Source organism: Antechinus flavipes, chromosome 6, assembly GCF_016432865.1.
Source record: "Antechinus flavipes isolate AdamAnt ecotype Samford, QLD, Australia chromosome 6, AdamAnt_v2, whole genome shotgun sequence".
NCBI classification, from domain to species: Eukaryota; Metazoa; Chordata; class Mammalia; order Dasyuromorphia; family Dasyuridae; genus Antechinus; species Antechinus flavipes.
Genome location: NC_067403.1, coordinates 80753779 through 81042136, shown reverse-complemented (window position 1 = coordinate 81042136; position 288358 = coordinate 80753779). Strand labels below are relative to the sequence as shown.

Genomic DNA, 288358 nt, shown 5'->3' with positions numbered 1-288358 from the left:
CCAGTTTAACACCCCTTGGAGCAGGTAATTCTGGAGATCTTCTCCAGTTGGCTTTCCTATTCCCTAACGCTGTTTTTAATGATCACCCACCACCAGAAGGTACTGTGGGTATCAGGAAAGCTACCTGTTCTTTTATGTCTGGTTGTCATTCACCCAGCATGAGGCTGACAAGTTTGTAATACCTGTATCTAGGGGAGGGTCCTTGACTGTCAATCTTAGTATTGGTCCTCAGTTTCTTAGCCACTGACCTTCCACCCCATCAAGCAGAATCTCATCAACTGATCCTATCCAGGGCATTACTTTATAGAGCCTTTAATCAAAGTGGCAAAGGAAACATAAGTCTAGTAATATTACACAGTCCAGACTATGACTCCTATTCAGAAATCCCAACACCACCTGAAATCTCCCTAAGCAGTAGGGAAGACCAAAACCCAGATTCTAAAGGCTTGGGATTTAATCAGAACAGGTTCAATCTTGGAAGGGTATACTCATGACTAGACCATAGGTACCATTTAATTTAGGACCATACATTTAACCCCCCCCCCCCCCGCCATTGTAAAGGATGTAACAAAACTACCTGGTGTCGTTTCTTGACATTATCGCTTTGAGCCAACTTCTGGCACCAATACAGGGCCTTAATTTGCTATGGAATTACAAGGCAAAGGGAGAGCCACGTGAGACATCATGTGATCCTGCTTTTTTCTATTTAGTGACCCATTCATCATCTAGTACCATTAGACAAATGAAAAGAGAGATTTAATATTCACTTTACTTCAAGGTCTTTTTAAATTCATGTACTACCTTTGGGCAGCAGCAGTTTGATTTGACAGGAAATTCTTATTGCTATGATGTGTGGATGAGGAAAATGTGGAGTAATATGAACCAGATGCTGGAGCTGCCATTCACCAGTAATGTTGATGTGTTTTTATACGTCCATGTCCAGATGGTGACCCCTCTTGCATTATTAATGGGTTCCAGGCACCAAGCTTTCTCCTTAGCATGTACAGAACCAGATTTCCCATATTTCATGTGCTTATTTATGAGGTTGAACATTCCTACGTTTCATATGTGGCAGTTACTATTAAAAATGAGAAGTTTTAACTGTTCTGGAAATTGATAAAGAATCTTTTTAATTGCTATGAAATGTGGACTCTCTTTCACAATGGTCTCTTCTGCTATAATTACAGAATCCATAATACAGATTTCTTCCCCTCTCAGGTTGGGAAAAAAAAAAAAAACAAGCTCTTTGGTATACATTTTAAAGATGGTTAAGAAATTAAGTCTTTGTACTCCTCATTAATGATCATGGTTTCTTATTTCCAGTTTTGTGATCTAGAAAACCTTCATTAAAAAAAAAAGCATGCCTATGAAGTGAGAATATTTCCTTTTAGTCTTTGTTTAGCCATCTACTAAGAAATTTAGGCTGTCAAAGAAATTGCTCCTATTTATATAATTCCATAGGGAGAGAGCTAGGATGTGTTGTATATTTAATTGCCAATCAATACTTACAGTCACTGTTTATTTCCATGAATTCAAGGATATTAAACAAGCTTGTAAATTTTGGCTCATGATATAAAATCTAAACTAAAAAAAACATAATATGGAAGTTGATGTATAGTTTCAAAATAAGAGTGTTCAAGATAAAGCCAATATAATCCAATAACCATTTATTAAACATCTATTGTGTACAAGGCACTATGTGAGCCATTACAAATACAAGGACAGAAAATTCCTGCCCTCAAGGAGCTTCCATTCCAAGAAGGTTCTTAACCTTCCCAGAGTTATGAAAGATGTCCCTTCCCTTCTCCAAACTTTTAAAAAGAAGGCTGGGACTAGATGCTTTATCTTGAAGAGTTCTTCTAGTTTAAAATCTATGAATCTCCAAATCAAATCTTAAAATAGAAAGAAGGAAATAAAACAAGAATGATAAAATAAATGGAAATAAATTGAGACATATTGACTGTTGCACTCTGTATCAACAGGCAATATGTCTCAATTTTCTCCTATAATACATATAATATTCCTATAAAACAAGTGTAGCATCTGTTCACTTCTTTCTTAATTCAGTCTTTTGAGGAACTGTAATTTCACCCTTGTGGGAACTCCCTCCATCAGCATAGATTGCAACTCCTCTATAATGAAAACTATAAAAAAAGGATATTGATTGTGTGAGGCTTTATGCTAGGAACATAGAGTCTTGTCGATAAACCTTTAATAAGGACTTACTATGTGCCAGGTACTGAGAATGCAAAGAAGTTCAAAAGACAGTCCCCAACTTCAAGGTACTCACAATGGGATAATTGTTTGAGGAACCACTTCTTCAATAAATAAAGAAACTCACACTTGCATAGTGTTTTGAGATTTATAAAGAATCTTACACATGTTGTCATGTAAGATAGATGTTAATATATCATATGGTATAATGTGCCATATTGTATAGTTAATATACTGTACATATATATATATACTATGGGACAAAAATAACAACATAATATTTAATATCAGAAATGCTCTTAGGATTTTTTAAAGGACTGGATAATATTGATGTCAATTAAGCAAGTGTAAAAGCCATTTCTCCCTCTAAAACGCCCTCTGCTTGAGAATTAATATAAGTGAAAAGCCCCTTCGGGAAATTTTCATGTTTCTACCTTTGATAGGAGGAAGCATCACCTTTCTCAAAAAGCAAATAGTAGACAGTTTTGTCCTCGGTTTAGAATTTTACAATTTATGTCCTCATTAACTCCTTACCTCTATTCACTGGAAAGAAGAATTAAGACAATTAAATCATCTAAGCAAAAGTAAACCAAATATCTTCATTTGAAATATTAAAAAATTAAATTAAATGGGTTTTTATTAGTTTATGGGATTGTTTATTGACTTGAATTAGCCCAATATTTGCCTTGTTTCTCCATTTTGTGTGTTTATATATGAAATGTGTTTGCTTCTATGCAAATGTATTTCTAAAGTCAGACTTAGAATAGTCCATTTAAAGCAAGTTTCTCAGTAAGGTTAGAATGCATAAACACTGTTTTGATTAACTAGGATTTTGGAACAGTTTAGATCCACGCCATTTAGGGATGGGCTGGGGTAGAAAAATATAAGGTGACAAAAGAGGGCGGGGACATGTTCTTGGTAGGGATGTCCTTTGTAAGTATGGGATGGCTAGGATGTTGACTTTTATTTAAATGCTAAAGTCTTTGCAATTTTTTTAGTGATTTACACCAGAAACATATAATCAGAAGTCTTCCAAATGAGAACCAGAAATGTCTCCACCACACACATTTTTTCCAAGTCAAACCTGATAATATCAGCACTCTCCTATTCATCCAGGGCAAATGGTTATTCCCAATCCTGATGTCACAAGGCTCCAAAAATCTTCTTGCTGCTATTATTTTGTTCTTCATATTCTGATTTTTTTTTGAAGTTGATCACAAATGGAACCACTTACATGGGGATCTGTCTCTGGATTCAAAGAGCATCTCTCTGACACAAAACTTATCCCAGGCACTTGGTCTATTTGAGATATGATCATGCTTGGGTCACCCTGACTTCAAACCCGATGCTCTATCTCCTGAGATACAAATAGAGATTTGAGGAAACTTTTTGGATAGTGTAATATTAAAGTTATTTTCATCTGAAATTTAAAAATGGTTCACACACTATGGTGCTTTACATACATTGTCTACTCAGTCCTCACAACAATCCCTTAAGGCAGCTACCATTCTATAGATAAAAACACTGAGACTCAGCAATGTTTGCCAAAAGCTTACATAGCTAGTAAATTTCTGAGATGAGATTCAGACCCAGATCTTCCTGATCTCAAATTCAATATGCTCCACCATATTATTTCTTTCAATAAAATATATAGCAAAAGAATATGACACTTAGGATTTTTCCCCTCCTGAATTATCTGAACTGTCACTTCAATTCTACCCAGGACTTTTTCTGGACCGAAAAACAGTCTTACACCTGATTATGAGTAGGTTACTTATTTACTCAAAAATTACTGAACTAAATTATTCTGAGGATGCTACTCTAGGTCCTTGAAGTTTAAAAAGATCCCCACTCTATTTCTCTGATGGCTGGTGACCCTGTTGCAGATGTAGCTCATACCGCCATTGTTCCTGGTAAAATATTACTAGCATAATTCTGACAATGTGGAAGATGTTCTCAATTACTACCAATATTGTCCTTTCCAGAGCAGTCTTCCTAGGGAGGACACCACTGGTATCCATTATTTATTAGCCCTTTTCTTCGTTTAAAAAATGAAATCTGAGTTTAGATTTCTTTTCTGTGGTAGATTCTACTCTGCTTATCTTTTCTTTCTTTAAGAAAAAGTTCTACTGATTTTTTTTAAAAAGTGATATCATCTTCTATTCAACAGAATTCCTCTTTTAGAAAAAATGTATATAATTAAGCAAAGCAAATTGATTAAATATGTCTCATCAACCATGTCTATCTTTTCTCTACCAAGAAGAAGTATTTTATTTTATTTTGTTACAAAGCTTAGGATAAATCCTATAACTAGTTGTTCACTCAACATAAATTTAATGTTAATAAAATTAAATAACGGTAATAAAATTAACAATAATGAAAATGGGCCCTTTCAAATAAATGTCTTTCATTGCAATCCACAAAAGTCAGAACCTCATATGTCCCCAGAGATTAAAGAAAAAGACCTATATGTACACAAGTATTATGGCAGCTCTTTTCATAGTAGCAAAAAACAAAAATAAAACAAAATGGTCAAAAAAATTATAAACTAAGAAATGGAATAAAATATTATTGCATCACAAGAAATGGTGAAATAGACAATTTCAGAGGAAACTGGGAAAATCTTTATGAACTGAAAGAGTGAAATGAGCAGAACCAGAACAAGCTATACAATATTAGAAGGAAAACATCTGTCAAAGATTATAGTAGTCTGATCAATGCAATGAGAAACCAAGATTCCAAGGGACCAAAAATGAGTTAACCCTGACACAAAGGTGATGGATTTAAAATGCACACTGGGACAAAAAATTTTGGACATGACTAATAAGGGAATTTGTTTGGTTTGATTATTGCATAGTCATTATGAGGGTTTGTACTTTCTTTTTTATTGTTGTTCAATTGAAAGGACAATTAGAGGGAAAGGAGATAAATGATTGTCAGTAGGAAGAAATAACAACAACAACAAAAAAAAAGACAGAGCCTACAGAAAACAGGAACCAAAACTGAAACAATTTTAAGAAATTCTAAAATGTTGTTTGCGTTTCTATTTTTAGCTGGGGGGGGGGGTTTCCTCCCAGGACAAAGTTAACAGGGTCATAAAAATTCTCAGATGGCATCAAACCAAGGGTGGGTACTCAGATTTCTTGCAGTTCTTGATGGGAGGGAGAAAAGGGTAAAAGAAGGAATTAAGACAGTGCAAGATAAATAAACTTTTTTTTTATTGAATGGTCAGGGCTTTTCTAGTTTTCTATATTCCAATCAAATTGAGCTTCCAGCTCTTCCCTTTCCACCATATTCTATTCCCATCTCTACTCTTTTTCTGGAATTTATTCCTTCCTCAACTCCAATACTTAAAAGCCCAGATAACAGATCAAGTACTACCTCCTCTGTGAATATGCCCTATCTCTCACACCCCCAATCTCTTTCCCTCCTTCTCCTCCTCCTCCTTTCTTCCTCTTCCTTCTCCTTTCTTCCTCTTCCTCCTCCTTCTCTTCTTCTTCTTCTTCTTCTTCTTCTTCTTCTTCTTCTTCTTCTTCTTCTTCTTCTTCTTCTTCTTCTTCTTCTTCTTCTTCTTCTTCTTCTTCTTCTTCTTCTTCTTCTCCTCTCTTTAATTCCTTCTCTCTTTACTTCTCTTTCTCTATCATTCTCTTCCTTCTCTCCCTCTTTCCCTGTCCTTCCCCCCTCCTCTCTGTCTCTCTCTGTGTCTCTCTCAATCGCTGTCTCTGTCTCTAGCTCTCTCTCTTCTTCCTTTGTACAGCCTTTGCATTTATGTCCATATGCATATATTATAGAACCACAAAAGAATGTAAACTTCTTAAAGTCAGGGACTACTTCATTTGTATATACACTTCATTGTATATATACACACACGTGTGTGTATATATACATATATGTGCACATATATACACATGTGTGTATACATGTGTGTGTGTGTGTATATATATACTAGGTACTTATATAAGTATACTAGGTACTTAAAAAAACTTTTGAACATTGAATGAAACCCACAGCCTCTCAAAAATGCTAAAATTCTTTCCATTGTTAACATGAAAATATTGCTTAAAATAATATTTCCTATGCCAAATTATTTAAAGTCTCATCTAGAAATGAGATTGGACAACTTGCAAAACTAAATGACTGTTTCTATTCCTTCTACTGAACCCTGCTATGCATGGAGTAGAATTGCTAGGACATAGAGATATTTGAGGAGCTGCTATGTTTGGAGAAGGTTTATTCTTGGTCTATTTAGTCCAGGAGGACAGCACTAGAAACAATGAGTAGAAACTGGAAGGAAGAGAATTTGTGTTTAATTTAAGATAGGAGGAATTTCCTTACAACTGGAGCTGTCCAACACTGCAGTGGGATTGCTTTGGATTGATACTCTCCTCACTCTGCACCCCCATGGGAGGTATTAGACTAGAAGCTAGATGGCTAATTATCAAGTATGTTGTAGAAGGGCTTTTTCTTTGATATTATTGTACTAGGTGGGCCTCTTCAGAAATTCCTCCTCCCTTTTAGATTCTATGATTCTACCTGGCATACAGCAGGCATATTGAACTTAATTAACTACATTGAATTCTGTGAAAAACCCAGACCACCACTCACTGCTTCCTTTTTTTAAGGAAAAAATTATTATATTTTAAATTTATGAAATAAAACAAGCATTTCTAAAATATAATATAGTAAAAAGATGATTGCACATGAAATTGCAAATTTATTATGCACAACTTGCCATTGCTTTTAAATATATAATAAATTATTATGTAAATTTCCTTATTTTCCTTTTTACTCCTATCTCACCTTATAGATGGCTACCATTACATACAAATAGATATGTTTAGATATAGATATGTGGAAAATTGTTCTATACATACTTCTATTTTTCAGTTCTTTTTCTGGTTGCAGATAACATCTTCCATCACTATTTCCTTATAATGTCTGGAGATGGTTAATTTTCTCTCGTCAGCTTTAAGGACTATATAGTAAAAATAGGATGATGCACAATAATGATTGTGCCTGTATATATGCACAATGCTAATTTATCAAGTAATAAGCTTTCTGTTTTGCCCAATTGACTATGGGTTGGTTAGAAGCAAAGTAGGCTAGGAAAAGGAATAAGGAATATGAGATGAGAAGTTCAAACATTAGAACTGGGGAAGTCATCTACTTCAACCTCACTTTATAAATTAGGAAATTGTGGACTAGAGAGTTTAGGGAGTGATTTTCAGGAAGTGGCAGAGCTAGTTTCAAACGCAGGTTTTCTAATCCTCTTACTAACAACTTCAATTGTTTTCTGAAAAGTAGCCAGAAGTAGAGCTAAAGAATAATTCCTTGATTCTTCTTAAGTTATAAGAGAAAAATTCGCTTTGGGGGAAAATACTTCAGCAAATGTGGTAATAAAGATTTGGATCATTTTTGTAATATGAATTTAATTTATCTTATGTTGAGAAAATTTGGGGGGATTTTTCCTGAGTTTTATTCTTAATTTACTAACTTTGTGACCTGGGCCCAGAGGGAGGGGGAATAAAGGGAGAATTAAGAGATAATTGTGGGGGTGGGGGGGGCTAATCTTTCTGTGTCTTTGTTTACCCAGTTACCAACCTCTATCTTCCTCTTTTAATCTTATAAGAATGTGTAAAATATTATTTTGAATGTATTTTAGAATGTCATTAGAGGAAGTTTGTTGCTGTTTGTGTTTTGTTGTCAAACAGGACCATGACATCAGGGATGTGATGCCATGAGATTCAACGAATTGGATTGAAGTGAGAGAAGGCTGGGCAAGGTCACCTGCCTCATTTTCCCCTCCAGAGCCATCTATCTAGGTGGAAGATGTTGATCTTTTAATAGAGGGTCTTTAGCAGTCTCAGTTTGACTGAGATGAATAAATGAATTTATGAATGAAAAGTACTAAATGCTTTTTATGTGCCAAGAACTGTGTTAAGCTCTGGGAATATAGGTACAAAAGCAATGCAATCCCTGATCTTAGGGAACTCAAGTTCTAATTTAGGAAACATTATATAGAACAGTCACAAAGAAGTTGTGGTCATAAAGGACACAAAGGTGGAGAGTGGGAAAACTTAGTAGCTGGTTGATGCCTTTCCAGAGACAATGATCATGACAATTGGTAATGACAATTCTAAGAGCCAGAGATGGAGTGGGAAACAGGGGTAAAAAACCAGCCAGTTGAAATGGAGATTTCTTGGTACCAGGAAGTGACAAATTGAGAAATTAGGTACTGTTATGATCCTCACCATCCAAAAGATGAACAGGGGAGGCAGGAAGACTTGTATTTGAACCCTGTGCTTGCTGGCTGTGTGCCTCTAAGTAAATTTCATGACTTCTCTGAACCCCAACTATAAAATGAGGGTAATAATGGCACCTGCTTCACAAAATTGTGTAGGGATTGAATGGGGCAATGCCAGTAAACTGCTCTGTAAATTTTATAAGCATGAGCTACTGTTATAATCACCATTATCCAAAGTATATTAGAGGTTTCATTCAGAATGACTCACCTTTCCAGCATACAACTTATCATTGAGTGTGTGTCAGGATAAGCATAGAGAATTCAGCGCTGGAAAGGCCAGTAACTGCACCTCGTGGCTCATGGCACCCACGAGACACCAGATCCCAGTATTTAGAGAACACATAGGTTCCTACCTTCTGGTTCTTTTTTCTCCAACAAAAAGAGAAGATGGGTGATTATGTGTGTGCAATACTCAAAATACCTTTCTAGATTATTGACAGAGGTCCATGACATAAAATTACAACAGAACTGACCAAGAAGCCAAATGTGATCAGTACTTCCAGAGGAAATTCCTTGTCTTTGCTCCCGTAATCTCTGCAGTCAGTACAGTAAGGCTTTTAAACCTGCTTCATCTGTGAATTCACTTCCTACATTTGACTTTTCAGAAAAGAGTAAATTGATAAAATGATGCTAATACTCCCTTTTGGTTCCTACATACCCCGAAACTGCCCCTCGATGCATCTCACATCACTCTAGTTTGCTTCTGGAAGTTGGGGTCAGATATCTGAGATATGAGATCATGAACTCCAACCACAAAGATGCAGCTTAGTTAAAAAATTAAAAAAAAAACACAAAGAAAACTATTTCCATGGATAAAGATTTCCAGTTCAGTAGCATCTATAGGTTTTATATACCATTTTAGCTACAGCTGGGAGGGAAAAAAAAACTAGAAGAAAGAAGATAATCTCAGGAAGAAGCAGAAAGAAAGGAAAGGGAGAAGGAAAAGAAATACCAGGTAACAGGAGTGAGGAAAAAAGGAGCATTCTGTTCTACTTGATCTTTCATATTGCAGTAATATGTGTAAGTTGAGTGTATATGTCAGTATCTAACTTTTTTTTGCTGAGGCAATTGGGGCTAAGTGACTTGCCCAGGGTCACACAGCTGGGAAGTATTAAGTATCCGAGACCAGTTTTGAACTCAGGTCCTCCTGATTTCAAGACTGGTGCTCTATCCACTATGTCATTTAGCTGCTCCTATCTACCTCTTTCCATTGTATCAAGCTACTTTTCAAGGCCTGTAAAGGCTTTGGGTATAAACCTGAAGAAGCAACCATACTGCCTAACTGAAAACAGAGAGATTAAGATTAACAGAGAGATTAACCAATAGGGGATGAATTTTCCTTTTCACAGTAATTTATGAAACCATCTACTAAAGCAGGGAGGAGCTGCAACATATGTTAGCTGAGAAAAACCTCATACTTGTAAGAGAAAAGAGTTTTCCAAAAATATTGAAGTAACCATTTATATTGTATTTTTCTATAGTTTCAGAAGAAATGTTTAACCTTTAAATTGATAAAGTTGTGAACATTAATGCAAAGGACAAAAGATTCCATCCTTTCCATTACCACAATTCTCAAATGTAATCAGACTAAACCTAAGATTTTCCCAGATATATTTTGATTTTACAGAATAATACAGTGGTGCCATGGAGGAGAGAAGGAGGAAAGGACCTCACATACTCACTTTAAGGATATAAAGAACTATTCTTTTTCCTTTTCTTATAAAGAACTGTCCTTTCCATTTCCTATAAAGTTGTTGGAGTAGGAGTTTAGGTCATGATTCATGACTCATACAATCAATGATATCAGTGAGAAGAGGAAAAAAGTACATTCTCTGTTCCTTCCAATTTTTTAAAGTCTCATGACCATTTCTAAGACATGGATATTACCCTGCTGAAATAGAAAACAAGTTTGAATAGCAATCCTACTGCATTATAAATAGACAGACTGTATATTTTTAAAGGTTTTTTTATATTCAGTTCCAAATTCTCTCCCTCCCCCCATTTCCTCTCCCACTCTTAGGAAGACAGTACATCTTTTTGAAAAACTTTAGTCCCTACCACAAAGGGACAATTCAAATATTCAAATGTATCTGTGATTCCATCTCCTTAGGAAAAGCAGATCCAGGCTTTCCTATCCTGTGCAACCCTCATCAATATTCTCCAAAGGGATAGACTTAACGTGCTTTGTTTTCTCCCAATATCAACAAGGGAATCAGGGAAGAATTCTAGCTATCTTTCTGTCACACTTCATTCTTTCCTTATGATCAGTCTTCCTTTTAGCCAATTCCTTAATGATATTCTACTATTGTTTTCAGTCCTTCACAGATTATAAAGGTAGCAACTTACTTAAGTGTCTCTCTATGATACTCATCTTTAGTTTGATGTTGTTGTTCCTTTACAGTTTATTTTGCAAATGAAAAAACTGAGGTAAAGAGGGTTAAGTGACTAATCCAGGGTCATATAGTGTCTGAGATTGGATTTGAACTCAGGTCTCCCAGATTTCAAAGCTGCTATTCTATCCACTGCCCCATTAATTATACAACTTACCAAAAGCAATCCAGTCTGTTTTTCTCCTGTTCAACTTTGGACTCAGGTTTTTGTCTATTTGTACTTTGTCCCAAACATATATATTTTTTGATACTCTCTACAGGGTTTCCATCCAAATTCATATTCCTGTCTAGACAATAAACATTCCTCATTTTCTTGCTCTTCCTATATGGATGGACAGGCCAAACTCCTTTAAATGATTACAAATGTGTTCCAGCAGGTTCTGCTCTGTTCTGGGGATTGATGCAATCAGCACAATGTTATGAATGAACAGGAGCACCTGGAAGCCCTCACCATCTGCAGAGAATTCTTCTTCAATCCAGACTGTGCTGAATGCCCTCTGTTTAAAACTCACCTAATAGGGATCAGGGATTAATTATTGTTATATTAAGAATTATTCATTAATAATCACTGCTTATTGGGTTGTTTCTATTATTTATATTATCTCAGGAATCTTGGATGACTTTGATTTTTGAATAGGAGATACCTTGTTATACAAGAGTCTGTAAGGTGACATTTTGTCCTAAAAATTAAATGCTTGATCATATTCAACAAACAATAAGCACAATGGGATCTTTTATTATCTACATCTTTCACTCCATTTTGAAATGATGAAGATAGAGTACATTGTTGAATATCATTTACAAAAAAAGAAAGTAGGTGTTGTTTCTACTTTATTCTTCCTCAAAAAATACCCTTGAAGACATGTATAGATAACTTTTATAAAGATACTGTATAAATGGAAATGAAATATATAGATTAATAATTGTTAAATTTTTTATTTTATTTCTTGATCAGATGCAAAAAAATTATATTCTTTTTTAAATTCTGATTTTCAAATTCTTTTTTCCCTTCTCCTTCCCCATCTTGAAAATGAAAGCAATTTGATATAGATTACATATGTGTAATTAAGCAAAAAAAAATTCCATATTAATCATATTGCGAAAGAAGTCATTAATGATCCCTACAGCAACTTTTTAATTAGCAAGATTTAGATTTTTCAATATCTCTCATACTTTTCCTTGAGTTATCTTGTATATCAGTCTCTCAAAGCCCTCATAATTCTATACAATTCAGTATTAGTTTCCTCTTGATATATTTGGTTCACTCCAACTGCCTTTCCCGTTTTTATTGGCCTTGAAATCACGTCTACCTTCTCAATAAGCTCATCTGGAGCTGTGAAGTTAGTGTCTAAATTTGGAGGCTTTAATATGGAAAAGTTTGTTTTCTATATGTTCACATACATACATATAAATATACACATAGATACACTTTTATATATGCACATTATATGCAATTCATTTCCATTTTTCTTCCCTTTCTAATCTTCCATCTATTGCCATCATTGAATGCCTCTGAGATCACTTTGCTTAGTTGGATATTTCATCAAGGTTTCCTTAAGCGGGTTTGACCCTCTCCTGTTCTTTCTGTTTTATGAGACAAACTGTTCATAATCATCCATCTTTCTTCATAGGTTTATGCTCTAAGTAAGTGTTGCCTTTTGCAGCCTCCTCCTTTGGCAAGTAAATCAGACATTTGCTGACTGAGCTTCCTTCTGGGTTCTCTAGTCTCCCTATTGTGGCAGTTAATTCATAGCCATTAAACTTACACAATCATAAGTGGAGATATAAGGGACCCTGGAGATCCTTGAATCTAACTCATTCATTTTACAGATGAGAAAGCTGAAACTAAGAGAGGTAAAGTGGCTTCCTCAGATCACACAATTAATTAATGTGATTGCCTAAACTAGTTCATCTAGCAGAATTAGAACCCTGGTCTTTCTTGTTTCATGAATTGCCATGTTTAAAACAGTTCATTACCACTTGGCCAACCTATTGATGATGTACCTTTGTGTAATTAGCTATGTTTGCCCCCCCACCCGAAAAGTCAATATGAGTTAGTATTGGAGTCACACTTGAAGTCTTTTCAAATGGTAGAACCTTCCAGAGTTTGAATTTATAGAGATTGGGTTCCAAAGCTATGGCTTCACAATATATTAAGTTGATAATAAGAAATTTGTGAGCATTATATTCCCCTGGAAGAGACTCTATCATCTCTATTACCACAGTTCTCAAATGCAGCTAGGCTAAGATAGAGCTTTTCCCAGGTATATTCTGATTTTATAGCACAAAACCATGGGGGAAAGGACTTCACATACACACTTTAAATATATAAAGAACTGTCCTTTTCACATTTCTTCTAAAGCTGCTGGAGTAGAAGTTTAGCTATATGATTCTGGGCAAATCACTTAACTCCATTTGCCTCAGTTTCCTCACCTGCCTAATGAGCTGGAGAAGGAAATAGAAAACAATTCTAGTATCTTTGCCAAGAAAATCCCAGATGAGACTCAGACTTGACTGAACAACAGAACAACATAGAATATATATATATGTGTGTGTGTGTGTGTGTGTGTACACTAGTCTGAGAAGCTGTTTCCAAGCCATTGTCTTCCAGACATTGGAGGAGGTTTTCATGAAGAAAGCAACAGAGAGTTTAAATGATTTGGTAAGAGGGTAAAAAAAATCCTCCTATGTCTGAAAGAGAAGCAAATTTAAGAGTGCTGCTAGTCAAGAGGGAAACAAAATCTCCACTATGAGGTCTAGTTCTTGGAATAGGAAATCTTGGCCCAAATCTGGTACAAGGGGCCCATAAGTACCTTCTCTCCCACCTGTTCCCCAGCTGTCATGGGAGCTGCTTAGAAAGGAAGGTCTTATAGGTCTACTTATGTGATTATCTGTTCCCCAATGGTAGTCTGCATTAGCCCAGGGACCCTTCAGGTAGCAATCAGCAATAGTTCTTGCGTCCTATACTAGAATTAGAGCCCAGAAGACACTAACCATTGACAAGTCCTGGACATTGATCTAATTACTATTCTACAGACTTGCCATTCCTTCTCCTCCCTCCCTATTTTGCTGAGACTGGCCCCCATCCTTGGAATTACCTCTTCACTTTTGCCTCTTAAAATCCCTAACATCCTCTGAATTTCAGCTCATGGGCCACTTCCTCCAGAAAGCTTTTTCTGATTCCCCAAACACTTGTTTTCTCCGTATATTATCATGTATATGCTTATCTGTAGAACGAAAGGTGCTTGGGTCAACAACATCTCCCTTTCATCTTTGAACCTCTTGCCCCTAGTACAGAGCCTTGCATGATGGGATGTGCTGAAAAAGAGTGCACTGAATGGGAATGCTGATAGACACAAAAACTCCCAACCAAATTAGAGGCCCTTAAAGAAAGTATCATTTACTAAATGAACTTGTAACCATGGATACTCATGTTTTGTTTGGATTTGTTGGCTCCCAATGATGTGATGGCACAGTTAATGTTTCCTAATGCAAGAATGATATTATGGATCTTTCCTTCCCAGGACGGTATCATTTTAAAATCTTAGTGGTGTCCCCTAGGTGATGTTTGTACCTGTGAGGTGACTGGAATTATATGTGCTTTTCTTCCGTCTCACACCTGATTTGGACAGTGATATCTTTACTGGACTTGGACAACTTTCCAGTTATGTTCTTCCTGGCAGTTTTCCATTTACTCAATCTACATAGTGGAAACTAAACTAAATACATCAAAAATGTAACCAGAGCTCTTGCTCTAAGATTTAAAGTGGGAAATACAATGATGTTGCATATGGAATTCCATGGCGTGTTTTCAGTCTGATAACTTTCCAAAAAGACTATCAGAGTTGGTTGAAATTTTCCATGTCTGGCCCCAGTCTAATTATGATTCATTTTTTAAGTATTGGAATAAAGGCCCTTCTGCCATTTGTGGGTAGAAAATTATATCTCTCCCCTTCAAAAGCCCTCTGGGACTTTATGTGCATGCACATGTGAAATGTTGAATATATACTAACTACTCCAGTGGATTTGTGATCTCATCTATGTGGGTAATGTCTCCTGCAGGACAGATTTCTGCCCATCCCTGCTTGTTCATTCTATGAAACTCTTATCCATGTTCTCCCACAACTTCTCCACTGGGAATTCACCCAATGTCCTGAAGGCCTTCCCCACTTAATGCCTTCCCCTTTCTTATTGCCTCCATTTATTCTGTTCACGTGTGTATAACACACACACACACACACACACACACACACACACACACACACACTGTAATATTCTACTCGATGTGTAACATATATTTTTTTTCTATGTACATCATTTTAGTCTGTCCAACTCTTCATGACCCCATTTGAAGTTTTCTTGTCAAAGATACTAGAATAGTTCATCATTTCCTTCTTCAGCTCATTTTACAGATGAGGAAACTGAAGTAAACAGTATTAAATAATTTGTCCAGAGTCACACTCTTAGTAAGTGTTCAAGGTCAGATTTGAACACAGAGTCTCTTTCTGACTCCAGGCCTAGTGCTCTCTCCACTGCCGTCTGGCTGACTATGTACCTCATTATTTACACATTGTCTTCCCGATTAAACTGTAAATTCCTTGAAAGTAGGGGCAGAGGGTGGGAGGGCTTTGCCTTTCTTTGTATCCCTGGGGTTTAACAAAGCATCTGGTATATAGTAAAGTCTTGATAAATGTTGATTGACTGAATGACTGACCAACAGTGCAAGGAGACCAGTCCATTGGTCTGACTAGCTCATCTTTTGGGGGAAAACATGGAAGAAAACAAGTATTTTTTAAGCACCTACTTTGTACCGGGCACTGTGCTAAGTGCTTTACAAATACTCTTTCTTTTGATTCACACAACAACTCTGAAAGATGCTATTAATAACCCCATTTTATAGTTGAGGAAACTGAGGCAGACAGAGGTTCAGTCACTCAGAATTACCTAATTGCTAGGTTTCTGAGGCCAGATTTCAATTTAGATCTTCCCAATCTATATCAATGCTTTATTCATTACACCATCTAGCTGCTTCTTTATATTAAAAATAAAAACAAAAATAAGAAAAAAATACTGAGCAGACAGAGATTAAGTGATTTGCCCTGGATCATACAGTTAGTAAATGCCAAAAGCCTGAGATCTGAACTCAGGTCTTCCTATGTGACTCTCGACAAGTTCTTTAAGCCTGTTTGCCTCAGTTTCTTCAACGGTCAAATGAGCTGGAGAAGGAAATGTCAAACTACTGCAGTATCTTTACCAAGAAAACCCAAACGGAATCACAAAGAGTCATACAGAACTGAACAATAACAACTTCCTGACGGGAGGTACAGAGCTTTATCCACTTTCCCACCCAGTGGCTTCTTTGTATGTATCTCTTAAGACTTCCTATATTCCATGTCTCCTTCATAATTCTATAATTATTTGTATGTTATCTCCCCCTTACAATGTCTCCTTGAGACCTGGTATCATAGTTCTTTGTTTTTCTATATTCTCAGCACTGAGCACAGTGTCCAGCAGAAAGCAAACACTCTTATAAATGGATGTTTATTTGACAACAATCCAAGGCATAGCCTATTTTTAATAAGTTATTTTTTAAATTTTATGGAATGAAACGCATTTCCACAATATAGTACAATAAAAAGATGATTGCATGTGAAACAGCAAACCTAATATGCCCAACTTGCTGTTGGAATTCCTGGAATTTTCTTTTTTTCCCTTTTTTTCCTTCCCCCTCACCCTTGGCCTAAAGGTGACTACCATTAGACACAAACATACATACACATGTGAGTATGTACATATTATATATAATATAGAGACATATATAGATACATATAGATATGTAAAATTGTTCTATATACTTCTATTTATCAATTCTTTCTCTGATGCAGATAGCATCTTTCATCATATGTCCTTAATTAATTTAGGTATTTATAATAGTCAAAATAATTTATTCACTCAAAGTTGTTCTTAAAATATATTGCTATTACAGTATTAATGTTCTCTTAGTTTTGTTGCTTTCACTCTTCATTATTTTCTGCAAGACTTTCCATGTTTTTTCTAAAATCATTGTTTATAATTTCTTATAGCACATTAGTATTCCACCACGATCATATATCACAACTTGTTCAACCATTCCCCAAATGCTGAGCATTCCTGAAATTTCCAGTTCTTTGCTACTATAAAGAGAGAAACTTTAACATTTTAGAACATAAAGGTTTTTTTTTCCTTTTTCTCTAATCATCTTTGCAAAAAGACCAAGTAGTTGTATTGCTAGGTCAAAGGTATAGATAATTTCATAATTCTTTAGGCATAATTCCCAAATTCCCATAATTTGGAGATTATTCTCCAACATGATTGGATCAATTCACATTTCCACTAACAATGAATAAATGTCCTAATTTTTCCACATACTCTTCAACATTTGTCACTCTCCCTTTCTATCATCATAGCCGGTCTATTGAATGATTGCTATTGCAAGGTTGTTTTAATTTACATTTCTCTAATATATGATGATTTAGAGCATTTTTTCTTTTGACTATAAATTATTTTTATTTCTTCACTGGAAAACTGACAGTTCATATGATTGAATCCTTTTATCATCAATACAGTGTCTGGTGCAAAGAAAACACTCTAACAAATAGATGTTCACTTGATCTCACAATCCAAAGCAGTCTATTTTAATAGTAGTCATAATAATGGGAAAAGAGTTTCTTTCATTAGACTCACCTAAATTGCTTAGCAAAATGAGGAAATCAACCACTTTAGTTATTATTTATAGATATCCCTCCTCAAAAATTGGTCACTATTATAGTACTTGAATAAGGAGTGCAATGTTCAAAATTATAAAACTTCATTTGCACTAATTATAAAAACCTTATAAAATAATTATATTTTCAAGAACATAAACAGCATTAATCATACTATCGGCTACTTTGCTATGTTTTTAGTTAAATGCAGTATTTATATATGGCATGCATGAAACTCAACTTTCTTGGTGTCTCCTTTGGGGTCTTCCCAGTCATTAGGGAGTTCCCAAATAATTCTGATATCTACCAGGCCACAAATCAGGAATAATATCAGATCAATGGAATCATGGAAGCCTCAAAAACTAAACATGAGAACTGACAGTAAAGATAATCTTCCTTATTCCAACCCCTGAAGAATAAATTTTATGGTACAATTAATTCCAAACTACTGGGGAGTCCAATATAATGGCCTTACATGTATTGGGGTCTTCTTAAGGAAGTAGAGGGTTTCCCCTCCCAAGAGTTCTTCAGGAAGGAGTTGACTACTTATCATATAGGATATGAAGAGGATTCTTGGTCAATTATAATTTTGGTGGTCACTAAGGTCCCTTTTATCTTTGAGATTTTTGAAACTACATTGATTCTTCTTTTTCTTTTTCCTCCTTCTCCTTTCCTATTTCAGGTTATATGATGAAGAATCCAAAGCAGTACTTGGGGGACATGAGTTAAGGAAAGGAAAAAACATAAGGACATCAATAAAGCCATATATGGACAGAATTTTTCATGTAATATAATTTTCTTTTTTTAGGAAAAAATGTGCTCCTAAATCAAGAATATTATTTCTACATACACATTTCTATCTACAATTATATCGATTTTTTTCTAGCCACATGATATCTTTAGTATGAGGAATTCTAGATAAGAAAATGCCTTCTATCTTGGACTAGAATACTAACTCTTCCACAATTTGTAGTCTGGGATAATTGTCTGGAGAACTGAGACAGTGGGGGACTTATCCAGGGTGCTTATTGTTGGTATGAATTGGAGATGAAAATTAAATTCAGGTTTTTCTAATTCCAAGGCCCACTACTTATTTGGTGTTCTAAATGTTATTTTAAGCTTCCTTTAAACTAAAAATTCTTTAAAATAAAACTTAAATGAGAAGACAGGGAAGGGACAATCTAACTGTTTGTTCTGGCCAGATCACATGTAGGTTACCTGGCCAGCACATTTTGAGAAGACCATTGATAAACTGTAATTATATGTGGGGAGGCAATTGGGATTAAGTGACTCACCCAGGATCACACAGCTAGTAAATGTTAAGTATCTGAGGTTCTCCTGACTCCAGCTCCAGTGGTTTATCCACTGCACCACCAGCTGCCCCAACACTAATAAACTTAAAAGCGTTCAGGTAAACAAGTCACTTAATCTTTCTAAGGTTTAGTTTTTCCATCCTCAAAAAAGAAGATCAAAATACTTGCACTAAGTGATCCAACTATTCTGGAAAACAATTTGGAACTATACCCGAAGAGTTATAAAATTGTGCATATCCTTTGATCCAGCAGTTTCCCTATTGGGTCTGTATCCCAATGAAATCATAAAAGAGGGGAAAGGAATGACCCATATATACAAAAATGTTTGTGGAAGCTCTTTTTGTAGCTGCAAGAAACTGGAAATTGAGTGTATATTAATCAACTGGGAAATGATTGAATAAGTTATGATGTATGAAAGTAATGGAATATTATTGTGCTATTAAAAAATGGTAAACAGGTTGATTTTAGAAAAGCCTGGAAAATTTGACATGAACTGATGCTGAGTGAAGCATCCAGAACCAAGAAAACATTGTAAACAACAGCAAAATTGTGTGATGAACAACTATAATAGATTTAAGCTCTTCTCAGCAATTCAGTGATCCAGGCAATTCCAATAAACTTTGAGTGGAAAATGCCATCCACATCCAGAGAGAGAACTATGGAGACTGAATGCAGATTGAAACATAGCATTTTCACTTTTTTCCTTCTGGTTTTCTTTTTTTTTTTTTGAGGTTTTCCCCTTTTGTTTAGATTTTTCTCTCCCAACATGACTCAAGTGGAAATATGTACAAAATGAATGTACAGGCATAACCTTGAATATATATATTATATATATATATATATATATATATATATATATATATATATAAAAGTGAGAACAAGAAAAAATCAAACAAGTACAAAATTTCATGAACTGTCATGATTTCTTGTTGGATTATGTCTGATAGTCCAAATACATCATTTGAAGAGCCAATTAATTAATTGATTGATTGATAGATCAATAAATAATAAATAGATACTAAAAAATTAAAAGATTAATGAAATAAAGACAAAATATTTTTACTACCTACTCTTACAGTATTATAAGTTTGAGAATCTGGGTGACAGGAAAGATAGTGAAACCTTCAACAAAAATATGAAATCCCAGAAAAGGAATAGTATCAGGGGAGACATAAAATGTGAGTTATGCTTTTAGTTAGATCATTGACATAACCTTGCCCACTCTCCATCATGATCATAGCTTTATACATACAGCACCAGATCTAGGATATCGAGTTGTTCAGCTGATCATTTGTTTCCTTGAAGCTGCTTTGAATTTGCTCATTCACTGCCAATTCAATAGCAAATTTAACCCTTTTATCCTACCTTGAACTTTCATATACATTTCTGAAGAAAAAAAAAGAGTTCTAAAACTGATGCCTACTATTTAGCTAGCTACTTAATCTGATAGACATCTTCCCGGAAAAGAGACTTTTCACTCCAATTCTATATTTTTTAAATACCTGCTATATACAGAAAGAGGTCATTGCATACTGGGGTAGAGGTCATCAAGGAAGGCTTTATAGGTAGGATCATATCTGACTTGGATTATAAAGGATGGGTAAGTTATGATTAATAATGGAGAGAAAGGATAAGAGAAGTGGTTTGAAGAACTAAGCAAGATAGTTTCCTGTTTGATTAGTGGATCTTCTCTTTGTATTGGGGGAGGGCAAAAAGATGAGTAGTGAGAAATGAAGGGGAAAGAGAAAAAGAAAAAAGAAAAGAAGGAATGGGGATTAAGAGAGAGGAATAGAGGGACCGAACTGAGTAAGAAAGGAGGGGGAAAGAAAAGAAGGAAGAGAGGTAGAGAAAGGGAGGAGAGAAAGAGCTTTACTAAAAGCTGGTGGTTAAGTGAAGGGTTATTGACCCCTATGTTCCTTTTAATTCTTCCCTATAATGTGGTCCAGATATACAGAATGTAAGAAGAATCAGGCTATCTTTACCTTTTTATACCCATTATAAAAGTACATATAGCAAATAAAGTTCAAAGAGAAGGGGCAACTCCCAAGAGTAAATTTATCAGAAAGTGATGAGACAGAGAAAAGAGTTTAATTTACCAAGTCCAAGTAGCAGCAATAGTTAGGAAAACCACAAAGTTCATCCAGGCCCAACATTCCTTAAATGGATCAGTGAGCTAGTGAAAGCTTCAAATGTTCGTGATTATTATATGATTTAGAATTACTTTCTTGCTAGTTCCTGATTCTGGCCAGTATCTGCACCTCCAGTCATGTCCTGTTCCTATGACTTCCACCTCCCATAATTCTTTAGTTCTTCCTTCCAACTGGGAAAAACTATGTTTTCCATGAGCCCCCTAACCAAGGATGGGCTACAGTGGCATTCTAAATGACTATAATAGAGGACTGTCAAATATTTGCTAACCCCAACTATGGGCAAAGATGAGCTATTTGATAGAAGAGGTATATTTAATTGAAAAGTTCTGTGCCAGAGGGGATTCAGAGCCAAGGATCGCTGGATTCAAGCTCTGTCTGTGAAACACATTGGCTGTGTGACCTTGGACAAGTTATTTAATCTCTCAGTATTTTAAACTACTCTCTAAGTCAGGAAATTGCAGAGAAGCTGTCCAACTGTAGCATTGTTCTCATGCTTGAATTCCCTATTCTAAATCTAGTAATTGTCTCTATCATATCAGATTATAAACCTGAAGAAAAAAGGAATTCTCTCTAAAGTGTTAGGTTTGGGAAAATCTAAAAAGGAAGAAATAAAGAGAGGGAAGGAGGAAGGAAGAAGGAGAGGGAGGAAAGGAAGGAAGAAAAAAGGAAGGAAGGAAGAAAAAAGGAAGGAAGGAAGGAAGGAAGAGAGGGAGGGAGGAGGAAGAATAATTGAAGGGCATCTTACATACAAATTCCTGTGGGATGGAAGTAGGAAAGTGGGAAAAATAAGCATTTATATAGTACCTACTATGTGTCAAGCAATAGGCCGAGCATTTTAAATAAGTTATCTCATAGTAACAACCCAAAGAAGAAGATATATATATACATATATAAACACATATATAACTGTTATTATAAACACTTCCATTTTAATGCTAAGGAAAATTGAATCTCAGAAAAGAGAGATGATTGCCCTAGCTAGCAGGTGTTAGAGGCAGGACTGTTTAAAAAGTTAGTTCTTCTTAAAATAGGGACATATGCTAAAGTTCAGGTAGCTGCTCTCAAGTGCATTCGGGAAGCACATTTGGCCATGTGGGCCAAAGAGGATAGAAGTTCCTGAGAGAAAGGGTTAAAGCATGTGAAAACAGGTCTTTCTGACCTCTAGTCTACTTCATCTCTAACAATTAGTTTTTATCCTAGAAAATAAAGAACACCAAGAATCACCATAAAAGATCTTTTTAAATGACTGGTGAATTTATTTGTGTTACAGTTAACTATTTAGAAGTTGGGGACTAGCTACCAACTCCAGTATTAATTTGGGGGCATCAGAAACATACCATTGCATTAAATATAGAAAGTGTTCCAGAAGTGAAAACCAAATGAGAAGCTCACGGTTTGTTGATTTTATGGCAAAAACATTAATCCTCTCACATCCAATTTCCCTTTGCTACTCTCGCTCTTTTTATTTCTTTTCCCCTTCATCCCTCAATCTCCCCTCTCCCCACAAAAAAAAAAAAAAGAAGAAAGATAAAGGACCTACATATGCAAAAATATTTATAACAGCCCTTGTCTTTGTGGCAAAATATTGGAAATTGAGGGGATGCCCATCAATTGGGAAATGACTGAATGAGTTGTATGGAATACTGTTGTGCAATAAGAAATGATGAACAAGCAGATTTCAGAAAAACATAGAAGGATTTGTATAAACTGATGAAAAGGGAAATGAGCAGAACCAGGAAAACATTGTATCCAACCTTAGCGACATTGTGTGATGATCAACTATGAATGACTCTGTTCTTTTCAGCAACACAATGATCCAAGACTCACAAAGGAAAATGCTGTCCACATCCAAACAAAGAATTGATGGATTCTGGATGCAGATTGAAGCATATTTTTTCATTTACTTTATTCTTACTCATTTTTTCCCTTTTGATCTATTTCTTCTTTCACTGTGACTAATATGAAAATGTTTTACATGATAATGCATATATAAACTATATCCATCAGAAGGGAAGAAGGAGGGAAATTTTAGAACTCAAAATTCTGTAAAAATGAATACTAAAATTTTTCTTGACATGTAACTGGGGCATGAGAAGGGAGATACTATTTTTTTAAAAGATGCAATAATTGCAGAAGAAAGAAGTTTCCTTTCTCATTCCCATCTAAGCCCATTGCTAAAATCCCATTGCTAGTAAATAATAAAATTGAATTCCAACCAAATTCTTCTGACTTTGAATCCAAGATTCTTCTCACTATAAAAATCTTTTTTAAAAGGCTAAAATCCTGTCTTCCACAGAAAGCCCTCCTCAAATTCTAGTGTCTTCCCTGAACTATAAACAAACGTGTAAGTCAACCACTTTGATCTTGTTTCTCAACCTCAGGACTTTAGAATTTACCACATGTGGTCAGTAGGGCTGTTTAAGACCTTATGAGCTTGCCCAACTAGAAAGTCCCAAAGAATTTCACTCATGAGAATAACACACAGAAATCTTTATTACTTTCTCTCAAAATAGTAAGTCATTATTATTATTATTATTATCCATTTTATACATATATTCTCTTATGTTTTTAACCATTTTCAAGCATTTTACCACATCCTTTCAATAGCTCAATTCACAATCTTACAGCAACCAAATTAAAAGAGAAATTAATCTTTTAATAGCATTTCTGACTCAGGGGTTTACAAAATTTCACAATACAAGGAAAAAAACAAAACTTATCACCATTTAGGTGACATCAATTCATCTGAAAGCATCTACAAATAATCTAGCATAGAAAAACATTTTTTTTCATTTTGGCATTTTATACTTATTACATTTAGGACCAATATAGAGTATTTCTATTTACTGACATTTCTATAGTACTTGTCATATGCCAGGCATATGTCATATGAGAATCATTTGATTCTCACAACTGTAGGAGGTGAATGCTATTATTTATCTGCAAATTTATTACTATAGTTTCTATGTTGTAAAGAATAATCACACAATATTTCTCATATGTTTCTTATCTCAAAACCTCCCTCAAACCTTTTCCCAAAATTTCAGAAGCCTTTACTGTCAAAGCTTCCATTCACATTGTATCTATGCAGACTTCAACTTTAAAAAGAAAGAAAGAAAGAAAGAAAGAAAGAAAGAAAGAAAGAAAGAAAGAAAGAAAGAAAGAAAGAAAGAAAGAAAGAAAGAAAGAAAGAAAGAAAGAAAGAAAGAAAGAAAGAAAGAAAGAAAAAAGCTTTTTGCCTGCTAAGTGGTACAGTGGATAGAGCACTAGCCCTGAAGTCAGGAGGACCTGAGTTCAAATCTGCCCTCAGATACTTACTGCTTCCTATCTGTGTGACCCTGCGGAAGTCACTTACCCCCAATTGCCTCAGCAAAAAAACAAAAAAAGTTTTGCCTATTCATCTCTCATCCCTTCTTCCTTAAATTTTTCCCTCTTCCATTTTTAAAATATCTCTCCAGTGGACTTTAATTAAAGTCCTTCAAATCTCCTTCTCTTTTCATATTTGGATCCAAAGTTCCCTTTACTTTCTTTTAGTTGCTTAATTCCTCTTATCTTCATTTCCCAACCATGTCCCAGAGATACTAATCTTCACTCCACTGAATTTTTCCTTTTAGCACAAGTTTTTATTATGCAATTGCTACTATTGACTTTGGGGCTCTTAAAAATTTTTAAATGCATGGCCTATTCTGATTCCTTTCCATGATTTTATTCTAGTTTACTTCAATGATTAAGTTCTGTTATATCATTCAAAAAAGAAAAAAATATACAGTGCTAACACAAAACATTCTACCAAATTAAAAATTGTCTTACTTTAAATTTCTTCCTGATTTAAACAAAAGAGAGTTAATAATCAGCAGTTTTAAGTACCAGATAAATTTAAACTGCAAACACCAAACCCATTTCCTCCCTTCACTTTGGAACCTCACTGATACTACTTCCAAACGAGTTTCACTTTTCTCTTACTAATCAATGAAATTACTTGTCTCCCTTATATTAAAACAATAAATCTGTCACTTTCCAGAGAAAGAGTGATAAAAGGTCTCGGTTCTGTTTCTATATAACGTTTGTGTAGTTTTAATCTTACTTTTCCTTAAAACCAATTCTATGTAGTGATACTCCCAAACTCACTAAGATATTTCAGCATTAATAAAAATATTTAAACCACAATTTGGAAATTTATATAAAAGAAATTATATTTCAGCCATAAATTTAATCTCTACTTAATTTACAATGCCATAAATTATAATGGGTGAGATACCATCCTCTGCTACTAAGGGACTGAAAGACACTTCCCTTTCTTGATGGTGATTTCCAAAGATGCACTTCTTAAGAGTCCTAGCTCAGAGGAAATCTTCCCAAGGGCTGAGGATCCCAGGAGAGAGTTTGGGGTGTGAACACTGAGTTTCCTGAGTCAGTTTTGAAGGGTGCCCCATGAGGTGTTGAAAAAGAGGCACAGAGTGGTTAGGGATTTTTAAAATAAGGATTCCATTTGAGAAGTACCTAATAGTAGCCCCATTGTGCATAGAAAAATCTCTGAAGGTTCACGGGAGAAGAAATGATAAGGAATAATTTGGGAATTTTTGAAGGTTTCCCATTTACCCTGAGTTTTAACATGCTTGTGTAGTAGATGGATCAGGACAGAGGTGGAAGTATTTGTAGCAATCAGGCAATCATATTCTTCTCCAAACCATGATGATGATGTGAGGTTTACATGTGTGGGGAATTGGGTTAGTGATACTGAATATCCAAGAAAAGAAGAATTAGAGCCAGTGGTGAGGCAAAAAGAACTTATCCCAATTGCTTCTTGTCCTTCTCTGCCCCACAGTTCCATATTGACTGCAACCTTGTGGCCTTCTGTTTCGAATATCACTTCTTTTTTCTGCAATTTCAGGGAAAAGCATTGCCCTGCCTCTGTTCTTGATTCCTAGATGGCACTGGGAATAAGAGGTACCATCACAGTGGATTTTGATTTGTTAGCTTTCACTCAATTCTTGTAAACATAAAAGGCACAAAACAATCTGATTCTTCAGGCAGTGCTCCCCATTCTCAAGGAGGCAGAGCCCAACTTTAATATGATATTCAAAGTCAAAAAATAGGCTGAAAAATTAGGGAAAAAAGAATTTAATCTATAGTGGCAGGAAAGACTAAAATGTAAACCTAGAAGATTGCAATAAATATTGAAGAAAATAATGCTTTAAAAAGCAAAATTGGAAAAGGGGATAAAAAATTCACTGAAGAAAAGAACTGCTTAAAAATTAGAATTGGGCAAGTGAAAGCTAATGACTTCATGAGATATTAAGAAACAATAAAACAAAGTCAAAAAGGGAGAAAAATAGAAAATATGAAATATCTCATTGGGAAAACAACTGACCTAGAAAATAGGTTAAAGAGAGAGAATTTAAGAATTGTTAGAACACCTGAAAGACAGGATCAAAGAAAGAATCTAGATAATGCATTTCAAGAAAATATCAAGGAAAACTGCCCCATTATTACAGATCCAGAGGGTAAAATTGAAAGTGAAAGAATCTACCAATCACCTCCTGAAAGATATCCCAAAATTAAAACTATCAGAAATATTATAGTAAAATTTAGGGCTTGGAGGTCAAAGAGAAAAACAATTAATAAAAAAAAAACAGTTCAAATATTGAGGAACCACAGTCAGGATAACAAAAGACTTAATGGCTTCCATGTTAAATAAATAAATAAAGGGTTTAGAAGATGATATTCCAGAAGATAAAAGAGCCATTACAATCAAAAGTAACTTATCTAGCAAAATCGAGCATAATCCTTCAAGAGAAAAAAAATGGATATTTAATGATGGAAAGATCAAACTTGACTTTCAAACACAAGACTCAAGAGAAGTATAAAAAGGCTAACATAAAAAAGTAATCATACCTGACTTTTCTTGTGCAGCACAATAATTGTATAAATATGTATACATATATTGGATTTAACATATTTTTAACATGTTTGACATATATTGGGTTACTTGCCAGCTAGGGGAAGGCGGAAAATTTTGAACACAAGGTTTCGCAAGGGTCAATGTTGAAAAATTATCCATGCATATGTTTTGAAAATAAAAAGCTTGAATAAAAAAGTGCTTTAAAAAGTAATCATAATGGTCTCAATAAAATTAAACTGTTTTCATTTCTTTTTTAAAGTCATATGAAAAAAATGCTCTAAATCACTAATAATTAGATATATACATTTTAAACAATTCGGAGGAACCATCTCACACCTATAAGATTAGCTAACATGACAGGAAAAAAAGACAAATGATAGAGGTGATAGAGAAAAATATGTTCACTGATACATTAGTGGAGGTATAAACTGGTCCAACAATTCTAGAGAACAATCTGGAACTATGCCTAAAGGTAATAAAACTGTAGATATCCTTCAACACAGCAATACCATTACTAGATTTGTATCCCAAAGAGACCAAAGGAAAAGAATCTATTTATTCAAAAATATTTGTAGCAGCTATTTTGCTGATGGCAAAGAATTGGAGAGGATGACTGTTAATTTGCAAATGGCTGAACAAGTTGTGATTTATGATTATGTTTAAGAAATAGTGAAGGGGGGAGGATTCTGAGAAGATGGCCTAGTAGGTTAGTACATTTCAAGCTCTCCAGATTTCCCCCACAAATTTGTACCTCAGTTTGTACCCCAGTTTGTACCTCAGTTTGAACATAGAGTGGTGAAAAATCAAGAAGACTTGGGGCAGAAAAGGGATCCTCCAGATACAGCCCAAGAAGACCTGCAAAAAGCCTCCAGGTCAAGGATTATCCCATGTGTACTTTCATTGGCTTATTAGAAGTTGTTCCCTATGGCACCCTCATCAAAAACTAATCACCTGGGTAAGGTTCAAAGTGAAGGATGGGTGAGAGAGTAGAGATTCAAGCATTCCTTCACTCAGAAAGTCCCTCACCAGAAAATCTTATTACAATGCTCTTTGGGGGCTCTCTGTAATGAAGGTTCAATCATCTCACAACTGTTCACATTGTCCCCTTGTGGCTGTTGCTCAATAATATCGTTACAATGAAATTCAGAAGAGGAAGAATTCTGGGGAAAATAGTGGAGTAAGTTAGTCAATTTCAACTCTCCAGATTTCCCCCACAAATACAATGAATTTGTGCCACGAATACTGGTGAAAAACTAAGAAGAATTGAGGCAGAACATGGGTCCTCAAGGTACAACCAAAGAAGACCTGCAGAAAGACTGGGATTAACTCATATGAAGTACAAACACCTCCAGGCCAGCTCTGTAGAAACACCAAGTGGGGAGCTCTGGAACTAGCTGAACTTGGCTGGATCCTCAGCAGGAACCACAGAACTTTCACTTCTCAGACAGCATGTGGAGTTGGGGTCTGAGATCAGGAAGTCTGAAAGAACCTCAACTCATTGGGAATACCAGACCCATGCATGCTGAAGAGAAAAGAAGGAACCAGCACCTGCTGAGTGAAAAGGCAGGGGTCAGCTGGTTGTGGGCACTTGCAGGAGCGGGGAGCTCTTGGTTTGGGTTCTCAGGTCAGAGGGGAGAGCTCAAGTGAAACTACAGACACCATCCCTTTACCCTAGGATTAGAGGTACTTACACAATATCTTTTATTTTTAAAAAATGAGCTGGCAAAGAAAGAAGAACCCCACCATGGAAACATACTATGGGAACAGGGAAGATGGGGGTTCATCTTCAGAGGAAGACGCTGAAGTAAAAAAAAAAAAACTTCTACCCCCAAAGAGTAATATGAAATGATTCCTTGCCCAGAGAGAATTTATAGAATTTAAAAACCAAATGAGAGACACTGAGGAAAAATGAAAAAATAAAAATGAAAACCATCCAAGAAAAATAAGATTAAGGAAAAAAAGTTAACCAACTAGAAAAGGAGATACAGAGTCTCAAAGATGAAAATAGTTTTTTGAAAATTAAAATTGGGCAAGGGCAAGTAAGTAAAGCTATGAAAGACCAAGAAATAATAAATAAGATTCTGAAGAATGAAAAAATAGAACCGAATGTGAAACATCTTATTTAAAAAAAAAAAAACAGACCAGGAGAACAGATCAAGAAGAGAAAATATAAAAATAACTGGCTACCCGAAAGGTGTGACAAAAAAAGAACCTTGACACGATAATGCAAGAAATAATTCAAGAACATTGTCCTGGAGTCATAGAACATGAGGAGAAAGTAGAAATAGAAAAAATCCACCAATCACCACCTCAATGACATCCTTTGTGGAAAACACATAGGAATATTATTGCCAAATTTTGAAACACTCAGATCAAAGAGAAAATTTTGCAAGAAACAAAAAAAAATTCAAATATGCTGGAGCTACAATTAGAATTGTACAGGATTTATCAGCAGCAACAATGAAAGACCACAGATCCTGGAATCATAGCTGCAGGCAATCAAAAGAAGTAGGTCTGTGGCCAAAAATATCATAACCAGCAAAATTATCTGTAATCATGAATGAGAAAAAATGGATATTCAACAAACTTAATAGATTTTCAGGACTTTCTATTAACCAAACCCAAACTTTATAGAAAATTTAACGCATTTGAGCTAATATCAAAGATCATTTTCAAGGAACTCATCATGGACAAATTGTTTGTTTGTTTTTAACATGGAAACAAATAACATATGTTTAATATTGATATAAACAATAGGATAGCTCAAAAGAAAGATTGGAGCAGAGCTTAGATAAAAATAGTATTTATGTTATACAAATGAGGTGCAGAGGAAAAACAGACACAAAGGCATTAGAGGGGCAGAAAGAGGGCTCCTAGTTCTGAAAACCTACTCACATCAGAAATAAATTCAACAGGTAACACTACATATATGCCATGAAGGGTACACCACCCTCCAACATCTTTAAAGAAATAAGGGGGAAGTGATGGACATCCCAGGAAGCGAAAAGTGGGGGAAGAAGACAAGGGAGGGATTCATGGAAAGGCAAATTAGGAGCAGAATTAAAGAAAAGAGTCAGCAGAGATAGGAAAGATATGTGGGGTGAAGGGCAGATGTGTATGTATATGCCTCCATACATGTATATATATAAATATATCCTTTCTTAACTACAGCCTTCTTGAGTGGGGGCAATGAAAAAAGGGAAAAATAATACAGTAAAAAAAAAGATGTATAGAAGAAAACAAAAGAACAATGCACAAGGAAGCAAAGAAAAATGGATACTTATAAATATAATTTCTTCTACTATTATATATCCTTTCTTGAATTTGTTACATATTTTGAATTCTCCCCCATGTTCTACTGGGCACATGACAATGTTCGCTTTTGTTTTCATTTATTTTGTTTTGTATTCCTTTTCAGTTTTTCTTTTTTCTTATTTTGTTTTTTAAAATAAAATAAATTTAAAAAACAAAAACATGAAAAAAAGAAATACAGAAACTGAGTATCAACTAGACAAATGATTTATTTAGAAAGACATATGGTTGCAGAAACAAATTGGATCCAGCTTCTCTGTAGCATAAGAAACAAGACCATTGGTTTCTACAAGTTAACATACATCTTGAAAGAAGTGAAAATCAAAATGTAGGGTTTAAGGGGCTTGGTTTCTTATTGCTGCATGAGATCAAGAAATTCTGAGGTAAGACGGAGAGAGGTAGTTTTGGTGACATTCCTTAAGTTGGATGACAGTTGGGAGAAGGAGTAATCTTTGTGACTTAAAATCAATTGAGTTTGAGATATAACTTTATAAAACCTTGGATAAAGCGCAAAATGGAGTGATTCACACTATTTTTTTTTTAATGTAACAACCCTGGATTCTTGGATTGGAATATTGGCAGTAGTGTCTAATCAACTTAGGCAAATGGTCCAGATTAAATAATAATAATAATATTGATCATGATTTATATCAGGAAATCAAGTGACCTAGGCAGCACTCTATCTGGATGTGTACAAGCAATCTTATAAGATCAACATAAAATCCCTTAGGCCTTCAAAGTCCCAAAGGTCTAATGTAGCTCCACAAGCTATAAAAACCCACTAGAGAGAGCCTTAGAGATTGGGGAGAATTTAGTCTTTGTTCAGAAAAATAGGAGGGGGGGGATATATACTATTTCCTTCAAGCTAAGGAATAATAGAGCTAAGTTTTGAGCCCTATTAAATGTGTCTATGACTTTATAGCAGCTCTCAAATTGAACCAAAATGCCTCTTGCTGAGCTTCATCCCTGGGCCACTCCAAGTAAGTCTTGGTGTTCATGATCTTGCGAAGCTTGCAGAACCTCTGGGGAATGGCCTTCTTTTCAATGGGCTCCAGGAGGATCAGAATAGCTGCGTCATTATTCTCATCAAAGAGGCGAAAGTGGGAGAAATCCAGCTCATATTTACACCACTCACTCTTGACAAAGCTTTCCGAAAGCACAAAAAGCGTTTTGTGACTCTTGTCAATGGAGTCGATGATGTTGTCAATGATCCACTTGCCAGGAACAAAGTCCCGTTTGTGGAGACACAATCGGAAAGGGGGGTCAAAATTCTCCAGTTCTTGGACCATGAAGTTCTCAACCCAGTAAGAGTCTCCTTCACTGTAGGAAACAAAAGCATCATAACAAATCTCCTGGTCTATAATTTTTTTGGGTTTTCTCTTGGCCTGGAGCCAGGCCCACATCATTTTTAGGTACCAGATGCCATGAAACCGGTAGCACAGAACCCCAGCCAGCAAGACAAACAGGAAGAGGGAAGAACAGATCGCAGACACCAGCTGCACTCGGTAGCATTCAGAGAAGGAGAGTTGAATGTCCTGAACTCGTTGGCCCCTTACCTGAAATGGAGAATCACAAAGGTAGCTCTCTGGCCAATCTGTCAGGATTTGAGCCAGCAGGACTCCTTCTTTGTGGACAAAAGACAGAAATTCACAAGAACAAATGAAGTTGTTGCCTCCAGCTGCCAAACTTTCCGTTGTCTGAAAGGATTCAAGTTGTGCCTTAGAGAAAGAATGCATTGTGTTCTGACTGATGTTCATTACCACCAAGTTGGGGAAATTAGCAGCATCTGGTAGAGTCTTTAGCTTATTTCCAGAAAGATAAAGCTCTTTAATATGGGGCAGATTTAAGTGAAAATCACTGAGCTGGTTATTACTGATGTCTAAGATTTCCAGGGTCTGGGGAATACAGGAAGTTACCATATAGGTTTTTGTTCTGGAGATGTTCAAATATTTCAACTTCCTTGGCCACTGACACCTGTCAGGCATAGAATCAAAGCTATTTTTGCTAATATCAAGGTCAGTTAGAGTTTCCACAGTCTGCAAGATTTCTCCCACTGTTTTCAGAGATGTGAATTTATTTTGACTTAAATTTAACGTGTGCAGAGTGGGCCAAGCTCCGTCACAAGCTGAATTTTCTAGAGCATTTTCACTCATCAAACTGTCACTGAGATCAAAATACTCGAGGGATTTCAGATTTCTTGAGAGGTCACAAGGGACAAGGAAAACTTTGCTACTTGTGAGGGTGATTCTCTTTATTCCTCCTAATAGTGGATACACAGGTCTCATGTCAGTAAATAAGAAAAAGTTTCTAATTCGTAGCCTCCGTATGATGATTGCTTCAAGTTTTCCCTGATCGTTAATTTCACTTAAAAACTCATCTTCCCAATCTCCAACTCCACTAAGTTCACAGTCCTCAAACACAATTTCTAACAATTCAGAAACAAAGGAATACATTTTAAGAATTTCAATAAAACTTCTATCTGAGAATTGTGCCTCTCTAAATGTAATCTTCTCAATCAGTGCATTGGAAACACTAGAAGGCAGTGAAAAATGGAAGTTTTCCAGATCAATATTTCTCAATTCCAAATGCTGCAAACAATCTGCAAGGTCAATCATGATATCAAGTAGTAAAATTGGCCTCTTGATGCTGAGAGTCAGATGACTTATATTGTGAATAAACTTCAAACTTCCTGGCTCATATTTTTTCAAGTAATCTGCTTCAATCTCAAGGTCCTCCACCATACTCATCCCTTCAAAGTCTTGTTTCTGAAGTTCAGAGAAGCTGATATTGTTCCCCACTTTGAGAATTCTCAAACTGGGAAGCTGAGAAAAAAGACCTTGCACAAGCCGTGGGTAAGGATTGTCCTGCAAGTGTAGAACACGCAAGGAAGAGAGAGAATTAAACCAGGAGGGTGACAAGTGGAGCAAACTATTGTTAGATAAGTCCAGATGTTTCAGATTTTCCAGGGATCGAAAGGCATTTGGATCTATTGCACGGATTTGGTTGGACTGTAACAGCAAAACTTCTAGGTTGACACAGATCTGAAGGTCTGTTTCTTTGATGTATGAGATCTGATTGAAGGACAGGTCTAACTGTTTCACAGTCTCTGTCAGACTTGAAGGAATGGTCCCCAAGGACCTGGAATGGCCATCACAGATACCAGCAGAATCACATGACATAGAAGTCTGCTTAGGAGCACCTCCTTCTGAGAGACCAATTATGGTCCACATGATCCACACTGTCCACCTGACATGTCTCATTGTCCAGGGGCTCAGCCTTAAAAAGAAAAGGAGATCAGGATGAGTAATTCCTTTGAATTTGCCTTAACGTAGCACTCACTAAGGCTAATCTGAAAACATCCCAACAACACTGTAATGGTCCTAAACTCGTTCTTCCCTCTCTGATACCTCCTTTTGGGATAACTGTAAAGTCAACACAATTTGTTTGTCAAGCTCTTCACCCACTTTAATGTGTCATATAAATGATAACATCTGTCTCTGTTGATTAACTTCCAAAGACTCATCGAAATTAAATCATAGTCTATTGATTTGTTAGGAGCTTCCCCATCATCTAGATGCTTCATGGATGTGTATGGCGCAGGTAGGAAGTATCTGAGGCTGTATGATATGATATGAAGGGAGTTTGATATGAAGGGAGAAATATCTAGGTTCAAAATCTCTCTCTGATACTTATGAGTTAAGTGACCATGGAGAAAATCACTTAACTTTTTGAGATCCAGTTTCTCCATTTGTAATAAGGAGGATAATAATAAATGAGCTGCCTACATAACAATATTTTTATGAGATTCCTTGTGACTGTTAGTTATCATGGAAGGAGTTATCTCCTTCCCTCAATATTAAATTGTATTTATCCATGAACTTGTTTCCCCACAAGGTTTGTGTTTATTTTTAACCACAGTGAGTCAATAAACATTTATTAAGCATCTCCTTGTGTTAAGCATTCAGGGGCTGCTCTCAAAAAACTTACCATCAAATGAAGAGAGAAACAAATAACTATTGTACAAACAAGCTATATACAGTGTAAATAAGAAGCAATTAAGAGAGGAAAGCATAATAATTAAGAGCAGTTGGGAAAGGTTTCCTGAAGAAAAGGGAATTTTAATTGGGATTCAAAGGAAGCTAGAGAAATCCAGAGAGAGAGATGAGGAGAGAGATGCTTCTGGGGATGGGGGACTAACAGAGAAGAAGTCTGGAGCAAAGAATTGGGGAGTCTTGTCTTCTCTCAACAGAAAAGAAACCAATGTTCCTATTTTGAATAGCAGCTCAAGGTAAAGAGTAAGGCATAAGAAGACTGCAAAAGAAGGGTCCTGGGTTATGAATGGCTTGGGATATCAAAAAGATTTTCTATCTGATCCTGAGGCAACAAATAAGCACTGAAGTTTATTGCCTAGAGGGATCACCAGATTAGATCTGTTTCAGAAAAATCCCTTTGGTTGGGGAATGTGCACCATTTTGGTTCTCCTGTCCTTAGTACCTGAAACATAGTTGATGCTTCAGAAATAATTGCTGAGACGTGATTCAGACCAGTTCTAATGGTCTTGTGATGGAGAGAGCCATTGGCTCTCACAGAGAGAGACTATAGGGACTGAGTATGGATCACAACAGAGTATTTCATCTTTTTTATTATTGTCTGCTTGCATTTTGTTTTCTTTTCTCATTTTTTTCCTTTTTTGATCTGATTTTTCTACTGCTGCATGATAATTGTGGAAGTATGGATAAAAGAATTGCACGTGTTTAACATATATTGGATTACTTGCCATCTAGGGGAGGGCATGGGAGGAAGAAAGATTTTGCAAGGGTGGATGTTGAAAATTACACATGTTTTGAAAATAAAAAGCTTTAAACAAAGAGCAAAGGAAGGAAAAAAAAGAAAGAATTACTGAATGAATAAATCAAGAGATGAACTTTTATCAATTCTAGGGGTCTTTGTAAATCATCTTTTTTTTTTACTGTAAACAACCACAACAAGGTTGTGAACATTTATTATAAGATTAGATAGGTGATTCAGTGGATAGTCAGGAGGACATATCTTCCTGAGTTCAGATACAGCCTCAGATACTTCCTAGCTGTGTGACTCTGGGCAAGTCACTTCACTCTGTTTGCCTCAGCTTCCCCATCTGTAAAATAGCTGGAGAAGGAAATGGCAAAGCATTCCAGAATCTTTGTCAAGAAAACCTCAAAATGGGCTCATGAAGAATAAGACATGACTAAAATCAATAAGCAATAACAACAATGAATGTTAATTATATTTGGTTTGTTTTTAAAGTTATTAATGTAAAGCTGTACCCCTTTCAGATTTTGGCAAGTTTTGAAGTAGATTATAAAGGGCACAGGAAGAGAATATGAGGCAGATAAATATTAAGCTATTCAGGGGCAACTAGGTGATGGGTACTGGGCCTGGAGTTAGGAAAAACTAAGTTCAAATTGTGGCTTTAGTTACTGAGGAGCTACATGATTCTAGGCAAGTCATTTAACTTCTGTCTGAGTTTTGTCAAACGTAAAGTGGGATGATAATAGCACTCCCTCCCTCCAGAGTTGGTGTAAGAATCAAGTAAGATAATAACTGTAAAATGCTTAGCATGGTATTGTAAATGCTTAATAAATGTTTGTTCTCCCTCCCCTTTCCTAATGAGACTTCTTTTAGAGACTTTGAGTTCAGGATAGAACTCAACAGAGAGAGACACAGACACAGAGAGAGACAGAGAGACTGAGATCCACCACTCTAATTCTCATTCTTATTTATAATTAACTCTAGTAGTTACACAAGAAACTACAGCCAGCTGCCTAAAAACATCCCCAAAGCAGCAAATGCTATGTTATTATTCACCCATCAAAAAGTACAGCTGAAATAATTGACGTTTATGTGGGTGTTTTACATACTTTATCCTTTTAGGGGAGGTAACAAACCATTTAGTGAGGCACATAATAGAACGATTATAATCCCCTTCTTATACAGCCAACCAACCCAAAGTCATTCAGCTTGTGAGTGGAAGAGGCAGGATTTGAACTCAGATCAGTCAATCAATAAAAGCATTTATTAAGTTTGCTCCAATTGACCAGGTGCTTATCATATGATAGGTACTGTGTTAAGTGCTGGATGCATAAAGACAAAAGGAATAAAAAAAAAAAACTAGTCCCTGCTCTCAAGTATCTCTACTGCTATTTCTACTACAAAACACACCAAAACCAAAATTCACTCCAATTTCTCCATATCCTCCTTAAAATGTCACCCCAGAAATCAACATGAGATTCCAAATGTATGTGGAACCTCTCTATCCTGTGTAGTGAAGGTAGAAAAATCAACATCAGTCTAAGAATGAATTCCAGTGAATGTATCCAGCAGCTGGAAGACTATCTGAAAATAGGGATGAACTATAGGCTTTTGCACAAGTTTGGATCATTTAGCTTGCTGCAGGCTCAAAATAGTCCTGATTATAGCCATCAAAGAAGTCTTCCTGAATTGTTTCAAAAATCATAATAAGCCAAAATTGTGACCATTGGGAAAAACTCTGCTTTGGTTTTGCCAACATGCCTCAGTGCAAAGATTAGTATTCAGTGAAGGTAATCGAGACTATCTATGTAACTCTAGAAAAGTCGTTTAATCTCAGTGATTTGAGAAGGTGGCAATCTGCATAAAGAATTCTCTATGCTCATAAGTGTGGTCCAAAAAATAACTAAAACTTTTCACTTCCTAATATTTTTGCTTTTCTTTCCCCTTTCCTTTAATTCCTTCAGTTTATTTATTTTCTACTTTATTAAATCTTGTGATACTTCTCAAATTGTTTCTAAGACTACTGCTACTAGAATTTTAACATTTTTGTCTTCTAGTATTATGCCTTTCTGTTCTTGTGAATCAATAACAGCTTTTTATGGTGCATAGTCCTTTGATTTATTCATTTCTTGAGAATATTTTACATTCTGAAGATTTCAAGTGGTTTTATTTCTTTAGGGCATTCCTCTTGATGTATTTTATGGAAATATTGAGTTGAAACTTCTTACTGATATCTTCCCATCACTCCCCACTTTTGAATGAATACAAAAGAATAAAATCTTGGGCAAGTCAAATAACCTCTCCACCATTGTAAATGGGTTGGATTGAGTATGGACAAAAACGAGGATTATGTTACCTTTACAATTCCTTCCAACACTAAATTCTATAGTGATATGAAATAGTAGTGGGTCATCGAAGAAAGAGCTCTGGACTAAGTCAAAAGACCCAAATTCTTGTCCCAATTCTTTCAGTTACTACCTTCATGGACTTGAATAAATCACAACACTTTTATGTGTCTCAATTTTCTTCAAGGTAAAATGAGAGAGGATGCTTTCTGAGCCCTGTTCCAACTCTAAAATGTCTACAACTGCAAGGAAACCACTCAAATACCTCAAAAACATCGTATTTGTTAAGGAAAAGCAGGTGAAAATGTCTCTCAAAGGACATCAATTAGAAGAAAAGTGCTTGTCACTAAAAACTTTGGGTAGTAGAATCTAAATGTAGATATAGCCTCAACTGGCTCCAACCTTTTCTGACCCTTATCTACTTTGCTTCCCTTTATATACTTCATGTTCTAGCTAAACCACCCTTCTTGTTGCTCCTCATACACAGTATTGATCTGTGGTCTCCATGCCTTTGAACAACATAAACATCATGCTTAGAATAAACCCCCTCTCTATCTCTACCTCTTAGAGACTCTTTCTTCAAAGCTCAGATCAAATATCACCTCCTACATCAAGCTTTATCTCATCTCTCCAATAGCCAGTGCCTTTTAAACACTGAAACTGACTTATTCATTATATGAATGTATGTGTGTGTGTATACATATATATATATATACATATATTTGTGTACATATGTGTACACTGTTGACAAGCTCTATAGGCCATGTCAAAATCCTTTGGTTTACTCATTTCACATTTTCAGGATATAGGGTAATTTCATTTCTTTGAAGTATTCCTGGGAATTATCTGGAAAATTCACATTTTCATCCACTTGGCTTTTCCTGTGTGGATATCTAGGTCAAATTCTTGCATGATTTCGAAGTACTTCCCAGAAGCTCTACAACATTTCAAGGTTGTACACAATACAATTTCACCCACAATCAGGGAATCTGGGGGACCTTAACACTCACCTTGGAGCCTGCTCTGTATCTTTTTTCTATTTCAGTAGAGATAACCTTTGTCGAGCATATGTTTTCCTTCCTGTTTTATATCTCACCTGGTATTTATGATCAAAGGACTGTAAAATATGGTTATCTCTGTTGTGATAGCTTTCAAAGAATCTTGCACAATTTAGACATACAGATGGGAGATATATTGTTGGAAAAGGGCCTTAAGGTGTCATTTTTTCTTACTACATTAAATAAGTTTTTTTTAATTAATAAACAAAACATGAGATTTTTCAGTTATATAATAGCAATAACATGTTTTTATTTCAATAAGGAAAAATCTATTTTCTCTCCTTCCTATTAAGAAAAAAAAGGAAAAAAAATCCTTGTAATAAATACACAAAGTCAAGAAAAACAAATACCCAAATTGATCATTAAAAAAAGTCTCAATCTGCTTGTGTCTTTGAGGAAGTAGGTAGCATATTTCATAACATGCCCTCTAGAATCATAGTTTACCATTACATTGGTTATAATTCTTAAGTGTTTCAAAGTTGTTTGTTTAGTAAAGATGGGCTCTACTGAGGAATCCCCCTTGCGAAAGCCTGCCTCTTCTTTATCCCTGCTAAGGATGGATGCCCTCAGTACATTTAAATATTATTCCCATAAAATTTTTATATAGATGGAAAAGCAGTCATACAGGTTGGTATTGTTGATGTTTTCCAAATTGACTTTAGTCTTAATAAGCTCTAAGATTTCTCCCCCTCTCCCCAGCCTGCCTTCCAGCAATGTTTTTGGTATCTTCCTCACTTTGGTTGGACACCTTGTGATCACTTGATGTCCACACAACTGTGTCGCATCCAAAGCACACTCTTATCTGTATATAATTAGTCTGGAGCAATTATTTTTCCCATGTGTGTTCTTTTCATCTCCATGTTGAGCCACAATAAATATAATCAGGACAACAATATTAAGAGTCCAAGTATTGTGGTTTACTATCTTGATGGAGAAAAAGCTATTTATTTAAAAAATTATCTGAGGATCTTTTTCATTTTTTTATTTGTTGCTTTCCTTCTAGCTTCATCACTATCTAGCTATATCTAACTATCCATCCCTAGCTTAGAGGACTAAAAGTCCTCTAGATGAATTTTTCATTTGGCCATTTTGCCAAACTTCCTTTAAATTGGTGTTACTCACTAGTACTTCTGTTTTAGGAGACAATACTGCTCAGTCTTCCATCATCCTTCGCCATAAGATTTTTTACAAATTAATTTATATTCTAAACCTGTTTTAGTCATGACTGCCAACAAGTGAGTTTTTTTTAAGCCTTACCAGTAAAAGTAAAAGCTTGGTTTTGATGGCATATCTCGAGAACTAAAGATCATCTCCTTAGATGACGATGTTCAGAGTAGGACTTTGTGGAAGATTTTGCATTTATCCAAATTATTTTGTATTTAACTTTCTGTATATATGACACTCTATCTCCCACTCTGCATTTTCAGTAGCTATTCCTAATGCCTGGGTTTCTTTCCAAGCTCATCCCTACTTTCTAACTTTCTTAAGATGACAGCAAAAACTTCTGCATGAATTCTTTCCCAATTCCCTTTCATGCTAGTGTAATGATTGCTAACTTATCCTATTTACAGATTGTTGATAAAGCAGTCTTTTTATTGGCTCCCTCATTAGCTGTGAGCTCCTAAAAAATAAGAACTGTTTGGGTTGTTTTTTGAGTGAAAGGCTTCTTTTTTTTTAATCTCCACAGCACTTAGCACTGAGCCCTACACACCATGAATACTCAATAAATGGCTGCTGACTTTATTTATACATGTCCCTACCCCAGTGGAATGTAAGTTACTTGAAAGCAGGGACTGATTGGTTTTTTTTTCCTGTCATTGTTATCTCCAGCATCAGCTTGATTCCTGGCACACAGTAGACGCTTAATAAATAATGAATTCCTGAATGAATGACCAGATGACCTACAAGATTTCTTTCAACTCTGGGACCTTCTGTTTCTATATAGGGCAAGACAAAGAAACTAATCTATTGATAAGCTGATAAGTAGAAAAAAAGAAGAAGAAAAATTATACTAGTCACATAAGTATAAAAAACCTGGAGACATACAAAGAAGTATAACACATGGTCTCTATATTCCAGGACTACCAAGGCCAATACTTCACATATAATTGGAATGTGTCAAATGATAAATTAATAAATTAATACAATCTAGATGGGGAGACATGAGATAGATATTTGAGACAAGTAAACTAAAAGATAATACCCAATGAGTGGAGTAGATAAAAAGAAATTCAAAGGAAGCACAGAGTACTAGTGAAGCTAAGCTTTATTTAGGTGCAAGGATCTGAGGAAATTTCAGATAGGGAGGCTTTGGATTGGTAAGGAGGAAGATGTTTTAGGCAGGGTGAGCCAAATAAAACTTTTGCTGAAGAGAAAACAAGGATATGAAATCAGAAATTACATGTTATTTCATCTTTGTATAGCTCTCAATATTGGGTACTCTAGTACAAATAAACATTTTTTAAAATTTTGTTGAATTGAATTGAAAGAGGAAAAGGTTGGAGGCTACTGGAGTAATGCAAGTAATAGATTCAGAAATAAGAATGCAAAGGCAGGAAAGGATGTCAGAGCTGTTAGCTTTCTTCCTACAGATAACTTTATCTATTAAATTGTAATTGGTAAATATTTAACAAAATAAAAATATAGTAAAACAAAAATAATGTTAATATGTGGCTATTTAAGTCAATAAGCTACCTCAGGGATCCTTATGTATCTTAGTGGTCTCCATTTCTGTTTGAGTGACACTACTGCTCCAGCTCATTCTATAGATGAGGAAAATGAAACTCAAACAGACAAAATCTTGTCACACTAGTAACAAGCAGCAAGTCAAGAATTAAACCAAAATTCTCTTCACTTTCAACCCCGGGTCCCTTTCCCACTGATAATACTTGCTACTGAAGTTTTTTAAAGAACTTCTTCATTATCACAAGATCACATATTTAAAGATGAAAAAGAATTCAAGGGTCATTTGCTTTAAAGTCTTCATTTTACCAAAGAGGAAACTGAGTCTCAATTGGGGAAGTCATTTTACCCAAATTTATACTAGTAATGGCTTTGAACAGAGATAGACATTCAAATCAGATCCTGGGACTCAAACCCAACATGCTTTTCACTGCACCATTATAACGGAAAAGGTATAAGTGTCATTTCCCAAGTTACTATAGTGTTTGCTCTTTTGCATTCATCTAGTCAAATTCTCATAAGAAATATGAGCGTGTCCTGATGAAACAAAGAACTCTAGAACACTTTCTTGTTCAAGGGAAGAGTTCAGGAGAGATGCTGAAATTATTGGGAAGTAGAACTGATGGTTAAAATTAGCAGTCCCAATAAAACTTTAAGACTTTGTAAATTGTGAATGACAGCAACAAGAAACATTCCATTTTAATTTAGAAAACCTAAATTCAGTTTCCAAATCCACTATCTATTACTAATAGCTATATGAATTGGGCAAATCACCCAACATCTCAGGGGACTTAATTCCCTCATCTGCTAAATGGATATGAATGGCTATCTCACAGAATTGCTGTAAGGATCAAATAAGATAATTTATATAGGTTGATGTGTCAAAAGTACTAAGCCCATACCAAGAGTCAGGGATACAAAGAAAGGCAAAAGACAAAAAGCTTACATTCTAATGGAGATATGCAAATAATTCTGCACTTAAACAAGATACACAGAGAGTAAAAGCAATATGTAAATCATCATCACTATCATTATTATTATTTTGTCTGTTTTATCAAATTTGGGTTGAACTTCATTAATGCCCATAGAAAAGGAACTCCCCAAGAGGCATATAAGTCAGGAAAATATCAGTGCCAGTCCAGTCTCTTATCTTGGCACTTTACTGAGTTTCTGGTTTCCTGCAAAGACATTTAACATCTAATTTTCATCTAATACACCAATATACAAGTTCTTCTTTTGAAAAGAGGAAGTCTTAAAGAAGAACTTCAGAAATGCATAATGCACTAAATTCTGCCAGTTTTAACATCTTGTCCTGACAACATTGGACAGATCCTTGCAATATGACAGCTAGCCCAGAACCACTTTCAATAGAGAGAAGTGAAAAAAGAAATGAGCATCTTTGGTTGAACACAAGGGTGAGGAAGGAAGGGAATATTAGCGGTAGACGAAAGGGGAGATGAAAAAAAACAGGAAGAAAACTTCCCTTATTTCATCATATGTATCTGGCTGCCCCAGAAAAGCAAATCAAGGTTGACTATGCTGCTTCTATCCACTAGTTGACTAGGAGCAGACCAGAGGCCATCTTTAGAATCAGAGTTATAGACTATTAGGACCCCAAACACTCCTCATTCAATCACCTCATTTTATAGAATTTTACAAAGAGAACTATGGTGCTGCAAGGACTCTTAGAGATTGTCTAATCTAACCCTGTCCTTTTACAGATGAGGAAACTGAGGCCGAGGACCAGAATCTATCTGGAATCTTGACTTCCTTTGAAGACTCAGATCATGTTACTTTCTATATGAAACATTTTTTAGTCACCTCCTTCCCTCACCATCCTCAGTTGCTATTATTAACCCTCCAAATTATAAAATATTCATTTTGTATAATTATATTTTTACTTATATACATGTATATGTATGTATGTTGTCTTCTCCTTTAGAATGTAGCTGCTTGAAGGACTGATTCATGTCTCTATTTGTACCCATATTACCACAGTATTTGACATATAATAAATATCTCCAAAAATGGTTGTTGATTGATTAATTGATTGACTTATCTAAGATCATCCAGAGCTGATTAGTCATTTAATCAACATTTATCAAATGCAATATTCCAGACACTGTGCTATTTGCTAGGTGCATAAAGAAAGGTCAAAGACAATCCTTGCCCTTAAAAAGTTCAGTTTTTTCATTTTAAATCCAATAGGCTTTCCCTTAAATGGATGAAGCTACTGAGGCATAATGATGCCTAATATTTTACACAAGTCACCATTTATATAGCACTTCAAAGTTTGCAGAGTATTTTATATTCTCTTATTGGAACTGCAGATACTATAATTTTATTATATATATTATATAAATTTTATTATTTATATTTTATTTATTTATTTTGTTTTTATTTAATTATATTAATATTATATAAATATATATAAATTATATAATTTAATTTATATTAATCCATTTATAGATATGGAAATTGAGACTGAGAAAAGAGAAGTGATTTGCCCTGCTCTTAAGTGTCAGAGGAAGGGATTTAGAGTTTGGCCTTCCTGGCAAAGCAGATCACAGCTAGTCAAGACTCAACTAGAGCTCAGGTCTTCTGAGCCCTCCATTTGGTGACTTTTCTTCCTTCCATTATGATCACATTTAAGATCATTTTTCTTTTCAAAAATTCCAAAATGTATACAGTTTTTCAGTCTTTTGTAACTGGGGCAAAATTTCACTCTATTACGTCAATACTTTATACTTGGTTGACCACATTTAATCTTTGCTGAGTCTGTAGTGTCTCTACCTGCAAAATGAGGTTGTTGGTCTGGATTTTTTTAAGATAATTTCTTTATGCCTCAAAACGTTTGATCCTATCATGAACAAAGCACTTGATTTAGAGTCAGAGAAGATAGGTTTGAATCCTGGCTCTGACATTCAGTTGCTAATTATTTGGCTTTGGACAAGTCATTTTAGCTCCCTCAACTAAACTAAGCTTTCAGGGGTCTATGATCCTGTTTCTGTCATTCATTTTCTTTTTACATTCTCTGACAGTGACATCAAACCAAGATTGGACTGGGTCCCAAGGGATCCAAGCGCCGGGTCTGGGTACCACTGAACCCAGCCAAAGATAACAGGTCTTTTTGTTTGTTTGTTTTCCCATTATCTGAGTAAGGCTCAGCTTTCCATGGCTGTGGAAATGAGCCCAAGATTGAGAGGCTGTTATTATTAATAATGTTTTTGTTTTGTTTTGTTTTGTTTTTCCTTTGGTAGGAAAGTGAACGGTCAGTAATTTGGCTGGCCCTGATCTGCCTTTAGAGAGGCGAGCTTTCACTTTCACCGGCCCCAGCCGCAGGCTACGAGACGCTAATGACCAACCTCTGGACCCCCCCCTCCCCCCGACCGCGTTTCCACGGCTGGGACCACCCGACCCCCACACTTCTCCACGGGCATCCCCATACAAGTCCCAGGAAAGGCAGTAGACGTACCCACGGCCCCAGGACGCTCCTTAGGTCTGGATTAGACAGACGCACTCAGTTCAGCTAGCTGGGCTGCCCAGGAGCGCTCGCCACGGCTACAGGTTGGCTGGATACGCGGTTCAGGAGGCGGCTGGGGGCTGCGCGCAGGGGAGCGGGATCCCCGGTCCGTGGTTCCTCCGCCCTTTCTGAATGGCTCCTACCGGTGTGGACCGTGGGAGAGCGTGGGCTGGAGAGGCAGCGCTGGGCAGGGGCAGGAAGGAAGGACGCGACGGCCCGGGTCTCCTCCCTCCTCACTCGCAGCCGGGCACCCGAAGTGCAGCCGGGAGAGGGGGGCGGTGGAAGGGGACAGACAGACAGAGACAGGGACAGAGAGAAAAAGTTAGAGAGAGACGGGGAGACAAAGAAAAGAGCGCCCCACTTTCTCCTCCTCCCCTTGGTCCGGGGTAACTGCTCATGCCCTCTCCGATGCTGAGTCCGAAGTTTGCGGAGAGTGGCAGGAGGGGCATTCCCCTACTTTCACACTTTCTTCTAGGCCAAAGGCCAAGGGGAAGTACTGACTGGAAATTTCAGAACAAGGAGTCCGGTGTTTCCTGCGCCATCCCCACTCCCCAGACGCCGTCCAAATCCAGCTGGAACCCGGAGAAAAGCAAGGCCGGGGAGGAGGCAGCGGGCCTTGGGTTCGGATCCCGATTCTGTTTCCTTCCAGCTGTTAAATTACTTCCCTCTCTGGGGCGCTCATCCGAGTCTGTAAAATAAGACTTCAGCTACATGGCTTTCTCCAAAGAGGCTTCCAACTTTAAATCTGGGATCTGAAGGGGATAGCTGCAGAAAATGGAAAAGACACAGTCCTAGCCAGAGCTAAGCCACATCTGACTCGCTCAGAGGCTTCCCCAAAGCAGGGACACAAGGATAGAACGTGGTTCCAGGCAAATGAGGAGGCCGTGATGAGGCCAAATGTCAAGTGGCGGACCTTCCCTTCTAGGGTCACCCGTGCAGAACCAAGCAGCTTCTCTCCCCTCCTCCAGGCTGAGACACTCCGCTTCTGCCATCTGACTGAATTCTCCTTTACCCCAGACCTCACTGCCGCCCTCTCATGCTGGTTCATCCATCTCTCTCTCTCTCTCTCTCTCTCTCTCTCTCTCTCTCTCTCTCTCTCTCTCTCTCTCTCTCTCTCTCTGTCTCTCTCTTCCTCTCCTCCTCTCCCTCTCTCCCTCTTTTCCTCTCCCCCTCTCCCTCTCTTCCTCTCTTCTCCTCCCCTCTCTTTTGCCCCTCTTCTCTTTCTCTCCCCTCTCTTCCTTTCTGTCTCTATCTTGCTCTCTTCTCTCTTGCTGTCTCTTCTTCCTCTTCTCAAAATCCTCTCTCTTCTCTCTCTCCTGTCTCTTGTTCTATCTCCCTCCCTCTGTCTCTATCTCTATGTCCCTTCTCTCCTCTCTTTTGCTCTCTCGTCTCTCATTTTCCTTTCTCCTCTCTTTTGCTGTCTCTTGCTCTCGCTCTCCTCTCTCTCCTTTCTTCTCTCCTGTCTCTGTCTCTCTCCTCTGTTTCTCTCTTGTCTCTCTTGCTCCCTCTTTTGTTCTCTTCTCTCTCTCCTCTCTTGCTCTCTCTTCTCAGAATCTCCTTTCTCCTCCCTCTTTCTTCTTTATTCTATCACTCACTCCTCTTTCTTCTAAGAACCTTTTCTATCTCATTCTCTTTCTCATTTTCTCTCTTCCCCCTCTGTCTCTCTCAGTCTCTCTCTCTCTCCTCTCTCTCTCTCTCTTCTCTCTCTCTCTCTCTCTCTCTCTCTCTCTCTCCTCTCTCTCTCTCTCTCTCTCTCTCTCTCTCTCTCTCTCTCCCCTCTCCCCTCTCTTTTACATTCTCTTCTCTTGCTTTTCTCTCTCTCCTCTCTCTTGCTCCCCTTCCTCTATCTCTCTCTCCTCGCTCTCAGTTCTTTTCTTGCTCTCTTCCCTTTCTGTCTTTGTCTCTGTTTCTTCTTTATGTCTCTTACTCTCTCCTGTCTCCTGTCCCTATCTGTCTGTCTTTCTCTATCTCTGTTTCTCTCTGTTTCTATCTCTATCTTGGTGTGTGTGTGTGTGGGTGTGGGTGTGGGTGTGTGTATGTGTGTGTTTCTCTCTCCATTTATTCCCCAGCTTTCTTAAAAGTCAAGAAAAAAATAATATGCAAACTTCAGTAGTATTTAACCTGAGAAAGCTAATAATGTCATGTGCAAAAATGTTTGTAGCAGCTTTTTTTGTGCTAGCAAAAAAAAAATTGAAAAATGAATAGATGCCTGACCATCAGTTGGGGAATAGCTGAATAAGTTGTGGTATATGAAGAAAATGGAATATTATTGTTTTATAAAAAATGATGAACAAGCTGATTTTAGAAAAACCTGGAAAAATCCAAAAACTGATGCTGAGCAAAACAAGCAGAACCAGGAATACATTGTACACAATAATAGCAAGAATGTGCAATTTTCAACTATGATAGACTGGTTTGTTTCAGTGCTTCAGAGATGCAAAGCAATTCCAATAGACTGGACAGAAAATGTCATCTGCATCCAGAAAAAGAACTATGGAGATTGAATGTAAATGAACACATGGTATGTTCACATCCTTTTTCTGGGACTTTAAAAAAAATCTCTTCCATGGTGTTTTCCTTTTGCTCTGATTTTTCTCTCCCAATATGATTCACAAAGCAATGTGCATTAAAAATAAAATTTTAAGAACACCAAAGATTTTGTTTTTCCTTCCTTTTTAAAAGGAGTGAGAAAAATTAAGGATTTCAACTGGAAAAAAATAAAATAAAAGTATTTTTTTAAAGCAAGATGACCTCCAATTTGAAGTTAAGGTTCATCTTGGTACACTTTAGTATTAAACCAAATTTTGTCCAAAAGAAACCTGATAAATTCCTTTTTTGATCTGAAAAAAAAATTGGCAATTGGGTTAAGAAAATTATTGGTATCAAAAAGTAGAGAATATTTTTCTTTTCTTCAGGGGGAAAAGTTTACAAGTTAAAAGAAAATAAAGGAAAAGCTATCAAGTAAAAAAAAAATAGCTCTTTATTAACTTCCTACTAATGTAATATTTTAATCTATTAGAATAGATTAAATAAATAAATAGGACTTTGTTTATTTGTTATCCTCCCTGAATAACCCTCTGGCTATCACACTAAAATGTAACAAATATATAGCCCAAACTATTTGCTTTCTGTTTCTTCATCAATGTTTATCTTTTTCACCAGTTTTGTTATGGTGTCCAAATTGGCTTTCATTAATTTATTAAAGACCCCCTGTCTTTATAGTATTTTATTATTTTATATTATAGTATTTTAACTATAGTAAGGCTTTCTGCCTTGGTTGTCATATTGGATGGATTCGTTTCTCTGTTTATTTGATTAAAATCCCTGATAATGCCATCAGGATGAGGCCCCATGTACTTCAGAGAAGTACCGAGTTCCAGGTTGTTCCCAGAAGTCCTGCTAGTCTATTTTCACCCTTTGTTTTGTCACAGGCACAGACTCTTGAGAATGTGAATAAGAATCTAGTCAAAATCAAATTTCTTCTCCTGGACTTTTCACAGATTGTAGCCTAAAGGAAGAGTAATGTCTATTAAGGAACTACAATTAGATTTGGGAGGAGAGTTAAGGAAATTTGCATTTGGGAAAAGAGATGAACTCAAAACTGTATGTGTGCATATATGAATGGATATAGAAGTCAATGTTTATATACACACACACACATATATACATTTATATATATAACATATATATTTCTGTTAAGATTGTTGTATGATTATTTCCACTTGTCATTTGTTTCTCTGTCTTTTTTTTTCATACGCCCAAGTTTTTCCATGTTTTTTCTAAATCAAGCAGCTCATCACATCCTATACCACGGCAATATTCCAGCCCAATCACATCCTATCTGAAAAATTATCTATGAAAATCCTCCCAATTTTTTGCATTTCTTTTATTCTTGGTCATAAAGATTTTATTTCTACAATAAAATTTTGATTCAAAATAATCAAAATTATCCTTTCTTGTACTTCAACAACACTCTGCTATGTAAGATCTGATACTGCTGAATCTGCTTCCTTTACATCTTTTTTCCTGCTTTCCTTGAAATTCCTGACCTTAATCCCTTCCAAATGTTATTTTAGCTAATTCAGTAAAATAATTTGTTAATATTTAATTGGGGTGATATTGATTAAACAGATTAATTAGGTAAGTTGTTATTTTAAAAAATTATATTGGCTTTATCCATGAATTAAAAAATATTACTTCAGTTATTTAGATCTCAGTTTATTTATATAAAAAGTTTTTTTTGAATATATGAATATAAAATTCATATAGTTCCTGTGTCTGTTTTGGCAGATGTATACTTAGTATTTGATACTCTAGTATTTTTAAATGGTCTAAAACACTATTCTATAATATTGCTGAAACACGGTGTAGTTTCTCTCTTTTTCATTTTTGATTAAATCTATTTTAACTTTAACTTTGAGATTATGATTACTATCTCTACTTTTTTAATATAAGTTCTACTCTCACCCTTTATTATATCTTGTGAATATGTCATTTTTATGTTAACTGAAAGCAACATGTTATGTTCAAATTTTTAATCTATCCCTTTCAATTTGCATTCTAAGCTACAATTTACTTATGTATTTTCCTCTTTTCTATTTTTCCTCACTATCTTTCTCACTCTATTTATTCTCCTCACTCTTCTACTTTACTTTCACTGCTATAATGGGCTGGGACCCATCAATTCACCTAAACTAAAATTTCTTTACTTTTTGAACATTTCAGAGCTTGTCTTCTCATTCTCAGTCCTATACTCCAAAGACTCCACAGGGACTGATTTCTGAATAAAGAAGCAGAAAAAGGGGAAACCCTTAGTTCTAATTCAATAATGAGTCATTAATATGAGAGAAATAATTGTTTCTCTCAATATGCCTTCAATCAAAAACCTTAACAAGCTTAATGAAAGTCTTGAGGTGGTTTCCAAAGCTACTTTTCCCACCTCTGGGTTATGGCTTAGGTGCTGGGGGAGCTCTCACTCAGATCAAGGGAAAAAGAGAATCTGTCACCTACATAGATATAAATCATAAAGCCAGCCGAAATCTTGTCTTTGCCCTTAGAAGGGAAATGTTGCCTCCTGAATATCTTTGAACTTCATTAGTCCTATGCTTCTAGCATAGCAATAGACATTGTGGTAATGTCTTTTTTTTAAAAGCATGATCCAGCCCAATTCTTTCCTCAACTTTGTTTTAGAAGTACTCTCCTCTGCATCACCCAAGATTTATATGCTCATTATTGTTGTTTAGACATTTCAGTCATGTATCTGACTCTTTATGACCTCATTTGGGGTTTTCTTAGTAAAGATACTGGAATAATTTGTCATTTCCTTCTCCAGTTCATTTTGCAAATGGGGAAACTGAGGCAAACAGGATTAAGTGACTAGCCCACAGTGCACATTTGAACTCAGGCCTTCCTAACTCTAGGTCTGGCACCCACTGCACAACCCAGTTGTCCTCATATATTCATCAAAACCAATTATATAAGCCCTTTTATACATACATTTTCTTGCTCATATAGCCACACCTGAATTCCAAACTAGTTTTGGAGATAAGATGAGGTTAATGGGCTGTCCTATCACCTTCTGCACTTTCCAACCCTTACAATCATTTTCTAGCAATGATTCTGGCTCTCCATTTATTATCTAGGTTACCATCTCTCTGGTTTCTTCAACTATATTTCACTACTGATAGCTATTCACCTGATCCTTCTGAGTCATCTGGGTCATGGGGAGTCTCATGCTTATCCTGGTGATTTGCACCCCATTCTCTGTTGGGAAGAATGCTGAGCTGAATTCAAGATCTTTTTTGTCCTCATTGTCAATGAGAACACCTCACTGTGTGGAGGAGCAACTTTGACTTCTGGCAATCAGAAATGATCAAAGATCTGATTTTTCTTGTGCAGCATGATAATTGTGGAGATATGTGTAGAAGAATTGCACGTTTAATCTATATTGAATTGCTTGCTACCTGGGGCAGGAGGGCGGTGGGAAGGAAGAAAGGGAGGAAAAAATTGGTATGCCAGATTTTGCAGGAGTGAATGTTGAAAACTATTTTTGCATGTATTTCAAAAATAAAAAACTATTATTTTTAAAAAGTCTGGTACACTGGATCAGTCATGCCATAGTGCTGCTACATTGGTAAAGATGATTGAGAGCTCCCTAGAATCTCAAAAGCTCAGCCAGTCCTGGGTCATACCATTATCAGATAATCATTATCCACTGAGCCACTTAGGTCAGAATGATAGGGTTTTCAATATTCTTGGGGAAACTACATAGAGCCATTTGAATAATATCTCTTTTATTACACTTTGATTCATCTTTTAACTCTAGGTAATTCCAAACAGTAGAAAACAAAGAATAGTACTATTTGAACATGACTGGTTTGGGACAATAAGGTTATTTTTCTTTCTAAAATTTCATATATACAGATTTTTCAGAAAGTTTTATGCATTTTTAAGAGAAATGTTAAAAAAACAACAACTATTTTCTTTTGAAAATTACTTAAAAATAAAACAAGGGACCTTTTGTTGTTATCTTTTAAAAAGTTATCCTTTAGTTAAGATAATGAATGGAAATCTTCATCCATAGATGGAGTTTTTGAGAAAGTTACACTTACATTATAACAAAGACTGGTTGCAGAACTTGTCTCTGTTGTTTGACCATAGGGATTATGGCAATAAGCATTCTTTTATCAGTTTTTTAATGCTATGATAAACTTCAGGATCCAATTAGGATGAATAGCATTAAACAACTGCAAAATCATTATCAGCCTTGCAGTGTGTTAGAGCAAATGGCTAATAGGTATTCTAGAGAAGCTAGGGAGAAGATTAGTCTAAGGAAGGCAATGATAGTGCAAATTAACTATATAATGACTGTGAAGCCATGACTCTTCCAAAGTTCCATCCTTGAATGGAAGTTCCATAAGTGAAAATAATTCCAAATTCTAAATTCCAAAAAAAAAGAAGAAGAAGAAGAAGAAAAGAAGAAAGAAAGAAAGGGGGAGGGAGAAGGAGAGAGAGAGAGAGAGAGAGAGAGAGAGAGAGAGAGAGAGGAAGAAGAAGGAAGGAAGGAAGGAAGGAGGAAGGAAGGAAGGAAGGAAGGAAGGAAGGAAGGAAGGAAGGAAGGAAGGAAGGAAGGAAGGAAGGAAGGAAGGAAGGAAGGAAGGAAAGAAAGGCAGGAGGGAAGGAAGGAAGGAGGGAAGCAGGATGGAAGGAAGAAAAGAAGGAAGGAAGGAAGAAGGAAGGAAGAAGAAGGAAGAAGGAAGGAAGGAAGGAAGGAAGGAAGGAAGGAAGGAAGGAAGGAAGGAAGGAAGGAAGGAAGGAAGGAAGGAAGGAAGGAAAGAAAGGCAGGAGGGAAACAGGATGGAAGGAAGAAAAGAAGGAAGAGAAGGAAGGAAGAAAGAAGGAAGGAAGGAAGGAAGAAGAAGGAAGGAAGGAAGGAAGGAAGAAGGAAGGAAGGAAGGAAGGAAAGAAGGAAGGAAGGAAGGAAAAGAAGGAAGAAAGAAGGAAGGAAGGAAGGAAGGAGGGAAGCAGGATGGAAGGAAGAAAAGAAGGAAGGAAGGAAGGAAGAAAAGAAGGAAGGAAGGAAGGAAGGAAAGAAGGAAGGAAGGAAGGAAGGAAGGAAAAAGGAAGGAAGGAAGGAAGGAAGGAAGGAGGAAGGAAGGAAGGAAGGAAGAAAAGAAGGAAGGAAGGAAGGAAGGAAAGAAGGAAGGAAGGAAGGAAGGAAGAAAGGAAGGAAGGAAGGAAGGAAGGAAGGAAGGAAGGAAGGAAGGAAGGAAGGAAGGAAGGAAGGAAGGAAGGAAGGAAGGAAGGAAGGAAGGAAGGAAGGAAGGAAGGAAGGGAAAAAAAGGAAAGAAAGAAGGAAGGAAGGAAGAAAGAAAAAGAAATTATCAAAGAAGCTCTATCTACTGGTCAAACTCTATCTCCTTCCTGACTTGCTCCTTCTCTTTTACTCTGTCAGACAGCTTTTCCAGATTCAAAGAAATAAAATCTAATACTTCAGAGCAGGAGCATGTGTACATGCTGAAATTTAAGAGAGTGAGCAAAGGCTCACTCATAGACTATCTGGCCAAGACCTTCTGGAGTGGCAGAGCCACACCCAGAAACTCAGGAAAACCCAGGAAGCCTCGACTTGAGCATAGGCAGAGATGACTAAATACAGTTATTTTTTGGGTACTGTATGCAGTAATTTTACTCTTGGAATAATTTCTATAAGGAAATAAGCAGTACAAAGTAATAAAAAAAAAAACTTTTAATCGCATTTAATGAATATCTGTAAATCTGCCCTTCTCCTAGGATCTGGAAGACCCATACATAAGACTTACCTCAAATTCAGGCATTCTAAGAAATTTCTAATGCAATCCTCCTTTGAATGGTCAAGGAATGGAAAACACAACATAGTTCAAAATTCAATGTTGTACCATGTATAATTTATGTCAAATTGCTTGCCTTCTCAATGGGTGAAAGAGAAGAGGGAGGAAGGAGAGGGAGAAAATATGGAACTCAAAATTTGAAAAAAAATGTTAAAAATTGTTTTGACATATAATTGGAGATAATATATTAATTTTTTTTAAATCCAATTTTGTACTCATATGCCAGCCAGCTTGGCCACAAGATGTCAGCTGTCAGCTCTGGAATTTATGGCAGAGTTTAGGGACTCCAAAATAAATAGAAGCTTTGCTTGATTTGGGCTTCCTTGTTCCTGGTAGTCACCTCTGGACTGCCTTGATTGCAGTTAGCTCATGGAGAATGGACCCACCCAAAGGTTATCTCTTGTAAAGAGAAGCTCACAGCCATGTATCCTGGCATCTAACATTAAGCATAAACACTTCTGCCCCCACAACTGTATCTTCTGTTACTTCCCGTTAATACAACCCAACCAAATCCCCACTAGTCCCCAAGGCCAGAAAAAGGAAGTTAGAGTAGATGGGGTACTATATGTAAAATGTGAGGGTTGGGCTTGGCCTGTCCCAGCTCTAAATCTGTAAGCCTAAGATCTGTGTATGATCCAGTAAGAAACATCATAAGCTAGCTTGGAGTCAGGGTGATTTGGGATGAAACCCTGCCTCTGACATAGGCGATCTATCTATGTGATCAATGACAAATCATTTAGTCTCTCGAAGGTTTAAGTAATTCTTTATTAAGTTGACAATTAGATGCCAATTTGCATGAACAGAAACAAGAAATTCCCTTCACTAGAAAGTCCTGATTTTAAAAACTGATCCATAAAGTTATAAATACCTCTTGGGGAGTCTCCTCTAACAAGTCAAGGAATCATAATCTCCATTATTTGGCCCATCCTCACAAAAGAAATGTTAGAGGTAAAATAATATCCCATCTTGTTTTGACTTTCCTTGCATTTTCCAAGCATCTGTCACTGTCTGAATCACAGCAGGGTCTGCTTCTGTCCATCTCTCACCCAGCTACTACTATCACTGCTCTTAGAAAATACAACTCCCAGGCAGAGAGATGGAGGAGACTCTGCTCTCTTTTACTCTGTCAGTCTGCTCTTCCAGTTTCAAAGAAATAAGAACAAACACTTAGGAGCAGGAACTGGAATTTAAGAGACTGATAGACTATCTAGCCACGTCCTTCTGAAGGGGTAGAGCCATACCCAGAAACTCAGGAAAATCCAGACTTGTATTTTTTAATAGATTTTTTTTTGAGAAATTCCATTAGTAACAGAGAAAAATCCTAGGATGACCATGGGACCAAGAAAAAAAAAAGGGATGTGGAGTCAGAGAATCTATGCTTGAATGCCAGTTTTGATGATTACTTGGTGTGTCATCCTTGAGTGAATTAATTTTTCTGAACCTCAGCTTTCCTCATCTCTAAAATGAAGGGTTAGATTCAATGACCTCTAAAGTGATTTTTGGCTCTAAGTCTATGAGTAGTTATTCCTGTCCTCAAAGTATGAGGAAAGACTAAAACTGGCTTTAGCAGAGAAAATAGACCACAAAGACTAGGTCTCAACTCACTGGCTTTTGCCTAAAGGAGACAACACAGAATAACAGAAGATTAAATCTGAATATCATTTCAGAAAGTTGTAGGTTTTGCCAGTGCCAGTTGGGAGAGAAACTTGCGCAGTGGGTATGTTTGTCTGGTCTCCACGTGACTTCCATGAAATCCCACTCTTGAGTAAGACTGAACAGACTTGCTGATGCAAAGTGATGAAAATGACTGGTAAAGACAATTTGAACTTTTCAGAGCTCAGGAAGTAGTAACCAGAAGTGATGAGGAAATCCACAGGCAGCAAGAGCAATCAGCAAAGAGCTGATTTTCATGTAAGGATTTCAGGAAAAGACCCCAATACATATAATCTCTCTTGACCCTTAACAACAAGCCTGTGAGGTAAGAAATCCACATATTAAAAAAATCATATAATATTACTATTCCTATTTTACAGATAAGATAACTGAAGCCCATAAGCATGGGTGCAGATTAATAGAAGCAAAAATAAATGAGCCTCTCGTTCCGCTATTCTATAATCTACCTGGACAGAAAGAGAATATAAGTGAAAATTGTATATATTCACAGATTGGGAACTGGAAAGAACTATCTAGAACAACTTTCTCATCTCTCAGATAACAAACTGAGAGAAATGACAAACTGAACCCTGGAAAGGGAAGTGACTTGTCCCAAATTACAAAGGAGTCAGAGACCAAACTAGCTCTTGATTCCAAATCCAGTACTACATCTCTTTCCCTAAATTGTGTCCAGGTCTCTGTTCCCTACAAGCCATGATTTTTCCTACCATACTGCAATCCCTCAGCAAACATTATTGAATCCAGCTATGTGCTAAGTGCCAAAGAAATGGGTCTTCAATCCCACCAGCTTCAACTCATCAATTCTCCAAAAGCTTCCATCCTAGCATCTCCATCACTGCTAATTCAGGAGGGCAGGGAAGAAGGGAGACCAGAGAAGGAGAAAGAAAAGGATTCAGCTTCCCTTCTCTCAACTAATTTCCATTTTCCTGAAAGAAATCATTTCACAAACTCATACTTGGCCTTCTGCCTTCATGGACAATATACATACTTTATAAAGCTAAACTACATGTATACATGTATCATATAATAGCTCCCCATTAGGCATTTTGTTCTGTCTTCAGTTTATAAATCATTCTTGGAAAAGAAAAAAAAAAAAAAAACAACTGTTGAGCAGCTCTGCCTTTTCTCTATCATCAGCCATCATTATCCAATCCATTGTCTTTGATCCTTTCACTGATTCTCCTTTTCCTCCAAACATCTAAAAAATAAACTCCTTTTGTGTTTACTGTACATTTCTTTGACAGCTCCTCCTGAACTTTAATATTCCTATTCCAACTTTCACTAGACTATGTCACTTTTGTACTTCCTAATAAGTCCCCTTTTCTTTCATCACCTCAATGTCTTTTGAAAATCTAAGTTGATCCCCTTTGAATTCACACTTATTTCTTTATACAACTCTATTTTTTTCTCATTAGGATTGTTCTCTTTGCCTCTTGGCAATTTCATCCTTAAGAGTTTCTCATCTCTTTTAATGCTTTAATTTCTTTAGTCCATACGATAATTTAGGTCTCTTTTCCCTGAATCCTTTGAAACTTGTTTTTACAAAATCTAGGATATATGCTGTATTTTATTAGCTTTCCTCTCCTTTGATATAACAAATGCTAAAATTGAGTGGACTCTTCTTGCCAAGGTTTCAATAATCTCTACCCAGGCAGCAAGTTCCTCCTTATAGTGAGTCAGCAGTTCTTTTTTATTAGTTCTTCAGCCTTCAAAAGGATGAAATTATCACTGTGGCAATTAAAAGAATCACTAGATGCTCTGCTTTGAAGGGAGAATTACAGCAAATGTCTGGATAATAGAAGTCCTCCAGCATTATCACATCTCACCTTTGTGTCAAGACTGTAATTTCCTAAAATCCTCTTATATTTTTCTTGGTTTTGGTCCATGCTTTCTTTTGCAACATGACTAATATTTTGCATAACTACATTGTAATCTCTATCCAATTGCTTGTTTTCTCAAGAAGGGAGAAGGGAAGGAGAGGAGAGAATTTGGAACTCAAAATTAAAAAAAAAAACCAATGTTAAAAATTGATTTTACATGCAGTTGAAAAGAAATATCAACAAATTTAAAATAAAAAACCTCATCATTTATATTTTATCTCTGTCTGGGTAAATTATAATATTGCTGGATGATAAGCTCGTTGCTTCTGCTTCTGTTGCTCTTCACCTATATTTACCTGCTTTATCCCTAGTGAACCTATTTTCTCAAATAAGAAGGAAAAGCAGCAAGGTACAGTAGAAAAGATTAGGAGAAGAGTTCTTCCTGAATACTGAAGTGAACACAAGCCAGGATCTTAACAGAGCCAATGAGACAGAAAAAGGGATTCTGGACGCTATACTCAAATTGATAAGAGTCTGCACCTGATGGGCTCCCTGACCTCTAACATGGTTCTGTCCTCTACAAATTTGTTTCCTTTATATATAGAAAAGGCAAATTGCTAGGGGCCAATTGCAAAAGAGGCTTTCATTCTAATCTATCTAGAAAAGGGGATGTAACCAATCACAGTTTACAGGAGAAATGTCTTACAGTATGCATGGCTAAGTATTAAATTAAGTTTCTTGTGCATCCATTTCTCCTCAATTCTATTGACATGGTTCTGTCCTCTGCAAATTTGGTTCTTTATATATAAAGAAGGCAAATTGGTAGGGGCCAACTGCAAAAGAGGCTTCCATTCTAAGTTGTCTAGAAAAGGGGATGTAACCAATCACAGTTTACAGGAGAAATGTCTTACAGGTATGCATGGCTAAGTATTAAATTCCCCAGCAATGCAAACTTCTTTTAAAAAAATAAAGAAGAAATAGTGATCGCTGCAGCTACATTTCATTTCCCTATGGCTTCGAGGCAGTACAAACAAGAAATCATACTGAAACCCAGACAAACATTCTTATTTCTCTAAAACCAAACTAAACCTTAGCAAAACAAATAACCTGCAAGTGGTAGAAGTTTATAGTTTCTTGTGCATCCATTTCTCCTCAATTCTATTGACAATGACTGAATTAGCAATTTAAAAAATCAAATCAATGAAATCATAACCAGAAAGATGAATAAAAAGATTGGTTAAGAGGTCACAAGCTCTCAGTGATCTCCATGAACTCTCTAATACTAAAACCCACAAAAAAGGCAATGGGAAAGAGAATCTTCTCACCTAGAGTTCTCTAGCCAATAGGATCCTGTGGGTACAGATAAAAAAAAAAGCAAACAAACAAAAAACCCTCAAACTTCTGCCTGTGTTGAAGCCGTCTACAGAGCCCAACTCTTTAGGAACTGGAGAGTATGTCATTCTGCCTGAATCTTTAATGTAGGTCTGAGAATTCAGTAGATGAAAAACAGAAAGTTGTCCTCCTCTCAGAAATGCCAGGGCTATGGCTGACATGATGTTTCCAGAGTAATGAGTGGTTTTTATATGGTTCTCAGCGTTGAAGTATATATTTTTATTAAAGCATTTTATTTACAAAGCATATGCATTTGTGATTTTTCAACACTGACCCTTGCAAAACTTTGTTTCAAATTTTTCCCTTCCTCTCCCTACCTCCTTCCCAGACAGCAAGTAGTCCAATACATGTTAAATGTTAAAATATATGTTAAATCCAGTATATGTATACATATTATACAGTTATCTTGCTGCACAAGAATAATCGGATCTAGAAAGGAGGAAAAAAACACGTGAGAAGGAAAACAAAATGCAAGCAAATATCAACAGAAAGCGTGAAAATGCTATGTTGTGGTCCACACTCAGTTACCACAGTCCTCTCTCTGGCTGTAGATGGCTCTCTTTGTCACTGAAAAAGTGGAACTGGTTTGAATCATCTCATTGTTGAAAGAGAGCCACGTCCATCAGAATTGATCTTCTTATAGACTTATTTTTGCCGTGTACAGTATTCTCTTCTCATTCACTTCACTTAGCATCAGTTCATGTAAGTCTCTTCAGGCTTCTCTGAAATCATCCTATGAACATTTCTTATAGAGCAATAATATTCCATAACATTCATATACCATAATTTATTCAGCCATTCTCCAATTGATGGGCATCCACTCAATTTCCAGTTTCTAGCCACTACAAACAGGGCTGCCACAAACATTTTTGCACATACAGGTCCCTTTCCCTCTAAGATCTCTCTGGGATATAAGCCCAGTAGCAACACTGCTGAATCAAAGGATATGCACAGTTTGATAACTTTCTGAGCATAGTTCCTCTCCAGAATGCTTGGATCCATTCACAGTTCCATGCTGGAATATATTTAAAGTGCATTCTGTAAATAACTCCCATACACATTGCATGCGATTTCTGTATTTAGTTTACCGCATGTAACTTTGTCACATACTATATATGGTAGCTATGATGAATCATGTTTTTTGTATATTGTTTGTAATATTATAATTTGTGCATTAAGTACTACACACTAACAGTTGCCTATATAACATATAATGTTCATTTTGTTAATATATGTAAAATAAAAGATACTTTTGATAATATGCATACAAATTTTTCCTAGACTCTGATGTCATTTTTCAGAGAATATAAATTTTTAAGTGAAGGGAATGGATAAGAAGTGATGTAAGTAGAAGCTGAGGCTACCATTAGTATTCTTAGTTTTCTGATGCTTTCTAAAGGCTTATCTGCAATGCCCTGGATGATTGGTGTCTTTGCTGTCTAATCACAGTCTAAGCATTCCACACCAGCTGCTCCAGCCGCCTTCCCAGTCCTTGGAACAAATCATTCTCATCACTCATGCTTCCAAAGAAAGTCTTTGCATGCTTGGGGTAGACATTCCCTAACTCACTGCTGAATATGAGCTCTCTTGGTCACTTTCCATCTGGGTTAGTCCATGATAGCTTTTACCTTGGAGCCACAAGTTGAAGATAGCAGTTGAACATCAAAGGTGGATGAGCAGCTCTGAAAAGGGCTCAGAAAGTCCCCATACCAGAGATGCTACTCTTCTTGAACATTCCATCCACTCCAAGACATTATATAAATGCAAATTATTATATGGCTGAGTTCTTATTATGCTCTTATTAATTGCAAACTTTGTGCTCTTAGAGGACAAAGATTGACAGGAACTAGAACTAGAAGGGCCTGTAAGGGATAATCTGGTCCAGCTTTCTAATTCTGAAGACAAGGAGTCAGAGAGGGATAAAATGATTTGCTCATAAAGCCGTAAAGTAGCAATCAGAATTTGAACCCGAGTCTTGAATCCAAATATAGTAGTTTTTAATAACATCCACTATGCTGTCTTCTTGATCATTTCAAAAGTTTCTCTGAAAGTGTTCAGTGGATACACAGTCAACATCTTTAGTACTGTTTGCTGAGAAAAATGATTATTAAATAATTGATTGGTAATACCAGAGACAAAGGATTTAATCCTCTCTGAAACCTCAAGCCAGAGTCTGAAGGACATTGTTGATAGTGAGATTGGTTTTCTCTACATGGAGAAGTCCATTGTGTTCTACTCAGGATGGGGTGAGGATAAATTATTTCAGCAAATTGTCCAAAGCTGGAGGATGATTTGGAAGTAAATGAGGTGATCAAAATTGTGTGTAGGTGTATATGTGTGAGTGAGAGAAACAGAGACAGACATAGAACCAGAGAGTGAGAAAGGCGGAGACAGACAGAAAGAGAGCATACTGGCTCTGCCCCTCATTAGAATAGGGCCATCTCTAATTATAATATTCATTCTCTGATTACTTATTAGCCAATCAGAATTGATTGCCAGTCTCAGAACACCCACTCTTCGAAGAGCCTATGTGTCCCAGTCGGTTCCATGACGGGCCTTTGACATTCAAGTATCACTGATCTCTTTTGTTAATTATTGCTATCACGATTAATAAAATGATTAATTATCCAGAAATTGTCTTCTAAACTTTTTAAACATCACTGTACTATGGCTTTTCTAACACATTTGCTTTATTCTTTATCCTAATTAAAAAGTCTTATTTATCCAGAGGGTTTTTTTTTTCATATTTTCTTGTTGGTTTTGAGCCTGACTTAAAAATACAGAATTTTACAAATTCTTCCTAGTCACTTTCAAGTAATAACAAGAAATTTTAAAACCCTTGACAAGCTAAATTATCACATTTCATGTCATTTTACAGTTATCTTTTCATTTTATGAAATGTTAAAAGTACTTAACATATTAGACAAAAGGGATAGACAGGTCTACAAACACAAAAGAGGGGAATTATCTGGAGATCAGTAACAGAGTCAAAAAAAGAGAATTAATTACAGAGCATCTTTTGTACTTTTTGGATACTAAACAGCACCTTTTTTCCCAGTGAATAACAAGAGACACAGTGGCCAAGGGAAATAGAGAGTTCATTTCTCTTGCCTGACCTCCTATATCCTATAATCTCTCTCCACCTTTTACTGGACCCTCTGGCACTCATGTTTATTCCTTCCTTCTTCCCAGACCCACTCCTGATTTTCTGGATTTCTCTTTCCAAGCCAACTTCTCAATGTAGATGATTGCTCTGCCCTTTTTGGCCCCTTCCTCTGCTGGTTCATTTCCTCTTGATAGTTCCATTTTTAGGGATTACCTTCCTAGGACATTCATATTCACCCCTTCATTTTTCTCTATGCTCTGGCTAAGTAAGGCAGCTCTTATAAATTGCTTGGGGGAGGAGGTGAGGCAAAAAGTAGGTTCCTGGTTTCTATTTGTATACCCAACACTTAAAACTGTTTCTATAATAAAGTACATAATAAATCCTTCCACTCCACTAATTAGCAAATAGCTCTTCATTAGGCCATGTCTTAGAGGAACTAAGGTTTCTGCCTGAAACCATGAAGGCTCAACCTTACTCAGTTACTTCCTGAGACAGCTTTCCCCACTTCTCACCACCTACCTTTCATCTCTTGCTTTGGGAACCGTCATCAAAAAAACAAACAAACAACAACAACAACAACAAAAAAAAAAACACTACCATCTTTGAGAAGGGAATTTTTTTTGATACTTCAGAACAAAACTCCCTTCCCTGGCTTCTGTGTTGTCTCCACTATTTTAATGTGACTTCCTTGAGAGAATGGACCATCTTGGTTTTCTATTCATATCTCTATGGTACTTAACACAGTACTTATCACACAGTGGGTGCTTGACGTTTCCACCCATCAATTTACCTTCTGCCTCCAAATGACACTTGGCTCCCTGCAGATGGCAGATCCCTCTCATTAGAATGGATTGCATTGTTTCTGCCATTTCCTGATTCATTGGTCCTCAACAGGGATTCAAAATTTTCTTTTAATTGTCATATCCCTCTACTAAATTTCCCGACATCTTACAACTTGTTGTCCAAATGAATTTTGTGTTTTTTTATCAAGTTCTACAAAGTATCACTTAGAAATATCATCCACTGAAATACATTTTATCCAAGCTTATTATACAAACCAGATCCACCCTCCCACCTCAGAATATTTTCCTCCTTTTTCAATGAGTTCACTACTTGGCTCATATTTTCTCTCCACTCAAACTTCTTTTCTTCTTAATGGAGCACTTCAACAGATATTCAAATACTCTTAAGGTCCCTGTTCCTCAATTTCCTCAAGCCACCCTACCTCAGCTATATACAGGGATCAGTCATGTTTCCATGATCAAGGACTCCAAAATGTCTTTATTCAAAAATCCAACATCCAATCTCTCCCTAGGCATTATTGTTTCTAAACTTAACCTGTTTTCCTCACTATAATTTGCACCTGCTTCGCCCCTTAGAATTTTCCTAAAATTTTGATACTAATGACCAAAACACAAACAAAACCCCACACAAGAAGCAATAACAAAAAAAGGAAAGGCCATTCAAAATAAATGTAAAATGTATACAAATATCTGGCTACTAGTCTTCCCAAGCACACAAGCTACTTTTACAGAATCAGTTACAAAGTGCTCTTAAAAAAATAAAGAATAACAAAATATCTCGAAAAATATTCAATGTTTATAGCAAAGTTGTGCCAATGTAATAAAAATCACAATAGTATGAAAATTAATTTACATTTTACTATCATACCAAATTACTGAGGAGATAAACTTGATAAAAAAATAACAATTCATATGGAAAACAAAAATCTAAAATATGAAGGGGAAATAGTGGGGAAAAAATTAGGGATGAGTGAGGAAAAGCACTTCTAGACCTCAAACTACATTATAAAGCAGCAGTCATCAAAGTTATATAACAATGGTTAAAGAATAGATAGATTAATAGGACAGATTAAACAAGAGAGAATCAGAAACAAGAGAAATCAATAATAAAGTTGAAGAAGTAAGTTACATAAGAAAAGCTGCAGGAAAACTAGAAAGCAAACTGGTAGAAATAAGGCTTAGACAAATTATCTTATTTCATATACAACATTTTAAATGGCTATGAGATCTTAATATTAAATATTATACTATTTAAAAATCCAGAGAAACAAATCATATACTTTTCACAGTTATGAATGTTAATATTCTTATCCAAACAAGAGACAGAGGCTAGTACAGAAGATAAAATAGGTAACTTTGAATGTCTGAAATTAAAAAAAAAAAAAAAACTTCTACATAGGCACAATTAACACATCCAGGATAAGAAGGAAAATGGGAAAGCAGGGGAAAAAATAAACATTTGTACCAAATTTCTGATAAGGATTGTTATCTAAGATCGATAAACAATAGACAGAAATAGATGATAGATAGATGTGTGTATATGTAACATATATATATTTATAATTAATAGCCATTCACCAATAGATAAATGGCCAAAGGATATAAACAGTTCTCCACAAAAGAATTTCAAGTAATCACAACCATGTTTCAAATCATTAATAAGAGAAATGCAAACCCTAAGGTTTTACCTTATATCCTGCAAATTAGCAAAAATGACAAAAAAGGAAATTGTTAGTGTTGGAGGATTTATGGAATAGTTAGGTACACTAATACATTGTTGGTGGAACTATGAAATGGTATATTTATTTGGGCAAGCAATTTCAAACTATATGAATAAAATGTTTATATCTTTTGGTTTTGTTTATACTATACTCCACTACTGTTCATACCCCAAAGAAGTCATGTATAGAAAATCTCCATATGCTCCAAAATATTGCAGCACTTTTTGTGATAGTTAAGAATGAAAATAAAATAGCTGTTCATCAATCAAATGGTCAAATAGGTTATGGTCCATGAACATAAGGGAATACTGTTATAATATAAGAAATGATATGTATAATCAATACAGAGAGCCATGAAAAGATCCAGGTGAAAGCAGCAAAGCCAAGAAAACAATACATCTAGTAACTACAACAGGATAAATGGCAAGAACTATACATCAAAAATCAAAAGTAAATTTAACAAAATTACAAACATCAGGAAGTATTTGAATAAAGAGATATAAGAAGACACCCCCCCCCAAACTATTCCTTTGTGGAGGTAGGAGGCCCAGAGGTATCACACATTGCACCTGTTTTTGGACTTTTTCAGGTATTGATTAAATTGTGATTTTTTTTCTTTCTAAAAAAATACTATTTGTTGTATGGACTAACTTTCTGGGAGGAGGAGATGGAAGAGATATTTGGGATAAGTATGATTAAAGAAGCCAAAGGCATTAATAATTTTTAAAAATAAATAAAAATAAAAGTAATTTTTAAAATGACTTTAAGTGAATGAATCCCTAAACTTTTTAACAATAGGATTGCTGTCAGAACACAAGTCTTGTGAAAAAACAACTAATTCTCCACAAAAACAGTTAAGGAAAAGACTCATTAGCATTGCCATCATTAGACAACAAGGATTGTGGCAAATCCACCCCAACTAGTCTCCACATCTATGGATGTGATGGAATAGATAAAAAGAAAGATCAAGAAATTTGAGAAAGAGGCTTCTAAAATAGTCTGAAGGACAAACATGAATCATTATATATTATGTATTATATATATGTAGAAAAATATAATAAATACTATAGTGATAATAAAATAAAATATATAAAAATAAAATAAAAATTATACATCTCTTCCTATGGAAATTGGAAATCAGCAAATCCTATGTAATCATTATTGATGCTCCAGAACAGAGATGTTATCAAAGCAATGGTTACAGAGAGATCTCAGACTGACAGTGCTGTCCTGATTGTTGGTTTTGGTAAATTTGAAGCTGCTATCTCAAAGAATGGGCAGAGCTATGAGCGTGTCTACTAGGTGTGAAACAACTGATTCTCAAAAAAATTGGATTCCATCAACTCCCTACTTACAACATGAAGAGATATGAGAAGTTGTCAAAATCAGAACCTATGATTAAGAAAACCAGCACAGTGGCTCTTGTGCCAATTTCAGGTTGGAATTAATCTAATTAATAGAATTAAGCTGTAACATGCCTTGATTTGAAAAATGGGACACCAACGTTAATGGAACTACAATGCTTGAAGCTTTTAATTGCATCCTGCAAATAAACCATCCTGTCTCTCTCTCTGCCAAGATACCTCCAAGATTCATGGCAGAGGAACTGCTGGCCAAGTGAAGATTAGTGTTTTAAAACTAGGTATGACGGTAACTTTGCCCTAGTGTTACAAATGAAGTCTGTTGAAGTGCCTTGTGAAGATTTCAATAAGGATCTATCTACCTGTAGATAATAACGTCGGCTACAATGTCAAGAGCATGGATTGTTGAGAACTACCTTAATTATTCTCCTGAGGGTGCTAATATGAAGCAGACCTTTGTGGTAGGTAGCTGAAGCAGATGATAAGAATGCTTGTGGGAGAGGAAAAGTCAACAGTTCTGTCCAGACGGCTAGATGAATATTCTGTACAAAATCTGTCACCCCAGTCTTAATCAGAAGAAAGGTCTTAGAGCTATTTGTCTCAATTGGCCATTTAAGTTTAACAGTAAAAGACTGGTTAATTATCACAGAGCATCGTAAATCTTCCAGAGGAAAGGAACTTTTGTTTTATTTTGTAATGGTGGGATCATTCATTTCATGGCAGTGTTAAGGTACTAGTTTTTAAAATCAAATCATTAAATGGAAACCACTTGATCAAAAATCTGTCACATAATTATGAGACATTTTAAAAAACAACATAATGTGGAAAAAAATTAATGCCTAAAGCTTAAATTCTATGGTACCACTGTTTTAGTTACTCTCTCAGATGGCATATACCCTGGCAAAGGCAAACTAAGATGCACATGGCCTAAATTGTGAAGTGGATGTAATTTAATTAGGAGTTTCATTTGACCAAGCTTTGAAGTACAAAAAAAAAATAATCCTAAATTCTTTGAGTTGGCACAAGTTTGAATATTTGGTTTTTATCATTTCAATATCAACCCAATTCTAGCCCCAAGCACCTCTTATCATCAATGGGGGAAGGCTTCCAAAAATACCAAGTGAGTCTCTTGGAAGGAAGGCAAGTTGCCCAGCAATGAAACAAAGAATAGTCCTTTAAAAACTATTTGTTTAAAACAGGAAACAGGAAAAGTTGAGCTAGGTTTATAAACATTCCAACACTTTGAGAATGTTGTCATTTGTTGACTTTCTCAGGCTAAAAAAATTTTATTTTGAATAAGACCTCCACCTGCCACCAAATCTGTCTTTTGTAATTAAAAAAAAAAAATTTACGACCCTAGACTAGGGCAAACAATTTACTCAATTTGCCATATGTATCAAAACAGAAAAAAAAAGTCATGAGTCCTAAGGTTTAAGGCAGAAGACTTACCTATATTCATGAATCCAAAAGGCTGAAGCACATCTTAAATAAATAAATTTTTATTTTTCACAGTACCTAGAAGAAACAATTCTTGATGCATGTGTGTATGTTCATGTGCACACACATATTCTCTGGCACTGATCAAGTCACTTCACCTGTCAGCCTCAATTTCCTCAACTATAAAATGGGGATTAATAACAGGAGCTATCTCACAGGGTTACTGTGAGGGTCAAAGAAAATAAAACAGGTAAAAGCACTTTTCAAGCCTTCTATCAAAAACCTTATATAAATGTTGGGTTTTATTATCACTATTGTCCTTATCATAGTATTTCTCCCTTTAGCCTAAGACCTGACTGAAGATTCAGACCTACAAATGAGATCCTACAATCTATTAAATTTGCCAGGATGATCCCCAACCACAGACGAAAGTACACTGTGATCAAGGTGATTCAGATCAGTTCCAATGGTCTTGTGATGGGAGAAAGCCATCTGCATGCAGAGAGAGGACTGTGGGAACTGAATGTGGATCACAACACTTTTGTTGTTGTTTTCTTGCATTTTGTTTTCTTGCATTTTGTTTTCTTTTTGATCTGATTTTTCTTGTGCAGTATAATAATTGTGGAAATATTATTTCCAATAATTGTGGAAATAGAAGAATTGCACATGTTTAACACATATTGGGTTACTTGCTATCTAGGAGAGAGGGTGGAGAGAAGGGAGGGAGAAAAAAAAATTGGGAACATGAGGTTTTACAAGGGTGAATGTTGGAAACTATATATTATGAATATTTTGTATATTTTTGTATATATTTTGAAAACAAAAAGCTTTAAAAAAAAAGTATGCTGTGACCTATTTGAAGACCAGGATCTAAAAACAAACAGGATCTAGCTGCCCAAATGCAAATAAGATTCTCAGTTTTTTGGTCAACAATTTCAGTACCTCTTGTCAAAGAAGTACAGCTTTCTTAGCTTTTGGAAAACTTCTGGAAATGCTGTTTTTCACACACATTTTGGCGATCTGTATTTTCTTTCTTAGTTAATCTTTGAGAAATAATACAAACGAGTATGAGGAAAACATTAATCAAATTGAAAACATTATCCGATGAAGTACAAATTAAAACACAGCAAAAATACATATTGATACTGACAAGACTTCATCCCTGCACAGAGAGGAGGTCACAATGGCTACTATTCTGATTTGGAAAATCTAAGCACAGGAGTTCCATTATTTAATATGATACTGAAGATGCTGCAGAGTTTTTAAAATCCTAAGCAACTTCCCCCTCCACTTACTCCCCCCACTCTCCATTCCCCACTCCCAGCCATGACTTCCCAATAAAGAAAAGACAGTACCAAATGTGAAAATACCAAACTATTTTATTAAAAGTTTGAAAATCCTTCAAGAGGTTTACAAAAACACCGTAACAAGGACACAGCAAAACTGCCAAAAGGCAGAGAGTGGGAGCCGATTCACATGGAGGCAAGATTAATCCAGGCCACCTGCAAAGGGCATCCCTCAAGGCAGGGCACATTTTTCTATTCTTCTGCTTACTTGAAAAAAGGGGCATTTCTGCACAAATGGACCTTACCCTAAGAGGTACTCTTACAATTAACATTCCATATAACACACAATCTAGGCACCAGCCTTGCACCTATCCCAGGTAATTCAACTTGAGGTTGAAAGAGTTACGTTGGGAATGAAATACTTACTTGTATGGGCCTTTCTGGCTTTTGATCCTTCATACTGACAATCCTGGAGAGGTGGAGAATCAGCACTGCAGAGGGCAATTCTAGCCCGGTTCTCCCTAGGAATGCTGACTCAGGGTTTCTCAGACCAGCCATTCTCCTGCTCCTAGAATTGCATCCCCCAACATAGGGAAGGTGCTGGAAGTCACCTCAGCTGCCAAATCCAGAGCTTCCTGATTCCCATTTTCTTAGAATTACCTATGTATCCTTTTAGAATGTTTTGGGATGCTTGGCACATCTCTACAGTTAGAATATTCAGACACTTTCTCTTGCTCATTTACAAAAAAAAAATTTTTAAAAAAAAGGAACATTCAAGCTTCATTAAAAAATTTATTTTCCATATAAAAGTGCCAAAATATTCACCAACGCTGCCATCTATCTCAACAACCAGTTTACTCTAGAAATCAAAACACAAGCATCTTTATTCACATTGTTTATAACCAAATTCCATTCACACGTTCCCACAGTAACCTGAGTCCCTAGAAAGAGGGAAGTTTGCGTTCCTGTTTGCTGTAGTAGTCCATATGTCCAGGTTCATATAGGCACGGAAAGGGTTAAACCTTGGGTAATATTCCTGCTTACACATCACTGCTGGGTTTTCCATGTGAGTGGAATGCTGGGTGGTGGGATTGACGGAACAGCAGCTTTCGTACACATCATTTTGTGGGGCCCAGATGGAACCAAAAAGTCCAGACATTGGGGATAAGCTTCTGGTGCTTGAGAGGTAGGGCTGGAATAGAAGACAAAAACCTTACTGAAGAGCCAGTATACTTAAAAACAATAATGGAATCTACTCAAGTCACGTGGATGGGATGAAACCCATTTCTAGAAAATTGATCAACCATAAAGATCCCCTTAAATTGAGAAGGAATGCCATCCCTCCAGAGAACCTTGCTGATGTGGCTCTCCTGGTACACCTTTATCCTTCCCAAGGGAAGTAGATAGCTTCTAGGTTACTGGCCCAGAAAGATTAATTTTTTTAATATGGAAGGCTTTAAAGAGCCTTCTGAATAGGAAAAGAATCTAAGAATAAAGATCTTCAAAATGTGGTTTAACTCAATCAGTTGACAATTTGGGTCATTATATAAAAAAACTGAAACGGTCTCTACGGGTATTAACAAGTATTGTTAAAAAGAGGTCCAGTGCTTCTACTTTTTAATACCAGTTAGTCCCTCCCATTTTTTCCAACGATGCAGTAGAAATATAGCAGGTGACAAGTATTTACTGTATGCTAAAAACTGGTTGCACAAATATAAGAAAAAAGACATTTCTTGTCCTCTAGGCCAGGGCTTCTTAAACTTTTTCCACTCACAACCTCTTTTCACACAAGAAATTTTATGTGTCCCTGGGTATATAAAATAAGTATACAAATAAAATATTTATTGAAAATAAATCATAATTTCATGACTCCCACATTTAGTTATGAAAACCCATATGGGGTTGGAACCTACAGTTTAAGAAACTGGGCTCAGGGCAGCTAGATAGCACACTGAATAGAAGAGCACTGAGCCTAGATCAGGAGGCCCTGGTTTCAAATCTGACCTCAAACACTTAACACTCACTAGCTAAGTGATCTTGGGCAAATCACTTAACCACAAATGTCTTGTCAAAAAAAGGGAAGAGGTTGGGGTCTAAGCAGTTTCTCTCATTATATCCTAATGGGAAAAAACAATATATACAGAAAAGGAACCTAAAAGGGGACAGGAGGGAAGTGTCACTCCAAGAATGGAATAATTAAACTTAAAGAGTATTCAAGAAGTAAATGTAAACTATCTCACAGAACATCCAGTAAGGAACCCTAGAGATTCTTCAAGTCTTTGTCCCAGCCCTCTTTCATTTTTTCTTTTGATGATCCTTAGCAGCTCCCATAGTTAATGGTAGAAACAAACTTTACTTTCAGATCTACATACATCATTTTAGTTTATCTCATATTTCAATTCCCCTCAATACTATTTCAAAGTGGATTTCCCATCTCAAACTCAACATGTCCAAAACAAAAATCATTCTTCTAAACCCTCCTTCCTCCTTGAAACTTCCCATTTATTACGAAGTCACCCAGGTTTGCAATCTCACTGTCCCCTCAGCTCCTCTCTCATCCCTCATGTACGATCTGTTGCCAAAACTTATTTCTACCTTCACAATCTTTCATAAACTTTCTCTTTTTTCACAGACATCTCTACCTAGTTTAGGTCCTCATCACCTCCTCCCACCTGGTCTATCACAAAAGCCTTCTAAATGGTCTCCTCATCCTAAATCTCTCCTTATTCTAATCCATCCAAAGGTCAGCTCCAGAGGATTCTTGTAAAACATGGTTCTGATCATGTCCCTCTACTCTGCTCAATGAGCTCCAGGGGCTCTCCACTACCTTCAATATCAAATACTATTTTGTTTGGCATTTAAAGTTCTTTATAACCTGTCTACTTCCTACATTTTTAGTGTTCTGATAGTTGACTTCCCTGCACTTTCTAGCTACACTGGCTTACTTGCTGTTCCCAAACATGGCACTCCATAACTCCTACGTCTATACCTCTGCTCTGGTTGTCCAACATGCCTGAAATACTATACCCCCACATCTATGACCCTTACTATCGCTGGCTTTCTTCAAAATTCAGCTCAAATCCTACTTCCTCAAGACCTTTCCTCCTGGTCTCCCCTTTACCTGCTTCTGCTTTTCCTCTGAAATGACCTTGGGTTATCTCCTAACTGCTCTATATATCCTGCTTATACCTAATTATTGAAATGTCTCTCTCCCCCCAGTAGTACGTAAATATCTGATGTATGGTTTTTGGTTTTAGGGCTTGCTTGAGGTTTTGGCATCCCCAACACTTAGAACGATATCTGGACTGCAGTAAGTACTTAAATAACTATAGAACAGAAATACAAGATTCAAATTTGTAAGAATAAGAAGTATTATCAATTAATAAGTGCCATTTCTAAGCTTAACAGCTATTTGAAAAAATTCTCTAATCCTTTATAATTGGGTAAATGTAAATTAAAACTGTTAGGATTACTCATACCCACCATTAAGTTGCACCTCCCCCCCAAAAAAATAAAAGAAAAATGACAAATGTTAGAGGGGCTATGAGATAGCTGCTGTACATTAATGTGTTATTGACATAACTGTGAATTGGTCCAGACATTCTGGAAAACAATTGGAAAATATGCCCCCAAAATTACTAAATTGGGCATACCTTCTTAAACAAGATATGCCATTGCTAGAACTATGTTTTTTAAAAAGTTTAAAAAAAGATAACCTATATATGCAAAAATAATTACAGCTGCTTTTTTTTATAGTGGCAAATAACTGAAAACTAAGGTGGTGCCCACCAACTGGCAGCACCCAAATGCTTTGGCTGGTGGTAGAGAATGGACTTCAGGGGTTAATAGTCACAGCTAAATGACTTGTTCAATGTCACAAAAAGTAAGAATCAACAGAAGTGAAATTCAAAGCCAAGTCTTCTCATTCCAGATCTAGCATCCAAACTCATTCCATGGCTTGACATTGCTTTTCCTATCCTGATTTCTCATCCTGGAAAGGAGAGGACAATAAGTTCTTGAGAGATCTAGCAAGGAAGCATCTGACCTAGAAGGTACTATTAAATGGGAAGGATTTCAAGTATGAGCTCACTGATGCTGGATCTAGTTACTGAAGTATATAGAAGCCTCAAAGCCATAAGGGATTTTTTGGTCATAGCAATTCTTGGGGATCATCTGCTCATTTACCAGTTCTATGCCACTGGAGCACCTAACCAAAATAATTACTAATGGACAAAGGATGGACAGTGAACAAGTTAGGGATAGTGACAGAATGAATGAGAATGGCATAGGGGATTATATAGAAAAAAAAGTATACCTTTTGTCCCAGCAATACCACTCTTAGGGTCTATAATGCAAAGAGATCAAAGAAAAGGGGAAAAGACTTATTTCTACAGTAATGTTTATAGCAGCTCTTTTTGTGGTGGCAAAGAATTGGAAGTTGAGAGATGCTCATCAGTTGGGGAATGGCTGAACAAATTATGGTATATGATTGTGATGGAATACTAACTGCTCTAAAAAATGAAGAGTAGGATAGTTTCAGAAAAACCTGAAATAATGCAAAGTGAAGTGAGCAGAACCAAAACATTGTAAACAGTAACAACAATTTTGTAAAGATGAACAACTGTGAAAGATTTAGCTACTCTGGAGAATTCCAAAGGAAATGTTATTCCACCTCCAAAAAGAGAATTGATGAACTTTGAATGCAAACTAAAGCAGCCTTTTCTAAACTTTATTTTTCTTGTTTGTGTTTTGCACAATATGGATTATATGGAAATGTTTTGCATGGCTTCATGTGTATATTCAATTTCAAACTGCTTGCCTTCTTAATGAGCAGGGAAGAGTGGGAGGGAGTAAGAAAATATGGAACCCCAATTTAAAATATATTTTAAAATGTACACATAATTAGAACATATTTAACAAAGTAGAAATATATTTTTAAAACACAATTATTACTCACTGTAAACTCAGGATCACTGACAGAAGGGCTGACATAGCTGGCAGGTTCCCAGGTAGGAGGCGCATTGGGTGGGGTACTCCAAGACGACTGGGAGCTATGACTGATGAAAGCTGTACTGGGAACTTCTGTAGGACAGGGGAAGCCACTGTGGTAATTCATGTTTTCTATGAAGAAAGGAAAAGGGAGCAGCTTTTCAAATAAAGAAATCAAATCAAAGCAATTCAATAAGACAAGCATTTACTAAACACCAATTAAATGTGAGGCATGGAGGATACAAAGGTAAAAACAGAGGTGCTTCCTTTTGGCCCTCAAAGAGCTTCCATTCTTTTGCATGAACCCCTTCTTAATGCAAAGTATTATAATACTGCTTCTCTGGGAAAAAGAGGATTGCCAAGATTACTGTATCCAGTTACTTAGAAGCAAGCATAAAAAACACCTCATGGAGAACAGATATTAACCATGGATGGAATTTTCATTCTAAATAAAACAGATTAAAAAAAAATGGGCAGAGTACTATGAGCATGTTATTACTCTTAGGTTTTGCCATCTAGGAGGAAAAAAATGTCGAGGTATTAATGTTAACCCTTGGAAACCTTGGACAATGAAAGTAATTTGCATATTCAGGGTAGCAAAGTTCTGACAACTAGGTGGCCCCCCAGATAAAGTAGTGGGGTTGGAGTCAGGTAGAACAGCATTTAAATCTAGTCTGAGACAAGTCATTTAACCTTTGTTTGCCTTAATCCACTGGAAAAGGAAATGGCAAACCACTCCAGTATTTTTGCTAAGAAAACCTCATAGATAGTTGGACATGACTGAAGACTTAACAACAGATTATCTTTCACAATTCACAGATAAGGAAACTAAGATTCAGAGAGATTAAATGATTTCCCTAAAATTACATTCAATAAGAAATGAAATCTGAATATAAGTTTTCTGTGCCAAATACAGTGTTCTTTCCTTCTACATTATTACTGTCCTAAATAGCATATACTCTGCATTTCAAGTTGGGAAAGAGAAGAATGTGTAGGTTATACAGAGAATTCAAGGGTGGTGGAGTGGGGCAGGAGTAGTGGTGGTGGTGGTAATGTAAGCACCCCTGGTTGTTTTTTTGGGGGGAGGAGATGATTTTATCTCAATTTGTGAAGATTACATAGAAAGACTCATGATTGTACTATATGATTTGGTTAAGGTTTTTGTTCATTTTTTTTAGAGGGAGATGATTTTGTCTCAATTTTTGAAGATCACATAGAAAGACTTATGATTGCACTATATGATTTGGTTAATCTCCAAGGCACATTACTGAATATCTAAGCACCATTCTTCATGTTTATTAACTCTATTATGAGGAACAGTCACCTGGATGCTTCTATACCAAGTGTTATTACCATAGGATCTGTAGACTGCCTGAGAAGTTTGCAGACAGACTTCAGGTAATTCATGAATTTGGATGGGAAAAAAAATAACATCTTTCTTTTCACTAACTTTTGGTTTCCTTTGTAATTCTGTGTGGTTTGTTTCATGTATTTAAAAAAATTCTAGGAAATGAAACTAAACTACCAAAGAGATCCATTTCTCACACACACACACACACACACAAAGAATCCTGGCTCTAGATCCTAAACATCTCCTGGTCAACTTTCCTATATTAGTTTCACAGTTTTTACCTTCTGGAAAGCCGTTGTAATCATTCACTTCTAGCGGGCAATACACATTGGGAAACTGGCCTTCACAAGTTGTATTCCAGTCAATGAAACTGTGACAAAAGAGAAGGTACCAAGTTTCAGAAATACGACAGCCAGATATCATATAAGGGAAGATGAAACCATTTTAAAGGGAATATTAAATATGAACAAATGTTAAAAGACTATCTTTCCAAAGTCTTGATTCTTTAAACAACTCTACTCCACAACATATGATAAAGAGTCATTACAAATGGATTCCATCTTATTTTCTCCACTAGTTCTTATCCTTAAAAAAGCCAGATTACTTTCTTAAATCACAGCATTAGAAACATAGTTAGTTGAATGAGACTGGATAAATCCAAGGGCATCTCAGCAATGTCTCATAATAATAACGCATTAGCCGTAATGAGAAAGATAGCCATCATTGGCTGGGCACATTAAGTGTTGTTTTGTTTTGCCGTGGAGATAAGGAATTTTCACACTAATTCCTCCTCTCTTGATGAATCCTGTGACCAGTAAGATACATCTACATCCATACAACTTATGACTTAAAAGGTTAGGTGTGTATTCTGTACTGACCTAATTACATATGGGAATTCAGTACAGGGCCTTAGCTTCATAAATAAATCCAATACTATTTGAGTTTCCAGATTTCCTTCAAAGAATTAGGCCGACATTCCTCTCTGGAAAATCATGAAAGTGTAAGAAGCTTCTTAGTAAATAACCTTTGATAAATGTTGCAAACCTTGAGCAAAAACAGTTGCAAGCAATCATACAATGCTGGAAACAAAAAGATATCCATATGGATCTAGTAATTCAACAAAATGCACAAGCCAATATCTATGGTTTTGCTATAGAAAACCAATCCTTTCCATATTATTGTAATCAAGTAGTCATTCCAGCACCTGTCTTGCTTGACAATGAATTATTCAATACTTAAGTCATCTGCTGCTGTTGTTTTTCTTTTAAGCCTTTTGGAAACTGATGCCAGTTACCATTTTAGCTCATACTGTCCTAGCCCTTCCCCTCCCTGGGTTTTCTCTTCAGTTTTTGTCTTTATTTTCTGCAAACATTACTCTTAAAAAATCCTGCAGAAGAGAGATATCTAAATCACATTCGATAAAAAAAAAAGCAGCTTTTTGATTAGGGATGCACATAAATAAAAGATCTAATAGGAGTGCATGTATGTGTGAATGAGCATCATAATGAACACTCAAAGACAAACATTATCACAGTTATGTAAAGGGAAAAAACCTTACCTGTTCTGAACAGGAGGGGGTTCCTGGATCATGCAAGGCATACTGTTCTCAAGATTGTAGCTTAAGCTGTTTGTCAGACATACCGGCTGGCCTGGCCACAAGTCGCCTGGGGGATAAAGACCTAAAGGAGAAAAGACTGCCGCATGAGGGCTCCAGCATTCTCCCCTTCTCTTTAGTCACATCTGGCTCCTCCTCCAAGGAAGCCCAGCTCGGATTTGCCTTGCTGCACAGCGCATTTCCTCCCCCTCCCGCACTTGCTGTCCTGTCTCTCTCCGGCTGCGGGGGCCCTCCTGGCACAGAGGGGATTCCAAGTCCTTTTAGGGCGGGCTCTGATAGGCCCGTGCCAGGCTTGAAGTGAGCCTCGGACGGCATCCGTGGGCCGGCCTGGATAAGCCTGGAAAAGTTACAACCCGAAGGCTACACCTACAGGCCCCCTGGAAAACCGCTCACTAAGTCCCAGAGAAGTGGCCTCTGCTGCCAGGGTATGGGCAAAGGGACAGGCCTCTGAAGCACTGGAAGTTAAGCCCCATGAAGGGACAGCAAAGGGGTCACAGGATCTGCCCAAGGTGACCCACTGCAGGGCCGGGCAGGGGCAGACTTAAAAAAACCAAGGGGCTCAACTCCAGTAAATGACCCGGAGAAAAAAAAAGTGGGAGAAGGGAGGGGGAGAGGATGTAAGAAGAAAAATCAGAGAAAGCCTTCGAGGCTCCTCAGGATCCTCCCCAGCTTCTATTCTCTCTCTTCTCATTTCCACTGAGACAGGCGCCAAATGAGATGGCTGTGGGTGGGCTTCCCAGCCCCTGGGGGCTGGATCAGGTAGCTGGGCTGTCCATGAAGGGGAGGAGTCTGGGGAGGTGCTCCAGCAACCACCTGCTGTGAGGCTGAGATGGAGTCCAGAGAACAGAAAGCCTGCCTCCGGCTCCATCCTCCCCAGCTCCCCTTTCCTTTTCCTCTGAGCTGGGAGAGCCAAGGTGATCAAGCAAGGAAAGTGAACTCAAGGCTGGCTGTGGGGGGTTGGGAGGGAGGCAGCTCCCAGAAGGGGGGCTGGCAGACAGCAGAGGTGGGTGCAAGCGGAGACCCCTGCCAAGCTCCGTCTGCCCCACACGCTGCCAAAGTGCTGTCCCAGGGTCCTTCTCCACTCCCCAGTCTAACCTGAGGTCAGCAGTGCCACGAGCAGCAAGGAGCCCAACATCCCCACTCCCCAGGACACCCCTGGTCTAATCCAGCCTACAACTCTGCCACTGGGTGCCCAACACACTCACCTTTGTTTTTATCAGGATCTGAAGTCATGTCTGGGAAGCTGGAACAAAGGGTTTCTGCGTACTGAGGGACAGTATTCATGTCTCTGCTGAGAGAGTGGGAAAAAGAGGGGGGATGGCTGAATGTGGGGCATGAGTATGATGGAATTCTACCGTGCAGGGACACAGGATGAAGATGAGAAATGGGAAGACACTGATGACCTACGCGGCCCCATGGGCAGGACCAAAACAACAGCAGCTTGCATTATTGGGTTTGCAAATTGCTTTAAACTAGTGCCTCGTTTGATCCCCTGAATAACCCAGGAGGTGGGCACTAGTATCAGCCCCTCTTTACAGATGAGGAAGACTATGATTTGCTGAGACTCTAGCAAGGGTATAAGGATGGAGCATTATGCCAGATAGATACAAAAACACTCCAGGGTCTCTCATTTCTAAATTAGTGAAAAACCAATCATGGCCGCAGAGAAGATGGGACTCTATATACATTCATCACCTCCAGGATCAGAAACAAAATCTTCTCTTGGGCAATGAAAGCCCTTCATGAGCTAGCCCCCTCCTCTCTTTCCCCATCATCTACTCTTTGAGCCAGAGACTCCCGGCTGTTCCAGGTCTCACCTCTGGGCATTTTCTCTGCTTGGTCCCCCCCATACTTGAAATGTTCTTGATGGATTTTCTGGCTTCTTTTAGTCCCAAGTAGAGCCTCATCGCCTATAATCCTTCAATTCCAGCAATTTCCCTCTCTTAATTATTTATCCCATACATGGCTTGCTTGTACATTATTTAATGACCCTGTCTCTCCCATTAGATTGTAAGTTCTTCAGAGGTAGAAGATTTTTTTGCCTCTTTTTTGTATCCCTACCCCTTAGGACAGTGTCATCTACATGGAGTACTTAATAAATGTTTAATGATTTGACTACCAGATAGTCAATCTATTTGATATTTTTATGTAACTGCTGTTTATTATGGGGTGGGGGTAAAGAAGTGTTTCTATAGGGAAAGAGGGATGAATATCTAACAATGACACAAAAAAGCCATCAAAAACACTTATTCTGAAAGGGCAAATGTTAGAAATGCTACAGATGCTTTTCACTCTGAAACAGACAGTTTTAGTTTTTGCATGATTCCACCTTTCAGAGCTAAAAAGATTTCAAAGAGAAGTTTCTGCTACAGGTTAATAGTGGGGAAGGGGGCTGAAAAGACCCCTCCATATATTCACATGCCAACAACAAAGTTCCTTGGTTAAATTAAAGGTAAACTTAAGAAAAATGAAATAACTGTAGTTAACCTGTGACTTTCAATCCTCTTAAGTTGCTGGCAGTGACTCTCCCCCTTGGTTACTGTTTACCCACTAAAACAGGTCTCAGCCATAGGTTCCATAGATGAGACAAATGTCTTCTTTAATAAGCTCACTAGTGTCACAGGACAGCCTGTGTCCTTCTCCATGGGATGACAGGCAACTAAGAATTCTGTACACATCTCCTTACTGATAATCATAGGGACCATTTGTTTTGTCTCAGGAAATCAGAATATAGTGCATGGGGAAAATATAAATGGGGAAAATATGTGAGGCTCTTTGGGGTGGCTTGAGGGGCCATGGTGCACTGAGCCTGGGCTTGAGTCAAGAAGGCTCATCTCTCAGATCCTTCTGAGCCCCATGACTCTGGACCAGTCACTGAGCTCTTGTTTGCCTCAGTTTCTTCATCTGTAAAATGAGTGAGAGAAGCAAAACGCAAACCTACTCCAGTATTTTTGCTAGGAAAACCCCAAATGGGGTCATGAAAAATCAGAAACAACTGAATATAAATTAATAAACAACAATCAAGAGGCTCTTGTAGGTTCCTAGAGAGGACAGGTGACACAGTGAGTAGAGCACCTCAGAAAGATTGAGTTCAAATGTAGCCTCAGATATTTATTCACTTTATGACACTGGGCAAATCACTTAACTCAACTTGCTTCAGTTTTCTCATCTGTAAAATGGGGGAGAATAATAACGGCCCCTTCCTCCAAGGGTTGTTATGAGGATTAAATGATATAACTATCATAAAGCAATTAGCACCATTTCTGGGCACACAATACGCACTATATAAATGTTAGCTATTGTTAGTGATACTACACAATAACGTTTTCTTAGTCTCAGTACTCTTCAATTTTTATCCAAATTCTTGCAATAGTGCAGCACTGGCCCATCCTCTTATCAGCTAGGTTCCTTCTATATTTGCAAATTTTCACCAGTATTTTCCAATAGGGCTGTCTCGTTGGAAAACAAGGAACAAACACCATGGTGTTGTTTAATAAAAATAAACAAAAATAATATAACATAGATAATGTTAATTTGAAGCTTTCAAAGTCAATATTCCTGGCAGAGATGTTTCTGTTTTTGCTTTTTCATTCCATGCTCTAATATTTTCCCTTTCAGTACGACTACATTTCAAAGTCAACATGCCCAGAAAAGAATCCTATTTTTCCTTCAATCCTTTGTCAAACTTCTTTATTTCTAGTCAGAAAGTCACCATCTTTCTAGTCCCCCAAACTTGTAACCTTAATCTTTGCCCCCCCCATCTCTCTCAAACCCAATTTACTCACTAAGCTGCAGAGCCAGTTCTTGGGTCTGAATCTCTCATTTTCTTGCATCTACAGCTCTCATATTAAGTTTCATTCTCTCTACTCTCATTGATAACACCCTCATTAAGGTCTTTATAGCCTCTTTCTTGAACTCCTACGATATCCTCCTAATCTCTTTCACTCTAGTCTTTCCTTCTTCCATTCCATTCTTCCTATATCTTTCAAAATAATCTTCTTAAAACAACGGCCTTAATCACACTGATCATGTCATTCCCTGACTCATAAACCTTCAGAGATTTCCCATATTCCTTATAGAATAACACAACAACTCCTTACCCTGGAATTCAAGGACCTCCAAAATCTGGATTTAAACTACCTTTCCACACTTAGTTCATCATATTTCCATTCATGGATTCAACAATCTAGCCACACTGAATATTAAAATTTGAAGCATCCTACCATTTGCCTCTATGTATTTGCACAAACCAGTCTTTCCCCTAAAACTTTCCCTTGATAAGCCTCCCCCAATTCCAAGGTTACTGCTCTTTTGTTCCCTATTTTACCCTGTAATATGTTTATCTTTACAAATGTTCTATCTCCCTCCCACCACCATCAGGTAAGGATTGGCCTGGTAGAGTATCTGGTATACAGCAGGTGCTTAACAAATTTTTATTAAATTTCTAAGTTATGAAGGAGGAAAATCACCATGCTGAGAACCAGGCAACCATAATGGAATTTACTTGGCAGGAAAATTACCTATCAATTAGTCAACAACAATTAAGGAACTACTCTGTGCTAAGCACTGTGCTAGGCTTTAACAATAGACATATTAAAAATGAAACAATCTCTACTCTCAAGGACGTTATGTTCTATTGAGGGAAATGAAATGTATAAATGTAAGAAAAAGAGAGGCAAAAATATATGTGTGTGTAGTATATGTATATGTGTGTGCATATGAAAATAATACAAAATGGCTAAATATAGGGTAGTGTGGGAGAGAGGGCATTAGCAAGAGGATCAAAAAAAGATTTATGGTATTTTAGCTGTGTCTTAAAGACAGTGATTCTATGAGAAGAGATGAAGAGAAAGTGCATTCCACACATGGGGGAAGGCCAGGGCTAAAGTAAGGAGATGGGAAATACTAGCAGAAATAAAGAAAAGTCCCATTTGGATGGATTGCAGAGTCCAGGAAAAAAAAATGATACTAATGATACTAAAAAATAGGGCTAAGTCATGAAAAACAATTATTACCAAAAAACCTCCCATCTTTCAGGAAAAGAAAGAACTTGTTGGAAAACTACAAATAGTACAATATATATTATTTAAGAAATTTTAAAGTAACTTACCTGGGGTTGCAGATGTTGTGGGATAGATTCAAAGTGATGGGGGTTTCAGATGGAAAATCAGTTTGTGAAATATTCTCACCTGAAGACAAAGATAGAGGAAAGAGATTCATATGTATAAAATATCTTATCTCGTTCTGTAGTAGTCTAGCTGAGGGGGTGATTTGAACATGATGGAATGTTGACAAAATAGACAGTTTCTGAGGACACTAGGAAGAATTCTATGCTCTTAACTCAGAATGAGGTGAGCAGAACTAGAAAACAATTTATACAATGAGAACGTTATAAAAAAGAAGACTCTGAAAGCCTTCACACTAATTAATGCAATGTTAAACCATCAAACCAGAAGAATGAAGCTGCTAACCTCCTGTCAGAACAGTGACGGACTTATCAAAAGTGAGTTAGGTTTGTATGGAAATTGTGAATGCGGAAATTTGTTTTTACTCAATTCTGCATACTTGTTGTGGGGCTTGTTTGTTTTTTGAGATCTTTAAAAAAAAGACATTTTCACCTGAGTCAGATAACATATGAAAGATGTTTTAAAATTCCAACTACATTATATATATAAATACTTTTTAAACTCACACCAAATATTTCTTCCTTTTTTAAGCTGACGTTGATATTCAATGACAGAATCAAAATTAGCTCTGTTACTACTTTCTCAACTGCTATATTTTCAGGAAAAGACAGTTAAGTTGCTGGCTGTGCAATCTGTCTCTGATGCTTAGTCTAGTCATGAGAGCCTAGATAAAGCACAGCCTTGCTGAGACGCAGGTCTCTCCTCTGTAAAACTGAGATAATAATACTTACACTGCCTGTGCCTCCTTCTCACAGGAGTAAGAAGTGCTCTGTAAACATTAAAATGTTATTCACATGTAATTATTACTGGAAATAAGGGGGGACTGCTGGTATAAATATTCTAATTTTACATTCAGATTCTGAATGCCACATTACAGAGACAAAATAGAAATTCTTTATACTAAGTGTTGGGGAGACACAAAGATGTATATATTTATTTACAGATTGGCTTTGGGGGGGGATATTTTTAAAGCCCTCCACTAAAATCCTGCTCTGAAGGCTTGTGATTGTATGGAAAGGCCATTGGGGCATTGAAAGCTATGGCAAGGGAATGAAGATTCTGGCAGGCTCTGCCAAGGAGATGATGTTTCAGTATGGCCCGAGTCTGTCTTATAAGGATCGGTCTTGGGTATGCAGAGAGCATAGACACCAATGAATCATAAATCTTTGAAATGGAATTTTTAAGATTTTTAAATGGGGCAGCTAGATGGTGCAGTGGAGAGAGCACCAGCCCTAAGGTCGGGGGACCCGAGTTCAAATCTAGTCTCAGACACTTAACACTTCCAAGCTGTGAGACCCTGACCTCAACTGCCCCGGGGGAGGGAGGGGGGGGGAAGAAAAGGGGGGAAGATTTTCAAAGCCCGGAAAACCAAAACAGCAAAAGATATAGAGGCTGGCCTTGGGATTTCTGGTGAGGAAAATCCCTCTAATAATCAATGCAAGTCAACATTTTGTCTACGATTGCATAACCTAGATCCCAGAAACTGAGTATTGGTTACAACAATTGGTTAATCAGGCTCTGTGAACTATTTAAAAAAAAAAAAAAGCGAAATTACAGGATTATGAGTTTAGAGTTGGAAATGAATTAAGAAACATGTAATCCTAAACGAGTCAATTTACAAAAGAGGAAACTGAGGATAAAAGTACTTGTTTAGGCCAGACAACTAGGGCAAAGAATTTTAATTCATGTTGCCAGGCAATGGACCCATGGGAAATAAGTTCTTCCTTGTTTAAAAAAAAAAAAAATCATTTTTCTCAAGGATGTAAATCTGGAGAGAAAACGACCATTTCACATTCACTTAGCTCACTAAGAAGGGTAATGGGTCCAGCCTGGACAGAGTATCACAACAAAGCTTTAGGGTTGGGGAGGTTGTGCATTTCCCCAGTCTAGCTGGTTCCCAAAGGTAAAAAACCTGCGCTCTATCCCAGACAGCCCGAAGCCCACAGCCCTTTGTGCCCTGGGCCCCCTACTCACGGGAGGGCAGGAAGTGCAGAGGAGGGAGCACGGATTTCTTGTCTCCATCAGAGCTGCTGGTGCTGCTCCAGCTGCCCCAGCTGCCCCGGCTGGCCCGCACACTCCCGCAAGAGCTGCCACAGTCTGAGCTGGAATCTGAACAAAACTTGTCTCCACATTTCTTCTGAGGCCGCTGGTAATGACTCTCTGGAGGAAATAGGACAGAAGAGCATTTCAAGGTTTTCCCTAAGCTGCTCCCTACTGACTCCAAAGGACGGAAAATCTGGCTGCCCTTCCTGAATAGACTCTTGTTTCCCATAAGACTCAGTGCCCAGCCCTTAGGAAGCACTTGAAAGAAGTACAATTTGCTCTTGAGCTCTGATTCTCCTTTTACCCTCTCTTATATCCACTTCTGAGACTCCCCTCTCTACTTCTCAGGTACCTACAGCACTTCTTCCCTGGAACAGACCTTCTTAGATGCACAGAACAGACTTCAAAGCTGGGAGGGGCCCGGCCCTATAAGAGTCTCCCCTATTATACAGGTAAAGAAATTGAGAAAGGGAAGCCGTAACAGATGTTCCTCTCCTTACTCAGGATACAGCATACCTGTTTCTCCTGGGGCTGCAGAAGGTATTTTGGGTTCTGTTTTACAAATGTCCATGGTTCCACTCTGGGTGCACCAGCTCCTCAGAGGAGTAGTACCTCTCAGCTCGGACCTTTCAAATTCAGTGCACACATGCTTTGATTCATTCTGTTCAGAAGCCCTATGGCAGCCAAAAATATGTTATAATTGTCCTCATCACACATGCATCACTATTGCATAAAACAAAATTTATCATGCACTGCACAGATGATATACAACATAGAGCATAACATATACTATTATTATCACATATACAATGCCTGTTTTCTTTAAGTATACACAAAAATATATAGAGCTATAAATATGATATTCTAATATGCTTATACATTAAATGTTGACACATAAAATGTTAACAAGGAAATGCATACACATATTGTGGCATGTATAGATATATACATACACACCTATGTATAGGTATATTAACAAGGAAATGTGTATTGCATATATGTGCATGTGTGTGTGTGTGTGTGTGTGTGTAGCATGTGATATATATATAAACATACATGTGTCTTATCATTAGGTTTGTGAGAGACAGAGAGACAGAGACAGAAATAACAAAAAAAAAAAAAAAAAGACAGAGACAAGAAAGCAGAGAGACTGACTGCATCCCTAATGCTGAAGATGAGAATACTTGGAAGATGTGGGAAGAATTCTATCAAGGTGGGTCAGCTTTAGTTGAGTCATTACTTGGGAAAAAGAATCCCAATTTTTCTCACTATAAAGAATTCCTATGAGGATCAGAATGCAGAAATGCTTTGCAAACTGAAGCATTATACAAATATAAAGTATTATTCAACAGAGGTAAAAGAAACAAGAAATGGGATGTTTTTCATCTACTGCTTTTCTCCCCCTGACTTTTTTCTCTGTTCACCATTACCTCACCCCTACTACCACCACAAAAGCAGAAGATAAAGAGCCCAATTCCCCAGATACTACCTACTTCAACGTGTCATGACTACGTGATGGAGACAATTCCTGCACAGAATCACATTGCAACTCCTCAAGATCTTAGCTGACACAGATAGTAGTTGGATGGGTTGCTATGGTTGGATTTGTTTCAACTTAACTAAAAGCTGGTCTTTGGGACACATATAATGAATCCAAAACCTGAAGCCTTCAACAAGATTTTGGGCTCCAGAGGAAAAGTCTTGGAGAAAACAGGGTGTCCCTCCAGACATCCAGGAAGCATCAAGTAGAACCCCAGCAATGGCCAGACAATACATTCTCTTGACAATCTCCGTGGGATACATGTCCTTTAAAGCTCACATAATACATAGCCATAAACCAAAACAGAGTCATTTCTTCTCCCACGTCTGAGGCCTGCCAGGTTTCTACTTTTAAACCTAATCATGTAGCCATAATTTTTAACTGGTAAAACTACATTTTAATTCCTCTTTAAAATTTTTACTTCTTCCTCTATGATTATGTTGGAAAGTTTTTTAAAGGTACCTTAGAGTTGACTCTTATGAAATATAGAGTAGGTGGAGAGATTGAGTGGGAAAGAAGGAACCAGACCCACATCTCCTCTGGGACCCAGTTAAGAGAGCTGCCTGGAGTACAGGGTACTCAGGGTCATAGGGCCAGGTGGAGGTACCTAAGCCACTACTATTTGGGCCTTTCTACTGCTATGAAAAACTGAAACAAGAAAATGCAACCAGGATTTTTTCTTTTTTCTTATGGCAAACAAACCAATCTGTTCAAAATGCACTTAAGATGACAGTAATTACTTAATTCTACATCAGGCAAACTGTCTATGGGTAGGGAAAAATTTTGCACAAAATAGGATAGAGATAATTAAAGGTAAAATGCCTTCTTTTTCTTTTTTTAAAGAGAACCAAAGCCAGGAAAAATTAAAATATTTTTGTTGCTAAATAAGGATTTTTTTTAATTTTACATATATGTACACTATATAAAATTTTAAAACCCACATTCAAAACACATGATATACATATGTATTGTATACATATATATACACACATACATGCGTGTATCGTGTGTTTGGTCTAAAAAGCCACTGAAATTGGCAAGAAGTAAAATGTCAACCTTGGCTATTATTGTTTTCTGTAAATTTTAAACAAACTCCATAAAAAATGAACACCTGTAATCAAGGCTATTGACAATCCTGAGGATGCATTTTCACATTTGGAAGTGATTTTTTCCAAATGGAAGTTTATATTTTCAGGTAACTTAGAAATTTTTTTTTGAGGAGGTGAGGAACAAAACGAGGATATGCCTGTTCAGGGTTTGATTTCTGTTGTTGTTTTAAAGGGGGAGGACTACAGATTACATACCTTGCTGATGCAATAACACTTTTTTTCTTGTTTTTTCTAGATGTTCTAGTTTTATTCCAATTTAGATTTGGGAGATTTCCATCCCTCTTTTCTTGCGGTCTCTTCTTCCTATCTTCTTGCTACGAAGTAAAGAAAAGAGTCAGTGACATGGTGGAGATAAAGGCCAATGAATTTAAACAAACACTTCAGTGCTTAAATTTGATGCAGCAAGTGCCTGCCTCTGGATACACAACCTCTAGCTACTTTTCAAGCCCTCATTCCACCCTGATCCTAAAATTCAGGCCTTTTTTAAGCCCTGGAAACTTGGGTATAACTTTCTCCATCTCTGGTGTGTTTGCATTCCCCCTCTCTCCCCTCCTCTCTCAATCCCTGGAGAGAGAAGAAAACCTGGTCTATAAAAATTCTTAATGGGCTAAAAATGAGAAACATCTGCCAGATTTATGGTCAAGGTGCTGTTAAATTCTACCACAATAAATCCTCCTCCCCTCACCTGTTGGCTCGGTTCCTGCAATTCACATGAATTACTACTGAAGCACCACCAGCAATCACTTCACCCAGAGAACCCAGGGGGAATTTACTTTTTAAATTGGGAGGGGGAGTAGACTCTAAGTACAAAAATCAAGCCTCTTTTGTTAGAAAACTAAGAAGACTTACTACATTCCAAACCAAATGATGCTTTTAGGTAAACAGGGAAGGGACCTTCTTGAGGATTTTATAAATGTGATTAATCAACAAACTTTTCTAATTGTGGGGAAGGAATAAAATTTAAAGAAAAGACATGGTTCCTCTTCTCCTAGAGAATGTGTAGTTTTACAAGATAAAGCACAGTCAACTATCTATAATACTATATACAATACTATCTAATCTATATACTAATACTAATATACTATACTATACGATATCTATACTATATACAATACAAAATATGTGTCATAAATGCTATTATGTCCAAGACACTGGTCTGAGCACTAGAACTGTCCCCGTTCCGGAGACATAATGGCATATGAGGACCCGAGAAGTCAGACCCAGTTGAGTAACAACTGTGCGCTCCCAGCTCTCGTTTTCTCCTGTGCTTCTGAAGCTCTAAATTGGAAGGTTTGCAGCCTGCCGCCCTCCACTCTCCCATCACCTCTGGGAGGCAGGGGGCTCCTGCCCCCAAACCCAGCTCCCAGCCCTGTGTCCCTCCTGTGGCTCACGCCTGGCTGCCCCCATTCACTCCAAACTCAGAATCAGGAATCAGCGCAGGAAAAGGAAGATCCAGGCTCTGGGCACGGTCAGCTGCTGCCCCCTGCAGCCTGCTGAAGGAATGGCTCAGGGCCCAGGTCAGAGGTAAGAGAAAGCATCCTTATCAATCCCCCTGCCTTCTCAATGATGGAAAAGGTGGGAGGGACAGCCAAGAGAGGACCAGCAGGTATGAGACTCCAAATGAGCTTTGCAGGTTTAAATGGAGGCAGTGCCGTACAAAAGGAAAAGAATTATGGGTTCGGATCTCATCTCTGGTGCTTCCCCTGGGGACCTCAGGCAGATCACTTAAAGGACTTAGCCCTGATTCTCACCATTTGTGAGGGTATGGCTTACATGGCCTCCGAGGTCCCGGCTTCTAGTTCTAGATCAAGAATAGCCATCAACATAGTTTCACCTTTGGAAACACCCGTGGATCTAAGTGCAAGGTGGACACAGGCCAGTAATTCATATGAAAAAGATGGGAGGATTTTAGTGGATCACAAGCTCAATCTAAAACAGAAATCAAAAATACTAATGTGACCTTCACTGCATCAAGGGAAGCATCCTTTGCAGAATGAGGGTTGTCAGTTCCATCACCCTCTGCCCAAGTCATGCCCCATCTGGATTACCATGTCCAGTTCCCAGAAAAGCCAGAGAATGGACAAAGGACAGCCAGGAGGGTCAGAGGACTCAAAACTATGCCTTTTGAGAAGCCAGGGAAGGAACTCCCCCAGCTGTAAATCTATGATCCTATAATTATCCGAGTGAAAGGGAAAATTAAAAAAGGGAAATAACTGCCTTCACGTACTTAACAGAGACCACGAGGGGAAACTGTCAGATTTGTTTCGCTTGGCTCCACAAGGCAAAGCTAGACTTAAAAGTTAGGCTGATTTTGGTTTAATATAAAGAAGCATTTTCTAACCATTAGAAAAGCAAAAAGGCTGTCTGCTTTTCAGGATGAATTCCAATTTCTCATCGATGGATCTTTTAAAATTTTTATTCTGAACTTATGAAATAAAATAATCACAAAGTAGAATAGGAAAAAAAGGATTGCACAGAAAACAATAAACCTGTTATGTACAACTTGCTTTTCCTTTTAAATTTATAGAGTTACCATGTAACTTTCTTTTTTTCCCTTCCCCACAGACTTAGAGATGGCTACCATTAGATACAAATATGTATGTAAACATATGAGTGCATGTTTGTGTGTGTGTGTGTTTATATACATAGGAAGATCTAAACTATGCATATTTCTATTTATCTCTGGATGCAGGGGGCATCTTTCTTCCTAAGTCCTTTGTAGTTAATTTGGGTATTTATAATAGCCAAAATGACCTAGTCATTGAAAGTTGTTCTTAAAACAATACTGCATTTACTGTACACAATGTTCTCTTGGTTCTGTTCACTTTGTTCTTCAGTGAAAGTCTTAACAGGTAAGAATGACTATTTAGGATCTCAAAATGGTTTCCTGAATGTCAAGCATGGGTGGAATAACTCTTTTTAAGATCTTTGCCAATTTTTGTAATTTTTCTTGAATCTAGAGTTAATTTTATGACAAGTTTCAGGTGATCTTTCTATATGCCAAAGAAAAATATCTCTCACCTTTGGTCGTCTTCTTCTCATAACCTGCCAACAATTTCTATTCTCCAAAACTCAGCTCTGTTCTTCACTTTCTTAACATTCACTACTTCATAGAAATTCACTTGTTTTAATCACTTCAATTGTCACCAATAAAGAGGTGGTTTCTAAATCTAGAGTCATAATCTAAGCTATAGTTGTTAGTTCAACTGCTTATTGGATCCTGAAATCTGAATGTCTTTCCCTCATCCAAAACCATCAATACTACTTGTGTAACCTTAACCAAGTGACTAAGTCATTTCTCTCTCTGGACCTCAAGATCTTCCTCTAAAAATAAAAATGTGTGTGTGGTAAAAGACCACTAAAGTCCATTTGCCCCACAAATCAGCATTTTCCCCTCATTTTCCAACTTCTTCTCAGGCTCTATCAATTATATGCACATCAAGACTTGGTAAGCTATCTGTTTAGATGTATGTAAATAATATTTTTTAAGTGACTGCTTACTTTCACCACCTCTACAATCAATTGGTCCCGCCAATTCCTGTTGATTTTTTCTCAAAAATATTTCTCAGATCTTTCCCTTCCTTACCTGTCTCCCTGCCACAACTCTCATCAGGGCTCTCATCACTTTGCACCTACAACATTATAACAACGTCCCAATGTCCCCCCATCACCTCCTCTCTCTTCCAATCCATCCTGAACATATTCTTAAGATACTGCATGTGCCCTCTGTTTGTTATTTCCAATTTATTCTGTATATATCTTGCTTGTATATGTTGTTTCTCCCATCAGACTGAATTCCCTCAGTGAGGACTGGTTTTTTGCTCTTTTTGCATCAGTAAGGTATCTCCAGTACATAAAGGCTTTCTGATTTTAAGAATGGCTCAAAACTTTTTACTGGACTCATAAGAAAAAAAAGTCTATATTCCTTTGTCTGGCAACCAAGGCCCTGTACTACCTGGTTCCATCTAACTTCCCCCATCTTACCTTTTACTGCTTTGCTCAGGTTCCTTCCTTTACCATTCTCCAGCAAGTCATTTAATGTTTCCATACCATATTAATAATGTCACCATCATCAACATAACTGTTCCCATTTCCCTAGTTAGTTCCAAAAGTTAACAAAGTTCTTTCCTGACAAGTATGTGAGGCAGACAGGACCCCAGGTTATCCCTTCCCCCGTTTTACAAATGGGGAAACTGTGGCCCATTGAAGCTAACTGACTTTATTACTAATGCAGAACTAATGTCACTGCAGATTCAAATCTAGGTCGACTGACCCTTTCCCTTCCAATCTCCAAATTTGGTTATTCTAGCTCAGGTGACTCCAGTAAGTGATCTCTACTCATCCCAACACACATAGATTTTTCCCTCTATGGTGTTCCATGATTAATGCCTATCTGCCCCAATCAGAATGCCACCTAATCAGACACTAGCTTGCATGAGCCCCTTAAATGTCTCACATAAGCATTCCCCAATGAACCAGCAAGTCCCATGAGGTCAGGTCCCCCTCTCCCACCAAAAGCACACCACATGGCACGTCCTTACCATATGAAGAAAAACACAAGGTTTCTCTTGTGAATTTAAGCAGAACAAAGAAGATCAGAGCTTTGGAAAAGCTCTCTGCAAATCCTGGAAGTTAATACACAGATGCGTGCATTTCTTCTTAAAGCTACAGGGACCAAGTCTGTATTGACCCTTAACTTTTTACAAATCAAACTGAAAATGCTTTTGAAGAAAGAAAAGCTGAATACAGACCTCGACTGAAGAAGGGATGTCCTGTTTGCCACAACCTGTGTCTTCTTTAGGTGTTTTGTGAATCTTCTTTTCTGAGGAAGGTTTTGCATCAACCTGTTTTTTCAAAGTTTCACAACTTTCTACTTCATTCTTAATAGCCATTTGCTGGTTATTCCCTTAAATAAATAAAAAACGGTTCAACATTTGAGTAATCAGTTCAAGTCAATTCCCAGGAGTGAGTTAGTTTTCTCCTGATCATATTACTTGAAGCCTACATCTGTATCTTCCTGATTTTACATGATGATGATAGCTGGACTATTCTTAGTTTAATAGTATGGAAGAGAAAAAATTTGAAAGCACTAAATAATTTTTTAAAACTATCTGATGTTGGGAAAATAACTGGAAAAATGATCAATGAAATAATGAACCCATATATAGAGCAAGCATATATAAAAGACAACTATTTGATAAACCTACATTTAAATATTAAGGAAATGGATAGACATTAAGTAAAAACTTCCATTGCTATGTGAGAAAAAAATGGAGTTGGATCCAATCTTCACATCCCATATGACAGCAGACTGTCTAAACCAAAGTAGTTTTTTAAAAGGAATATGTAGAACATTTTTTTAAACAGAAGAATTCACTGAAGACAAAAATCAATGAGATTCATTCTGCATAGTAAAAGGATTTTTAGCAGCAAAAACAATCTTAAAAATCAAAAGCAAAGCTACAGATGGGGTAAATATTTGTAATAAATATGTCAGTTAAAAGTCTGATATCTAGAATTGACATAAACTAATGCAAATATACAAAAACTAACAAACATTTCTCAAGTGGAACAAGAATTAAAGGAAACAGACAATTTACAAAGAAGAAAACAAATCTATGTGCTGGTCAGTATATGAGAATATAATAATTGCCAAGTAATCAGAGCATTGCAAATCAACAGCTATGTAAGATACCATATTACCTGTACTAGGTTAATAAAAAAAACAAAATCTAATAAAAGCCATTATTGGCTGTGGGGAAACAAACATTCTTGATAAACTATTGGCTAGGCTGAAGCCTAAGCCAGAAAAAAATCATGAAAGACATTATACAGATGGAGTTATAAAACTGATCTCAACTTTTGAAACAGTAATTACCTTTACTAGCATTTACTCCCCAAAATAACATGGAAATGGGGGGGGAAGTCTATTTATTTAAAAAATAATAATCTTTTAAACAGGAAAAAAATTTAAAGACACCCACCGCTGGAGAATGGCTAAGTAAATTATGTTCTATTAACTGAATACTCTTAAGGCTATACAAATGATAATTAATACTGGAATGAGATGACACTTAACAAAATTAACAGAACCAGATCCACATACAAACTAACTAGCATAATATAAGAAAAGAAAGGAGGACAGGAGAAAAAAAAAAGAAGACAACAATTAACGAAAATAATTCTATTTGCTCTTCATTTGTTTCGTTTTACACTGTCTAGGGATTATGGGCAATTTTCGTCCCTTGTTTTATAGATTTATGTGCTTGTTTTCTATATTAAGAACATTTTTTTAAAGACTCGTAAGAGAAAAAGGCTAAGTATTTTGTAACTGATCCATAAGAAAGTGAGGGGTTAAAGTCAAGGGAGAGGGAATGCCTTATCACAGAATACTAGAATTATATCAACCTTGAGCAAGTATAGCCAATGTTTCAGCATTGGATCAACAGGTGATAATATTGATTAGAAAGTACTTATTCTGCCTCACAACCTGAGCAAATGTGTTCTGTAAATTCTGAATCACTATACAAGTAGAAGCTGCTATTTTCTCTGTGCCCTGCTACTGCTGGGTCATGAAATATAACAGAATATGTTGTGAGAAGGACAAGAAATACAACCTGGATATAGTTTCAATTTTATTTCTTTTCAAAATGCTTTATTTCTCAGAATCTGGAAGCTGCATTACTTTAAAAAAACTGGTTCTTTCTTACATAAATTAATAAATGTCTTATAATATTTATAATCCTTTTCATCTGATGCCTTATACTCCTAACCAAGATTCAGCACCAAGAAAAGAATTCTGTTGAACTTGCTCGTTTTTTTCCTAAATTGAGAAAAGCCATTTAAAAGCCATAACAATTAAAAACCTCAAGTAAACTATAAAAAGGAAATAATGGCATACTGGGAATGCCTCCTATTAGAATCCACAATCACTAGATTTTTTTTTTTTTACCTTGTTACTTTTTTACTCTAGTCTAGTAGCTCTGCAGCTAGTCTGGTTACCTTAAATACTGATCTGGAACTGAGTTTTTTCACCTATAAAATGAAGGAACTGGAGAAGATCAGGATTTCCTAATCTTTTTTTAGTGTCAATCACCCCTCTGACAGTCTAGTATGGTCAGTAGATCCTTCTCAGAATAATGTTTCTAAATGTACAAAATAAAATACAAAGATTAAAAAGAAAAACAATTATATTGAAATAAAGACATAGTTTTTTGGTCATCCAAGTTTATGGACCCCCTAAATCTAAGAACCTTTGGAATCCTGAATTAGACTAAGCTGTAAGTACTCTAAAAAATTTTTATTCAGTTAATCCAATGGAATATATAGGAAGTAATATCCTAAACACTTAAAAGAGAAATACTTCAAATCAACTAAATATCCTGATTATTAAAAATTTCAGAAAAATAATAGAAAATTCTGTTATTCTAAGAAATAAGACGCAAATAGCACAAATTACTTAAAATGTATTCAGGTTTGCATGTTTAAGCCTAGTATGAGGATAGTAAACATTTTTTGTTTTGGAAGGAAAGTCTTTCCTCAAAAGATATTATGAATTTTATCTTTTCTGTCTAAAAGTCATGTAGTATACGTATAGCTATAAAAGGTTCCCCCCTTTCATTCTTGGAGATGAGAAGGAAAATAAATGAGTAATTGCTTCATTGTCTCTGGAATTCAACAGCAGCAGGCTCACTATACACACTTAGAACAGTGCTTTCTGAATTTAACTTGAAGACATGTCTCCTTCAACACTCCCAAATAGGACTATGGCATCAAAAACTGGAAGTGACTCTTAGGAGATAATCTAGTTCAATCGGGAGCTCATTCTACAGCTGAGTAAACAAATTTAGAGTAAACTCGGGTCAAAGTTCACTGGGCTATCATTTTCCACTGTCTTTGTCAGAGATTTTAAAGTCTTGTCCAAAAAAAAAAAAAAAAAAAATCCAATCACATGTATAGGACTCTGAAGCCTCATCTTACATGGGCCTCAAGGGTCCAAAGGTAGTCCCAAAGGCAAAGATTTTATTTATAAAACTTACCCTTGAAAATCCCTTAAGTTACTTATAAAGTACAGCACATTTATATATGTATATATCATATGTACTTGTAATAGTTTATGTTCATAAAATATACATACCCATATGTGTACATGTGTACACAAAATAAAATGTTATTCAGTTAGGCTTAAGTTTTCATGACACCACATGGGGTTTTCTTAGAAAGATATTTGGAGGTTTTGCCATTTCCTTCTCTATACCCTTAGGTAAACAGAGATTAAGTGACTTGCCCAGAGTAACCCAGAGAGTGAATGTCTGAGACCAAATTTAAACTCAGCACTGTAGGCCCTCAGTACTGTAGCACTGAGCCACACAGCCACCTCCTAGAATGTATGTGTGTGTGTGTGTGTATTATATATAATATAAAAATACATACATATTATATAGACATATCTTTTGTTTACCATATACAATACATACATAGGTACATGTATCTGTAGACACAACCCTATGTATATATGTATTTATGTAGCTATATATACAATCATATTGCGTATACATATGCAAACACACATATATACACCTACATACATACATACACATATGAATATATATAAATTAGGAAAGGGGTTGGGGGTCTCCTGGACTGAATAAGTTATGAGAACTACTGAATGTAAATTTTAATTTTCATAATATCCAGCAAAAACAATCTACAATCTAGATCATGAAAGAAGCAAGAACCAGGACTTCCACTCAACTAGAAGAGAATGAAAATACGTGAATCCTTAGCTGGTAGGAATATGGCTGAAAAACGGAAGGTAGAAAGACTCAAAGCAGCTTCCCTTAGGGATCTCACTAATATCGTTTTTTTTTTTTGTTTTTTTTTTTTTTTTTTCCTACCTGCTGCCTGAGGCAAGGAAGGAATTGGAAGAGTCAAAGGAAATCAGGAAAGATACTTTCCATTTGAACAGCACCAATTCTATTCTCTTTCTAATGCATTTTCCATGGCAGTCAAAGGACTTTTCTAAAGTTTAACCCCTCCGTATTACTCCTTTACTTCATAAATTCTATAATCAGATTAGACTAATATTTTTGAAGCTCTATTCTTGTCATGTAGAATCCTTCAAGCAATGATTTTTGCCATTGATTATATCTGTAGGAAAGGAATTATTCCTTGTTTGAGGGAAGCTTCCATCTGTAGTTTTACTTTTGTCACCTCTGTATGCCATAGGATGATTTCTCACTTCTGACCCTAAACACAATGATAGTAAGACAACACATCCACTTTCTGAGGAGTACTTGTGGTTTTGTAGGCTAGTGGGGCATCTGCCTGAGTGCTTTAGGCCCAGAACTCCCTGGTGGCAGGGGCAACGACTTGACTAGGCCTTCTGGCTCTCACCTCTCACCATCTACTATGTTATTTTGGACAAGTAATGCCCCCCCCCTTTTTATACCTTATAAAATGAGGTTGGACAAGAGGGAGTCAGCCTCTGGTTCTCTGGATGTATGAGTATTTGAATGTCTCAAATTCTAGGTCATAAGATGAAGCAGTTAGTTACTTCTGGAAAACACACTTAAAAGACTATCAATTCTTCTTAACTATAAGGAACAAGTGATCAGACTCTGCTCTATGAATGGAACCTGGTTCAATTGTGTTGAGGCTATCACTGGTATTGTAGTTAAGTCAGTGAGCAAAGCAAGAATCTCAATTAGTCCAAGTTATGCAAGAAAATCCTTTAATTCTTCCTTAAAATATGACTCCTTTTCAAACATAAAATTTCCAATTTAATTAATGTTCACTACTTGACCTGGATGGAAAACAATTAAAAGCAAAGCAAGAAACAAAAGAAAAAAATTTAAATCCCTGAACCAAAAAATGAGAGAGCAATAGAGGAAGGAAGGAAGAGGAGGGGAAAGAAGGAGAGAGGGAGGGAGGGAAGGAGGAAGGGAGGGAAAGAGAAAAAAGGGAAGGAAGAGGAAGGAAGGGAGAGAAGAAAAGGAAGGAACGAGGGAAGGAGGGAGGTAATTGTGAAAAGCATAAAGCAAAGGACACAAAATAGGTAACACAAAAAAGGAAGTGAGAAATTTCTCATGCCATATAGAGGTGACAAAAATAAAACTACATACAGATGGACACTTCCCTCAAACAAGGTACAATTTCTTCCCTACAGATATAATTGATGGGAAAAATCATTGCTTGAAGGATTCTTCATGCCAAGAATATAACTTCTAAAGTATTAGTCCTCAAAGTTTCTTAAGATGAAGGAATCCAAATTTAATATTCAGGACTAGGCCACTTCCAAAAAAATAAGGAGAAGTGAACCGCAGAACCTTGGAAAATCAGCAATGCCTTCTGGTGCCAAGAATCAGTACAGAACAGAAATTGAAGTGAAAGGTTTATTCTTTCTTTTTTAAGTTAATTTTTGTTGCTGAATTTTTTAAGCCATTCCTATTTACAAAAACAAAAACATTCTGCACAGTTCAGAATTATTGGATGGGGCTGTCCAAACTTGAAGAAAAAAAGGCTAGCTGAATATCCTTGCTTGGAATGTAAGCTACTTGAAGGTAGCATCTCCTGCAGTCTGCATCTTGCATGTAGCAAATATCTTAGATATGCTTGGGTTTTTAAACTAGTAGTTCAAAAGAAAACTCTTAAGCTTTCACTTACTGACAAAAATGAATATATCTTACCTATAAAATCAAATTGTGATCTATAGGAAGAACAAATAATTAAACTTTCATCATCAGACCTTCATTTATATTTAGTGACATAAACCTTCATTTATGTCAGTGGAACACTTAAGTAAATGAAAATATGGTTTTCCAAGTTCCAGAAATAGTTTTGCATTTTTGGAGGCATATAAGCTCAGGCAGTACTGTAAGGTTAGGACATCAGGTAGAAGAGCATTATCTTTGAATATTTTTAATTTAAACAGAAGTCTGATTCATTCATTTTTTCTTTTCAACGGGTGTTTTTGTCCACATATGGAATAGTACACATATACCCTATTATAATTTAAAGTCTTACTTTGTTTCAAAACTATTTTAAATCATAATGATGTTGATGATACTAATATATTAAGTAAGATTGTTATGTATACAAAAGATTTACATAATATCCACAATCTTCGTTCCCATCTATCAACACACTACTCCTAGGATGGGAGGGCTGGTTCAGTAATTTTAGCTGTCTAATGGCTTTTTGGAGGCTGGAGATGACAACCAGGCATAAGTGTGAGAAAAAAAATGGGACCTCGAAGAATCTGTCAACAGGTTTCAGGGTTGGAGTGAATTTTGATATATGATTCACTAGTTTGTGGTTAGAGAGCCTGAAGCAATCTCAGAGGAGAAATGTCAGGATTTGGACTCTGTGACTGTCTTCAAAAAATATTCTGTGTTTCTCAGCAACAACCAACAATGAAAAATGGAACCAGAGCCTTCATTACACATTCTGAACAATTCTCTTCTCACTTAATGAGAAAGTTATGCTAGGTGAAAAAAAAAAATAGCCTCCAAATGCTTAAGGGCACAAGGCTTGGAAAGGAGGTTCTAACCAGTAGAGGAAGACAATAGTCCTTCCTTGGAGGTAACAGGCCCAGTGTTTTTATTTTCTCCCAAAGGAAATAAATACCTAGACATAGACTTATTTTCACAATATATTTGGGTACTTTGGGAAGGTCAATTCAAATGAAGGAATGGAACAATGGATTAGCTGAAAAAGATAAAAAATAAGGCAGTTAGTGTCCACTGACTGAGGGAATGACTAAATAAATTATAGTACACAAATGTAATGAACAAATCTACTCTGTGAGATAAGAAAATATAAAGAATTCAAAAATGTAGGAACATTTATTTATATGAAATGATACATGGGAGAGGGGGAGGGAAAAGGAAAGAGAAGGAAGGAAAAGGGAAGAGAAGGAGGGGAAAGAGAAGAGAGGGAAGGAAAAGGGAAGAGAAGGAGGGAAAAAGGAACAGGGACCTGACAGTCACAGAATACATGTACAACAGGAAAGAGAAAGGAAGATATCTGCACAGTATTTGTGATAATCACATCTCCAATGGCCCAGGTCCCACTTAAAGAGCACTAGTTGCTCTGATCCAGAAACGTACCTGGTAAATGGGAAAATTTTCATAACTACTATAGTTCTATAAAATGGATGGCTTTATCAGTAATGATTTCTCACAGTAGGAAATTTCTCAAGCAGAGGCTGGATTATATGTCAGGAATGGTGTTAAGAAAAGACATTTCTGGTCAGGCAAAAACTGAACTTGATCTCTAGAGATCTTTCCAACTAGGAAACGTTTAGAATATGTGAAGGGAGTACTGCAGTTATTCTCATAAAAAGGAACTAATGCTCCCTGATTCTTATTTATACTCATGCTAATAAAGATCTCTTCCTGAGACTTTTTCTGCCCCTCTGCCTATGTGCCAGCAAGCTCTCTCTGTCTCTGTCTCTGTCTCTCTTCTTTTTATGTCTGAAGCAAGTCTCCTTAAATAAGACTGTAAAATTACTGGAAGGTAAATTTTTTTTAATTTCTTTTGCATTTCTTTCATCCAGTACCATGTGACTAGTAGAGTTTTTAATTGGTACTGGAAGAATGAACCAACCTAGAAGAAATCTGTTGCAGACTTGCAGTGTCAGAAAACACAAGACTGTAAATCGGTACCTTTGTTTGTGACATGTCTGAAGTGGGCAGAGCCAAGGCCCTTTCATCAATTTCTCTGCTGTTTTAGAAACCAGTTTTACATCCCTTACCAGGCTTCTGATGAGAGAAGAGGAAAGGGAGAAAGAGAAGGGAGACAAAGAAGGAAAAGGGGGCAAGGAGAGGGAGAAGGAGCACAAGTCCAGGGGAATGCTTCATCTACAAGAGTCAATCCCACTAAAAATTTAACAAGAAATATACAAATAATCTGCCCTGGAAACAAAACAACACGATGGGGACCAAAACCATGAAGCTGATTAGATTTCCACCTCTAGTTACTTCACAGCTGCTTAGCCAAATCATGCGGCAAGCCTGACTCAGACTCTGGCACAAAGCACCAGGTACGGCCACCCCGTGGGACGCAGGGCTTGGCAGGGCAACGCAGAGCCACCCTCGAGACTCCCGCCTTCAAAGGAAGGGTTACCCTGATAGGAAAAGGCACACAATGCCACAGCCAAGCTCACGGGGACATCCGAAGCCACATCTACCCAGGCAGGCAGCGCGGTGTAGGAGACAGGCTTGGGGTTAAGAGGACTTGGGTTCAAGGCCTGCCTCGGACCCGTCTGACCACAAGTAAGAGCTTTCAGAGCCCCAGGCAACTCTCCCAATTATCTATGAGATGCTAATGTACCAATGGAGGGGCCTTCTACATCAGGAGTTTTCCATACTGATAAAATTAGTAATAAAATTATAGGGAGGAAGGGAGAGAAGTAAGGAAGGAGGGAGAGAGAGAGGGAGAAAGGAAGGAAGGAGGGAGAGAGAGGGAGAAAGGAAGGAAGGAGGGAGGGAGAGAGTAAGGGAGAGAGAGGGAGAAAGGAAGGAAGGAAGGAAGGAGGGAGAGAGAGAGAAAAGAAGGAGAGAGGGAGAAAGGAAGGAGGGAGAGAGAGAAGGAGAAAGGAAGGAAGGAAGGAGAGAGAGAGAAAAGAAGGAGAGAGGGAGAAAGGAAGGAGGGAGGGAGAGAGTAAGGGAGAGAGAGGGAGGAAGGGAGAAAAAAGAGGGAGGGATATAGAAAGATAGAAACATACATATGTGTATGTATATATCTAAACTATACGGTTTAATATATAGTATATATAGTACTCTAACATATAGTGTGTGTATATATATACATGGGCACATACACACATACACTCTCTCACACATACACACATACGTTCTAACAATGAAGAGATATAAGGCAAAAGGCACCATAGAGATATACAGACAGAGACCTAGGGCACCATGAAGGCAAGCATTTTCCCCACAACGTTATGACTGAGCTACTACTTCATGTCTGCCAAGTGTTAAGCATTCCCTTAAGGTCTCTAACCTCAAGCACTTCTTCCTGGGCACATGGTTGTTGGGTCAAGGAGTGGGAACCATTTCTGCAGAATACTGGCACAGAGACACTTAAGGGGCTCCCATCATATTGTCCTCTCTGTTGCAGAAATGTCCTCCCTCCTTTCTCCCCACTGGTGATGGGGAGGTCATTTCCCAATGAAGTTCATTTCTGGATAGCTTTAATTATTGCAATTTTCTTTTTTTATTACACTGTGTGTGCCTCCCAGGATGCATCTTTCTAATGCTCCTACCCATTTCTGCACTCTAATTCCCTTTTCTATCTACCAGCTCATTAAGGACTTGAGAGCAGTATCAAATTCCCCATCCCCCATCATCTCTTCTGCAGTTCCTTCAACAGTCTCTCACCGGACATACTTTGCAGACACTAGTTTGTGAGCCATTTCTTTATAAACAATGTGACAGAAATGACTACAGGACACCCAGCAGAAACTGAGGACCATCCCCTCCTTCACTTTTACCACCATGCATCTATTAATGTCAACTGAGATGGAATATTCACAAAGCCCTTAGCACACAATTCCTGGTATACAGTGGGTGCTTAATAAGTGCTTATTCCATTCGCAGTATCTTTTTTGGCAACCAGATCATACTTCAGCTTGCAGTCAACTAAGAGGCCTAAGTCTATTTCACATGGACATCTGTTAAAACATCCCTTCCCATCCTTCCCAAGGATGTGTTCTACAAACAGAATTAAAGGGCCTGTCTGAGTCATCGATCAAAGAACTGAAAGAAGCCAACTCAAGCTGTCCCTCTGAGTTAACAAAAGTCAGTTAAATAAAACTTTCTGTGCAAAGATTCAATCAACTACAAATCCATATAGTTCCAGCCAGTAAACACGTCTCCACATGATTCACAAAAATGTAATGAGAAAAGGAGTGGCTGAAATTCAGACTACATTAGGTTTATAGATCAGAGAAATGCTACCACAGTCTAACAACACCCCAAAAAGGAGGTGAGATTAGTTTGCACTGATTTATTCTGAGTAAACCAAAGGCTGCCTCCTCATCTTCACCATTTTCAGTGCTAATAGTTTGCAAACCATCTTATTTGATCAACAGTACAAGTATTTTAGAGTCCTCTGTCCAAGGCTCCTCCTGCAGTTTGGACCCTAATTGTTCCTGAAAAAAAGAAAAACAACAACATGGCCTTCTTCCCCACCCCCAAAGTCCATAAAGCAAGGTAACTGATTTTATTTTAGGATTTTGGAAAAAATAAAATGTGATAAAATTTAAAAAGCATAATTTCAGAGGGCATACTTACACAGACAGGTGGAGAAGACACAAGTGTACAGTGTCAACATTGCAGATATGAATCCACTTCAAAGCATGCCCACTGCTGCCAAGGGAAACAGTGCAAACAGGTTGGAACTAAGGGCATCAGTGGTGCACTCACAGCTGGGAATACACATGCACTGACCAAGCGGGGGTCTCAGCATCCTAAGAGTCTCCCTCTTAGATACAACTAGAATTGACATGCCCTTTTAAAGGATACCTGAAATCTCCACCAGAGATCTGGGCTTTTGCTCTAAGAAAATTACCCAATCTCAATTATTTTTTATCTATAATATGTTTGCACCTCTTTCCAAATTACAGAACAAAAACTACAAAACTCTTGATTTCAACAAGAAAAATCCATAGGTTGATTTTTTTCCCCTGCTTTTTAAAGCTGCTAGAAATTGGACTTATACCAAAAAAATTTTCATTTCTGAAGAGCTCAAAGAATGTACTGACTACTACATCTGAGACCTAAAAGAAATCAATCCAGGGCCAAATGGAAATTAGAAATTTTTTTAAAAGATAGTCTGTCTTGTCATTATAAATCTGTTTGTTTACATAAGGAGTCTGTCTATGGGAGGGAGTCTAAAAACATCTGATGGAAGCAAATGGTATTCTCTTAATTAAGTGACACCAAGAACAGAAGACACAGACAGTAGGGACATGGTGGTAGTGCCAAATAATTTTAGTAAGCAAGAAAGAAATTTGCTTAATTTCCTTATTTAAAAAAAAATCTATTTGCAAACCTAAGCCAAGAGATAATTTAAAAGAAAAAGGAGTGGCAACTTCCCCACTATGAAAAAAAAAATCACTTGCATTATTGATCACATATTCCTATCAAACATAAAACAAAGATTTCATGTCTAGGACAACCGGCAGAATTTACTTTTTCTTAGTATATATTGCTTCAAACTTTCCCTCATAGGAAACTTGTTCTAAACAGTCATATCTTGGCTACAACTTTCTGTGTAAAAATATTTTTAAAATTCAGTGCCATAACCCAAACCAAAAGGAACACATAAACAGACTCTTATTACAAACAGATCCAGGACAGATATACTAGGAAGCTCATTACCACAAGAATGGAAAGATTACCATTATTTTTCCTGGAAATTTCTTGCAAGTCTGACTGGTGGTGAGGTGAGCTTTTGGGGAAGTGATTTTCAGGTAGCTTCTTTGAGGTCTTCAGAGGGCAGAGCTCCCTTTCCTTGAGCTCAGGTACAGTCTCTGAAGTTTTAAGTTCAGTTTCCTTAGGAAACATACATCTTTGCATTTCCTCCTTCATGTCACATTCTGAAGAAGGGTTCTTCACAATTAGGTTATTTTTCAGGGCATTCTCCTCTTTATTCAGAAAGTTTCCAGGGAGGGTTAAATTCTTTTGCAGGTTCACATTTAGGCCATTGGCATATTTTAGGCTAATCCAACTCTCACTGACAGCTTCCGCACAAGCGTCCTCCTTCGGGGCAGACGCTGAGCTTCCAGGGAGTGGGCTCTGCTTGTCATCAGGATTCGCACTGGTGTTAGAGGCCCCCACCGGGCTGGCTTTCTGTTTGCTATAGTACACAGAACACTTATGCTTTTTCTGAGTGTGGCTATAGGTGGCAGGACTTCTCTTGGTGGCATTTTGGATCCTGTTTGGGGGAGCGCTGACCGAGAGGAAGCCCTTCCCTCTGCCTTTATCGGAAGGACTGTAGGAATCTAGGAACGTCTTGCAACTGCTTCTGAAGTGAAGAGGAAAAACATGTTGCTTCAAAAAAAAACCACAACCAAATTTTATAACAGCTTGGGTTTTTATCTGGAACTCTGTAAGGAGTGATAGTGGCCTAACTTAAGGGAAAAAACAGGGGACTTTAAGCTTAGCTTTGCAAAACAGAGTCCAACAGCCACTCAGTAAGGGAAGAAGTGCTTTTCCCCTATTTTCCTGATGTGGAAATGGCCTGAAAACAAGGTAGTGACTTGTGCAAGGTCACACAGCTCAACAAAAGGTAGGGAATTCATCTCAGGCCTTCTAAATCCAAAAGAACTGCCTTCTTAAACCTAAATCCTAAAGGATTTCTGCTTTTCCCACTTCTAAATATTCACTTGCCAAGAACTACTGTTCTTTTCTGCCAATAGAATTAATAAAAGAATCAATAAAAACGGAGCCTTTCCACTGGTAGACACCTGATTATAAAGGAATGAACTCAACCATGTGTCAGCCAGTGAAGTTTGCCAAGAGAAAAGTTTACACGAATTTCAAAATGCAAATCTTTGTGCATATACCACAGAGAATAATCTCTGGAATGGAAAAAATATATCAATATAACCACAAGCATTCTTACTTGTAAGATTCAGGACTGATTACATCAACTGGACTGCTATTCTGTTGTGAAGATGAAATAGGATTGTGTCTCTGTCTGGACTTCATGAACTCCATTAGGATGTACTGTGCCTGGTGGAAGGCTATTAAGATCACACCCAACAGGGACAAGCTGAGGAAGAAAGCAATAAGCTTTATAATTACATGGCTGTAAGACAACAAAAACCAAGTTTGCTTCATAATGGAGAACAACATTTAAACGCTGGCCTAATTCTCAAAACACTCGAAGTGAAACTTCTACAACAACATAAGAAATTGAACATTCTAAACTATATCCCAAATATTTGCTCAAGTTTCTAAAAATAAAAATAAATATAAGATACAAGTATTTTTCTCTGAAAAAAATATAATAAAAACAAAAGCCTTAGTCTTATTCATTTGGCAGGAACTAGATACTGTCCTAGGGTCTGGGAGAAATACAAAGATTAATTAAAACAAACAATCAACATATAAGATGGTCCAATAAATAGGAAGTACTATATGTCAAGATCATGATATGCACACAAAAAAGTCCAAAATAATTAGGAAGTGATTGAATTTGTTGCTATATGTCAAGACCATAATACACAAATTTTTAAAAGATGACAAGCTAAGGAAATTGGTTTTTATTTGGTTAGTAACAGGAAGCTAATTGAAAGGTTTTAAGTACAAGAGTGACAACTAGATTTTGTGTGCAAGATTAATCTGACATTTTTAAATAGACTGAATGGGGGAAAGATACTACTGCAAAAAGATTACTGAAGTAGACTAAATCAGTAAGCCTGTACCAAGATGGCAGTAGTGAAAAAGAAAGGAAGGGATGATAAAATGAAGATAGGCTTAAGGACCTCTAAGGTCCTTTCCAAATATAAATTTACAATTCCATGCTTAGTAATGCAGAATATAGGAATAAAGGTAAAGAGTCTAAGATAATATCAAAGATTTTGATTATTGAGAGTGACAAGAAATCAGAAGGAAGATTTGATTTTTGATGTTTCAGATATGTTGGCTCGAAAGTGTTTCTGAAACACTAAGACAGACTTATAATAGCCAGAAGTTGAAAATGCAAGTCTGGAGTTGAGGAGAAAGAGGTCAGAATTACAGAAATATTTACAAGTAAGCAAACACATATGAGACTCACAGATGAACTGAAATGAGTAGATAAAACTCCCAAGGAAGGGTATATGGATAAAGAAGGTATAAAAAGTTAGGAAATACATTATTTTAAGAGATTGGGAAGGGGAGCCAGTGAAGGAAACTCAGAAATAGAAATAAAACCAGGAAAATATTATCACAGATGTCAAGGGAGGTTAATGGACATCCCAGAAGGCAATCTCAAGGGAAGGTTCTAATTGGCCCCGGAAAGAAGAACTAAGAACAATCATTAGGAGTTTTAAAGGAACAATCCAAAATAGGGAAAAGATGTCTTAGAAGACAATTTGTCCCTCAATGGAGGTCCTTAAGCAAAGGTTGATACTTTAGGAGTCTGTTCTAGTAGAGATTTTTCTTTTTTAAATTTTTTTTTTGCTAGTGCTACACCCTATACATAATAAGTGCTTGATACTTACTAAATTAAAGGGAACTTAGTAGAGAAAAGGGAAAATTGGTTAAAAGTGTGAGATGTTATGATACGACAAGGAAAATAGACAGCAAACATAATTGGATTAAATAAATATTAAATTCCCAATTTACTTGGCTAATGTGGCATTTCTATTTGATTGGCTGACATCACCAATGAATATGGTCCACTAAGCCATGATTATTGTGCCAAGTCCTCATAACAAAAAGAAAACTAACAATTAGAGGTTATTGCTAGTTTACACAGGTAAGGTAAGCAGGCTCAAAGCAATACAAAATTGTCACTTGCACAGGCTCTGATTACTCATTACACTAGGATACCATATGTTCATGCACTCTGTAAGCACCCACCTGATAATTTCTGCTCCCTAAAAAAGGGTTCAGAGGAAGTTTATCGACGTGAAAAATCAGTGCTTTACCTGACAAAGAGGACTGTGAGTTTCCAGAAAGATTCTTCCCAGCTGGGTCCTGGCACGACATCAGCACATAAGGGTAACAAGTGATGAGGAAGGGTGACGTTGAGCGTAAAATGAAATTCTAGGTCCGCAGCCGTGACGAGAGTCAGCTCCCGAATAACCCATGAAGAAGTGAAGTCAGGAGTAAACCTGTCAACAAAAGGTATCTCCCATTTACTACAGAGTCCTGCAGGCTCTTCTTAGTCATTATTATCTAAGAGAGGGATCCCTAATCTGGGGACCATGAACCTGTTTTTCCAATATTTTGATAATTTTGTTTCCATATAACTTATTTCCTTTGCAATCCTTTGTTTTAATTTAATGCATTTAAAACATCATTCTGAGAGGAGGTCCATAGACTTCCTCAGAATTCCAAAGGGATCCATGACAGAAAAAAAGGGCTAAAGAGTTAAAGCTGAAAACTAATGAAGAAGACAGCAATACCATAATCCTCTAGAACGCTAAACAGTTTGCCAATCATTTGTTCTTCCACCTGGAATTTAATTCAGCTTAACAATATATCCCCCAGATATGTGAAAATAATACACCCTCCCAATTTTATGGGTCAGCTATCTTGAAGGCTGGTATCAATTCAATTTCATTCACTGTCATTTTTAAGGCTCCAGACTTACTGGAGCAGAAATTCTAACCCTTCCTGCTACCATGGTCACTGCTACTCTTTCAGCTAACAGTTATGTACTATTAAGTAAGATGTCCCTCGCCACCCCAAAAATGAATTTCTCTGTCAGAAAGATCAGTGCCATTGCTAAACAAACAACACACACACACACACACACACACACACACACACGAGATATAAGGATTAATTAGTTTTTAAAAGAGATTTGCGATATGAAAAATCACTAATAATAAAACATCAGATTTACTAGAAATAGAAATAAAACTAAGATTCTTGGGAGAGAAAGGTGGCCTAAAAAAAGTGGGAGAAACCATATGACCCATGATCATGCAGGGAAAATAGTATGTACTACTGTAGGCTCCAAATCCCTAAAGAGATTGGTAACTAAGGGGTCATTGCTCTCCAGCAATTCCTGCAATAGTTCCAACCATTTTAGCCAAGTGAACCTTCCTCAAAGGAAGAGGAAACTGTCTGAGAAAGAGTATGGCTTTTAATGTTCCTTCCTTTTCTATCACTCTAAAATCAATAAGTCAGATTTTAAGTGAGTTTTAGTGGAATGATTTTCAATCCATGGATCTGTTTGAATCACTTAACCTTTCTCTACTCCAGGTGCCTCGCCTATATGACGAGGTTATATTAAATGATCCCCAAGCTCCCTCCAAATTCTAAATCTACCACCCTAGAATTATAATCTCTACCCTAGTTAATGATGTCTGAAATCTCTTTAATAAGGGAAATAAGACTTTCCCAATTAGTGAGAAAATGCAAAAAAAGAAAAAAGAAAAAGAAAAAACCAAACTGAGGAAATACTTGACTTACTAAATCAACAAAACATTAAATTGGTCCAATTTTTTCATTTTTACAAATGACCAATTTTTTCACTTGTAAAATTAAGGCATAAGACTAGATAGCCTCTGAGGATTTTTCCAATTGTAGATACTAATTCTGAATCCTATTATTCTAGAATCTTAACCTATATTCTAAATAAGGGCCACACATAGATGCATTAAGAGTAGAAGGAAAATGTTTAATGGAAAGAATGTTGATTTTGCAGTCAGAGAAGATTTGGGTTTAAATTTAACCATGGGTACCAACTAGCTTTGTGATCCTGGGGAAAAATGATTTTAACTTCTTCTAAGCCTCAGTTTCTTTAATCATCTAGCAGATATAATAAATCACATAGCACCCTCATAGAGATTCATGAAATTTCTAATGAGATGATATAAGTAAAGCTTCAAAACTGCGTGCACATATGCGTGCACACACACACACACACATACACACACACATACACATACACACAATGGTTTTTTTATGTAAAACTTCAGCTATCGTATTGTATCCCATCTCCAAAAAAACCACCCCCCAAAAAAATCCCCAAGCTTGTTAATTTTGTTTAGAATCAACTTGATCCATAGAAAACCTTCAACTAAATATGGACAAAAACAAGATATGAACTGAGACCTGTAATTTCAAAAGCAGTTAACTCAGGATATGATTTAATTATAAATAGTCTTAATTACAAGGGGATTCCATAAGGGACATAGCAAAGAACGCATCAGGATTACCATTTTTTTTCTGAACTGACAGCTGATTTCCTCCTCTCCCCTACCCCCACCCTCTAATTTTAAGGAAGAAGAAATCAAGAAAAAGAGAGGTGGCCCCAAGTGGCTAGATTTTTTTTTAAAGAACAAAAAACTTCTAAGTTTCATAAAGCCCACTTTCAAAATGGCATGCCATATTTTCATGAAATTGGACTGCAGTCATTTGATGGATTTCTATTCAACAAAAAGGATACTCCTGTGCACATTAAATAAAAATCTTTTTAAAAAAATGACAACTTCAGAGTTTGTCCAACTAGTGATCACAGCCAAATGAACTACTGAGAGTTTGCTCACAGATGCTATCAAGAAAATGGATTGGCTTTCTATTTACAAGCATTATGAAAATGTCGAATAAAAAGCAAACTAGAGCTTTCCTCTAGTTGCAAAGAATTATGTATGAGAGGGAGAAAACAAATTAAGAGACCTATAAACTATAAGGGGGAAAAAAGAGCCAAGTTTCACTGTGAAATAAAAAGGAAAAAAATCTGACTTTTTTTTTTCCAACCTGCTCTTGCGCAAAACATTATACATTATAGGTATGCTATGATTTAAAATAAAAGTATATTCAAATATTTTGATACAATATACACAGATTTCAAAACACACTGTTTGTGTTTCTCCCCTATTAGTTTAAATGTAAGAGGCAAAATTCACAATTCAAATAAAGTGAAATATTGCTAAATTCCCAAGCTTACACAATGCTGATCTCCCGGGATGAGTTTGGATCCAGGGAAAACTCTCGGCAGCCAAGCACTTCAAATCCATAGCCTTGGCAATTATATCCATTGATCTTCATTGAGGAAACTGTTGTGGTAAGAAGACCAACATTCTCAACCTTGAAATTTTTGGTAATGGATAAGATTTGCTTGCTGTCCTTCAATTCTAGGGAAGACAAAAGTAACATTTGGTAAGGAAATCATGGTTAAATGTTTTGAAAATGATATATCAACAGGAGTTATTAATCATCACAGATGACACAATCAAAATCAATCAGCATTAACTTGACAAAGTGTAATTTCAGCTTAACTTCTGCAACCATTCTATTTATCTCAAGGAATCATAAATTTGAGGGTTTTTACAATCTGGCTTTTCTCTATACAAGACTATACACACACAAATTAGTAAACATAAAATAATCTGAGAGTAAAGATATCACCAAATCAGAGGAAAGTAAGAGTGGGTGAGGGAGAAAGGGGACTGATGAAGTTTCAATAGATGGAGATGGTAGCATCTTTTAAGCTTTTAAGAAAAATAAAAATTCTGAGAGACAGAGATCAAGAAATGAGTTTATTCCAGGAATGGGACATAGTCTAGAGTTTAGGGGATAACAGGTAAACTAACTTTGGCTATCACATGGAACTTGGAACAAGGAAGTTATGTAAAATAAAGATTAGAAAGGTAGGAAAAGGAAGTTTTCCCTCATTCCTCTTAATTCTGGTGCCTTCTCATTACTATTTCCTACTTCTCCTGTATATAACTTACTTTGTATAAATTTGCTAGTATAGTCTCTTACAATTAGATCTAATTAGCTTAATTAGATTAAGCTTCTTTTTGCAACTCCAACGCTTAGTATAGTGGCTAGCACATAGTAAGTGCTTATTAATAATTACTGAATTAATTGAATTGAATAGGCTGAGAAGTATGTATTTTTTCCTAGGGGCAATAGGAAGTTATTGCTGACATGAACAGGGGAATGGGATGGTCTGATCTCTACCTAAGGGGAGAGAACAAAATTAGGGAGATTAATACAGAAATAGTCCAAGTGAGAGATGATTAAAAGGTCTGAACTAGAGTGGGAGCTGTGTGAGTAGAGAAAAAAGGGAAGAGATATGTTGGTGGTGGAATCAAGATTTGCAAAGTGACTGGATACAAGTATCTATACAGATTTCAAAATACACTGCTCCTAGGCTCTCCCCCCTCAACTATTGAAATGTAAGAGTCAAGGTTCACATTTCACATAAAAACAAATACTGTTAAGCCTCCAAGCTTACACAATGCTAATCAAGGGAAGGAAAGGAGGCAAGGATGATTTAATTGGGTAAAAGCCTGAGGTGGCAGTACATTAACAGAACAATTCCACAAAGGATGAATGGGAAAACCATGAGGACTATGTACAGCATCCTGAATCCAAGATGGGGAAGGAGTCCCAGCAAATGAGATACAGAACTAGAATTCCAGAGCTGGATAATTTGTGAATAAGATTCAGGATAGGGAGTTAATGAGCTCGAGAAGGGAGAGAGGAAGAGAATTTAGTTAAGGGAATGCAGAGGAGAACCACCATCCTGATAATGATCCAGGAAAGCAGCTCTGAGATGGAGCAGTCAGATGTCCTAGCAACACCAAGAGTGGAAAGTGATTTTAAAATAATATTTTTAAAAACTCCAAAGCCCATAATCCACCTCTTAGGTCTCACACCAGTTTCAGCACTTACTATCCATGTGTCCTCAACCAAGACCGTTAATTTCTCTATGCTTCCTCTACTGGAAATTCAGGGTATCTGAATAATCTACTTTATTATACTGTTACAATGTGGCTGCCTAAGTAAGCACTATGTAAAGGGAATGTCATCATTATCAACATCATCATCATTATTATTCTCCTTCTGTCTATGGTTACTCTGTGTGTGCTATTTCACTAAGATGCTGCCCTCTGGGCTCATCACATGCACAGGTAAAATTATCTCCCTCACGTCTGCTCCTATAAAAGTCTTATGCAGCTAGAACCTATCCATTCAGGTCTGGTGTCCAGAATCAGTCAGCACCTGGGAGAGCCAGGACACTAGCCATTCTGGGTCTCTCTGAAGGCAGACACAAGACACTGGAGAGCTGACTCCAATTGGTTAGATTAGGAGGGTAAGTCATGACTAATGAAGCATTTGCCTCTTGTCTAATAGCGTATTGGCATAGGATCTGTGGACATAATTTATGATTTTATCCATTATAAAAGTCAAATAGACTGCAGATGATTAATTCATTCAACTAAAAATGACCAATAAGCATCTTTGGAGATGATAAATAGAGCACAGTTAAATGCTGCATATGATTTTTTTAAAAAGGAATTTAGATCTTAAAAAAGTATATCCATCTATAAATTTTTAAATTTTCCACCAATGTATTCTCTACTGCTAAATTCATGTTATATTATATGTATACAGATACAAGTAATTACCACAATTAATTGTTTTCATTCAGTCTAAAATGTTAATCTAACAGTAAAGTGTTTTAAGTTCAGAGTCAAACAAGTTTTAAAATCAGAGTGGTACCACAGATCTATCTGAATGGCTGGGTTCTAACTCTCCAACCAAAAAAGGGCACGCTGGGTCTCCTGAGTCTTCTTTTAGTCTCATTTCTCATAAGCAAGTAATTGGTATAAAGTCAGATTAATTTTCTCATTCACTATGATTCTAATAACACTATCCTGAATATTTAACAGAGAAAAAAATTGCTTTAGCATCTAAATCTACTAAGGGCAAGCCACAATGTTTTGGTGATAAAGGGGCCAGATTATAGCTCTTTGTGGCCATTCTTATTTTAATTATCAGGAACAAGACTTGATTTAGGCCTTGACCATTCAGTACAATATGTTCCCATTCAGGTGTAGGAATTCTTAATACTCACGCCGTCGGCAGTCCATGAGAGTGGACTCAGGCACCTTAAACCTAAGGGATCCTCCAGTACCAGGAAGCCTTCCACCTACTTTCAGTAACTCTCTCGCTCCAAACCCTTCCACAGTGATCATATCAAAAATGGTCAAGTTATTTCTTTTAAAGAGAAAGAAAAACAATTATTTTTTTTTTAATTTCTAAACAAGAAAATGCTATCTCAAATAAAGGCACATCCCATACTTAAGGGCTCTAGTCAGAGCTTATCAGAGCTTACAAGCACTTTAAGAAATCCTCTAATTCAACTACATCATTATAAGGATGAAAAGATAAAACCCAAAAGGAAGTTAACCACCCAGATTCATACAACCAGTGAATTATAAAGCCAGGACTTAACCCCAAATACTAAAACTGCACCTTTGCTTGATATCATGCTATGGCCAATGTAGGAATGTCTTTTACTTGAAAATACATGTGTTATAAGGACTTTATCTTTTTTTTTCCCTTAATGAGGGAAAGAGAAGTGGCAGAGAGAGAAAATAAGTTTTTGTTCATTAAAAAAATAAAATTTTATTAAATTTAATTTAAAAGTAATAGAAATTTTAAAAATCCTAAAACTATTTTATCATGCTGCCTATACATTTCAATCCCATTAAATAAAAAACCTCCCAATAAATATTGATGGACAGTATGTCAAACACTAGGTTTGGGTGGCTGTCCATCTGAAATATTCTGTTTAATGTCATTTCACCTAAAACTATTTTGAGGAATGAGTTCATTAAATTAACCTTACTCTACTGGAAAACACCATTATATACCAAACCTTCTCATAACTTCGTCCTTGTTAGCCCTATTATAAATTTTCAAAGTGTTTAACAGCTAATATTTCATTACGGAAGAAGAAGCTGATAAGGCAAGCCATGTATCATTCTCCTTGTTATAATTCTCCCTATGATACAGATAAGAAAACTCTAGGACAGGACAATTAAGTGACTCCCCACTTTGGCAGAACTTTCCCCTAAGCCACACTCTTCTGCTATTAAGGGAATACTTGATATTAAAAAAAAGAAATGGAATACTTATTATGTGCTAGGAACTGGGATGAGAGTACTGTTTGATACTTACAACTATCTTGGAAGGTAGGTGCCATTATGATCACCAAGTTATAATTGAGGAAATCAAGGAAGACAAAGTTAACCTTAACAAAATTCAAGTCCTCCTGACTTCCCGTCCAGTCCTTAATCCAAGGAACCACTCACTGAGCTGACTCCAATAACACAAAAACAAATTTTCCTCTATTCAGCGAACATCTGTCACATTATTTACAATTAATGCAGATGCCCTCAGAGAAACACCTACCTTATCAGGATAATGGAGGTGACTTTTCTATAGTCTACAGGTGTAAAAACAACGCCAACCCTCCTCCTTTCCAGCGGCTGTAAATGCAGGCGCAGCACTTCAGACTGAGATGTCACATGAAGGTCTTCATGGCCCCGTGCATCCTACAAGTGATTCACACAGAGTCCATTACAGCAGAAATGACCCAGGGCAAGCGTGATATTTAGCTTAACTAAGCCGGTCTTTATAGTGGAGCAAAGTGACACAAAGGCATTAACCTTCTACCCAAAGATTAATGTCCAAATGTGACAACCCCCTAACACCTCTCTATTGTGCTTTCTTGTCCAAAAGTTGACACCACAGGGAGCGGATATCCTTCAATCTTGATCACAAATGTTATTCCCCCAGAAGGGTTCTCCAAGAGGACCATGACATCAGGGAGGGGATGCCATTACACACAGCTGAACTGGATTTAAGCAAGGGCGGGCTGGGCGAAGTCACCTGCCTCACCTTCCCCTTTAGAGCCAGCGGGGTCCAGTGGCCAGTGACAGATCAAGATGATTAGAAATGGCTCTGGATGTTCCATCCTAATCACAAGATAAATTGGGATTTGCAGAACAGGACCATGTCTTAAACCCAAATCACTCTGGCTTTCATTGACTTTCCAACAATGGGTCCCAGGCCAAACGCTGGGCCAATCTCCCCAAGAAAAAGCTTTCAAAAGCAGCCTTGGGCTTGCAGGCCTATTTCATCACGCTGCAGCCCAGCCCACTGTAAGGCACCAGACAGTTAGCAAGCCCTCACTGCATAAGCAATGTGATAAATTAGGAGGGTGGGAATAACTAGGATCAATTAGACTTAGCAGTGCTTTGGAACTCAGTTTTGTTTTTTTTTTTTAATTCAAAAGGCAAAGTTCTAGAAAGGATAGTTCTCATCATTAGAGTTCTTTTTTAGCCCAATGGAGCCCACTGCTCCTGCTGCCATATGGAAGGAGCCAGACAGCTCTAATTCTCCACTGTTCGGCTCTTTAGTCATGTCTGTGACTCCATGGGCCGTAACGTCCAGGGGCAAGGATCCTGGAGCGGCTGACCATGTCCTTACCCAGAGGATTATAGCAAAGTAGGTGACCAACCAGGTCCCACAGTTAATATCTGAGGCCATATTTGAACCCATGCCTCCCTGGCTCCAGGCCCACTGTCCTATCCACTGAGCCTCTTAGCTGGTTCATCTAGTCATCTATTTATAGAGTAGCTAAGTGGCGCCATAGTGCACAGCCCTCAGGGCTTGGAGTCAGGGAGTCTCATCTTCCCGAGTTCAAATCCAGCCTGGCACTTACCAGCTAGGTGGCCCTGGATAAGTCTGCCTTGTCCTGCCCTGACTGCCTCAATTTCCGCGAATGCAAACTGAGCTAAAACGGGAAATGACAAACTGATAAAATCTTTGTCAAGAAAAGTCCAAGTAAGGGCAGTTAGGTGGCGCAATGGATAAAGCACTAGCCCTGAAGTCAGGAGGACCCGAGTTCAAATCTAGTAAAAGACACTTAACACTTCCTGGCTGTGTGATCCTGGGCAAGTCACCTAACCCCAAATGCCTCAGGGAAAAAAGAAAAAAAAGAAAGAAAAGTCCAAGAAGAGCCACAAAAATTAGACATGATTAAAATGACTGAACAACAACAAAAAATGTTTAAAATGGAATGCACAGATACAACATTCCAGATGTGACCTACGTCCAAAAACTGGTACATCTGCAAACTATATCCAGTGTTTGTTACCAGAGAAAAAGTGAGAAATTGTGAAATTTACAAGGAAATCTAATTTAAATAATTTCCAAATGCATATCAAGAAAAACAGAAAATTTTTCAGAAATTTTTCATACTACTTAAGAACCTTTTGTTTCCAATCTTGTAGTGATTTAGTTTATTATTTTAAAAAAGTACTACACTTCATGTGAGAGTACTCTCCTCACAGTTAGATTTGCAAAGGTTTTATGCATTTCTAATACCTAAAATGTAAAAAGGGGTAGAAGTGGAAAAATTAAAGTAGTTCAGATAAACATTTTCAGAAAGACATCCTATAGAACAGTCAAAGATAAGTCATTTGGCAGAATGAGGACTTTTCCAAAAGAGCCAGTAAATCAGAAGAATGAAAATTGGGAAACTAGGCCCTAAAGTCAATAAGCAAAAGGTAATCCCTGCATGCTACAATTATTAGTGTTCATAAACACATATTAATAAGTCCTTCACACATCTAAGCCTCTGAATCATTACCTATCTGAACAGAAAGGATAAGTGAGGCTTTTAAGTGAGATGGTCTGCTAGACACACAGAGGGTTAACAACAGAATCCCATTAATAGGATCAGAATCTTTAGTTCTACCCTACTATAATCCCCATTCAGCAATAATGTCATTTGATATCACTTTGCTCGCTCACAGTGATGATAAGAAACTAAATTAGCAAAGTAATTAACCAGCTTACATCAACCACCATTATAATACACTCATTCAGTACCTTGGACACTGCAGAAGCAGCAACTGGCAAAAACTGTAAGATGGGGATTACAAACAGTATAATCACTTTACGGAACCCATAGCAGATCTGGCTACACTTTGAAATTCAACATATTAAAATTTTAAAGTTTCCTAATAAATATGCCATGATACTTTTAAGGACTTAGAAAATGACTACCAAAGACAGCATGCTGAACACTTTCAATATAATTCAGTGAGAGCTATATACTAATGTTTTCTCTTGTTTCCTACAATGATCCTGTCTTCGCCCAAAGTAAGCATCTTACCAGATGGGGGCACATTTCAGTAAGCTGGAATTCACCAGTTGTGAAATTGATTGTTTGGATATCAATGTCAAACCTGAGTAGAAAGAAAATAAAAACAGTGAGGGGAAAAAAAATCAGTATTTTATTCCAATCTGTCAAAAGATAAATGAATGGCATAGGCTTTTAAGCAAATGTTACTTGGTTTGTGACAGCTAATCATCCAATACTGACTATGCAAAACTATCACTGGCATAGACCTAGAACTAGTGGGGGAACCTGTGGGGGAACCTCATCTACATGTAAGGAACTGAGATCTGGAGACATGAAGAACACACAAGTCACATCCAGAGCCAGAATCTGAACCCAAATCTTGACTAAATTCTGCAGTCCCTTCACTACTTTCTTTAGATTCTCTCTAAGAAAAGGACAAGAGATGGGCTACCCTCCTTCTGACTTTTATCGACCCTGTGTTCATGGGCTTGTAGCCTGAAGTAGAGCAAAAGGGTCTCAAAAGTTCTTTCCAGAGGCAGCTAGACAGAGCACAATGGACAGAGCATGGGTCCTGAAGCCAGGAGGACCTGAATTCAAATCCGGCCTCAGACACTAACACTTATTAGCTGTGTGACCCTGGCAAGTCATTTAATGTCAATTTCTTCATCCCCTCTCCCCAAAAAAAAAGGTTCTATATTGCTCTAAATCAATCTTAAAAATACATCATGAGCAAAAGAAAACTAAAAGGATATTTAAAGGTGAGTTTCATATTCATGACACACAAAAGTGAGAAAGAATACATCTTTTTAGTTGTTCAGTCTAATTTTTCAGTTGTGGCCGACTCTTTGTGGTTCCATTTGAGTTTTGCATTTTCTTGACAAAGATAATAGAGTGGTTGGCCATTTCCTTCTCCAGCCCATTTTATGGATAAGGAAACAGGCAAAGAAGATTAAGTGACTCGTCCAGGGTCACAGGCTAGTACTTGGATTTGAACTCATAAAGATAATTCTTCCTGACTCCATGTCTGGCATTCTATCTACTGTGCCAACTAGCTGAGATATGTTTATAGGTATATAGGTATATACGTATGTACAAACACACTTAAATACATTTATTTATATATACATTTTATTTCATTAAAACTAAAGTAGTTCATATTTTCCTATTGTTCCGCTAAGTTAGTTTCTTATCTTCTCATTCAGAATTAATCTTTATAGAATTTTACCAAGGGGCTGAAAGCATAACCATATTCCAGTGAGAGCAGCATTAGAAGGGCACTGTAGAGAGGGTCAAATAACAAGCATCAGTAGAGCAGGGGGATCAGTTATCACTTTGAAAACTAATCACAACTAAGGGGCTGGGAGAGCATAAAGATCACCAATTCCCAGCCACAGAAGTTAATTTGTACCTTCAAAACACAAATTAGGCCAAATTTAACACTAGAAAGGATCGGGGAGATCCCTTAATGATGGTCGAGAATACAGTTGAGAACTGACCATACACAGAGTCAGTGCTCCTGTAGAATAACAAAAAAAGGGACTAAGTCGTTTTTCTCAATGGTAATAACAGAAGTTCCCTCGTGAAGCTAAATGCTGTATAATCGTATTGATCAATCAAGCTTAGGGCCCCCCAAAATGTGAAGACATCCTCCTCCATTCTTGCAGAAGTCAGAGACTAGGTGCGCCCCACTGCATATGCTACCAGCCTCAGTTAATGTTTTGGATAAATTTTACCAAATTGGTTTATTCTTTATTACAAGGAATGACTCTTGAGGTAGAGGGGGTTTGGGAAAGAGGGGGTAGGAAATATTTGGGGGAAAAGTCAATATAAAAACAATATAAACTTTAAAAATAAAGTTTCTTCTTAAGATGAAGTACTTTACCATTTATGGAGCAGGTTCAACGCCCATTGGGGTTCAGGATATGAAGACAGAGGGAACAGCTGCAGAGTAACTGGGAAAGATGAGGGATTCCTCAGCACAAAATATTTCACCTAGACGAAAATTTTAAATTAAAACACCTGTATGTGATGACAATGGAAAATTAGACTGGTCAATTTAGAAGCAATGTTCTAGTTTCCAACCCAATCCAATCAGCATTGATGTCAGGCTCTATGATGGGGGAAACATGGGAGCCATACACAAAAATAAAAGATAAATAATCTTTATCCTTAAGGGCCTCCCATTCCCCTGAGGGACCCAACCTTTGGCAGATGGGCAGCACAGTAGAGCACAGGGCACCCATCTTCCGACATTCAAATCTGGCATCAGACCCCAGGCAAGTATCTTCACCCTGCCTGCCTCAGTTTCCTCATCTGTAAAAAGGGCTGAGAAGGAAATGGCCAACCTCTCTTTGCTAAGAGAATGGGGGTTGCACACAGTTGGACACAAATGAACAACAGAGCAGTAGCAGGACAACAATTAGTACAATAACATGACTCTGAAAGACCACTGTACTCCAATCAGTGCAATGATTCTAGAAAACTTCCACTTTTTGGTTAAGTGTGGATGGGATTAGAGGATGAGAATGAAATATTCATTATAACAAGGTAAAGTAAATTTGCTTTCCTTGTTTGTACTTGTGACATAGGTGGCCATTAGGGAAGAAAGATTGTGGTTTGGGAATACGGGATTCATGATATTGGTGCAAGAAAAAGGAATCAGTGAAATAGAAGATACACAGAGGGCACTTTGTGAGGGGACAAAAAGGGCAATGACAACATTATTACTTTAAATTTAACACTGTGAGGGCAAAAAAGAGCAATGACAACATTATTACTTTAAATTTAACATAAACATCTGAAAAATAAGCTAATATGATGGAAGTTTGTATTTTTATACACAATCCTCTGTGTAAATTCAAATATTCAAGTCTGTTAACTATATAATAAAAAAGAAACTTTTTTAAAAGTTCGGGTTTTTTAGTTTGGGGAGTTTTTAAACCATTTCCCCAGTGTTCTCCCATATGTAAGAGAGCTATCTACAACCAGAGACAGGACTGTGGGAACTGAATGTGGATCACAACATAGTATTTTCACTTTTTCATTGTTGTTTGCTCGCAGTTTACTTTCTTCCTCATTTTCTTTTCCTTTTTTGATCTGATTTTTCTTGTGCAGCATGATAATTGTGGAAATATGTATAGAAAAATTACAAATGTTTAACATATATTAAGTTACTTGCCATCTAGGGGAGAGGGTAGAGAAAAGGGAGGGAAAAAAATTGGGAACACAAGGTTTTATAAGGATGAATGCTGAAAATGATCCATGTATGTGTATTTTGAAAATAAAAAGCTTTAATTAAAAAAATAATAATTTCATATTTGTGATTTTGTTGTGTTTTGGTTTTTCCTAAGCTAATGTACATGCCAAAAAGTTAGATAAATAATATTTTAAAAGTAAATTTAACTTTCTTTTGCACTTCATAATAGACTCTAAAACAATGAGATATGCACACATACACACACGCAGGCAAATTACTGGCATAGGAGATAAAACATTATTCTCACCATACTGGTCCTGAGCGCAGACGCACTAAAGTTCAATGTAAGGCCAGGTTCTGTGATTAAACGTGGCAAAGAGGAAGCAAAGGATCCTGATTCTCGAGATTTCTTAGAATAAACAAATGGAGTCATTCCCAAAACACTCCTCCTGTTCAATAAAGAAAAAAATTATGCAAAATATAAGCCTACTATCTGCTATTAGGGATACATAAAAGGCTCTCTGTCCCCAATATACCCTCCCCCGGTAGGTATTGAATAAATACTGGCTTGTAGGTGCCTTTATTTCTCCATGTATTCACACAATCTTTTTTAAAAATGTAAATATTAAGTCAATCTTAAAAAATTCATTACAAGAAGGAGAGTATTACATAAAACACTAATTTCATAGTGTCTTAATGATAAAGAAAAGGTATTTGTGGACCCTTCAGGAACACACCTGCAGACATGACCAGTTTTAATCCTCTGCCACCTCTGATACAGTTTATTTGCAAGCTCAGAATCCACCTTTTGAGTAGAATGGTCCAGGGAAAAGCCTGCTTGCCAACGAGGACTTGCTGGAAAGGAAATCAAGCAATGTCTTTGCAATAACAGAAAGCACAATTCAATTTACTTTATACTTATAATTAAGTACCACAGGATTCCCAGAAATACTCAGTTCCTGGCTAACCAACCTGGAAGACATCAAATAATGAATTCTGAGAATGCCAGATTTCTCTTATTACACAAAGAGAACTGTCATCCTCTGTTGACTCTTTATTAATAGCTATCGTTCCAAGAGTCAATTAGGCTTAATGTTGAATCATCTAAATTTAATCATCTAGATTATCCACTTTTGACGAGAGCTTCTTAATTTGGGGCAATGTACTTGATTTTTTTTAAACATCTGATAACCATACTTCAGTATAACTGATTTCCTTTCCTGTGCTATATATTCATTGTTATATATTTTAAAATACATACATAAAATACATTTAAAAACACTATTCTGGGCAAAGATTCAGTTTCACAAGAACAGCCCAGTGACATGACACAGAAAAGTTTACAGACTTATTTATATTATTTATATTAGCTGCACAGCAGAGTGGGTAGGGGCTTAACCTTGAAAATCAGAGTCCCGCGCTAGGTTTATGTCTTGTCTCTGACTTATGGTGGAACTGAGAACAAGTCATTAATCCCCTCAAAGGCTGTGGGTAACTCTCTAAGGCTATAAACTAGCAAGCTGCGCAAAATCTGAGAATGGCATTTCCAAACAGGGAATTTTCCCTATACCTAAGAAATCATGGGTCTTAAATGCATCACCCAAAAATATTTTAACAAAATGTTCTATTTTATTGTAATCATGTAAAATGAATACAGATTCTGTGAATATACTATAAAGTAACTTTTAATTGTTCCAGCTATGGAACTTTCATTAATGTTAGTTTGTTACTCATTATCATTTTACATACAAATATGGCTTTCCTCATCATAAGTTCCCAGGGTACTTATTATCTCACTGCCAAAACCAGTGCAAATCAATAAATGAGCATAACGGGACATGAAAAAAGATGATTCTGTACTTACACATGCCAAGGGCTTGATCTAAGAATACCCTAGTATTTCCATAAAACTCGAGAGGGAAATGTTAAATCAGTATAAAATTCTAATCTAAATAACAAGTTTCTGATGCTTACTTGAAAAATTATTATTCTCAATTGGAAGTTTGGGGGGAAAGTCTGGAAATGGCCCCTTCCAACATTACTTCCTCACCCAGGTTTAATCCCTATGAAAATATTGTTAACTATAATATGATCAAAGTCTCCCAGCTCTGACATATCACTATGAATCTCTATTATGATGTCTGCCCAAACTTTGTCGAATGAAAGAAAACATTTAGGGTCTTATCTAAGGAAACATGTTATCTTATACACAAAGCCAGAGCCTCCTGACTGATCTTTATTAAAAATAGGGCCCGAGTAAGGATTGAAAGAACAGATAAAAGCTCTGAAAATGAATAAAGAATGTCATAAATTTAAGAAGTTATCTTCACGGTCATGTCCCGAATTCTGGTAGAGGAATCTTAAAGCATTTAGTAAATGACTTTTTTTAGAGAGCAACATATGGTACAACTATATTAATTTAAAAAAAAAAAAAAGAGAGAGATGGATATCCCAAAGCTGCCTTTGCTGTCCTTCACCTTTCCATCCCTAAACAACAATTTCAGTTCTAACAGCAAGACTAAATAAAATAGTTACCTTGATTTAGTTTTCCCATGTAATAGTGCATTCCACAATGGGCTATCGCTTCAGAGACTAGACTCCCTGCCTAAATGAAAGGCAATAAATAATTTTTAAAGTGACACCAAACATACAACCCCCAAAACACTTCCACATGGAACATATATTAGTCTACATCTATAGTAAACACCATTTCTCTAAAAATCAGACAATCAGAATGCTAAAAATCAATAGACTTCTATCTCTAATCAAATTAAACTTTAATGAGATGGCAACAAAATAAAAATGCAATATTTGAAAGAATGTTTGCTCTGTCTCATGAGGTCAATATAGATTCAATTCCACCTTCCTATATCTTTTAAGTCAACATGGCTATGCAGTGGGAGACTATCTCCAAAGAGATGACCTTAAGCAGTAAAATCCTTCTTAAGGTGTAAGTATTTTGTTGCATTCCTGTCCTCAGGAAAACTAATGATCCCAAAATTTGCCTGAGAAAACCAACCTACTTTCTAGTCTTCCCAAATTTATATTATTTAGTCTATTTGAAATGATATCAAGCAGAAAAAAATGTTGTGATATTGCTGGATTTCAAACTAGTATCAAAGAACCTAACCCTCTTTTGTATAAGTATTGACAGGTAATAGAAAGTTAAGAGATCCTTAATGAAATTCAATTACACACATCACATCACACATACACACAAAAACACAACTGTTTGAAAAAAACAATACCTTGGCCGGAGATGAATAAATCTGGAGAGGTATTGTAAACGTAGCGCCTATGTTTGTGGTCAAAGACACATGGGTGAACATATTTACTGCAGTGTCTTTAATACCAAGTCTCAAAGAAAATATATTCCAACATCCTGGAGGTAGAAATAAGGGGCCAGTGAAATTCTGAATCTAAAAGGAAAAAACCAAAATAGATTTTTTTTCTACAACTAATCACCATTGTAAAATTTTACTTATAAAAGGGTATAGTATCTAAAACCTCCCCTTCAAAATTTTCCTTTTAAAAAGTTTTTTTTTTCCTAACTGAAAAGGAAAGGCTAAATAAACAGGTCATGACAAATTAAATGTGAGGAGATCAAAAACTTTAAAACACAATCTGTTTGGAACTCTTTGTCTTATGCCCATTAAAATAAAGGAATGGTCTTGTAATTCTATATAACTAAGCTGAAAAACTTTCACAAATGGTGGCATTTTCCATGCACTGATTTATTCTGGCATACTCCTTTTTATAGAAGAATAATTTCCTTAGTGCAATTCATAAATTTTCATTTGTTTCTTTCTATGAAATCCTCTATTTACAACATTAATGATTCCTAATTTTATGTGAAAAGCAAAATTCTTAACAACAACCAAAAAAAGATTCTGAATATATGCAGTTACAGAAAAGTCCACAATATAATACATGGCTCCACCTTAGAGACACTCCACCAGTAGGGCTTATAAATAAAATCTTAAGTACAGTCTATAATCAGTATTATTTTTCACTAGACTTATACATTTTTCCCTTGCAAAATGATCTCATTTTATATAATTAGACCAGCACTGTATTTTGAAAAAAATTTTTGATTGAAGATCCAGCAAGTTCTCAATTTATACTACCACCACCATCCCCCCAAAACTCAATCCTATGAATGGGCAAGCAATAAGAACATAAGACAAACTCAGAGATGAAGAAGATCTTATAGGTTGCATAATCTTAACCCTCTCAAATTTCCAGAGAAGGAAAATGAAATCAGATGTTAAAGAATCTGCCAGAATCCAAACTATATAGTGACTTCAAACACACTGCAACATGTTGCTTCTCAAGGCCATTTCCTGAAAAATTATTTTGAAGATATGAAATATAAAAGACTTCTTTTCCTAAGGGACCACGCACAAAAAAAGATGAGCATAAGTACTTAAGCTAGAATAAAATTAGCTTCTTAAAAAATGTGCACATACTTACCTTTAAAACATGCTTGGTCTCCTTGGGAACAAGCACATCATTTATAACAACAATAGGACTAAAATGATTAGTGTACCAGATTGACCAAACGCTGGATGCATTCCAGTGTGGCTCAAGGTGAAATTGGACTGCAGAAGGGTCAATTGCAAAGTATCTGTGAACAAACATACATAGAACATAGATATTAGTCTCAGGCTTCCTGCGAACACTCTAAATGAAGGGATAGCAGTGACAGCACTCTTTATTTCAAAAAAGTCAAAAATGCCAGTTATCTGAGATGGGATTATTATTGAGTCTGCAAATAATCCAGTGCTCCACTTCTTGCTAACTTCCTATGGTTCAATTTTATCGCTGTAGGAAATCATAATAAAGAGCAGAAGGAGACAAAAAGAACCAGATCAGGTTAATTGTTCTGATTTTAAAGGGAGTGAAAAAAATTACTTTAGTAACTAGGATGAAAATCTCACCTATAAAAACACCTAAAACCTCCCTAAGGATTTCTGTTTAAGAAGCTCTTCCCTATCTCTTAATGAAAAACAGAATGAAAACTGAATTAACCTGCTGCCAAAAGATTTATGAGGCTCCTTCGAGGAAGGAGCTACACAGTGCTTAGACCAAAGGTGGTACTTAATAAATGCTTGATGAATTGATTGGCTGAACCTACCCTTGCACTACAGGACGAGAAAGACATGCTTGCAAGGTGGCCATCCCTTTCGGATTTCTTCCTTCCCCACGAAAATCAGTTTCACTGAGACAGGATGGAGCTGTTTGGGAATGGGAAGAAAAATCAGTCAAGCACAAATCTCTTGCTTTCCACTTATGCTTTTCCTCCTTACTAACTGGCCTGCTACCTGTGTGCCTCCTTTGCCAAGCCTTTCATGCCTCCAATTTATTTTCTTGGAGGAAAATTTAAGTTCCACACTTCATCTTTTTTCCGTGACAAAGCCCTACTTTTCCCTCAGTTAATGGGGAAAAGTCCTTAGGCTTGCCAGCTATAGTACGATGGGAAAGAAAAATGAAGCCAAATTGGGTACTATAACAGGGCATTGGAGGAAATGAGCAGCAAAGAAAGGAAATCTAAATGATAAGTGAGAGTTTGGGGGATTTGTTTTGCTTTTTTTTTTAATTTTTTTAAAAATATTTTGTCATCCAATGGCCTGGCCTGTCTATGAAAGAAGAGGCAAGAGAGGGGGATGCAGAAAGAAAAATGCAGACCTGAAAATAAAACAAAACTGAACTATAAAAAATTTCCTTATGGGACAAAGTAGAAATCTTTGATTATTCTTAATTCCTTATCAGTACTGAATTAAGGGTTCCCACACAAAATTTCACATAAGGAGTATAAAACAGTGTCAGCATTTCTTCCTCATGCAAACTTTCAAGAACTATTAATCCCTGCATAATGGGAATCGGACTCATTATCTTCTACCTTAAGCTAATCTGCAGTTATGAATAAATCATTCCATAGAGACATCAATAATTATCATAATTATATCACCTATACAGGTATAATCTGTCTAACATCATTAACTTGTTTCACAAAAATGAGGCTTTAGGTGAAATTACAAAACAGGGAACAGTTAAGTCTCACAGGAACAATATTACAAATGGGTGATCAGCTAGATGGCTTTATGGCAAAGTTTCAAGACATTACAATAAGGTTTGGCCATTACATATTTATGCTATTCTTGGGAAACAATATCAGTGATAACCATTTGGTGGGAGGGATACGTTTTAACAACAGAAGTAAATAGGAGACATGTACAAATACTTTACCTTTACAAATAAAAGAAGCAATTTTGGTAAAATTGGTTGTAGAAGAGGGAAGCAGGACTGGCTGAAATTGCAGAGATAAAGAATCTCTTTGTGAGAAATGATGTACATCCTGAAATAAAAGATAAACATCATTGACTTCCTGGTTGGAAGATGACTACTGAGTAACATTACTTTGTCTCTACGTTTTTAAAAAAGACGCAGAAAAATCTGAAGGATATAGAAATGGAAAACAAAATTGGCAAAGGAAGAAGAGGGTGGAAAATCAGATCCTAAGAGGAAAGCTTCAGACAGGAAAAGTGATAAACTACGGGATGACCCCTATTAACTAGACAGATGAAGATGCAGCAGGAGGGAAAAGTACAGAGCTTTGTCTAAAAGATAACTGTTGATATAATGGGAAAGAGGCCAACTTTATTCTCAGTCTAAAAAAAATTCAAAGCAAAATGTTTAAAAAAAAAAAACAGACTTGGAACAAAAAATTAGGCAAACTGTGACATCTCCTATGCTCAAGTCAGAAGAACAATTTAGCTACTCCCCCCCATCCAGGTTCCCTCTAACTCAATTGTAAATTTTAGGGATCTCAGAAGTTGCATTTATTAAAAAGATTAGCTTTACTCATCATCATCATCATCATCAGTTTTATTTGACACCATTCTTCAGTTCTTTATCAGATTCCAATGCTCATCCATGGGCATATTGTTCTTGTCTCTCTCTTGCCATAAAAATACACCAGAGGCCCTCCTCTAAGTTGGAATATTGTGTGGAGACCAGGAAGCATGCAGGCACGCAGCTAACATGTCTTTACCCTCATGACCTTACTGCTTTCCTCCTCCTCCTTGGATAAGCATTTCCTCTACTGATGTCCCTTAAGCCTGAGAGGTAGCATGGCTTAGTGGATAAAGAGGCTGCCCTTTAAGTCAAGTACCACCTGTTACATACTGATTTTTGTAACCCTAAAGAAGTCACATAACCCTTTCAGAGTCCCAAGCAATTCTTTAAAGGCTACTATAAAACAGTTGTTGATGTGCATTGGTAGTACTTTCAACTTCTTTTCCAATTTTCCAATTTCCGACTTTTCTGGAAACTTCAAATACCAATGAAATCCTAAATCTAGACATTCCAAGATTTCCTCATACTCTCTATTCTCTCCCTCCCCCCCAAAAAAACCCCTCCTTTAAGTCATGAGCATCAGTGAGACAATACCTTCTATTGGTATAGCATATAATACAAAATGCTTTATTTGGTCCTTAAAATCCTATATAAGATAGTCATTATTAATCCAACAATGTCTATTAATAAAGGCACTTATGAATGGGATAGAAACTATACTAACTACATTTTATGGACAGGGAAACTGAGGCCTGCCAATGTCACAAATTGACTAATAAAATGGGCTGGAAGTGGGAATCAAGTACAATATCATTTCACTACACTTTTTATAAGTATTAAATGCAAAAATACCTCTTGATATTTAGATGAACATATACATATATATGTACATACACACATATGTATATATAAATAATTTGGCACACTGTAATAAATACTCTACCAAGTCTCTTTATTTCTTTATGATAAGCAGAAATATATTTCTTTTACACCATACATCCTCCTTTTCTACATTATTATCTGAAAAATGATAATATGTACTAGAAAAATATTAACCAAAAGATAAATAGGCTGGAAGATCCCTGACAGTTTGCATAGTGTATAACTTATAACAAAAATGACACTAAATCACCCAAGACAGAAGAGAAACTATGCTACATATTATGATGTAAAGAAGAAAAAAATTCATCTATATAACCTCCCTAGCAAGATTAGATCAAAAACCATAACTATAAGTTACTATGTTAAATATACATTTGAAAATGCAAAATAAAAACCTCCCCAAAAATATTTTTACATATCTTAGGTGTTACAAAATAAACATAAAAGAGAAAAGGCCAGTAAATCAATTACCTGTATCCATAGAAGGCTGTTTCCTGAATGTAATACATACATATTTACTGCAGAATCATCTGTCAAAAACAATTAAAGTAACTGAATTAAAACAAAGTTTTCCAAATTTTATATACTGAAAAAAAATCATATAAATTTCTGTCAAAGTTGTAATAAAGATTTCTCCACTGTGAAAAAAAAAAAAGGATTTTTCCTTCCTATAATTTTTTTTCTAAAACCTAAGAAAAAAGACAGTTACCACAGGCTATCAAAATTATGAAAAAACATTAAGTAAAGAAATGGTATATTTGATATTTGTAACAGAGAATGGTCAATCTGATCAGCTACATTAGCCCAAGTAATAATCAATCAGGAGTTGTGGCAGCCACTTCTTAGACAGGGACTACGCAAGAAAACAGAAGGGAAAGGAATAAACATTTATTAAGTGCTTACTACATTTCACTTAAGGATGTATGATTTAAAGAAAATACATTTTTGGTTATTATAAACAAATTAAGAGGCTTGGTAGAAAATTAACTGCATTGTATTAGATCACAAGTCTAGTAAAAGGATGTTTATTTATTACTTCAAGTACAGTAAGTCACCAGTTTTATGCATCATCATCCTATGAATGTGCTTAGCACTATACACACAATTTACTCTAGGAGGCTGGTGCTATTATCATTCCCTCCATTTTACAGGAGAGAAAACCAAGGTAATTAGAGGTTAAATGAATTGTCCATATTCATACATCTCAAAAGTGATTGCTAAGGATGGACTAGAACTTAGGACTTCTGGATTTCAGACTTAAGGTCCTTTCTACTATACCATAGCTGCCTCTAGGAAGCAATAGTTTTCCACACATTTAATGATTAAAATTGAGCACAATACCATGAGATATTATGCAAAGATTCTCAATCCCTTTGGATCATAGCCCCTGTGGGAGGGTAAAATCTCTAAACTCCTTCTCATTGCCATGTTTTCAAATAATTTAAAATAAAACTCAATTTAAGTTAGAGGTTTTCAAAATAATATTTTCAAATAATTCAAGGAAATAATAAATTTCAATTAGAGGTTAGTTAATAAAGATGTCACTTTTTCCCCATCCAAATTTATAGGCTCCATGAAAAATTATCCAAGGAATCTTCACAGGACCCAGATTTTAAAAAGGGGAAAAGAGTGAAAAAAAGAAAGAAAAAGAAAGGAGCCCTGCAATATAATGATCGAAGGTTGACAACAAAAAAAAGCTTGCTTTTAACTCTAAACTTGTCAAATTTTGATATATGGTGGGTTTCTCCCCTCTCTTTAAATGCTATGCATGAATAACCTAAATAGCTAAAGAAAAATGCTATCATTCACAGCAAAAAATAAATGCTTATTGCTTAATGGACCTAAAGACTGTATGTCAAATATTTTGCAAACTTTAAAAAACACTGTAATAAATGTCAGTCATTACAATAATATTTACTTATTCAACCACTACTACAAATTACTTCTGAGGGATAAAAATTTATGCTGCCACCAAATCCAATTCCTAGAAATGGTAAGTTCTCATTATTTTCTGATTTCTTTCTTCCAAAATAATGTAAAATGCAGATTTTTGATTGAATCGCTTATTTCTGCATAATGGAGATTATGGATGAAAAATGGTATTTATCCCATTACAGCATCCAGAAAGCTGAAGCCCATAAATTTTAAGGGGCGATAAAGTTAATACTGTTAGGCAGGACTCAAATTTTCCAGAGTCAAGCTTCACAGACTACACTACTCACAAGTTTCCAGGAACTTCTGGCTCTAATTTACTATAATCTGGTAATTCACTAAAAATTTAATATAATAATATTAATAGATATTTACATAGCACTTTAAAGTTCATGAAATTCTTTACATACATTATCTCATTTGATCTTCACAACCACCCAGTGACATACATGTTCCAAGATTTATCATGCCCATTTTCCATGACAAAACAAAAATCTTTGGAGGTTAAAAGACTTTCCCATTTTCTCAAGACTAGTCAGTGTCAGAGGCAAGGGTCAAACCCATATCTTCCTGATTCCAAGTGTATTCTTTTAATAAGGTCAAGAGAGTTCCATTCACAATAAAATAGAAACAAATGAAATGGGATGTCAGATAATCCATGACCATCAAAGCAACTCTGATGGGGAATGGAAGACCTTTGTCCCCCCCCCCCCATTTGCTTTAGGATAGCAAAGAATGTATTCAAGCAGCAGCTGCCACATCTTCCTCCTATTACCTGTGGAACCCTTCACTCTGTTTACATTTAGAGGAAAAGCAAAGTACTTTCTGCCTCTGCCTTGGAATAACCACCCCTAAGTGAACACTTCCAAGTAATCAATGCTTCTTCAACTACCAAGCTGTATTACAATAGGAGCTACAAGGGTTCTACCTTACCTGAGGTCTCAGTTTTGTCTATAGCTACATAAACAATGGAAAGATTATCGAGTAAGTCTTGTCTACTCTCCTCATATTCTTCAGGGGAGGTTTCCGTAGTTAGAATGATGCTCATTTGTAGCAGCAAAGTGTCATCTGATTCTAGATAGCAACTCTGAGGATAGGTGGAAGGAAAAGAAAACAAAAACTTATCACATTTGGATTCCAAACCACAAAAATTTTGATGATTTCCCAACCAACAAAAAAAAAAAAAAAATCACCCAAATACAAGATGATTTTTAATTGTAATGTATAGATGTTGTTTAAAAAGGAAAAGCATTTACCTTGAGTTGCTGACAAACTTTATTATGTAAACTACATTCTAGATGAACTTGCAAAAGACTTGTATTAGTGGTTTCTGCCTGAAAGAGTAAGAAAAAAAATTTTTTAAGAAGCTTTGATAAACTAAGTATGTAGTTTCCAATTATATTAGGATGGAGAACGGAGACTGTATAATCGTAGGCTCTTTTTTCAAACAACCCTGAAATACATTTGTGGCAATGTAAAAGTCAAATCTTTGTTGCTTCCTCTTTTTAAAAGTCCTACAGGCTAAATCACATTTACAAAATTGCACAATGCATTTACAATGCTTCTAAGCTACTCATTGTTACAAAAATCCATTTTTAAAATGTTAATTCAAACAGGTCAAGGGTACAACATCGCAGAAAACAATCTTGTTAGAGTCATGACTGTAGGGGACATGAAGATTAAGAGAAATGCTGGGTATAAAGGCTATGACATACTACTAAAGGATGACTTTAAGAGAAGTAGTGCAAAAAATATAAAAGGAAGCAGATCAGTTACTTAGGGAGATCAAAAGGCAATAAATGGATAGGTAAGTTCATCCCTCAAAATAACCAGGGTAGTCCTCTAGTGGTAGTAACTCAGTGGAAGAATTTACAAAAAATGACAAAAACCTATACCAGTGAAACGGGACTTAAATGAATAAAATCACAGCTTTGCTGATATGCAGAGATATTCCAGTAATAGATTAGAATACTGTTGCCTGGCACTCACACATATCTAAGGGAACATTTAAGGAAAAAACAACAATAAATAATTGCCTTTACATAACATACCTACCACTTAAGAAAAACTCATTGTTCTCATCTAAACATAACAACACATTGTGAAACTATTATTGGAATTGGAACAAACAATAAGTGGAATTATTGAAATCTACCATTGGAGATATGAAAGTCAAAGAGATGGTTAATTCCCAAAAGGAAAAGTTTATCACTTTCCATATGTCAAAACCTAGTGATCTGGATCCTATGTTTCCATTCTAAAATTTTTAAACTGAAAAATAAATAGCTTACAAGAATGTCTTTATAAGTTTAGTTTTTCAAGATTGTTACTCTAAGAAAATGTATTTAAGTCACCTACCAAATAAACTTATGCAAATAGTTTTACATGATGGCCAAGATTAAGCTTCATCAATTTATCAATGAAACACTGGGTACTGAAAGCCATGTAAAAGGAGAGATCAAGGAGATATACAAGAAAAGGTGGTGTGCCAAGCAAGATTCACTGATTAACAACGGGTGCCCCAGAAGTACCCAGGTAAAATATAGCAATCTTGATGCAATACCAGCAGATGGGCCTCTAAACACTAATAGTAAGAAGTACTCAAAAGGCTCAAAAGTACAAATGGTTACTGTTATCTAGTTATTAGACATAGATCTATTCCATTAGATTTCTTTGATGGCAGACTGTCTTTTGTCTCTTTTTTTTGTATTCCCACTATGTAGCAGGGCACCTGGAATAAAGGAAGGGCTTAATAAATGATTACTGATTGATTTCTGTGTCACCAGTATAACAATACCAATGATATCACAGAACCACTAAATAAAATTCTTTATTTTCTAAATTTGTTACTTATAAAATTTTTTATTATTTCTGCCTATTATAGATATACAGGCACTTTCAACATGTTATATTAAAACATGCAAGAAATATTTAAAGAAACATTTTCTAATCAGCAATCTATTAAGACCATATCACTTACATAGTGAATAAAGTCCTAGTATGTTTTGTACTTGGCTTTTTTTTTTCAGTAATAGCTATTTTTACTACTTCTCATTAATGTAAAATAATGGAAGTAGTAAGAAAAGAATTACATTTTAATGATTTATTTAAAAGTTACATGCCACGTATTAAGAAAGGATAAGAAAAAACGTCATTAAAAAACTAAGTCCACAAGAGGGAGTTCTAGTACCTCCAAACTTCCTTTATATCATTTACAGAAATAACCAAAAATGTAGCTATAAAAAGAGGAAGCATAGTGTATGAGGGAAAAAGCATGAACACTGAAGATCTGCCTAGGACACTAATGGTTCTGTCAACTTGGGGAAGTCATGTTAACTTTTCAGTGGTACAGCCAATTCCCGTAAGATTTTAAATTGTAAAAAAGATGCTGGTCTACACTGAAGAAAGGAGTTTCATCACTTAGGAACTTCTGCTATCAGTGAATCCCTGTCACTTTAAATATAAAATAACCTCAAGTGTTTTCAACCATCAACATTCTTCCAGTGGTACAATATAACAGACTCACACAGGAATTGTGAGGAACTATGGTGTATTTGAGCAGGCTGAAATATATTGCCAATCTGGAATGGTATGAGAACTAGGATAAACGATCATCAGTTACACGATTAGAAAAGGAGATGAATAAGCAAATTATGTAGCAAGATGGGGGAGAAAACAGTGGAATAGACCATGTGCTGTGATGGCTGGAAAACTCCTATGGAGGGAGACCTGAAAAATTTTAAGAATGAAAGAATGGTTGTTTCACCTCATTCTCTTCCCCCCAATTAGGCTGTGTGAGCTCCTTGAGAACAGGGACTGTCCTTTTATTTTTCTTTGTATTACCAATTTTATATTACAATTTTCTTTGTATTACCAATGTTCAGCAATAACTGGCACATAGTAGATGCCATAAAATGCTCACTTTTCTGAAACTAGAATTTAAAAAAATACTCGAGTTCAAAGTCTGCAGTACTCTCTGCTCCCCAAAAAGTCATGCAGTGCTTTGTCATTTTATGTACCCATATAAAATCTCTATGCCTAACATAGCAATATCAAAAGTCTGATATAATAATTGCAAAGTGCTATATGAATGTTATATACATTATCTAAGATAATATTGGCTCATTATCCTGTTAATCTCAATCAACTAATATTTAAGATCTAAAATAATCTCCTATACTATTAGGTGCAGTAACTGACCAAGAAAGGAGAGGTTACTAATGTTAGCTAGATAATATTTTGTAATAAAATAGAAAAAGCCTTTGAATTGAATTGGACCAGTCTTTTTTAGTCCTATCTCTGCTATGTGATTGTGGGCTTTTGGGATTGTCTGCAAAATGGGAGGAAAGAGTTTTTGCAGTTTGAGAGAAACTATGGAAATGGGAATGGCCACTGGATTGGTTAGGGAGGCAGAATGGTACTGTGGAAAGGTCACGGCCTCTCCACCTGGGTTCAAAGCCCACCTAACATTCATTATCTATGCTACTTTAAGCAAGACACTTAAATTCTTTAATCCCCTCAAATCTAAAATGAGTTGGGATTGAAAGGCGCTCCACATTCCTTGTGGTCACTCTAAGAAATCTACAATATAGAATGAGTATTCTAGGAATTCTCTTGATCCTGGACAAAGGCTTTATCACAGATATAAAGAAAAAAACAAACTCTAGTCCATAGCGCTGTTTTTCATAAACTAGACAATTCCTTCTTATTAGTCTTCACTTCAGGGTGCTAAAGAATTATCATTAGCCACATTTGATATATGAAGCAACTGAAGTATGGAGAAATTAGAGAATGCATCAAAGTATCAAACATTTAACTGGGTAGTTTTAACCTACAATTCAAGGCACTTGGTTTCAATTCCAACCTTTTCTCACTATAAGCAGAAATCACAACTGATTTTAATGGAAATTTATATTTAAAATATATATGCAAATGTGGACGTATATGTAGAAGGCTGTAGTAAGTTGTACAATAATGTAAAAAAAGAACCGGTCAATGGATTTTTAAATTTAGTTTTCACAATTTTGTTGCTAAGAGTTAAGAAGGTAGGTCAGTTTGTGCAAAAGATGAATAGATTCCCTTGTATTCTATGAGAGAAGGCTCCAAAAAGGAGGTAGTATTTTTAATAGATGTTTAAGAAGGGGAAAACTCTTTGTGAAATACTAAAAAGGAAAAAAAGAACTGACACTCAGAATGATAACATCAATCAAGCTTATAAACCTAGTAAATATTAGTTGCAAAGTGCTATATGAGTTACATACATTATCTAAGATAATATTGGCTCATTATTCTGCTAATCTCAATCAACTAATATTTAAGATCTAAAATAATCTCCTATACTATTAGGTGTAGTAATTGACCAACCAAGGAGAGGTTAATGTTAAGCTAGACTTCAAATGACTGGGGCTAAATTATTATTTCATTTAAACACAATTATAAATAAGAGGTATACAATGACGCAAGCAAAGTCCCACCAGAATATTTCAAAATGGCCACGGACAAAAGGAAGTATTATGCTTGTTCTGCTTGGCCACTGAGGACCTAACAAAGGTTGACTATAATATTGTTTCCATATCTCAACTACCAGACATTTAGATAAAGCAATTTGCTCATCTGATAAATCTGAAGGAAAAAATGCCAAAAAACACAACGGAGAATTGGCTAATGTAATACAGCACCCAACCACCTGGGTTTAAGCCCTGTTGTTGTGCATCGTGTCATCAAACCGCTACAGCCCTACAGGATTTCAAATATCCAATCACCTAAATAAAACCAAACCAAACTCCAACCATTCACCAAAAAAAAAAAACAAAACAAAACAAAACAAAACAAAACAAAACAAAACAAAAAAAAAAACCACCAAACAAGCTCAAAGAAGACATTATTTATGTGTCAATTAGGATGAATGTCATTTGGAAAGTTCATAAAGCACTTTTCATAATGATTTCTTTAATTTAAAAAAATGATGTTTGTTTCTCACATTTGAATCTTGAAATTCTGAAGAGGCAGCTGGGTGGCACAATTATTAAAGCACTGGGCCCAGAATGAGAAAGATGTGAATTCAAATTCGGTCTCAGCCATATATCCGCTGTGTGACCTTGGGTAAGTCACTTAACCTTATTTGGATAAAAATGAGATAATATTTGTAGAAACATTTAAGCTCAGTGCCTCACACACGGCAGGCCTTTCATTGTGATTCAGTTGTTTCGGCCATGTCCAACTCCAACTGACCCCATTTGGGGTTTTCTTGGAAAACTTGATAGAGTAGTTTCCTTCTCCAGTTCATTTTACAGCTGAGGAAACTGAGGCAAACAGGAGTAAATGACTTGCCCACAGGTCTTTCTGATAAATGAGAATTCCTAATTTCAATGATCTTACAGTGGGGTTGAGAAAAATCAGAATGTACACAAAAAAGAACATCCAAGAAAGAATAAGGGGCAAAGAAAACCAGCAATGATGTAATAAGTTTTGCAAGTCAAGAAAATGATTTACTATGCATCATTTACTTTCCCTGGCAGCTAATAAGTGATATAAATGACTATCAAAAAGGAAAAGAGTGAGACTATTCAAAAAAAAATTGCCTACACAAAAAATGCAGCAATGAGATATAATGGTATATGACTTAATAGGAAAGAGACATGGTTACTACTAGCCAAACTTTAAAATCAACAATCTTAAAAACAATTTTAGAGAGGTGTAGTGAACTTCCTGATTCTAGCAAATGGATCAAAAGATACACTGTCTGGAGGAGGACAGTATGTCCCAAGCAAAAACCATATGCAAATATACACTCTTTAATGAGATTTTATTTATTTTTTAATTGTGTTATTTTGTTATATTTCTTTCAAAAAATATCCCTCCTTTCCCCCAACCAGGAGGTCTTTTCCATTTTTTCCATCTTTTTTAAAGGCTTTTTCTTTTTTAAACAAAGAATTAAAAAATAAAAAACTTGGCAAAACTCAACCTTATCCAATGCTCAAACAAATAAAAAGAATGCTTACCGCTAACCAAAAAAATCAGGAAGCATATCCCTAAAACACAATGTCACACTAGGAGCTCACCTAGTACTCAGTCACTCACAGTGACATCAAAGGATTATTTGGCTCAACACCATAGTTGTTGTAGCTCATAGTGCTGCCCTCAAACTTGGGGGCTGAACCATTAACGTGTCTAAATCCCCATTAATCATCCATGATGGAGCCATATTTTCTTAACTTAGCTACAACTCCTAGGGGCTGCGGTGTGTACAACCAGGAGAGAACAATCTCCTCCTATTGCTGGGCCTTAGAGTTCCAAAGCCAACTTCCCGTGATGGTTTAATGACCAAATGTGAAGACCATATTCCAATCTCAGCAGGGCTCTGCATAAGAATGCCTGAGAATCCCCACGAACCATCTTTACTTAAGAAATACAAGATAGTGAAGTTGTTCCTTCCTGGGCTCCAAAAGTTTTTTCCACTCTCAAATATTTACCTGTGTTTGTGAAATCTGGATACTCTGGACATGGGGAAGCAGCAAATGAGCATTTGGTAACTGTTTTGTAGACCCTTCAGCAGAGAAGTGTGGAGTTCCCGTTCCAAAGACCTTGAGGAAAATAACAAATTATACCATTATGAAGAGATAAAATATGTAATTACCAAATATCAATTATCACCACAGATATAGTTTATATTCCTGATACTAAGTTTCAAGGATCTTATGCTTCTCAATACCAGCTTCTCCAGGAGAACACAGGCCCACAAGATGAATATATTTTTGTACTATGTAGATTGCAAATTACAGGAGATCAGGAGAAATGACTTATAAAAATGCTGCATGGAGCCAGAAGATCACTGTACAGTGACAGCAATATGAGCAACTATGAATGACTTAGCTAGTCTTAATAATAAAATAATCCAAGGTAATTCTGAAGGACTCATGATGAAAAATGAATCTGAATGCATATCAAAGCTTACTATGTTCACTTTATTTTTCTCAGAGTTTGGAGGGGTTGTGTTCTTTTTTACAACATGATTAACATGGAAATATGCTTTGCACGACTGCACATATTTAATCTATATCAAAGTGCTTGCTTTCTTAAGGAGAGAAAAGGGAAATGTGAAATTTAAAAATTATAAAAAATGAATATCCAAAAATTGTTTTTATATATAATTGAGAAAAAGATAAAACAACATTCCAAAAAAACCCATTTGTATGACTCCAAATTGCTGGGGGGGGGGGGGGAAGCCTGCTTTGTCCAGAGCATTTTAACAAGTTCTCGTTATTTGAATTTTTTTTTTTAAATTTTGGCACATCAAAGACGATCATCCTCAAACTGACTAGATTTAGTTAGAAGAATCATGAGTTAATGAAATTATTACTTTTGGTCATCTCAATGACTAAAAAGGGATTCACACATTCCTCAAAAGTCCATGTGGGAAGGAGAATGACAAAATTACTGATTTCTCAGTGTGTTTTATGAAAGAAAGCCATTTACAATATAAAAACTGAATATTCAAGTGAGGTGGGCTTTTTCCCCTACGCCATTATCTGTCAAAAATCAAGAGCCTACTATGAGGTCACACTAAGCATATATGAGATTTATGGCACAGAACAGTATCATTGATCTGTGTCCAAATAGAGCCTAAAGAAGGGTTCATACTGAAAAAATAGAAATAATTAAAGGATCATGGATATTTTGAATCCGAGTATCTTAGAGCACCATGCTCAAATTTCCAAAACTCCTTAGAATTTTTTCCCTTTTTACAGTATTTTTTGTATGTAAGCTTTATAATAATGCTAAGATAAGAAAGATTTATTGGAAAAGAAGAGAAGGAAAATTACTTCACCTGGTAGGAAATAACTCCGTATGAGGATGTATTTATAAATAAAGAACTTTCAATGCTCCCTTCTTCAGTTGGTAAAAAAATGATTCTGAAGGAAGTTTGTCCCATTGCTGGAATCACCTGAAAGACAGGTACACATTAATTCCATCTGCTCAAAACCAATAATTAAAGTATCTCTATAATCTCTTCATTTAGACAACTTTCAATGCTACTTAAACCTACAAACAATAATAAGGATGACAACTCTTCTGGCTTTCTATAACAGATTAAAATACCCAAATCTGAGGTCAATTAAAAAAAAAAAAGATTTACTGACAACAGAGAACTCAAATCCTTTAACTTTCATTTAGGATTACAGTATCTCTGCCCCTACACAAGCCACTTATCTATTTTTAAAAACAACTTTCCTCTTAAACTCTACATTCAAATCTTTCAAAGTTTTCCTCAACACTAGGAATTCTTAAGCTTTAAGTGTCACAGACCTCCTTGTGCAGTCTTGTGAAACCACTGTCCCCTTTTCAGAATAGTATTTTTAATGTACAAAATAAAATGCATAGGATTTCAAAGGAAAAAAAATCATTTCTAAATATCGTTTAAAAAAAAAAAGTTCAAGGATCCCCAATTAAGAATTTCTGCTCTTCACCAAAGTTTTCATCTTTACATAAATATAGAAGAGGACCTTATATGAGCACTTAAAAGCTTTCACTTAAGTGAAATGTCATTACTTGTCAAGATGTTAAAACAATACACTAGTCTCTCTTCTGCCATTCCCCTAAGCCCTCTAAAAGAACCAAGTTCAAAACTGAAGGTTAATATAAGCAAGCACAGAAAAATAAAAGCATGTAACTAACTGGAAATTAAGAGTTTAAATACCATTCAAATTAAAAAACATTAAGAAAGCTTTTCAGTCATGTCTGACTTTTCATGACCCCATTTGGGGTTTTCTTGGCCCAGATACTGGAGTGGTTTGCCATTTCCTTTTCTAGTTCATTTGACAAATGAGGAAACAGAGGCAAGCAAGGTTAAGTGACTTACTCAGGGTCACACAAGTAGTAAGTGTCTAAAGCCACATTGGAACTCAGTAAAATGAGTCTCCCTGACTAACTCCAGGTCTGGCGTTCTATTTACTGCTGTCCTATGAGAGTAAGTGCTTAAGCCAGCTACTTAAAACTTATCAACTGCCCTCCCTTTACAACTGAATTTTAAAATAATTTTTACTGTATTTTGGAGTGGGAAAAAAGCTGAAAACTTTTTCTAATTACTGAATATTTCAGAATCTGTGGTAAACTAAAAAGTTTACAATATTAGATTTCATTTAGTGTAAACAAAAATCCTTTAATATGTATTGATCCAACTATCTTGATTTAAAGTCTAAACTTTTTTCTACCTTATAAGCTGATATCAAGACCTACCCTAAAATAAAGAAAAAACGTTCTGGAAAAAATAAACACAAAAGGAAATAAGCAAAGGAAAAAGATCAGGGTTAATAGGGAAAGGAGAGACCAGCAGAAAATGAAAACTTTGAGCCAAATAAAGCATGAAATCTTGGCACGCTTCCACCACATAGTTTCCAAGAGTACATCAACACTCACCCTGCAATGAACAGGAGACACATGAAAATGTCTAGAAGCTGTAAACACTGAATTCACTACAACTTCTTTATCCCTACTAGGATTATGAGCATATAGTATTTTAGCTGTGGGAAGTCCCAGTAACCTAAGGGGGAAAATGAGAAAAAAAATTATATATGTATATGTATATGCATATTTTTGTAAGAAATCAATTTTCATTACCTTCTTTTTAAAAAATACAACAAAGTCCTGGTTCCATCAAAATATACCAACAAAACAGTAAGAAATAGCATTTCCTTTTATAAAACTTAATCCAAACCAAAGGGCAAGGGAAAAATAGGACAGGCTATACATAGGCTGCAAATAAATAAATAAATAAATAAAGCTATGTTAAAGACATTTATGATAAGGAATGTGCTCCTACACATGTAAGAGCCAGAAGGGCAGCTCATATGCTATGCGAGTACTCAATATTTTAAAAACAAAACAATATGGACTGAGGTCTTCAAAGTATTGAGTCAACTCCCATTAATATCAAATCAATTTTATTGATCAATATATTATTTTATCAATTTATTATCAAATCAAGATTTATCAAAAGACCTAAGGGAAGAGAAGATGAGACAGGGCTGCAATTTTTACCTAGGATGTGAATCCCCCAAACCACAGAGCTCACAGATTTTACCTGACAATTTCAACCCCAATAGAGTTGTGTGATATGAATCCAATGGGGCCTTTAAACTTTTAAGTAAAATGCACAAATGCACATAAATCATGTTTAAATAAGAGAAAATTTGCTTGCTCACATGAAAACCCAATTCCCTTAGGCTTTGTTTCCTGGGCATTAAGTGTAAAGACTATTTCACTCTTCTGGAAGTAGCGGTCTTTGAACTTACAGAAGGGATACTATTTCTTAGTAGTTGTGTAAAAAGAACTACTTAATTGATGCTAAAAAAAAATAAAATAAAATAAAGCTACTCTGGTTTAAAATGAAAACATATAACACAGTGCTTTACAATGACCATAATTACAAGTCACTTTTTATCACACTGCCTGCCTCCAATCAGAGGAGAAGAGAAGCCAATATATAGATCTGAAAGAACAAGTTACTCCTTAACCACCACTACCCTCTTATCTCTTAGTCTCCTCCAACACCAAGGGCACTATCAGTCCTTGCTTCAATCAGCAGTGGCCTGGGCTTCAATTCAATTCAATAAAAGGTAATTAAGCACTGATTTTGTACTGTGCCAGATTCCAGTTGAGTAACATTCTCACAGACAACCCAGATGGCTACCTGAAATGTCACTTTAGTCACAGGGACAATTTTAAAAGGTCTAATGAAGAAGGCTTAAATGAACAATGCTTTTTTCCCTCCCCTCAACAGTATTTTATTTTTTCCAAATACATGTAATGATAGCTTTCAACATTCATTTTGAAGATTTTTGAGATCCACATTTTCTTCTTCTTTCCCTTATCTCCCCCACTTCCCAAGACAGCAAGCAACCTGATATAGATTATACATGTATAAAGCTTTTAAACATATTTCCCTATTTATCATGTGCAAGAAAAATCAAGATCAAAAGGGAAAAAAATGAGAAAGAAAAAGCAAACAATTAAATAAAGGTGAAAATAGTGTGCTTTGACTACATTCATCTCCAGTTCTCTCTCTAAATGTAGATGGGCATTTTCCATCCCAAGTGTATTGGAATTGTCTTGGATCACCACATTACCGAGAAGAACCAAGTCCATCACAGTGGTTCATCACATAATTATTTCTGTAACTGTGTAAAATATTCTCCTGATTCTACGAGCAATGCTTTTTAGCAACACAACTATTCTCTGAATCTAACAAAAATCAGAGATACTAGGTCTTTGTTTTCCTTTGAGGAAAAAAAAAAAAGAACCGATGTGTTTTTCCTTAAACAGACTGAGAAAGTCTTAAAATCCAGAGCTATTACAAAGGACAGAGGGTCATTTGTGGAATTAGGAAGACCTGGGTTTAAGTACTTGAATCTGGATATGTGACCAAAGACAAGTCCTTTAATCTATTACTACTGCAGAAATTAGGTGCCAAACCACATATATGAAGGATGCTTCCAATTATGAATTCCTCACATCAATGAAATTAAGATCCAATTGACAAAAAACATCAACATCTTTAAAAATGGCATCATTTCCCTTTTTTCCCCTTCTCTAAATCAAAAGTGTTTAAGTTTTAACTAACAAGAATTTAAAATTTAGGATCATTTAATAAACATTTGCTAAGAGTCTATTAAGCACTGAGATAACTCTTTCAAAGTGCTCTCATTATCAAAGAGAAAGTAAATTTTCTGAATATAACAAACAAAGAATGTTGTAATCAAAGAAAGCCCTACTGCAGTGGTCCAAGATTTTATCATCTCACTAAATTAAATAGCAATGTCTTTCCTGGTTTTTAATTTCCAAGAAAAAGGAATCAATTAGTTAAGTTGTTAATGCTTACATGTAAATACCTCATATCCTACCGACATGACTAGGCGAACATCTCTGGTCTCATGTAACACTTCACCCACACGTGTCAAATATCTCCCCAGAGCAAAACAACCAAGGGCATTGGGGAGAATGAGAGCCCAAAGCCATCCTACCCTCCATAGAAGCTGAGGCTGAAGCAATAAATCAAACAGTTGGGAATGTTGGCTGGGACTTCGGAGTAGTTATCACTTTGCTATTTTTAAAGTGTTATGAAGATCTTAAATTTCCTTTACCAGAGACAACTGTCAGGTTCCTCAGGGTCTAAAGGACAATCAAAAGGGAAAGTTCTCTCTTTGAAAGGCAAATGTCAGAATTTTATATCTTATCAATCCACCTTCTTCTAGTATAATTAGCACCCTCTACTTCAAAGCTGTCTGCCTATAAGATAACCATTACAATAACTCCGTGGAGTCAAGTGGGATTAAACAATATTATCCTTATTTGTTATATAGGAAAGCCAAGTTCTGAAAGGGGAAAGGAATTTTGCCCAAGGTCACACACAGAGTAAATGATGGTAGCAAAAACAGACACCAGACAGCAAAGCAGTCGAGGAAAGTATTTTTGCTTCCCTGATTCTAGCACTTCTGAACTTCCCATTCGTTAGATATGCATTAAAACCTCCCTCATTTCAACAGTGATAATTTACAATGCAAAGCCAATTTAGATGTCATGAATACATATTTTTTGGATTTTTCAAATAAATTTCTTCCTCTAAGAATATTCACCAATAATATAATGGGATGGGATGGAATAGAAAGAATGCCAGAAGGAAACCCAATGCCCAAGATTCTAGACCCAGTAATCTTGGACAGCTATATAGGCCTCGATTTCCTAAACTATTTAAAAATAAGAGGAGGAAGGGAGGAAAGAGGAGATAAAATACTTAATTTGCTTAATAGGACAGATAACAAATATGGATAAAAACATCCATTTTAAAGATAAAAAGCTATAGATTCAACTTAAAACTAAGTTATTCACAACAAAGGCTGTCTTCAGTGTATGCAACAAGCAATTCTTTATAAGTAGATTTATAACATTGTTATATTGATTATAACTATAGTTTTTCCATTAAGAGAGTTTTATTTTGTCAGTGGGTGAGTCAGCAAACATTTTTGGAAGTGCTTACTAATGCCACATACATATAAAGTTTATATAATGTGAAGGGAATGTACTCTCAGAAGGGAAGAGGTAGGAATAACAACAAATATCCCCTTTGAATAAATGGAATTTAAGCAGAGACTTAAAGGGAAATCAAAATACAATAAAGGGGAGAATGTTCCAGGCACAAGAGCCACTGACAAAGTACAGACAATGCCCCTGAATGACAGACTATGTAGAGGGAAAGTATTAAAAAACTGAAAGTATGGATAGACCAGACTATGAAGAGTTTTAAATGTTAAAACAGAAGATTTTATTTTTGACCCTGAAAATAATATGAAGAAACAGGAATTTGCTGAGCAGGAAGGTAAAATATGACATGATTAGATCTGAATTTTGGGGAAATGTGACCAATGGTAGCTGAATAAAAGATGGAATGGACTGGGAAGAAATTTGAGACAGGGAGACTAAAGGAAGGAGTCCGGATCACCAAGTGAAACAATAAGAGACCATTAGGGGACACCAGGAAACTTAGTGTGACCTGGCTGAAGATCCAACATGAGAGAACAAGGAGGTGTTAGACAGGTAAGAGCCACAAATATCTGTGAAAAAGAGACTATCAAGAGGAGATGATCAACAATGTCTAAGGCTGCAGAGGTGGTCAAGAAAGCTGAAAATTGAGAAAAGGGCATCAATTTGGCAATCAAGAGATCACTAGTGATTTTGAAAAGAACTATTTCAGGTGAATGAAATTGAAAGGCAGATGTCAGAGGGGAAGGACTTTTTTTTTTAATGACACAGGAGGCATCGGGGAAGCAAACTACAGAAAGGGAGAAAAATGAAGATATGAGGGGGGAATGATAATAGGGACAATCTGTGAAAGCGGATGGGATGAGATTAAGGATGATCTACTGCATTTTGCTCTGATGAGGTGAAGAAACAGCTATCTTTTCATGTGAAACAGAGGTGAAGGAGAAGACTGTGAGGGAATAAATACTTCTGAGTTTTGTGAGATAAAGGGAGAAAAGAGAACTCTCAATGGAATGAGAGTTCAATTTTTTTCAATCAAGTGTGAGACCAGACCCTCAGCTAAGAGAGTGTGTGTGTGTTGGGGGGAGGGGAGAAGGGGAGAGGGAGGGGAAAGGTGCCATGGGAGCTTTGAGGAAGGATGAAAAGGTCTGGAATAGTCATTGTGTGGTGAACTGACCAGAAAGTATTAAAAAAAAAAAAAAACTGGCTTGCTACAACAAGGGTCTAGCTGACATTTTAACAAAAATTGTATCAACATGGTTTAATGATTTTTTTCTACCTCTTGTAGCTGCATGTGAATTTAAAAAAAAAAAAAAGATTTCAGAGAGTACGGGGTAATCCAAATAAGAGTGAATCACTTAATCCTATTGAGCTTCAGGAATTCTCCAAGAATATAAATTACAGGAAATCTTCATTTGTGAACAATTTCAATACCACCATGATCATAAGATCTTAGATGGAGAGCTGAAAAGGACCACAGAGGCACATGTAGTGGAATTTCCTATTTTAAAGATGACGAAGCTGAGGACCAGGAGGACCTAGCCGAGGCTCTCTGACCCCAGCAGGGTGCCAGTGCCACTGTACATCATACCACCTGGATCCATCAGTAGGCAAAACCACAAAGCTTCCCCATGGGGGAAGCAAGGGGAACTTGGAGAGTATTTAGTCCAGGAGTTCCAGAAGGTTAAACAACAATGCTGACCCTCCCCCACATGCCCAGTATTTTACAGAGTGCTCTCTTAGTAATAACCCATGAGAGCCAAGAGATTCCCCCCCCCCCCATTATAAAACTGTGAAGACTGAGAAGAGGTCAGGTCTTTCAAGATCACACATTCAGGAAATGGGACAGCCAGACCTCTTGGGCTCCTGATATGTAAACTCATTGAGGGAAAGGGGTCATTCATGCCATTTGTCATCTTTATATCCCCAGTCCCAGTACATGGGGTAATAGGCCAAATAAACGTCTGCTGGAAGGGGAGATGATAGCAAGAAATGGGAAAATGTAGCAGATCATTTTACAACCTTAAGTATCAGTTGTCATTATTTCCAACGAACTAATTTAGTTTCAAAAGACATAAAAGGCTATGTATACTCCAGGTGCAACTAAAAGGCACTAGTTATGTATGATCCTTCAAATATTTGAAATCATTGTTTTTTTCCTTTCTTGAATTCTTCTTTCTCCAAATTTCCTTCCTTCCTTATCCTTTTCCTTTCTCATTTTCCTTAAAGGGAAGATTACTGAGCTAAGATTCAGGAGATCCAAGGAGACCCGAGTTTGATCCCATCTCAAAAATTGACTAGCTCTATGATCTTGAGCAGGCAGGTTACTTAAAATTTTACATACCTCAGTTTCTTCACGTACAAAATGTAAGTAATGGATAGTATAGTCCTTCTATTATGGTATTATTGTGAGGATTAAATAAACAATGTATTTAAAGCCCCATGAAAACCTTAAAAGTGTGATAAAACTTTTGGTTATTTTATATAAATTCCTTGCTACACTGGCTATGTTACACATATATAACACACTCTCTTTCTACACATAAAGTTATATATACAAACACATTTATATACTATGATATATAGATTATAGATATAGATATCTCTCTTTCTCTCTCTCTATATATATATACACACACATAACTATGTATGTACACATAAATATATATTATATATTACATATACACTATATACACACAAGCATAAATGTGTATACATACATACAAAACTATATCTACATATACATATATAGCTTATATATGTACATATGTGTTTATACAAAGAATAATGTGACAGAAGCCAATAAATGTGATATATCATTAGGACGAATAAAATTAAATTGACTGGAAGGGAAGAAGTTAAGAACAAAATATATAAAGAGGGAAAAAAAGAAATCAGATACTTACTGTACTTCAAAATCTAGGACTGAAGGCTGAAAGTATAAGCCCTTCCCAATAGACAGCTTATCTGAGAAACTAAAAAGAAAAAGAAAACAAGGGTTAATTTTATTATCCTTTTGAAGTTTTCATGTTGAACTTAAAACAACATGGCAAATTCACTAAAGGCCCTTATGTGGATAAAAATTCTCTCTACTATAAGGATATTTTGAGCTAGGTTCTAAAAATGCTTTAAAAATAATCAACTTGACAGTAAAATGTTCCTGAATAACCAGTGCAAAAATTCCAGCTCGGCAAGAATTGTTACTCATGAATCATAGTTAATCTAACATCTCATCAAAATGGACAAGAAAAATCTAATGGAGGACTTGGTCTCCAAAAACACACAGAGACAGAAAAGGGGTGACTCAAAGTTTAACAGGCAATCTTTCTGGATCCAAATAAAGGAATGAATTCTAAAAGTTGAATTATTTGAGAAGTTCCATAAACTTTCTACAAGATGATCTTTTTTCTTATTTTAGACATTCATTTCTCTCTCTTTTTCACACACACACACACACACACACACACACACACTCTCTCTCTCTCTCTCTCTCTCTCTCTCTTTCTTTCTCTCTCTCTCTCTCTCTAAGACTTGGGGTTCTAGGCAAACCCTCTACTGAAAGCTTATGGAAGGATAGAGGCTAGAAATATTTGGTAGGAACAATGGCTGTTCTTGGACCAATCCAAAATACTGAAGTGTATTTTGAACTGTGAGACTGATTTCCTTGGCAGGAGAGCCAATTTTTTGCTACCTCTATTTCCTCCAGTCTCAAAACAAAACATTTCTTCCTTTCACACCTGTGAAGAAGTGTCCCACTCAAACTCTCCAAAAAAGCACCCTCCCCCAAGCCTTAATAGTTCTGCATGACAGATTGCTCTGTTGAAGTAAAGGGAACACACTGAATAGTTCCCTGCCCTGCCAACCTCCACCGCAAGACAATGGTCTTTTGGAGATAAGTACACCAGAAGGAAGGGAACATTACATATTCATTTAAAAAAAAAAAAAAACCTCTAGCTAACATTGCTATTAATGTTCAGAAAGAATAAGAAAAGATTTCTTTTGATATCACTACTGAAATTTCATACACTACTTCCCAATGGGCTTGTCAGTGTCCCAGGACTTTGTCTCAGGGGAAGAGAAGATAAAACTGAACTGTTTAAAAAAGAAAAAAATAAATAAATCTAAGAAAAATAGCCACGACTTAATACTGAAAAATTTCCCCCCAAGTGCAATTTTAAACAGGTATCTCCAAAAATTGTAGATGGAGAAAACAATCCACCCCAAAACAATGGTGAAATCTAACTAATTGACTAGATTGTGCATTGAGTACTAGTCTAGAATGGAATATGTTAATACCTAGAGCTTTATATTGTGGAAATTGCCTCAACCTGTCAGATCTCTAAAATCAACTATAAGAGCCAATCAGTCGAAATCAAACAAGAAGCACTTATCTAGTACCTACTACTAGAGTTAAACACAATGCTAAGGATTGGAATTTTTTAAGTTTCTACCCACCTTCCAATCTAATGTGCACAACAACATCCAAAAAATTAAACTAAAAGAAATAGTGTAAATGGGAGGTAAGCTCAGCAGGAAGGTACTGGTATTATTGGGGGGGGGGAATGCAGAAATTGAAGTGACTCTTGAAGGTATCAGACAGTGAGAAAAACCTCACCTTAACCCTAAGTCCTTCAAGGTGAAGCTTCCCCAGGACTCTTGAATCCAGAGCCAGAGATCTGGGATGAGACAGACCTATTTCTACTGCACTTGCTTCATCCTCCCACAAGAAGGTGAACTCTTGAAGAACAAGAGCTATTCAATTTGTGTCTGTGAAAATCTAATGTCTTCCATAGTGTGTGTGGCGCACGCACACGCACACACACACACACACACACACACACACACACCTGAACTTGATGACTTTTTTTCCCTCATATTCTGATGCAAAATGTGCATCAGAGTACAAGGGGAAAAAAGTCATCAAGTTCAGATACTGGGAAGCTAAGCAGTTCATAGAATCACAGGTTTAGAGCTGAGGGCCTTCAAGACTAATCTAGTCCAATGCTCTCATTTTAGGGCTCATCATTCACCCAGGGCTATCCAGACAGTAATGACCAAGCTAGGCTTTTCACCTGCTGTCTTCTGACCCCAGTTCAGCCCCCTTTTCAATATACTACAATTATCTTTTGAAATCCTTAGGAACCCAAACTGGAAACGGGAATAAGTCCAGTAAGAAGGCCTGTGTTGGATGCTGATATCTTTTCCCAAAATAATTTAGTCTCAAAACATTTGAGGGCTTGAATTACATAGCGACATCTAAGGCTGCAGAAATACTACTGAGATAAGAGGGGAAGATTTAAAAAATATCAGAAATAAAGCCAGCTAAGAGATGATATATATAAAACAATGAATCTGGAGTCAGGAAAAGTAAAGTTCAAATCTATCCTCAAAATACTAACAAGATGTATTATCTTTTCCGGGGTAGGGAAGAGGCTAATCTGCCTCAGTTTCCTCATCTGTAAAATTAAAATATAAACAGCACCAACCTCTCAGGAATGTTGAGTAATAAAATGAGAAATTTTGTCAAGCAATTTGTAAACCTTAAAGCCCTATATAACTAGTAGTTATTTTCATCCTTAATGCATTTTAATACAGTCATAATTTTATATTTAATATTTCAGAATGGAAAACACCATTGGCATTAAGCTTTTTTTCCTGAAACCCCCGAAACACTATGGGGAATACCAGGACCCTACAGAAATGTTAGAACACTGAATAGTATAAACCTACGATATAATTAACTCTTTTATTGAAATGTTAAGTCACAGTAATTCTCTCAGAAGAAGTCAAATTAAATATAAAGCTAGATCCATCTGAAAAAGACAAAGGTCAAAAAAGTGCCCACTCCCAATAAAACAAGGCCTTTAAATGTACCCTCTTTTAAGGGAATGGGATAGAGTCATTTACAATCCAATTCAATGCATCTGATGTTTATAAAACTATCTACAATTAGTAAGACTGCTGCAGCTACTAGGGAATGAAAAACAGACAAAACAGTGTCCACTTTTGTAGAGCTTGCTTCCTAGAGAAGCATCTCCTTCCTCACTACAATCCACCCTACATGATGGCTAAAGGGATTTTCCTTAAGCACAAAGCTGAATGCCATTCCCTTATTCAATAACAACCTATTACTTTTATAATTAAATATACTTCTAAAAATCTTAACCTGGTCCCAACTTATCTTTCCAGTCCTATTTGATATTACACACCCACACATATTCTAGCCTTAGCTCGGTCTCTGATATTTTGCTTGTGCACCAATCCAACCCCATGCCTGGGATCTCTCACAGAATCTCTCTCTTCCACCAAGAGATAGTTCAAGCATCACCTTTCCCATGAAGCTTTTTCTGATTCCCCAGCTACTAGTGCCTTCCCTCTCAAACTATTGTATTTAACCACAGTGTATCAAACAGATGTATTACTGGCTTATCTACATATACCCTAGTTGTCTGCCCCATCAGAATATAAAAATTCAGATGAGGAATTGTTCGATTCTTTTTATCTGCGTCCCCAACACTTAGCCCAAGCACTGGAACATTGTACACACTTAATTAATGGTTTATGACTAGGAAATTTTCAAATTCTGGTACTACTACAAGTCACCATCTATGATTTTTTTAATTTTCAATTCAAGGAACAAAATAAGCATTTCCACAATTTTATAGTACAATAAAAATAATGACTGCATATTAAAATCCAAGTCTATCATGTAAAATCTTACCATTCCCTCCAAATATTCAACAAAATTATTGTGTAAATTTCTTTTTCTTTCTTTCTTTCTTCCCCTCTCCCCTTAGAGGTGGTTACCACTAGACATAAATAGGTAGGGACATGTGTGTATGTGCATGCATGTATGCATGTGTGCACACTCACCCACAATCTATGATTCAATAACTGTAGTTACAGACAATTAAAATAGCAAGAATTCAGAAATCCCGAGTCTCATATTAGCAGGAGTTAGAGCAGATCAGGCTTGACAAACCCTGCTTTGGAGAGAAATCTCCTCTATAAAAATCCCCCTCTAATTCCTGATGTCTGTTCTGACTTCACAAAACAAAACACTGAATCTGGAAGCCATGATTTTTGTAACAGTTACAAAACCCACCCAATTTCCCTTCTTAAATTATCATCATATAATCTTAGATTTACAGCTGGAAGTCTGGAGGTCACGGAGTCTGACTACCTCTATATTTTCCAACAAACCTCCAAGTCCAGCCTGTTATCCACTATGGCTACTTACTACTTTAAACATGTGTGTGTGTACAAAAAAAATATATACATACATATATATACATACACACACACATATATATATATATGTATAAGTTAAAAGAGTAAAAAGTAAAAGTTTAAAAAATAAGTTATAAAAATATTTTAAAGTTTTTTAAAAAAATAAAAGCAAAAAAGAGGGTTTTTGCTAATTGCTTTAAAATGTTTTTAAAACTAAAATAACTTTGGTAATCATACCATTAACCTAGAGTACTTCTCTCATTCTTTAAAAAAATAAAAAGTGGTAGGGAGGGAGAAGCACCTACAGAAACCTCTCAAGTATGTGCGAAAGAACAAAGGGAAAGGAAGTACTGAACCCCCCAGGCCAAGTCTAGTCCTCTGATTCTGTTTCAAGCCAGAAATGATGTTTCTTCTCTTTCAATTTCAAAATAAGTCAGCAGCTTCAGAGAAATTACTCAGTTGATTTCTCATTAGCTGTGAAAACAGAATAAAAACAAAAGGTTTCCCACAAATTCCCATGAATCAGTAAATCTGTAAGGACAGACACAGGACACTTTAGCTAAATGCAGTTCTTTTGAATAGTACCTTAAGCCAGGGTCAACCTGACCCTCTCTTTACTCTAAGGAGTCCAGAATCCAAAAAGAAACAAAAAAGAGGGGAAGATTCCAGAAAAAGCCTCTATTTTGAATGAATTAAAAAAAAAAAAAAAAAAAAAAAAACAAGCCTGGCCCCCAAGAAGAGAGAAGACACCAAACCTTACAGCTTTGTGGGTTAGCAGGGACAAGTGGGACAGAGCAGGGTGCATATTCCAAGACTTTTCAGATATGTTAATTGGGTTGACTGATTTTTTTTCTCTATTTCTTTTTATAAAAAGTTCTTTCATTAAAAATGTTTTCTTATAAGGAATAGATTTCTGGAATGAAGTAGGGAAAATACAAGTAATAATTTAGGTGATAGAAAAATAAAATAGTAATAAAAAATTTTTCACAACAAAAACATTAATATACTATACAGTTTGAGTTAAGTAGGTTTCCCTCATATTTCCATTAAAGAAATATCATCTAAAGTTTGGGGAGTTTTTTTCCCTTATGTGAACACTTCTGGGGTTCTAAGTTTGGTGAAAGCCTGTCATCAATAAACCAAAGAGAAAAATCCATTTAGCATGAAGTCATTTTTTTTCCTTTAGTTCAGAGTCCAGAGGAGAGAATTTGAGGAAGGAGAAAAGGTAGAGAATAGAAGAGAAGATGAGACGGAAAAAGGGAGAGAAAGAAAGGGAGGCGGGAAGAGGAGGAAGGGAGAAAGAGGTAAAGAAGGATGAGACAGAAAGAAGAGGAGGTAAGGAGAAATAGATGAGACAAAGGACAGACAGAAAGAAAAAGACTCAGAGAAAGTAATATAACATGAGCAATGACAGGGGTCTAGTGTCACACAGACCTCAGAAAAACCTCCCACAGAGCAATAACGTTTGAACAATTTACTTTCAAAGAAAAATTTTTCTCTTCTCTCCTCATGTGTATACATACATATATATGATAGAAGTAAAAATGCATATAAAAATGTATTATAATGAAAGGTGATAGAAAAAATGTTTTGAAATGAAAGAGCCTAACATAAAAAACCATCTGAGTTTTATCCCCTTACAAGAAGCAAGGGCAAGAAAGAGTGGTCAGAAGCCTTTTTAGCCTGCATATGCCCATCCTGAATGCATTTGAGAGATTCCCAAATACAGTCCTTTGTCCCTAAAAGAGAAGAATTAAATCCATCTGGTATTATTAATCATTCCAATCTATTAAAAAATCACTAGTATCCATTCACTGGGAAATCCATTAACTATGCTGCTCAGAAAGAAGTTCAGAGAATGATTTTTGTTTCCCTACAGAGGAATCTCTCCCAATGCTCCTCCCTCCCTCTTCATTTCTCCCTTTAACCCAAAACCAGTTAGAAAACTCTCAGCAAACAGATTTAGAACCAGAATCAGATATGGTCAAGAATCACCCATCCAGATGGCCTCTGCCAAAATTAAAACCCTTGATGTCAGCAGAGCCCAGAGAAGTTCCCTACCACTCCTAAATCACAATGACCCATTCAAATGAAGCAGAAGGATGAAAGGGAATGCTGGGAAATGCACTGGACCATCACAGTAAACACACAGCTATTGCATACAATGTGATGCAACATGGATATGTGTTGAACCTCCCCGATTTTTAACTTTCTGAAAAACATGATTTGCAGGGAAGGGAATCCAGGGAAGCCTCTAGGGTAATGGTTTAAAAACGACTCAATTAAGATCCTCCTTTCCCAACTTTGATCACTCAAATTTTATCCACACAGGTCAAAAATAAATTACTCATGGGTTTCCAAACTTTATTCCAATCCACAAAGGATCAGAGATTTCAAACTGGAAGGTACTTCAAAGGTCATTTAGTCCAAACCCCTCATTTTACAGATGAGGGTTAAAATGGCTTGGCCACAAGCCCACAGAACTGGGATTCAAACCCAGGGCCCCTAACCGTCCACTTTCCCAAAAGTGCTTCTTGTCAAGCCTCAGTGATTATCATCCCCTGTACTTAGAATTCTATCGAAATCTTTCTCTCTTGAAATGTGTGTGGATGTATATGAGAATTATGTTAAAACTGATGAGGGCATCTAATACTCCACAGCTAGTTAATACACACTGTATTTTGTTTTTGTTTTTTGGTAAAAGGAATAAATTAATCTAAACTCAAAGGAGAAAGTGACACTTATTGTTTAGTCATTTTCAGTTGTGTCTGATTCTTGGGGACATCACTGGGGTTTTCTTGGTAGAGATACTATAGTAGTCTGCCATTTCCTTCTCCAGCTCACTTTATAAATGAGGACACTTTGGCAAACCGGGTTAAGTGACTTGTGGGGGAAGGGAAGTGCAGTTAGGATGGTCCAGGCCCAGGGTGCTATATAGCATTTACTTACCAGTTTATTCGGGTTTGATCTGTCTTCCATATTCAAAGCCACTCCCACCAACCTCAGACAATAGCAGGTTTGGAATTACTATGGAAACACTGACTTCTTGGCTCCATAAATACTTCCATCACATTAAAGAGAATAAGAACTCCTGGGGGACAAGGAGTTTTTCATCTTTGCATCCACTTTCTTGAGACAGGTATGCAGTTAACAAATGCTAACTAAATGAAAAAATGTTCACACCTTCCTCTCCAGAGGGTACAGAGTGGTAGGCTCTCTATATGACTGAGTGCAAGGGTACCTCAGAATGTGCCATCTCTTCATCCTTGTGACCAGGAACTCTAGCAGCTACTTAGGAAGAAGGAAGACTGGGGTTCATCCCTAGTAAGAGGGGGAGTCATGAAGGCAGCTGATATCCTGCCGAGAAGGGCTCTACCGCCAATCTTCTTCAGAAAAAGAACCAGACATCTTCAACCTGACCTAACCTACCCTTGGCTTGGAGGTGTTAATAATGTCTAAATAAGACAGCGCAGATGGGGTTTTTAATTTGTGTTCCCTCTTCTTTTCCCAACTATGCTGCAGACAGACAAGTAAATGAAAGGGAATTTAAATAACTCAAAAAAAGGCAATAATAGCACACTCCATCTCTCTTCTTATTCTGCTACCTTCTGTCTTCACCCCCCAACTCCAGAACTTACATCCCCAAGGAAGGAAGTATTTGAAATTATTTCCCCTTATGCAAGCATCCAAACAGACCCCAGCTTTCTTAGCCTGCAGACACACCCCTGGCAAGCTAACCACTTCTATTGGCAGCTCCCTGGTTGAAGGTGCCATGTTATTGCAATAATATCCAAACTACTTCTGGGACCCCAAGTGAGTCATTAAACTTCTCCTGGTTTCCCTTTGCTCTCAATAAATGAAGGGGTTGGAGCAGGCCACAGGATCGTTCATTGATTTAAAACTAGAAGGAACCTTAAACGGGCTGATTTGAGAAACCAAGGTAGGCTGCTCAAGATGACACAAACGGTCAGGATTCCACCCCGAGTATTCTGATTCTATCCAACATTGCTTCCTTTGGCAAGGATAGGCAAGACCCCTTTTAGCTCTGGTTTTGTTCGCGTCCTGATTTTGTATTTATCGTGTACATACTCACAAACACACATCATCTGCCCTGATAGAATGTAAGCACTCTGAGAACAAGGATTGTCTTATTTTTGTTTTTCTGACCCACCATCTGGTACAATGCCTGGCACAAAGCAAATGCTTACTAATAGACCCACATGCTACAAATTCAACACTTAACCGTGAAAAGGCAGATAAGAACAAAATAGTTGTCAGATCACCCTTTTCAGGAGGTTCCCAGGCAGAAGGAGATTCAGATCTCATGTACGTTTCTACTTCACCGGCAGAAATCATTGTTACTCAAGCCAAGTAGCTGTGAAGCTTATAAATCCTGGAAACAAACTCCAGGTGATTTTATCTCTTCCACTGTAAGATTTAAAAATCATTGAGTGGAACCTAAAAAGGTTTCAGCAGTTCTATAAACTCTGGGGTGTTCAAACTTCAGAGAGTAGGGAAGATAGCAATCAGAGAGACAGGAAGTGTCTCAGGTTCAAGACCAGTGCTGAACCTGCGCAGGGAGCATGTCTGAGAGCCTTTTACCTGAGTTCAGGCCAGCCTGAAAAGCTGCAGATGCAGGCAGTTGCTAAGGCCTTTCCCTCAGGCTGACTTCACAGGACAACAGGTATCACAAATTAGAATTTTACTTCAGTGAGCTGTCCTGAAGTAAAAGGCACAGGGTAAGGGCCAGCACTGGTATTCAGGCTGAAGATTCCATTTTTTCTTTAAATACTTTTGTTAATCACTGGCCTTCTCTATATGGCTGTGGCTGGAGGAAAGGGGGAAATTACAGGTTAAGGTACCTAGTATTTCACTAATAAGCAGGAGGGAGTGATGAGAGGCAAGGGGCAAGCCAAGGCTTCCCATAGTTTCCACTACCTGTCCTTTTTCTAAATCAGGAATGAAATCAGAAGTGAATAAAGCATTTATTTAACACTAAGTCAGTGAACAAGCATTCATTAAGCACCTACTGTGTGCCAGTCATTGTGCTAAGTACTGGGGATACAGAAGGCCACAACAATAGTAACAGTTCCAGATCTCAAGAAGATTACATTTTAAGGGGAAAGGCAACATACTCCTATGTAATATATACAAGCTACATAAACAGTAAATAATAGAACCTCTCAGCACTGTACTAAGTAACATCCAACCACAAAGGAACAGAAAAAAGAAATTCTGCATTTACTTCACCCAAAGCAAATCATCTCTTCTTGGACAAGGCCACGGGCCCTTATCTTACCTTAACATCCCTGCATTGTTTCCTTAAGAAAGGCAGCAAACAATGGGAGAGAAAAAAACTGACATAGATTTTTCTTCTCACCCTTCCCCTCACCTGTTCAGCTAATATCTGCAGGCAGAGGAGCAAAGTAAAGATGTTTGCAGGATGGAATGTTTGTTTTTACAAATGGTTATAAAAACTGACCAAATTACAAACAGTTCCTCAAGAGAGAATCTAGGCAGTATTTTCACTGGTGTTCCTATATATCTTAAAGGTTGACTGAGAAGCACGTAGGAATTTTTACATGTTTTCAAAAAGTACTTTCACATCCAAAGGTATTAAAAAATGTATTTTCCAAACAAAGTGCTTTAATAATAAATGGATATATAAACATTTAAAAGGTTTTTAGAGACAACCAGTGTGTGGTAGAGAGAAGTCTCAAGAGATTTGAGGAAGGAGGACTCCCTTCTACGTTCCAAGGAGGGAAGAAATCTGGCAAAGGCGCCCCAGCAAAGGCAGCAACCAGAGCTGTCCTTAAAGAAAAAGAATTCTCAAGAGGCAAGGACATTAAGGGATGGGGGCTGGGAGGGCTACCCCAGGCCTATACGAGGGGATGGTAAAATAAGAGTGCATACAGAGCATTACTGAGAAATAAGTGTATTTATGTGTCTCTACGGGAATTTAAAACAACTTTCTCATTTTCATTTTGTTACAGTTACTGATAAAACAGCAGTCACACCCCAGTGCTTGACTAAGAATCCTGGCCAGACTTCACTACAAATAATAACAATGACTTACAGCTATGTGCCTTACTACCAACCCCTCTGCACATTTGAAAATCTCATTAGTCATCTTCAAATTCCCAGGGCAGAAAGCAGCAGCTTTGGATTCCTCGCTTCCATTCTAACTCCAGTGAGATGGGCCTGGCGGCTGGGCCAAGGCACTCTCCTTCCTAGCTGCAGGCTCCTCCAGGGGCTCGGAACTTGGAGGAGCTGAGCACATTCCCTGATCACGTTAGAGCCGCTCTACCATGACGCATTATTAGCAGAAATGAGACACAATCAAGTTAAAAGTACGTTGTATACAAATTTTCAGATCTGGAATAACTGGATAGAATGCAAAATCCAGCCGGGTATTCTCCCTGATGGGGAATGTGGGCCAAATTATACACAAAGGAGTAGGAGTGGGGGAGGGGACTCCCTCCAGACAAAGGCTAGCACAAAGTGCCTTCCCTGGGGGCCTGAAGACCCTTGAGGCCTTTTACTACCACAGGGGCATCCTCCCACTCCCTACTTGAGGAAGAACTCTCAGGCACTGGGGAAGAGGCAGAAAAACTCCCAAAGTACTGCAAATGCTTTCCTCAGTCTGTAGGGGCAATTCAGATTTACAACCTTTTATAACCTTATGAAGAATATAAAAACTTAAGATTACATTTCAAAGAAGCTCCCCACAATTTTATTTGTTTTTGAATCACAGCTTCCACCCAACAGTCAGGAATACAGATGAGGAGCAACGTTGGCGGACCAAAACAAGTCCGCACCTCCACAATTTAAAAGTTGCCTTAGGGACTTTCCAAGTTTTTCTAAAATCATCAGCGCACCATTTCTCCCAGCCTGACCTTACACCACAACTTGCTCCTGAACTTCCAATTTCTTGTCTCCCAAAGAGAGCTGCTATCCATACTGTAGAATCTTTTCCCTGACCATCTTTGGAAGTAGACCTAGGAGTGGGAACCCTTCCAGGGTCCCACAACCAGTTTGTGTCTGACATGGCACTTGAACCCCCGCCTTTCCAGTTCCCAGACTGGATTTCTTTCCACTAAGACATGACACCTCCCTTAGGGGTCAAAAACAAAAAATACTCCCAAAGGAATCCTATTTCTCTCTATCTAAATATTAGCACGTGGTTGCTTTGGAACCAAACTACATGAATAGCACTTGCAGAAATACAAAGCCCAGCCGTCATGGCCCAACCACAGATGCGGAGCAATCCATGAACAAGGTCTTCTCTCTTCATAGGTCTCTTGTTCCCCAGAGAATCCAGGTTTTAAGGGGTCACAATTTTCAAAGTTTTAATGAGGTCTACTTCCTAGGTGCCTGCCCATTCCAGTCCTCAGTTTGCCATGTGCAAAGTGAGGGAGTTGGGCTAAATGACCTCTCATAAGGAACCTATTACCTCTGTCACATAAATCACAACAGCAGAAGAAGAGGACTGAGCAAAATTTCCCTTTCAAATGTCAGTCGATTTGATTAAAATTACACAGAAACCACTCCCTCAGATATAAATTTTAAAGACCATTTAGGATAAGATCTTTAGCTTTTTTTATGTTGTGGAACAGTCTTCACTATTACCCCCCCCTTCAGTCTGGTGAAACTAATAATGCAGATTAAATTTAAACATCTTGTGTACACTTTTAAAAATAAGATAGTTGGTTGTTAAACATTTACAAACAAAGCCCTGAGGAGAAGCCACTGTACAGAGAGAAAATGGATATCCTTCCAAGTAGGAAAAATAAATGTTAAAAAGTTAGTTTAAGGCAATTTCACTTTTTAAGCCCATTTCTTCCATTCTTAAGCACCCCCCCTTTCTTAGAATGTTCACCGCCTGCATTTATGACTAAAGAAAATGTTTAATTTCAATTAGATTAGTGAAAATAAATTCACAGCTCCATTCCACCTCCACTGAAATCTATCCACCACTTCTTAGACCTCCAAGAGAAGAACCTAGGATTTAAAGGTTTTCTTTTTTGATTTGCAGTTTTCCTTACTACCCTTAAAAGTATTGCAGTCTCTTTGCTGGAGAGGGCCACTAAAGATCGAACAGTCAGTGTCACAAAATAAGTGACATGATTGAATAGGTAGCAGAGTGGATAGAGCCTCAGACCCTAAGTCAGGAGTTTAAATTTGGCCTCAGACACTTGACTCTGGTCAAGTCACTTATAGTAAGTCTCAGTTTTTTCCTCTGTAAAATGGGGGAATCCATTAACAGCCTTTGCCTTAGAGGATGATCAGACTGAAGTGACTTAGTCTATATAAAGTGCTTTGTTAAGCTTTAAGGTTCTGTCTAAAGAGTCCACAACCAGCATTACCACTTTCAATCTCTTCAGTCCCCTCTCTTCATGCCGACTAAGCAGCGTGGGAAGAAGAGCAGAGCCTGGGGTGCTGTGCTTGAGCCAGCTCAAATCAACTGAATCTGCAAAATGCTACAAATCAGGGCTTGGCGGGTTTTTTTGAGACTTTTATAACAAAATGATGGAGAAAGTGTCAAGAAACTTAAATATCTTATTTTGATTGTGCCGGTAGTTATTACATGTGTGTATTTTTAATAACAGGGAGCCAGTGGTTAAACATTTACAAGCACACCCCAGATTAGAGGCTACTGTACACAGAGAAAATGGGATTTTTTTTTCAAGTAGGAAAAATACATTTTTAAAAGGCAAGCTTGAAGCAGCTTTGTTTTTTATGTCTCCTTCCTACATTGATCAACATAAACCTGCCTCCCCTTCAAAGCCTGAGCGGGGCTGTCTCCGACAGGAAGCACCGAAGGGTTCAAAAGCTGAAGAGTAATAGGAAGTTACACTCTTGTTAAACATGGTCCGTAACCATTTCCTTTGTAGATAGGAACCAGAAATTTCCACCTTTATAAGCTGACCAAGTTTTAGCAAACTGGGGTGCTTCGCCAGATAATGTGGCCGGTTTAGTTTTCCTTTGGGCTTTGTCAACCCAAAACCTGCCTACAAATGCTTCCAACATTCTTCAGTATTTCTAAGGAAAAAGAAACGACAAAAAGACATAGCTAAGACAGATATAAACATATACACAGAACTTTACCAGCATGCCCAAAGCCCTTAGAGACTGAGCTTTAAATTCAACAAGGTACCACATTCCCAAATCTCGGTTTCCTCAATTGGAAAGACTGGGAAAGATCGCTGTCAGGAAATAAACATCCACTCTGGGGGAGAGGATGGGGATTTAAGGCTGGAAATGGGGCAAACCGCCCCCACCCCTCACTGAGCTCAGAATCTAAAAAGATCAAGGGAGATGGGAGAGAACAGGGTCAAGCAACGGACAGGAGTACAATGCAAAATGTAAGGAATTTAATGTAAAGGCAAGGTCCAAAATGACGACCTCAAGAAGGACAAGATGGGAGGTTTGAAGAAGACTGGCTTCTTGGAGTTTATGTGGGGAGGGGGGAGGAAAGGATTTCAACTGGCAGAGAGAGGGGGGATCTGTTCCAGGTGAAGGGGATGAAAGGTATACATGCATCACACAAGAATGGATAAATGGATCATACAGGAATGGAGGGTGGCAGAAGCCCAGCTGGGCTGGGTTTTATTTCCTTGTTCGGACTTGTGATTTTACTGATGGAAGGTAACTCCCAGCCGTGAGTCAGCTCCCTCCACCAGTGAACCTAGGCAACCGGTCTGCAATCCGTGGTCTCACGCGGCTGCCTGGGGACACTAAGTCCTGACATGCCTTCGCCCGGCCAGGACCACGTTCAGTGCGTACCAGTGGTAGGACCGGAACCCAAATCTTCCTGACCAAGCCCAGCTGTCTACCTACCCTGCCAAGCTGGGAGCCACACCGTGGAAAATCAGGCTAAAGAAGTTTGTACTTTTGCCTGTAGGCTGCAAGAGGTCACTTGAGGTTTCTGAGAAAATCCATCTTTGGCAAATCTAGCTGAAAGTTGTGAAAACTGAGTTTCAATTTTAAAAATGGAATGAGAAGTCTCTAATGTAAGAGGAAGGGGTCTTAGATTCAAGAAGGTGAACGTTAGAGAAACTAGAGGGCACAGTGAAGAGAGCACCAGGCCTGGAATCAAGTTCAAATTTAGCCTCCCACACTAGCTGAGTGACCCTGAACAAGAGCCTAACCCTATTTGCCTTAGTTTCCCCTTTTGTCAAAAGAGGTGGAGAAGGAAATGGCAAACCAGTCCAGTATCTCTGCCAAGGAAACTCCAGAAGAGATCACAGAGAGTGGGATATGACTGCACAACAACAGTCCAATCTCTCTCACTTCAAGAGAAAGAAACTGAGGCACAAAAGGCTTCATAGATTTAGCTCCAGGATCACACAGTAGAAAACTGCAGTCCTAAGTCAACACAGATCCTCTGACAACTACGCATTGTCAAATCACAGAATGGGTTCTGACAGGAATTAAAATGCTGACTATGAATCGGTTAGGCTCTAACTTTGATACAGCTTGTTTCCAAGAGAATGGACTTTTAAACAAAGACTTCTACTATTCTTTGTCTCTTCACTGCCATGACCTCTCAAGTCTTTTCTAGCTCTAACCCAAATTTGAAAGGCAATTTCCTATAAAAACAACCAGTGCAATATAATAATAAGAATAAATTATATTATCATATGTAATGTTATATATCAATTGCCTAAAATAGTAGTAGTAAATATCACTTTAAGAGTGCTTTATTACAAACATTATCTCATTTTATTTTCACAATCACCCGGAAGGTGGGTGTTACTATACAGTATTCCCATTTTACAGCTGAGAAAATGGAGGTAAGCACATACTGTCATTTGCCCAAGGTCACATAGTTAACGAATGAAGCAAGATTTAAAACTAGCTCTTCTTGAATAGAGGCCCAGCTTTCTATATCCTGCACCATCTAGGTGCCTTTTAATTTTTTATTATTGTTATTGTTATTAAAAAACCTCCACTGACAGGGAAATACATTACTTCTTTAAAAGCATCCCATTTCCTTTTTGGATAGTTCTAATTGTTAATGAAATTTTTCCTTCTATCAGGCCAAAATGTGTTTCTCTGCAACTTCCATTCATGGCTTCTTAACATAAAAATTCCATTCTCTCTTTTTTATTTTTAACCTCTTTCTTTAGCTATTAAGTAAAATCCTTTTTTCAAAAAAATCCAACCTCTGTTTTGGTAGATTAAAGGAACCCACAGAGAAATCAGGAATTAAGGTTAGCACTAAATGAGAGATACAAAAAGAGTCCTATCTCTTGTGGGGTAATCTCCTTATAGAGAAAAAACAGCAAACAGCTTCAGCTACAAACGTCTGGCCACTTGGTCCCTGTACCATCCCTCCCTTACAAAGTTAACTCATTCTCCAGACAAGCCACTATCCAACTTTTATTGTAAGCAATCCCATGCTGGACAAAGCGGCGACCAAGAACAACATTCATTACAGCAATTGACATACAACGCAAGTGTAAATAGAGGTGAAGCTATTACTGGCATTCCCTCTCCTTTTAAAAAATGAAGAAATCTTAAAACAGGTAGAGTACAGCCTATTTCATAGATAAACAGACAAGCTTCTGCTTTCTTGCTTGGTAGTTTAGGAGATGGCCGAATCAAATGCCAAAGGACAAGAGTCCAGGAGAAAAACACATACAGATTGCCCAGAACTTCCCAATCAGAATTTCCAGCAGAAGGGTCTTAAAGACATCTAACCCAAATCCCTCCCGTACAATTAAAAGCCTATGGCCCAAACTCATTCAGCTAGCTAATGGAAAAGTTAAAAACAGTCCCCAAGTCTTCCAGGTTCTGTCATGCTACCACACAACAGATGGATCCATTTGAGTCTTCATAGATGAGAAAGTTACAGACTCCCAAAGTAGGAGGGACTTCCAGGCCATATATAGCCCAAGCCTCTCCTGTCCAAAAAGAAGTAAAGGGAAAGGACCAAAGTTACACAAATACACAAGGAGTCAGAAGCAAGCTTGGAAGCCAGGTCCACTACGTCACATTATGCTGCCTCCCTGTTTGGGCACTCAAAGGTACAAACCTTAGATCAAAGTACCTCAAATTCCCTGGTCACTATTTCTGCTTTGATGAGAAACTCTGAGCATCTTCCCCTTCTAGATTCATTCCTTTATTTATTTATTTAGGGGGCACAGGTGAAAGAGGAGATTCTTTGCCTCAATTACTACTTAGGCTTAATCAAACTGAGACCTGCTGCTTAGAAAGGCCAAGACCTCCAGTCGTCCTGATCTTTCTCTGGCCCAGAAGGCTCTAGAGGGGAAGGTGAGGCAGGTGACCTTGACCAGTCCCCCTTCTCTCCCCCCCCCCCACTTCACGTGCATGTCATGGCATCCCCTCTCTGATGTCGTGATCGTCTTGGAGAATGAAGGACAAACAACATTTCAAGAATCTAAACACTGACAGTTTTGTGCTGCTTTGTTTTAAAGGGGGAACTCTTCAAAGCATCTCTTTACTTCCTTTATACTCCAACATCCCACCTGTGACACATGTTTGCTGGATGACCATGGGCCTTTCAATGTCCAGACAACTGTCAGAGACCACAAAGTTGCGGAGACAGTGTAAACCTGGACTGGTGGAAGCAGGAATTCCTGACAATGAAATCTGTCCCCCTCCCCCATTCCTATGCATTCCAATGACTGTGATTCCTTCCAAGTGGGCTTTCCCCCCCATGATGCAAACAGTGACCTTCCATGCCTGCTGATCCTTTGTGGCTCTTGAGCAAGAAAAAGGTATAAAGAAGAACCGCCCAACATAATGGAACATTTCCTCAAAAACTCTTGATATTTCACAGGAGCATGTGAGTGATACACTTGTTCTTCAGTAATACATTTCTCTGATGACAACCTTTACACCTTATTTTTGATACAATTTGTCACTTAGGTGTTGCTGCCTACTCACACCCACTACAGTAACTCATAAAGACCTTCAGATTAAAAAAAATGTTTTTTAAAAGACTTAAACAGAAACTTGAAATGGGCACAGGCTTTTTACACAAATCAGCTCATTTCTGACATTCTATAAATGAAGGAAAAATAAGCTCTGTGGTACAAAACGAAGAGATGAAACCTGCCCCAATAATCTTTCTGTAATTTACAGGGGCATCTCTAAAAGGCAGGGAAATAGGTCACCTTTGACAAGTCTCTGAAAAGTGAAACAGCATGATATTTTACCAAGCTGACTATTCATGAGAACAGAAACAGTTTTTGTGAGGAGGGAGGGTTTAGGATCAGCCTGGGAAATCTTGCTTCCCCAGTCAAAAAAACCCCAAACAAACAACAAAATCCTATTTTTAAGGTGACATTTTCACCAGAAACAACTAAGAAATATATGTAATATTCTCAAAAATTGGCCAACTTGATCAGGCTTCAATAAAAAATAAGGAAAAGGCAGATTTTTCTACAAGATAGTTTCCCAAACACCAAATGCTCATTCTTTCTTCTTCTTCTCTCTTTATCCTTCTTTCCTCCCCTTTCTCCTCTCTTTCTCTTTTCTCTTCTCTCACTCCCTCTCCTTCTTCCTTCCCTTCTCCTCCTTTCTTTCTACCTCTCCCTCCTTCATTCTCTCTCACCTTTGTCTCTCCCCCCACATGGTCTTATTCCACAGAATTTACACAGTACATGAACTTCCTTTGACATGTGGCATTCTAATCTTCTGATCATCATGCAGCATTATTCTGGCTGCAAGGAAATTTCAGGCAGCTATATAAGCGCTAAAATAATTGCATCTAATGTCAAGTAGCAAAGGCAGCTGCAAAGAATGAAAATCCTCTCCTCACAGGGACAATTTTACCTGCCCAGTTTAATGCACATGGACTGAAATCAGCACATCCTACTCAAATGTCAACCCCAATGGGAATTGTAGGCAGATAAATGACCATTAAAACTTATAAATGTTGATCTCTATCAGCCACTAATGTAAACTCACAGAAAGTAGGAAAGAAAATCAAAACAGGTAATGAACAAAACTAAAAAGGAGGAAAATGCACAGTAAGAGGGAAAATGAGACAAAAGTAATTATAATAACATATTAAAGTCTTCCAGATTGCCCACTATTTCTAGCCTCAACCAACTGGATACTTTGTACATCAGCCCCTCCAGACATGTGGATAATAGAACTTCAAAGCAGAGACCTTACACCTTTCATTTGTCATGTGTCCATTTGGCAGACTGGTGAAACTTGCAGATCTCTTTTCAGAATGATGTTTGTGAAAACATAAAATGAAAAAGGATTACATAAGAAAGCAATTATATTGAAATAGTTAATTTTTTAAATCACAGATCCAGGTTAAGAACTCCCTATTTTATATGGTAGATAGAAGACACAGCAGATAAAGAACCTGAAATCAGGAGGAACCAAGTTCAAATTCAGCCTCAAAACACTTACTAGCTGTGTGATCATGGGCATGTCATTAAATTGTCTCAGTTTTCTCCATCTGTAAAATGGCAAACCACTCTAGTATCTTTATCAAGAAAACTTCAAATGGGCCACAAGAGGAATCGGACATCACTGAAACAATCTACAACAACAAAACTTTAAGGACTAAATACCAAATCACAACCATTTACTATTGTTTCAAGAAAAAAGTCATGAACTTTATTTTACATGCCAGTAACTCAATCTCTTAACCTCCCTTTTTGGTGGAAATTACTTCAAGTTAGGAAATTCCTGTGATCTGCTTTTCCTATATCTGCATACAAAGAACAAGACAGCAAGAGATTTGTACAAGAATATATTATGTCTAGTTCAATTCAAGCCTAAAATCTCACTACAAGTTGCAAACATTTTATTCTCTCCTCCAATTATACTTTTGAAATGCAGCCCCTTCCTTTGGAATTCACAAAAGAGGGAAATCCTGAATCCCCTATAGGATAATCATTTCCACATTGTGACACCAGTCTAGTCATTCACTTGAAACCTCCCAGGAAAACCATTTCCTGATGTCCCCCAGTAGTAAGCAGTCCTTATTTACTTGTCTGCTTTCAGAAATCTGGTTCTTACGAGGTAATTTCGTGTGTGCACACACACATATATAAATGAAAAGGGAAAACATTTGAGTCAACTTCTATTAAAAGCAAACTAATGAAACAATATGGAAGCTGTTTATAACAAGACAAATTTGTAAACATGGTATCTGTTGAAACAAACATATAGTAACACCTTGTGTAACTACCCACAGCATCCATTTCTGCAATCAGTTATTACTTAATAAAAGAGAACATATGACTTGAAATCGTGAGTAGTCAAGGCCTTAAAGTCTTCTATAAACTCTTCTTATACCTCAACTATTATTATTTTTCTTAAAAGATGGTTTCAAGAATTTGAAGGATCTTAGGAAGCTTGGGTGTGAACCGCTGTGGCTAAAAAGAATAAAAAGAACAATGAACAGGATCAAATAAAGGAAAAGAACAATGAGGGATACCAGGCCTCTGATGAATGCAGTGAGCAACCAATTCTGGCTTCAGAGGAACTAGTAGGGAAACATACTCTCCACGCTCCCTTTACCGGAGTTGGACAGTCAGAGATTAAGGGAAAAGGGGGTGGGGGGGACAGCCAATGGGCCACTTTAGGCTGTATAACTGCATTTCTTTCTTTTAAAAGAGGGTTTTGAGAATAGAAAAGAAAGGAATGACTGGGAAGGGCAATTTTTCCCACCAAAGAGTCTTCCCCAAAAGAATGGAAGGATGAGAGTCTTTCTTAAAAATTCAATATACAAATGCACCCCTCTCCCCTAATTCTAAGATGTTCCTAATCATCCCATCCCAAAGGCCACATAAACTACCTTGGCTCTGAAGCTTTAGCACTGTATTTGGCATTGGCATTTATTCTCCTCCCCACCCCCCACCACTATCAGAGTTTTTCCCATTGCAGAATTCAATTTTCACTTCTCAGTGTTTTCTATACTCACTGCTATCTAAAACAGTAGTATCTATAAAAAAGCAATTTAAACAAAGTTCACTTATTTTACATTTTCACTTTCAGTAAGTTGTATTAGGTGAAAAATTGCATCCTGAAAATGTCTTCAGTAAAGTTTTATAGAAAGGGGAAGTCTAAAAAGTTAGCCACACTCCTTTTAAAGGGAAATTTTTTTTAGCATATGTGTGAAAGAAACGGTTCTTTCCCATTCTCACATCACAATTTTTTTACATATATATATATTCTACATATTTTATTTTTATTTTATTTTACATACACACACAGACATACATACATTGATGGGTTCCTTCCTTTGTTCATTTCTATTTATATCTATTTATTCGAGCATATAAAGAAGAATCATTTTGAACATTTCCATCTATTGTACATGAACTCACTGAAGCTCCTACATCCACTGTCATTTCCCCACAGGCAAAAATAGATAAAATTAACCCTGAAACAGTCCGGAAATCACCAGCTACATATAGCAGCATGGGATGACTAACATGATAGGTTCCTTTTCCTTAATCCATGGGATTCAATTCTTCTAAACTCAGAATGGAAAAGGAAGTTACCCACAGGAACAGCACAATGAATTAAAAGCCAGATGTCAGCTATCATGCACATCTTCAGATAATAAATCCCTGTGCATGCTGTCTTTACAAACTTGAAAATCCACCCTCTCTTCTGTTCACCTCGTATTTCCATATCCTGGAGAGGCTTACATAGGGGCTTTTTTCATCAGAAGGAATTTTATTACTAACAGAAACTCTACCATTCAGACACACTGTAACTGTTTCTTTTAAACTGCAAGTCTGCTACATATAATTCAAAGTCACAATTTCAAGGAGGGGGCAAGGAGAGGAAGGGCAAAGATTACAACTATCATCAAAGCAGGGGGAAAAAAGGGGGTGCAGGTAGACAGATTGACCAGACAAGATAGTAAGTGAGATAGGAGAAAAATTGAATCGGAAAAGAAAAATGATTTAACCCTAAAAGTATATATACATGGTTCCACTTCCTCCTTATCCCCTGGCATTTAGGAAGCTTATCTGGTTTTTTTTTTTTTTTTTTTTTTGGTTGTTTTTTTTTTAAACCTGGAAGGCTTCCCCTAAATTTCCACTGGTACTCGGTTTATCTCTATTTATCTAGCTGATATCTAGAGACAGGTGGCTCAGTGACAGAGCACTAGGCTGGGAGTCAAGAAGACCTGAGTTCAAATCCAACCTCAGTTTCTTTATACATGATTAATGGTTTGTCCAGGGTTACAGATCTTAGGCCACATTTGAATTCAGGACCTCCTGAATCTAGGATCAGTACTCCATCCACTGAGCTACATAGCTACCCCAAGAAAGAGTACTTCCAAGTGGCAAATCATGAACTTAATTAAATGTTAAGAGGATGTTTATTACCTGGGAGTTCAGGGTCTCAGTTTCCTCATCTGCAAAATGAATAGATTGATCTAAATGACCAGAGCTTTTTCCTGATTTTGTATCTTTGGTTTTATATATATATATTTGATTTTATATATATATTTTATATATATATATATATAAAACAAAAAATAAAGTGAGAATGAGAACAAATGAGAAATCATCTTTATGGATAAATTCACAAGTCATGATAATTAAAAGTAATTATAGAAAAATTGCTTATAGGAAATAATCTAGACATCTAGACCTATTTCATGTCATTTCAAATTGATTTATAAAGGGGCTCTGAGCACATAGTGAACATTTCTTTGAAGGAAATGAATTTTACTTATTAAATTCCTTGGGAAAAGTAATTCCATATACACAGGGACTAATTATTCTGTCTATTAATATCAATAATCACTTGGGGAAAGTTTTGTCATTAATCCTGGTGGCGGAAGGGGAGAGAGGAGTGCTACTGAAAACAAAACTATTAATAGTTTAAAGAAAGAAGAAAAATGGAGGACGGGAAAGTGGGAGACTGTAAGCATTATGAAGACTCTCTTTTTTTGGTTTCTGGTCAAGATGAAATACTCTGAATTCCAATGCAACAAAAAATGCTTGAAGCACTAAAAATCAAGCCACAAAGACTTGGTCTTATTTCTTGATAAAGCATTAAAATATGCAAAATAAATCTTAAGAGGAGAAAAGATAAACTGTCCAATTGAAGTAAAAATAATGGCTAAGTTCCTAGAAGTTCCTCAAAAAAAAAAAGAAGTGATTATTTGTGATGTAACACAAAATTCCACCAGTGACCATACTTAATTTGGATAGTCAAGGAATCTAATTCATCAGGATCACAAAGAACAAGCCTGTAGTACTTCCATATTTGTCCTTATTTTTATCGTATGCAAACTCTATCAGTGAAAAGGCTCAGGATAGAGCAGGGCACCTAGCTGCACAATGCCTTGCAGACTTGTTTCTCAAAACATACTTTTGAGAATGCATTTTGATACCAGAAAAATTTACAGTAAAAAAAAATTACGAACGGACGAAAGAAAGTACTTGCCCAAGCACAAGACAAACATGTCATAAGCTATCACGAGGTAGGGTTAAAATATTAGATTTTAGACCAAAAGAGGGGGCAACTTTTTGGCCGATCAACTGTCATCAAGCTCCTCATGGTGTGACTGACAAAAAATTTTTAAAAATACAAAATGGGTATTATTTATCCACCATTACAATTCTCTTTAGAACTTCTTGATCTTGTGCACTTTGTGGAAGCCCAACAGAACATAGCTTTAGAAATGTAGCATCTTTGGTTGATACGTGTCTTTGAGAAGGCTTTTCCCAAATATATTTCCTTTGATTCTCTCAGTAGATACATCAACTAGGCTGAAGAGACATTAGGTCCACTTTTCAGATAGGCATGAGGATGGGACCACTTTACAAAAAAGAAACCTGGGGAAAGAGACTGTTTGCCAGGGTCATGGTACTAATAAGTACTAATAAGCCTAAGGCATTTCCTGACTTCAAATCCACAGGTTTTTCTATGCCATGAGCCTGATAAGTGTCTAGAAAGCATGAGACATTAATGGAACAATCAACATGGAAATCTGAACCAAGCAAACAATCTCCTAGGTAAGAAAGGAACATGATAATAATGTGAAGTCCATTTTTATTAGGAAAAAATAACATTTTGTTATACTCATTTTACATGCAGAGGCTCGCCCTAAGTCCAAGGGGATATACATACAACCTATGACCAAGTCAATGACTCAGTAATCCAAAAACAGCCTGATTTGAAAGGCTAGCACTGATAGCCTTGAGTAAATCTGGGGAGGGTTGGGAGGGAGGGGACAATTCCCAATTAGTTCCTGCATCTACATTCAGAAGAAGATGGGCTCAAGTTTTAGCTCTGCGAGCTGATTCTGGTTATTTCTAGCTTCTTCCTTTTTGTAAAAGAGGAGGTGAGGGGAAATTTACGGTATGTACCTCATAGGATTAAGATGAAATGAAATATATATAAAGATTCAAAGAAAAGGGAAAAAGAAAAAAGACTCATATGTACAAAAACATAATAGCAAGATGGCATAGCTCTCTAATGATTCATGGGAGTAACTCAAGGAAATGACTAAATAAATTATAGGAATGTGGAAGACTACTATGCTTTAAGAAAAGACAAAAAAGAAGAGGTTAAGAGAAAACTTGGAAAGATTTTTATCAACTGCTATAGAATGAAGTAAGCAAAACCAGGGGAATTATAAAATTAAAAACATTGTAAAGACAAATAACTTTGGAAGATTTTTGAAAGAATTCTTTTTGATCACAAGTTTAAAGGACTAATGATAAATCGTGCTATTCACACCTCTTGCCAGAGAAATTAAAGATTCAAGGTGCAGAAGAACATACATTTTTGGATATGTACGCTGTCATAATTTGCTTTTCTTGAGTATTCAGTTATTTATTACAAAGGTGTTCTTTCTTTTTTAATAAAGAAAAAAGTTTGTTAATTGAAATAAAATATAAATTTGTGGATTAAATGAAATAATTTATACCTTCTCATAAATATTAAAATCATTCAAAAAACATTCAAGTGTTCAATCAATCTGATTTGTATCCACTAGCAAAGTGTCTGAGAGGTACTTAAAAATACTTTTTGATTGAATTTAATTATTAAGCACTTATATATCAGGGGAAGGAAAGTGCTGAGGCAATTAATTTAAATATTCTACTACTGAGAAACAATATATTCACAGGAAGTCAGTAATATACCCAAAGGCAGCTAAGCAAAACAATGAATAGAAGCCTGGACCTGAAGCCATAAAACAGGAGTTTAATATCCAGTCTAAAACATTTATTAGATAAATGGACAAGATATGAGCAAGTTACTTAACCTCTGTGTGGTTCTATTTCCTAACCTGTAAATTGAGAATAATAACGATAATAATAATAGCACCTACCTCTCCAGGGTTATTGTAAGAATAAAAAGTTAATATTTGTAATGCACTTTATATATATGATATATAAAGTAATTTAGGAATGGGGTGGAAGAAGCACTATAGATGACAGTTCAGTTGGCTCTGAAATAATGGAAGGATTCTAATAGGTAGATTCCAATAGACAGACAGAATTTCAGGTATGAAAACACAATAAAATGTTTTTTATTTTTATTGTTCGGCATTCACTGACAAGTTAGAGAAAAAGCTATATACTTGATAATCAATGACACTCAAAATAGGCATGAAATTCATAATGTCAAATTAGAGTAATGATATTCTAAGAAAGGGACTAAATTTAATAGGGTTAATATAGCAAGCTTACTATTTTAGGGAATATAGTTAAGACATATGATTTTGACATTAAGCTCTTTTTAAGACATTTTACCTGGAAGAAATGTAAATGTGGTCAATATGACAATCTATTTTATAAAAAAAAAGAACTTTTGCAATCACAGCTGCTAATATTTTTTGTTAAAATACTGACATTTCTAGACCATTTACTAATTTAAAGTCTTCAATTTTTTTTCCTCTTTCTTCCTCATTGTTGGTTTACTACTTGGCATTTCTTCAAAGGTCAGTGATACTATGGGTCATAATTGTACATTCTCTTCCTATAAAATAACAGGCCTAATGAAAAGTCCAAAAAAGCACAAGACCTGATGTAACCATTTTTCAGATGTATTACACTGGTTAGCACTGTATTTTTGCAGAAAGATTAAATAAGAATATCATATTGTGATTGGTCTGAAGTTTTAAACATGGAGAAGAATAGGCCAAAGGGTAACTTAGCTCTTTTTCTATTAAGGCAAGAAATTGCCATTTCATCAAAATCACCTACCCTTTTGGTTTTGCTTTTGGAAAAATTAATTAGGACTATTTCAAAAGTATTCTTATTCAAACATCTCCATATGTTCAAAATAGAAGCATTCTCATTATTAATATCTTTAAAGTTTTGAGAGAAAAACCTATAAACACTAATGACAACCTAAAAATAAGAGAGAATGAATGGAGTATATATATTATATATATAAAACAGAAAGGTGACTCTTTCATAGCCTTTTGATTTGCTTTGCAACCTTGAGCATACAGGAATTGTAGTAGAATCAGAGGATCACGGATATAAAGGGAATGATACTCCAAAAGTCAAGCTAGTTAAAGCCATACATTTTTATAGAGGAGGAAACTCAAGCCAGTTGGTTAGTCGAGGTCTCATAAGTAATGGGACAAATGATTGGAACCCTCATCCTCTGACTCCACTCACTGGTACCACAAAGACCTCTAAAGTCCCTTCCCCCTTTATAAGGACTTTAAGATTCTACAGCTGACCATAAGCTAAGTGCAAATCAACAGCAGAAGCCACCTGGAAAAACGCCATCAACAATCCTGGTTTATGTTAAGTGAAAAAGGGCACTGAAGGGTCAGGCTGCAGTCTCCTCAGTTTACATCTGTCCACTCCGAACAGCAATGAGGACAGTTTATTAAAGGGAGATGGAAAGGAGAGATATTTCAAAGGGCTACCAAGATAATCAGGAAGAGACCAGATGGCTTCTGTGATAAAAAGTTAAAAGGTGAAAGTATGCAGACAAAAGGAAAGTTTCCCAACCTTTTAATTAGAAGCATTTTTTTAAATTTTCCTTACTTTGAATTTATTTGAATGAATTTTTAACATAGAATTTAACAACCTGTTGCTTGGGCAAGAGATCAACAAGGTTGCCTAAGCATGAGGAAGAATCAAGAGAAGAGTGTTTGGAGGTCCTAAAGATAAAATTTGTTGGTTAAATGAACAGTTTTTCTCATCAGAACCCCTCTCTTCCCAGCGAGCAAATCTGGCAAGTTGAGGAACGATCTGGATACGAGGAAGCAAATTAATTAATCTACAACATTCAAATGAAAAGAAAGGATTTGAGCAACTAGTAACTTGGATATTTTATTGGAAGATCCTGATCTAATCATCAGAGAACTAAAAGAGGGAAGTTTAAGAGGTGATCCCACAGTTTTTTAGTACCTGTAGGATTTTTATAAGGGACCTGATTTCAGAAGCCCAAGCAAATATAAATGGATACAAGTTTAAACAGATGAGATCTCAGTTGGACAGGACAAAAACATTTCACAACATCCTGACTTCCAGGGAGCTTAAACATTGCAGTGACTTTATCAAGACAAACTGTGGGCACTTCATCTCTGAAGACAACAATCTTCTGAGTAGTGGATTTTATCTTGCTAAAGGAAATAGATGGCTGGACCTTCCCTTCTAGCCATATGATTCGGGAAAATTGTTATCTCCTTTTTGAGACATAAAGGTGAAAACACTTAAAACAACAAATTTAAAAATTGAAGATCAAACTTGAAGGAAAACTCAAAAACCCATTTTATAGCTAGACAAGCAATAATATAACTTTTCCAAATCAGAAGCAAAGCTGGAATTAGAGCTCAGCTATGCTCACTCCCAAGTAAACAACATTATATTATTCCTCAACTTCTTGTTCTTATTAGGTCTCAAACTATCATTCATTTAATAAATGATAGTTATCCCTTCCATATCACAACATTCCCCAGCACATTTTTGATATATCACAGGTCAGCATAAGAAATTAAATGGGATAATGGAGGAGGAATTTTGTGGAAGCCACAGATGACAAGCAAAAGCCAGCAAGACAATGTAGAAAAAGCTAAGAAACTGAAAAATGCACAAATATATATAGTATTGCACAATATCAAAATATTTAACCTTTTAATACCATAATAATTCAGATTTCTTCTCTGGTACAAAGGGAGGACCAAAAAAAATTTTTACAAGGACTTTTCAGATCAAGAGAGGGATGCTATGTCCCATGATGTGGAAGGGATAACTATAATTTATAATAACTTCTTCCACATGAGTAACATAGACATGTTTACTTGCATTCCTACCCTCAAGGAGCTTACTATCTAGTGAGCTAGATGCTTGCTATATCTATGCTCAATGAAGAATAACAAAATTTAAGAGACACATCATTGAATGCAATGATTCATTACTAAAGTCCTGGTACTAGTCCTAGGGCAGTATTAAGTGGAAAGGATTATCATGGCTGGGATATCAAGGTCAGGATAAGAACCATTTAACAGTTAGGAATCAGACTGGAGTTTTAATAATATATGAGTTCAATAAGTACAATGTTAAAGAAGGAAAGGAAGAGAATTCTGGTTGGAAACTAGGAGAACAAAGAATTAGGCAAAAAAATGGAATGATTACAAATTATTCAAAGAAATCAAGTATCCCAGTCTGGCTCACATAAACTGTAGACATAGGATAATATTGGGCAGTAAGGCAGAAGAGTAGGCTGAAGGCCTTGATTGCCAGAATAAAGAGGTAGTTTATTTCCTTTCCAAAATAAGCAACAATCAATAGCTCTGATTCAAGATTAGTATGCTATTGCTACACAAGAAGTGTTCTATAACCACCACTATTCTCAGAAATAACTTCTCTTCTAGCTTAATTCTCCTTTTGACCTATAAATGCCCTTCGAAATAACTGATTACCATGGCCTTCCTCCTCCCCCTCCTCAGGGGCTGGCCATGTCACCTCAAATATTTCTAAAACTTAGATTCCTCTTTTTTACGGACTTCCTGTTTCTTCCCACCTCCCTGGTTCCCTTGCATCACTATTTGAGGTTTTTTTTCTCACCAATATCAAATGAACTAGTTCCCCTCCAAACTCTCCCTTCTAGTACTAAAATAGCTTTCCCTTTTCAAGCTCTGTATCCTCTCTTTTCACACACCATAAAATGAACTTCCCGAAATTACAGGAAATGAAAACAGATCTTAATGATTTTCAGAGCTTCCATCAGTAGAAAAGCACCACAAAATACAAACAGTTTTAAGAAATGGAGTTCCCCAAATGAGACTTTTAATTAGGGTATAGTCTAAGCTGTCACAAACTAGTTATATGCCCCTGCATGAGTCATTCAAAACACTTCAAACTTCTCTAAAATTCAGTTTCTTTATTACTAAAAGGAAAGAGTTAGAAACCAGGTAGGCAGTGTGACAGAATGAAAAGGCTAATGGTTTGGTAATTATAGGGCCAGAGTTAAGCTAGTTTTCTCATACATAAAATGAGAGGGAAGAGGGTAGACGGCTTCTGAGGTCTTTGCCACAATCTAGGAGCCTGTAACTCTGGGTCCCTTCCATTATTAAAATTCTAATATAGAGTCCTCCTGTAAGTGTAGGATTTATACAGTCCTAGGATCCACAGATGACTAGCAAGTTTAATAGTCTGATAATCAATTTAGGATCCAAGACCTCAGAGGTCGTCTGGTGCAACCCACTCCTTTTACAGATAACCAAGAGTAGAATGTGGTAGGAGAGGTTATCAGATTTTAATCTGGGGACTGAGACCCCAAAGCCAGTTAAGTTATCCTTCCACTGGAGCATCTTATCTCTGGCTTCCTTTCCCTTTTATTGGAATCACTCTCTCTAATTCCACACTCACAAGTGGTAAGTTTAAAGACAGATAGGGAAGAGGGAAATGCATCACAAAACCCAAAAGCTAATCGAAATTTAATAGAAGATATTTTACCAAAGGAGAAAACTTTATGTTCAAAAGATAAGTCAAAAATATACCTATCATTTCCTCATTCTCTTTGCAACTAACTAATTTCAACTGGTTTTTATGCAGCATTTGACAGAGAAGAGGCAGCAAAAACCATTATGAAAAGAATATAAATCATGACAATCAGCTAGGTAGTGCAGTGGATAGAGTACCAGGCCCGGAGTTCTCCCTGGTTCCAGATTTATTTATTCATTTTTAACTTCTGACTGGATCAAAGAGGTCATTTGCCCCTATTGCTATCTAACCTAAATCACTGATAGAGTGCAGTCTCAGGCAAGCTGAAACTCGAGGAAGATCTGAGCTTAGAAAGTTCTCCCCCTGCTTCCAGGGCCACCTCCAGTCTCCTGATCTCTCTCTGGCCACTGGACCCAGATGGCTCTGGGAGGGAACAGTGAGGCTGGGGACCTTGCCCAACACTCCCTCACTTCAATCCAATTCACCTATGTCATGGCATCCCCTTCCTGAGATCATGATACTATTCAAGAATAAAGGTCAAATCTGGCCTCAGACACTAGCTGTGTGACCCTGGGCAAGTCCCATAACCCTGTTTGCCTCAGTTTCCCTAACTGTAAAATGAGCTGAAGAAGGAAATGGTAAACTACTCCAGTATCTCTGCCAGGAAAACCCCTACATGGGACCACAAAAGGTCAGACATATCTGAAAAACAACTGAACTGAACAATAAATCATGAAAAAAGTCTCTTCTCTCACCTAACATTTTCCATACAGAGAAATTAAAAACAAAAAATAACTGTAAGAATCTTGCAAACCTCTCTGAACCTCAATTTCCACATCTATAAAATGGAACTCAATGACCTTTAAAGCTCTAAAGCTATGATATTCTGATCCCAATATGAACTCCAAGGAAGCCTAAATTGTAGAGGTTCTCGCATACCTCTCTCACTGTCAAAACTCTGACTGCTCTTGTTGCTTTTTAAAAGACATGAAATATACAAGTAAATACTAAATCAGATTATAATTTTCAACATAAACATAAAATACCCAAATCTGCATTTTAAAACAATGTAGGAAAAAAAATTAGCTCAAAGTCAGAGCTGGCAGAACTATCGTAGATAGAGCTCAAATAAAAGCATTTTCTTTGCTTACTGTTTAATTCATTGCTTTTACCTTGTTAAAGCTGATATTAAATGCAAGATTTTTTGCCTTTTCTACATGTTCACAGTTAAGTCTACTGCAGAAAATGTTATACATGTGATGTATCTCATACATACATATATCTCATACGCACATACACAGGCAATATGTCTTTAAACATTTTAGAAATTTTGTACTTAGGGCAGAAACTTCCCCAATTTTTTCCCCAGCTTTCCTAAAGCATGATACATTTTCCCCTCAGCACCATATTCCTCCAATTGGTTTTCTGTGGATCACACAGAGTATTCCTCAGCTAACGAAGATCACAAACGCTGAACAATGAGAGAGTGTGTGCTGCCACCCGCAAAAAACGCCCGTCAGCATATGGCCAAGCTGGAGAAGAGCTGCTCCGGATTTCAGACCAGCCTGTCCTTGGACACATCTGTTACTGAGCCATACTAATAGTCGCTGTAGTTTGGTGGGGCCTGTCAGGGCTTGCTGCTTAGGTCAGAAGGAAAGAGGGAGGAAGGGAGGGAGGGAAGAAAGGAAGGACAAAGCAAAAAAGGCTCTGCTTCTTATCTCCGCTTCACAAGTTACTCTGGGCCAACCCTACCATCCCTTTAGCTACAGTGTAACAGAAAAGCCCAGGTTTTTAAACTGAAGTCTGTGAATTTGAAGAGGAAAAAAAGAAGAAAGAATTACTTTTATTTTTACTAAGCTCTGAAATTGAACATTTTCTTCAGTTGTCTGAGAACATTCGGAGAAGAGTTCCTCAGGCTTTCCTCAACCCCAAGTGTTGGGAGGCATAAAGGTGAGATGGTTCTCTGTTTTCTGCACAAGAAGCAGGGTTAGGCCCAGGTGCAAGTTCTGCTTCAGACATCCTGGCTTTGGGAGCCTCTCAGTTCTCTCAGTCTGGTTTTTTTAAACTGTGGCTCATAACCCTACATGGAATCTCATAATTGCTTGTGGGGGTCACAAAATAATGGCTTATTTCTACCTATGTACCTGGGGTCACAAAGTTTCTCAGGTTTTAAGGAAAAGAGTTTAAGAAGCCCTGACCCAGACAATTGTATTCCAGTTCCAGAGAAGGCTTTTCCTGCCTACTTGGAAGTCCTATGCCCTGATGAACTCACAGGAGAGACAAGAGCACACACCACCCGAAGGTGCGTCCCTATCCCACCATCTTTGAAGACCTCCCCCAGAGTCTCTCTCTCTCTCTTGCACATTGTTATGGTTTCCTCCCACTCAAACCCTGAATTACTTTCTACCTACATTTCTCCCCCTTCCAGTTTTAAAATAACATTCCCCTTCTAAAGCTTTGGGAAGCCTTCCTTTACAAAGGCGACAGAAAATAAACCTCCTGAAATCACTGTTCATCTGGACTTTCCTCCTTCTCCCCCACCCCACCCCCAAATCCTGTGGCTTGATGCAACTATCTACTGTACCACAGAAAATACTTTGGAAATGTTCAGAAAAACCCAACATTTCTATCTAGGAGAATCCTTAAGACACCAAAGCATCAAAGGCAAAACAATCAAACAAAAACTTGGAAAATTTCCCCACCTCCAGTTCAAGCCTAGTCCCACTTAGACTTCACACAACAAGCAGATGAGTCATTTTAGGAGTGACTAAGGTAGTGTAAGAAAGTCAGGGTCTCGACAGGGAGGCCTTCGAAAAGGTACACACAAGAGTAACCTCGCTACAAGGTAGAGTCCCTGGAAAAGGTGAGCCGGAGAAGGGCGATGACTAAGTGCTATTGCAACAATCAAAGAAAACAGGCCAACTGTAGGAATGACTAATAAGTACAGATGACTCAAGAGCCCTATCAGAGAAAAGGAACCAGAGCAAAGTGGGGCTGTGGCTGAGCCATTAAGACTTCCCAGCCTCCAAGCCAACCATTCATTCATTTATTCATTCACTCAACCAATGACTGCCTAGGTGAATACAGGAAGTACCTTAAGAATCTATTTTTTATATTTGTAACTGCTCTTGTCCTTTCCTGGTGTGAATGATTCCTTCATCTCTCCAATAATAATAATACTTTAAAGAAAAAAAAAGGAATAAGTAGTGAGCTGTGAGAAATATCCCTTTTGTTGCTTCAACCTATTAATTTAGCTTTGTAGTATTCATGAGTTGCTACAAATTGGACATCATTTAGGAAGTGGGAAAATAAACCTTTGAATCAGTTCTATATGTGCAAGCAGTAGTCAAATACTTGTTTATTTACTTATTCATATGGTAAGATACGGATAAATCCTGTGGTGGTGTTCTTTTTTATAATATATGATGGTTCTCTGAAAGCAGGTTTCTTGGGAAGGTTTTCTGGAGGCAGCCTTAGTTTTCAGGTCAGAGTAATAATCACCTCAAATGCAGCCAGCTGATAAAATCCAAACGTTTATTTTCTCCTTACAAGTCTTGTCTCTTTCCTTGGGCCTGGCTAGCTTTCTTAGAGGCCTTTCTCCCTCCTTGGTTCCAAGAGCTCTTGCAGCTTTGACTGCAGTCTCTAGCTTGTCAATCTCCTTAACTGAACTCACTTGAGCTTTCTTTGGTTCCAAGAGCTCTCGTTGCTAACCTTTTGCCTCTAACAGCTTCTGGTTCTAGCTCAACTCCGACTCTTGGCAATCTTCTGAACTCACGGACTTCACTGACTCAGGTCCTTTTTATGCTCTCTCAAAGGTTGATTCCTCCTCCGAGAGTGGGATTATGGGAGGTGTGAATTCACAAAATTACAAAGCTAACTTTGTGTATCTCCCATACTTGTGAACACTTGTGAATCTTCCAAATTTGTGAAGTAATGTGTGTGAGCTAATGTGTGAACTCTCAAAGGTGCAAACCCAAGCACACAAACACTGTTTCTATCAATTCCATTGAGTTATCACATTATTTCAAGTTCTGGCTCATAACATCTCCCTGTAAGATCAGATCAATCATACTGAACCATGCTAAATTAGATAATCATTGTCTCTATCAATTCTAATGACTTAACACTTTGTAAGGATTCCAACAAAATCCCAAAAGCAAATAAAAGTTACAGTTATTGGAGGGAAAAAACCTGGTCAATCAAAGAATTATTATGTCAGATTGCTTGCTGTCTTTAGGTGAAGGAGGGAGAAAAAAATTTGGAACTCAAAAATCTTATAAAAATTAATTATGAAAATCACTTACATGAAATTGGAAAAAATAAAATACTATTGAAATTTTATAAAATAATAAATTATTTATAGCAAATAAAAAATAGAAATACTATGTATGCTAAAGTCCATTCTTTCAAAGGACCGAATGAATAAGGTTATGAGAAAGCTGAGTGAGTTAAGAGGTACAAAATTTTTTCTACCAAGAGAAAAGCTGAAGGGAAGTTGGTGGAAGGTGATCTGACTTGCATCATCAAATAGCCAAAAAGCTTTATCTATCATGGGGAAACATGAAGTATTAAAGACTAAAGATTATAGAATCTACAAATCTAAATAGATTTAGATATGTAGATTACATATAGACTTGATGTTTGGTCCTAAAGGACAGAATTCAGATCTAAACAAAAGATATCAACTATAGGAAGTGAGGTCTGTCTTTCTATATGTAAGTAATATTATGCCAAGCGAAGCAACTCCCAGAATATTTACAGCAAGGACTTATTACAAAGAAAAGCATCTGAAAATCAGAGCTGTCCAAAAAGTAAATGGGATGCCTTAAATTTGCCAAACATTATAGGGGATATTCAGATTATACAATAAAGGATCATTAAAGGGGATGACACGATCAAAGGTGTGCTTTAGAAATATAATTCAGACAGCAATATATGGGATGGACTGGACCAGAGACATATAGGAGGTGGGAAAACAAATTAAACAGCTACTGCCTTTAGTGGAAGTGACTTGGCAAAATGGATAGAGTACTGGACATGCTAGACAAGAGATCTTGGGGTTAAAGCACCAGGACTAAAAACTGGGATTATAACAATAATAAAAATCATTTCATCCCTTGAGCTTCAGTTTCTTCATCTATAGTATTTTATTTTTTAGATCTTGATAATAGTCATAGATTCAGAACTGGAAGTATCTTACAGATTCTACCCTTTTTACAAATAAGAACACTGAGGTGCTCCCTTTTCTTTTCCTTCTTTGCTTCTTTGCTGTTCCAACTAATAATAAAGCTCTTATTTAAAGTAACTTCTCAAATACCAAATTCTAGTAAATCTCCACACCCAGTTTTTGCTTTAATCTGGCTGTGAGGTCAAATAAAACATCTATTTGTATACATGGTATCTACCTAAATAGATTTAGATACGTAGATTACATATAGGCTGGTATGTCTGTATGTATATATGTACATATGTGTATATATTCACATTTTATACACACATACATACACACACACATATGCAAAAGTCCATCCTCATTCTCAAGGAACTTGTCTATAATTGAGAAGAGGGCTGCATAACCTGTCTACAATTACTAGACAAAAGAGTATAATATGGATAAAAGATGAATCATGACAAAATACTCTTAAAATTTGAGGGGAACAGATGCAAAGGGGAAGTAGTTGGGGGAAGCAGAAGTATTCAGAGAAAGAAAAGGAGGTATCTAAATTGGGCTCTAAAGAAAGAATTATTTCAACAGGTAGAGGTGTGAAGGTGATGACAGCAGGAAAATATGCAGAAAAATAGGAAAATGCTAGCTGAAACTGGAGGCACTTATTTGATGCATATGGGATACATACAATAAAGTCAGACTTGGTTTGTGTGCTTGTTTCACAGAACTGGCTGTTCCTTATTTTTAATTCTTTGTTATAAGGGACTGTGAGAGGCACAGGGAAGATTATGGAGAAATGAAGGCAATGTGAGAACAAAAATATCTGCAAGTATTTTTTTAATAGAGGCAATCCAATGAATTGAGAATAGTACTGGATTTGGCATCAAGAAACTTGGGTTCCCAAGCCAGCTCTACGGCTTATTAGCTGTGTGACTTTGAGAAAGTGCTTCACATCTTCAGTAAAAAGAGGGTTGGACCAGACACTTAAAAACCAACAACCTGTCAAGCAGGAGAGTCCACTCGTAAGAAAACCTGAATAACTTTGATTTATGATGACAACAGCTATCCAGAGTAACAGTCAATAGATAAGCAGAAATCATTTACCTATTAATGAAATCAGTCATAAAGGAGCTGGGCCCTCACAAGGACTCACCTTGGTAGCCATAAATCTTCAGTCTTTGATCAAAGACATAGGGGGGGGAGGCATCTTAGCAGCTTCTTCATTCAACTCCCTAATTAGAGAGTGGGTCACACAACCAAGTCAGCATCAAGAGCGGACTAAACCCCAAGTCTTTCATCTACAGGTGAAACACTCTTACAGATCTATAGACTCTACAGAGTCTGCATTCTTTCCACTGTTGTACATTGCTCTAAAATGTTCATATTGTTAGACACACACACACAATTTGATAAATGAAACCAATGACCGCAACAAATATACTAAATAAAGTTTCATTGTGTCAAATTCATCAGTCCCCTTTTCAAACCCCAAACATACAGAAACCAAAACTGGTTTATCCAAATTCTCAGTAAATGGGCTAAAAGAGAAAGACCTCTCCCCATTCACAGGTTTAATTTATAAAAATTATTCATTTCAAGAAGTCATTTATCAAAGGGAGCCAATGACAAGAGCATTAGTGAACCTAAGTAGGGATCCAAATATTAAGCTCTCACCATTCTTTCAGTTTTCAAAAATCTTCATTTCAACATTTCCCTAAAGAGCAAGTTAGAAAAACAGCTGATGTCCCAAGCCCAGGGAAAGACTCTGACTCTGAAAAGTCTGTTTGGGGGACCACAGTCACCTATATTTGAAGGAATAACTCTCTCAAGGCCACCAAGATTAAATCATGGCCTTTTGGACTACAATTCTTTCCCTTGAAACTAAGAGACTTAACAGAACTGGAATTCTTGCTTGAGGTTCTACAAGTCTTTCTGGCCAAAAGAAGTTATTCATTAACAAGGGCTGGCCCAAAGCTGTATTTGTTTGTAACATCAATGAGAACTGTTCCTTCACATGTAAGGAAATCAAAAGAACTTTTCTGAATTCCAAGTAAGACAATGGGTAACATTTAATTTACTTTCAAACTATTCTACCTTCCCACTTCTGAGAAGTGGGCAGTGAGAACTATAATAAACCCAAGACAATAGCACACCTAATTTCTTTCTAACCCACCAGAATATTCTCTCCTTTGCCCATTTCATTTCATATCTATCTTGTTTTTCTATTCACCTATTTAAAGCAATCTTAATGAGAAAGTGGTAACAATGTAGAAAGCACCCCTTACAAAATCAAATGAAAAATCCAAAGAGATGTGTCTAAAAGCCATATTATCCAATATCTTTTTTTTTTTGGTATCAGTCAGTCCATGAATATTTATAAAGCACTTACTGCATACCAAGCAATGAAAATACAAATAAAGACAGAATTCTAATAAGGGAGAAGACATACAAAAATCTCTCAAATGGACTCACAAATAACTAACAGTCCTATCCTTCTCCCCCCCTCCACCTGTCTCCCCATCAAGGAAGGTGAATAGGGAGGTATAATTATACGTTGTATAAATAGTACATATGATAATTTTGTGGTCATTATTAAAAGCCACCAGAGAAAAAACTGTATAACCACAACATTTTAGAGGTAGAAATTGCCATTCAAATTCACTTAGCCCACACATACCTTAGAACAAGATTAAGGAACTACTCAGCCCTGCTTTGCTAACTCCCAAAGCAATTCAGCCTTTGGCCCTCCACTATCCCACTTCCCCAATGAGCACCAGCTGGAAGTTCAAAGCACATGCTATAGGGAAACAAGTATATTAAAATATTGTTAATAGAGCTCTGAAATGTCCCCAACCATTCTGGAAAGAAATTTCTCATCATGACCAAAATGTCACTAAAACTGTGCAAACTTCTTTGACCCAGAACCATTTAATGGTCTGTGCCCCAAGGAGATAAAAGAAAAGAATGCATAAGCACACAAAAATATTTTAAAGCAGCTATTTTTGTAATGACAAAGAAATGAAAAGCAAGTGCCTTTCTTATTTGAAAAGTGACAAATTATGGCATGAGAATATAATGGAATATTGTGATTAATAAGTGATGAAATGGCAGGTTCCAAAGTAATCTAAGATCACCTATATGGACACATATATGTGTATTTGTATGTATGTAAACACATACACATATAATTCTCTCTGGACCACTAAGATTAATTAGCCTTTTGGACCACAATTCTTTTGGGGGAAGGGAGTGTTAAGGAGGTATATAATTATATAATTTATATATTTCTAATTTCCTAGTAACTATAAAAATCATATAGAAGTATAAAATATATAATTATATAAATGCCAACAATTATATTTTATATTTTAATAATATATTAATATTCAGGATAAAGTACATATAAAATATAAAAGGACTTTGTCTTTCTTTGGCCTCCTTATCCTAACAAGGGAGGACAATAGGAAAACAGCATTAAAATACTAAACAGGATCACTGGGGTATCTTGGTTTTTAAAAATGCCAAGAAGAGAATAGAAGTCAAAAAGAAGCAGACAAGCAAAACACCTTGAAAAGCTACAGGTTGAAGTTATATATATATTTTTTTAAAAAGCCAACTGACGACAACAGGGAGACCTGTAATTCCATGTCCAATCATCTGTGCTCTATTTATGCAAAAGTCCATTCTATTCTCGTTTATTAACTTTAGAATACAAATTAAAATGAAAATAAAACACCCCCACCAATTAGAAACCATGATAGCATGGGAAACCCTGGGACTGCTCTGTCATACACGGGAGCAGAACGTCATCTCCAAATACACAGCTGTGGATCAAAGATAAGAGTGTGCTGTGGCACCCCAAAAAAAGGGGGAATTTCTATAAATCTACCACTCAAACATGTCCCTGGGCAAGAGAGAGTGCTGGGAAGAGGATCAGCAACACCTGGCTGCCAACGAAGCCTCCAAGGTGGGACTCCAGGCCAGCCACCAACAGACGTCTGTCTCAGTTTACCCTCTGTGAAAGAAGGAACAGCACTCCCCCCACAGGGTGGCTGTGCTGGTGCAAAGTGCTCTGCAGATTTTAAAAAGCTATGTGAATGCTAACTATTATTGCTATTGAATTTGTTGTCATGAACACATAGTCCTGTGCAATGGCTCTCCTGATAATTCCTAGGACTTTGTAAAGTCGCCAGTACTAGCGTCAGTCACCTAGGGTTTGCAAAGCACTACATGAAGGTGATATATATAAAATGTTTTATGTGTATATATGTGAGCATGAATATGTATATGTGGATATACACATATTACCTCATTAATTCTTCATAATCACCTTGTAAGAGACACATACATATCAGGTGTCAAACTCAAACAGAAAGGGGTCTCTGTGCCACCTACTGACAGAGAAAACCACAAAGTAACATCATCAATGCTGTATGGTATTTTTATTTTGTTAAACGTTTCCCATTGGCATTTTAAGGCAGGCCCTAAGTGTAGCCCCTCTGCTCTATATCACAGAACTTGAATAAGCACTGGAGAGGCCCCAGAGTACAATTCTATCATTTTGCAGGTGAAAAAACTAAAATACACAGTGAGGTAAAGTATAAAGGATTTGAACTCTGGGTCTTTTGACTCCAAGTCCAGTCAACACTCTCTCCTTACATCTGTTTCTTTCTAGTATTATTAAACTCAAAAAAATCTATTTAAATGAATTTGATCATTTTTAAAGTCTAAGACTCAAATTGGAAAAAATAACAAATAGTAAGAAATATATTCTAAAATTTTATACCCTTTGTAATTTAAATTTTCAAAAATGTTGGCCCTACAGCCCACAACTATACAGAAGTCGCTATTTTCAAAAGTTAAGGTTCAATCCAAATCATCTTCCCCTGGTGATTTAAGTCTATTTCTACTGTCCACAAGGCAAACCACACAGACTCTTTTCAGAGGAACTGCGTTCTTAATTTTAAAGTATATTTCAGGCTAAGTCCTCCACTTTAATAGATCAAAAGCACCTTTCCACTCAGTGATGGCACATTTAATCAAATAACAAAGTCTGAATATTTATTTCATAAATAAACTATAAACTAGTTATAATTAAATGAGGTAACTTATGCCTAAAACTTATGCTATATCAGGGGGGTAAAGATCAAAATTAATGGGAGAGAATTGAGTTTATCATTCTACTAGATCACAGGATTTAAAATTACAGATGAGGAAAATGATGCCGAGAGAAAACATCATCAATGTCAATAAAACCCAATAAAATTTAGTTAAATAAGCCAAACTGGTCATTAGTTAAATAAGCCTTTCTATATACCACTGAAATAAATCAAGAGAAATAAAGAATAACATCTACCTTTCTAATAGATAAAACCCAGCAAAACTGAAATACAACCTTATAAGCTGTTAGTCATTTTGACATGAAACATTATGTCCCACTTTCTATAAGAAACCTTAACCTCAACTCCACTGCCTTCCCACTCTTAATTATTTCCTATGATCCTGCATTTAACTTGTTTTGTATGTATCTGTTCACATGCTGTTTCACCCTTAGATTGTAAGCTTGTTGAAGGCAGGGACTGCCTTTTGCCTCTTTTTGCATTCTCAATGCTCAGCACAGGTGCTTAATAAATGTTTACTGATGGTGACAAATTAAAATATAAACAACATTAAGCTACAATCACATTCTATGAAGTGTAGAGTAATGGACAAAGCACAATACTTGGAGACAGCAGACCTACTTTTGAAATCTATCTTTGTCACTTCCTATTAGTGGGACCTCTGGACCTCAGTTAACTCATCTGTAAACTGGATAGGTTGAATAAGATGATCTCTACAATCTCTTCCTGGTCTAAGGCTATGGTTCTATATAAGTGATGGAAAACCACTTATCCATAATATGGCAACATCCATAATCAATTCCTCATACCTATTTTAAAAAAAACAAACTTTTATACAAAGTGCCACATTTTCCATAAGAGCAAAATGAGGCAGCATCCCAGAAGTTATCATCAGTGAATTTTCACTCACCCAGAAGTAACTAGAAGAGGTAAGCAAGGATTCCTCCTCATTATTGTATGCCTTGGATATCCTGTGTGCACAAAAGCACACCTACTGCTGTCTATATGTAATTTAAAAGATCAGTTAATGATGTGTTACTAATACTTCACAGCACAGTTCCTGGCACATAGTAGGTGCCATAGTAAGTAATAACTAGAGGATGACATTAAATAAACACGAAAGGTACTGTGTCAGGGGACTATCCAAAAGAGAATTTATGGGGCAATGTAGGGAGGATGTTCCCAAGAAAAGGTAGAGATGACTGTAGGTGATACTGACACCCAGGACTGACTCTAGGAAGCTACAGAATAGATTCTCTGGTTATCACCCTGCCTGTGGTGCTCACCGACTGTGAATTTTGAATATGACCTGAGAAACAAATAGAAAACCTCACTCACAAAAATCAAAAAAGATTTTTTTAAAGAGTGCTTTAAAGAGAATAGAGAATTCCTAACCAGGATAAAAGATAATGTTATAAAAATTTGTCATTTTATCTACCCACAAAACAATCTGCAGATTAAACATAAAAGAATAGTAGCAGGATAGATTTGTGTCCTAAGGCTATTTCTACCTGAATTCCATCAAAAAAAGATCAAAGGAAAGAAATAACTAATATTTGACACAGTATTTTATTTTACAAAATGTTTTATATCTATTCTCTTTTTTGAGCATAGTAAAGTATCTACTATGTTTCAAGGACTGTGTTATGGTCCAGGGATACCAAAAAAAGTTGTAGTTTGGGGGTTTTGGGGGGCTGGAGAGAAATAAACCAATGCTGTCCAACTCAAATAGAAACAGTGGCCATTAAACCATACAGAAATCAATTACTTGAGAAACCACACAATAGCACAATCTGTTTTACTGTACTTTTACTTTATTAAATATTTTCTAATTGTATCTTAATCTGATTTAATCCACTTGAGAGTATTATAGGATGCATATTTGATGCTTCTGAGGTAAGCAACAAATAGAGAACTATGTACACATAAAATAAATATAATTTTCTGTTACTTTGAATTCATTAGTGCTTATATACAGTTCACATCATAATCTTACACTTCATTCATACATCTGAGCATTAATAATGTATGAGGCACTGGGCATAAAAGATTTGAGCTTCAGCATAGTCCTATGAAAAAGATACTATAGATATTATGTTTTCCATTTTAGAGATGGAAAAATTGAGGCTTTAAAAAGTAAAGAGACTATGACATGACTTTAAAAGCTAGTATTGCTAGCCCTTTTAAGGTTCACAAAACATCTCATCAATACTTCACCCTCATTACAAACCCTGCTGTTTTTAGGCTCATTTACAGATGGAGAAGCTGCTCATGAGGCCGGCAGTGGGTAAGTGACTTGGCCAGGACCACCCAGACAGGAAATGCCTGTGTTGGATGTGCAATCAGGAGGATGTAGACAGAAGTCTTCTCAACACCATCAAGAGGTGGTTAAGTAAAAAGGCATGAAACTCTACAAGGAATCTCTGGAGAAGCGGACTAAGCAGGCTCCAACAAGGATGAAGAAGTCCATCCCCAGAAGACCATCATGGCAATCCACAAGCCCAGTACTGGGGACAGAGACTCCATACAGATCCGACACATTTAACCTGAAAATAGGCCCTCTTCCCAGAGCATGGCCTAATAAGCCTCCCAGAACTCTCCTCCTCCCCAACTTCTTCAAATTCTCATGCATGGGTCATCATTCCACCAGAAGAAACAGGGTTCCCAAGCCATGTCTTCTTAGTCTCAAACCTTAAAAAAATTTTCTCCTTAAAACTCAGGGGAACAGGGCACATGGACTAGGACTGGAGAAAATCAGAGCCCCAGATGCTCTGCCCCAGTGGGGGGCCATGGGTAAAACTTTATCAGCAGTCCGGATGTGCGCTGGACAGCTCTGGCCTCTAACCCTTCCAGGCTTACCCATGACAAACAGCAGCTTGGCTCTCCTGGGCCTTTGGCCTACTTCCTCTTCTTAATACCAATGGATTCTTTCCAAGGAAGTTTGACAAAACCTCGAAGCTGATAAATCGTGAAGCAGAAACACTCTTGCCATCTACCACAAATGCAATGACAAGTCTGCCCCATTACAGCTGCAGCTTTCAAGGCAGAAAAAGGCAGCTTCACTAAGGCAGCTTAAAAGACTCTCAAGTTTTGAGTTTCTCCATTTCTAAAATCCAAGAGCATGCTCTCTATATGAGAGCCTCTGTACAAAACATCAAAGGCAAAGAGCAGATCAAAAATTAAGAAGGAATCCAGCACTCAATATCCCCCACCAAAAAGAAAGTCTAAAAATGTTCTGTACCCATTGCAAGGTTAAAAAAGAGGGAGGCGGGGTTCTGAAATAATTTTTAGCCTAAAACTTTTTAAGTCACTCTGTGCTCTGACTCCCACTTCTATTCAGTCTGGCATTATCCCACCCCAACATCTCACCATCATCATCATCATCATCTTCATAGCTATATTTTCAGGACGTAGGTTCATCACCATGGTTAGTTCCTCTACCAATCCTTCTACAAAAATAGTTGCGTTTCAAAAACTGCTAGAGCCAAAAAAAAATTCCTGATCCCAAATCTAATGATGGAGCTCTTTAAAAAAAAAAATTTGAGTATGACTTACACAATTGAGTGTGCAAACTTACACATTACTTTGGTCTGTTTTTTCCTTTTCTTTTTTCTTTTTTTTTTTTAATTAAAGCTGTTTATTTATAAGATATATGCATGGGTAATTTTTCAACATTGACCCTTACAAAACCTTTTGTTCCAACTTTTCCCCTCCTTCTCCCCACCCCTTTCCCTAGCTAGCAGGTGGTGCAATACATATTAAATGTTTTTAAATATAAGTTGAATATAATATATGTATACATATTTATACAGTTATAACTAAGCTTTTACAAGACATAGTGTCTGTCCACAAGCTTTCCCAGCTGTTCAGAGCTCACTTACACACAGAAGGCAGAGCTCTCTGAAAGTCCAGAAGTCAGTTAGCACCAAGATGAAATGTGGGATTAAGGTTTTAATAAGTGGAAGTCAAACTGACCAAGGAGACGTGGATTTAAGACCTACCTAATACATGTAAAGCCTACGTGACCCTAAGCAAGCTATTAACTTCTTGGTGACTGTGGGGAAGGCTCTAATAAGACTATACACATTACTGGGGAAATGATGATGGCAAAAGGCAGAAGGAAATCGGAGATCTAGGCCTTAATCCCAATTTTAATATGATCAATTAGTGGAAAGCAAGCTATTCTTGAAATCAAGAAAACCTAAGTTCAGAAGCAATTAGGTAGCACAGTGGATAGAAGTCAGGAGGATCTGAGTTCAAATCTAACCTTAGAAGTGTTCTAGTTGTATAGCCTTGAGCAAGTCATTTAAGCCCAATTGTCTCACAAGAAAGGAGAGGAGAGGAAAGAGGAAGAAAGAGGAGAGGAGAAGGGTAGAGAAGGGAGGGGAAAAGTGGAGAAGGGAAGGGAAGGAAGGGGAAGAAAGGGGAAGGAAAGGGAAAGGAGGGGAAGGAAGGGGAAAGAAGAGGAAGGAAAGGGAAGGAAAGGGGAAGGGAAGGAAAGGGAAAGGAAAGGAGAGAAAAAAAGAGAGGAAGGGGGAGGGACAAAGAGAGGGGGGAGGGAAAAAGGGAGGAAGGAAGGAAGGAAAAAAAGGAAAGAGAAAAAGGATAGACATTTGTTAAGAAAATCTAAATTCAAAGTTAGCCTCAAGCACTTATTAGCACTTACTTTTGTTTGCCTCAGTTTCCTCATCTGTAAAATGGGAATAACAACAGCAACTACATCCCCAAGGTTACTAAGAGTATCAAATGAAATAATTATTTGTCAAGCACTTAGCAAAGTGCCTCATGTAGAATAGAGACTATATAAAGGTTTTTTTTTATTCTTTTCCATTTTTATGCATTATATATAATTCTGTTATATTGTACAGCATGTAATATGTATATATATGTATCTTGTTATATATTATGTATTTTATATCATTAATATTCTTGTATATTACTATATTTTATGTTATGTTATACATGTTGTAATATATAAATATTGTTACATTTGGTTTATGTTAAATAACCCTAGAGATCAACATTTAAAATTTAAGACCTTATTCTTAATCTTCAACAGTTATTAGTCACAGCTGGAGACAATGAGAAACAGTGGACAGTTGAAATTCCTGAATTCAGAAGATGTCTAGTCTTAAGGCCTCCTTTAACACTTATTATATTAAAACAGTAATATATATTATATTATTATCAATATGTCACTTAACATTTCTAAACCTCAGTTTCCACATCTGTTAAACAGGGATAATACCAAGAGACTGCAGCAATAATCCAGTGAAATGAATCATGTTAAGTGTAGGGCAAACTTTTAACATACCAATTATCTATTATGATAATTATTCCTACCCCCAAGGTGCTGATTAGAATACTCCTTGATAACTCAACTTTAATCCTGCTATTAATCAATCCTTCCTGGGGCTTTCTGTGTGTGTGTATATATGTATATATATATATATCTGAGGCTTCCAGCCAAGTGGATGTCAAAATCCCAGGCAGTTTATCATAGCTGCTGGCCATGGCCACACTTGAGCTTGAGGAAATATTCCTAAAACTCTCAGTTTTCACAGCTCACTGCTGAAATCATTACCCTCGCTCCCACTCCTCCCCCAAGGCCTGAGCTTTCTTAGAGCTCACTCATCTTTCCTACTTTATAAACAGTAAAGCAGGAGGAGGAAAAAAAAAAGGAAAATTACATAAACGGTAGCTACACTGAGAGTTAACTCCTTGTGACTAGGTTATCTTCCTCCTGCCCCTCACCCCCCACCCCACCCCACCCCACCCCACCCCCGATTACATCAGAAGGGACTGACTTTCCATACCTCATCATTTTTATTTAATTTCCTTTCCAAAAAATGCCGTCTGCATTCAAAGAGAGAACTATGGAGACTTACACACTATTTTCATCTTTTTTTGTTTTTTTGTTTGCTTTTCTTCCTCTTGGTTTTTCCTTTTAGTTCTGATTTTTCTTTCATCCATGACTAATATGAAAATATGTTTTAAATAATTGCACATATAAACCTATATCAGACTGCTTACTGTCCTGGTTAAGGGGGACATAAGGGAGGGAAAAAAAAATTTTGCAACTCAAAATCTTACAAAAATGAATACTGACATTGAGATGATTCTTCAATGGAATTTCAATAGACTTAGGATGCAAAATACTATCTTCATCTAGAGAGAGAATTGTGGAAACTAAATGTGGATCAAAGCAGAGTATTTTCACCTTTTTATAGTTACTCTTTTTTTTTTCCTTTCTTGTGTCTCTCCTCCCCTCCCCCCAACCCCAACTTGGTCTGATCCTTCTTGCACAGCATAACAAAAATGGAAATATGTTTGGAAGAATTGCACATGTTTAACCTATATTGGATTGTTGCCGTCTAGGGGAACAGGACAAGGGGAGCGCCATGTACCACAAAATGTTCTACCAAAACTCAATCCCCCTACCCTCTCTCTTCTTCAATTCATTGGGGTAATGATTCAACCAGAAGAAATCTAGGTTCCCAAGTCTTGTCTTATAGTCAAACTTTTGTTGTTGTTTGTCCTTCATTCTCCAAGAGTTCCCTGACATCAGGGGGTGACACCATAACATGCAAGTGACTTGGATTTGAGAGAAGGAGGGCTGCTGCCTCACTTTCCCTTCCAAATCCACCTGGGGCCAGTGGTCAGACATAAATCAGGACAACTGGAATGGCCCTAGATGAAATGGGAGGCTTTGACCTTTTTAACACAAAGTCTTCAATAGGTCTCAGTTTGACTGAGTTCACCCCCATTCAGTGATAAAACTTTTAAAACTTACTTCGAAATTCCTGCTGTCCAGGAAAAGGGGAGTGAAGGGGAAGGAGAGAAAAAAACTTTGGGACACAAAGATTTAAAAAGATAAATGCTGAAAACTATCTTTGTGTGTATTTGGAAAAATAAAAAGCTATTTACAACGAATGTTGAAAACTATCTACATGTAAATAGAAAAATAACTCAATATTATTAAAAAAAAAAAAAAACCTTCCTTCCCTAGAATCAAACATAAATAAAATGCCCATATATTGACTTAGAAAACCACATGTTAACATTACCTATCTTCAATGTGTTTTTATTTATTTGGTTAAATTTTTTCCAATTACATTTTAATTCAATTTAAGTATGTGGGTTACAGGCCCAACAGCACATTTGATAGTTCTGCTTTAAATCACCCTCTCCTGATTTCTAATCATTTAATTTCAAGAAGTGGTACAATAACAAGATCATTCCTGGATCCAGACTCAAAAATCTTGCTTTGAATCCTCAGACTGCCACCATTCTTAGTGTGACCTTAGGCAAATTATTTAACTTCTTCCCAAACTCCTTCGGTTTCCAAACCTGTAGTAAGAGAGTTGAGCTAAATTAAAAGTTTCCAAGGAAACAACTCCAGATCCTACAGTTATAAAAGCATGAATGATTATAGTTCTAGAGCTGGACAGAGATCACAAAGGAAGAGAGGAATTAGGACTAAATCCCTCCTATGTGCCAGACATAAAGGTTATAGTGCTTGGCAAACAGTAAATGATTTGTTTTTTTTTTTTATTTACTTGTTTCCACTAGGAGCCTTACAGTGCCTAGCACACAGTAAGCACTTAATAAATGCTTATTTATTTCCTTCCACAAAGAGCTGAGGAAAGGAAATGCCATAGGTAGAAAGCTAAGAAGAAATGGTAATAAGGGACAATCAGGAAAGACGGATCTAAAAGGGGCCAACAATGCTGAGTTTTAAGGAAAGTAAGGGACTATAGCAGAAGGCTTTAAGTAAGGGAGTTCAATGTTCAGGAAGAATATTCAGGAGAAAACACTAATCAAATTTCCCCTTTAAGTCAGACATTACAGAAATTGTCCTAGAAACAATGTAAAGTATTGAAATACACATGCATGAAACAACTATTCTTCAACTGAGGTCTCAAAAAGAAATTGCCAGTTCTGAAACTAGCAGCATAAAGCCAAAAATGGGAATATTTTTTCCAGGATCACAATCTAAATATTTTTAGTCATAAATTTTGCAAAATGCCAAATTATATTAATAAGATTTAACCCCATGAAAAAAACATCTAAAATATGTTTGTGTGGATGCTAAAAACAGGAATGGTTGTCTTCAATAGAAAGGTGAGGGACAATGGGTGTAGAACTTGCACATGCTATCTAATGCAGTCCATATGTGCTGGTTTTACTAAACAGCTTTTTTTCTTTTTTAATCTTTGTTACAAGGGAAGGTTCACTGGGTATGGGAAGAGATAAATAGCAAAACTTAATGTGATGTAACAAAAAACTCACTTCTTTAAAAGTCATTTTAAGTGGTGCAGGAAATTGGCAAAGAAACTCTTCATTGCCATCAGATCCCTAGTAGAGCTTCCAGAGAAAGGAAAGCAAGAAAAATTTTTATTAAAAAAAAATGCAAAAATAAAATTACTGATACAATAAAACATGAAATTAAAAAAACAAACAAACAAGCAAACCTGACCTCCACAGGCTTATTTGAATTAAAAAAACAAAAACAAAAAAACCCAATATTACTGTAATATAAGAGCAGGACAACAGAATCAGAGCGTAGAGAATATAATTTATATAACATGTTGATTATTTCATATTCTTTATTATTTGATTAACACTTAATTTTTCATAATTTGAACATATACACAAGATGATCTATCAACTTATCAACAGCCTCCTCTTTCATTTCTGTTCTTCTCTGACTTCTTTTAGGCTCCCTTTTCATACATGTGTTCAGTGCACAGTGGGAAACTGGTCTTTCCTCCTAGCCCATTTTTTATCCTTTACAAATTTGTAAAATATTCTCATTCATCATTCTATCATTCAACCAACAATTATTAGATATCTACTGTGTATAGAGTGGTACTAGATGCTTTATTTTAAAAATAAAAACAAAATGGCACAAAGGCACAGAACTCACTTAATTAGCTTGTTTGTTCATAAATTCTTTTGGATTTGTTTTGTAAAAGGCCAGTTAAGGGATTTTGGTAATACTGCTATGTATATTTACTTTAAAGTTTACAATGTAAACTTTTTTTAATAAGATTTTTTTTAATTTACAAGTTTAGAAATTTTTTTAGAAGTTATTCTAATAACAATTAAAAACAAAAATAAAAGGAAACCATAAGCATCTACTAGGTAGTCTTATGATTAGACACTTGCTTCAAATATTTTAATATTTACATCACTACAAGCCTACTTTCAAAGGCTATCAACACTGGATGTGGGTAGGGCCCATATGGATAGCTAAAGATAGGAGGCATTTAACTACAAGCAGGTTACTGAATATAAACATTTATCACTTTCTAAAATGTGTGTTGCCAACTCCCATGACCCTGCCCCATAATACACATTTTTAAATGCTTTAATTGGCTCTCCAATTTCATTTCCAGTAAGGAAAACCGTAATTGGTCTCTCCTCCTTTTAATGTGGGCTGGACTACTTTGAGAAGTTTTCCTGACAAGAACAATTAAAGAAAAACTTCCCTCTGTGATAAGCTACCAGCAAAATCGGAACCAATTAATGAATTCCTTTTCCTCCTTAATCTTAATTTTAAAGCCAACCTAAATTGGAATTTATAACCTAGACTAAATGCATTTTATAAAATTTTAAAATGGAGAATAAAACTGAACAAATGCTTTCTTCTATTTCATTGTCAAATTCACATGTCAGCCCAAATTGCCAACATCGATCACTAATTACCAGAAAAGTGGCTATCGGGCATCTAATTAGCTACGAAGTGGGCCAACCATAGCCAAATCAGGACCACAGATCAGATTTTCCCCAACAAGCATCTGCTGTCTAAGTTACCCTGGCCCCAACTATTCTCTTCCCAACCCCCTCCAAAAAAATTGTTGTTGATGCAGATTTAGCTAAAGAAGAATCATATAAAGGATTAAATTTATCATTAATACAATAACTCCTAAAAAGACACTTCCCCTTTTTTAAAAAAAGAAGAAATGCTATTAAGTGTAAACCAGTCCACAAATCTTCACTTAACAAGAAAAGTTTCAGGCAGCTATCTTTCAAGCAATCAGCTGACTATGATTCCACCCAGATTCATTTATTTTAATTTTCACCAAAACAGTAAAGTGTTTTGTTTTTTGTTGTTGTTTTTTGGGGGGAGGGGGTTACATTCATTTGTAAACTTTAGGTTATCCTAACTCTGTCCTAAGAAAACACACCTTCTCCCCTCACCCTCATATTATCTCTCCCACTCCAAAGAATAAATAAATACTAAGAGGAGAGAAGGGTAGGAAGTATTACGGTACAGATTATTTAGAGATAAAATTTGAAAATAAAAATCTAAAGACCAAGCAAAGCAGTATTACTGGAGACCTAGAGATTTGTCTTCTTGAGGCCCGAGTTCAAAAACTGACTCTGCTACTTATGATTTCTGTTAACTTTGGATTAATCACTTCTCTCTGAAATTCCATTTACTCATTTGCAAAGTGAAGAGGTTAAGAGTCTGATATCTTGAGGTTCCAATCCTGAATCCAGAAGCAATTCACAACCAATCTGGACTGTGTTCAAAGGGTTGGGTATCTTTTGTAATCATTTAGAACCCTGACTGATCAGGTTATTATTTCTGAAGCATAAATGTAATAACATCTTCAAGGATAATCATCACAACACTTCTACAGTCTTCTGGTCAACAATAATGGAAAGTGGGAAGGAAAAATATTATTCCCCTTTCACATATAAGAAAACTGAGTCTCTGGAGGGATTAAGGAAGGATATAGCTCCAGGTCACAAAGCTAGTTTCAAAGAGAGATCTAAATACACATCTTCAGAATCTAAAGATAATGCTACCGCCACTATAATCATAAAGTTCCTCAGTAATCAGATACAGAGCAAAGCAAGAATGAGAAGAACAATTTATATAATGAGGGAAAATGGCACTGAAAGACTTCAAGACCTATTCAAAGTAGTGATCAATAATTGTGGCTTTGGAGATCAATGGTTTAAAAAAAAAACCCTGAAATTACCTACTGCCCATGCATTGTTTAGGCAGAGAAGTCAAAGGGGATGCAGCATCTATCCCCCTGACTCAGCCAAGCATCGAGGTGTTTCCAGTTACCAAGGAGAATGGGGCCAGAGAGGGGCCAGAGAGGGGCCAGAGAGTGTTAAGAATTATTGGAAAGTAAAAGGGACATCCTTCATGGTCGGAGTTTTAATTTCTTAGTATATTAAGATTTTGCCTTTCTGCAACTATTCCATTAAATGGAACCAAGTATATATTTTTAAAGGTTTTGATTATGCTTTTAAAAATATCCCTTTTACTTGAGTACTATCATGCCTAAACCTAGACCCTGAAGGATAAAATCTACATTTTCATCGTGAAATTAAAGACATTTTGCAAAAACACATTTTAAATGAACTTTCAGATTCTTATATAAGCTATTTTAAAAATGGATATTTATTATGGTATGAATCCTTAGAATTAAGGTGGCACAAACTATTGCATGAAATCATCCAGTTCAGAATGAGGAATTAATTTTTTTTAAATGCTAACTCATAGAAACTCATACAATTTAAATATTCTATAGTGAAAAGAATAGTTCCTCCAGAATGAATGAATTATAGTAAGTTCAGGTGTTTGTCAAGGGCATTATAAATATAAAACATATAATCATGAAATTCAGAGCCAGACATGAAGAAAAGCTAGTCCAACCCCCTCACGTTCCTAATGGGAATGTAAAGCCGGTGCGTCCCAGAAGTGGGTGAAGTGACTCTCCCAGAATCATCCAGCCTGTTGACAAAGTCCGGCATTGTAAGGGCTAACATTCAGTGTTCTTTCCGCCCCATGTCTCAAAGGTTGGTCAAAGAATGCCTGTTTATCATCCTAACCTAAGCTAACTCTGGAGTAACTCCAGATTCCTCCATATGGGGATCAAATACTAGTAACAGCACATCAGCCCTGTTTCTCCTTAGAGAATCCTCAGCTTTCTCCTATATTTACACTCCCATACTGGTGGTGATTAAAGCAATATAACTGATAGGTATGCCCAGACATATACAACAGGACAATTTACAAGAGATTTAGAGGATTAACACTGATGAGTTATCAGAAGATAAAGGCATTAAACGAATCATGCTCCTCCTTTGATGCCAGAAAAGAGAAAGGCATTCTTCCTTCCATTAATTAACACTAAATCCTAGGATCATCTTTTGTCCAAAAGCTCATACTCTGGATGGAATCTATTTGCTTTCATGAATAATTCATGTGTGAGAAAAAAACAGGAAAAGGCAAAGGTGGGATAGCAGAGAGAGAATCAGCCTTGCCTAGACTCTGACACATATTAGCTAAATGTCCACAGGTAAGTCATTTAATCTCAAAGTAGCCCAGGCAAGAGTGCAATGAATTTCCCACACCCCTGAAACTCACTGATCTGCACCCAAAAACAATAAAACCAAACAGCAAAGAGAGAGGGACCCCAGAATGCCTTGCTGTTCAACAGGACTCTAAATTACATGGAATATTTTTAACATTTGAGAACTCCTGACCCAAATACACGGTATCCCCTTCAAAGTAATCTCCTCGAGAAGCTGCTGCTATTATTCAAGACCTTTCTGAGCATTTCCAGTGGCAAATCTTTGCTCTTTGCATGAGGTTTGACTTTTGGCGGCAGCTAAATGTCAATGTGCAGCCAAGTCTATTAAATCTCAGTAGGTAATCAAAATGGGTAATACCATATGGGTTCACCAACAAGGTGTGAAGTACCGAGACACTTTTCCTTCTGTTAAATAAGCTGCTTTCAGTGACACTTCTACAAAGCAAATGTTCCAAGCTGCTGCAGACAACAACACCAACATGGGGATCAGGACCCAGTCACTTCAAAGGACTGGCTGGCTACCTTTATTTACCCCATCCCCCTTTTATAATTTCAAATTTGAATTTTCTTAAATTTTAAATTTACATTTTTTAAAGGTAGGCAAAAAGCCCAAAGTGGTTATTCTATAATTCCAGCAATCGTGAGCCCAATGGAAGCTCTCCATGTCACCCCCAACTTCCTGGGACTTTTCTTACAAAGTGAGAACCAAACTTCTAGTCAAGGCTTGGAATCCTGCTTCTGCCATTTGCTGTGTAACTTTGGGCAGATCGCTAAAGCTCCCAGGGCCTTGAGTCTGTGAAATGAGAAGTGGGAAAGAGGGTGCTCTGTGTGTGTGTATTTCTCATTTCTATATATATCCACACAATACATACACGCATACATATCCATATACACGATAAAGAAAATATAAAATATATCCAGAGTCAAACGGAGGAAAGGAATGGGGACAATCGCAGGAGAGAGCAAGGAGTGACTCCATACATCAGGGAAAGTCTCCGGCAGGTGGGACTTGAACGGCGCCTTGAAGATGGAAGTGAGGGGTTCTAATCTAAGTAGGGGGCAGGGGGAGGACGCCAGGAGACAGCACGCATGTGGGAAAGTGTGATAAGGCTGAAGGGAGAGGTCCAAGAAATTCCAAAAGAGAGAGATCACTTTCAGCTAGAGGGGTTCAAGGAAGGGACAAATAAGAGAGAATAATCATACAGATGCCTAAGTTCTAGCGAGCTGTCAAAAATGTACTCATTACTTTGGAGTCGCAGCCAGGCTGTGACTGGAGACTCTGCTAACAGCCTCCTAATCATCTGGTGACAATTCACTTAGAACTAGATTAACAAGCTCCCAGGAGAACCCATTAACCTTAATATCAGCATTCGCAGACAAGAGCCCCGTCTGGGGGAAATGACTCTCTTGGAGAGCCTTTACAACCCCAGCTCTGCCGCTATCACCTTGGCTCCCAGGGGCTGTTTGAGAGCTAATCAATACCGGTCCTCACCCTGCGGGGATTTCCACCCTATCTGCCTTCCTCACACTCCCCTTGGCCATGAAGAGATAGGCCAGCAAGCCCACCGGCCAGAATCCAGCTCTCCCCAAAGGTCAGGCCTTTCTTAATTGGTGGGTGCCAGCCACAAAGGCAATTAGTCCCAAGCCCTCAGCTTCTCCTGCTTGCTGCAGAACTTTCAATTTTCCTGAAATAAACCATCTCTGTGGGGCTCCCAAAGGGCTTTCCAATGTCTACAGACACTCTTACGTCCCAGGCTAGAGGGCCTCTTACTAAACGGGTAACTAGTAGATTTAGAGCCAGAAGAGACTCCAGAATCCACCTCAGCCACTCTTCCCTATCTTATAGGTAAGGGAACAAGGTATGGGGTTTGAAACAAGGTCTTTCGACTCCACATATAATGTTAGTCTTTGCACTCAAAAATCTAAAGTGCTTCCCAAATCTCAAGTGACTTTCCACAGAACTGTAACTACCTGTAAAACAGGTAGCCTCTTCTATTCATGACTGACAGACACAGACATATCAAAAAATGATATTAATGACATCTTGTATTTAGATAGCACTTCAGAGTTACAATATTTAACCCACTTCTCATTATCTTACTGGATCTTCAGAGCAACTCCACGAGATGGTCAGGGCAGAAATGATGATTAGTTCCAGCTTACAGAACAGGAAACAGACAGGAAGTCATTTGTTCATCTCTATAACAACCCACTGTTTCTTATCTAGATATGATATGGCAGGACAATGTCAACACTTTAACATTTAATGATATTAAAAAGCACCTTCCAAGCACCTGAGCATAAGGTGAAAGGAAACACGCAGACATCTAAAGTTACTGGCACAGACTCTCCCCTCTTCCTAAACAGGATTCAACATCCAAGAAAAATGCTAAAAGACAATAATAATAACCTTGGAAAAAATTACTCAGAACTGACATTTAGGAACCAGAAACAGAGATTCCAACCTCTAAAGACCAAGAAAGTGACTATGGCCTAAGAGCCATACCCTTTCCAAACTCCCATTTTTGAAATAGAAGTAGGATTATTTGCATTTGCTTCTAGAATAGCTAAAAACATGAGTGAGATACTATTTATAAGGGACTAACATTTTATCAGGCATCTTGCTATTATTAAAGACCTAATTCTCAAATCAAAAGGAAGCATGAGTCCCTTCAGTCTGGGCAAGGAAGAATGTTTAACAAAGCATTGAGAACGAAGCGATGATTCCCAAAGCATAGATAAGAGAATTTTTTCAGGTTGCCAGTGGTCATTTTTTGCAATCTAACCACACTGTGTCACGAGCAAACACAGCAAGAACTGCTGAACATTTCTGCAAGACCTGCAACCAGGAGAAAACAAAGCGCTGCAGATCAGTAACAATGGAATATACAGAAGGACTCTCAACAGCCTGTCAGGGAGATGAGGATAACATCTAATTTATGGGCTCCATTAAAGAAAGGCAAATTTTACATCACGACTACTGAAGACAAAGAAAGCTATCTGATCTACAGATAGTATTTTTCATTGTTTCCAGAGGCATGACTATAAATTTTATTTCTAAATATAATATAAATAAATAATGTTTATTATTACTCTACATATTCTATAGATATTATATTACATATTATATGCATTATAATTACATATGATATAATTGTTTTATATAACATAAAAATATAAATATAAATAAATAAATATAAATCTCATAATACAGAAAAAGCTCTAGCTTCTATCATAAATGTTTTAAGCACTGCTAAGTGTAAGCATGTGGCAAAACTAGACCATGAGGCATGAAATTCACCCTCAAATTTTTTTTAGGATATCCAAAGACAAATTCAAGACATCAAAGTTATTTAAGACAAATTAATTAAGATTTATTAAGACAAATATAAGACAAAGTGTCTGGCATGAGGAAAACATGAAAAAAAAAAAAAAAAAAAAAACTAAGTCCCAGAAGAAGAGCCCTTCTCCCAGTCAATAGGGTGGAAGGGAAGAAAAGTCCCCAGGGACTTCAAAGACATTAATAAAGAAGCAATACCTGTGGGCAGGAGGGGAGGAGGGTGGGGCAACCTAGAGAGATCCAAGGGGGGTGTGGTCACCAGGAGAGAGGAAGCAAGAATATGATCTATAACTGATACCAAATATAATTAAAATAGTAAGTTAACTAGATGTAAAACTCAGTTATCTCTATTGGTATCTAAGTGCTATCAGCACTTTTCAAATCTCAGGGCTCAGAAGGGAAAATGCCAATTGTGCAATCTTAGTGACTACTCTAGGAGAGGAGTTCTTAGGAATGTTTTCATCTAGAGGGAAAAAAAAAAAGAAAGAAAGAAAGAAAAGGAAAAAAATTAAAAGATGAAGTAGGAGTGAAGTGGACTTGTCCAGTCATATGGCCACTAAATAGCGAAGCTAGAATACAAAGATCCAATTTCTCCAATTCTTTTTTGCTAACACTGGTTAAGAGGTATAAATTGCCTTCATGTACAGACATGGAAAATGCCACAACTGGTAGAGTCTCGCTCTTATATTGCTAATGAACAATGGGAAGTGAGATCCACCCCCCCATCTATTTCCAAAGACTACTCTTAGATATTTTTCAATATCAAAAAGTACAACTTCACAGAGGATTTATTCCAAGATTTCTGGTCATTTTGGGGTATGTTGCCATTTCTGAACTCATTCAAACATTTACTGAGCACTTACAACAAGCAAGCTACCCAGTGCTCAAGGAGCAGCCAACATGGTTTTTCTCTTTTTTTCTAACACTTTCTGACATTTCTGAAAATGTCATCCAAATCTAAGTTGGGATTTGCTGGATTATTTTTAGATCTTTTGGGATGGGTTTTTTGGGGTTCGTTTTTTTATAAGTAGAAAATTTGACATGAATTCTCTATTTATTTGTCAATAAAAATGACATCTGAAATGGACAATAAATAAATACACCAAGAAAAAACAATAAAATAAGGTATAAGAAACTGGTTATTTCACCTCTCTAGGGGTTTGGATGCCTTTTAATAACAGCTGGGCCAAGCACTGAAATTCATTGCCCATACATCCTATTGATAAAATAAAGGCAACTTTCTGAATATTTCTAATCAACACTAATGGATGTCTACAACTCATCTACAATAATTTCCCTGAAAAAAATCTGAAATAAGAAAATGTCACAGTGTTGTTATTTTGCCAATGCTCTAATTAATTTCACACACTGCCAACAAGCTAACACAAAGTTTATACAAAACAATTGGACACACTTCCCTACCAGCAAGAAACTATCTACAAAAAATTGAAGCTATCTCTCATCTGTTTTCATGACTACAGCCCCCATTCCTGCCCAGCAAAGGAGTAGGTTAATATCAACATTTGAAAATAACCAAAAGATATATGACAATGATAAGAAGACAGAGATTTTTTGGGCAGTCTCCAACTACAAACACATTATATTCAAATAAACATTTATAAAGTGCCTACTACACATGGAAGGAGAACAGGAAGAGAGAGGAAAAGAGTGAAAACTAGAGAGAGACTCAGAAAAACAGAGAAAGAGAAACAGACAGAGACAGAGAGGGACAGAGACAAAGAGAAACTGTTCCTCCCCTCAATGAACTTACATTTAGAACATGATGTCAATGAGGCTAAATAATTCCCTAGAGAGACTGGTTGGAGATATTCCACATAAATTTTTAACAGCTGTGAAGATAAAAACAGAAGGTGCAGCAGCTGAAGAAATTAATCTTCACTATTCCATGGCAAAGGTCTAAAGGCACAGTTAGGTACGAAGACCAAAATGGTGTGCTCACTGGGCCAACAACACACATACACACACACACACACACACACACACACACACAAGATAACAAAGGAAAATAACCTAATTCCTCACATCTACACTCCCTACTTCAAAGATTAGTGGGTCCTTGAGTCTAGGAAGGAGTTAACAGAAGAGCACCTAGAAAAGAAGTTTTAACTCCAATATAGAAGACTGGTAGCTCTTGCCAGATAAATACAATTTTTTTTCCTCATTGTCATTATTAGTTATCTCCTATATACATGATCATAGAAAGAGTCAGGTAGTTCTAGGATCAAAACTTGGTTCTAGACTGATCTTGACAATCGTGTTTCCAGAGACTGCTCTAGTAGTAAGTCAGCCAAGTGCTATCTAGAAAGAAGCGTAGTCAGCTTCTCAGAGTGGCCTGTAAAGCCTTTAGACTATAGAAAAAGTCTTGACGACATCTTTTTTGTCATATTTTTATAATGAAATCCATTTTTTAAAGTCATTCCCTTTTCTCATGAGTTCTAGAATGGTCAAGTTCCTTTTTCAAGCCCTCAAAAGAATAATACTAAAGTACAGGAGAAAAAAGATTCCAAAAAAACAGAATCACAGTCAGCTTTTAATCCATCTTCAGCCCCATCCATTCCTTAGTCCTCCTTTCTCCAACACTAGCATCAGAATGCCTTGCAGAACAAAAAGCATGCTAAGGTACAGAAAGTCTGAAAGTTTTTGAAAGCCAAACATCGTAAGCTTAAAAAACAAGCACAAAATGCTTTGTCATTAACCATACAAATACAACTAAAAGAAAAAAAATTGGAACATGAATTTCATCACTACTGAGACTAAAGGAATCCAAATTGTGCCCTGGAAAGTGAAGGATCCACAGCATTAGAACTTCATGAGAGACTGAACATCAATATAAAAAAAAAAAACTCAGCTCACTACAACAGCTACAGAAATCACAGAAATAGAGAATTCAGAAATCAACAGTGGAACCCAAGTACCAACAATACTAATCGACCCATTCATATTATGCCCTCAGTCTTTAGGAAACAAAATACATTTTGACAGAAGGGTCCAAAAATACCAAAGAATTTTAGTGCTGGAAAGGGTCTAGATCTTCTAGTTCAATTCATATAACACCATCATTTTTAATTCTTCAAATTAAAGCACTTTGTGAACTATAAAATGCTATAGAAATGCCTGTTATCCTTGTTATTCTTCAATGGCACTAAGATAGCTGACATTTCTCTGCCTTCAATAGGAAATGCCACCTGTACACCTTAACTGACAGTTTAAGGCCCTGATACCTGTCCAGATTCTCTGGACCCAGAAAGGTGTTCAAACCTGTGTGCCTTCACAGGGTTGGATCCCTAGGACTGGAGATGCTGGCTTCTTCAAAGCCCAACTCAAATGCCATGTCCTCAATAAAATCTCCCTTGAAACACTTTCCATCCTGCCCAGGTTGATGGCAACTTCCCCAAACCTCCAAGAACACAGCATTTTGTAATTCTTTATAGATTTCAAAGTAACAGATGAGAGCTAGCTTTGGAATCAATTATGGGTTCAAATCCTGCCTCTGATATACACATCCGTGTGTGAACCTGGGCAAGTCACAGCTCTCATCCACACTGGGAGAGGGGGTGTCCTCATTTAGGGTTTCCCATAGGGATGAAATCACAGCTCTAAATTCTCCTCCCACAACTCCCCAAAATGAATTCCTCATGTCCTGTTTCATATCGTAATTTATTTGTGCTCCTGATACCCTGGCATCCTACCATACTGTAAATTCCTCAGGGACCAGAATCTCAGGTCAAAGAAAGCAACCACAAAGAGAATATGTCTGTGTAAATAATATCAAAATGCATGGATACTTCATGCAATGCAAAGAAAATCTGAATATTAATACATTAATAATATAACTGAAAAAGTCACTGAAGCACAATAAGAACGGTGGATTTGGACTCTACAAGGTAGGTACAAGCTAACATCCTAGCTCTGCTTTTTATGATCTGTAACAACCTCCTGGACCTATTATCTTCCACTTTCACCTCAGCTTCCTCATTCTTAAAACTTAAAGGGTTAAACTTATATTCCCTCTATCAGACCAGGCAGCTGTGGAGCTTCCTCATTCTTAAAACTTAAAGGGTTAAACTTATATTCCCTCTATCAGACCAGGCAGCTGTGGAGCTTCCTCATTCTTAAAACTTAAAGGGTTAAACTTATATTCCCTCTATCAGACCAGGCAGCTGTGGAGCCTATGAAAAATCTGAATACAAACTGGTAGGGTAAAACAGGCATCAGAAACCAATTTTTATGTTAGTGTCCTGGCAGTGGGGAACACAAATGTTACTGCAATCTCAAAGTAAATAATGGAGGCCCCACAGGCTATTGAGATCAACCCATAGCTGATCAGATCCTCACAACAACCCAGCCAAGCGGTCAATCAATAGGCATTTATTTAACACCTACTGTGTCAGACATCACTGATACAAGGCCAAACATAAAAGTCCCTTCTAGGCAGGGTAAATAACATGGACATATATAGATATATATTAAAATAGATTCAACAGCTCACTGTATTTTTATAGTTCTTTTTCCTGACACCAAGCCTAAATTCGTCTCTTTGGGGAGGCAAAATTACACATGGAGTAATTTCCAAATACAACAGACTCACCGTTTTTGGAAAACCTGGGAATTTAGAGGTCTGAGAAAAATAGAAGTGTGATTTAAATTAAATTACAATCATCCACCTTTCTACTAGATTTTAAAATCTCAAGGCACTGAAAAATTGTGCCTATACAAACGCAAATGGAGGGGAAAGTCAGCATTCTAAACATCTCAGATTGAATTCTAAGAGGAAAGTTTTATGCACAGAAAATCGTGTAATTAGAAAAGATAACTCCATCAAAACCACAGAATCAGATTCTTAAAGAGTACAGATTTCCACCTGAAGCACAGCCCTCCCTCTCTAACATCCTTTACAAGAAATCAATTAGCCTCTACCTGGTCACTTCAAGTGACTAGGAACTTCTCTGTCTCCAGAAGCTGCCCATTCCTCTTTTGAAAAACTAACTGTTAGAAAGTGTTTTTCCTTCAATCAAAGCTAAAAATCTGATTCCCTATAACTTTCACTCAAGCAATTCTGCTTACTGGAGCCAAGCAGAACAAGACACATGATAATTTTTCAAATACTTGAAAATGAGAAGCATACTTTACAAGACTTACTTCTTTGCACAACTTCCCAGGAACATAAAATCACACTTTACTTGAGGAATTGATACAAAACATTCAAAACTTAATGATTATTCTAAGACTCTTCTTGTAAAACAGGAATAAGGACTGGTCAGGTGATTTCCTATATAGAGGGAACTCCCAGATGAGGGAATTCCCTTTATCACTGCAGATTTTGAAATTTTTCTACCCCTTTATGAACCTCTTTTCACCTGAGAAGTTTTTCCATGACCCCAGAATATAGGTATATAAAATAGACACTTATCAAACATTTATTGATCGTAAATCATAATTTTACAACCCCATAGTTTAAGAAGCTTTAGTTCAGAACACAGAGATTAAGTGATTTCCAAAAATCACACAGTCGGTATATATCAGAAGCATAATTTGAACCTAGATCTTCCTGGAGCTCTATTTATTATACTATGTTGTATTTTATCTTACAAGAAAAAAAAAGGACACAAATATTATAGGTATTCCCTTTTCCCCAAAACAAATTACATTTGAGACATCTAGATCTTTACATCTGGTCCTATGTACAAAAACATTTTTCTAAATGAAGTCTTTTTACCATTCAACAAAGTTTTTTTTTTTTTACAAATACATATAAGCAACATTAAACAAAAAAAAAATCACTAGAGACATAAAAATCATTGAGCATTTCTCACAACTTTTTTGCAAGCAATTAAAAACATAGCATTAATTATTAGAGCAGCGTAGGTATAAGCAAAAAGGCTAGTATTTTTAAAAAAAGGGTTTGCATTCAAATAACCATGTCTACTCATCAATCTCAGTCATATTTCAGATAGCATCTCCAACAGGCAAAGCCACTTTCCAGTTAAGCAAGAAGAGTTTCTTTTTTTCTTCTTACCTTTGTTCGTGAGAATGCTCTTCTAAGTTCTCCTCAGAATCAGCCTATTGAAAAAAAAAAAAAGAGGAAAATACATTTAAGGAGAAGTTTCAAAAAAGAAAACAAGAATCCACGTACATGAAAAAGAATTCTTTAAATCCCAAACAGGCTGACGCACTTGTAGCAATGACTCACTGGCACAGAGAATCCCACAAGCCACAATCCCTGCTTGCTTGAATGCCATCCCCACCAAGAGTCCTCAATCCATCCTACCTTACATCTTGAGACTCATTTTCCAACTTAGTGCCTGACAGTAAATAAAAACTCCAAACTAGAGTAAAAACAGATTTTTGTTTTTGGTTATTGCACCAAAACTCCAAAAATACACACCCATTGTAATTTTAAATCACCAGTTATAAAAATATCTGTTGACGTTTGTAAACACAGACCAAACCACACTTGGAAATTCATCACTTAATTTTGACCTCAAATAACGTAATAGCCATATAAAAAGAAAAAGGGGCTTTAAACTGAAAATTACTCAATATAGTAAACTCACCACTGTCATCTTAAGTAGCAAGTGCGATGGCACACGGCACTGAGCAGCTTCCCCGTGCCCACTTAAGCAGATCACGGGTTACTTAGTCTTGTTAATTTCTCCTTCTTGGACAAATGAGACCCCAAACTATCCTATTTCTCTTTCTACTTCTTAAATTGGCTACACTAACTCTCCTTCTTAACTCCCCCATAAGTATGAGATTCATTTCCAAAGCATCTATACTCACTATTTCAACTACTGTCTCCCTATACATAACTCTCTATTGTTTCCCTACAAGCCTTCACCCAAACTTCAGCACAAAATTTCTAAATGTCTGGAGGGTATTTCCATTGGGATCTCCCATTGTCACCTACAAATTAACTACTCTTCCAACAGTGCTCCCCACTCCACTGATTTATTCACTATAAATGGCACCATTCTTTTTCAAGCTTAAACTCTGGAGCCATCCTGCATTTCTCCTTCCTTCTTCACACATAACCACCATGCCCTCTCTACTCTCTTCAAAAGTCCCAGATGTGTTCTTTCTTTTCCATCCCACTGTCATAGCCCAGATCCAAGTTTGGAATGAAAATTATTTCATGCCTATTCCCGGCACCAATCCACTTTTCACATCATTGACAAATTAATATCCCTAAATGATCAACTGAATAACTATTTATTAAGCACTTACAGACCCAGAACTCATTAATCATAAATGAATGGATCCGTAGTACCTAGGAAATCCATTTCAAACTCTTTAGCCTTGGAACGTGAGACCCTCCAAATCTGCCCCCAACCTCTCCAACTGTTTACTAATGGTCTCCTTCTTTGTGTCCCCATTTGCCCTCCCGCTGCTTCTCATCCAGATCTAAGCCCCTAATGATTAATGCAGTCTCAAAATTATACTCACAATCTTTTAATAACAAATCCTATCTACTCTCAATGGGTTTGCCATCCTGGAAATGCCTACACTGTTTACTATACAACTTATTATTTAATTATATATGAGTTTTCAACAATGAGATGATCCAGTCTAATTCCAATGATCTTGCAATGAAGAAAGCCATCTACACTACACCTAGAAAGAAACTGTAGAAACTGAGTATGATCACAACAGAGCATTTTCACTCTTTTTGTTGTTGTTTGTTTACATTTTATTTTATTTCTCTTTTTTCCTTTTTGACTTGATTTTTCTTGTGCAAGATAATTGTATAAATATGTATGCAAGTATTAGACTTAATATATTTTAACGTTTAACATATATTGGCTTACTTGCCATCTAGGGAAGGAAGTGGGAGGAAAAGGGGAAAATTTGGAACACAAGCTTTTGCAGGGTCACAATTGAAAAATTATCCATGCATATGTTTTAAAAATAAAAAGTTTTCTAAAAAATGAAAAAAAAATCATGTGTGACTTAAATCACTCTTAATTGAGGCAACATGGCATAGGAGATAAAGGACTGGCCCAGAAATCAGGAAGTAGTAGTAATAGTAATAGTAGTAACAGTAACAACATTTATATGGCTTTAAATTTCTCAAAGTGATGCAAAATTTATGAACTGTTTTACATATATTATCTCATTTAATTCTTTCAACAACCCTTAACATTCCTCATAAAAATATCATAAGGTAGATGCAACAATCCTCATTTCACAAATGAGAAAACTGAGAAAGACTACAAAGGTGAAGCAGATCCCTAAAAAAGCACGCCCAGAACCCCAACCCTGCTTTTTGTCATCAGAACCAGCCACCCTGTCAACGTGCAAAAATCCACAGATTACTAACTCTTGTTCAGGACAGACTCTGAGAAGAATGACAAAGAGTTATCATTGCATAAGTGAGATTTCCAAACACTGGAATGTTCAATATACATCCTAGTGCAGCCAACAAGACCACAACACACGCAAAAAAAATTCAGACATTCCCTTGGAGTTTATCAAATTTGTTCTCTCCTGTAAAATTTTTTCTCCAGCTAGAAAAGTAATATTATATAATAAAGCCTCTTACAGAACAATAATGAACTAAGGAAGGGAAAATGGTTTTCCTTAAAATAAAGACCATATCTGAGATAAGGTATATTTGAAAAAAAAAAGTGGAGAGATTTAACATTTTTTAATCACTACTGAATTAAATACCTACTAGTCTTTAGTTTAGAAGGAAAAATAAACCGAGATCCAGAGGCTTTCTACTACTTTAAGTCTTTTCTGTGTATTAGCATTCCTTACTCTACATATGATGGGCCAGTCTCAGAAGAGAACAAAAGGTCCCTCCTCCCTATTTGGAAATCACTCTTGCATTAGGGTCATTAATAAGTGGTCTTTATGTTAACAGGTTGAATGAACCAAAAAGAAGTACTTTATTCTTATTTCCAATATGTACCCTTCTTAAAAACAGGTATAAATAACAAAACCAGAAAAGCATGCAGAAAATTTCAGGACAGTGATTCTACTGTCATTTTTAGAATGCACCTGAAAACATCCTAGAAGGGAAAAGCATGAGAGTACAAAGAAGTAACTGAAAAGGTATACTTGCCCCTACCAGGGCTTGAGGAAAATGATTCTGGAGTGTCTTTATCATTAACAAAAATTTCTAACCATCTCATCTACATGGGGCACTATCCCAAAGGCTGCAGAGCTGCGAGACACAGCCCCCATTCTAAAGGAAGAAGCTGTTGCATTGGAAAGATAGGACAAAGATAAAGAACAATACTTAGCAGGTAACCCTAATAATTATTGCATGAATAGTAATGGAGGATGCTGATGCTGTAGGAGGAACTAGAAAGGCAGGGTGATCACCAAGGACTGGGAGAGCAGATGAAATAGGTGTCTGAAGAAAGAGCAGGATTTCACTGAGATTGCTGGAAAGGCAAGACCTAGAAAACAGTACAAATAAAAATGAGGAGAAATAGGACCTGTATGAGTAAACAGTGACTGGAACCGATTAGCTGGGGAGAAGGTGATGTAGCGGAAAAACGAGATTGGTGAAAGGTAACAAATCTGGGGGGCGAGCAGCTAGGGGGTCACAGTGGATAGACTGCCAGAGGTGGGGTGAAGAAGACCAGAACTCTGCCTATTTTCTCATTTGGAAAAAGAGCTGGAAAAGGAAATAGCAAACCACTCCAGTTATCTTTGCCAAGACCACCTCAAAAGGAGTCACAATTGAAAATGACTAAACAAGCTACTGAAGGTCTTGAATGCCAGGCTTAATGAGGATGGATTTCTAGGCAAGGTGGAGTGATAGGAAAATAGGGGAACTCATTAGGTCACAGATTTAAAGCTGGAAGAGGCCTTTGGGATTATACAGTCCAACCCACTCATTTTACAGAGAGGTGAAATAACTTCCAATTTCACACAAGTAATAAGTAGAGAGCCAAGCTCTGAACCCAGGATCCTTCATCTCCATACCCAGTGCCAGTTTTCCCACAAAGCCAAAAATCAGTGCTTAATTAACAATAAATTAGAACTCAGATCAGTTGCAACAAATAATCCTCATTCAGCAGAACAAAGAACAGATGGTTCAACTATCTCTTTTTTGTTAGGAAAGTGGTGAACCACAGGAGTGGAAGCAAACATTAGACTTGGCCGCTGTGTACTTCAGTTGTGCAACTGTTTGCTATTGTTGTTGTGTAAAAAAAAAAAAAAGGATTCAACTAAGGAACAGTATAACAAGAGCCTATTGGGAACTCCACGATTTTCAAAAACCAAAAAAACCCAGCTACAATTAAAATGAAAAATAATAAAGTATTGGGAAAATTTGCATGATTTTTCTTAAGCCCACAGTGCCCAAGCCAAGGGGTCCTTGTTTACCAACTGTGTGTGACTAGCCCCTAAAGATGAGGGACTCTTAGTGAATTAACATTTGCTGACCTGAGTGAAATAGAATATTCTAAGACCATCAACACTGAATAAAGTGGGCCCGAGTCTACACCTGGAACAGGAATGGCTGACCCCTTTATTACAATAAAAACAACGTAATAACTAGTCATTTAAGTTTTTTAAAGTGTTTTATGAATGTTATCTTGTTTTAACCACTTAACAATCTTGAGAAGTAGATATTATTAACCTTTTTTTGGAGGTGAGGCAAACAAGTGGTGAAGTGACTTGAATAGGGTCATACAGCTAATAAGTGTCAAAGTCCTTTATAAAAATACTTCCCTATCAAATTGTGCATACCCTTTGATCTAGCAGTGTTTCTATTGGGCTTATATCCCAAAGAAATACTAAAGAAGGGAAAGGGACCTGTATGTGCCAAAATGTTTGTGGCAGCCCTGTTTGTAGTGGCTAGAAACTGGAAAATGAATGGATGCCCATCAATTGGAGAATGGCTGGGTAAATTGTGGTATATGAATGTTATGGAATATTATTGTTCTGTAAGAAATGACCAGCAGGAGGAATACAGAGAGGACTGGCGAGAATTACATGAACTGATGCTAAGTGAAATGAGCAGAACCAGGAGATCATTATACACTTCGATAACGATATTGTATGAGGACATATTTTGATGGAAGTGGATTTCTTTGACAAAGAGACCTAACTGAGTTTCAATTGATAAATGACGGACAGAAGCAGCTACACCCAAAGAAAGAACACTGGGAAACGAATGTGAACTATCTGCATTTTTGTTTTTCTTCCCGGATTATTTTTACCTTCTGAATCCAATTCTCCCTGTGCAACAAGAGAACTGTTCGGTTCTGCGCACATATATTGTATCTAGGATATACTGCAACATATCTAACATATATAAAACTACTTGCCATCTAGGGGAGGGGGTGGAGGGAGGGAGGGGAAAAATCGGAACAGAAACGAGTGCAAGGGATAATGTTGTAAAAAAATTACTCTGGCATGGATTCTGTCAATATAAAGTAATTATTAAATAAAATTTAAAAAATACTTCCCTCCAAATTGCAAAGATAAGTATGACATTTCTTAAATTTTGTGAAAATTATTAAAATAATTTCTAAATAATGGAAAAGACTCTAATAAACTGAAAAGAGAAATGATAACGCTCAGAGTCGAAAAGGACCTCCAAAGTTCTTCTCATCGAAACCCTTATAGATCTGGAAACCAAAGTCTCAGTGAGATTGGATTCCAAAGGTGATCATTAGTCTGAGTCCAGTGTTCTTTTCCAGACACTCTTCCTGCCATCTCTTTCTTCTAATCTTCAAATCAAATCAATCAGCATTCATGAAGTGTCAACCATGTGCCAGGCACTAAGGCACTCCAGTTAAAAGGCAGTTCCTGTTCTCAAAAGTTTAGTCTAATTGGAGGCAGATAAACAACATGCAAACAGCTACATACAAATGAGATACATACAGAATAAAATTGAGATAAATTTTTGATCCATCCCTACAGGAAGTAGTCTATTCCTACCTGTCAAAATATTTTAGATCATAACTGAGTTTCAGTTGATCAAGGATGGAGAGAAGCAGCTACACCCAAAGAAAGAACACTGGAAAATGAATGTAAACTGTTTGCATTTTTGTTTTTCTTCCCAGGTTATTTTTTACCTTCTGAATGCAATTCTTCCTGTGCAACAAGAGAACTTTGGTTCTGCACACATACTGTATCTAGGATATACGGTGATATATTCAAAATGTATAGGACTGCTTGCCATGTGAGGAAGGGGGTAAAGGGAGTGAGGGGAAAAGTCGGAACAGAAGTGAGTGCAAGGGATAATGTTGTAAAAAAAAAAAAAATTACCCAGGCATGGGTTCTGTCAATAAAAAATTATAATAAAAAAAAGAAAAAAATATATGTATATTTTAGATCACCATAAAAAGGCATTCGACATAGTATGACTTGAACCCTAAATTGTCTAATACAAGGGCAGTTAGGTGATGCAATGGATAGAGCACTGGGTCTGGAGTCAAGAATACCAAGTTCAAATCCAGCCTCACACACTTCCTAGCTGTTTGATCGTGAGCAAGTCATTTAACCCTTACTGCCTCAGTTTCCTCATCTGTAAAATGACCTGAGAAGGAAATAAACCACTCTAGTATCTTTGCCAAGGAAACCTCAAACAAGGTCACAGAGAGTCACATACAACTGAAAAAACTGAACAACAACATCTGATACATATAACGGTGCTTAAATTATCTGAACTGATCTAGCAACTTTGTCAAAAACAGAAAGTCACTATCTCCTTGCCTTAACCTTAAAGTAAAAGATCAAGACTTAAATTATTATTCCTTATATTTAATTGCTAGCTTTAAGAAACCATCATAAGATGAATCTGTACTCTTATCAACAAAAGTAGTCCCTCCACTAATCTCTACACAGATTTGTGGTCATCTTTCTATAAATCCTCCAGAAAGCATCAGCCCTACAATGCTCCAAATACCCTATTTCCTTTCCTTTGGTATCTCTTTGTTTCTTTGCTCTCTGTCATCAAATTTTGTGGAACAATCCTAAAGAATAGCAGGCATTTTTTGCCAGGCTCGATACGCTCTGCATTACATTATTTCATCTGATAATCATAACTAATAAAGAGTATAAGTATGAGCATCCCCATTTTATTTTTTTATTATTATAGCTTTTTATTTACATGATATATGCCTGGGGTAATTTTTCAGCATTGACAATTGCAAAACCTTTTGTTCCAATTTTTCCCCTCCTTCCTCCCACCCCCTTTTCCCAGATGGCAGGTAGACCAATACATGTTAAATATGTTAAACTCTATGATAAATACAATACAGAGCATCCCCATTTTATCAATGAGAAGTAAACAATATGGTCTATTAGAGAATGTCCAGGACTCAAAATAAGAAAACTTCAAGTTGTCTTGGGCCCTAACCACTTACTAATTAAGAGAACTAGTCTCTTAACTTTTATATACCTCTCTTTCCTTCTCTGAAAGACAGAAGTGAGAATGCTTTTCTATGTACCTTATAGGGCTGCTGTGAGAAAAGTTAGTTTGGTGAGGGGTTCTCAATATTTAAAACACTGTAAATATATGTATATTTATATACGATATATGCATTTATATTAATATATGCATTTATATATTACATATATTTTTAGGAAAAAGGCATTAGACTGAAAAACAGAGGTTGCTAGTTTGAATCCCATCTCTCTATTTACCCTGAGCAAATTCCTTAACCTCATCCAGCCTCTGTTTCAAAAAGAATGAACTTGGACAATTTTTAAGGTCCTTTCAGCCTATGTCTGATCCCAACTAGCTCAAGGAAACATAGCTAAGTAGTGATGGAGCTGGGACTGCAGCCAGTATGATGTCTGCTAATGCAATGTTCTTTCTTATACATCCTTATTCAAGAGTGTGAATATTTAAGGCGGAAGAGCTAAGGGACAGGATGGGAAATAAACCCAATCCCACACATGTAGAAAAATAAAGGCAGCGTAAATAATAAGCATCAGCAAATATTTGTGGGCACTTCCTTTCTTTTTGAGTTAAATGTCATCTCTTCTAATGCTCTCAATATACTCTTAAGCTCTCAATCCTGTGGTTCAAAATCCACTTTTTAAAAATTGTTGTAATATTTTAGTTTTCCCAATTACACGTAAAATAATTTTTTAACAATTGTTTTTAAACTTTGAGTTTTAGATTATCTTCCTTCCTCCCTTCCCATTTTCTCACCATCACCACCCCCACAACGAGAAGGCATATGTTGAAGTTGTGCAAAAAACAAAAATCCACTTTACAGATTATTCTTACTCCCTAACCTCACCATATTAAGAGAAAAATCAGTTATTAACAGCCAGTGGAAGTTAAATTAGCAGTTCCAATGGACTGATAGCCAGACGTGATTTTTTTTTAATTTATTCCAGATTCAACTGGAAGAAGTCCTAAAATCAATGTCTGTCATTTTAAAAAATATTGTGAAAAGAATTAAATGACAAACTTCCCTTTCTGAGATTATCTCAAACAGGGACTTCTTTTTCCTAGGTACATGAAAGCTAAAACATTACAAGATCACCACATGAAGATACATGCAAGTGAAGGTGCCACACTTGAATAACTCATTTCACTTTCATTACAACTAATTCAAACAACAGAATTTTTTTAGACATTAAGGGTGGGTTGTTTTTTTTTTTTTTTAAAGAGTGTTACTGTGGAGAGATGTTCTAGCTAAGAATTATTTTTAATCAGTCATAGTGCTCAAAACTGAGTTCGAATATTCTATTTAATTAAACCAAAAAATAAGAATTGAGGCCCATCCTTTACCTGCCAGTAAAATAATTATTTTACAACCACAAAGTCTGACATTTCCTCCTCTGAGACTAGTGACTTAATCATCAAACCCTGACACACATGACAGGAGAGAGTCTATAATTTAACCACTTTCTGGGTCTGGTTTGGCCTGTGTCACTAACCAATTCGAGGCAGAAGCTAGTCTCTTATTCTTTTTAAATGGGGTGGCTTCCCAAAGGAATGGTCTTTTTCATTAGAGGCCAGCAGTCTGAGTGTCTAGAAAAACATTCCCTGAAATCACTTCTTAGCCTTAATGGGAGCAAGTCCATATTTGTACTGGCAAAGATGAATGTCAGACTAATGTCAGACTTGCCGTCTTGCATACTTTGCAAGGACTCTTCATGGATTTTACATTTCAGGATGTATTTTCTTCCATGTAAAATTCTCTCTCAATTTCCTAGTATTCAAAAACAGGAATGAATGAAGAATATGGCCAAATAAAGTACAGTCCTTCAAACAGGATAAGCAAAAACATTTTATCTTTAAAATGACACTCCAAGTTGATTACAAACTTGGACACACAAGTAAAGAGTATGCTTAACTTTACAGATTGAAAGGAGGAAGAAACTGAAAGTCTCTCTAGTTCAATGCCCTCATTTTAAAGATGAGAACAAAAGGATATACTAGAGTTCAAAAAACCAAGTCCTTTCTCTATGTTCATAGGATTTTTCACATTAAATCAATCATCAAAGTTTTGCAAGACCATTATCTGCAATGGTAACACTCCTAGTACTTTACAACAGATTCATATAAAACGTTAGAGCAATTATTTTCTGCCTTGCATACATTATTATATCATCATATAGGGAAAAAAAAAACCTGAAATTCAAGTTCTTAAGTGGGTGTATTCTAAAATGCACTGGGGAAGTATGGAAAGAATCCAAGGAGTATTAGCATATTTTAAAAATAAATATCTTTAACCTAAAACTGCTTAATTCTAATGGAAACTACTACTTATTAATATTTATGTACAACAGCATTCAACATTTTCCAAATATGTGGCACTTCAGAAGTCTTCATTCATCCCCTCCCATCCTGTGGGTCATCCATCCACACAACACTCCCTCATTGTGAATTTGGTCCAACTAGGGGAGATCACTAGCCAATAAGAGGCAGACGCTGGTTTCCTATGCTTTTTAAAGGGGGTCACTAGTGTTGGTAGAGACCCTTGTTGACATATTGAAGATTCTACACTCATAGCATTTCTTTAAATGGCCCTTTTCTCTTTTTCATTATCACCACCTAATTGAGCCCATGGCTGGCTGGCTGTGGCCCTGGCAAGGTGGCCCCCATACCCCACCCCTTCTCCTGAAGTTGAGGCGAACATGACTCACAGGTCCCATCACATGGAGGAGGAGGGACTGGGAAAGGCCACACTGTTGCCAGGTGTTCTGGCCTGGCTACACCATTTATTTGCTTTGCAAATCGACATGGGTGCTGTATAAGTTGCCAAGGGGCGGCTGGCCGGGTCTCTCCTCCCTCACACACCCTCATACACACCCCTTTAGCCACAGACAAAACACCCTCACCCCCCCCTACACACACACACACACACACACACACACACACACACACACACACACCGTCCCTGTCTCACCTGAGTGGGCAGCAGGAGTTCCCCTTCTTCTGCCTGCCACAACTCCACCACATTGGGCAGGGGCTCAATGACTATAGGAACATCAAAAAAAAAAAAAAAAATTAAAATCGCAAAACAAACAAAAATAAACCACAGGGGAAAAAACCAAGTTACACTATCCTTTCTTGACCCATCTATGACTTGAATTTCTTTTTAATTTTTCAAAAATGAAAAACCACTGGAAAGGGAAAATAGGCAAAGTTCGGAAGCCAGTCAACACATTGATAAGTTTCAGTCACTTGTCCAACGGAAAGAAGCAAGAACCAGGTGTCCCCGGTTTTGGGAGGGGGGGGAGGCTGGACCCGGGGAGAGAAGGACCAAGCGGTTCTCTTCTTTCTCGGGGAGAGAGGAGCTGTGGGGCTTTGATTCTAAAGAGTACTGCTGTTCCAGAATCGGGGGAAGGGGACGGCGGTTGCCTTTCTGCATCTTAGCATTTCCAAACACCGATGTAAAGGAGAGGGGCAACAGGAGTTTTGGTTTTCGGGAACAATGCATCAGTAATTGGGGGGCTGAGGAGGAGAGAGGACGGGATAGGAGAGGAGGACAGAAGGGAGCGGAAGAGAGGGCAGGACAGCAGAGCCAAGTGGAGGACGGAGAGATGAGCAGAGCGGAGCAAAGGGACAGGCTAGCACCGGAGAGGCCGGGGCAGCGGGGGCCGGGACCAGGGAAGGCAGGGAGCAGCGCGGCGGCCGGGACAGCAGAGACCCGGGAGAGGGGCAGCGCCGAGCGAGGCCAGGCTGGCCCCTGCCCCAGGGGCTCCTGCGGGCTGGGATCCCTCGGCGCTCACACAAAGCGGGGGCTGCAGGCACGCACGCGGGGCGCCCCGCATGCACAAAGCCGGGGAGGGGGGCAGAGGAGGAGAAGCCCGCCCGGCCCGCCCCCTAGCCCCCCGGTAGCTAGCGGCTCTCGCTCGCATCACCCCCACCCCTAACTTCTCTTCCTCTTTCTCTCCCCGCTTCTGGGGCGGGAGGACGGAGGAGATGAAGGGGTCCGCGAGGACTCGGGGCTGAGGATAGGGCCCCCCCCGCTCCCCGGCCCCACTGACCTTGTCCCTGAGCCCCTCCCGGGCGGCAGCAGGGCCACAGAAGCTGGAAGAGGCCCAGCAGGAGGTTGGCGGCCGTGGCGGCGCGGCAGTAGGCTCCGAGCTGCGGGCAGGGGAGCCGGGCCATGCTGTCGGGGCTGCCGGGGCTGAGGCTGCGGCTGCTGCTGCTGCCGCCGCCGCCGCTGCGGGTGCTCGCGCTCCGGGCTGGGCTGCGGGCGGGCGCCGCCTCCGCCGCCGCTGCTGCCGCCGCCGCCGCCGCCGCCGCTGCTGCAGCTGCCTCCGCCGCCGCTGCCGCCGCCGCCTCCCTCGGCCTCCTCCCCTCCGCCCTCCGCCGCTGCTCCGCCCCGGCCCGGGCCCCGGCCCCGCGCCCGCCCCGCCCCGCCCCGTCCCCTCCCCTCCCGCCCCGCCCCCGCGGCCGCCTGCGCGCGCCCGCCCCGCCGCCGCCGCCCCGGCCTCCCCCAGCCTCCGCCGGGGCTCCTGGGCCGCGCGCGCGTGTGTGCGACACAGATAGGGAGGGGGGGGATGGAACGCGGGGGGCGGGGGCGGGGGGGCGCTGACAATGAGGAGGCCGCCTCCCCGTGGGGCCCCGCCCGAACGCCCGGCCGAGCACATGGCCCCTAGCGGGCGGGCCGAGCCACCTCCCCCCTCCTCGGGCTGCGTGTCCCAGAGAGCGCTGGGGGAGGGGAGCCCAGGGGTCGGGGGGCCGGACCCCTACACCCTCCCCCTCTCCGTCTGCTCTCCTGGAAGGTGGAGGATTCCTTTCTCTACTTAATTCGGAAGGAGCGGGCGCAAAATCACACTCCCGTAACACACCCCCCCAACACACACACGAACAGGCTACAGATTGAGAACAAGAGTGGAAATAATGTGGTAGTTGTCAGAGGAAACAGGAGCGAGCCGCGTGGCCCCTGCCAGTTAAGCGCTGAGGATATCCGGTGTCTGCAAGGTCTGTAATTGAGGAGGAGAGAGCTCTCCAAAGACTCGGGAGGCCGACCTCAACACCCCAGGGGGGCTGCTAGTCCCAGGGCCCGGCGTGGACGCGGTCCAGAGACGAACAGGTGCTCCCCTGCTTCGCAAAGCCTTTGTAAGGCTGCCATGCAGACGGTCTTTCACAAACTTGCAACTGCAGAAAAATCTCCCTCTTCTGGAAGATAGAGCAAAAGAACCTTTGCTGATCACCCGTCCAGTGTTTGCAGAAGTCGGTAGCCAAGGCGAAGGGGGTTTTAAAAGGACCAGGATCCCTCTGAGAGTGAAATTTCCATTTTCCTTTTTTGCTGTCCCCTGCCTCCCCACCACCACCACCTCAAAGCATCAATCGGAGCTCTTAGGATCCCACTTAACTGGAACATTCTGCCGCGCCTGTATCGTAAATATAGATTTACTCGGCAGTTTCTTTGCATACACAAGAGAAGCATTGGAAAATGTCTTCCAAAAAGTCCTTAAAGGGCTTCCCAAGTTTCTAAGTTACAAATATAAAGACTGTTAAGGCTGATCGATAATAAGAAAATAACTGCACACCTGTTGAAATTGCAGTGATTTTTGATTTAATTGCACATGGAGTCTAACAGTCTAGACAATAGGAATATGGTGGTCACAAATCGAGTACGGAAGGGCCAAATGAATTATGAATCTTCCAGCCCAGACTTCGGAGTGCAGAATTATGAATTCAGACTCATACCACTTCCAGTAATAATTCTTACCAAGGTTAAGTGACCTAATAGGTCATATGGAATTTGACTATTTTATACTAGAAGAATCAAAGGTGATGGCTGCAAAAGGATGCTTGGGGATCCTGCGCTCTTAGATGAGAGAAGTTTTAGTGACTTCCTTAGCCATATAGACCTAGGCATAAAATCCAGCTTTCATATTTACTATTCACATTCACTAAGCAGTTCATAAACCAAAGAGTTGCAGAAAATCATCTCATGAAGAAAAAAAAAACAATACATTAAGCTTGATAAAATAGTCCTCCCTTTAACTTCCTTTGAATATAGACTTTCTTCTATCAGCATTGTCCCAATTCCTTCTCAGTTTTTCTTTTCTTTTCCCTCTTTATGAGATGCAGTGTAACTTAAGGACGTATAGAGTGTCAGTCTAGGTATTAGAGGACGACCTGAGCTCAAATTCTGTCTGACACAATGCTGTGACTGTAGCCAGTCACTTGACATCTTAAGGCACTCAGGAATCTATCCTAAAAAGGTAAATTTAAGAGTTGCTCTCTGCATTATTAGAAGCCAAGCCTCTCCACTGCCTCCACAACACACACGCACACAAGCACACACTCACACTCACATACACACACCAATGAACTAGCAATCCTAAATCCAGAATTGAAAAAGATCTTAGAAAACAGATAATCAAAACTTTCATCTTATATTTGAAGGGCCAGGGAAGAGAATTAATTTGTCCAAATTCAGAGAGGATTTGAACAAAAGGCCTTTAATTCTAAAGCCAATGGCCTTTTTTCCCCTTCTTTCCACAACAGGTCTCTCTTTTCCATTTCCCCAGATTTTTATTGTCCCTACCAAACCTTGAGGGAGTTCCACAGTGTACTTGGCACACTTAAAGTTGCTACTTCAATGTGAATTCCTAATGAGGAAAGATTCTACAAAGCCCACAAGGCAAATAGTATGTATAGTTTCACATTTAAAGTTTGTTTATAAAATGGAATTTCTGTCCAATGAATGACTTGTTGTGAAGATACATTGATCAGCCTCACAAACTGTTTAGGAGAGGAAAAGTTGCAATCCTGTTTTTAAAAAAATGTTTTATTTTAGCCTTTTTACAAACCAAATCTCTTGATGTGAGAATCAAGAAAACCTTTTATACCCAAGAGCATCATTAGACAGAAGTAAAATACAACAGAGACATTAGGTATCCTATCTCTCATTTTAATTAAATTTTGTGTTCCCAGACTGGTTTCGGTTTTGCATTTGTTTTGTTTTGTTTTTTGAGGCTCAGCTTATTTTTCTAGTTCAGAGATTATGGTTCCATGATAATTCTGTGTGACACAGAAGGTAATGTCATGTTCCTCTGTTGCTCTCCAGAAAGCCACCTTTGAGAGTCTAAAATGTCATGGCTTGGGATAGGTACACAGCAATTACACAGCTGTCTTCTCAGATTAATTTGACCTTCCTGGTTAGCACTGGCTGCTCCTCTGGAATGATTCTGTATCCTGACTGACAGTAGGGAGGACACTGTTGTTCCAAGGAGCAGCATATATACCCAATCCAACTCCCTCATTTTTTTAAAGTATTAATGACAGTTCTGTCTGGCTCTTCATGATGCAAAGATACTGGAGCAGTTTGCCAGCTCATCTTACAGATGAAGAATTGAGACAAATAGGGTTAAATGATTTGCCCAGAATCACAAAGATAGTAAGTACCTGACAGCAGATTTGAACTCATACAGATCAGCCTTTCTGATTCCAAGCCCAGTGCTCTATCCATTAATTATCCTTTTATGGCAGTTGTTGGGATTTTTTACTAGAGGAGTAGTGTTACATTATATCCTATCTCTTCTAATGAGAAACCAAACAGTATATATTTTACAATCAAAGTACTCCAGCTTTCTTTGAGAGGAAGGAATGTGTTTTATCTTTGGTTCTCAAAAATATAACACATTTAGAGATCTATTATTGCCCTTCGTGTTTTTTGTTTATATCTGTGCTATTGTGTATATTGTTCTCCCTGATCTCCTAATTTTATAGATGGGCAAACTAAAACTGATGTGTATATATGCATATAACATAGGGATTATAGTATTCATACCTATGCAAAATAGAACTAAAATATAGCAAATTGTATTTGGACATGATAAATCAGATAGTAACATCCACTGTTGCAAGAAGTTTGGGGAAAGAGTAATGATCCTAGAGTCAGAAAAATCTGAGTTCAAACCAGCCTCAGACATTTAATGACTGTATGAGCCTAGGCAAGAATCTTAAAATTGTTTGTTTCAGTTTCTTCATCTGTAAAATGATCTGGAAAAGAAAATGGCAAACTACTCCAGTATCTTTACCAAGAAAACCCCAAATGGGAACATGAGGAGTTGAACACAACTAGAAAAAGACTGAAGAATAACAGCATCCTCATCTCTCACCATACTTTTCCTTCTATATTTTCAAGGTTTTTAGTTAAAGTGTGTTAACTTCCTTCTGAGAGTGCTCCAGAATCTCAGAGTTGGAACTAAATTCAGACTGACTTTATACATAATGAAACAAAAATTCTTTTCTTTCAACACAGAACCTGACAAGTGATGATCCATTATCTCCTTGAAGACCTTTATGGAAGGGAAAGCAAGTGCTAGCCATTGGAAAGTTTTTCCTTAAGACTAAATTAGCCTTTTAAAAATTTTTATCCATTAGTTCTAATTCTGCTCTCTACTCTTTCTTCTGACAGCACTTCAAATTCATTAAAAACAACTATCATGCTCTGTCTGCTCCCTCAGTTCATTTTCTTTTCTAAATCAAACATGCTCAATTCCTTCAACTAGTTCTCAAATGACATTAAAGGTCCTTTACCAATGCAGGCTTCTTCCCATCTTCCCATCCCTAATATGCTATCTGACTTATCAATGATCTAAACCTAACCATGATAAAACACAATACTATAAAAACTTAGCTCACCTGAGAGTATTACAGGATTTTTACTCCTGTTCTTCTAGATACTGCTTCCCTTAATGTAGTCTTTAAATTAGAAGATCCTTGAGGGCAGAGATTATCATTTACCTTTTTTTTTTTTTTTTTTTTTTTTAATGCATAGTGCTAATCAGCAAGCCACATACAAATACAACATTTAATAAATGTTTATTGACGTTGTTGATAGTCTCAGAAGGCATCAAGCTTTGTTTGTGTAACTTCCAACTCTAGACTCCTTAGCCTTCCATAAATCATTCATAAAAATAACAAGAGACCAAGGTAGATACATTCCTCAGGGCAATCCTATAATTTGACTTTGAGGTAGTTGAATAGTTCCAAAGTTTTCTTCCTAAGTACTCTAAATACCTATGAGTGTAAAAAAAAAAAAAAAATCTGAATTTTTTCTTAAACTTTTGCTTGCTAAAATAAAACCTTGTTGGTTTACTTGGAGAAGAAAGGAAGTGAGAAGTGTGGAGCCCCCAAAAAAATTTGAAGGAAATGCTTTTTATATTCAATAAACACTTCCTAGTATTCAGGGAAACCTTTCAGACCAGCATTAGTTAGAGGGATTCCTAGTTCTATCTCTTTAACAAGCTTATCAGATCATTAACAGATAAAGAGAAAGGAATTAGCACATTTGTTATTTAAATATAAATCTCCTCTTAGTCTCTCTTAAAAACTCCGTGTTAGCTCTCTGTTGTGAAAGCAGAAACAAATAACCTCATTTACACTATTTATTAATTGCTTTTGTTTGTAATTCTTTTGTTTTATCCAAACATAAACTTCTTGCTCTCAGTTATTAAAGCAGAAATCCCAATTTATTAAGTCCATATTAATACAAGATCTCTAGGCTCCCAGAAAAGTGTGAAAGGCTTTTGCTATACTTTTTCCTAATTCATTATAGAAATATAAACTTGTTCCTTTTCCCTTGTCCCCACATTGTAATTATGCTATCGTTTAATTTTGCAAAATAAATACCAATAAATCATACACACACACACACACACACTCCAGCAACCCATTTGAGAAATTGAGCTTCTACTTTTAAATCTAGGAGGAAACAAATTAGGTTTCTGTAAAGTTAAGTTCAAGATTTGTTAGGCAAACAACCAACAAACATTGGTTAAGTACCTACTGTGTGTTAAGCACTAGCGATACAAAGGCACCCATAAACAAACAAAAGCAAAACCATTTTTGCTCTTCCAGAGTTTCTGTCTTAGTAGGGAAATATAACCTGGACATAGATAATTAAATACAAAGTATATACAACATGCTACAAAGTAATTCCAAGATATAGAGGATATTAGCTGAAAAGATAGAGATTAGTAAAGGGAGTGAATGACATTTGAGCTGGGTTCTAAAGGAATCCTAACATTCCAGAAATGGGCATTATTTATACAAAGATACAGGAGGAAGTGAGTGCCTTGTTCAGGGAATGGCAAAGCAGACCAGGTAGGGGCCAATGAATAAATTATGACTTTTGACAATTAATTTCAACAAGAAAAATGGGCTTTTATAGCTCTTATAAAGTCAGCAGTACTTAATCTAAACAATTTCTATGAACTTTTTGTTTGATTTTTTATTTTTAATATACTCTATATAATTTATTTACATATTTTAATAATATTGTATTTCATTGTCAATTGCTTCCTTTGCATCCTGTCTGTTGAATTTTATGCATTTAAAAACAATACTGAGGAGGGTCCTTAAGCCTCACCAGATTTAAAAGGAGTCTATGACCAAAAAGAGTTAAGAATCCAAGACTTACATACATAGAAATAGTCATTGACTTAATTGCAAACATAATGATTATAATAACTCAATGGCATAGTGGAAAGAGACTTCTTCAAAGTAAGGAAGAATGGGGTATAAATACAGTTGGCTTTGTGATCCCAGGGCAGATGTTAGATATAAAGATATAGATATAGATATAGATATAATCTTTTTTTTCAAATACATGCAAAGAGTTTTCAAAATGTACCTTTGCAAAAGCTTATGTTCCAAATTTTTCTCTCTCCCATCTCTCTCCCCTAGACAGCAAGCAAACCAATATAGATTGTGCAATTCTTCTAAATATATTTCCATATTCATCATGCTATTCAAGAAAAATCAGATCAAAAGGGGAAAAAATAAAGAAAAAAGGCAAACAACCAACAGCAGCAACAACAAAAGTGAAAATTCTTTGCTTTGATCCACATTCAGTCCTCATAGTTCTCTCTCTAGATGTGGATGGCTCTTTCCATCATATTACAAGTCTATTTGAATTACCTTGAATCACCTTATTATTGAAAAGAACCAAGTCCATCACAGTTGATCATCACATAATCATACTGTTGTTCTATAATGTTCTTTTGGTCCTACTCACTTTGCTTAGCATCCGTTCTTGGAAGTTTTTCCAGGCTTTTTTGAAATCAGATACTTGACTTCTTAGAGACTTAGGCAACAGCCTTAACTATATAAATTGCAGAAGAGTTGCTTATCTGCTTAGAATGAGGGAGTTTCTTCATCCAGGATGGCTCACACCAATGGAATCTCGTGTCTGGACAAAAAAAAAAAAAATATGTAAAGTACTTTGTGAATGTTAAGACACTATATAAATGTATCTCCTTTAATCAGAGAATATAAATTTTCAGATTCAATTTGACAGCTATGTCTTAAGCACCTGCTATGTGCAAAGCACCATATTCTGCACTAAGGATGAAAAGATAACAAAACAAAACAAAACCACAGAATCTTTGAATTCAAGCCACATGTGATCCACTACTGGGAAACTGATATTCATCCAAAGGTTAAGTAACTTGACTATCAGTACATAGCTATTAAACAATTTGGAGTTTAAATCCACTTGCTCAGACAACAAAATACACAGCACACCAAATTTGCATACTCTCCCCCATCACATTTTTTACTCCATACCTTTAACAGATTAAATCTGCCCAGTCATCTAGGTTTTCTAAAGACAAAGTTGTAACTACAAAGGATATGGGATAATGTTTAATATCAATTTATTATGAAATTTTAAAAAAGAAGAATCTGCTTTAATTTCTATTTTTTTTTCCATTCACTATTCTTCTATGAAAAGCAGAAATCCAGGAAGTCCTAAATATTTTAGAAAAATGACCTTGGATAGTCAACTTGAAGTCAAGAAGACATGGGGAAAACTCTGTTTCTGACCAAAACCAACTACATTACCTTGGATGAGTCATTTAATCTGTCAGCATGCAGAATAGTACTGTAAATTGCCCAAGAATGAACCAAATGTCCCTAAGGAAAAAAAAAAAAAACAAACAAAAAGCTATAGTTAAATAAATCAGTAACCTTGCCAAATTAAAAAAATTAAAAGAAAGAAATAATGAATTCAATTCCTTTTATCATTCCCTTTCAGTTCCATATACTACAAAATATTCCCAGAAAGAATGTTCTTTCCATCAAAGACCTCAACACCATCAAAGAGCTCAACATAAGAAACCAATAACATTTTATTAATGGCAATGACATTAAAGAAGCATTACCATCTACTTTATCACTGTATCGGAAGGATCATAAGACTTTTCCATCTGATTTGCAGCTGAAACCTTGTATGTGTGCTATCTCTCCCAATAAATTGTAATCTTCCTGAGAATAGGTCCTGTCTTATTTTGCTATTTGTCACTCCGGCATTTGACACATTGGCTGATGCAAATGATGTGTTTAATAAATGTTTATTGATTGATGAAAACTGTTCATTTATTTCTTCACTTTTGACAAAAGCAGTAAATTATTATCTAGTCTTTTTACAGATACATTAGGTTTTGCTCAATATATTAATGTCATTGATGTATAGATTACAAACTCTATCAACTTTAACATGTCTTTGGACCCACACTTAACACCGTATACCAAGATAAGATCAAAATGGGTCCATGATTTAGGCATAAAGAACGAGATCATAAATAAATTAGAGGAACATAGGATAGTTTATCTCTCAGACTTGTGGAGGAGAAAGAAATTTGTGACCAAAGGTGAACTAGAAATCATTATTGACCACAAAATAGAAAATTTTGATTATATCAAATTAAAAAGCCTTTGTATAAACAAAACTAATGCAAACAAGATTAGAAGGGAAGCAACAAACTGAGAAAACATTTTTACAGTCAAAGGTTCTGATAAAGAGCTCATTTCCAAAATATGTAGAGAATTGACTCAAATTTATAAGAAATCAAGCCATTCTCCTATTGATAAATGGTCAAAGGATATGAACAGACAATTTTCAAATGATGAAATCGAAACTATCTCTACTCATATAAAAGAGTATTCCAAATCACTATTGATCAGAGAAATGCAAATTAAGACAACTCTGAGATACCACTACACACCTGTCAGATTGGCTAAGATGACAGGAAAAAATAATGATGAATGTTGGAGGGGATGCGGGAAAACTGGGACACTGATGCATTGTTGGTGGAGTTGTGAACGAATCCAACCATTCTGGAGAGCAATCTGGAATTATGCCCAAAAAGTTATCAAACTGAGCATATCCTTTGATCCAGCAGTGCTACTCCTGGGCTTATATCCCAAAGAGATACTAAAGAAGGGAAAGGGACCTGTATATACCAAAATGTTTGTGGCAGCCCTGTTTGTAGTGGCTAGAAACTGGAAATTGAATGGATGCCCATCGATTGGAGAATGATTGGGTAAATTGTGGTATATGAACGTTACGGAATATTATTGTTCTGTAAGGAATGACCAGCAGGATGAATACAGAGAGGCTTCGAGAGACTTATATGAACTGATGCTGAGTGAAATGAGCAGAACCAAGAGATCATTATATACTTCAACAACAATACTGTATAGATGTATTCTGATGGAAGTGGATTTCTTTGACAAAGAGAAGATCTAACTCAGTTTCAATTGACCAACAATGGACAGAAGCAGCTACACCCAAAGAAAGAACACTGGGAAATGAATATAAACTGTTTGCATTTTTGTTTTTCTTCCCGGGTTATTTATACCTTCTGAATCCAATTCTTCCTGTGCAACAAGAGAACTGTTTGGTTCTGCACACATATATTGTATCTAGGATATACTGTGACATATTTAACATGTATAGGACTGCTTGCCATCTGGGGGAGGAGATAAAAGGAGGGAGGGGAAAAATTGGAACAGAAGTGAGTGCAAGGGATAATGTTGTAAAAAATTACCCAGGCATGGGCTCTGTCAATAAAAAGTTATAATTATTAAAAAAAAAAGTTTAACATGTCTCTCTGAAGGGCCTAGCACAGAACCCTGATAATTAGGGCTGTCCAAAAGTAGAAGGGAAGGTAATGGGTTTCACTTCACAAAAAGTCTTCAGGAAAAGGCTATTTATTGGCTGATTATATTGTAAAGAGGATTTCTGTTTAGGACCAAGTCAGGTAAACAATGCACAAAAACAGTAACTGCTGTTCCCAATTCTGTCCTAGGTGCTGGGCATACAAAGAAACAAATGAAACTTTCTTTTCTTCAAGTGCTTTAAATTCTATTGGGAGAAACAATATATAAGTTAACATACATGGCCTGTGAAGTCTTTTTCAACTCCGAAATACATAAAATATTAACTATTCATTATTCATCCTTTGAAATGTGAATGCTAGAGCCAAACAAATAGAGTCCCCCAAAATGACTGTACTATCTTTGTATGTACATACTTGCTTATATATTTTATACACTGGGTATTTCTTCCTAAGATTCCAAAGAAATTCCTGGAGGATTTATTTTCCTTTTTAAAATAAGCCAGATTATTGTGTATCTAACTTATACTTTAATATATTTAACATCTACTGGTCATCCTGCCATCTAGGGGAGGAGGTGGGGAGAAGGAGGGAAAAAATTGGAACAAAAGGATTGGCAATTGTCAATGCTGTAAAATTACCCATATATATATAACTTGTAAATAAAAAGCTATTTAAAAAAATAAAATAAACCAGAGATCCAAGGCAATTCCAATAAATTGGAATGCAAAATGTCATCCTCAAAGAGAGAAGTATTAAGACTGAATGTGTATCAAAACATAATATTGTCAGCTTTTTATTTATTTGCTTACTTTTTCTTTCTCAAGATTTCCACCCCCCCCCTTTTTGATCTGTTTTTTCTTACACAACATGACAAATATGGAAATATGTTTAAAAGGATTTCCTATCTTTGACCTATATCAGATTGCTTGTTGTCTTGGAGGGGGAAAAGATAAAGGAGGAAGAGAGAAAAAATTTGGAATACAAACTCTGAATGTTGAAAACTATATTTACATATATCTCATATGGGGAAATGAGATACTATTGAGAAAAATAAATAGAACAAACTAAACTAGAATAGAAGTCGATTTCAGTAGGCAGGGGAACAGTGCAGGTAGTTATCATACAACATAAATGTTCATATTCTAATTTTCTCAACTACTCAAAAGAAACCAGAAGAATATGGTGACAGACAAACCCATATCTCTCCAAGAGGGAAAAAAAAATCCAATGAAGCCCCCAAATCAGATAATTCCCAGCCTGGAGGCAGGAATTTTTCTAAATTCCAGGTTTGCTATCACCAAGGTACAATCTCAGTCAAATCCAGTATAATTCAGTAACTATAAAGTGAATGAGGTGATAAAGCAGAATAAGGACGTTGTAAGGAATAATGTAAGACTTACATGCAAAGAGGAAATACTACTCTCAGCATAAGTTTATGGAGAAGAAGGTTTGTCCAGTTTATTTCATAAATAATAGAATTAGGAAGAAAACTAGTCCTGGAATTAAGAAGACCTGAGTTCAAATGCAACCCCAGACGTTCCCTGGATGTGTGATTTAGGGCTAGTCAATTGATATCTCTCAACTTCAATTTCCTTATTTGTAAAAAGCACATAATAATAGCACCTACCTCCTAGAGTTTTTTGGTGGATGCAATGAGATAATAATGTAAAGGTTTTTGCAAACCTTAAAGCTATATAAATGCCAGCTATATTATTAATTAGGAAAGACTTCAAATTTAAGGATTTATGAGTAAATATCAGAATTTACCCATTGATTGCCTTAGTACCAGAGTAGAGAAGGTATAAGAATAAATAGCATGTAAAAAGAAAACATCCTGTAGAGATACTAAAAACTTTTTATGGATTGGAGAAGAAATAGAGAGGACTGTTGACTCCAAACCATGATATATTATCTAGAAGTCTCAAATTTGGGGAAAAAAGGAAGTCTGAGCCTTTAAGGTTACTGAAATTCCCAGAACTCTATCAGAAAGAATTATACATTCAGTGTTAGGAGTAAAAACAATTTATCTAAATAATAGTCACTTAGATGGCATAATTGTTGTGTCACATATTGATTTGTAATGTTTGAAGTAGAACAATTATTAAGTTCAACTGAATTCAACTAACAGTTATTAAGCACCTAATACATATAAGACACTGTGATACACTGTCTTCATTTTTAGTTATTCAGTCATTTTTCAGTAACTTCAGTGACATTTGAACAGAAGGCAAAAATTAGTTAAAAGACAAGAGAGAGAAAGAGGGTCAATTGTTACAGCATTTTTTAATCAACAGAAGAGAACAGAAGGTAGACCAGAAGGAAACACAAACAGAACAGCTTTGAAAGTTACTTGTTGAATTTATAAAATTCTTTAAAAGAAAAGTAAACTATGTATAAAATGGAGCTCCATAGTCTTATGTATCTCATTCCAATTGTTATAAGCAAATGCTCATTTTATTTGGTGTTTGATTTTTTTTCTTCAAAAAGAGAGCTTTGTAGGAGAGAGTAGCTAGTAGGAGAGAACAGCTTTGAAGCTATTTATTTAATCAATTGGAAGACCTTCAAATTGTCTGGGATTTGAAGTCTAAGGATAAGGAGTAGATTTGTGATTTCACTGATATAAGAAATTCTTGGGAGGAGAAAATTTCCTCTGTGAGTATAGATATGATTTGACTGGAACAGAGACCATCACTGCTCTAATCCTGAGTTCGTAAAGACTCTCAAGTTCATGAATGACATGCAGGTCATATCTGAAGTATTGTATATTTTAACAAGGACACCCACTGACAAGCTGGAGACCATCCATAGGGATTAACTGAAGGAAGTTTGGATATTTAGCCTGTAAGAAGGAAAACTTAGAAGGGAATAGGATAGCTGCCTTTAAATATTTGTGTCTTGTGTAAGACCAGTTTTACTAATCCTAATTGACTCTGTAACTCATCATTTAGAATTGGATGGCTTAGAATGAGTGTAAATAGTTATTGTTTTCTGTTCTGGACAGAAACTTTGAGGGTCTTTCCCTCCCAGATTGATGTTTGTGATGGCAAATTAGGCCACTTTTTGCCTCAATTCTTACCCAGTCTTTTGTCATCAAATGGATGTTGCCTCAAACAAAGATTAAAAAGACCAAGATCATTCACTGCATCCTGGGCCATCCATAGGCATCTTGCCTTCTGACTTACTACTGGATTCCTATAACTGGAAGAGAGAGTGAGGTGGATAACTTTGCACAGATCTGCCTCGCTTAAACCCAGTTCATGAAAGCCAATTCATCATTTTCGTGATGTCATTGGTCCTCTTCAAGAATGAAGGGACAACAATAACAACAACTTGACTCTAGAGCAGGACTGGGAGCAATGAGTGCAACATAAACTTCATGTTTGATATCAGGAAATTTAAACAAATTTAGATTAGATGTCAGAAAAAAAAACTTTCTAGAAATTATGGAACAAGCTGTCTCATGGGTCGGTAAGTTCTCTCTTCCTGAAGTTCATTGAAATAGAAATTCTCTTCATGGATGGGCTGAATTAAGGGCTCTGAAATCCTTCCCAATTCTGAGTCTATGATTCTAGGTAGAACATCGGACAGGAAGGACCAGAAAACACCTACAGACAGAAGCTACATGTAGATATTGTGACTGGTGGTTAAACATAACCACTCAAACTCTCACTAGGCAGATAGATGACTGAATCTAGAGGCAGGCAGATCTGGTTTTAAATTCCGCCTTAAACATCTTCTTAGATGTCTGCTTTGAGCAAATCAATTAGCCTCTTTCAGCCTCAGTTTCCTCTTTTATAAAACAGGAATAAAAGAATAAGACCTAACAGGTTTTTTTTTTTAAGGATCAAGGATTTAAAACTTTTTGCAACTTTAAAGATATTATTGCCTCACATATAATCAGTTGCCAAAAATCTTTATGACTTTCTCTTCATATTAACCTCCTGATCTTCCTTTCCTCCTCTTATACTGCTATCTCCTTAGTTTGACTGCTCTTGAGTTTGTCCTTGTGTGATTGATAGAATCATAGAATTTTCAGAGCTGAAAAAAACTCAGTGGCCACTGAGTCTAACCCATATTTAAAAGGCAGCTCCTCTATAAAATACTCTACAGGCCCTCCTTTGAGAACTCTCCATAGAGGGGGAACCTTTCCTACCATCTCTTGAAGTGGACGCTGTTGGACAGCTCCAGTGATAACCATGATTTTTCTGACAGTAAGCCTACCTCTTCTGACCATTGTTTCTCATTCTGGGATCCAACAAACTAGTTTAACTTCTCTTCCCCATCACAGCCCTTCAAATACGTGGGACTATAGATCTAAAATTGGGAAGAACTTTAAAAGTCCAACTCCTTATTTTACAAAAAGGGTACTAAGGCCTAGGGAGATTAAGTGATTTGCCTGGAATCATACAACTAGTAAGTATCTGAGACAAGATGCAAGTTCAAAGTCCCCAATTCCAGAACCGGTGATCTTTTCATGATATCATTCCAGATTTTAAATAATAAATAATACCTCCTTCACATGATCCCTCCTTCATCTAGAGTGTAGAAACCCAGAATTTCAAAAAAGTTTTTCTTAAACATCCCCTACAAAAGATCTTTAAATCATAAAGTCCTGGAATTTGGTGAGATTGCCTAAACAGAGGAGGTCCCCTCATTATTCCTCATCTTCTCTGGCAAGTCTTGAGAGGCAGATAGCTGCAGGCTGGATTCCAAAGCAAATAGAGCTTGGCAAACGGAAGGAGAGCAATCCTACATGAAGCAAACAGAAGAAATGCTTCAAGGACACCACAGGAGCCTGACTAAAATTGGCCAACACCAATAGTTTGGAATCAACAGCAGTAAGCATCCAATAGCTTGGAAGCAAGCGTGGCAAACCTTCCAAAGGCCAGTGCTGGCTGGTTCCTCTGGCTGTCTGGGTGGCATTGGTGGGATTGTGACCAGTAGCAGGAAGAGGCAGATAAGCCCCTGGTGCTGCTAGGAGTCATCAAAGGACCCCAGTGGGAACAGATAGGCTTTTTACACATTCTTTTTTTTTTTTAAGAACCACTGAGATATGTACAGAAAAGATTGAGAAGTGGCTTGGGTAGAATAATGAACCAGAAATAGGGAAATCTGTGTTTACATCCCAGGTTGCCCACTTGATTTTAGGGAAGTCACTTCCTTGGATTCTTGAGCTCTAAAAATAGAGGTCAATGGGTCATTGTCCTATCTACCTTTCAGAGTTTGTGATGGATCAAATAGGGGTCATATCTGCAAAAGTGCTTTGTGAATCATAAAGATGCTACAAAAGCATGTGATTTTTATTATTTTTCTCTGGCTTGTTCAATTCAGTTATATATGATTGTTTATGACCCCATTTGGGGTTTTCTTGGCAAAGATAATTGGACTGGTTTGCCATTTCCTTCTTCAAATCACATTACAGATGAGGGCATGGAGGCAAACAGGATTAAGTGACTTACCCAGTGTCACACAACTAATAATGTCTGAGGTCAGATTTGAATTCAGAACTTCATGACTCCAGGCTAGCACTCATTCTATCCATTGTGCCACCTAGATGTTTGAGGCAACATCCATTTGACGACAAAAAACACCTTTTTATGTTTAGTCTCTTTAATGACCATGGGATCTTTATTTTATTTTATTTTGCAATAAAAAATTTTTAAATTTTGTCTCCTTCCTATCCCCTCCACACTTAGGGAAAAAAGGAAAAAAAAAACTTGTAATAAATATTCACAGTGAAGCTAAGCAAATTCTTGAATTGGGTGTTTCCAAAAATGTATATATCATTCTGCATCTTGAGTCCATTCCCTCTTTGTCAAGAGGTAAGCACTGTACATACTTATTAATCCTCTGAAATCACAATTTCATCATGTGGTATAGAAACTAGATTTCAACAGAAAACCTAGTTTCACTGAAAGGTGACTGACATTGAAATAAGGTTTTACTTACATTGTACCTGACCACAAAACTGTAATGTAGGTACCATAGCATTGTTATTCCCACCTTACAGGTGAATAAACTGAGGCTCAGGGAGATTAAATAATTTAGTCATAGTCCCACAGCTGGTAAAGATTAAGAGTAGGATTCAAATCCACCCCTTTCTATTCCAATTCCAAACACTATCCATGATTCTATGCCCTGAACCCTGAATAGTAGAAATAACCTCTTGGTGTTTCAGATGAACTGGCTACCCCAGAAGTAAAAGGAGAACTTCCAGGGGCCTGATTATTACAGACATTTCCAGGAGAGCAATGAATGAAACATATTTAAAGTCCTTGTAGTATGGCCTAAAAGCTGGAGAGAAAAGCTAACAAATCTCCCAGAGAACTTGGCAGAAGTTGGGATGTACTCAGAACAGGAGTGTAATTCAGGGAAGAAGATATAGCCCATAGTTCTCTTACTTGAAGATTGGAGCAGAAAATAAATTTTGGGAGGCATTGAAGAGGCCTCCAGACCTGGAAGTAGAGTTAACCCAAATCTATTTTGGGCTAGAAATTTTGTTATATTTATTTAGTATCCAGCCTAGACAGAGTGGCTAGGTACCCGGTACTTACAACATAGTTTCCATACAACATAGTTTGACAAGCCATTGAAATGATTATGAGAAAGTTATCTCTAAAATAATCCATGTTGGGTTTTTAAGATACATTTCACTGATGCCTATTGTTCTTAACAGTGACAGTCATTTCTCATCCTTACTTCTTCCAAACTGAACTCTCCCTCATGACAAAGAAAAATAATTCAGAAAAAAAAATCATAGAGAAACCTCATTTTACAATGTATGCAATAGCCTTTGTATTATTTCATAATAAAAATCATTCCAGATTTTCTTGTATATCTCAAACCTGTTGGTCTGAATTCATCATTGTATTCCATTATATTAAGGTACCATGATTTATTTAAGCAGTTGCTCCTTCTCCTCCTTCTCCCATTCCTTCTTCTCTTCCTCCTCCCTCTTTTTTCTCCTCCTCTTCCTTTTTCTCCTTTTCCTCCTCCTTTTTCTTCTTCTTTTTCTCCTCTTCTTCCTCCTCTTCCTTTTTCTTTTTTTCCTCCTTTTTCTCCTCCTCTCTTTCTTCTCTTCCTCTTCATTTTTTTCCTTCTCCTCCTCCTCCTCTCCCTTCTGTAAATTTTAAGAGTATAAAAGGGTCCTGAGACCAAAAAATTAGTGAACCATTTGTCTATACCCTTTAGGAAGACTCATAATACATCTAATTTAAAACTTTCCATTTTATTCAGTATTTTTTAAACCTAAATCTAGAAACTTTTTCTTAGGAAGAAAAACGTTTAACACTTTAGTTATGAATAAGTAATTTATTTTCCAGACTCTGCAAACAGTTTTAATTCTCAGAAAAGCTGAAATTGCAAAAGAATGCCAAATCCAATTCTACAGACATGTATTAATCAGTATTCAGAATACAGTGCTAGATTCTAAGGAAGATACAAACTTTAAATAAGACCAAGATTTCTTGCCTTTCTGGGATTCAAAGTTCCCCTTTGATATAAATAGGAGAAATGAGGAAGAAGGATAGGGTTTGGTTTGGTTTGGTTTTGAGAAAAGCTGGGGAGTCCTGTTTTGAATGTATGGCGTCTGAGATGCCTTTGGGCTCATTAGTTGGAAATGTCCAATAAGCAGTTGTTGATGGATCTGGATACATACACAACACAAAAATATTTGATCAGTCCATTAACAAACGTTTATTAAATGCCTGCTTTGTTCAGGTACTGAGAAGACAAAACAAAAACTAACAGTCTCTCCTTACATTCTTTGGCATGAGTATTAGCCCGTGCAAAGATATGGAGACTAGTGACATTCTCTTAGTGATCTCATCAGTTTCTATGGGTTTCATGAACAACTCTATGCAGATGATTCCCAGATCTTTATATCCAGTTCTAAGCTCTCTCCTTAGCTCCAGTCCTACATTATCTTTTGCCTACTGGACATTTCCAACTGCATAGTTCAAGGGCATCTCAGACTCCACATGTTCAAAGCAGAATTCATTAGCCTTTTGCCAAAAACGTATCATTCTTTCTCATTTCCCTATTTATATCCAAAGCCCTAACATTTTTCTAGTCCCCTGACTTCACTAATTGGCACCATACTTAACTCTTCCTTAATTCACATTTCCAAGGAGTTGCTGCGTCTCATCTCATCTCCATTACTTTTCTTCCATTTATTTCCTTCCTTTCATTCATTTAGCAGCTTCTTTCATTCAGGTCTTCACCACGTTTTACTTGAACTATTAAAAATAACCTCAATTAGCTATACAGTTTCAATTCTCCTCTCTATATTCTATATTCCATATAGCTGTCAACATATTACTTTTTTATGTTACTGGGTTTGTCAATTACCAAATATTTTTTGCTCTCTTTCCACTGCCTCTGCTCCCAATTTAACAACATTAAAAAGAAAATCCTCTAAGCAAATATGTATAGTTAAGCAAATCACATTCTGTTATTAATCATGTCCAGCAATGAATGTCTCGTTCTGCTTCTTAAGCTCATGATCTCTGTCAGGATGTATGTAGCATGCTTTAGCTTTAGTTGTCTAGAATTACAGATGGTCATTGCACTGATCTGAGTTCTCAAGTTTTTCATAATTATTTTTGAAAGTGATATTCCTAAAGGAAAGATCTTACTTACCATGTCACTCCCCTTCTCAGAAAACTTCAATACTTTCCTCTTGCTCTAGGATCAAATACAAATATCTCTATTTGACATTTAAGCCTAGCTTCCAGCCTACTTTTCTAGGCTTATTATTCATCCTCCCCTTTCACACACTCTATGCTCCAGATAGACTAGCCTATTGAACTTCCTTACATACCCCAAAATGCATTCCTTCCTTACTTCAATGAAATTTTAGGATCCTATCTTCCTTTAAGACTCAGCCTATGCATTGCTTTCTAAATGAGCTATTTCCTCAACTCCCAAAGTTACTAGGAACTCCCCCATTCTGAAATTACCACATATTTACTGTGTATATATTTTGTGTAATGGAAGTTGACCAGGAGAACCTTTGATCAACTTGTGGAGTTACAAAATGGATGTGATAAAATTACAGGACACGAGCTTTTGTTGGAATAAGCCCTCTCCCATGGAGCTAGAAGAAACATAAAGCTCTTTTTATTAGTCCATAATGACTAGGGCTACCCCCTTGATGATCGGTAGACTGGAGCTCAGTGGACAGACTCTTCAGAGGAATCTTCCTTATGACACATAAGATTGAATTGTGAAATAACCTATGTATTGACTTCTGGATATTTTTCTTTCTTTCTTTCTCTTGGACTTTCAGACCTTAGTGAAGCAAGAAACCAAGAATGGATTTCTCCCTCTTCCTCTCCTTTTCCTTTCCTTTTTCCCCTTCTCCCCAAAAGAATCAACAGAAGAATATAGCAGTGGTAGATGTGTTTACAGTTATCCCTTCTACAACTTTACCGTCATAGTTTCAATATATCAAGGGTCAACATAAGAAATTAAATGTGAATTTTGGGAGGGAATTTTGCAGAAGCCACATACAACACATGAAGATGACACAGGAAATAGTTTCAAAACTCAAAAATAAATAAAATATTATATAACACTGGATAATATCGGCATATTTTATTTTAATACTATAAATATACCCACAATTTTATAATAAATTACTGTAAACATCTCACAAAAGAAAAAGAAAAAAATTCAGAACTTTTCTGGAGTAGGAGGACCAAAAACATTTTACATAGATTTTCCAGATCATGGAGGTACCATGCTCCTACCTACCACAATGTGGAAGAGATAACTGTATGTGCTGCTTGAGAGATGAGCTCCTGAATCTCACAGTCCTGTCTACTTTTCTCTGACTTTGTTTTCTTTTCTGAGCCCAGATCAGAGACTATGAATCCTAAGAATGGATTTTTGTAGCCTTAGGGAAATTCCACAAAGTTTAAAAGTCCCTAGAATCCTGAGTTCAAAAGTTAAGCTAATCTTCAAAAGTTTTTTTTTTTTTTTTTTTTTTTTTTTTTTTTTTTTGCTGAGGCAATTGGGGTAAGTGACTTACCCAGGATCACACAGGTAGGAAGTGTTAAGTGTCTGAGTAAAATTTGAACTCAGGTCTTCCTGACTTCAGGGCTGGTGCTCTATCCACTGAGCCACCTAGCTCCCTCAGAAGATATTTTTAATAGTATGCTTCTTATTTGTTGTTGTTATTGTACATTCTTCAGGATGCTGATGTTTGACTTGCAAGTGAATTGTATAACAAATAAGTGAGACAGGACTGTGCAAAGTCATCAACCTCACGCTCTCTTCCAAAGCTATCAGAATTCAGTGGCAAGATATAGATAAGGATAACTAAAGATGGCCCCAACTGATATGGGAAATATTGGCCTTTTTAAGCTAAAGTCTTTTCCAGGTCTTAGTTTGTCTGAGGCAACAGCCATCCAGCAATTAAATTCTAAGTAAGAATTGAGGCAAAAGGCAGCTTAGTCTGCCTTCATAAAAGAATCAGTCTGGGAGGGGAAGACCTTCAGAGTTTCTGGCCAGTACAGAAACAATTTGTTATTTATGATAATAGTATGCTTCTCAAAAAAGGAGAAAAAGATTTCTAACAGAATCACCTTATATTGGGAGAATTAAAAAGCAATGTCACCCTGGAGCAGGTTGGTCTTTGTCACCCTTCCATTAGCTGCTTAGGAGAGAAGGCCTATGGTGAATGGGGAATTTTAGTTGAATATTAAATCTTAGGGAGTCTAGTGAACAAAATGGGCTATTTGAATGTTGTCTGCTTCCTGCATTTATTTGTGTCACCCTAGGAGTTCTCTGCATTTTATGCCATTTCTGTAGTAGAGGAAATGAAGGCTGTATCACATTTGATGAATCTATTGTACATTGGGTACTTTTAAGGGAAAGGGACATTGGCACTTACTATAATATGGGAAAACTCTAAACACAGGCCATATATAAAATTTATTTTAGAGATTTCTCTGGAATTTTACCTTAGATTTGGAACAGAGACAGAAAGATAGTGACTGCTTTGAGATGAGACTTCCAGGATTGATGCCAGCCCATTTGATCTCAGAAGAAGATTTGCAGAAGTCACAACATATGAAGATGACAGAGGAAATAGTTTCAGAACTCAAAAATAAATAAAATATTATATAACATTGGATAATATCAACATATTTTATTTTAATACTATAAATATACCCACAATTTTATAATAAGCTACTGTAAATATCTCACAAAAGAAAAAGAAAAAAAAATTCAGAACTTCTCTGGAAGTCTCTTAAAGAGACACCAGTATTTGCTTATATAGAGAGTATCTCAAAAGTCTTCAGTTTTAAACTTAAAGTGAGACTGGTACCCTTGCACAGCTCTCCCTCACTTAAATCCAATTCACATGCATATTATGGCATAATATCCCTGATAGCATATTCCTCTTTGAGAACAAAGGTCAAACCAAAAAAATAATAGCTTTAGTGGCTTAAAACTGAATGAACTAAGACTTTTGGGACACTTTGCATGTACATTTTGTGTCCCCTATGGATTGTAAGCTCCTCGAAGGCAAGGACTATTTAGATGGTTTTGACTTTGTATCACAGGTGCCTAGTAATAACAGCAACAAAAATAACAGCTACCATTTGCATAACTCTTTAAGTTTTAGTTTTACAAATGTTATCTTGTCTGATCTTCTGGATAACCCTAAAGGTAAATGCTACTATTAACCCCTTTTTACAAAGGAGAAAACTGAGGCAGACAGATTAAATAACCTGCTCAAAGCACACAGCAATACCCTAAAGTCAGATGTCAACTTGGATCTTTCTGATTCCAAGTTCAGCTCACCTATCTGCAGTAACTACATTATTGTTGTTACTTGTTGACTAGTTTGTTGGTTGACAGATGCAGTAGCTACAGAAGAGAAATCAATAAGACAGGAAGTGAAGGAGAGAGAAAAATCAAATATAACATCAAATCTGAAACAGCCAGAAATGATGGTGCCATGAATAAACATGATGAAATCAAATGGAAGAACTGTTTTTTGGGGAAAAAATCAATTTGGTGTTGGACATTGAATTTTATTCATCCAACATTTATCACAGGTTTTCTATATATAACCTTTCTATATATAAGGGTGGGTGTGGAAAATATAAAAGAAAAAAGAAATCTCTTTGCTACAGGAGATTTCATTCTATTGAATGCTGATTTTGTGACATTGCTGGAACATTCAAAATAGAGATGTTCTCCCTCCACTACTCCACTCCCCTCATCCAGTCAAAGCAATGTAGGGTCAGTCAGTACCCTGGAGAGCAGCCAGGGCTGAAGGGGCACACAGGGAAAATCCATAATTTTCATTATTTTTCAGGCATTTTAAAAAACTAAATGGCTCACTTGTATTCATCAGTTTTTAACAGTAAAAACTATGGATAATCTACTGGACACTACTATTTCATAATTCATAGAATTGTAACTGGAAGGGAAAAAGCATTTATTAAGTACCTACTATGTGCCATTTACATTACCATAGAGAATATGATGACTAAGCTTACAGTTTACTATTTGTAGTAAATCCTCACGTAGATCCTCAAGACAATCTTGGGAGTTGTTTGCTATTATTATCAACATTTTATGGTTGTGGAAACTGAGACAGATAAAGGTTAATTGACTTAACTAGGACCACACAACTAATATGTGAGTCCAAATTTGAGCCTTTCCAAATTTTGAGTCTTCATGATTCCAAGCAAAGTGCTCTACTATTCCACCTAGTGCCTCTGGGGCTTCAGTTAGTCCTGTCTTCTAATTTTATAGACAAAGAAAACATATCCAAAAAGTTGAAATAATTTCCCATGGTCAAAGGTAAATGTTAGATCCAGGATCCAAACCCAGATCTTTGCACTACAAATCCAGTGACATATAGTCATGGTATATAAAGACAGACAGACAGATAAAGAAATGGATAGATAGCCAGAGATGATAGATACACAAATAGATAAATATGTATATATCGTTCTCAAGATGAAAATAAACAGCATTTGCACAAATGCTATGCTTGTAACGCCTAAGCCTAAAGCTTGTGATTTCATGAAGCATTCTAGGTTACACTAACTATATACATGCACTCACATGTTTTTTGCTTTTTTTTGGCTCACTGAAGCAAAAACTAAGCTTCTGCTTCATTCTTTAGAGATACCAGATTTCATCTCACAGTATTCTGCTCATAGATGTGTATTCAGTTCCCTATTAAAAATCTGTGCTTTTTGTTTGATTTTCTATTCCTACCAGAGTTGTTTCTAATATTGACTGTTTCTTTAAGGGTTTATTGTTTGGGGTTTTTTTTGTGTTAAATTGTATTTTTAAATAGCATTTTAAAAAACTGCACATAGAGGTGCAACTGTATCAAGACCACTTTACAGATGAATGGACTAGCAAGTTTAAGCAGGGACATTTTCTCCTAGTGATCAAGATGTAATTTTACTTTTGATTGCACCAATTCACTACCAATTTTGTGTTGTCTTTAAAAAGTATCATTATTATTATTAAATAAAAATCTTTATTATTAAAGAATTATACTTTTTGGACATCACTCTAGTTATAAGAATATAAGACTTGTTTATGGGGAATCCCAATATTCCACTCCCCCTGATCCAGATCATGTGTAATCATATCACAAAGTAAACTTATTCCAGATATCAGTCACTGTGACTCACTGAGTCTAGGGAACATAGCTCTGGGATAGGAACAGTTAAACTGGAGATTTGCTAAGATCTTCTTGACTAGACAATGGAGATTTATTGTTTTATTAAGTTGTTATTGTTTATAAGATATCATTTATACATGAAAATAAAGATGAAGCACATTGAGGCAGTCATGAGATAAGATCTTTTGTAATAAACTGTAATTCTACAATATCAGTAGAATTTATGGAATAGAACCAAGCAAGACTGGGATTGGAAGTTGCACATTATAGCAAAAAAAAGACCTTCAATGAAGGATAGATACCAAAGTTTCTGTCCCTCTAACTAACTTGTAATAGTAGATGAGAGCTTTGAAAGTAATGTTTGCTTTTCTGTATAAAGCCCCCATAGACCCTGCTTATTAGTCATTAAAAAAATCATGCAAAGTCCCATATGTCTAATTCAACTGTATGGCTGTGCATGGTGAACTGTAATAGTTGTTAAAGAGTTAAAAATGAGTTGTAAGCATGGAAGTTGAGTGAGAAATTGTTGACTTGGGTGGAGAGAGTAGGTCACTGGGGCTAGCTTTCCCCACCCAGAGGCTACATGAGCATTTCTCACCCCAAGGCAGGAAGAGAGAGGCTCATTTTGCATACTGAATTCTGGTTCATCAACCAATCAAAACTTCATTTCTTTCCCACATATTGTCAAACTAGAAATAGACATAGAATGTTACCACATGTTCTAATATGGAGAGCAAGACCTTCCATTATCAATCACCAGCTCACATGCCCCCAGAATGGGGCCCTTATTGGTTATTCCTCATCCCCTCCTCCTTATGTGAACGTCATTCAAAGGGCAATGGAGAAGTATGTGGTGAGTCTGAGCAGGCTGCTTTGAATTATAGACAAAGAACTATGAAGAACTAAAGGGAAGCTTGTTATAAAAGAATATATAATTGAATTATCAGACAAGCTGGACATACTGCAGAGTGGATGAGAGCTAGTGGACAGCCCATGTGCCCTACTGATGACTCTTGATAAGAAGAGAAGGTGAGGAAGGCTTGTGGTATGTAGAGAAGATGACCTGTAGGGAATCTATGGAAGGGGGTGGACCAGCGGCTCACAGACTACCAAGTATGGATGGATTGCCATTTACATTACCATACTGATGAAATCATAGACACACATAATACACTCTCATTTCCAAAGTCTGTTAACCTGGGTTCACTCTTTATTCTAATTCACTTACTTTCTCCAAGTTGATAATGATAATAATACTCATAACTGGTACTTTTATTGCATGTGAAGTTGCCAAAGCACTTTTCATACATTATCTCATTCAAGTGTTGGTCAAAAGGTAGATACAATAGGTATTATTATCCACCTGTGGAGGAGGAAACTGACTTGGATCAGGATCATACTTAAGTGTCAAAGCAAGAGTTGAATTTATATGATATGAATATAGGAAATGAATTATAGGATATCAATCTGGACTCTTAGGTCGAGCTACTCACCCATCACACCTCCCCCAGAACACTTGTGTTACTGTCTGTTCCTTATTAAAAAACACCTACCCCTCCCCATCTTTATACTAGTGACCTATAGGGAATAGAGAGCAAAGGATAAAAGAGAGCAAATGTGATTAGCTGGCCTTAGAGCTTCCTGATCGGAGCTCAGAGAATGGACTTGCTTCAAACTAGAAATCACCCTGGCTTTTGTTGCCTGAAAATGCTTGAAGGCTTCTTGGTTGCTGGGGTGACATAGCTTCCATGACTGTTGCTTCAACTGACATAGCCCCACCCTATTCCATTCTTTATTCATTTGGGTGAATGCCAGACCATCCATTTTTTTTGGTTCCTATTCTTTGCTGGCCACCCAGGAATGACTGTACACACTTGTTTATACTGCATGCTTAAATGAAAATGCTGGAAGGTGGAATTCCCAGAGAAAATCCTCATGTTTTACAGGAAAGAATTCTGTGCATTGTCTAATCATGCTTTATGACCTATGAAGTAGCATTAGGGCTATGTCACCTGAGAAGTTGGTGGCTTGGTCTGGGGTGATCCGCCCACATTTCAGTTGCTTGATTAAATACAAAAAGTTTTCTTCTCTTGATTTACAAAAGGAAAAATTGCTTGCTGTCTAGATTTCATAATTATAACAAACTTTTAAAAGCCATTTAGAAAACCTCCTGGTGTGGTAAAAGTTGGTTAAAGAGCCAGCGATCAGGATCCTAAGCCCCCAAGATGATTTCTAATAGTCCAGATCTTCTTGGAAAGTTTCTTTTCTTTATTTTAATTGAGCATAATCTGAAATGAGAGCAAAATATATTCTTCAGCAAGGCTATGTTCTGTTGTGGTAATTAATGAATTCTTGGAAATAGAGAAAATAGTAGAATCATGGTACATTATTCTATTTAACTGACTGCTACACAATTAATTAAAAGTATAATTTGAAACTGATGTTTGTAATAGTCTATAATAGCTCAAATCCAGTATGCTCAGAATAAGAGAAAAATTTAGTATCACAGGATTTTTTAATGCATCTAGTACAAAAACTTGTCCAAAGTCATCCAGTCAGTACTCAGAAGACCCTGCATTCCAAAACATGGTCCTTTCTATTCCAGAAGGCTGTTTTATTTTTAAATGGGGTGGGTTCAGAGGAAGAGAATAACTAAAAATTTAAATGGGGACAAATAATCCAAGACAACTTGGATAAAAGCATTTATATCACTTTGTTAAGCAGAGTTGCAGAGTCAACAGCCTCACTCTTCCAAAGTCATTGAAGTGAAGTAATGGGACAAAATTCAAGTGACTGGCAATGACCTGGGATGCAATGAATGTCTTCAATATCTGAGCAAGTTCTAAGCACTCTACAGCATCTCCTTTAGATGTCCTTATAGCCATTGGAACAAATTGCTTTAATCCACTCATTCTGCACAGGGAAGTCTTCATATGTTTGAGGCAGAAACCTCCCTACCTCACTGGTGAGTTTGAAGCCTATCAGATACCCTCAATCTGGTGCAGTTTATCGACCGAGATTATCTCACTGAACATGATCACAGTACTTGCTACAGCTTTTTGCAGCCACAGGAGAGAGTTCGATGAAAAAGGTCCTGAAAGGTAGATAAGCATCCTTGAAGAGGGCTCAGCAGTTCTTCACATCAGAAGTGCTAGTTCTTCCTGAACATTGTAAACAGCCTTCTTGTAGAAGTATTGCTGAGTGAAAAGTAGACATTGCTTTATAGATTTTGGAAAAGTTCCAAATTGTTCTCCAGAATGGTTGGACCAATTCATAACTTCTACAAAACTGCATTAAGGTACCTGTTTTTCTACACTCCCTCCAGTAGTTGTCATTTTAATTCTTTGTCATGTTGGCCAATCTGAGAAGTATGAAGTGATACTTCAGAGTTGTTTTAATTTTCATTTCTCTAATTATTACTGATTTAGCATTTTTTCAAATAACTATTGTTTCTTTTCCTAAAAACTGCTGCTCATATCCTTTGACCATTTATCAATTGGGGAATGACTCATCTTTATAAATTTGGCTCAGTTCCCCATATATTTAAGAAATGAGACTTTTATTGGAAAAACTTACTATAAATATTCTCCCCAGTTTCCTGTCTTTCTTCTCATTTTGTCTGCATTGGTTTTCTTTGGGTAAAACTTTTTAAATTTTATGTAACAAAACTTATCCATTTTAACATATACTTTAACATATTTAGCTTGTATTGGTCTACCTGCAATCTGGGGGAGGGGGTGGGGTAAGGAGGGGAAAAATTTTAACAAAAGGTTTTGCAATTGTTAATGCTGAAAAATTATCCATGCATATATCTTGTAAATAAAAAAACTGTAAAAAAAAAAAATCTTATCCATTTTACCTTTTGTAATCTTCTCTATCACTTCTTATTTAGTCTTAAGAAATTCAATAATTCTTAAATGTTCTTTCCTTGACTTCTTTTATCAGATAAGTCTTTAAGGAGATAGTTTTCATTTTATTCTATTTTTTCAATCTTTTGATTTTTTTTTCTAATCTTTCTTGCCTAATGGAGCCATTGATTTCTATTTGTTCTGCTTTAATCTTTCAGAGAATTCTTTATTTGATTAAGTTTTACCATTTTCTGTTCTAAGTAACTTAGACTCTTTCCACATCTTTCCTCTAGAAGTTTTATCTCTATTTTATTTTGATTTATTTCTTTCAGCTATTCATCTAACCTTTGAGGAAAATCTATTTTTTTTCTGTTGAATCTGCTTGTAAACATTATGGAATTACTTCTTTTCTTAATTAAAGCTTTTTGTTTTCAAAACATATGCTTAGATAATTTTCAGAATTCACCCTTGCAAAATTTTGTGTTCCAAATGTTTTTCTCCCTCCCTTCTTCCGCACACCTCTCCTAGACAGCAAATAATATAATATATGTTAAACATTTCCAATTCTTCTATACATATTATGAAATTCCTTCTTATAGTTTGGATTTTTGGGATATCTCTCAATCTATAGCTCTTTAAAGTGTCTTCTCTTTATTCATGTTTTTAGCCTTAGGTCCTGAATTGGTTTTGGGCTGAAGTCAGATTATACTGCTGATGCACTTTTAGGTGGAATAGTTTACCTTGCTTGGATTCTTGAGTGATCTCCACTTCCCAGGGTGTGTCCATGCTAAAAGTTCTGGCAGGTTTTACTTTCCCCACCCTTCCTCTCCAAGGCTCAGAAGGCGAAATCTTCAGGACACTGTATGGCCCTGGGCCTGGGATGTTACTCTGCGTACTGTTGTACATATGGCCTGGTTGCTGCCACTCATAGTTACTTCCAAACTTCAAGGTGTGGGTTCCCAGTTACCTTAGGACTTTCTCATGGGAGCTTCTGAACTTGTTGGCTCCCAGGATGAAGCCTTACAAGATGAAGGCATCTCCAGCCAGTCCCTGATCTCTCTGGGAGGCTTTTCTCTTGCTTTCCTGAACTGGTGCTGACTTTCCTGATAGACCTTTTTTCTGTGGCTCATTGGCTTCTGACTGAATTTCCATACAGTTTTGGAGTGGATAAAGTCATTCACAATAGTTTCTTATTAGATTTCTTAATCATTATTTAGTCTAATGCTATTTTTAGGCTTTTGCTGAAATAGGTGGGTATGGGACCCAGGCTGCCTCCTTCCATTCAGTTTATATTATTAGCCAAAACTGGAATTTCTTCCATTGCTATGGGGTTAGGAAAGACTTGAATCCCATCTTCAACACTTGCTAGTTCTTTGATCACAGATAAAGCTTTCATTTTCTCAGCATTAAAACATATTTAATAATGTTTGTAGTACTACTCCCGAAATGTTATGAGGATCAAATGAATACACAAATATAATTTTTGTATACTTCAAATGTGATTTAAATGTCAGCTATGATTATGTTTTTTTTTTAGAAACTAATACTATTATTAGCTTTAATAACACTCCTCAAAGATTCTGCTTCTAAAGGGCTATCTTGTTCCCTGTTGCCATGTCCTAGGGATACTCTCTACTGTTTTTGTTGCACAACTCATTGGCTGTTCATCAGCATTTCCTATAAATAAATAACATATATCAGATTAAGTTGGGGGATAATCTGAGATAGAAAGTACTAAGATTAAGAAAGACTAAAAAGCCTCATATGGAAGGTGGGACTTTAGCTGATACTTGAAAAAGCCAGGGAAGTTAGAAGGTAAAGATGAGGAGGGAAACTATTTCAGGCTTGAGGAACAGCTAGGGAAAGCACTCAGATTTAGGAGATGCAGTGTGGTGTCCAAGAAACAGCATGGAAGCCAGTGTTATTAGAGGTTATTGATTGCAAAGTAAATGGAGAGGATAGTCATAGTCATTGCTTGAACACTTTCAGTAATGAGTAGCTAACTCCTTTAAAAAAACTGTATTGAATCTGTTTGTTTTTGATATTTACTTTTTTGCATCCATGCATATATGCATACATATTGTAAAAACACACATACCTCTCATAATAGAAAATACAGATTAAAACAACTCCAGCAGAGACTAAGACCACATGTGACAGGATAAATTTTGCCTTCTGAGAGGAAAGAAGTGTTTCATCATCTGTCCCTCAGTAATTCATTACTTTTAAAACAGTTTATCCCATTTTGGACAATTCTAGTTGTTAGAAATTTTCTTCCTGATAGTGATCTGACATTTCCCCTCTCTATAAATTTTACATAGTTTATTCTGGTTTTTACTGTCAGTGATCCAAAACAAGTTCATTCAGCTTCCTTATGAGCAAATAGATGGCTTCAACAAGAAACTAGGTCGTAAGAGCTGTTGGCTCCAAAGGGCATCCTTCATATTTAAAAGATAAATAAGAGAAGTATAAGAAAACTATGAGAATGGTGGGCATCTTTGTAACAGTGACTAATGCCACATTAATCTAAGTGGAAACTTAGCAGAACATCTGTTCATCTTGTGATGGGTGGTATTTTACACCTTGACATTTTAGAAAGCCAAATACAAACATATTATTATGAAGATTTTTAAAAACTCTGTGGGTGATATTTTTTTCCTCTCTATTCGGAACCAAATTTTGCCACCAATACTTCCATCTGAGGTTTAAATTTAAGTGATGTATATTTTTCTCCAAAGTTCAGAGTAGGATCAAGACAACCACAAGCCTTCCAAAGCACTACATAAGAAAGAACACCAAATTGGGAGTTAGAGGATCTAGATTCAAATCCCTTGATCTTTCCAGACCTCATTTTTCCCATCTATAAAATGAAGGAATTCTGTGATCCATTTTGCCTCATAACATAGCCTCATAACAGGGGAAAGATCTATTAAAAATATTTCAGAAAGAAATTTCCATTTTTAATGTTCCCATGATCCTGAAGGGGATTCTTTCATTCTGCCTTTAGGGTATAAAAGATGTTCTCTATATTTTGGTTTTGTGTCCATGTCTAGATGCACAAAATAGAGTATTTTGCTAATAGATCAGATGATCCATCTGATAATATTTGACTGTGTATAGACAATAGGTTGCTTTTAAAAGATTGTCAGAAAGAAAAGAAAGACAGAAAGGAAAAAAGAAAGAGAAGAAAGAAAGAAGGAAAGAGAAAGAGAGAAAGGGGGAAGGAGGAAGGAATAAAAAAGAAAGAGAAAGGGAGGGAGGGATGAAGGAAGGAAAGAAGGTCATTGAAGTATTTTTTTGAAAAAAGCGCACAAGAGAATAGAAGATATTCCAAGAAGAAAAGCTTTGAAAGTTACAAAAATTTACCAGATAACTTTACTATAAATGTAAAAGGAATAGCTAATTGTACATAATATACTTGCAGTTCATTGTGCAATTATTTTTAATTACATTATAGAAATGCTTGTTTTATTCTATAAATTTAAAATTAAATAATTTTAAAAGAAAGCTATGTGTTTGGATTTATTATATTTAAAAATAAAAGGCAATTGTACCTAACATTTGCATTTTCTTTTTTTGGTATATTTCATATATGGATGTGCTTTTTTATCTAATATTTGTTAGGTTCAAAATGAAATAAAAAACAAAAAGTAGTGAAATGTTTATTACTCAATAAAAGTTATAATTTAATCAATAGAAATAATTAAGCAAATACTCATCCATTTTCAATTGGGACTTTATGCATGTCTGAGCCTTCCTATGATTATGCCTTCAGAGCCTATTAATAAAGGATGGTGATCTTAACTGACTCTGGAAGAAAGTTTTCTTTAGCATGAAGTAGTTGATTATGAAAAACTGTTGGCATTCCTGTAGCTCAGTGTTCTCCAAACTTTTTAATTCACAGCATCACTGTCAGCACAGATACCTACAATATATGTAGTCTTATTTGTAAATTTTATAAATATTCTACTATACTAATAATTATGTACACTATAAAACTTATTTGAAAGTGGACATTTAGAAATGCATGATATTAAGATATAATATTTGATGCTAAAATCAATAGGGAGCCACTGACTGAGTAGGGAAGTGACATGATCAAATATGAATTTTAAGAAAATTATTTTAGCTGTATGAAGAAGAGCCTGGATAGGGGGAAGATGAGGCTGAGAAAATAAATAGAAGTTCATTATAGTAGTCCAAATAGTAGACCAAAAAATAAGGTGAAGAGGTCCTGAACTAAACTGGTAGCTTTATCAATACAGAGAAGGTACAGATGTGAGAGAAAGTGTGATGGAAGAAAGAATAAAAACTTTGCAACTGATCAGATATGGAAGGTGAGAGAAAGTTAAAAACAGAATACCAATGCTGAAAACATGAGTAAGTAGGAAGATATTTGTACACTGCACAAGTAGGGAAGTTCAAAAGAAGAGAAAGTTTTGAGGGGAAGATAACAAGTTCTATTTTGGATATGTTGAGTTTAAGGTATCTATGGGAATTGAAAATGTCCCACAGGAAACAGTTTGTTATGTGGGAGTGGAGTTCAGGAGAGAGATTAGAGCTGGATGTATACATTTGGGACACATTCGCATAGAGATCATAACTAAATCCATGTGAGTTACTCAAGTCACTGATTGACAGAAGGTACCAAAAGAGGAAAAGAAAGTTCTTATTTTGAATTAAACCTAACTTTGGTTACTTAAATGATTCAGGTTCAGATTAGAATGCAATGAGATTGTTATGAATTATAAAAGGCAATAAAATTATTTTACTAATAATGTAGGATAAAAAGGATGTCATTCTTCAGAATAAGAAAAAAAAGATAGTAATTCAAATAAAATGGCTATTCCCTTCTGCCCCCTCTTTCTTATGGCAACTATAACAGGTCAGAAAGATGTTGTCAAAAGAGAACAGAAATTCCACTAAAACTTCTGACAGTAATTCTCCATAGATTGGACTTTTTAATGTCCCAGATAGCAAAGAGGCCAAATCCATAATAATAATTCCAAGAATGGGTTTCCTGCTATCTTAGAGTGAAAATAGTTTATACAAGTTTGTATAAATCAAGTACTGTTCCTACTACATCCCACTTCTTGATAATAATGTTTTTAAATGTTTGGAGGATCTTCCACTACTAAAATAATTAAAAAACAATCTTAGCATAGGCATTGCTTAGGAAAAGCTCAGTAAAAATAATAAAACCATAAGAAAACTTTGAAAAAAATTCATATAATGGGAGTAATGCTAGGGACAATTCAGAGCAGGTCTCCGGATGTAAAATAGTGATGGTGACTAGGATCAACAGCAGGAATGTCAGGTCCACAATGATGATGATGACACCTCAAACACTGTCTCAAGTTCCCATCACAGGTCATGTGTGGCAAGGCAGCCATAGTCCTCTTATATGAAACATGTCATGGGTCATGAGTTGATATCAGAACCCAGGCTGCCACTCACTCTATTCCCTGGCTCACCAGGTAAAGCCTCCTGCTTCCTTGGGAGTCCCATTAGGGCAACCAAATTTTGGTGCCTGTAAAGAACTCCAGTGAAGATGCAAAAACTGGAAAATAAGATGGTAATAGACCTAATCTTAAACCTCCTTTACAGTAAAAGCAATGCCTGAGCGGGGACAATGATAAGGGAGGTGCATAAGAAAAAAGAATATGTTCTGTGAGAGTTTTGAGATTAGCTTTTGTAGTGCCAGACAACTTGTATTGCAATCCCATATCCTGAATAACTATCAAATGCAAACCTCTTACTCTGAAATAGAAGACAAGTCCAATATAATCAATTTAAAAATTAAAAAGCCTAGAATAACATGACATCATAACATAATGATCATTCAAAGGCCAGTGCTTCAACTGGCATGAAGAAAGTCACTGGACTGCAACACCTGTAGTTAAGGGGATGATCTGGTCCTACGCCTACTAAAACATAACACGTTGGACTCCATGGTTAAATTGATTTACTGCATGCTGTTATTTCAAGAATGTCAATCATATTAATCAATTAAGCAGAATATGTAATATCTCTGGTGGGTCCTAACATGCCCTGCAAACAATTGTAAATGGCAGAAAGCATCAGCAAAATTCCTTCATTGGACTTCATCCCAAAGTAGAGTAAATTTAATCATCTAGCTTTATTCTTTCTAAGCTGTAGTCCTGGAGCCAGACCAAGGTCATTGCACTGGAAGCAGTATAAATATAAATCTTTTTCCCCCATAACTCAAGACTCTCTCACATGTCAGTCATGCAATTCACAACTCAGCCTACTGAAAGTACCTACCCCAACTCTTGGAAGGGAGGAGAGGGAAAGAGAGAAAGGAAGAGGAGAAAGAGAGAGAGAGAGAGAGATAGACAGAGACAGAGAGAGATAGAGGGAAGGAAGGAGAGAGGTAGAGAGAAAGAGAGAAAAGAAGGAGGAGGAAGAGAAGAAGAGGAAAAGGAAGGAGGAGAAGGAAAAGAAAAAAAGACAGAATGGAAGGAAGGAAGGAAGGAAGGAAGGAAGGAAGGAAGGAAGGAAGGAAGGAAGGAAGGAAGGAAGAAGAAAAAAACTTTATAACAGAGAAGCATAATCAAGCACAACAAATCCACAGGACAACCATGCACATATCTCTTTCTGCACTTCGGGTCCATCATTTCTATGTAATAAAGACAGCAACACACTCATTGGTTTTCTGGAGATATGTCAATGTGTCTGGATCAGAATTTTTAAGTTGTTCAACAATGTTTTTCATTACTATTAGCTGTCCTTGTATAAACTGTTCTCATTATATTTGCTTCATTCTGTACAAGATTTTTTGAAATGATCTCTTTTGTCATTTCTTAAGGCTCAATCATATTTTCTCATGTTTATATACTATAATTTGTTCATCTATTCTCCAGTTGACAGACACTCTTTAGATTTTTATTCTTTCCTTTTTGTTCTTTTTAAATATCCTCTTCTGGATCAGGAAGCATGTTTTATTTCAGACTATTCCCACTATATTACCCTATCTCTTAATCTCCACCTCCACTTTCCAATCCTCAATTGTTTTCTTTTTGAGTATGATTTGTTTCCCAACAAATCGTGTGTGTGTGTGTGTGTGTGTGTGTGTGTGTGTGTGTGTGCGCGCTCTGAAGATCTAAGTGTGGGTATGTTCATGCTTCCTTAAATTATTTCAGAGAAGGTTTATCAGATGTCCCCAGCTCCTACCCCTTCTGTCATATTTACATACTTTTCTTCTCAAATATTTTAATTATGACAAATAGCAAGTTCCAATTCCTTCTCCCCTTCTATGTTAGTGTATTCCTTTTACTCTTCTTTCTCTTTTCATCCTTCAAAACCTATCCCCTAAAACCTCTGTTTTTCTTATCTAACTAACTCAATAAACCTCTGTTTTTCTTATCTAACTCCCTCAATATCCTTTGAAGATAGTAAGTGAGAAGGATCTAAAAGGACACTTGTTTTCTCTCCCATTAGAATGCTAATACTACATTATCAATTAGTTCCTTCCAATTCCTCAAATAAGTTTACTTTCTTAAATTTCTCTTCCTTGTATTTGCATTTCAAAATTCCTACCCATTGCTGGCTTTCTCTCTGTGTCTCTCTCTGTGTCTTTGTCTCGGTCTCTGTCTTCCTCTCTGTCTCTGTCTGTCTGTTTGTCTGTCTCTCCCTTCCTCTCTGTCTCTGTCTTTCTGTCTCTCTGTCTCTGTCTCTGTCTCTCTCTCCCTCCCTCTCTCCTTTCTTCCTTTCACCCCATCCCTCTTTTTAACTACCAGATCACATAATAATTAATATATTATTTTCTCTTCACATCTTTAAAGATATCTTCTACCATCCATTCAATTTTTCCTACTCTTCAATTTTTAAAAAATTCTACATCAAAACTCTGATTTTTATTCTAAATTATTTCTGATTTCTTCCTTTAAGAGTCTTGTTTTTCTACTAAACTATTCTGGCACTTCTTGCTCTATGATTCCTTTTAATCAATAATACTGGTTCATTTTTCTTTATGTTAGAATATTCGTTCATAGTACTTTCTTTTCTTTTTGAGGTTTTTCACTCCTTCTTCCTTATATTTTTATGATTCCCTCTGATGATTTATCTGTCAGCCTCTAGCCTATATTTTTAGGTAGGCTTTTTCTTCTGAAAATTTGGTATTTTTGTTTTTCTCTTATATTTCCCATCAATCACTCATAGCTAAGAATCCTTACTCTTTGAATTCTCCCCATGGTATTCCTTCCACTACCTCTTTGTCTTGCTTGAATCTGGGTTCTGAATAATCGCTAAGGAGAAAAAAGAGACTTTCTAGTCCCTTTTCCCTAAGTCTGAAGATCATTCCTTTATAGTATGTGGCCTTGAATATAATTTCTGCTTGAGTCCCCCTTTTTTCCTCTAGCTTCAATCCTTCTCACTTCTTCCCTTGCCCTTTCTTTTCATTGCTGGGTAAAATAAATGCTGTTTTTTGTAACGTTATAAGCTTGCACTTGGTCACTATGCTATGATCACAGTACATGAATTAATTGAAGGGAGGGCCATTGAAGAATTCTAAGTATTAAAAATCTCTATTGTTAATTAATAAGTTTTTATTCTCTGGAAAGGGAAGGAGTTTTTGTCTTTTCTTGTAGATTTGGTTATAATTACTTTATGTAACAATGAACCTTTTACAAAGAATATTTACTTCTAAAGGTATGATCACAAATATACAAATTTAGGGAGATATAATTTATATGGGAGGCATTATCTCCCTCCCACTCTCTGGGGAAAGGAAGGAGATTAGGTTCATTGCTTAGCTCAGTTCCCATAGAGTTCTAATGCAGGTCTAAGTGCAAAACCCACCTTGGGCTTGAGTCCCAGGCGTCCTGGCTTCCAGGCTGGCTGTACCTCACCCCACTCCTCAATCCCCCATCCCTACCCCCAATCTATAATCTCAGTTCCAAGATCACCATGATTTGGATTCTCGGTAGGTGGGGGATCAACTCTAGCACCAGAAACCAAGGACAAACAATACAGAGCTGAAACAAACACCTCCAAGCCTGTTTCTTGGAGCTGGGGTACCCACCCCCATAGGTTTCTTGGAGCTGAGGTAAATTCAGTTCATGATATCCATGTTGGACACAGCACTGAGAAGTGTGGCCAAAAACCACATTGCCAAAAGATGACAGAAAAGAACTCAGTCTCTTTTAAAGATATAGGTAGTATATTGAATTATTTGTTGTCTACGGGAGGGGAATGGGGAAGAGAGAAAAATTGGGAATGCAAGGTTTTGTAAGGGGGAATGTTGAAAACTATGTCTGCATGTATTTTGAAAATAAAAGGCTATTATTTAAAAAAAGAAAGAAAAGAGGCTCCCTTCCACCCATATGGCAGGGGATTCAACAAGGTTCCATGTGAGCCAAACTGGGAATGCCCAAACATGGCCAGGCTACACCTGGCATATAATCCCATTTTTCTGAGATTTGGGGAGTTGGAAAAGTTTCTAGAAAACAACTATTTGGCTATTGTGTTGGTCATGTGAGCTCCATATACCCCAAACTAGTAAGCTTAAAGAAGGTTTAGGGGGATTTAGATTCTAAAACAAAAGAGAATATAATCTGGTAGCTTTAGGGGGGGATAGAAACTTTTGACAAGTAGCTCAGAGGGTCTGAAGTTTCAAACCCAGAAAGTAGCAAGGCTTCATCTCCAGTGGTGGCCTAACTCAATAAAACTATGTTTCATTTAAAGTTTGCCAAAAGAAACTGTTGAACTAAAATGGAGCCAATTGCTCCGGGAAAACTGTAGGCGGTACAGCCTTCCAGCCAAACTACTCCCTGACAGGCCCTGGCTCTGGGAGGCGGCAGATATGATGTACACGGGGGTCTTATGCTCAGTCTCATCCATCCACCTTAAAGGCCTGTTGTCAATTAGGGAGGGAAGCTGGGAAAAGGCAGCTTCCACCTTTGGGGCTCGCCAGCTGTGGTGTGAACAATTGCCTGGAGTGGGCAGCTGTGACTGCCAAGAAAAGCATAATATCAGGGTGGAAATGTTCAGGGTTGGCCCAAGCAGAAACACACAGGATACCTGGGGCCTGTGGAAGCAGAGCTGGGATGATGGAGGAAGAGAATTTGGTAGCATTGAGGAACAGGCAATGTAAAACTGAGGGGAAGGGAAATGAGGGCAGAAAGCATTTCCATGACACATGGGGATTTCTAGTAGGAGAGGGAAGTAAAAAGTACAAAAGTGGAAAGAGGAAGAGCTGAAAGGTTCCTTCCCACCCACTTAATGCTAGCCACAGGTGGGAGAGGTTTGTAGAGAGAAGATAGAAAGTCGTAAATCAGACATTTTGTGTTAGAAGGTACCTTGGAAGTCATATAGTCCAATCACTTTTTTTAATTAAAAAAACATTTTATTGATGACTTTTATTATGACAACATATAAAACCCATCAATTGGACTTTTATTCAGGCAGGGATGAGGATGCTAAATGCCAAAGGTATAAAGACAACGGTTAAATGGTTCCTGCCTTTAAGGAGCTCATACACTCTAGGGAGGAAGAGAACTTGTAGGAATGAATAAAATAGGTAGGAAATAGACACACAAGTCAGTTTATCTGAGGCAGAGAGTGGAGGCAGCACATGCTGCTCATTCGAACCAGCCTATTACCTTGACTACCATTTCCCCTCAGACTCTGATGGATCCTGAGCCCAACAGCCTTGGGAATAGCCATTGTGCCAGTCTAATGTCCTCAGCCACCATACTGGGAAGCAATGTATGAGAAGATGAAGTCTCATAACGTTCCTGTAGTTGCTATAATCATGAAGATTTAGAAAAAAAAATCTCCATCAAAATCCTTGGCAGAGACTAATGGGTCAGGGAGGGAAGGAAACAAGCATTTAAGTACCCATTATGTGCCAGGTACAGCACTAAAGGGTGTTGACAAATATTACCTCATTTGATCCTTACTAAGGGGTAAGTGCTATTCTAATTCCCATTTTACAGATGAGGAACTGAGGCAAACAAGGTTAAATGACTTGTCCAGGATTAGACAGTAACTGTCTGAGACAGGATTTGAAATTGGGTCTTCCTGACTCCCAGCCTAGCACTCTATCCATTGAGCCACCTAAGTCAGCATCAGAAACTGATATGATTTAATCACTGGAAAAGACCTTAAAGAAAAGGTCACTCTTTTGCCATTTACTTTGTTGTTGCACCTTAGGGACACAGGTTTTGTTGGGTTTTTTTGAAATCTAACTGGTAGCTGAAACCTTCCCTTAGCTGTCAAAGCTATTTTCTGAAATCACAGATCTGACCTTGTCAACCTCCTACTCCATAAATTCCAATAGCTTCCTATCATCTTTAGGATCAAATATAAAATCCTTTGTTTATTGTTCAAAACCTCACTGCCATGACTTTCCAGTCTTTTTACGTGCTATACTACCCCACATATCCTGAGATCTAGTAATACTGGAGGCACGAGCCTCCTTAATGTTCCAAACTCCAGGCATTTTCACTAACTGCCCCATGCCTGAAATGCTCTCCCTCTTTGTCTCTTATCACCTTCAAATCCCAGCTAAAATGCTGCCTTCTACAGCAAGACTTTTCTGATCCCCCTCTTAATTCTAGTTCCTTCCCTCTGCCGATTATTTTCAATTTATCTTGTATATAGTTTGAATATAGTTGTTTGCATATTGTCTCTTCTATTAGAGTTTCTTGAGAGAAGCAATTTAAAAAAAAATTTTATATCCCAGAGTTTAGCACAGTGCCTGGCACAAAATAATTACTTAATCTGTGTTTATGGATTGACTGAGCTTCAATATATGTTGTCTTTCCCATTAAAATGCAAGCTACATTTTCACTTCTTTTTTCCACTTTTTCTCTCCCATGGTTTTTCCCTTTTGTTCTGATTTTTCTCTCCCAATATGATTCATAAGGCAATGTGTATTAAAATAAATTTTGTTTAAAAAGATGAGCTCCTAACACATGCTATGTTCACTTCTTTTTACCATTTTTTCTCTCCCATAATTTTTCCCTTTTGTTCTGATTTTTCTCTCCAAACATGATTCATAAAGCAATGTGCATTAAAATATTTTTTAAAAAAAATTTGAGCTCCTTGAAAGCAGGCATTGTTGATCTTTCTTGTGCAACAAGATAACTATATGGATATGTATACATATATTGTATTTAACATATACTTTAAGATATTTAACATATATTAGACTACCTGCCATCTGGGGTAGAGGGTGGAGGAAAGGAGAGGAAAAGTTGAAATAAGTTTTTGCAAGGGTCAGTGTTGAAAAATTACCCATTCATATGTTTTGTAAATAAAAAGCTATAATAATAATAATAATAATAATAATAAAGAAAGAAAGCAGGGATTGTGACTTTTCCATTTGTATTTTCAATGCTTGGCACAGAGAGAGCTTTTAATAGATGCCTTATTAATTCATTCATTTATACAAAACAGAACGGAGGGGGGAATCAAAAAAGACTTCTTGTAGACAGTAGTATTTGAGCAGAGCCTTGGAGGGAGCTCAGGATTCTAAAGGACAACACTTGGTCCTCATGGACCCCTATCTCTGCTGGGTAAAGAAGGTATGTTTCATCATTTTTCCTCTCAGACCAAGACTACTTATCATAATTGCCCAGAATTCCACTTTTGAAGGGGAACTTTTAGTTTTTCCTCCCACCTTCCCTCTCCCCCATCCATTTCACAGATGAGGTAATCTTGAGATTCACATCTAGATTTTTCAACTACAAATTGCAATTCTGGTTACATCTTGTGAATTTGTAAAATGGTGATGATAATAGCAGCTCATAATCATATAGGTTTTATAGTCATCATCTCATTTATTTCTAAAAACAATCTTGTGAGGCAGGTGCTATCATTCTTCCTATTGCACAGGTGAGAAAAGTTTAGAGCAGGTTAATGACTTGTTTAAGGATAGTAAATATCTAAGGCAGAATTTGAATCCAGATCTTCTTGATTTCAAGCCACACAGTTCTAATCACTCTGCTAGGTTGCCTTAAAAAAAAAGCACACATTTACTTATTTATTTTAAACATTTCCCCCCTTTTTTAAATAATAGCTTTTTACTTTCAAAATACATGCAAAGATAGAGTTCAACACTCGCTTTTGCAAAACTCTGTGTTCTAAATTTTTCTCTCTCCCTTCCTCACCCTCTCCCCAAAACAGCAAGTAATCTATGTTAAACATGTACAATTCTTCTCTATATATTTCCATATTTATTATGCTACACAAGAAAAATCAGATCAAAAAAGGAAAAAATGAGAAAGAAAAAAAAGCAAGCCAACAACAAAAATGGTGAAAATATTATGTTATGCTCATATTCAGTCCCCATAATCCTCTTTCTGCATGCAGATGGCTCTAAATATTCTTTTCTTTTTCAAATTTTGAGTTCCAAATTCTCTCCTTCCCTCCCACACCTCCTCCTCCTACTTAGCAAGCAAAATGAAATCAATTATACATGTGAAATCATGCAAAATATTTCCACATTAGTCATTTTTTAAAGGAAAGAAGCAAGAAAATAGACTTCAATTTGTACTCAGAGTTCATTACTTCTTTCTCTAGAGTTGGATAGCATTTTTTTCTTCATGAGTCCTTCGGAATTGTCTTGGAACACTGTATTCATTGAAGTAGCCAAGTCTTTCACAATTGATCATCACTACAGCATTGCTATTTCTGTGCACAATGATCTCCTGGTTCTTCTAACTTCACTTTGCATCAGTTCATAAAGGTCTTGGCAAATTTTTCTGCCCCCCCCCGACCTTGTCATTTCTTATAGCACAATATTATTCCATCATAATCATATGCTAGGCTGTCTTTCTGATCCCCATAAGGTATTTATTTCCCTAGTAGATACCCTGCCTCTGGCTGCCCTAACTTGGAATGCTTCCCTGTCTGTCTACATTCTTTCAGATGAGATTCAAAGTTTCACTGGGCTGCCCAGTTTGGAAAGAAAGGTTCCTTTTGGAAAGACCCCTCCCCTGAGGGATTTCATCTCTAATGGAGTTCTTAGCAGAGAGAGAGGAAGGGAAAGAGGGGGGAAAAGGAAGCAAGAAATTTTCCAGAATTTGATGAATGTAATCAATTATTTAACTAACTCTTGCTTATGATCTCCAGTAAAAGGAGGCATAAAAAGTGCATCTCTACCAGCAATCATCTGACCAGTTAGAGTTAAGGTCAGAGAGAGCATTGTCAAAATCCTAACTAGTTAACAGCAACCAAAAGAGATCTATCTGGACCTGAACTGAACATGAGAGCCTTGCCCTGACTTTGGGGAATGATGCCGAGAAATTACCACCAAAATTAAAATCTCTGAAAACAAATCAAGCATGGAGTTTTGAGAGAACTGAACTTTAAAGAAGGAAAAAAATAAGGAAATCTTTCTTAACAGCAAGATTCAGACATTCATATTGTACTTCCTTCCTACTTTCAACTTCCTTTAATTTTAATTTTTTTAGAATTCTTATTTCAAGAGACATTGTGGTAGAGTATAGTGAATAGAGTCCTGGATTTGGAACCAGAAAGCTCTGCCTTCAAGTCTTATATTATACTTCTTAGCCATGTGATGATAGGCAAGCTGAAATAGCAAGAAACCTTGAAGAAATGGCAGGAGACTGCATGTATCTAACAGACAAGTTAAAGCAACATTTCTCTCCGATCTTGATGGAGATGGCCCCAGGCTTTAAACACAAGAGCCTTGAGAATGTATTCCCTGCTTCCACCATAGATTCTAGAGCCATCATTGAGGAGAGAATGGAGAAAGGGCCCACCTTTCTGGTCACTCATGGGCTGACCAAGCAGCAGGATCCAAGATCTCTAAGAGCAGTAGCACCCTCCAAAGCATAAATCTTGTTCTAGCCAAGCTCCCATAGCTATCATCCTGGGAAGTAGCCCCAATGAAGATTCAACCTGGAAAGGATTTCTGCAGGTGCTGTAGCCCTTTTAGCATTCACAACTACTGAAGACCCAGAAAAGAAACTTTTCACCAAGGTCATCAACACTTCCAAATGATTCAACTCCAGATTTAGATATGATTTATTCAACATTAAAGAAGATTCTTCACCATTTGTTTTGCCCCCGAATCTTCAGACCTTTGGGACCTTTCCATTTCACTTGGCAATTGCAAACTATATGCATTGTCTCTCCCATTAAAATCTAATTCCTTGAGATCAAGAACTATCTTGCTTTTCAATTTGTCATTAATTTCATTTTTCATATTTTTAATGAACAAATAGTTACTTTTCTGTCTGTCCATCCCTTGCCTCCAGTGTAAGAAGAGAGCAATAAAATTCTAATAGTGACTGTGCATAATCAAGCAAATTTCCATACTGACATTGTCCAAAAATATTTCTTATTTTATAGGAAGGCATGAGTTTGCTTTTCTGTTTGAATTCCCAACATTTAGCACAATACTTTGCACCTGAACATAGTAAACTTTTAATAAACACATATATAATTCATTCACTTACTTAACCTTTATTAAACAATACTTCTAGTGCGTAACTAGTTAGGCAACATTTGGCTGAAGTCATTGGAGCTATTGACCCTTGTCGTTTACCTACATCTGCTCTGGACTTGCCTAACTTCTCAAAAAGGGAAGTAATTTCCCCAATTCTTATATTTATTGGCTCTTCACCCCTACTTCAGCTACTAGGGAGAGTTGGTGCTTAGAGAATGGCTAATTACTGAAATGCTTAGGGGCTTGAAGTCTAAGTGTTCTCAGGAAGAAGGAAAGTTTCCATTTTATTACCAATGGATAAACATAAATCAGGTAAGGAAATGGTAGTTTTCCCCTACACATAAAAAGCAATAAAGAACCATTTTTAAAGGTTTGACTTTGCTCCACACAATATCTGGAAACATTATTTTTTGCTGTTGAGAGAATTTAAATGAGTGAATGACCTTTTTTTTCCCCTTTTCAATTAAAAAACTAGTCTCTACAATTTGGAACTATGCCCAAAGGGCTATAAAATTGTGCTGATCCTTTGATCCAGCAATGTCAAGAGTGAGTCTATGTCCTAAAGAGATCATAAAAGAGGGAAAAGGATCCACATTACAAAAATATTTGTAGAAGCCTTTTTGTAGTGGCAAGGAATTGGAAATTGAATGGACCATCAGTTGGAGAATGGCTGAATAAATTTAAAATACATGAATATAATGGAATAGTATTGTGCCATAAGAAATGATGAGCAGGCTAGTTTCAGAAAAGCCTGGAAAGACTTATATGAAATGATGCTGAGTGAAGTGAGCAGAACCAAGAGAATATTTTACACAGCAACAAGATTATGTGATAATCACCTGTGATGGACTTGGCTCTTTTCAACAATGTGGTGATTTAAGGCAATTCCAATGGACTTGGAATAGAAAATGCCATCCTTATCCAAAGAGAGAACTGTGGAGACTGAATATGGATTAAAGCATAGTATTTTCACCTTTTTGTTTGTTTGGTTTTTTTCCTTCTCAAGGTTCTTCCTTGGTAGGAATCAATAAGATGGCACCCCACTCGTAAAGAATTGACTATCCTTGTCATAGAAAATAATAGTAATAACAGGTAAGGTTTCAAAAGTGTCTAAATATTTTAAAATATTTACATATATTTGATTTATGGCACTTTTGTCCCTCATCACAATCCTTAAAGTATATACCAGACCTATTTTTATATCACAGTTTTATAGCTGAGAAAACCATGATTCAGAGAAGCCAAGTGACTTGCTTAATTATCCCATTTTTATAGAAGAGAATATAAGAGGGCTGGTGAACATGTGTGGTATGCTAGGAAGTCCCCATGTGGAAGAGGCAAGGGAAGTTTTTTGAAACTTAATGGAAGAGTCCTGCTTCTTGATTTGGAGCACATGCAGAAATTCTAGAAATGATTCTGAAGATTCTCTACCCAATGGTGAAGACACTGACTATTGATTGGCTGCTGAACCAAAGCCAGAGTGAATGCAAAAGACCAAAGAGAGACTTGCTTGTTCTCATTTCTGGGTGAGAGTCATGTATAAGCTTGAAAAGAGAAAAAGGCTCTTCTCTTCTGATGTAAAAGATGTGGCCTCTGAATACAGACATCTGTGCTTGACCTGTTGGGTGTTTTTCTCACCTTATTTTAGGGTATATTTTGTTGTTCAGCTGTGAGCAATTCTTCTAGACCCAATCTGGGGTTTTCTTGGCAAAGATCCTGGAGTGGTTGGTCATTTCCTTCTCCAGCTTGTTTTACAGATGAGGAGACTAAGGTAAACAGAGTTAGGTGATTGGCCAGGATCACACAGCTAGTAGGTGTCTGAGGCCAGATTTGAACTTGGGAAGATGAGTCTTCTTAAGTCTCTATCCTATTCTCTGTTCGGCTGTACCACCTACATGCTCCTTTAGAGCAAAAAAGCTTAATAAATGCTCGTGATTGATTGAAGGAGTATTGGAATCAACTATGACCTTGTGAGCTTCCAAAGATCAAAATGGTGAGTGCCAGAAATCCGAGGGTTGGATTCCGTGCTAGGGTTTGCCAAAAGCTGAGTCATGAGCAACCTGTCAGTCAAGTGGAGATACTGAGATTCATGCAATCCCTCTAGCTGAGGGACCTAGCTAAGAGTAAGACCTGGCTATTAAGAAAAGGTTTCTTTCAGTTCACAAGGGAAAAGGTTCAGAAAAACTAAGTGATTTGTTTATAATGACATAGTATGGAAAGTATTCAAGATGGGATCCAAATCCAGGCCTCCTTTACCCCAAATCCAGCATTCTAGCCATTATACCATGCTATCTTTCTAAAATGAGAAGTCACTAGGTGACTTGAACAAAAAACTGACCTGGTGAAAGTTCTGTTTTAGGAAGGCTATCCTAGAAAGGATGTATTGGGTAGAGTCATAGAATGAAAGTGTGATGAACAAATCATCTGGTAGTTTCCATGCAATATTTTCTGTCTTTAGGTAGAAAAGTTGTGCCATTATTTATGATACTCCCTTCTCTAATCCATTTTTTCACACAGAAAACAACATTTTATTCCTAAAGCACAGATCTGATCCTAATCAATAATTCCTGGGCATGGCAATGTTGTTGTTTGTCCTTCATTCTCAAAGAGAACCATGGCTTTGGGAGGTGATGTGCAGGTGAATTAGATTTTGGAGGGAGGGGGGACTGTGCAAGGTCACTTGCTTCACTTTCTCCTCTGGAGTCATCTGAGTCCAGTGCATGATGTAGATCAGGATGACTGGAGATTGTTTGGGAAGCAATGGGAGACCTTGAGCTTTTTAAACTAAGGTCTCTGAACAGGTCTAACTTTGACTGAGGCAACCATGCAATCAATGTTTAAAAAGGGTAGCTAAGAAATAAGGCAGAGGCTTGGTCTATTTTTGGCCAAGTGATTTGGGTTTAAGGCATATTTTTTTATTATTATTATTCTTTTTTCTTTATTAAAGCTTTTTATTTTTCAAAACATTTGCGTGGACAATTCTTCAACATTAGCTCTTGCAAAACTTTGTGTTCCAATTTCTACCTCCCCTTCCTCCATGATGGTAAGTAGTCTGATACATGTTAAACATGGTAGAAATATATGTTAAATCTAATATATGCATACATATTTATACAATTATCTTGTAAGACATAGTTCTTAAGAAAAGAAGAAAAAAATCTAACCTGTAAACCCCAAGATATCTTTAGAGGTTTTAGTGACCCAAATTTACATTACTTTGGGGAGAGCACCCACAGGTAAAGAAATATCTCATGTGGACAGAGGGAAAAGAAAAGAAAATAGCTGTTTTTCTCAACTGTCCAAGTCCAGTTGGGTACCCAGTGGGCACTTCCTACTCTTGTAACACAAGATGATCAAATAATTATGACTTTTAGTTATATTACCTTTCTTCCCAAACCTACCCCTCTTTCAAACTATCTTACTTTCTTGGGGTTGCCATTATCTTCCCCTGATCATCGACCTCTTCCTTTGAGTCCTAATTTAATTGAAATAATTAATTCTTCAAAGACATGGATGATTTCTAAATTGCCAAAACTAATGGATTGTTTTCTCACTCCTTCCCCGTGTTTACCTCTGTGAAGAGTCCCTTCCCCCCATCCCCTTCCCTGTGGAATTTGTTCCAGGGGCCATAAAAGCAGCTAAAGGAGTCGGAAGGTCATCCACTGTGTCCAGGGCCATCGCCAATCATCCTGACTTTTGTCCTGTCACTGGACGCTGATGACTCTACAAGAGAGAGACTGTTGACTTTGTGTAAATCTGCCTCATTACAGTCCAAGCCAAGATATCACCCGTGATGTCACCGGGTCTTCTCAAGGAGGGGCACACAAAACCAAAGCCAGTCTTCTCTTTCCACTCTCCTGTCCTGATATTCACTCTCCCCTAGAAGTTGTGCTTTTTTCTTGCATCTCTGCTCCCCCATCTGATCAATCCTGCTCAATCTCTTTTGTTAGGTAATCATTTATATCACATCCTAACTATGGATATATCTAGAGATTTTGTTCTGGACTATGGGAGGAACAGTACCTGTTTTATACAGCTTGGGTTAGTTTCCTTTTAATGAGTTAGGAAGGTCATTGGTTTGGGTTCCTTGTCACCTGAGGTATAAAAGGCTGAAACAATCAGAACTGATATCATTAGGATTGCAGAATCCTTACTACTCTTCAGAAATACTTTTTCAGCCCAGTGTGACCACTTGCCATGGAGAAAGTAAAAGTGGAAGAGGGATAAGTAGTGGTTTTATTTGAATTATCTCTCTCTTTTTTAAACTTAGGAATTGTAACCTTTTATACTTTGCTGTCAGTAAAGTCATTTCTATTTTATTTTATGGTCCATAAGAGTCTCATTGCATTCCAGTCATGAGCCTGAATCACTGGACAACCCTGATTTAGATTTGTCCCAGAATATTTGTCATGGTTGGCAGGGACTGTTTGCAATGACCTCATAATTAAATTCATTGCAAAAGGAGGGGAAGAGTAATGTGGAATAAATGGAACTTTGGATGGCCTGGACAGGACCCTGGCATTCTATGCACATAGCTAAGGTTTTACTGTCCTGAGAGACAAAGCTAAGATGGAGAAGCAATAGGAATTAATGTAGGAATAATGATCCTCTTCCCAAACTTCCTAACAGATCTAGAAAATGCCCCAGACCAAATTTTGATGTGAAATCATGAAAAAGTCCCAATTTGTCCTTTGTCCAAGCCAGTCTATCTCAGAAGGTCTTTTGGGGTCAGACCTAGAGTACTCCAGTGCCCAAGGAGAGGCTGTGCAGCAGAGGGGGTCTCAGGACAACCCCAGATCCACATTGGCACACTGCAATAGGAACAGGTGTCGCCTGGCAACTTTGTGGCTCACAAGCTCGTCATGGGTGGCAGATCTAGGGTGGAATGAGAAGGGGAGCTGCATCCCTTGGGCTATGTACAGAGAAAGGAGGAAGTTCAGAAGACACAAGGGCAGCAGCTGAAGCAGCAAGAACAACAATGTCCAAGCTCAGGGACAAAGCAGGGTCTCACTTCCAGTGTCTAACCCAGATCCCAGAACTTGATTAAAGGGGAACTTTTACTCTGCAACTCAGGAGTAGAATCCAGTAGTCATCTACTATTGCTCAGATCCAAACCCAGGTTAACAATTCCTAAAGTTTAGTCCATGGCAGCCATCAGGCTTTACCCGAGATCAGACTCTAAGGGCCAATGAGATATTGTAAATAAAATCCCTATGTCTAGTAAATATCATCATTTTTGGTTTTTTCCTCATTGTGAGAATGGGGGTGAGCTTGAGATGGGAGAGGGAGGAGATAGTTCTTAGCTAATGTGTGGGACAAGAACCCAAATTAAATTCAGAGTCTTTCAGAGTAAGAAAAAGCAGAAAGAGGTTTATTACGATTTCATGAGAAAGGGCAACTCCCATCTGACAAGGTGTTTGTCAGTAAAGGAGTGCAAAGCACAAACTGCAAAACACAAGATTAAATAGAACAAAAGCTTCCCCCCACCTTTGACCTTTTCTTTGGTTGTCCAGGCTTATATTCTAAACATGGAAATCTATCCCAGAAAAAAAAAGAATAAATTGCCTTCAAAAGAAGTACTTAAATGTTCATTAAAAAGTGGTGGGAAACAGGAGGGGAATGTTTATTCAAGACAATTGAACACCTGCAGCTTTTTAGCTATAGCTTAACTTGTTATAGCAAAGTCTCAAATCATAATTAGGACATAGGTCGAAGTCACATCCTTATAAGAGCATCTTCACTATTTATCCCATACAGCTGATTAAAACAAAATATATTTTATATGCTTTTTTTAAAAAGAAAACTTTTAAAATTGATAAATGGTCAAAGAACATGAACATCAATTTTCCAATGAAAAACTCAAAATAGTTTATAGTTACATTAAATCATTATTAATTAGAGAAATCAGATTAAAACAACCTCGAGGGATTATTTTATACCTACCAGATTGGCTAAAACAATAGAAGAGGAAAATGGCAAATATTGGAGAAGAGGTAAAAAAAAAAAAAAAAAAAAAAAACCTTGCAACCTAATTCATTTATTGATGGTTCTGACTTTGTCAGTCTAGCATACCCCAAAGCAAATGTGATAATTGATTTTCCTAATAATATCTTTTCCCATGATGAAGACTAGTCAAGGGCAACTTACTTTTATCTTCATCATCCTTGCTCAGAATTATTGTCAAAGATTACTGGGCAGAAGCCTGAAAGAAGGCTTGCTTCCTGAAGGTCTTGATGTCCACCATTATGTCAGCATTACTGGGGAGGATAATACCAAGTTGACAAAGATTGGATAGATTGGATAATGGCTTATATGAAAGATAGGGGTGAAACATTAACCCTAATATTCATCCTTGCCATCATCATCATGACTAACATTTAAAAGAACTTTTCTTATATAATGTTATTTTATCCTGAACATCCTCCCCAAAGCCTCGCCACCATCAATTGTGAGAAGGGATTAATCATTATGTTTCTTAATAATAAAAGAGGATTTTCTCTGCAGGAGAATGAAGAAGAAAAGGAAAAGGATCCCCAAAGATCCATTCAATGTCCTTGAGGCCATTTCTCCAGCTTTCTTGAGAACTAGATCCTCTAGCTATTGCCATCCCACATATATACAAATTATCTTGGTCTGGCTTGATTCCATATGTCCTTTCAAAGTAAACTAGCTTTTATTTATTAACTTTGCCTCCAAGGTTTTTAACAGGCATTTAAAAATTTAAAAGTTTTTAAAATTTCAATCATACTTTTGGACTATGTTGAATGATCCCAGATCGGACTGGTCCAGTGGTTTCTGGAAGCAGGAAAGTGAATCAAGTCAAGACCATCTGGATGGCAGCTAGGAAGCCAGGGTCTTATATATTACAGCTGTGTGCTGCTCAGAATTCTCTTCCTAAGCTCCCAACCTTGGAAAAAGACCTTTCCACAAGGCATGACATTGTATTGTTGTTCTTCTGCTGACATCTGTGTTTTTATCCCTGTGAGGAGTTATTTTTCAGTTACCATAGCTGCCTAGGTTGGATAAATGCCTACTGGTACATATGCATGCTTGTTATAGGCATTTTTAGATAGTTCTCTAAACAAAGTCAGCCTAAAAACTATCTACTGAAGGCGGTCAACCCTATCTTTTTAATCCGATGGCAAGCAGTTGTGTTCAGTATATGGAACTCTAAAGAGAAGCAAGTGATTCTGAAGAAAGAAGGAAAAAGATGTAAGAGGGAGAGTCTTAAAAAAAACATCTTTAAGAATCAAATGCCAAAATTCCAATCCAGAGAGAGAACTATGGAGACTGAATGTAGATCAAAGCATAGTATTTTCACCTTTTATTGCTGTTTGCTTGGTTGTTTTTTGTTTGTTTGTTTGTTTTTTTCCTTCCTTCTGTTTTTTTTTCTTCCTTTTCATCTGATTTTTTTTGTGTGTGTGTGTGCAGCAAGATGAATATAGAAATATGTTTAGAAGAACTTTACATATTTAATCTGTATCGGATTGCTCTTTGTCTTGGAGAGAGAGGAGAGAAGAGGAGAGAAAGAAAAATTTGGAATAACACGTTTTGCAAAGGCAAATGTATTTGGAAAAATAAAATACTTTTAAAATTTTAAAAAGAAAGCTTTTTTTTTTTTTAAGAAAGTGAGGAGAAAGAAAAGGTAGTTGTTTGAGGAGGTCAGAGAGTCAAGGGAATACTTTTAAGTAAGAGAGATTGGAGCAAATCTGTAGACAAATAAGAGAGTCATTATAGAATACAAATTTCAAAGTTGAGAAGGCCTGAATTCAAGTACTACTTTACCACATACTAGCTGTGGGATCCTGGCTAGACAACCCCCTAACATCTCAAATCTCTAAGCCCATATATTGTAGAGAAAAACCACATTGATAAAAGGAGTTCCTCATGCAGCTTCACAATGATGAAATCACATATTTGATTTTTTTTAAAAAATTACATAAGGCACATTACTCATAAGCCTCATAATACACTGAGTCTGGTTTTATTTTTATTTTTTTAATTTTCAAATTTTTATTTATTTTTTAAATTAAAAAAAAGAGTCAAATACCAACAAAATAGCAATTATTTTCTAATTTTGTGCTTTCCTCAATGTGGACACTTCCTCTACCAACAAGAAACTCTTCAATATCTGAGATAATAGGTTTTGAGAGTTTCTCTGGTGGAAAAATTCATCGCTCTGATAATTCTGGTGATTCCTTTTGGAATATTAACTTCCTTCAAGGCTCAATTCAAAGGATACCTCCAACAGAAATATTTACCGATTCCTTGAGTTGTTAGTTTTCCCCTCCTCCATCATATTATCATATTAGTTTGTAATTGTGTGAGTATATGTGTGTGTGTGTGTGTGTGTGTGTGTGTGTATATGTGTGTGTGTGTGATACAGACCCATTATGAAATATAAATAGGAATTATATATATGTAAATACCAGTGATGGGTATGAGTAGGTGGTAGTAATCCCTTACTCCTCTGATTATTCTCATTCACAATTAAGCTAGTCTAAAGAGGAATAGGTGGATAAGGGATGCTGAATGACAGAATCCAGATGTATACTGCTGAAGGATTCCAACAGGAACCTGTGGTCTCTCCAGAGTCAAATCCCTTTCCTCTTTTCCCCTTTTGTCCTGACCTTTGGCTTGTTTGGTGGAATATAATTGGTTTCATATTATTAATGACCCTCTATCTATTATTTCTTCTTTTTATTTCCTCAAGGTGCTAAGAAAAACCAAAGTAAATTGATCCAGTGATATTCCAGAAAAAAAAAAATCATCACTCCAGTGACTCCCTGGCTGGGAAGGGATAGATGCAGCTCCTACTTTTCTCCAGCCTCCTTTGTAACTGCTATCATTACAAATAATCTCACACATAAAATGTTGTAAATGGGAAAAACAGTAATGAGAGAGAATAGATGGGACATGCAAGGGCAAAGGGCTGATCTGCATTGTGCACCGGAGATAAGAATAGCCAATGCATAAATGCTTCTGACAGGAAGTGGGGCAGTTTCCCCAGTTCAGGCTCCACCTTTGTGGAGTGATTTTAGAGAAATAGTTCGGTTAAATCTCTCTTAACTCCGAGGCAGAGATGAAAGCTGGAGTTTATTTCACCCAATAATGGCTCAGTCAGCTATATTGCCAGCAAAGGGATGGCTGCAGTGAGGCTCTGAACAGCCTTTATTCTATATTAAGGTAGCAGGGGAGTGTACATGCTCAACTCAGCAGGGTCCTGATGAAGTCAATGTGGAGGATGACCCCAACACTTATTCTGTTGACCTGGCTTCCTTCCTCATTCTTTCTTCCTTTCTTTTTGAACATAGGACCCCCCCCATTTTTTTTCCTCTCTCTCTCTCTCTCTCTCTCTCTCTCTCTCTCTCTCTTTCTCAAATATACACACCAGCTGATAATGTAACTGGCTAATAGAATCCTGAGTTAGCCCTATCCATCACTGTAGTTTCTCCAACATGGAGCCAGATTCCAACACCAAAATAAATGCACTTATCTACATACAAATATATAGGTTTATACTATACTCACGCTCACACAAACATACATATAACACAACTCCAAAATATATACACATATTTACATACAAGTATATATGTCTATGTCTATGTATATTCACGCTCATCAATACACATATACAAATATTTATACTATATATATATATTTGTTTATTGCATATATATATATGTAAATAAAAGTCTTTGGAGATTATTTGTTCAATAGCCATATTGACACCAGGAGTCTAGTGTCATTAAAAACTTAGATCTTTATTTTCGGGGGAAACTTGAGGTCAAAAGAGAAGACTAACAATTTCCTGAAGGTTAAAAATAAGCATCATTTAGGGCCATAGTGAGCTGCACCATAGATGTAAAAAGACTGCAACATAGAATAAATAAGAAGCTTTCAAGGAGAAACAGAGTAAAAGCTATCATCAGAAAACTGTATGATTGAAAAAGAAAATGGGGCTGGTTGTGTGATGAGAGCAAGAGATAACCAGTGGACAGACAGTTCCTGTGTTCTACTAGTAGCCTTAGGATATCAGGAGAAATTAACAGCGAACAGACAACTTAGAGTGAGTTTACAGAAAAACATGGACAAGAGACATAAGGATAGGAAGGAAGGAAGGAAGGGAGGGAGAAAGAAAGGAAGGAACAGAGCAAGGAAGGAAGAAAAAGATGGAAGGAGGAAGGAAGGAAAAGATGGAAGGAGGAAGGAAGGAAGGAAGGAAGAAAGGAAGGAAGGAAGGAAGGAAGGAAGGAAGGAAGGAAGGAAGAAGGAAGGAAGGAAGGAAGGAAGGAAGGAAGGAAGGAAGGAAAAGATGGAAAGAAAAGATGTAAGGAGGAAGGGAGGAAGGAAGGAAAAGATGGAAGGAGGAAGGAAGGAAGAAAGAAAAGATGTAAGGAGGAAGGGAGGGAGGAAGGGAGGAAGGGAGAAAGGGAGGGAGGAAGGGAGGAAGGAAGGGAGTAAAGAAAAAAGGGAAAAAGAAGAAGGAAAAAAGAAAAGAAGGTAGGCAACAAGCACTTTTATGTACCTATTATGTGTACCGTGTGAAGCACTTTAAAAATATTATCTCATTTGATACTCCCAACAACCTTGGGAAGTAAGTGCTATTATTATGCTTATTTTACATTTGAGGAAACTGAGGCAAACAGAGATTTAATTTGCCCAGAATCTCACAGCTACTAAGTGTTGTTTGATCTAGGTAAGATCTTCCTGACATCAGGCCTGGTTCTCTATCCACAAAGTCACTTAGCTGTATACATGGGTTTTGAATTCTATTGTTGGGAGAACAAGCATCCCAATGAGATCACAGATCCACTGGCCTGTTTTGAGAAAGGCTAGTTGTCTCTGAACTTGTTATTTAGCTTCTAGTAGAAGAATAATAGATATGGAGGCATTCAAATGCTTCTATAATTTATATATATATCACTTTAAGGCTTAGAAAGCACTTTGCACGTTAACTCCTTTTACTTCTCACCACAACCCTGTGAGGTTCTTTACAACTGGAGAAACTCTGAGAGAGGTTAAGGTACTTGCCCAGAGTCACACAGCTAATGTCTGCAGTGGGAACCTCTAATCAATAATTGAACTATCTAGTAGCCTCCTGGTAGAATGTAAGTTACTTAAATCAGCAATTGTTTGGGATTTTTTTTTTTTTTTGTATCTCTGATGCACAGTGCCATCCTTAGCAGATGCAAAGTTTTTACCAAACTGAATTTACAAGCTGCAGAAAATGAAAAATTTTCATGGTGAATATGCAAAACACCAGAACAGGATTCTGTAACTTTGTGTCATCAGTAGGGACTGAGCAGCCATATTGGATACAGAAAGAAATATATGTTTGTATGTATGGTATAGTGTACATGTATAGTATATATAGAGTATCTCTCTCTCACACACACACACACACACACACACACACACACACACACACACACACACACCCAGAACTGGAGAAAGTCTGCTGATTAAGAACTTTTCGATTTCCTAACCCTCAATTCCTAAAAGAAATTTCAGCCGAGAGCCAAGACAGTGAGAGAAACATGAACTTCTGGGGCTAAGAAGAAAGCACCAATTATAGGAGTATCAAATTTCTCCCATTGAGTAAGTTGAAATTTTGAATGCCAGATTTCCATTATGGTGTATTTATATTTGTCTGGAGACCAATAATCATATACAAGCTATTGTTTGAGAATTAGGTGACTCAACTTTAATCATCTTTCTTTATCCCAAAAATGATTCAAGGATTTTTAAATCAATTTCTTCTTAGATGAAGAAATATAAACAAATAAATAAAAATAAATATATATATATATGTCTATATGTATGCCTTCATTCAAGTTTCCTCTGTGTATATATATATATACACACACATATATATATATACACACACACATACAAATCTTTTCCTAAAAGAGATTATCTCTCTCTCCCTCCCTACTTCCCTTCCTCTCTTTCTTCCTCCTTTCCTCCCTCCCTCTCTCTCTCTCCTTATCTCCTTGCTTCTCTCTCTCTTTCTCTGACTCTGTCTTTCTGTCTCTGTCTCTCTGTCTGTCTGTCTCTCTTTGTGTATGTCTCTTTCTCTCTTCTTCCTTCTTCCCTCCCTTTCTTTTTCCCTCCCTCCCTCCTTTTTTTTCCTCCCTCCTTTTCCTTCTCTCTCAATATGCTTATAGATAAATTGTATGAGGTATTTTGAGTGGACTAGTACCACTGCTGTCTCTTCACAGTTGGCTAAACCAGGTTAAGGGTAACTGATAAACCTCAAACCTGTTGCTGAGATAGGGAAATGTCTACCCCAAGCATGTGAAGATTTTCCCTGACAATGAGAGGATGACAAAGTCTGTTACAAGGCCATGTAGGAGGCTGGAACAGGTATTGTGGCGTGCTTGGAGCTCTGTTAGACATCAAAGGTACCAAGGTTACCCATTGCATCCTGGGCAGTTGTCAATTGTCTTGACTTTTATCCTGCCACTGGACTTGGATCCCTTAGGAAGAGAGAATGAGACTGAACTCTGCTTCAGTTAAATCTAATTCACATGCAAGTAAAGACATTGTCCTTTATGCCACTGGTCTTTGAAAATGAAGGATGAAGTATATATGTATGTATATATTCATTTTATCCATCACTAATAAAAAAATCCTTGAATATTATATATATGTATATATATATATATATATATACAATTCAAGGATTTATATATGTATAATTCAAGGATTATATATGTGTGTGTGTGTATGTGTGTGTGTGTGTGTGTGTGTGTGTCTGCTGTGGTGGACCAGGTAGATCAATTATTTAATGGTTCAGGTTGGGAACCAAAATGAAATGAACATTTTTGCCTCTAAATCTCTTATTTTTATTATTAGAGGTAATCCGGAACTGTCTCCACATCTGGATAGTACTATGTCTGATTTTGGGCTCCACATATTAGGAAGAAAATTGACAAACTATTAGTGAGTGTGAAGTCCAAGTCAGCTCTCTGTTGACTTCAGGATCAGCCAAAGTCAGGATCAGCAAAAGTCCTTGGTCTTTAGGGAAAGAAGTAAAGGATATGGACGAAATTCCACAAGGCTCACCATCAACCTCCTCTCTCCTTGTTGTCCTCCTCCAAAGCGACTCTGGCTTGTCTTATTCCACCTAATCCCTCCTACAATTCTCTGTATACACCAAAAGATCGAGCCAGCACAGAATAGTAAGAAGAACCATTTTCCAAGCATATGCTAATAGAGTATTGTCCAATGGGTAATTAGACTTCAGTGCTCCATTGTCTGATTCCAGAATACCTACTCAGAGTTTCAGCCCTTTATAAGTGAGGAAGACTACCAGGCTGGCAAAAAAGACTAGAATACCATCCTCTACCTCCTGTGCCCCCATCACAATAATGTTTGATTGAAGGAACTGATATCATTTAACCTGAACAAAAGATTCTTTTTTATTAAAGCTTTTTTATTTTCAAAACATATGCACAGATAATTTTTCAACATTGACCCTTGCATAGCCTTGTGTTTCAGATTTTCCCCTCCTTTCCCCCATCCTCTCCCCTAGATGGCAAGTAATCCATTATATGTTATACATGTTAAAATGTATGTTAAATCCAATATATGTAACCATATTTATACAATTATCTTGCTATACAAGAAAAATCAGATCAAAAAGGAAAGAAAATGAGAAAGAAAACAAAATAAAAGAGAACAACAACAAAAAGATGACTCTCTTCATTAGAAGATCATTCAAACTGGCCTGAATAATCTCATTATTGGAAAGAGCCATGTTCATCAGAATTGATCATCATATAATCTTGTTGCCATGTACAATGATCTCCTGGTTCTGCTCATTTCACTCAGCATCAGTTCAAGTAAGTCTCTCCAGGTCTCTCTGAGATCATCCTGCTGGTTGTTTCTTACAGAACAATAGGTATTCCATAGCATTCATACACCACAATTTACTCAACCATTCTACAATTGATGGGCATCCATTCAGTTTTAATTTCTTGCTACTACAAAGAGGGTTCCACAAACATTTTTGCACATACAGGTCCCTTTCCCTCCTTTAAGATGTCTTTGGGATACAGATTCAGTAGAAACACTGCTGGATCAAAGGGTATGCACAGTTTGATAATTTTTTGACCATACTGAAACAAAAGATTTAAGGGACATATAATAGATATCTTCAACTATCTGAAGGTATATCATATAAAAGAAGAATCAGGACTTGTTCTACTTAGTTCCAGAGGGAAGAACAAGGAATATTGGGAGCATCACAGATTTAGTGTAAGAAAATTTTTTCTCACAATTATGGTTATGCAAAAATGGAATGTGCAATTTAGAAGGTAGTGAGTTCCTCCTTACTGGATATCTATAAAGAGAACTGTGAAGGCTACTTATTAAGCATATGATTGATAGAGAGAATTCTTTGTTTAGAGGCAGTAAGATGGTGCTATAGTGCATAGTGCACCAGGCCTAAAATCAGGAAGATTTATTTTGAGTTCAAATCTGACCATAAATACTCACTAGCTGGGAGATCCTGAGCAAATCAAATTACCAAACAATTATGCTAATTTCATTGGGTAGCAAAGTTATACTTAAGATTCTGCAAGCAAGATTGCAATTTTAGCAATATGTATACTGAGAATTATCAGAAGTGCAGGCTGTTTTTTGAAGAGGCAGAGGAACTAGAGACCAAATTATCAACATTATCTGGATTATGGAGAAATTAAGGGAATTCCAGAAAAACTTCCATTTCTGCTTCATTGACTACACTGAAGTCTTTGACTGTGGACCACAACAAACTGTAGCAAGTCCTCAAAGAGATGGGAATGTCAGATTATTTTACTTGTCTCTGAAGGAAAATGTATTCACACTAAGAAGCAACAGTTAGAATTGAACATGGAACAACCAATTGGTTTAAAATTGGGAAATGAATATGACAAAGCTGTAAAAGACATTGTTGTCTTATTTATTTAGCTTATAAGCAGAGTACATGATGTGAAATACCAGCCTGGATGAATCAAAAGCTGGAAATAAGGTTGCCAGGAGAAATATCAACAACATCAATGCAGAAAGTAGAGAGGAATTAAGAAGCCTCCTGATGAGGGTGAAAGAGGAGACTGTAAAAAGTGGCTTGAACATTAATATATATATTAAAAAAACACAACTAAGAACTTGGCAGATGGCAAATAGGTAGAAAAGAAATGGAAGTAATGTCAGATTTTGGATTCTTGGGCTCCAAAATCACTGCAGAACCATGAAATTAAAAGAGACTTTTTCCTTGGAAGGAAAGCTATGGAAAATCTGGTCAGCATACTAAAAAGCAGAGCTATCATCTTACCAACAAAGCTCCATATAATCAAAATTATGATTTCTTTTTCTAGTAGCAATATATGTCGGTGAGTGTTGCAGTACAAGGAAATCTGAGTGCCGCAGAATTGACTCTTTTTGAATTGAATTGTGTTGGAGAAGACTTTTGAGAGTCCCTTGGAAATGAAAAATTAGAGTAAGTCAATACTTAAAGAAATTAATTCATATTATTCCTTGCAAGGACAAATACTGAAGCTGAAACTTAAATACTTTGGTCACATAATGAGAAGACAGGACTCATTGGAAAAGATTCTGATGTTGGGAAAAATTGATGGCCAAAGGAGAAAGGGAATGCAGAGAATGAGATGGATAGACAGTGTCATGGAAGCAACAAACATGAACTTGGACAGATTTTGAGAGATAGCAGAGAAAAGAAGTACGCGGTGTGCTAAGGTGCATGAGGTCACAAAGCACTAGAGTGAATGACTTAACTACAATAACGAAATGGTAGTGAATAGAGTGGTAGGTCTGGAGTCAGGGAAGAAGTGAATTCAAAGCTAGCCTTTGACACTTCTTAGCTATGTGACCCTGGACAAGGTCTATCCCAGTTTCCTCAAGTGTAAAATAGGGATAATAATAACCTCCATGTCCTAAAAGGATAATATTTGTAAAGTATTTAGTAGAGTATCTTGCATATAATAGGTACTTAATAAATGCTTGTTCTCTTCCCTTGTTAGGTATCTAGCCAATTGAGACCTAGAATAATCTTTTGACTTATCTTGATGGTTGGTATTAAGGTTAAAACTTAACAACTTTTGGCTTAATTTCAGGAGTGCAAGATCAGCCCTTTTCAACCCTCAACCCCAACCAAAAATCTCCTGAATTTGCTTATGCATGACTTTTACCATTGATAATTAATACCTTTGGTTCAGAATTTGCCTCACTGATATAAGACAAATATTTCTTAGAGATGTAAGATATTTAAATCCTACATCACAAAAACTTACTGAAATTGGTTTTAATGAAGAAAAAACACTAGGGAATTGGTCTAAATTGGGACCCTGGGATGGCAGGAAGGAGAAGAAGAAGATCAACATCACAATTTCATTTAGAGTCATCCCTAATCTCTCTCTTCTTGTTGGACAAATAGTTGAAAGAGAAAATGACAATAAACAGGGTGATAGGCTAAACAGAAATCCACAGTGACACAGCAACAGCAGGAAAATGTTTTCATATCTATATATTGCAGCATAAATAATACTTGTTCTTTTCCAAAAACTAAAGTAGCATCCTTGATTAAAAAAAAGAAAAATGAAAATAGCTGTTGCTCAGTTGAAGTTATATCATGGTTTCCTATGGAAAAAAGCACATTATAGAACAAGAGCACTAGAGTAGAAGTCCAAAGGCCTAGAGATCTCTTCTCATCAGGGAAGTGAGGGACTACTAGGGCAGAACGGTACAGATATTGCTAAACCAAGCCATTGTGTTGGGATTGTCTTTTCTTAATTGTCTTCCTTTATTACAACCCTCCCTCACTTAAATCCAATTCATTTTCATGTCATGGCAGCATCTCCCTGATGTCATAGTGCAAAAGACAAACAAAAGTAACAATCTTTATTACAAGTGAGGTTTTAATTACTGGAATGGCAGTAGGGAACAATAAGGGTATATCCAAGAATGACTGGATTATAAAAAATAAAAGACATTAATAGGCTTTTTTTTTAAGACTTAAGTTGAGGTCTAGTTCTACCATTTGATTCCTGTGTAGCCACAGACTGGTCACTTCATTTGACACCAAGATTAAGTTTTTTCATTTGTAAATAGTCAAAGTGTGGGACTAGATGATATTGAAAGTCCCTTCTATCTCTAATCCTGTGATCTACTTTATAAATTGAAGACTAGTAATAGCATTAATTCAAAATTAAGCAATTCATAGAAGTGCTAAATTTGAGTTAGAAAGAGCTATCTTGTCCAATTCATACACAAAAGGAAACATCATAGTATTTTTTAAATAACAAACCTTCTAAGTAGTTTTTCAACCTCTACTTGAAAACTTCCTGGGGGCCCACCACTTCTCAAAATAGACTCTTAGTTTTAGAATGTTTTTTCTGACTTCAAGTCTAAATTGAATTTTTCTAATTTCTATCCACCTAGCAATAACTCCTAGATCTACCTTCTGGAGCCAAAAAGACGAAGTTTAATCTCTTTTCCATAGGATAACCCTTAAAATACTTGAAGACTGCTATTATTTCCCCCATACTATCTCTCCCTTCCCATTCAGCTAAACACAAACAGTTGCTTTTATGAATTCTTATATGTCATTGACTCAAGGCTCTTCATCATCCCAATTGTCCTACATTGGACCTCAGTCTCTTCATCTGTAAAATGGGAGGATTAGTCCAGATGAGCCCTAAGATCTCATCCAGTTCTAAATTTATGCTCCTGCCTATGAACCTAATTGGTTTCCAGTTCTGAAATCAACCTCACAAGACAAAATTATATAAACACTTTTTCCTCTCAGTGCTACCAGGCTTACTAAAACCAAAATTCTGGGTGCTTTGCACAGTTATCATACACGTTTGTCAGCAGGATCATGTACTCTGATAAAACCCAAGGGATCCTTAATCTCAGCACTTGCAGCTGTTTACATTTAAATTTTACTCCTAATAAGGGTCTGACCTGCTAACTTCACTCCTGCAGCTTTCAGAGCTTGTTACCATACATGGGCAGAGAGAAAGGCTGGGGAGAGAGCAATTGTCTCAAACAGCAGTTACATAACCACAAATCTAGAAGCAAAAGCAAAAGCACGTCGGCCTTGAAAGATCTTTACTTTGGAAACTATGGGAAGATACCTAACCAGCCTCGCTTATTAAAGGCAATCACTCACATAGCACTCCAGTCTTTTTTCAGTTCTACATGGTAGGCTCCTCCTCTAGTATGGTTTTCAGTGCTTTGGGAAACGTGCTCTCCCTGATGACAAAATGTTCAGACATTTCAGAAATAGGTGTCCTCATCACCCATAGTAAATGCCATTCACTGCCTTTTATTATTTGGCATTCGGTGAGAAAGGCTGACATACAAGTAGTTCCTAATTTACAAACAAGCTGCGTTTCTGAAGTTCCCCAAAGCCAGACAGCTGTTGGAAAATCAGAGCATGTTTTCTCATAGAAACGATCTCCTACGTGGTAGTTAGGTTTCTGGGCCAGCCCACAAAAACCGTTTTTTTTTTTTTTAAAGCCATAATGTACCTCCAGTATGGTATTAATAGTATAACTTCAACTATACTTGACTACCTTGAATAACCTTGTTTCTATGGGGAAAGGCAGTCAGATGTTCGCCCTGGGATGCTACTAACACATCTTCCTTCAACCTTTTCCTAAGTTCATGGAGGACCTATATTTTTCTTTCTTTTTTAACAGGTGCCTGTATTTTTCAATGCTCATAGAAATAGACAGAACTTTTTGTTGTTGCTGTTTAGTTGTTTCAATTGTACCTGGGGCTTCACAATCCCATTTAAGGTTTTCTTGGCAAAGATAATAGAGTGGATTGCCATGTCTCTCTCCACCTCATCCTCCAGATGAGAAAACTGAGGCAGGAAAGGATCGGGTGACTTGCCAAGCTAATAAGTATCAGAGGCCAGATTTGAATTCAGGTCTTTCAGACCCTTTATACTGTGTTGCTTAGCTGCCTTGGAAATAGCTATATGTAATATTATCCCTTGGGGAGGTGGCCCAGGGAACTCTTGATTGATCCTCAGTAAGAGCAGTTTCATCCAGGGTGATTGGCAACTGAACGTCAGGGAGCCGGACCTCTAGACTCTTTTTCTATCTTGGACATCCATTGGTGAAAGGAAGGGTTTTCTCTGTGTTCTTTTCCTACTACTCCATCCTTCAAGAGCAACAATGGAGGTCTGAAACAGAAATATCTGACAAAAGAACCTGAAAAACATTTATTTCTAGACTTGGTGCCTACCTTGTAGATAGAGGGTTCCTGAGTTTAGAATTCAAGCCTCAAAATTGAGTGGATGTCCCTCAGTTGGGAAATGGCTAAATAAGTTATGGAATATTATTGTTGTGTAAGAAACGATCAACAGGATGATTTCAGAGAGGCCTGGAAGGACTCACATAAACTGATTCTGAGTAGAACCAGAATGACAAGATTAGGATGATCAACTATGATAGACTTGGTATTATTCACCAATGAGGTGATTTAAGGCAATTCCAATTGACTTGTGATGGAAAGTGATATCCACATTCAGAGAGAGAACTATGGAGACTGAAAGTGGATCATATTTTCACCTTTTTTTGTTTTCTGTTTTCTTTCTCATAGTTTTTTTCCCTTTTGAGGTGATTGTTCTTACATAACATACAAATATGAAAATATGTTTTAAAGGATTGCATATATTTAACCTATATTGTATTGCTTGCTATCTTTCAGTGAGGAAGGGGTGGTTAGAGAGAGAGGGAAAAAAATTGGAACACAAAGTCTTACAAAAATGAATGTTGAAAACTATCTTTACGTGTATTTGGAAAAATAAAATACTATTTAAAAAAAGAATTCAAACCTCAGTTCCCTATCTAGAATGAAGAGAAATCCATTATAGCATACTTCTCAAAGAAAAAGAAGCCAAACATTAGTTTCACTCTACATCTCTGAAAAACTATAAGAAGTTGTGACTTGGCTGGACAGGAGATTTGCTAAGCTACCAAGATATTAGTTGTGATCTGCTTGGGAAAAATGTTTTGAGTTGAATATGAAATACCTGTTTGGCACTTCCACAAAGGGTCTTTACTATCTAGGAGAGCATAATGAGTATAATTGGTTATTTGACTTTTTTGCTTCCTGTATTTGTTCATACGTATTTTGTCATCCTTGATGTCAGTGGTTCTCAAACTTTTGTTCTCAGTATCTTTATGTTGTTAAAAAAACTATCGAGGATCTGTTCAAGGAGTTTTGTTCACATGGGTTATATTTATAGTTATTTGCTATATTAGAAATAAAAAAATGATTTTGAAGTTGTAGACCCTCTGAAAGGGTTTCAGAGACCTCAACAATTCTTTGGACTACATGTTGAAGACCGCGGCGTCTATGTCTTATGAAGTTTTTGGCTGGAAGAAATAAATAACTGTCCCATTACTTATTCATTTTAATGCTAGTGACTTCCCTCTGAGATTGATCATCCATCTAATGTGTATCAAACTTTATGTACATAGTTGCCTATATGTTATCTGTCCCATTAGAATGTGAATATAGTGAGAACAGGGATTATTCTTTTTTTCTTTTTGTATTTCCAGCTTCATAACAACACAGTACTTGGCACATAATAAATGTTTATTGACTAATGCCCATACATTGAGTACCTTGGGAGTCTGTTATTCACAGCTGGAGACATGAGTCATACCTAAGTTTGTTTTAGAGATTTCCCTGGAGTTACTCCAGGGTAGAAACAGAGTCAGAGAGAGAATCTGATCCTTTCTCCTGGGTTAGGCCCTCACAAGATGAACTGTGTAAGCTGAATCCCTTTCAGAGCCCCCTGGGTTTTAGAGTTAACATGTATTTGGGCAAAGTCTCCTTACTTCTAACTCATTTAATTCTAACTCAATCTTCTCTCTCCTAAAATGAACTTATTAGAGGAAAGGTTATAAATGTGTATTAAAAGCTATTTCTAATGTGATAAACATTTTCAGTTAGGTTTCTGCAAAATATTATGACATCCAGTAGCTTTATTCGCCCAGCAGAGTTTTATATCAGGTATCAGCATCTCTCTAGAGAAGAAGTCGTTCTCTCTGATCTATTATGTAAAGAGCTGATTATGAAAAGCACATCTCCATCTGTTCAATGTCTCCGAATTGCAAACAAGACAGGCTATTTCTGTTACCATAGGCACATGCTGTTTCATCCACCACTCTCCAACATCTTGTAGGAAGCTGAAGGTAAAATATACTATTTTAATTAAGAATGAAGTCAAACTCTTTGAAAATGGAGAGTTACTGAAATGAATTAAACTCAGTCAGGTGTCAGTTCCCAGAGTTTATATGACACAGGAAAGATGAAATCAAGTGCTAAGTTTAGTTAGAAAAGATATCCATCTGTCTCACAAGAAGCCTTGCCTGTCTGCTTCCTGGTCAGAGAGAAGTATCATTTCCATGCCATTTATCAGATCATAAGATAGAATGCTGTGAAATGCTCAATTCTTTATATAAGTTAAATTTAATTCCACTGTTGAGACAAAATGGATTTTAAATATATTTTCTCAAAGCAATATGGTACTTAACGTCTTTAGCAAGGGGTAGTTTCTAGGCTAGAGATAGCCAATCTGAAATTAAACAGTATTTTGGATGCAGAGGAAAAATGGCATACTATAGCAAGATCCCCAATGTAACTCCTCTAGAAAGATCTCTAGAAAATCACCAGACTGAATTGTAATGGGGAAATCCAAGAAAAAGCCTTAGTGAGTGGCTTTTCCAGCCCAGGTTGACAAAATGAAAAGGGAAGTTCATGGATATGAGGGACAAGGTTCTGGTCAAGAACCAGCCTTAGCAAAGTTCTCCTGCAGATGCAGAGACTGTGAACCAGAGTAAGAGGGGATCCTGGGCCCTATACAGGGGCACTGTGACTTCATGCAGAATATAGAAACGGTTAGCAATGGACAGCTTAGTTAGATCACTACTCAGTTCTGAATTATAGATCTGGAGTGGTGTGAGGAGGAGACTTGCACTCAGCAGTGATAATCTAGATAAGAAATGGCTCCAGGACCTAGGCTACAGACCAAGACAAAGGAGCAAGTTCAGATGCAAGCAGCAGCTGTGGGACTCTGAGAGAAGCAAAGTGTGGTCTCAGTACTAGCTTTTGGCCCATTCTGAAACTTGTAGAGGGATGATCAGGGCAGAAATCTCAAACCAAAGAGAAGCTTGAAAAACTGAAAAAATAAACGAAAATGCAAAGTATCTCACAGGAAAAAAAAAAAAAAACGATCTTTGAAACACAAAAAAAACAAAATTAAGAATAATTAGACTTCCTGAAAGCCATGACCAAAAGAAAAAGGGGGGAAGTAGACAACATATTAAATACATCTTATGAGAAGACTATCTAGATTTCTTAAAATAAGAATCCAAAGGGGGAATAGAAATAAGCTACCAGTCACTTTCTGATAGAAACTCTTAAATGAAAACTCCTAGGAACATTATCTCCAAAATATAGAGTTTCCAGATTAAAACAAATAAACAAACAATATACTGTAAATAGCTAGGAAAAAATCCAAGTGCCAAGGAGTCATAGTCAAGATCATGCATGATTTAATAGTCACAAATATGAGAGTTTGGAATATGATATTCAAGAAGATAAAAAAATAGATATACAGCAAAGAATAAGCTAGATAAAATCTGTATTATCCTACAAGGGTAGAGATGGATTTTTAATCAAGACAAGAGCTATGTAGAAACTTTGAAGTTCAAATATAGACATTAAGAGACACATAAAAAGGTAAATAAGAATGAACAGTCATATGAAAATAAGTAAAGATAAACTGCTAACATCCTAATAAAGGGATATGGTATATGTGTTTCCTAGGAACCCTATCATCATTTAGGATTTAATTAGATAGAAGGCTTAGAAATGGTTCTGTTATGTCTTGCTTATCATAAAAAATAATGGAAAGAGAAGGGAAAAGAATACACTAGAGCAGGGATGGGGATCCTCAGACTCACACCCCTTATAAGGCCTGTGAAATTATTTGCATAATCAATTGCAGACAATGCTGAGCTGAAAGCTAGGTACAATCTCTCACTGCTCAAGTTCTATAACTTGAAAATTTTGTGTGGCCCATGAATGATGTTATAAATATCCAAATTGTCCTTGGCAGAAAAGAGGCTCCCCACCCCTGCACTAGGGGGAAAGTTTCTTTTTGGGAAAAATATCTCACATTATTGGGGTATATATGTTGAAGTCTACAAAAAAGGAGGGACAATGACTCTTGACTCATTCTCATCTGAATGGTCAAAGCAGGGAATAATATACACACTCAGCATTGGACACAGAAATACATTTTATTTAATTGGAAAAAAAGAAACAAAAGGGAAGAGAAAGGAAAATAGAGGGGGGGGGCAAATTAAGGGAGGGATTAGTACTAAGCAACACAAACTCTAAGGATGTACAAAAATATTTACAGCTTTGTTTGCAGTGGCAAAGAACAGGAATCTGGGGAGGTGCCCATGAACTGGGGAATGGATGAACAAGTTAAAGTAGAATGCTATTGTGCTATTGTATGAAGTGAAGTGTGAAGAATAAAGTGAACAGAACAAGGAGAACAATTTACATTATTGTCAAGACAAAAACTTTTAAAGACTTAGGAATTCTGATCAATATAATGACTAACCACAATTCCAGAAGACTAATAATGAAACATGTTACCTACCTCCTGATAATTGGAGCTCAGATGGAGAAATTTCTGTCTGTAGATCTCAGTCTTTCTCTCAACATATTTTTTTTTCTTTTGGACAGGGACAATGGAGAATTTTTCATTCTCAACTGGGGTGAGTAGAAGAGAGGGCAGATTTTTGTTTACTAAAAAATAAACAAAACAAAAGCAATATTTTGAACATTTAGGTAATTTTTATAGATTTCAAAAAATTTCTGTTTATTTGAGGATTCATGCTAAATATGAATTCAACTTAAAAAGTCTCCAAGTCTGACCTATTCCTCCATGCATTTATATCTATTTTATTTTTCTCAATCCAATCCAATTCAATAAGCCATTATGTGCCAGTCACTCTACTTAGAGCTAAGGATACAAAGACAAAAGTGAAAGGATGCATGTCCTCAAGAAACTTATTTGGGATGGAGGAGTAGAGGATGGGGAAGTATAGGGTAAGGTGGAGACAGAATGTACATAAATACGTAAATGTAAAATATAAATATTAGTTTTATGTCTGCTACTCTTTCTTTCTCGTTTATAAACTTTTGGTGGACAAAATTCTTTGCTCTTCTTAGTTTCTGGGTTAGTCACTTAATAGCTCTACCTTTTGAAGTTATCATTTAATTTAATTCCATGGGGAAAAGTTCTAGTGCACTGAAATCTTCAGAAGAGCTCTACAATGACCAAAAGTTCTTTGAGGAACTCCAATTCCGAATCACTCCAACTACCTAAGTCTTCAGCCTCCAAATGAAAAGAAAGAGAGCAGACATTAATTCAGCACAATGGGAGAATCTTACCTTCTTGAAACTATAATATAATGAGTAAACAGATAAACAAATACTTCTAATATTCCCATTATTATGATATTGACATGGATTTTCATGTACTTAAATAATTAGAAAATGCTAAAAAGAAAAGAAACAAAAAGGAACCAACTTCCACACTTATTAATAATTTGCTTTATATAAGTAAAATTTTCTTTTTGAAGTCAAATTTTAAAAAATGAATGCTTCTATTATTTCCATTATTATTGAAATTTCATGTACTTAAATAATTAGAAAATTCTAAAAGAAAAGAAATAAAAAGGAACCAACTTCCAAATCCACTAATAATTTACTTTATATAAATAAAATTATTTTCTTTTTGAAGTCAAATTTTTAAAAATGAATGTTTCTAATATTTCCATTGTTATTATATTGGCATGGAATTTCATGTACTTAAATAATTAGAAAATGCTAAAGGAAAAGAAATAAAAAGGAATCAACTTCTAAACCCACTAATAATTTGCTTTATATGAGCAAAATTATTTTCTTTTTGAAATCAAATTTTAAAAAAGAATACTTTTAATATTGCCATTATTATGATATTGACATGGAATTTCATGTACTTAATTAATTAGAAAATGCTAAAAGAAAAGAAATAAAAAGGAACCAATTCCCAAACCCACTAATAATTTGCTTTATATAAGGAAAAATTATTTTCTTTTTGAAATCAAATCTAAAAAAAATTATTGAATTCCTCTTTTGTGCAGAGCAGTGAAGTTGGTGCTACAAAACCAACAATTGAAATAGTTCTTAACCTCAAGAAGTTTACAATCAATTAGGAGCAAACCACCTGCATTTAAGTAAGTATAATAAAGGGTAATGTGTGATAATAGAAAATGAAAGACATAAAATGTCCTTAAAAAATTGAGAAGGAAAAGAACACTTTTAGTTTTTTATGAAGGAAATGGCATCTGAGCAAAGCCTTAATAGAAATGAAGGATTTCCACAGGTCTAGAGATAAGGAGGGTATCTAGTCTAGATATAAAAAACAGACTATATACAGAGACAGAGGAGCCCTCAGCTCTGACTGCCTGCAGATACAACAGGACATGTAAATATCCTGGTTTTGGTCCTGTGGGCTATTGCTTTGTTTGAAGATCCTCCTTTACTAATTCGGGTGGCAACTGGTTCACCTCTTGTGCAGAATGTCACACAGCTAGGAAGTGTTAAGTGTCTGAGATCACATTTGAACTCAGGTTCTCCTGACTTCAGGGCTGGTGCTCTATCCACCTAGCTGCCCTTACTGAGGTTTTTCACTGGATTTTTTTTTTAATCACTATTCAATCTGGTGCAAATTCTAGGGTTTTACTAGAGTCAGTGAAGAGGGGAACTAGGAAGTCTGCCACTTGTTAGATTAGTCATCTTGGCAGAAAGTCTTTGGTTGACATTTCAGTAATAACATTTGTGATCTTTTCCACAGTTTTGGAATATATTTTTCTCTTTGATGTATACTGAAAATCAACACATAAATACCTGGATAATTGGCACTATGAGCAGTTTCTTCTGAATTTTCTTAACAGGCTTTCTTCAGAGTATAATAATAACTACGTAGCATACAGCACTTTAAGATTTGTGAAATGCTTTACAAATATTATTTTATTATCAAACAAGTTTGTGAGGTGGCTCTTTATTATTATCCCATTTTACAGATGAGAGAGACAAAGATGAAACTTTCCCAGTTACTAAAATCTGAGGCTGGATCAGTATTCAAATCTTATTGACTTCAGTTTGTTCTAGCCATTGCTCTATCTAGCTACCTTTGAATGCAGTTAATTAGTTCCAGCTTCATGTTCTTAAATGTCACTTCAATTCTTCATGTAACATATGAAATACTAAAGTTGTAGAATCCAAATGTAATAGATCCACTGTCATTAATGATGAGAAAAGATAGTTATAGAAAGGCAGGTAAAAGCTTCCAATCTCATTTCTATTTATTATCCTTATTCTACTTTCATCCAGAAATGGACTTGTGATAGACTGAATTGGAATCTCCCCCCAAACTTCCTATAGACTCTTTTTACCTTTTAAAAAAACTATTATACTTGTATATTACTCACTCTTCTTTCATGCTCCTCCATAATGTCTTGAAAATGACTTTATATTCTAAGCTGGTATTATCCTTAGCTGCCATTTCTCTCAGCTTTTCAAAAGTGATTATGTTTACTGCCTTAGTTCTTGTAGTGGCAACTGTTTTATATCTGTTACATTCTTGTAAGGAATGGTGATAATTAGAAACACTGTCTTTGCTTTTATCCATTTGCCATTTTCCAACATCAATAGTTTATTTAAATAAGGGAAGCGAAAGATACTGTGTAGAGTTTTGTTTTCATCTTTATCCTATTTTCTAATGTGGTATTGTTTGGTTTTGCCCTTTGTTCTAATCAGTTAATTATCTGACTGTACATAAACAGCCGCAGAAATAATTTTTTAAAAATCTAACAATATAAAGAGGAAAATTGGAAGGGAGGGCAGGTTTGCAGGAATAATAATAATAATAGCCGATCTATGGTGCTTTAAGATTCAAGAAGTGCTTTGCCTACGTTATGTTCTTTGATTTCTACAATTCTGTAGAGGGGTCTAAAAGACCTTATCTCCATTTTAGAGGTGAAAATATTGAGACTCTTAGTGGTTGTGACACTTATGTAGTATCAGAGGAGGGATTCATACTCAAGCTTTCCTTGGCTCTGATCTGTACAAGACTGCTGTTAAAAATTTACTGGAGTTTGGATGTAGTTAGTTTGCAGTGCTGGCAAGATTTTCAGCAGGGATGTTAAGCAGTGGGCACTGGGCTGGGCTCAGGAACTAGATGAAGAGCCTTTAGAAGCATCTGCATAGAGATGATCATTGGAGTCAGTGGGATAGGTGAGAGATCTCCACAAAAGAGTGGGCCATAAGAGGCTTTGGAGATGACTACACTTACTGAGCAATGGGAATTGCTCAGCCAGTCAAATGAACCAGTCAAAGAAGCTGAGGAGTGAGTGGTCAGAAAATATACCTAGAAAAAGAAGAGAACGGTGTTACGTAGGAGAGAGTATTCCAGAGTGGGAGACCAAAAGTTGGAGACCAAGAGAAATGATGCAAAAAAAAGGTTAAATGAAAGAGGAGAACTGATAAAAAGCCACTAATTCAGCAATTTTGAGATATTTTTCTTGTCCTGGAATGTTCTATGGTGGACATGTTTAACATATATTGAATTACTTGCCATCTAGGGGAAGGAATGGGGAAAGGGAGGGAAAATTGGAACACAAGGTATTGCAAGGGTTAATGTTGAAAAATTATCCATGTATATGTTTTGAAAATAAAAAAACTTTCATAAAAAAGATAATAAATTACTTTTTAAAAAGGAATAGCAAGTTGCAGATATACTGCAAGCATATTATCATTATTA

The 288358-nt window shown here is 36.8% G+C and overlaps 2 protein-coding genes across 3 annotated transcripts; both read right to left on the bottom strand.

Moving 5' to 3' along the window:
* Nucleotides 1-30517: 30517 nt before the first annotated feature.
* Nucleotides 30518-33588, bottom strand: TLR2 (toll like receptor 2). The gene has a single exon (XM_051965161.1). It carries the CDS (start codon nt 33586-33588, stop codon nt 31237-31239), a length of 2352 nt encoding a protein of 783 aa, XP_051821121.1. The 3' UTR covers nt 30518-31236.
* A 34180-nt stretch (nt 33589-67768) lies between these two features.
* TMEM131L (transmembrane 131 like) lies at nt 67769-217734 on the bottom strand. Of its 2 annotated transcripts, none has more exons than XM_051966447.1 (35): nt 217596-217734; nt 216512-216582; nt 206191-206234; nt 144972-145040; nt 138448-138571; nt 136859-136975; nt 135504-135614; nt 129288-129365; nt 128965-129118; nt 126571-126629; nt 124609-124717; nt 123497-123596; nt 122833-122986; nt 121608-121778; nt 120895-120964; nt 119097-119214; nt 118667-118808; nt 117046-117155; nt 115194-115266; nt 112421-112563; nt 111078-111220; nt 108156-108342; nt 105181-105366; nt 103167-103316; nt 101941-102566; nt 90278-90432; nt 85722-85840; nt 83394-83551; nt 82809-82994; nt 80759-80837; nt 76854-76939; nt 75592-75712; nt 74315-74403; nt 72651-72814; nt 67769-68885 (listed from the first exon to the last, which is right to left on the bottom strand). In XM_051966447.1, exons 1-35 carry the CDS (start codon nt 217717-217719, stop codon nt 68607-68609), a joined length of 4869 nt encoding a protein of 1622 aa, XP_051822407.1. In that variant the 5' UTR covers nt 217720-217734; the 3' UTR covers nt 67769-68606. The 2 variants fall into 2 exon arrangements, with proteins under 2 accessions (XP_051822407.1, XP_051822408.1); XM_051966448.1 differs by having other exon boundaries at nt 101941-102563.
* Nucleotides 217735-288358: the final 70624 nt, after the last annotated feature.

Excerpts from the sequence above, each read along its gene's own strand:
- TLR2 (XM_051965161.1), bottom strand. The coding sequence starts at position 33,588 with ATGAGACATGTCAGGTGGACAGTGTGGATCATGTGGACCATAATTGGT.
- TMEM131L (XM_051966447.1), bottom strand. The coding sequence starts at position 217,719 with ATGGCCCGGCTCCCCTGCCCGCAGCTCGGAGCCTACTGCCGCGCCGCC. Across the intron at positions 126,630-128,964 it reads AGACAAAACTGAGACCTCAG|ATGATTCTGCAGTAAATATG; the intron begins GTAAGGTAGAAC and ends TGTTTTTGACAG. Across the intron at positions 103,317-105,180 it reads CTCACAGTCCTCTTTGTCAG|CTTGTCCCTGTTGGGTGTGA; the intron begins GTAAAGCACTGA and ends TTTCTTCCTCAG.